This window comes from Pelecanus crispus, chromosome 8, assembly GCF_030463565.1.
Source record: "Pelecanus crispus isolate bPelCri1 chromosome 8, bPelCri1.pri, whole genome shotgun sequence".
NCBI classification, from domain to species: Eukaryota; Metazoa; Chordata; class Aves; order Pelecaniformes; family Pelecanidae; genus Pelecanus; species Pelecanus crispus.
This window is the reverse complement of record NC_134650.1, coordinates 26,434,815-26,679,969: the sequence shown is the minus strand read 5'-3', so window position 1 is coordinate 26,679,969 and position 245,155 is coordinate 26,434,815. Positions and strand designations below refer to the sequence as shown.

At 49.5% G+C, this 245,155-nt stretch overlaps 2 protein-coding genes and 2 non-coding genes across 6 annotated transcripts; 1 reads left to right on the top strand and 3 right to left on the bottom strand.

Annotated features, from left to right (window-relative positions):
- Window positions 1-1,602: 1,602 nt before the first annotated feature.
- On the bottom strand, window positions 1,603-66,222 carry VAC14 (VAC14 component of PIKFYVE complex). Of its 3 annotated transcripts, none has more exons than XM_075714840.1 (20): window positions 66,119-66,222; window positions 62,204-62,354; window positions 59,633-59,800; window positions 58,883-58,945; window positions 57,746-57,853; window positions 56,852-56,961; window positions 55,748-55,854; window positions 54,553-54,687; window positions 54,113-54,269; window positions 48,302-48,321; window positions 45,484-45,492; window positions 44,963-45,138; window positions 44,594-44,659; window positions 34,878-35,028; window positions 24,206-24,338; window positions 6,961-7,135; window positions 6,113-6,231; window positions 5,152-5,231; window positions 3,314-3,464; window positions 1,603-1,765 (listed from the first exon to the last, which is right to left on the bottom strand). In XM_075714840.1, exons 1-20 carry the CDS (start codon window positions 66,220-66,222, stop codon window positions 1,603-1,605), a joined length of 2,346 nt encoding a protein of 781 aa, XP_075570955.1. The 3 variants fall into 3 exon arrangements, with proteins under 3 accessions (XP_075570955.1, XP_075570953.1, XP_075570954.1); XM_075714838.1 differs by lacking the exons at window positions 45,484-45,492; window positions 48,302-48,321 and adding exons at window positions 52,167-52,225; window positions 53,298-53,374 and having other exon boundaries at window positions 44,963-45,107; window positions 54,117-54,269; XM_075714839.1 differs by lacking the exons at window positions 45,484-45,492; window positions 48,302-48,321 and adding an exon at window positions 52,167-52,227 and having other exon boundaries at window positions 44,963-45,107; window positions 54,117-54,269.
- Window positions 53,083-53,153, bottom strand: TRNAG-GCC (transfer RNA glycine (anticodon GCC)). Its single transcript has one exon. It is a non-coding gene; the product is annotated as a tRNA-Gly (tRNA).
- On the top strand, window positions 63,185-63,255 carry TRNAG-GCC (transfer RNA glycine (anticodon GCC)). The gene has a single exon. It is a non-coding gene; the product is annotated as a tRNA-Gly (tRNA).
- A 307-nt stretch (window positions 66,223-66,529) lies between the features above and the next one.
- On the bottom strand, window positions 66,530-219,767 carry HYDIN (HYDIN axonemal central pair apparatus protein). The gene is made up of 84 exons (XM_075714834.1): window positions 219,648-219,767; window positions 218,367-218,492; window positions 216,571-216,690; window positions 212,979-213,113; window positions 205,803-206,002; window positions 197,646-197,770; window positions 185,058-185,259; window positions 182,213-182,396; window positions 173,013-173,112; window positions 168,652-168,770; window positions 166,341-166,564; window positions 162,021-162,088; window positions 159,779-160,014; window positions 158,866-158,966; window positions 157,446-157,581; window positions 155,501-155,665; window positions 151,907-152,059; window positions 142,359-142,597; window positions 138,630-138,885; window positions 136,542-136,685; window positions 134,647-134,790; window positions 133,482-133,795; window positions 120,850-121,042; window positions 118,755-118,871; window positions 117,835-118,044; window positions 116,798-116,935; window positions 114,945-115,122; window positions 114,296-114,426; window positions 113,417-113,550; window positions 111,828-111,964; window positions 110,871-110,998; window positions 110,563-110,754; window positions 110,017-110,166; window positions 108,059-108,298; window positions 107,613-107,781; window positions 106,912-107,100; window positions 105,907-106,077; window positions 105,119-105,292; window positions 103,756-103,964; window positions 103,167-103,319; window positions 102,682-102,865; window positions 102,055-102,196; window positions 100,609-100,774; window positions 99,200-99,847; window positions 98,506-98,718; window positions 97,862-98,064; window positions 97,499-97,681; window positions 97,129-97,248; window positions 95,623-95,782; window positions 95,345-95,517; window positions 94,687-94,885; window positions 93,633-93,732; window positions 92,985-93,084; window positions 92,329-92,497; window positions 91,804-92,042; window positions 91,370-91,484; window positions 90,506-90,710; window positions 89,903-90,138; window positions 89,126-89,277; window positions 87,935-88,127; window positions 86,948-87,056; window positions 86,095-86,355; window positions 85,371-85,513; window positions 84,805-85,023; window positions 83,445-83,605; window positions 82,482-82,594; window positions 80,647-80,893; window positions 79,891-80,103; window positions 79,097-79,235; window positions 78,592-78,757; window positions 78,031-78,178; window positions 76,539-76,746; window positions 76,061-76,282; window positions 75,316-75,485; window positions 74,927-75,125; window positions 74,594-74,752; window positions 73,778-74,058; window positions 73,212-73,431; window positions 72,167-72,379; window positions 69,456-69,619; window positions 69,015-69,165; window positions 68,354-68,584; window positions 67,510-67,734; window positions 66,530-67,009 (listed from the first exon to the last, which is right to left on the bottom strand). Exons 1-84 carry the CDS (start codon window positions 219,765-219,767, stop codon window positions 66,530-66,532), a joined length of 15,366 nt encoding a protein of 5,121 aa, XP_075570949.1.
- Window positions 219,768-245,155: the final 25,388 nt, after the last annotated feature.

Genomic DNA, 245,155 nt, shown 5'->3' with positions numbered 1-245,155 from the left:
TGGCCAGCGCTGGTCAAGAGCCACCCATAAGGAAATGATTACGGCTCAGCGCTCCGGCAGCTGGCTGGAATTTCTCCCCATAAGCCCCATCCTTCGGCATGGAAAGAGGCCACTCAGCAGCAGTGAGCCCGGCCGGAGCGATGGGCAAAGCTCTGGGACTGGCAGCAGCCCTGGCCCAGGCAGGCTGTGTCCTGACAGGGGTTGGGGACAGGCAATAGGGAGCCCCCCCCAGCACCCCAAGCGGTCAGCGGGCTGGGGAAGCCACCACTCGCCCATCCTAAAGGGCTGGCTGTTAAAATTAACCCGCCGTGACCGGGTTTGGAAAGCTCTTTCCCGGGAATGACAAGAATGTCTTTATCCTGGCCAAAGCAGTGCCGGTGTGGGGCTGTTCAGGGAACCCACTGCCAGAGCCCAGCTCTGCTGTAAACAGGCCAGGAGCCATAAAACTCCACGAATTCCTCCACCCCCCTTCCCCAGGATCAGGTGAGGGCCTGAAATGCACCGGGGATGCAAGAGCAACCCCCCCGAACCACAGCAGCCCGGCACGTGCTGGTGGTGATGGTCCCTTGGCGCCGTGGGACGGGGTGAAGGCAGCGCCGGCGGCTGCTCTGGGCCAGGAAAATGCCTGTCACCACACTGTGGTTTCATGACCATGGCCTGGAAGAATTTTGGCAGTGTTTTTTTTTCCTGCTGGGAAGAGGAGCAGGCGGAGAAGCCCTGCTTGCTGGCGAGCCAACGTGGCAGGACTGGGCCAGCCTGGGGCTTGGGGTCGACCAAGATGCTCCATGCCATCCCCTCCCCTTGTGGGTTGTTGGCTCTCCTTGGGGCTGGATCCACAAGGATGGGGAGCCCAGCTACCAGGAACAGCCTGCTCTGCATTGCTTGTTTATTTTATTGGGGGGAGCTTAATGTAGGAACAAAGAATTGAATCCGGCGTTGGGTGTGATGGGGGTCTCCAGTGCCCCCTGTGCCCCCGGTGCCGGCTGGGAGCTAAGGCTGCGCTGCCATTCGTGCCAAGAGCCGGGGGCTCGGGGAGGGTGCGTGGATGCAGGGAGGGGACTGAGTGCCACGCACAGGAGTGTGAGTCCCCGGGTGAGATGCTGCCGGCAGCGTCTGGCGCAGCCTCGGAACCGGAGGGTGGAAGCCAGGGTGGCGAGAGGTGGCCGGCAGCCCTGCATGCTTGCTTTCCAGGGCAGGAGGCCAGGGGTTGCTCCCGTCTTCCCTTTCCCTCTGGTCCCGCTGGCAGGAGGCTGGGCGCTCAGCTGACAGTCACGGGGAAGGCATTAGCAAAGCAAAGGGGAGTTTCCTCTCCCTATTGCAAGAGAAGATGAGGTGCTTTCCCCTGGCCCTCTCCTCCTGCAACCCTTCCCCATGTCCCTGCATCGCCCAAGGGAGAAGCCAGGCACAGCCTGGGGGTCCCCCACCACCCGCACACACAGCAGGGAGGAAAACCATCCCTGTGCTGAGTGCTCACCCATCTCCCTCTGCCATTAAACCCACCACATCCTCTGGTGGCCAGCAACCGGTGTCCCTGTCCCCTGGTCTGTATCCCATGGTCCCTGCCCCAGCAACTGTGCACACCCGTGGCTGCTGTGGGGATGCTCAGAGGACCACCCGCCGGTCCAGCTGCTCTGCCCGCCCAGCTCGCTGGTGCCGCGCTTCCAGGTGCTTGTTTTGGACCTTCTCAAAGTGCTGCAGCAGCTCCGTGTAGTCGATGTTGGAGGCTGTTGTCCTCTTGAAGCTGGCGCTTGGTTTGGTGCTGTCCCTGTGGGGAGGGAGCAGAGAGTGAGGGCAGGAAGGGGCAGATGCCCATACCCCGGCAATCCATCACAGGCAGCACCAAGGGCTTGTCCTGAAGAAGGCAAGCCCAGCACACCCTAGTGATGCTGGTGCCCCATGAAACACCCCCGAAGCCCTGTTTCTACCCCCCCGCAAAGGCATAAGACAGAGCCCAAGAAGTCCTGGGATAGGAGAGAGGGGATAAGGGACATCTGCCTCAGCACCTTGGCCCCACAGGGTAGGTTTAACCCCTCTGACATGGATGCTCCCCCCGTCCCAACCCATTCCAGCCAAAAGCAGCGAGACTGGCCAGAAAGGATGCCAGTGCCACGTGCCTCAGTTTCCCTGCCTGGTTTTAGGAGCAAGCAAAAAATATCTGTGTGCTTTGGCATGAAGGAAGACTGGTGGCAGTGGGGACAGCCCCGGGGGATGAGCACCTGTGGCTGGAGCCCCGGGTGTTCATCCCTCAGAGCTGTCGCCAGGCAAGGGAGGGAGGGATCAGCCATGGGAAGCCTCTCGGGGAACATGGGGGAGCCCATGGGAGGATGGCAGGCGGCTCTCAAGGCCCTGGCATCCCCCTGGGGAGGGGGCAGCCGGGGCTGTCCTGTTATGAAAGCCGGCTTCGGTGTTTGAAGGAATGTAGGTCAGAGTTAATCAGATGCTCACGCCGTCTGACAGCTCTGGTTGCTCGAAAAAACCCCGCTGCCAGGGCCAAGGCGGGGCAAAAAAAGGGGGGAAGGAAGCTCATGCAGCCCCCCATCCGCCCCCCCAATTAAAATCAGTGCCGGTTTGTGGGTACGAGCTCAGTGCCGGAGGCCACAAAGGATAAAAGCCAGCTCAAGGGAGCTGTTAAAAGCCAAGGAGTGCTGGCAGCGGGGGGTTAATTCAGAAACCTGCCCATCTTGGGAGCTCTTCTTTTTGTTCCCAGGGCTTTGCAAAGGCAGACCCAGCTTTAACATCGACCCTCCCTGCTCATTAGCTGAAGGGTTGGAGAGCAAATCCCACCACCGGCGTCTAACGAGCTGGGCGGGCAGCACCCCTGGGCAGGGAGCAAGAGGATTTCAGCTGGTCCCCAGGGAGATGCCACCCTTGCACATCACTGCTCATGGCTCCCCAAAGGCCAGGGGTGGGGATAGAGAAGCAAGCCCCAAGCATGGGTGACGGGATCCCCAGCTGTCTGGGCTGGGGGGGGATGCTTTGGGAGCACCCCCGGCTGCCAGCGTCTCTCTCCGTTAAACCTCCTTCCCGGCTCTGCTTGTTTCCATAGCGACCCCACAAGTGAAATTTTCCATCCCGGATGCCAAATGCCTGTGGATGAGGCACAGCCCTCCCAGGGTTACCAAATATAGACACAAAAAACCCCCCGAGCCAACACTCCCGGCCACGGGGCAAGGAGCAGCCGTGGCCGCGAAGGAGCTGGGGGGCGAAAGAAGAGCATGGGGCTGAGCCCGGGATCACGGGAATGCTTGGCCGTGGGGGGATGGCTGGTCCGGCCCCGACGCTGATGCTGGGGTTCTGTCCCCATGGCACTTACGCGGTCTGCATGAGCTCTGGGTTGGGCACGCACTGCAGGCGGTGGGAGAGGAGCTGGAAGGCGCTGCTCTGGGGCAGCAGCATCAGCAGGCCATAGAGAGCCTTGATCAGGTAGGGGTTGTTCTTCACATCCAACAGCTGCAGGCGGAGATCTGGAAAAGGAGAGGAAGAGGATGGGGAGGCAGGTAAAAAGCATTTTGCCTCCAGCCCCAATAGCAGGTTCCTCCCAATGCATCTGATGGTCCTGGGGAGGCTGTAAGCCTCTGCCAGCCGACCGGAGAGGCACCCGCATGGCATGAACAGCTTCTCCCCTTGCATTAACCCACCTTTGTGTCCCACACATGCCAGAAGCCCCTCTCCTCACCACAGCCCCCAGCTGCCAGCTACAGAAGGGGGCAGAAGGGTCCCCAGTCTCCCATCCCTGCTGCCACTCATCCCCGAGCCCGTCCATGCTTTCTGCCTGAGGACACGTGTGCAACATGAGATTGCTCCTCAGCTTCTGCAGAATTAGCAGAAATAACCCCCTGGGGCATCACACATCAGGAGAGCTGGGTGATACCTTCCTTGGGGACTCTCTGGAGGAGAAGGGATCCTCTTTGCTTGGCCCTGATGGTTATGTGTGCTGGGCCATGGCGTTGCTCAGCAGAGGGGAAACCACCTTCTTGCTCCATCCCTTGTGGTGCTCAGGGGTAGAAGGGCCTTCTGGAGCCCTACAGAAAACCGAGGTCCCATCTGGGGCAGCCCAGGGAGTATGGGGTGAGAGGTCCCCGCCCCAGCATCTCACCTGGTTGCCACTAGCACCTCTGATGTCTCCCTGCAAAGGGACCCAAGCCTAGGGATGCTGCTCTATGGGGGGCACGTCTGTCCCTCACCCCAAGACTTGGAGATTAAGGTGAGTGGGATGGGGAACCCTCAAGGAATCCTTCCCACCTCGCATGGTGGGAAGAAGGCCATCCTAGGCATGAAGCACAGGGCACCATGGGAGGAAGCGTGACTGAGGGCCAGCCCACAACTCCATTGCCTGGCTGCTCTAACCCTCTTCCCTTAAATATTCCCCCAAATATTCCTCCAAATATTCCCCCAAATAGCCCTGGACCTATACAGTTCCCCTCCCAAAGTCCTTTCTGGGGCATTTCCCAATGTCCCCAATGCCCAGTTCCACCTCCAGGGAGAAGGAGCCCAGGGGCAGCCGAACACCACCACAAGAACCGCTGCTGTGGTCACAGGTCACCCTGCCACGTCCTCCTCTCCCCATTCCGGCTCCCACTGCCACGTCCCCAAGCCCCTGACCAGGCCCTGGCTGTGTTACCAAATGGGGGGGACACATTCCTGGGGCTGGGGGGCCAGATCTGGAAAGAGAAGCAGCTCTGGTTTTTTTAGGGCTTATTCTCCTTTTCCAGAAAAAAACCCACCTTTTTTCTTGTGCTCAGGGCCCCAGCAGTGCCTGCGACGCCACCCACACCTCCAAGGGTGGCACATGCGGCTCCCCGCAGCCGACACCCTACCCGTGCCCCCCCACCCCCACCCCGGAGATGATCAGCGTGGCCCAGGTCCCCCTCTCCTTCCCCCATCCTTTTGTTTGGTGCCAGCTCCGCTCACTCCCTTAACCTATATCTGGGGGGTGAGTGGCTCCCCCCCTGCCACCAGTGCTGCTGGCGCACCCGTCCCCGGCAGGCAGCTCCAGCACTGGGCAAACCTCCCAGCAAGAAGTCTCATAACTTCTGCTCTATTTATTCATGCGGCAGCTGCCACTTGTGATGGAGGAGCAGGGAGGGGGACGTGCCTGGGGTGGAGGAGCACCATGCACCGCCCCTTCCCCATGCGGGGTCTCCTCCTTACATGTGAATATGGGGCACTCGATGAGCTGCACCAGCTTGTCCACCTCGGTGAGGAAATCCACGGTGACCTCCAGATCCCCGCTGGATGTGGCCATTAAGGATGTTACCTTGGAAAAGGGTGGCCCGGCAGCAGCAGATGGCTCGCCCGGGTGATGCCCGGCATGGACTGTGGCTCTGCCAAACCCTCCCTGCACCCGCAGCTCCTGTGGGAAGTGAGCAGGCAGGGAACAGGCAGGGCTTGCATGCAGGCAGGGCTGCTTTCAGCAGTCTGCAGGGTGGCCAAGGGATGATGGAAGGAAACAGGATGAGCAGGCAGGGATGGGGGAAAAGGCAGGCTACCCAAAAAGCCAGCAGCTTGTCTAGCCAGAGAGCAGGCAGGAAGATGGTGCAAGGGAGGACACTTGCTTTTACCCTCCTGGCCCACAGGGACGGCATGGAGACAATGCCGAGCGCTCCTGTGCCCCAGGAGAAACGCCAGCATGCACCGGGAAGGGAACCCGAGCGCGTTATTAAGCTTCTTCATATGGAAAGCTACTCAGGGAGGCTCAGGGTTTGCCAGCACATGAAAATAATCATTCTGCTCCCGGCAGACAGTGAGCTCACTGGGGATTGCACCGTGCCGGGCACTGCCTGTTCCTCATCGGGCCAGGAGGCCAAAGCCTTCATCTTCCTGGGAGGAAGAGGATGCTGAGAAGCCTCCCCTCCCGGGCAGGGGAAGGTCAGGGCTCAGACAGCGCACGCTATCCTCTTTTTACACCACTAAAAATAAGGACAACATAAGGGCAAGGGAGCTGGTGCGCACCCAGCGCAGGCTGCTCTGCCCTCTCATTGTGGGGATGCCGCCCTGGTAATGATGGGCTTCATGCAGGAGGCTGAGCTGGCCTGCAGGGTGACCTTGGTGGCCACAGAGGGACCAGGGGCCAGGCCAGGCACCAGCCTCACAGAAAACTCCCAAAGGATACAATTTCTGGATGAGGTCGTAGGCATGCTTGTAGTTCTGGGTAAGGAAGCAGAGGGACACAGTTGTCACAGGGTTGTGACACCAGGACCGGTACAGGCAGCAGAAGAGGTTACGGCTTTCCTGGGGAAAGAGGGAGCTGTCAGGATCAGGCCACTGGCGGGAGCAAGGAAATGGCATGGAGAGCCCCAGGTCTCCGACAGCAACCCACCGGGCTGGCAAGTGCCACTGAGACACGAAGGGACGTTTCTGGACCCACCAAGTCCACCTGGCACTGCCATGAGCCCACCAGCCTTGGGAGATGGAGACCAGGTGGGTTTTGGGGTGGCAGCATGATGGAGTGGCCCTCAGGGGTGCTGTGTGCACTGCAGGATGAGGGGCTGGAGGACGGTGGCTGTCCCACCCAAGGGGACACCACTGCATTGCTGGCCTTCAGCATGAGGAGGAAGAGGAGACAGGGGATGTCACTGGTGCGGGTGGCAGCTGCTCGGCAAAGCCCGCGGATGCGTTCCTGGCAGGCACAGCTGAGGGACTGGTGGAGCTCTGCTCCTGCTGCCATCTGTCCTCTGGCCCCTGCCGGGGTGGAGGGAGGGAGGCGGCAGCTGCTTGAGGGCTCAGGGAGCCTGTTCCCAACCCGGGGGCGGGAAAGCAAGAGTTGGGCATGTCCTCCAAGCCCCCCTCAGTTCCTGAAGAGAGGAGGAATGAAGGGGCTGCCCCGGGCGCCTGAGCTCCAGCCCTGGGACCTGCCTGGCAGAGACTGAGCAGCAAGACATGTCCCCAGGTGGCTGCTAGGTCCCTGCCACCCCCATTATGTCCCCCCCCAGCAGCTGAGCCTGCTCCCACTGCCCATACCGGGGTCTTCAGGTCCTTCAGTTGGTTCCTCAGCTGGAAGAGCTCAGAGGATGTCAGCAGGATGGTGTTCAGGGTGTGGACCATGGTAGAGGCGAATTTGAGGTCCTCTTCCCGAAGCAGTATGTCTGCCATGGAGTGGAAGATGTTTTCTGCATTCAGAAGTAGACAAAGCTGCCTGTGTATCACAGAGGAGAGAAACCAGGGGGGAAGGATGGTTAATGAGCGCAGCTGAGCCCCTGACCTGAGCCCACACTTCCTGCAGAGAGGACCAGGGATGACAGATACAGGCACACCAGAGGCTGGGTGAGCATGGTGGCACCAGAGTGGAGCTGATGTGGGGTAATATCAGGCTCTGCATTTGGAGGGTGCAGCTATTCACACCAGGGGAAGGCCAAAAAAAAAAAAATAGCGGGGCTAAGACACATCCACGGTCGTGTTGCTCTGGGACCTCGCTGGCACCCACCACCGTGGCTTGTTGCCACCTCAAGCCTCCCAGTGACCTCCCTCTAGAGGTTTCAGCATCACTTTCCACCCTGACAACTGCAGGGAGCATGCAGTAGCATGGTTACAGATGGCATGTGATGGCCCAGTCAGACCAGTATCCCCCTGACACCAGGGAACTGGTGGTAGGAAGCGAGCGTCGCCACCAGGACAAACCATTCCCTCCCAGTGCTGTGCAACCCGGAAGCCCCAGAGACAGATGCTGCCTTTCCCTCTACAGCCGCCCTTTCTTCCAGTAACCTGCCCTGTTGCTCTTTGAACTCCTCCATGCTCCAGCTCCCACGAGATCCGGTGCTGAAGGGCTCCTGAGCTCCAGCTGGTGAAGCTGGAAGATGCCTCTGCTCTGCTGGACACCCAGCTGGCAGCACTCTTCCCAAAACACGGCATAGCCGGCGCCACGGCCCACGCCGATCTGCTTGGCCAGGCCCAGCAGGTCACAGCAGGAATGTCCTGCTTAACAAACCTTGAGGCATTCCCGAGGTTTTCAACATTTCAGACCAAAAACCAAAAACCAGATTTTTTTTTTTTTTTCTTCCATGTTTGTTTGGATTTGGGGATTTCCTGTTTTTCTCCAGGCTCCTGCCTTCTTGGGGGAGCCCACCCAGCTCCCCAGCATCCCCAGCTTCTCCTGAAACTGGGATGCTCTGCGGGTCCCCACATCTCCCCCATGGGCTGACGGGGAACCTTGGCACCAGGGGAGATGCTGGCATAGCCCAGAGCATCTCTGCTTTCCCCCAACTCCTACTAAGCACTGTTCTCCACCAGATAATCTCAGCTGGCAAGCAAATCACCCCCTGAAGGCATCTCAGAAGGGTTTAGGAGGCAAAACAAGGAACACCTGCTTTGGTGGCTGGGTGGGAGGCATTTGCTAGCTGCTTGGCAGGTCTCGGTTTGGCTGGGAGATGGGAGGCACACCTGAACCCCCCCGGGGTCACATTTTCACCTCCTGGGGTGAGGAAGAGGAAGGAGATGAGTTTCCAGCTCCTGTCCCCCATGGTGGAAGACTATATGGCTACAGGAAAGCACCAAAGACCATACCCTAAAGCCTGGGTTTTTTTAGGCATGCAGGAGGTGGACAGGGAATGAAGACATGGATTTTCCCTCCCAACATGTGGAGGAAGAAAACCCCCCATCTTCCTCCCAATTCTGCCAAGCAACCTATTCCCTCCTCACCCAGCCCTGGCTCCTGTCCATCAGCAGCTCCCGCACCCTGCGTGGCTGCCACCGGACAATGAGATGCTCTGTGCGGGCTTTTACGTAACTCAACCCAGCGATCACCCTGGACCCCGTTAAAATGGAACGGGCCGTGATAAATAAGCTCATTTATCCCAATTATTCTTACGTAACTGGCTGCATTCATGGGGATGAAAACGCTTCCCCGATTTCTTGCCGCTTGGACGCGGGCTGGCAGGAGGAGGGAGAGCGATGGGAAAGCGAAGCATCGAGGGAGGGAAGGGGAAGGCAGAGGCTTTTAGTCCAGCCTGATGGAGCCAAAAGCAAATCAATAGCTCAGCATTGCAGGCAGGATCCGGTCATCACCAGCTGTGGCAAAGCACGCCCAGCCTGGGCAGGTCCAAGCCCAGCCCAGGAGTGAGCTGGCTCCATCCTACCCTTCTCCAGCAAGAGGGGATAACTGGATACCCCATCCTTGCTGAGCTTCCTCCAGCAGCCATGCCAGAGTGGGCGCCGGGCACTCGGACTGTGAAGCAGGATGATTTACTGTGCCCAAAGAGGGGACAGGTCCTCCAGAGGAAACACCGGGATAGTTTTATCCCCAGTTGCAAAGTGCCCGGTGTGCTGGCACAGCCAGGGTCTGGCTCTTCTGCACTGCTGCCGGCTGCTCAGGGCCAGCGAGGAGCTGGTGTTTTACACCTTCCAGGCAGAAAGGCTACAAAAAGAGCTCAAACAAGCTCAGCCAAACCAAGAACGGTGCCGGTGAGTGTTGAGGGCAATTCAGCGACTTCTGGAGCTGCCCTTGTCTGCCCATGGCAAGGACGCCAGTTGGGTCCCCCCCTCCAATGCTTCTCCATGGAAAAGGAGGGCTCTCGCTTTCCATAAATAGGAGCTCTGACATTTGGCCGGCTAGCGCCGTGCTCCCAGCAAGTGGGGGGCTGAACGCGAGCCGCTTTCTAATTTCAGGCCTGGTTTTGATTAGCGGGGAAGGGTTGGGTTTGTTCCACCTCCTTTTGGTGGCACTGGGAAACTGGAAACCGTCAGGGTGTTAAAGGAGCAGCCGTGCAGAGTCTGGCCCCCTGAGCAGAAGCTCAGAAGTGTCACCCCCCAGGGATGCTGCCCCACCTGGGCACCATACCCTCCAGCTGCCCCCAGGCAGGGGCCCTCCGGGAACCACCAGCAGCATGAGTTTGCCAGCGCTCAGCAGCCTACCCCAATGCAGCCCGAGACCCCAGGCTCCCCGCTGAAGCTCCTTGGTTGGCAGATCCCAAAAGTGGACCCCAAAGGAGGGGACAACTGGCCAACCATGCAGCTGCCAGCCTCCCTGACAGCAGCCAGCAGCTGAGCCCAACTGCCAGCGCCGGGCGGCTGCCGGTGGGATGGGAGGGGTCCCCCAGAGCCGATCCCCCAGGAGGCTTCGATGGCACGAGGGGAACGCGAGGCTGGCTGGGAGGAGGCAGGGGATGGGGCCGTAGAGGGGACAGGTGGCTCCAAACCAACCAGGCAGCAGCCGAGATGCCAGAGGGGTGGCTGCGGAAGGGGACAAGGCAGAGGGGACAGCAAGCGGGAGCCATACCCCAGATTATGTACACCCCAGACATACACATCCCACGAATATACATATATATACACACCCCAGATATATACATCCTGTAAATATGTGTGTATATATATATACACACACATCCCATAAATATATAGATACACCCTAGATATATGCCCCCCATAAATATATATATATATACAGCCCAGCTGTAAGATTTAAAACCCCAGTTACTAATGGGGCTGGCTGCAGCTCACCCTTCCATCCACCTGCCCATGCTTTGATGTGACGATGGAAGGAGCTGGCTAATCCCCCCCGAAGCATCATCCCGGCGAGATGCCTCTCCCCTGGGCTCTCCCTGCATCCCTGTGGGCGATGTGTGCATCCCCTTGCCCAACCCCTTGCCCACAGGGACCCAGCGAGTCCCTGGGGACTTCCCGGCGTGGGAGAGGAGGGGAAGAAAAGGCATCCCTGGGGAGGCAGCAGCCACAGAGAATCACTATACCACATCACTGAGATCTTAGGCAGCCGTTGGCGCAGGCACATGGTGGCAATAATGAAGTGCGGTATTTAGGCCATTAAAATTTAACTCCTTAAATTAAAAGGGTTATTCAAGCCTTTCCAACAGAGCCAAGGAACGTGGCTGCAGGCAGATGGGAGGCAACGCCTGCCTGCAGTGTGGTGACGGGGGACACACCCCCTGCCCATTGCCTTGGATGGGGCTGAGCTGCAGTGGGGCTCCCAAGAGACCCAGCGGGTCACCTCCAGCCCCTGCCCTGGGGACAGGATCCTGCCCTTCCCCTAGCTAAAGAACCCCTTGGCAAGCCAATGCTTGACTAAGGGAAGAGCCAAGAATGTCACCACCAGCTTTGCATTGCCATGCCACCCTGGGGTCCCCCCTGTGTCCCCATGCTGCACCCCATTAAGCACCACAGCCCGCTCTGACCCGGCGACCAGCAAGTTGCCAGCGCAGCAACATCAATCACAAGGAATTCCCATCATGCTAACGATCAGTGGGTTGGGATGGGGTGGCCTCATACTGGGACAAGCTGAAGGCCCCAGGGCAGGGAGCTGCTGTGGAGCCGTGTGCCGGAGCCCAGGGGATGTCAGAGCGATGGGGCAGCTTCAGAGCCACATCTCCAATTAAGGGCAAGCCCAGGCGTCCCTCCCAGCCCTCTTGCTTTGACAGCAAGATGCCTGGAAACCCGGCTAATCTAAACACCATCGTTTCAGGGAGCTGTCAGAGCTCCCATCCCGCCTGCTCGCCCCTTTAACCGCTTCAGCCCTGTCCCCTGCCCAGAGCCACCATGCAGGAATGGGGCAGCAAAGGGCTGGGGCAGACCAATGCTTGCTCGAAGGGGGTGAAAGTTTGGTTCTCCATAAAATTAAAAGATGAAATCCAGCCCCCCCACGGATGCAGGGAGCCCTGAGCGGGGAGTGCTGCTGTCCCCCTCCCGTCACCCAGACGTGCTGAGCACTGTCCTGCTGCGTTCAATTAAGCAGGTGCTTCTTCATTAAGCACCAGTGATTCGCTTTATTAGCTTTGGGCAGACACGGGGCCCCAGCAGGGAAGAGTATTGTGTCTCGTTCCACTTCCAGCAACTGGGACAGAGCCGGAGCCAGGGAAGAAGCCAGCCAAGGTTGGGGAGAGCGATGCTCTGAGGGGCTCTGCCCTGCTTTTCGGCTCGCGGGGCCAGATCAGTGCCTCTCCCACAGCTGTGAGGAGGGCAGAGACCCTCTGTCCTTCCTTCCCACCCTCCTCTTGCTCCGCTCCCTTCCCCTCTCCTTCCCAAGGCTTTCCGCCACCCTTCCTCCCCACGAGATGCCCCGGCTTGACCTGCCTGCCCGAGCATCCCTGGCCTGGCCCAGCAGCTGGAATCCTTTAGAAATTTGCAGAGGAAGTACAGATAAAATTAGAATGGAGGGGAGAGGGAGGAGAGAGCGGAGAAGGCAGGACAGTGCCGTTCCCCCATCCCTCCCCACCACAGCGGCGAAGAAAATCCCAGTCCTCCATTCTTCTCCCTGCCTTTGCTGAATCCAGGCTCTGGAGCATGCTCCTCCGGGCAAGGGAAACCATGGCAACCCCGGCAGCTCCCGGTTTCAAAATTCATTTAATGTAAGAGATTGTAAAGGGTTTGGGAAGTTTAGGAGCATTGGGGCTCCTTCTGCAGGAGGCAGGTCTGGGGAGGAGAGGGACCCTCTGTCTGCTCTGTCTCCTCTCTCCCAGCCACCTGTTCCCATCTCAAAGCAAGCCTCCACTGGCATGTTTCCCTAATGAGCTTGGATCCTCATCAAGAGCCAGAGGTGACCCGGTGGGGTCTGTCTCCTGGGGATGGGCTTGCAGGCACCGAGATGAAGTGAGATACATGGCAGAGCATCAGCATCTGCTGGACATGGGAAGCCGTAAAGTACAACCTGGCCAAGGAAAGCCCTGGAGAGCACAGACAAGTCCTTGGGAAGGGCAGCTCTGGAGCCACGAACCGTCATAGCTCGCCCCAGGTAAGCAAAGAGTCTTCCAGCCAGGAAGACAATGTAAGCAAAAGGTGGACTCATGCCTCCTTCTTCATGCAGCTTTTGGACCCTTCTTGATGTCCTGATGTTCAGGTCCTGCTCTTTGAGATGTCAGGTCGACTAGGAATGCGACCACTGGATCAAAGGAGACCATCAGCGGGAAAGGCGAGGGCGTTTGGGGAGACCTAGTTTAATGTGCAACAAAGCCTGAACTTTCTTTTCAACCTTGCCAGTCCTGGTTTCTTGTGATGGTTATCAAGTTCCCCTGGGAAACTCGGTGAAAGCTGTGGACTAGAGATGTGCAGATCCTGGGAAGAGATGTGTGGATCCTGGGAGGAGACATGTGGACCTTGGAAAGCCGGAGACAAGCCCTGCGAAGCCTTTGCTTGAAAAGGGAAAGGTGCAGAGTGTTTCACTGCAAACAAGAAAACCCTCCCACGGAGCATCTGCTCAGCAGAAGCTGTCAGCATGACAACTGCTGAAGGAGCCGTGGTGCCAGCCTGGCACTGGGCCAGGGCCGTCTCCTCCATAATGTGCTCCCCAGGGACCCCCAGCGGCCCTAGAGCAACTGAGGGGGATCCCTGAGAGGAGCACAGCACTGCTGTAAGGGCTCATTTCCGCTCCCCTCCGCAAACCAGAGCCTCCTTCTGTAGGTGGGACAAGCAACGTCAAGCCAGGGGAAAGCCAGCAGCCCCCTGGACCCAATGCCACTGGGCTTCGGGAGACAGTGGCCAGGGCAAAAAGCCAGCTTGGGGACATCATGGGCCACCCATGCATGAGGACTTCCCAAGAGGTTCTTCTCACTGGATGGAAACTTTAGGACCTCCAAGCTGAAACCCAAGGTTGCCTATACAAGTCTAGTGAGCTCACAGAAACCAAACCTCTTGCATATGTTTACTGCCAGGCTTGATTGTAACAGCCAGGAGATGCTCACAGGACAGGGGAAGATGAAGAATCCCAGGGTGCGATTGCACAATCCTGACTTCCCAGGGAAAGCAGCCCAAATCCAGCCGCCCTGAACACTCTCTGTACTTGGAGCCACTTGCTGCCCCAGGGACAGGTTGGTGATGCCACGCTGGGTGCAGACAATGTGCCTGTGGTTTGAGAACTGCCATGGGCATGGGCAGACTCATGCTCAAACCTTCTTCCCTTCAGATGGTGAAACAGCATCTTGGTCCTGCAGAGCCGCAGCCCTCAGCTTCTGCTCCTCATGATGCTCCCCTCGGACACCAGAACCGCTGGGAGGTCCCTGTGCTGGCTGGCAGGATGGCTTCCCCACTGCCCACCTGCCTACCAAAGCTGTGAGTCAACTCCTGGGCATGTCCACCTTGATCTGTGATGAACGCAGCCTTGTCCTCACCCTGGACTTTGGCTGCCTGGAAAACAGCACCCTTTGAAGAGGTCACCTGCAGTTTATAAAGCAGATATCCAACACCTCTGGGCACTTATATGATCAGTGAAATACCCACAGCTCCACACTGAACAGGATGGGGAAACAGGACTGTACCAAGGAGAAAGAAGAGTTTCTTCAGAAGTTTCTTCAAACTTCTTCTTCAGTTTCTTCTTCTGATCATCTTCAGCACAGAAGATGATCAACCACTAATATCCTCTGGGATGGGCCAGAAGCTAAAAGATAACTAAATTTGGAAACTTAATGGTCCACTCAGCCCAAGGCATTGCCCAACTCTTACGCATAACACAGATGAATACGACAACTCCTCCAAGGGGAAGCCCATGTCCAGCACCAGCCTCCGGCTGCCCAAGTTAGTGTGTCCCAGGAGTCTGCTCAAGGAAACATTACGGTGACCCATGGATAAAGCTATCCTGTCCACAAGCATGCAGTCACTGAGGACCTGCAAAGCTTACAAGATGCTAGAGGAACATCTGAGCATCTACAGGAGGCTCACCTGGAAAACAGGCAGCTTTTCCCCTCTGAATCCTCCAGAAAAGCAAAAAAATATAACCCCTGAGGCACCTCTTCTCCAACTTTGAAACCTGCCAATGACTCAACAGCAAAATGGATGGCAAATGCACGTCTCGCCCTGGACTCTTGGGGCTTCAAGCCCCAGCAGGAGGCACAGGCAGCAGCATTACAGCATGTGCCTGGCAGGGCTGAAACTCCGGCTCCACAACCACCTGCCTGCAAGAGCAGAAATCCTGGCTCCAGCCCACCTCTTCAGCTGAGGGGAAGGACTCGCATTCAACTGAACCCTCCAGAGTCTGACCCCAGAGGGGGACTTACACCGGGCAGTGATGTTTTCAGGCAAGCATCCCCTATTTTGAAGGGGAGGAAGGGTAGGGGCTGGCTGGGGAGGTGGGGGGATGCATAAAGCAGCAGCAAATCTTTCCTTTGAGATGTACGCTTCTCTTTCAGGCTGACAGCTGTGGCCTAATTTTCAAGAAAACTGACAAGCGCCTTATTTCTCCCCCTATAATTTCTCTTCACTGCAAATAAAATAGGTTAAAGGAGCGGATGCAAAGCTGTGACAACAGAAGCTGGGAGAAGCTGATCTGGTTTGGGGTGTGCACAGCTTGCAGAGACGGCAGCCATGGTCCCTGCGCTCGGCCTTCCCCTTCCTTCCCTATCACTTTGCTTTAAGATGAAGAAATGAAAGTGCTTTTGCTCCTAAAAGCATGGCAAGGAGCAGGTCGTTGTCCTAGAGTTGGATGAGCCTTTGTATCCTCCCCATAAGGAAGGCAAATTTGGGGGAAGACGGTCCCGCTGGACATTCCTAGACCTCTGAAAGTGGAAGGACCGGCTTGGGGGTGGAGTACAGCAGGAATACATAGCATGCTTGAGGGTGAAGCATTCCAGAAGGAAAGAAAAAAGGGACTGGAAGGGGGTGGCAGTGTTCCACGGGTGGCAGCAGGCTTGGGGATGAGCGTGCCCCAGCAGCTGCCTCATCTTTTCTCAATTTGGACCTCAACCCCAGACCTGCCGCTGACTTCTCCCTTGCTTTGCTTGAGCAAACTGGCTGTACTTTGCTCTACAGGCTCAAATCCAGATGCAGATGCACCTGAGGCAGTGCTAATCCATGTGTGACTCTGGGGAGAAGGGACAGAAGGAGCAGTAGGAGTGGGGACACTCGAGCACATCCCAGAGCTCAGGAAAGGAGGTGCCTGCGAGTAACTCGGCGAGCCCAGCTGCGCTCCGGACTCAAGAGTGTCAGCTAAAAAAATACCCCCATTTATGCTGTGGTTTAGATGTCCCAGATGTTTTTTGACTTTACTGCTGGGCTTGCCTCCGTGCCTGCCACCTCTTGCTGCTTTTCAGCATCATGGGGTGGATCCCGATGCCTACCCTGCCTTTGGAGCAGGGATCCCTGGAGGGATCCCAAGGGGGGATGCAGCCTGAGAAGCCTCACTCGCCCTAACCCTCCAAGGCTCACAGACTTGATGTGAGCTGGATGATCCCTGCAGTGCCAACACCCTAAGAGCACCCAATGCTACAAGGAGACCTGCTCCAGGCGCAACTGAGCACTGAGAGCAGCTCATGCACTGAAGGGAAGGACCACCAAAGGGAAGGAGCTCCAACCACGGTGGCTTTTGCACAGCTCCATGCTTTTGGGGGCGGGGGTTGAAAATGTCCCATCCTGGGAGCAGAGTGCCTGGTTGGACCTGCCAATGGGAGCTACAGAGCCTGCAGCTGGTGTGAGTGCTTCCCGGGGCAGCATCCAGCTTCGAGCATCTGCTTTTGATGGAACCCTGTGGCAAAGTGTGACTGTGGGAAGTGGTGGAGCATCCTTGCCCTCCAGCCACTTGTGCCTGCAATCGGTGGGTGGTGTGTGGGGAGGGAGGGCTGTGTGCCCATCACCATCGGAGAGCAATAGACTGTGAGATGTTCGAAAGCAGACAGGAATGGAAAAATCCCTTGATGAAAGCAGCAGGAGGCAAAACACTCAGCCTTGCCTTGAGATTTTTAACTGAGCATGCCCTGTGCCTTGGGGATAATTCTGGGCAAGAGCCCCTGTAAGAGAGACGGGAGAAAAACACTGTTTTTCAGCCTCTCCCAGACTCCCTGTCTTGGCTTTTGCCTCCATGGAGGTGGATGAACTGAGATGTCACATTTGCAGAGCAAGAGAAGGAAACACCACCAGAACCCCCAAGCCCCAACCGATGGGATCAGACGGGTCAATTTAGCAGTTAACAGCCAAAACCACCCCCCTCACCTGCACCGACCATCACCTCCCTACCATGAGGGTCCTCACCCCATCATCTGGGGCAAGGAAAATTTGGGAGACACCTTGGAAGCTTCTCGTGCTGAAGCCCTGCTCCAGGGAATGTGATGGTTAGCAAGCACAGGAGCTGTGGGCTCCTCTCCCCGCCACCCAGCCCACCTTTTCCTGGTTCCCCCTTTCCCTAGCCTGCTTTTCTGGCCCCAGTGATGTGCTCCTGCTGGGATCCCAGGGAAAGCACTGAGATGGAGCAAATATTCCCCTCTGGGGACCTGCCCTTTGAAGGAACCTGGCCATTTTGGGAGGATTTTCCTCCCCTATGCACACTTCCCCTTCCTCCCCTCCACCCTCTTGCTGACCCAAATTAGTCCCAGCCCACTCCAGTGCTGCTGCTCACATGTGGTTCCCATTTTTCTACAGGAAAACCCATCAAATCCTTCCAGGCAGCTCCGAGTACGGCCAGTCCCAGAGCAGCTTTGGCGGGTAGGACAGCGAGCTCATTCCCAGGGGCTGGTCACTCCCCCCCGGCTCCTCCAGCCCCCATGGCTCAGTGGACGCATCTCCCATCCTTCTCTTGGGGGGGTCCAGCCTCAGGAGGGGGCTGGCAGGGGCTGACCCAGCTCCTGCTATCCCAGCAGGCACATCCTTAGGCAGAGCAACCAGGCTTCTCCATTGCAAAGGTCATGCCTGATGGCTCCCAGTGTGTTGCAACCCTAGATCCAACCTCTAGCCTGGGGCAAATTGGTTTCCCCCCTCCATCTCCAACCTCCAGCTCCCACTCCATGGGGCTGCGGAGAGTATCGGAGAGCCCAGCATGACGCCCCATAGACTCGGTGAATTAAAACCTCATTAAGCACATGATCCCTTGGGCATGCAGAGCCCATTGCATGATATAAAATAGGCAATTTGAAAGCTGGGGCTTTTTGGAGGTACGGTGGGGTTGCCGGCTCCCACCCCAAATTCACATCAAAGCCTGAGAGGAGCCTCTGCCCATCTGGGGCAGCGGGAGACAAGTAAAAGCAAAGCCTGGATGTCCCTACACCACTAAAACACCACTCTGGATCTCTGGCCATGGGGTTTCCTGTGGCTGGGTGGAGGCAGAAGCCGGGGAGGTGAGATTTTGGGGAGTGGGCAGGGGTTAAAGGGAGGCACAGAGGAACAAGCCAGAGATGAGCACGGAGAAGCCTGCAGACGTTGGTGCAGAGCCAGGGATGCTCACTGCCCTGCTCCATCACCCTGCGCCCGGCCAGGGGCTTGGGCAGGAGGGAGCCCCACTTTCTGCTTTGCAAACGGGTGGAAAAAGAAAAAAAAATAAAAAGCTTTCTCTGGTTCCTCCTTTCTGCAAGGCATGAGGGGGGATGGAGAGCGCACAGTTCATTAAAGCAGAAGGGCAGGCGGCCAGCGAGCATCCTGGCAGGCAAAGCAGTGTATTTTCACAGGCTCACTGCCTCCTGACACAGAAGCTTCCCTTGTAGCACTCACAGCTGTTTGGATTTTACCCGAGTTCATATCACAGCTTATCAAAGGGGCTGCGTTTTTTTTTTTTTTTCCTTCTTTTTTTTTGCACTTTGCTGAGTACAAGCTGAATGGTTCCCGTGAAAACAAACACAGGTTTTGTTCTGCAATGCAGCGCCACAGAAGCTGGGAGAGAGGAAGAGGTGACACACAGTCCCCCCCGGCCCTGAATTACTTGCTGGTGGAGGGATTTTTGGGGCACAGGTTTGGTGCTGGGAGCTGGAGGGGGGCATGGTGGTATCAGCACACCCGAAGGAAGGCTGCATCCCAGCCCTCAGAGCATCCTGCTCATCAGGAGGTATCAAGATGTTTGGCCAAGCAAACCTTGTGTCTAGGGGAGACCAAGAACATCCAGGCCTGGGAGAAGAGGAGGATTTTAGTTAGCCCTAGCTCTTGAGCATTGCCCGGCAAGGGGCAGGTGATGGGCTGGGAGGTGGGACAGCAAAGCAGGAGGAAAGGATGAGGTTAAGGATGGGGTGGGGGGGCCAGGATGGGGCCAGGGGACAATGAATCACTGCAGGATGGTGGCATCCTGGGGCTTTGGCATCCCCTTACTACCAAAGCAGACACCTACCAGCTCTGTACAGGATCCCCAGCGTATGCCTCATTATCTGAGCCTACAGCTAAACCCTCCATCCCACTCCCTCCCAGAGCCCTCCCCACTGGGATGCTGGCAGGCCACCCTTCCCTTCTCACCCCTCCCAGACAGAGAGCACAGCCCTGGCAATGCTAGGCAGGCCAAGCAAAAAGCAATTTAACATGCTCCTCACTGCCTGCCTGCCAAGAGCATCGGATGTCTGTGCGCTGCAGGACATGCCGGCCCTCCACTGCCCCCGGCCCCAATTCCCCATCCCAGTTAGCAGGTTCAAACCCACTTTGCTTTTTTCCCCTCTACTTTTTGGGGAGAAAGGGGTGTCGCATGGTCTGCCCCAGCCTCTCTCAGAGGCAGAAAAGTCCCCTCCCTGCCCCAAAAGAGGGGACCAGCCACCCCAGCCCCACGCCAAGGGCGTCACCGTAAAGCCCTTCATGCACCCAACATGATGTGCCGGTGTTTGTCCCCAGCTCTGCCCTCTTCGCTATCTTGCTCCCCACTGGTCTCATCCCAGCAGGACTTTAGGACTTCAGGACTTCAAGGAAAAGGCAGGATTTCCGGCCAGGTGAACTTTTTCTGTCTGCAGGAGCCATAAACCCGCAGCCCTATCACAAGACTTGGGATTTTCCAGCTCCCCAGCTAATGCCATAAATTGGCCAAATAACCTTATCTGCTCTAGCCCACATCTTCCAGAACAGATGGAGAACTGGCCCACCCTCCTGGCTGCCCCCCACAGGGTTCAAGCATCCCCCAGAAAGCCAAGGACCATTCCCGGTCAAACGTCTAAGCCCCGCCGCATGCAGGATGTGGCTGAAAAGTCGCCCCAGGGCCCCTTGATGCAGCTTAACCTCAGAAAATGCCCGGTGAGAAGGTGCTAGGCAGCAGGGAGTTTTATTTAATGGCTCTATAAAACAAGCTGAGACAATCTCTGTGCATAGGCCCCTGCCTGGGGAGCAAAGCGCTGACTCAGGTGTTCTCTTGTGCCCCAGGGTGCCACTGCTCAGGGAGAAAATGGCCTCTTTGGGCTTAGAAGTTAAGCCCTGCACTTCAAAGCATCCACACATAATGCACACGGAGATGTCTGCAGCCACTCGAGCACATCCTGTAGCCCAGAGGGTTCATTTGCAGTCCTGGAAAGGTACATCAGCCATGAATGCCTGAGCTGCTCCATCTCAGAGAGCAGCAAAAAGCCAGCTGCTTTGGTGCTAGGCTTGGCTTAGCCAGCTAAACTGGCTCCCGGAGCTCAGACAGACCCCAGGGACAGCATGGGGGCTGCACAGCTGGCCCTGGGGAGGGACAAGGAGGGAGAAGATGGCTCCTTCCAAGTGCAGCAAGCTGCTAGGGCAGCTAGCCCTATCCTCAAACCCTGCTCTGAACAGCAACACTGATGTCCACGGGGTAGGGCTTAGCCTTTCGCTTAATCCCTCCATCCCATAGCACTGGTACCAACAAGCAAGCGTTAAATCCAGCCTGTAAACCTCGGTGCAGGCTGAAACGCTCGGTGCTGCTCCACTGCCTGCCTCCTGACCAGCCGAGCAGCTTTCCCTCCGCAGGGTCCTTGCCCGGAGGATGGCTGTGCCGCTCCAAGGAGCCATGTGATGCTTTGGAAGCTTCTCTGCATTTTTCTGCTGCTCCAAGCCATCGTCGGGAGGCCAGCAGCTGAATGTGAATATTTGCTTCTTGCTTAAGGGCTCTGTTGAGTCCAGGACGGCCACGTGCCAGCTAGGGCAGATAGCTCCCCATTAGCGAGAAGGCTGGAAGGTGTCAGGTCTGCTCATCAAGGTGAGAGGTAACACTGAGTGAGGGCTGATGCTCCTGCCTCCGACAACCCTTTGAGCACAAACATGCCTGGCTCGAAAGGAGAAGGTAGCGCTTTGTATTCTAAGTTTCGAAGGTGGAATAACTTTACTGACTTCCAGCCTAAAAAAAGTCACAAGTGACAGTGACAGAGACCAACGCCCCAAAGGAAACTCTCATCTGCTGCGATGCAGGAAACTGATGCCAAGCCAAAATAATCCTTGGAAGAGATGAAGGAGCAGGTTTGCCACTTCTCTGGTTCCTCAAGTGGAGATGGGTGGAAAGCATGAGATGGCTTTTCCCCCAGGAGACAGCGATGGGCAGGTGACCATCCCAGTTTTCTCTGGAGGACTGGGTGATTTGTACCACTGGAGCTCCCTCGGCACATCACTTCACAAGGAGGGTCCCTCTCCCAGATGCTCATGAGGCATCTAAGCAGCTTTGAAGAGCCTTGAAGAGCCTTTTCCTGGATGCTTCCTTTCCCTTCTCCTCTTGCCGGTGCTCAGCTCAGCACCTGAGCTCCGCCGTGGCTGTAGACTCTCCCTCTGCGAGGTCCCCTTGGGTGGTGGCATGGACAAGACAGCAGACCAAGAAGGGTACCTCCAAGGGCACCTCTTGGATGCACCAGCAGCACTGGCAGATAGACCATGTGCCAGTGCTGGGTTATCCCCCAGCCCGATGGTCCCAGGCAAGGGAGAATAAGTGATCTGGGTTCTTCCTTATGAATGACAGAAGCTTTTGGAGCTGTTTGCCTGTTCTTCTAAAGGCAGTTTGTGTTTCCATTTAGCTCCACCCTGTCTTCTCTGGCAAACCATCTCGAGATACCCAGCTTGGGACTAGGGTCACCGATGGTGAGACCACCTGTGACAGGCCCCACCTCTGCCCCAGAGGGCTGTGGGTGCTTCTCTCACCCATCTCCCAATGGTGGGAAGGCACCAGAGCGGCTCTACATGTCTTGGGGACCACATGTCCCTACAGACCAAGAGACCTGCCCACCTCCACGGGCTCCTGCAGAGATCGCTGCTCAAACCACACTCCCATCCTCAAGCACGTGATGCACCATAACCTCTGCCTCTGGGACTCTGGGGATGTATCAGGAGAGAGACTAAAGTCCTTTTAGAGTCAGCAACCGGGCATGAACAAGCCTGAGCTGGGTTACAAAATAAACTACCTTTAACTGTAGACCCTCCGCCTGAGCTCACGGACCTTCAAATTTGCCCAGTGGCAACGTGACAGGGAAAATTGCTGAGCCATGCTTTAATAAAAACCCTGTCCCCTGTTTCCCTTTCCCATGAGCATTCATCCTTTGGCTGGAAATCATTGCCTAAACTTAACAGGTCTGTTTTCCTTCTCTGCCTTGCCATTCCTGAGCTGGCTGGCAGCAGAAAGGGCAGCAGTGGTCCCAGAGGGGAGGGGAAGATGATGGGTACAAAGGGAACAAAGGGCTTGCGCCAGCAGTGGGGGAGGGCCACGCTTTAACACACACTGTCCTGGTCTCTTAAGCATCCCTCTCGTGCTCTCCAGCCCAGGATGAAACATCACCAGCATCTCCCAAGTCAAATATGAGGCTGGTTTCTCACCCTGCTGCGCGAAACAGCTGAGCTGGCTTGTGGACAGGGAAGGGATGTAACGTGGGAACGCACATACGGTTTCAATTTGAAAAGTGGCTAAAAATAGCACCATAGGGCTCCCACGTTCACTGGCTCTCTCTAGCAAGAGATCAATCTTTTCCAGAGAGGCCTGTAACAGTTTTCCTCCTCTATTCTCATCTTGCTTTTTCTGGAGGCAGCACTTGTAGTTAACACCAGCACTTCAACCGCCATCAGTAGGTTTCAGAGTTAATCACTAGTACCTGAGGGCATGGCTCACCCCTCCCAGAACCACCGCTTTGGCTCCAGACCTGCATCTGCCCCATAACATGACTTGACAAAGGACAGTCTTTTTTTTTTTTGCTTTACTGGATTTTTTGGGGCATGAGTCACTGTAAAAAGCCCCAGCTTGCTAAGCTGCCGCGAGCCGGTCCCACCGCACTGCTCACTGGCTGCTGGGAAAGCTGGCTCTGCCAGGCGAGGATCATCCTGCCAGAGCTGCAGGGAAAAAATTGAGGTGGCTGTGATACAGGAGAGCTTTTAAATGGGACCCTGCCCAGGCTCACTACTGCTCTAATTGCCCTGCTCCCTTAACAAGGAATAGGGCTGCTTCCCCTGCCAAGGGCTGTGCAGAAAGCACAGGGCTGTGCAGAAAGACTGGGCAGAAAAGAGGGGACACTATGAGTAGGATATTTTCTGTCTTATTCTTACATCCCCATATGATTAAACACAACATTTCCAGACTCCTATCAGAAGCAAGAAAACATATGCTCAGCTAGATTTTTTTGGGGGGGAAATGAAATATGTTACATTAAAATTTAATGCAAGTAGGGGGAAACCTCTGAAATCCTTGCACTGCAGCCCAAACACCGGCTGCAACCCTGCCCTGCCCACATTTCATCTCATTTTTGCAACTTGCCATGCTTTGCCTTGACGTTCATTGCTCACAGGATGAATCCAGCGGCAACTTTTCGGTGCACTCTTGGGCTGCCTGAAGACTTGCACACAAACTGCTGCCCAAGTGGGCACAACTCAACACCTGGCTTGGCTTAGCAGATTTTGAGAGCTCTGCACGCTTTATTTTCCAATTGCAATTATGGGACACCCCATCAGTACCTCGTGCACCCCTCCACCTTTGGAGAGGTAGCTCTTTTCACCCATGGGAGCATGGCTTGGGTTTCATGCTCTTCCCATGCTAATTTTGATGCCATCTCCCTGAAAGCAAGGGAGAAAAAACCAGGGTCCTGCCCCTTCCTCCCAGCAACCTTCTCACTGATTTCTCCACCTTGCCCTGATCATTAAGCTCATTATTTCCCGGCGAGCTGAGGAATTGGTGTCCCTTGCCCCAGATTTCATTGCATTAAAGATGATGCCCTGCCAGCTGCCATGATGCTTGGCTTTCCAGCCTCCACTGCAGCTCCTTAAAAAGCTGAAGCAAAACCTACCAACTCTGAGCATCAAAACACACAGCTTTGGAGGATGAGGCTTTGCTGGGTGAGCATCATGCTGAGCCAGGTGGAGGGATTCACTCGACTTGGCATGCCGAGCCCAAGCCTGTCTTCATGCTCTGGCTGGTTTAGTTGTTTCTTAACAAAACGGGCTCTGGCAATGCTATTTAATAAGGAGCTACTTTGCCTCCGGGGATGGGAGCAAGAAATATGGTGCCTTGACATGTGAAAGGCAAGTCCTGTTTGCTCTAAAATTGTCTGCTGGCGAGTGAGGGAGGCTTGTAGAAATCGTTTTGGCTCCAAGGGAGCTCAGTGCTCAGGCTGCTCAACCCCGTCGTCCCCAGCCCACCCTGCCCAGGGGGTGCTCGGGAGCTTCGGCGAGGCTGTTGGGGTGCTCTGACCTGATGATGAAGGCTCCTCTGGTCTCCAGGAGTTTCCGTTCGCTGCTGAAGCGCTTGAGCAGGTTGATCATGAACTTGTAGAAGTAGGAGTTCATGGTGGGGGTGGAAGGCGAGCACTCCAAGCTTTTCGTACCTGGGGAGGCAGGGGAAGGGGAGAGCAAATTAGAGCAGCTGGGGCCCTCTTGCCAAAGCAGTCTCAATCAGAGAGCAGACACCCAAAATACGGTCATAGCACTTGGCAGTTGGGGCATGAAAAGAAGATTTCCAAGCCTCGTATAACTGCATCTGCTCGGTCCAAGCAGAACCAGCCCTGCCGCAGCTCTCTCCATCCCAGGGGAAAGTGTCTTGTGGTGGTCCCAGCCCCTGAAACAGCATGTGGAGATAAAATAGCCTTTTTGGGAGATCCTTCCAGAACCCTTGAGCTTCAGTAGCTGATAGTAGAAGGGTGCCCAAGGCTCCAGATCAATAGGCAATCCTGTCTCCTTGGATACGGCATGTACACTCATCCCAAAAACCAGATTGCTGGTGAGTTGAAGAGCCTTTAATCTAGCCCCACATGCCCCAGATGCCCCAAGCCCATCGTGCGCATAGAGGCAGACACACACATTCAGCGCTGGGTCATGGCATGGCCACCGGTTTACGCTCAGTGACATGATTTCCCCTGAGCAGGAATCACTCAGTGCAACAGTGTCACATACAACGTGCCCTGGTGCTAGCATAAAGTACTGGTCAAACCACAGCAAAGCTCCAAGCTTAGAGATTGTACAAAAAAATGTTTCTTTTCCTTGGTTTTCTGTTTGCAAAAACCCTTTAAACAAAGTAGCTGAAGGTTGGGGAAGGCAGACTGGCACAAAGGAGCAGCTGTCCCTCCAGCCTGGAGCATCCCTGCTCCTGGAGTGCCTGCCGGGTCGGGGCACGAACTGCTTCTGCAGCAGCCATGGTTTCTGCCCAGAAGGCAAACAAGGTGTCATTTCAAGGCAGCAGCTATGACTGATCACATTTACAAGTGTCAAAGGCAGAAAATTACAGGTAATGACAGTGGCCAGACTCTCCAAGCAGGGAAGGTACGGGAAGTGCCCCGGCCAGAGGGAAGTGTGAGGGTGTGAAAGCAGAGAGAGGAGAGATGACAAGGAGAGGTGGTGTGCTCAGGAGAGCCTAGATGTGCTCCAGCACACCGAGACCCAATGCACTTCCAGGATGCAAGGCTCTTTCATGTTTTCTCCTTAGGCACTTTGCTTGGGGCCAGAGGATTTCTAGCAGTACAACGAAGGGATGCTCTGTACCCTCCTGTTGTGCAGGGCACCGGGAACTGGCAGAACTCTGCTCACAGCCTCTGCCAAGCGGCCAGCATCCCCCTCTGCACCTCTCAGGGCCACAAATTCAGTCTCGTTGGGCTCCTATTGCTCATGTAACAGCAAACAGTGCCACAGGTTGTAATGTGCAGGTAGGGAGCAGGAGCTCTGCTGCGGGTGGCTCTCGCTGCTGCAAGGCACCCACTTGGTAAGATGTGCTAACTTGGTCTGAGACTATTTGCAGGGCGGGTAGCCGGGGAGGGCTGGCAAAGGGGCATGTCGCAGCTCAGGGTATGCAGACAGCATTAGAAAAAATATCCCTTCAAACCCACAAGTGCAGGGAGCTGGCAGGTAAAGATTGCTTTTCCCACAGCAAAACTACAGGGGAGATGGTTTATTTAGCAGGACAGCACTCAAAACAAATGTTTGGAGAGAGGGTTTTAAAGATGAGTTTGCAACAAGGGGAGCTCTCTTCCTCAATTTCTCCTATGGAAAGACTGTGTCTAACCGTGGTAAGGAGGGAAACCGGCACACATGAGCGCCCCAAAGGTTATTTCCCCCATCCCAAGAACCGCCAGTATTTGTATCAGGTCGCCGAAGGAAACCTGAAGCGCTTGATTTATGTATGTTGTCTGCTTCTACTGAGACTCAGCAGAGCATGGAGCAGCCAATTAAGGATGCAATCAAGCCACCAAAGCCCAGGAAAGCTGATGGAAAAGCCACTGGGCTGTTTTCCACCCTGCCTGTCCTGGTGATATGCAGAGATGCAGACGTGGGCTCAGCCAGGGCAGCTTCCCTGGGCTCTTGGATCCAAGAGAACATACACAGCCGAAGAAAAAGGAAAATAAAATATGAGGTTATCTGGACCAGAACCTGGTGTCTCCTCCCTGCTGAAGCCATGTGTTTACCCTGCCTTGGTGCATCTGAAACTCCAAACCAGGCTTTGAAGCAGTCATCTCCCAGAGCACAAGTGTTCACCATAGCCTTGTGTTTCCCCTCAGCTGCAGGGAAGATGATCTGGGAAAAAAAAAAAGGATCTAGCTGAGCCTGGTGCGCTGCAAAACAAGGGTGCATTTGTTCGAAGGCAGGGAGTATCCAGCATGAAAATACAGCCGTGTCCCACGTGTTGTCACTACAGCTGCTCAGCACTGCTCCAAAGTGGGTTGAGAAGAGACATGGTCTAGACAAGGCAACATGGAGGAGCTCTGCTTTCCCACCGTGCCTGCCCGCAGCTCAGCCTGTACCATGGGCAGAGCCTTGAAAGCAAGCACTGGTTTTCCTTCTAGTGCCGAGGGTGAGGAGGGGAGGTGAAGAGCAGATGGAAACAGTCTTTCAAAGCTGCAAAAGTGGTATTTTTTGTCCGTTTCTGTCAGCAGTGCCGAGGCATCCAACCCAGAGCTGCACTGCAACCCAAGAGCCAGCAGCAGGCAGGACATCACACCTTCATCCTCACCAGCTAGTAATACCCCAGTGTTGTAGCTTGTCCAGGGGAAGGTCTGATCCTGGAGTTGGTCCCTTCTCATGACACCAAAAATCGTCTCTCTAACCCCTGCAGCGTCAAGGACGGCACTGCTGCTGGGGCTGCTCTCTCTTGGCAGGAGCACAGGCAGCAGCTCTTGCCTAGTGCCTGTGGTGGCTCTGCTGTTGCTCCCTCCACACGGCAAAGCCAGCTTTGTACTTACTGCTGCCTTGCATGCCTTCCAGTGACAGCCCAAACCATTACACATCCTAAAACACATCCCAAAGGAAAAACAGGAGGAGGCAGCAACTTTTCCTCTCTCTAAAAGGTCCAGTGCTCCTGTCTCTGGGGTGCCAGCAGCGACATGCACAGGACAAAGCCCAGGAGCTGTGTGTCTGGGAATGCTGGTGCAAGACAGACCAGCCAGAAGCACCCTCAGATCCATGCTCCCGAGGTGGTGCAGCATCTCCTGCATCTCAGACTGGAGACTTGGAAGGACCCGCTGGGTCAGCTGGGTATCCAAAAGCCAGAATCACCTCGGAGATCAGATTCCAGCTGCAATCTGCAGGACAAACAGCCTCCCACCTCTGGTCCTGCTGTCTTCCTTTGACTCACTTCCAAACCTCTGACCTTCCTGCCCAGCCCAGAGGAAGCCAGGCAGTGGGTCAGGGAGCTGGGAGCAAGGAGGGACCGGGACACAGACAGCAAAAACAAGTCTTAGCCCTGTTTTTTCAGGAGAGAAAAGCATGATGTGATCGTCTGCACACCCCAGGGAACTTCATCATCCTTTGCCTCTGGGAGCACCGAGACTGAACTCAAAAGGGATCATTTCTCCATCCCTTGCCCACCTGGAGCACAGCAGCTACGCCTGCATGTCCCTAAGGAAGGTTTCTACCACAGCATGCCGTGCTGGAGCACCCTTGCCAGTGCTCGCCAGGGGTGAGAAACTAGTGTGTAGGAATCTCCCAGGCTGCAAAAGGCTCAACCAAACTCAAACCACAGAGTTTAAAAGGGCAATACGTCTTCCAAGCAGGCAAAACATTTCTCTTGCAAAACCTCCCAATCCTCCAAACTTCCTGTTTGCTCTATGTTTACAGGATGTCTAGGAAGCGGCTGGCACCTCATTTGCCATCGTGTAACCCTTCCTGGCGTAGCCCAGAGCTCAACTCATCGCCCCGTGGGTTACGGCTCAGCGCAGCGGCATCCCCGGCTCGACAGAACCGTAGGAGCAGCTTGTCAAGTGTTTCTACAAAGCATGAGAGACAAGCAGAGAGAAGTGTTACGAAAACTGTGGCTTAATTAATTGAAGCTTGCACTTCTCCCCCTTCCCCCAAAGTGAGACTTTGCAGATCTGTAACCTGCCAGATAGGCTGTTAATGTGCCCAGAGCAGGGCTGGTGGCAGGTCATGGCTCTGGCTGCCTTTTTTTTTAATCTGGCATGGAGGAGGGAGCTGGAAGAAGAAAGATCCCTGTTCAGAGGAATGATGAAACAGCCCAGATATCAGCTATAATGGGAACAAATGGAATTTTGGGCCCATGGAAACATCAGAGCAGTGAAACAAGAGTCGGTAGAAACAGCCTGCAAAAGGCAGGTGCCGAACTGCAGCTCTGTGGCTGAAATGAGTCCGCACTGTCCAGCCAGCCTGGACTCTTCTCAATGACTACAGCACCCTCCTGCATCCTGGGATGCTGGGCTAACAAATCCTTCCCCAAGGCAAGCTTTGCAGCCTGGGGTAGAGCCAGGGACACGAGTGGGCTTCTTACACCACCTAAGCCAGCACTAGCATCCGTCCCCCCCATCCATGGGTGCTAGCTCAAGCAGAGCAAGGCGAATGCCTGCCGAAACCCCAAGTGCTCACCAGTGGTTCATGCTGTTCCCAGTGCTCGTGTGGCCATGCTATAAATCAGCCAAGACAGGCAATTAGGGATCTATATTAAGGCCCTTATAAATATATATTGTATAGCAGTCTGGAACATTCGGGCTGTCTGACTGCTTGATAGGCTGAGCCGTCTCGAGACCTACACTGGCCAAGGTGTCCCCAAATTGCTCCGGGGGGGCCTGGCAGACTCCAACACGAACTTGGCTTTTCCTACCTCGGCTGCAAAGTGCCAGACTTCACCCTGGCATAAATGCAACTTCCACTAGTTTACTATAATTGGTTTCAAACTGGTCTTAATTAAAACCGGTGCGGACTTGCTTAACTCCATTTAAACCAAATTTAAATAAGATTGGACCAGAATTGATTCCTTTCCGAAGCAAGCTAAAGCTGGGTAAGCTGTTTAAAGACTATCCACAAGGGTATTTGTGGCGGTTTAGCTAAAATGATTTACCACAATCCCTAATTGAAGCAATTTCAGCTCAGATATAGGGAGGGCGAGCTAAGAGCTGGCGGGGCTGAGCGTCCTTCCCACTCGAGTGCCTTCCCTGGGGCATCACATTTCCAGCTCAGCCCAGAGAAGGATGTCCCTCTGCTCCTCCAGGAGCAGCCGGGATAAACCCAGCGGCAGCCAGAGCTGGTCTGTGAGCCTTTGACTTGCGCGCCGGTGGCGTGGGAGTCGGCACTGCCAGATGGTGCTTGGCGAAACCCCGGGTGGCGACGTGGGAATCTGCGCGGCATCTCCCCCCAGCAGCTTTCCCCAGGATGTTTTGAATTTTAGCTTTTGCAAACACGGGGCAGCGAAGCCTTGCGGAGCAGGATAAAAATAGAGCTGTAAAAAAGGCAAATCCTCCACCCCCCTCAAAAAAACCCAGCGCAGGGCGTAGCTGGAAACAGATGCGAACATGTCGGCAGCTCAGCTGGGCTCTGCAAAACCTCTGCTCTCCCCTCTCCAGAGCACAGGATGCTGCTGAGGAAATAAAACCACTGAAATTATGGATTGCACGGCCACGGGCTCTGCTCAGCCTGCTTTTGCAAGGCTGCCTGGGCACATGGATGCTTCTCCCCTTCCTACCTGGCTAAAGAGCTGTGGGTTTGCAATTCCTGAGACTTCAGCATGTCGCCAGAAAGGGGGTCCCCAGGTGGGCCGGGGTATGTATTTTGATGCCAAATGACGCTTTTACTGCACTGATCTTCTGGATCCCCCCACTCCCACACAGGGTCTGTGCTTGTGCCTGCCTTGGAGGAAAGCAGCCGGCAATGATAGTGCTGATGCGTTTCCTAGGAAGGATGAGAGTCCACTACTAGCTCGCTTTTCTTCGTTAAGGTAAATCAATATGTAAAAATGCAGCAGGGGTATAGCTCAGACAACGTACAGGAGAAAAAAATACCTAGCAAAGCTGCAAAAATGGGAGCAGTTAAGCTTGGTGGCAGGTTTATAGTGGGCTGAGGCTACTGCACGGGAAGGTAAAGCATACAGAAGATATCCTGCAAGCAGGAATGAGCAGCAATGGGTGTTGCCAGGCCATTTTTGGACCAATATTCCTTGCACCATCTTGGGGAAACCAAGGCAGCCCAGTAAAGTAACTACACAGGAGGTGTTTGGCTAGGAGTGATCTTATCTACACCACTGACATCTCCTGTGTCAGCCCCTACAGATCAGTAATGCCATCTTTTATTTGGGAATCCCCAACCTTTCCGGCCAGCCCCATGCTGCGACTGTCTCAGGAGGGATCTAAACCTGACGGCACGCCAGGTGAGTTATGGCTACAGGCTGGATGGTCTCTCCTGCGGTTTTCCACGGCATCCCATTGCCACCGTTGCAGAGCGTCCAGGAAAAAATCCAAATCACCCTTTTCTCCTAACTCCCCGCCTCTCCCAAGAAGCAGAAGAGCATTTCTGAAAGTCAACCTTCTTGCACAACTCCATGCCAGTACAGAAGGAGACAGCAGAGCCACCGTCAGGAACCAGAGCGCTGAGCTCAGATTGCTCAGGAGCAACAGGTCTCTCCTCTCTTGCTTGCTCGGCTACTCTGCTCCCTGCTGTCGCACTCCTGATCCTGTGAAAGCTGTTGGAAACTGGCTTGTTCAAGCGATCCATTGTGCAACATCAGCTGCCTCCTTGCCTTCTGTGGAAAGGATGAATATGGAGGGGTTTTCCTTTTATTCTTGCCAGTTTAGCAAATCTGAGCCATCTGACAACAGCCCAGCTTTTCTTTTCTACTTCTCACAGACCCCCTGCACCCTACAGACTCTCGCCTGGTGTTTTCAGAGGCTGCCCTAATGTTTTCCAGACCATTTGGAGGTGGGACCTTGTCCTACACTGCCATCTCTGCAGATCTGTGATTACACAAACGAAGCGACAGACAACGTAAAGGGAATGGTTTGGCTCACCAAGAACAAAATCCCTCAAAAAGACATTGATAGGAAACCCCTATCACAGGTCATCTCAAGTTCGGTCCAGGCTCTGTAGCATTGCACGTTCTCCACTGGGGATACAGCAAGACTGAACTCAACAGACTACATTTCCCAGGGACTTTTAGCAGCCTCCTCCAGAGTAATCCACAAACTCCTGGGATATCTGTGGACTGCTGGTGGAAACCAGTGATATTGGGCATGTTAGTGCACCCACGTATGGAGTCAGTCTCCCAGTAAACATCCTATAGTGTGAGGTGCTCAGAGGGTATGCCATCATCCCCGTGACCTCTGGCAGGAAGCCAGGCAGGAGAGACTGGACTGAGTCGGAAAGTGCCTCCTGTGAAACAAAGGGTTGTAACCCTTACAAAGCTGTGAAGAAAGGAAGGAAGAGATGCGTGCAAAAGCTACCCTGTATGAGGCAGCAGATGGTACCAGCATCCGTTTGGAGTGGTCTTTCTCCTCCCATGTAGAGCAGAGCTGGAGATTAGGCTGGAGGGCTTGCACCTATGCTATCATAGAATCAGAGAATATTTTGAGTTGGATGGGACTGTCAAAGGTCATCTAGTCCAATCCCCCTGCAATGAGCAGACACATCTTCAACTAGATCAGGTTGCTCAGAGCTCCATTCAACCCGACCTTGAATGTTTCCAGGGATGGGGCATCTACCACCCCTCTGGGCAACCTGTTCTAGTGTTTCACCACCCTCATCATAAAAAATTTCTTCCTCATATCTAGTCTGAATCTGCTCTCTTTTAGTTTAAAACCATTACCCCTTGACCTATCACAACAGGCCCTGCTAAAAAGTCGGTCTCCATCTTTCTTATAAGCCCCCTTTATGTACTGGAAGGCAGCAATAAGGCAGCAGTAAGAGGCTGACCAACCCCAACTCTCTCAGCCTTTCCTCATAGGAGAGTTGCTCAATCCCTCTGATCATTTTTGTGGCCCTCCTCTGGACCTGCTCCAACAGGTCTCCTATCTTTCCTGTGCTGAGGGCTCCAGAGCTGGATGCAGTACTCCAGGTGGGGTCTCACCAGAGCAGAGCAGAGGGGCAGAATCACCTCCTTCGACCTGCTGGCCTCGGTGACAACCACTCTTGGGTCATCTGCTACTTGTCCCAACTTCTACACAGCTGGCAAAATACTCTCAAAGCAAAGCAGGCAGCTGGATTCCCATCGTACAAACCTGATGGGTGCTCACACTGTCACCCCAAGGAGTGGACAGCTCTTGGGCACAGCCCTGCAGACCTTGTCCCTGGAAAGTGGGCAGAAGATAACCAAGGAGAGACTCACGGAGGTCAGCACCCAGCCACCCTCACCGGGGGCAGCTGGAGCAGGTTGGAGGGAGAGATGTCAGGTCTCCCAGGCAGTGCTGGGCTGGGCTGGCCCCGACTCACTGTGTTTGGAGAAGGCGTCGAGGGCAGCTGACCTTACGTAACTGGAGAACAAAGCGGCTAAATAAAAACTGGAGCTGGGAACGGACTGCGGAAGTGGGACACAGCTTTCCTGACTAATCAACCAGCATCTGAAGGAAACTGAACTCAATGGCAGGGAAACAACTGCATAAACACATCCCGAGGGAAGAAAGGGAGCAAGAGGAAGCGGGGGGGAAGACCACGGGGGTACTGGCCCTTTCCACCTCCCCTCCTGCCCTTGCTGCTCGGGTGGCAAAGCCTGGAGCACCGGGATGGAGAGCGCAGCATGGAAACCTGCTGTGAGCTCAAGGGTTTTAAGGGTGCCAATGCTCGTTTACCTGCAAAGCCACCAACTGCAGGCTCAGACAGGCCTCAGACTTAGAAGAGAAGCGGACCTGAGATGGCTCAGCTGGTGCAGCTCTCCTCCCACTGCCAGCTCCAATGGCATCTCGGTCTAAAGTGTGATGAAGGGAATGGAGTGATTTAACCCCATGGAGAAGTGCTGGTACCTTACAGCCTCCCCTCTAATGGTGCAATAGCACCCTACCACGAGAAAGTGCTGTCTGAGCCAGGGTGCGCTAATAGGGGAGGTGTGCTTGGGGAATGCTCCCATACATTCCAGTACAAAACCAGTGACCCCAGAAGGGTTAGGCCTGGGAAGGGCTGTACTCACAAATGCATCAGCCTGCAGGGCAGAGTTTGGGTTCACTTGCTCTCACTGTACATCACTACCCCAGGACCATGCAGACATAGGGATTTCTACTAGCCACCCTCCCACTCCAAAAAAAGTGCCCCCCCAAACAACCCTCTGATGAAAAGATTCTTTTCCAAGAGCCTGTTAGGACCTGTGTTGGGGCAAGTTGCCCCACACTGGGGCAACAGGAGCTCCGGGCTCCAGCAGATCTGCTCAATGTGGGGAGAGCCAGACTCTTTTCAAACATTATACTTGAATAAGCAAAGCCAAGTTGCTCTTCCAGATAGCTAACAGGGGCCACAGCAGCCGTTAGGATCCACGCCATCCAGCCTGCTATTTTTAGATCACCCACAAGGAAGGAAACCTCAGACAACCATCAGCACGAGCTGAACTGCAGCTCCTCAGCTGCTTGGCCAGCGCCACAGGAGCTGCTCCACCCAGGCGGTCTCACTTCTGACACTGGGAGGGTGGATGAGACTTGCAGAGGGCTTGGGGAGGTCACCAGCATTGCAGCCCCCACCCCTCTATCGCAGAGTCTGGCTACAGCTGCCAGCATGAAACAGGTAGATCTGCAAAAAAAATCCACCCAAACAACCCAAAACCTGAGCTGGTTGCTGGTGCAGACCTTTCTAAGCCCAGGGAGGGGCGAGTGATCTGGGATGTTCAGAGAAAACAAAGCCCGGGGAGCGGAAAGCAAAGCCTCCCTCTCTGGTGGTGATTTTGCAAGGCCCCGTGGCCACATCCTGCGCAGGGAGAGGCAGCCTTGGCTCCATGCTCGGGTTGCAATCCAAAGCTGCTGTGAAACGTGCTTTTGGCCGAGACGACCTGGCCTGGGGAGTACAACAGGGAGGCCCTTAAATAGCAGCAGCAGAGGAGAAGGGGCAGCCAAGCAACTGCAAAGAGTGAGCCACAGACAAGGGAAGGTGGAAAAAACTTCCCAGTGTGCCAGGATGATTAAAAAGCTTTTTTTTTTTATCCCCCAACTCCCCAGAAAATACGATTGTCCCTCTTCATCTCTCTTCTGAAGTCCTACCTGACACTCAGAGCACCATAGAAGTTCATAATCAATGTGGGCAGCCTTGAACAGGCAACACAGGCACAGACTAAACCCTCTGCAGATCCATCTATGTTTTGGACATCCTGGCTTGCAGCCAGCATCCTGTCCCTGAGCTGCTTTTAGAGGCTCTGAGAACTTTTACAAGGAGAGAAGAGGCTGGCACCCAAGTTCCCATAAAAAAATAAGACAATAATGACCTCCCTCCACACCAGCCTCTGCAGCATCCTGCTGCTAAACAGAGCCCTAAATCCCCAAAACATGAGCTAGAGGAAAGCATTAAAAATAAAGACAGCCTCCTGGTCTGCGCCATGGCAGACTCGATCACCAAGTGATACCGAGTGGGGATGGATATATTGATTTATTACTGCGAGAGAGGCTTCTACTTCTGCCTGAGCAAATCTGACTGGTGCCACCGAGCATCAAGTGAGACCAGGGAGCGGGGAGGCATGGAGCTGCAGCACTCACCAGAGGAGCTCAGCTGGCCAGCCCTGGCCGGGACGTGAAGCTCCACTGGGCCAGGTCGCACATCGGAGCTGTCGGAGGGACTGTAACCCTCTGTCTGTCCCGCTGGGGAAGAAGCAATCTCAGCCAGCACTTCCAGGTCCTTCAGGATAACCTGTGGAGAGAGGGACAGCGAGGAGTGAGCACACACAGGGGCGGAGGCAGCCAGCAGGGTGAGCTTTCCTTTCCAAACCCACAGCTGGAGAGGGTGAGATGGGAAGCAAACACCAAATCCCAGCACATCAAGGAAGGTGTAGGGAAAAGAGGCCTACCTGTGAAGTTCAAAATGGAAATTTCAAATGATTGCAGAGGGGATGGGGCAGGAAAGAGAAAAGGGGAGAAAAAACCCAGTTACTGCTCTGTGAGTCCCAAGGGAGCATGTGAAATTAAATCTAATTTATGCAACCAGGAGCAGGGCTTGCTCTTCCCTCTTCAGGGAGGTCTGGGTTTTGCTTCCCCACTTCCCTTCATAACTGCAGATTTGGGACAACCCCAGCAAGAGCACAGGGATGCTCTCGGGGGCAAACATTACTCTGCCTGCCTGTCCGCAGCTTGCCCAGTTCAGGGCAGCATCTGAGAGCACACTCAGCTGCCTGCAGTCAGGACGGTGAGGCAGAGCTGCCATTCGGATTTCATAGCTCTTTCCTTCCAGAAGTTGCCAAATTAGTCTATATATAGCATTTCTGGAGAAGTTATTACAACATGGGTTTTTTTTCGTCCTCAACCCTTCTCATGTCTCAGGCTATTTTGGGTCCCCCTTCATTCAAATGTCCTTGGGTCTAGATGGTTCATCAGCCATCCCAGATGCTCTGAGCATAGCAGGGCTGTGCGAAGCAGAAAAGCCACCAAAAAGGGACGATTGCCACGTCTAACCCACCAGCATTCAGCATAGCGCATCCCCAACCACCCCTTGCCCACCAGCACAGTGTCCCAGGCTTCCTGCACGTTCTCACAAGGTATCCTTTAGAGGAGCTGCAGTTATATGGGAGTTTTAGCTTTTGAGCTATGAAAAAAACCCCTTATCCCCCCCCAAAAAGCCAATTACATCTTTTTTTGATCATGCAGAACTTGAAAAATCCCTGAAAATCAGAAAGAGGAGCCCCTGGGTTTCTCTGTGGCAGATATCTTAAGCTGGTGGTTTTTTTTTTTTGTTTTGTTTTGGGTTGGGTTTTTTTTTTTTAAATTAGGACTGATTTATAAGCCCCCAGCAGCCTTTGAGCAGGCAGTGAGGTGTCCAGGCTTCGGTGCAGAGCTGGTTGTGGGGAAGCAGCCTGCCACTAGCACCACAAGGCTCCAGCACGCTTGGGAAGACCCTGTGCCTATAAACATGATTAAGTCCCAGCGCACAGCTCCCCCAGGGATGAAAAAACATAACAACAACTCGTGCAATGAGGAGCTATGATGCTGCTGTCCCCAAAGAATATGGCACCTCCATGATGCTGTTAAGGATGGGACCTCGTTGCCATCATGGGACATCACTGCCATTGCCAGCCTTCATCCTCTTCCAGGAAAGCGATGCTACAGTCCTCGGCAGAAGAAAGAGATTCCTCCCTCTCTGCCCAGCTTTGCAGGGCTTTCAAGCATCGGTGGCTCAGATAAAGCAATGCTGCTGATGTTTCATTTCAAGGGGAGGATGCCCCTGAGCAGAGCTCACAATGGCTAGTCTCCTGAAGCCCTATGTACATTCTCTGGTGGCTAATCATGCGGCTCAGCTGAACTTACGGACTTCGAGTTGGGGAAGGCACTAATTTGGGTCTCCAGCTCTCACAGCTGTGGAAGTTTCCAAGTCTCATTGCCTTTGGCTAAAACTGGCAAACAGACTCAGGGTTTGGCTGGCAGGGGGGTGAGAGCTGGGACTCTTGTTCATACTACTGATTTTACCAAACCCTGCACACGTGCCAACGCAACCAGGATGACGTATCCTACCATGCCAAAGCCGTATCAACACATGGCTGATGTACCGCACGAACCAGCCACCTGTGATTGCCACCCTGCTGCATTTGCTGCTGCCACAATCCCCGCCTAGAGTCCACTCATCCAGCCAAACACTTGGGCTATCTATCATCCAGCGCAGACTTCACCAGCAGCTCCCGCAACATCAGGAAACAGGACCAAGACCCTGGGCTGGGCAAAAATCACCCCTACTGCCTCCCAAAGCATTTAGAGCCATGTCTTATCCTGTGAGGCTGGATCCTTGATCCACACTCCCAGAGCCATGTGCCCAGCCCCATCTCTGAGATGCTGCTTGGGCTCGGGATGCTCTGGCCAGGCTGCCTGGGCAGCAATGATTGGCACCACCAAGGGCATGGCTGGACCTCTCAAGCTCTGGAGAAGTTAAGGGGTGTCCCCCCAAGCCAGCTGTGTAGGTCACAAGCAGGAGGTGGAAAAATGCTTTTTCCAGTACGTGTTGGATTTTGCAATTGAAAAACGGAGGAAATAAGAAGCAAGAGGGATGGGTGCATGAGCACCTGAAGGAAGAGCAGGAGCAGGTGGCTGCGAAGACCCAGAGTTTTCCAGCCGTGGGAAAGAGGCAGGGAGCTCCGGTTCCTGCTGCTTCTTCCCCGCACGCTCCATAGTGGGTTCCCAGCTGGGGACAGGGGAAAGCCAGGAGCACTTGGTATGCACTGCACATCCCTGCACTAAGCAAAGCTGGAGCCGGCGGCTGGCTTTGTGCGAGTGAGGAGGCTGTAAGAAAGCAATATCCTGCCATTGCCATGGCAACAGGCCGGCTGCGCCAGGAGCAAGCTGGTCCCATCCGTCAGGAGCTGAGCGGCCATCGGACCCGAAAGCACCAGGAGCACAAGGGCCAGAGCCATTCCTAGCTGCCGGGCGAAGGAGTGATCCTGAGGGCCAGCCCAGAGGAGCAGCCACCAAGGACATTTCCCAGCCCAGAAGGGATTTCTGTGAAAGTTTCCCAGTGGTGATGAGATGTAGGGTATTGTGCCCCTGCTCTGGGCAAGCATGGGGCTGGTTAGCATGAACTAGAAGGAGCAGGGGAAGCAGCATCATGATGGATGGGGAGACACGGCCAATGTCGCAAGCCGTTCCCAGCACGGGGACGAAGAGCAGCATGGAGGAGGGTGAGCTCCTTGCACAGTGTGGGGACGAGGAGCAGGTTATCAGACAGTTATAAATAAGCAGCTATTTCTCCTCCCTGGGAATAGGCAAGATTTCTCCCTGTATTGCTTTCAGAGCACAGATTTTGAGGGCACACAAAACTGTTGGTCTCTCTGGCTTCTCCAGATCTAGGTCAGGTTAATTTGCTGCTTGTTCTGGTTGAACAGAGCCGAGACTAGCTCTGCCATCAGTGACGCAGGGGAAAAGCAGGGGAAAAACAGCCCCTGAACAGCACGTGGTGGATGGACACACCTCCTGTGTGCAAAGCATTGCCTTGATGCTCCTGGGGAGGGCTTTGCCTCTGGCCAAAACACTGGGCTGGCTCTGGCCTGTTGCAGAGGAAGGGGAGGTGACCCCAAATCTGCTGCAGACCCCTGGGGAGTGAGACTTAGCACCCTGCAGCACATGCTGACTACCAGGACACCAAGGCAGGCTGCAGCAGCAGCTCCTGGGGTACACATGATGGCAAGGATAGGGACTGAGCTCCTGAAGAGGCTGTCCTTGCTGGTATTTATGGAAAAGTTTAAAAAAAAAAAAAAAAAAAAAAGGTGAAAGATTAAAATGGCGTGCATGTCAGGGAGATGCTCACCGGCAGCCTCGGATGTCCCAGGGCAATGAAACGGGGTATGCAACACCAGGGACAAGGTTATTCTCACCACAGGGAGAAGATGGGAATCCAGCTGAAGCAAGATGCCACCAAGATGGAGAATAAGAAGGTTAAGGGCTGCAAAGCACTTCTTCAAAGGGGACCAATATCAGGATGGCTGTGGAAAGCCCCACGGCATTACCAGGATCAGCAAGGCAGTGGGGTGGAGGAGCGACCTGGTGGGGATCAGGAAAGCCGAGGATGCTGCTGGACGCTTTCTCCCGCTCCACCACTCCAATGCAGCCCCTTGCTGCCGCAACATGCACTGAGGCTTCCCCAGAGGGCTTCATTTATTTTGTTTTTTTTTTTTCCTCTCCCTCCAAACCTTTTAGCTGTAGCCAGGGGAGGGGAGATGAGCATGGGCAGGCAGTCCCGGAGTCAAAAGCGGCCAGTGGTGAGGCTGGCTGAGCCCCATACACACACGGTGTGAAAAGCAAACTTGCGTCGCCCCCGCCTCCACCGGCTTTAAAGACAGAAAAAGAAAAGAAACCCACCATTAATCTTCCCACACCAATTTAACCGGACCTCTTTTCAGGTCCCCGGCACAGCAACTTTCATCCTCTGATCTTGCCAAGACCTTTTTTTCCCTTTACAGCCACTGGATTTCAGATTTCGGCCTGTGGCTGGGAAGGGATGGGAAGCAGAGGGAAGACAGTGGGGCTGGAGGCTTCTCCTTTCCTCCCCAGGGCAAATCCTGCCAAGTTGTGCTAACACATGCTCACAGCATCAGCAAATACAGCAGAGGCAGTGGTGGGGTCACTTGGTAATATGGCCATAACCACCTGAAACCAAGCTGCAACCCAAAAACTCCCTGTTTTCCCTCCTGCTTTTGTAAATCCCCCATTTGTCCTGCTGCGGGCATGCAAGGGCCAGGCCTGCAGCACCTGGAGCTGGCAGGAGCACAACCTTACTGTCACAGCTCAGAGCACCTCTTTAAATGTGTTTAATTAGCATACAGGGACCTTAACACCCATGCCACCTGATGCCAGTCGAAGAGCAGGATGCCAGTGAGGTATTTCTTCATGCATTAGAGGGAAGGGAAAGAGGCAGGACAGGTCCAGCCAGCAGGACAGGGATGGAGGAAGGCAGAGCTGCCCCGGAGCATCCCCATAGGCCATGCTGCGGCAGGCTGAATACTCGCAACCCCTTCAAATTCAACACCCATAGTCCCAGTGCTTATGACAAGCAAAGGGTTTGCTTTTATTTGCTACCCTGTCTCCCATCCAGCACCTCCTCCACACCCCAGGGAACCAGGCAGCCAAAGCCAAGCTCCCCAAATCCTGGATCCTACACCTTCATCCCATCCTGGACCCACCCTGAGCCAGCTCCCCGGGACAGGGATTGCCTGCACCTCCACAGCAGACAGGTTTTCTATGGGTTCAGTCTGCTCTGTGATTTCATGTGTGGTTTAACGTGGGAATGCTGTGAGTGCCTTCTGGAAACCATGCTGAGCCCAGACTGTCAGTTTACCACTGGCAGTATACGTTCAGTATACGTATAAACTGTGTATATGCATCTATATGCCAGCCATGCAATTATGGTCCAGAACTGGTGCTGAGCCAAGAAGCTTCCTGTGGATTGCGCTCCTCCCAAGAAAATTCCTATTCCTGCACGATGCAGTGCACAGATTATCTTTCAACCCAGTGCCCTTCCAATGCCTCGAGTCCTTGGAGAAAGCATCACCCCACCCTGCTTTAAGGCTTTGCTTAGGGGCTGCTTTCACATATGGCAAGCTGGGTTGACCACATTTTCCACCATCCAACTGAAATTATATACCTCTCCATACACCCCACCATTTCAGTCCTAAGCTCATCCTCAGTGTAACTTCCCTCTTGAAAACAAGTAGCCTCCCCGCTTCGGTACCTTGTAGCTTTGAGTCTCTCTCCAGAGAAGCTTTACCACCAAAAAAGTATAAATAAAAGCCAGGCACACGTACATTAGAGTTCTCCTCTTTGCAGTCTTTAGTTTACACCCTCTACTTTGCATGGGGTCACAATATTCCGGCTGTAGTGAATTAAAGGCTGGGAGCTGGAGCACAATGGCTCTAAAACCAACAGAGCAAAGCTCCAAACCAAACCACGCTAAGACAGCTATTCGCTCTGGCACAAGCTTTTGTTCAGAGTCATTGTACTGGGAATTGGGCGCGATGGGAGAAGTTCGCCAGGATTTAGCGTGACAGCATAGCTCAGAGAGCAGGGCAGAGACCTGGGTGTCGAAATCCTGCAGTGCTGCAGCAGGACATGAAGGAGGGGTGTAGGAGTTAGCAATAAAGGAGAGAGATAACAATAAAGGAGATCAGTATACCACCATACCTGGGGTTCCTCCTCTCCTAGTTTAATACTGGAAACCCAAGAAAGGGGCAAAATGTTTCAGCTTGTCATGAAGAAGTTGGCTTGAACGTCATGCAGACTTTCAAGTCCATCACTACCTCCACAGGCAGCGGTAGTCCAGGCTCAGCTAACCCTCTCTAGGGAAGGGCACCAACTCTTCTCCACTGCCAGGAGAAGACTTCTAAGAATCCTCTAGGAGATACAGCTGCAAACAGCAAGCTAAGAAACCATTTGGGTCTTCTTGTTGTATTCAAAGCCTTGTCTGGCCACTGCATAAACACAGGTAGGTTTTCACATTAGCAGAGTTGAGACGAAGCTGGAGTCTATCCTGCTTCACATCAAACACCAGCTCCACCTCAGGCGTCATTCCTGCATGAGTCAGACAAAAGTCCCAGCACAACTTCCAACCCCCAGCAAGATTGAGAGGAGCAGATAAGGAAACAGGAACACATTCAGCCGTACAGAAACAACTGCATTTCGGAGCTGGAGAAATGAAAACAAAGCAAAGAAAGAAACCCAGCAGCATCACTGTTTCATGGTTTTCTCAGAGATGCCTTCACCACCTGTTGTATCCACCTGAACTCAGCACCTGGGTCCAACCAGGAAGGACCCAGGGAACTGAACAGCTACATCAGAAGCTGCCTTTGCACCAGGAGCTTGCAGAGGGAGATGACCTGAAGAGCAGCTTCCCTTCAGCAGTGCCTTCCAGCAGCTGTGCTTTTAACCTGCGGGTGGAAAGGTCCAACCCACTGCTCCCAAAGGGCACTTGGGCTTTGACTTTTCACCTTTTCTAACATCAATTCTTCAGCCAGGTGTCAGGGCTGCAAGACTTGCACTGACGAAAGGAGCAGCTTGTGCAGAAAAACCCATTCCCAGCAGGATCCTGTTAGCCTTGGAACTGCAAGGAAGTTTTTAAGCACACCAAATTTTAACCAGGGCTTTTAAAGATTGCCTTCAAAACCAGGTCTCAATGCGGGATGGAGCATCTCCCTACCAGGGAAGCATGGGAACTGGCACGGGGTGACGCAGTGCAGCAGTACAGCATCTGACAGCCAGGAATCCTTGTATCCTGACTTGTCTACATATCAAAGGGAACTGCTTGCTTCAGCTTTGCTCCAACTTCTCCGTGCTGCTTTTGTGAATCTTAACTAGGTCTCTTGACCATTTCTTTACTGGCACAGGAGAACTGGGTAGGAAGGAGAACAGGAGAGAAGGCAGAGATGACTCAGGACACCACAGATGCATCATGAGATACTGGCCCCTGTTCAGCACGGTGGAGGTGGTGCAACACCTTGTGCTACTTGAAGGATAAAAACAGGCATGACAACTTAAAGGGCATGGATCTGGCTCCATCCAGCGCAAGTCTCTCCTTGCTTTGGGCTTGATTATTTACGGCAAGTGCACAGAGACTCGGAGCAGCTCAGCAAGACCAGACCTTAAAAATAAGGTGCCTGAGCTCGGTCTTTCAGTCTGATGAAAAGCCCTGACTAGCACTGACCCTCCAAAGCCAGATTCTCCTTTGGTGATGAGCTAGCGAGAAACAACTGCTCCAGGACAGCTTCAGGGCGCATCAGGAGAGCAACAGCTAGCCTCCCCAAACCGTGCATGGGGGCCAGGAGATCCGCAGGCACTGCAAAAGGATGTTCAACCTTGCTGGGAAGAAAGATGGTACTGTCACTGTTGCCCAGCCAGGTTCCCTTGGGGAGGGCAGCATCGCAGAATGAAGACAGCAAAAAACCCCCCTGAAGATGTGTGTACACTTTGTGCTACACCGTACAATATGTGGAGCCCTACCTGGAAAGGGGAGGGAGATGCTTCCTCATCAGAGAGCTGATAGGTTAGCATCATCACACTAACTCGGTGATCCCCAGCACGTTAGCCAAGAGCTTCTGAGGATACTGATCTACTCCAGGACAACGTGAACGTGCATACAAATACTGTACCAAACAGGGAGCAATGGCTAAGGGAGCACCCTGCCTCCCCTTTTCTAATAGGCATTGACATTGAAGGTTAGCTAGCTCAATCTGTCATCATTGTTCCCAAAAATGCCCAGCTCAAAAACCCCCTACTATTTCGGTCATTTCTATTTCCTCTGCAGAGAGCAGCAAATCTGGTTGGGAGCCAGCTGAGCAGTGGTGTTTAATGGATTGACTTGTCTATGGATTTCCTTAAAAAAAACCCCCAAACCTCCAAACATTTAAATAAATAGAAGACGGGATTAAATAAATCAGCTTAAAATTACTTTTGAGCCATTCCCAGTTATGTCACATGGAGGAAATGCATCACCAGGGTCCTTTCTTCACTGCTTTTTTTCAAATATTAATAAGCAGTGTAATTGCAACATGACTCACTGCAATCTCCTGCCAAGCTGGAGAGACTATCTGCAAGATGCAGGCTTTCTAGAGCATTGCAAAGGCAGATGTGTGCTTGGGGACTCTTTTGGAAAGGTTTGCATCGTAAGCAGCAGGGTATGGAAAATGGCCAGGCAGTCGCTTGCCTTTGCAAGCACAAGTCATTCCCTTGCTTACTGATTCCCTTCCCTCCTCTCTTAACAACACCCTCACACACAGGAGTTATTGTGGGGTTGGGGTTTGATGCCCTGAGCATGTAAGGCAAAGCAGATAGCATGTGATTTTTATTCCACGAGGAAGGTCTGGGCTGAGAAACCAGCCAGATCATTCGCAGCTCTGGGCAAGAGGTATCCAGCTGATGGTAGAAGTGCTACCAGTGCCTGGACCAGCTGTCTGCTGAAGCTGCCAGCCTTCCACCCAGGCTCTAGAAATGCGCCAGGGTGCAACAGAGAGGGGGAGAAGACAAAAAAGATGCCAAAATTGAGACAACTGGAATCAGGGAAGAGAGGTGAGGAAGAAAGATGAGGAAATGGGAAAATGGTGCAGTCCCTCAGGAACGGAGCAGCCTGGGAGCTGCACTGGGAGGGCAAGGTGCATGCAGGAGAGCAAAGGCAGAGCAAGCTGGCTCACTCATCACTACCTGATTTTCTTTGCTCACTTCCAAGCCAAGTGGTTCCCAGCCAACCTGATGCCACTGGGCATCTACTGCAGCCCCACCAGGCAATGCTGATGCTGCCCTGCCAGTGGTGGATGCTGCTTAACTGCCTCACAACTTGGATTTTGCAGTGCTGGCTAGACACAATCCCCCTTGCATCTCTACAGAGCTGTTGCAAGGCACCCGAACTCCCACTCACCAAGGATCTGACCACGACTCAGCCCCATGGGAAAGACATTAGCTCTGGGACCTGAAGCCCCAGCTGTCTTCCCAGGCAGTCAAAAAGGATTTTTAGGAGTTGGCTTTGACAGATCAACTCTCAGATATGGAGAAGAAGGTTTATACAGACAGAGGGTCCCAAACACACCAGCCTAACCGAGACAGCAGGGCTTTCAGCTGGGCAGCTACCTGCAGACTCTGCATTGGGTCGTCTTCAGTTTAGCCAACAGGGTTAAACTCCCCAGTGCCAACACTGGCCAAGCCTCACAAAGTCCCTTGCTTCAACCCAAAGAATCCAAAGCCCAGCTAGAATGGAGACAGTAAGCTTTCAGGAAGACTTCTGCAGCAGCTGCAGCACCTACCTCATCTGACTCATCTGAGAGGGTCCGCAGCAAGATGGGGAAGAGGCTGTCAGTGTGTCGGAACATCTAGAACCAGAAAGACGGACGGCATCAGTCCTACAGGCCTGGTCATCCCTGCCACAGGACACCTCGCCCCAGGGGAGGCTGCTGAAAACTTCATCAGCATTTTCTGTCTGAGCTGGAGAGCTCTTCTTCCTTAAGCTACTGGGTATCCAGCAGCCAAAGCCTTCTCAGAAAAGGCAGGTGGACACTTGGTTGCAACGCTACCATATAATTACAGCCAATTCAAAGACAAGGAGCAGGCTGGGAGCAGACAAGCTCAGTCCCACAGAGGAAGCAGTAGGCTCACATGCCAAGTCCCTGACCTACCTTACGAGGCGTCTTGATGTACAAGTGGTAGAGCCATTTCAGGACTGCAATTCTGGTCATCATCCCAATGGATGTGTCATGAAGGTGGCAGTCCAGCACTTGAACTATTCCATCCAGGTTCAGGGTCACCTGGATCCTCTCGGAGCTGCATGGAAAGGAGAGAGGCTGGTTCAGTGCTGTAATGTCCAACTCGCTCCTCCCACAGTGGGAAGGTCTACAACACACCAGAAGCTGCATTAAACACCCCAGCTCAAACCCTAAGAAACCTCAACTGCCCCCTTGGCCTGCTCCAGCCCCTCTCAGCCTGGCCACCCACATTTCTTATTCTGTGCATCCAGAGCTGCTCAAGGCAAACCCAAGAACTGTGCTCAAATATTCAAGAGTTATGGCAGCCAGGAAGCAAACTCCAGCGAGCCTACGGGGTCATGGCTGGGCATGGCCAGGTTTGCCCATGTGGCATAGGTGGCTTCTGACTGGCGTTACCAGATGGGGAAGCACAATGAGAGATACAGCAACACAACAAAATTTTGCTTTGGAAACAACAGAAATCTTCCAGGCTTCAAGGTTTACCACTTTCCCAAAACAGCTGGTACCCATGCATGACAAGACACCATGCTAGGTGAATCCAGTACCATGGCTGTGTTGAGAAACTGGTCTGTATTGCAGTCACCAGGTTTGGGGTTCAAAAGACTAGAAATCCATAAAACGCATTCAGACTCCAATTCAAGTTTTACTAGCTCAAATATCTCCAGAGAACATCAACCCATGTGCCCTCAAACTCCACTAGTTGGGGCCACCCAACCAGGTGAGGACACCCAGTTGCCACTAATCCCAGCATACTCGTGCTGAGGGCTGCAGATGGTGCTCTGGCTGGCAGTGTTTTTGGGATGCAGCTCTCTGCTACAAGGCTGCCTTGAGAACATCACCTTGTTTCCCAAAAGCCATCCCAAAAGATGAGGATAACTCTTCATCATCAACCAGGGATGAAAGCAAACAACTCCCTTAGTTCACCAAGACATTGCCTCTTTTACAACACTGACAGCCTGCAGACCCTTAGCTCTTACTATGGTGAAAAACTCTGCAGTTTTTTCCCCAAACAGTTGGGACCTGCATTGTGACAGGAGACCCCAACGCAGAAGAGGTCATGTTATGGCATTATCCTGCTTGTGATCCTGAAGTCTGCCTGATGGCTTCCCACCTCCTCAACAGCAAGGACGTGGTAAGTACCTGTCGCAGGAAACTTGGTTAAAGAGAGATGGTTGGACCTGAGATGGTTGGAGCAGACTTCTAGGAGGTAGCTGCATTGAAGAGCTACGTCACTCCTGTCCTATCCAAGCTACTGAATTATTCAAGGCTGGACCAGACTCTTGCCGATTTTTCTAGCGTGCACAGAGCTGCTCTGCATCTCATTTGATAAGAAATCCTAAGGGGCAGATTTCTCACGGTATAATTTGCAAGTGGAGCTGCGGCTTAATAGGATTTCATCTTCCCCAGCACATACATTATAAGGGTGAGATGAGGAGGCCACGGCCCCTCACAGCCCTGCAGATATATGACTGCTTGATCTTCACGTAACAGATGCTGGGCTCTGCAAATTGCATTTCAAGTTAGACTAAGTTTTGCTTTGATGTTGCAAACAACCACCAAGGGTCAAACACTCAGATGTGCAGAACCAAGGGAAAGGAAGGACCCAGAGCACAGGGAGTTTGGGAGAGGGGATGTCCAAGGGAGCAGCATCCCAGGCAATGTAAGCCAGCCTGAATCAGCCCCATATCTGGGTTTTCCTGCAAAACCAGCTCCTGCTGCAGCAGCGCAGCCTGCCACCCACACGGCATGGGGCTCCCGATGGAAGAGGAGCATGAGTCCTCAAACCAATTACATCTCCATGCCAAAATACGCATCATATTCGCAGGATGGGGAAAAAAAACTCTGGGTATTGTCTGTTTTCAGAGGGAAGCAGCTGAAAGGATGGCGCAGAGAAGCAGCACATGAAGCTGGCCAGTTCAGAGGTGCCCTCAACACTATCATATCCACCAGCTCCGTGCTGCTGCAAGGCAGGTGGGGAGGACACAGGGTGGTATCATTACAGGAGGACACTGGACTGCTGCCACACAGCAACAAGCTATTTCCAGCCCAGGTTGTGCCAAAGTTGCTTGTGAAAACTCCCCTTCCCCAGTGATGCAGCACCCGCATAGGAGTGGGCTGTGGGCAGCGCCTCGGTGGCTCAAGTCAAAATCCACCTGAGCTGACCCCAGGAGGTGACTGGCAGCAGCGGGCTCACCTCTAGTCAGCCAGACCCCAGCTGTGCCGTGTACCACCACCCTGTGGCTCTGCCGGGCTCAGCTCCTTCTAAAAGGGATGGCGGCTGGGCAAAGCTCCTTGCCAGCTATCCTCTCCCTGCATCTGCCAAGATAAACCTTTCAGGGGGGTTGCTGGTGGCGAAGTAGCTCATTTACTCAGCACAAAACCATGGTGCTATCCTGAGAGGCAAGAGGTTTGATGAACATGTGAAATTGAGCTAAAAATGTCCCACTGACCATGCTTCTCTGCCTCTGAGATGGAGAGGTACCAGATTCCTGTGGGCTGCCCCCTTTCCAGGGGGCGAGGCAGCAGCCAAGCATGGCGAGTACTGCTGTGGCTGCAGCTCCAAAGCAGACTCACAGCTCACCCTGGCTCTTCTTAATCCCCAGGCAGCACACAGCAGGAGCAGCAGTAATGGCATTGCGTTAATGCGATCCTCTGGGCCTGCCACGCCGGCTCCCAGTGCCGGCATCTGTGGCAGGGCAGATGTCAGATGCAATCGCTTCCATCTAACCCACTACCCCAGATTCTCCTCTGGAGGATGAATGCAGCCCTGGCACCGCCTCCGTGGTTCTCGTGTGACAGTGAGGACATGTTTTTAGGGCAAACTGAGCAATCATGAGGGCTGTACCAGGCTCTCACCTCTGGATACTGGTACCCTTTGCTCAAGCTGAGTGGTGGGGCAGGAGACCCACCCCACAGCACATCCCCCATCTCAGAAAGCATCCTCCAGCATGGGAACAGAGCTCACTTTCCCACTGCATTCAACCCACAGCAATGTTTTTCACCCCATGTCCCTTATCAACTCATTTTCTCATTTCTCCCCTTTCTTCAAGGGCTTCTGCCACCTCTCTCCTCAGCAGTCGCCTTTTCTTTGCCAATGCCTGAGCTGTCATCTCCCTCCTGGCCTCCTGCCTGGCCCAGCTGCTTTCCTGACCCCATTTTCAGACAAGGTTAAGGTCTAGGCCAGGCTCTAGCCTTTAAGCAGCCTTGCCAAGGGTGGAAATATCCAGGTTCTTTCATTATGGTCCAAGTCACAAGGGCAGCTCCCATACGGGCTGGCAGCTGTGCTGCTCAACGGGCTTGAGCCAGTGGCCAGGAGGTAAATAGCTCCTCTCTGCTATTCGTCCCTCAAGCTGTCGCTTTCTTGTCCTCCATCGCTCTCATTTTGGCGCTCTTGGCTTCCTTCTGCTTATCGTGGTTTCCAAGTACTGGAAGTGCCCTCAGCACTAGCACAAGCTGATCTCCCAGGGAAGCGACGAGGCTAAGGTCTAGGCAAAGGCATCCAGTCCGATGAGCTGCACATCACTGTGACAAGGGCTAGGGCAGTGTGCCCGAGGTCCCCCTCCTGCTCATCCACCCAATGGCGCAGTGGGAGCAGTGAAGGGAACCCATCTCCTCACTCCAGGCTGGAGAGGAGGGCCAGGAGGAGCCTCCCCAAGAAAACACCCTGGACCTGAAAGCTGCAGGAATGCAGACTCCACCAGATAAGCTGCTGGAGAACAGGACTCCAAGGCGGGCTTGGTGCATGAGCTCAAAACAAGCCATCATGCTGCCTTCAGCCAACCATCCCCCGGGTGCTGCGGGGTACCCAGCACCAGCCCTAGTCTCTGCCCAAGTGTTCACCACCTCAATTCGCTCCCCAGCTTGCTGGCTGCACCCCCAAGGTGTGTCAGGCTCTGGGCATGGGTCTACTTCCAGCACGAGACAAGCAGCAGCAATTTTAGCTTTGTACTAAGCCCTAACTACCACCTTTATAAGTCCGATTTAAATGCAGCCTTGGGCAGTTTAGCCACATAGCAGCAAATTGCCCTTTCTGCAGAGCAACAAGCAGCTTTACGTGTCCATGTACTGCTGGACAGCACTCAAAACAAGGAGTGTTCTTTGCATCAGGAAGGATCACAAAAGCTCTTCTGGAGTCCCCATGTCCCTTACCTAGTTTGGTGAGGGAGTGTGGTCCCATCACCCATATCCAACTGCCATGCATCTAACCCAGGCAGCCCTGCTGACCGCTTGCCAGCTGTGCCTGACCATCCGCCTGGCAGTATGGCTAGGAAGTTGTCTCAAACCGTCCAGGTCTTGTATTGAAAGACCGATGCAGTTACAGGAGCCTAAAAGGCACTTTCCTGCTGTTTTGGTCCAGCAACGCAGGACAGACGTCTGCATCTTCTCCTGCAGCAGCTCAAACTGACGGAAGGAAGGCTGGGCTCTGCTCCAACTGCCACACTTCCACCTCCCCTTCCTGAGCTGGGCTCACACCAGTGATCGCAGCATCGGCGGGGTCAGCTAGGCCACAGGAAGGCTCCAGTGTCTCTGAAACACAGTTCTGGTCCACTTTCAATGACGGTTTTTGCAGAAGCTGGAAGCAGGAACCCCCACCTGCACAGGGAGCCCTGCAGCCCCTCCAGCCCTGCGCAGCCAGGCTCTCCCGAGTGCTAGTTTCTGTCTCAGCACAGACATGGTCCCCATTTCCTAGTGAACGACACTGGGAAGCTGGCAATTACCCTGGAAGCATTTTGGATCACCAACAGCATGTCTTAGGAACAGGGGAGGTGTGTGTGTCAGTTTGTGGCCATAGGAACGTGCCCAGCATCCATCTATCGAGCATTCAGACCTCATCATCTTCTTGGATGGCATCTTCACGGAAGACGTCCCTCTGCAGACACTGGGCTGTGAGCTCCTCCACCCCCGCTGACCGAGGTCCTCCTCCTCTCGCCACTGCTGCAGTGCTATCCCTCTGCAGACGTTCGTGCGGGGAGGGCAGGAGAAGGGGGCGTGAGAGCTGGATGCCTGGCTCCGGGCCATGCTCCATCACTTGCTCGCTGGGGGAGAGTGGGGGAAGGAAGGAGGGGGAATGAACAAAAACACAAGCAAAGAGTGACTTCATCTTAAAAGGCAGCTGCAACTTCCTCCGTTTGCAGGCTTTCCAGCTTCTCAAAGCAACGCAACAGTTTCCTGTGGTCTTGTCTTGACACCCAGTGGGCATTCAGCATACAGGCAGCTGCCCGCTCCCCGGTGTGAATTACGGCTGCAACTGGCTACAGGTGCCAGCTCTTGCCTTCCTCCAGCTCCAGGGCTGAGCCAGACAGCCTGGGCAATAGATGGAGCACTAGGCAGATGTCTAGGGCTCCTGTCGGCCAAGTACAGCCCCCCCAACCCCATGCCAGTCCCCCACAATTGGTGCCATGGCGAAAATCTTCCAAGTCCTGACACTGGGCCAGCTGAGAGATCACACACAATGAGGAAACGGGCTTCAGGGAGGTAAACCCCAGGATAAAGGCTGGCACGTCCTCAAGGGCTCAAGAACAAGTCCCTCTGTAAAACCAGGTCTCTTAGAGACACGAAGGGTCTCACCTACTGTCCGAGATGGTTTTCCCCAGTGCTTGGGGATCTGGCAGACTGCTTCAGCTTGGGCAGCCGTTCGCCTCCTGGCTCTCAGTGACTCTGTGACCAAGTCACTCCAGCTCTCCCTGCTTCTGTCCCCCTTTGGTCTTCACTCTCTCTCTCTCCCAGATGCAAGCTGTTCAGCACACAGTTATCACTTGTGCTCCTGGACTTAGCACCTCTTCCTTTCCTTCGCCTTCCCAATTTCAGCCCTATGCACACCCACTTCTGCACCTGCTGAACTTTAAGGGCTGAGCAGCGCCAGGACGCAGCAATCACAGGAAAGCAGGGAAAACCATTAGCAGTCATAAAATGAAATCTAGGTGCAAATGAAAATATTTGTAGTTTCAAGAGAGAAAAAAATTAAGGCCATCATTAAGACAAGGGAGTTGCTGGGCTTTGCAGGAGTGCAAAAAGGGAACAGAGGCGTCCAGACCATCAACCTGAAAAGCTGATGCTTGCATTGCTCTGGGATGCGTTACGATAGGCATCACGTGTCAGTCTTGCTGGTAGTATGCATCCTATTTTGGGGACAACGACAACAAATAAACATATGCATCGGCACAATAAAAGTGTTGGAAATCACGACCTCCGAGGAAAGGGACTGCAGGCAGCAGGAGGAAAGGAAAGATGCGTTATAAGAGCAGATGGATTTGTCCCCAGATCCACTGACGCTGGATGGGAAGAAAGGTATTTGCAGGAGAGATGATTTAGATGAGATATTGGGAGAGATAGTGCTGGGCATGGAGCTGCTCTCTGCAGGCATGGGGCTGACTGATGCCATGCAAGGCTGGCAGGGGTACAGGCTGGCAGCAGCCACTGCTGAGACCCCTCTCCTCTCTGGCAGCTGGAGCTGGACCATGCAGCCCCAGGTACAGCCCCACAGCACCGTGCCGTGGTGGGCTGCCAGGACTGCAGCAAGGAGGGCTGCGGTGCCCAGAAGCTGGGTCACCACTCTCCAGGCTCTTCTGCCAGCCCCAGAAGGTTCACATACCACCTTGTCATGAGGTCTCTGCACCTCTGGCAGACCAGCACACTGCTGTTTCTCTACCACCATTCCTCTGCAAAGGCAGGAGGGAACAAAATGCCTCCTATTTTGGCCAAGCTAGAAGAGCCATAACCAGGACAACCATCCACCTTCTCCCCACCTCTACCCTATCCTTTTAGCTGGAGCACCCAACCACGGGGACTTGAAGACAGGCGAGGTGCAGAACTCCGAGTGCACACACTCGCTGCCTCACCAGACCTCCCCAGGGGGCTTTGCAAGGTCTCCAGTGGGGGGCAAACACCTCAGTTTACCATAAAGTCAATACATTTTCATGCAAAAGCATCAGAAAGGAGCAGTCAACTCCTAGAGCATTCCCAGTCATCCACCCTACTGTGACCCAGGAGACCCCAACTACTTTCCAGCCTAGACCATCCTTCCCTGCAGCTTTGTCAGCATCTGCTGGTCATCGTTTGTACCCCAGAAAGCCTTGCCTTCTTCTCAAGCCCCTCTGAAGCAACCAACAGACCCTACCTGTTTCCTGTGAAGACATTGCTTTTGCTGACGTTGGAGTCACCAGACACATCCAGAGAGTCTAGGGGGAGATAAAACGGAGCTGCAGTTAGTGGGATGGCAGGGAAGGTAGACAGCAGGACTGGGAGGCTGGAGAGCTGCATGACCTTCTGCAAAGACATCATCAGCCATCGTTTGAGGCTCCCAGGACCCTGAGGATCCCTTCTGCCTGCAGTGAGCTTTTTACACTCCTTGTCAAGTTATTCTCCACTGACAGAGGTACTGGATGAAGCTGGTACAGAACTGCACTTACCCAGCAAAATGCAGGCTGCACAGTTTCAGACCTCTGCCCCAAACTGGGTCTCCTCTGTAATGAAGACCCAGACACATCCTTCTGATGGTTTCAACCGTTCTCAAAGAAGGAGCTCAGAACTGCAGAGCTGCCTTCTATCATCCAGATTTCAACACCTAGAGATACCACACAAGCACAGGAAAGGCTGAATCCAACCCAGGGTATCTCCCGCAGCGTGACTCCATGTGGAAGCCAAGCAACCCAAACAGCTTTCCAACCCCTGCTCCATTCTAAAACTGGGTCTTACAAGCATCGTAATAAAGCATGACAGGATAAACTTGACTCTTCATGCCCCCTTGTGCCAACAGCCTCTACTCACACATGCAGCGGCACTGCCACATCAGCACAACCAGGGAGCTGAGAGTCTGTGATGCAAAAGCATCACAGGTTTAACTGATCCTGCCTGCTTCAAGATGCAATCCAACCCCAAGGGGGTACAGATTAAAGCAATTAATCTTTCTGTCACTGTTTTAAAACTCTTCTGCAATCGATTTTAATAAAAGGAGGTATTCTTGGGACAAATAAGGAATAAAAAAAGAAAAGTTCTGCTCCTGTGCTACAGGACTACATTTCCAAAAATACTGCTGCATTGGCCGGGAATCGAACCCGGGCCTCCCGCGTGGCAGGCGAGAATTCTACCACTGAACCACCAATGCTGCCCCATGTGCAGGACCGTGCATGCCCTGGCTGCCTGCTCCTGCCAGTCTCTGCTGCTACCAGCCCGCTGCCCCACACAGTTCCCTGCCTCCTTGTCTTTGACCCGGGTGCTGTTGTACCATAAAACCCTTCAGCCTTTTAATTCCCACCTTCTTCCTCTCTCTCTCACAGCAGGATTTTCCAAAAGCCGCTAGTGGACATGTTGCAGAAGAGCACTGGGCTGAACATGCAGCCCCAGAAGAATAAAACAGATTAGCCCATGTGATTTAAATGTTACACATATTTCACATGCCTGGACAACAAAGATGTGCCAGAAGTATCACCTAGTCATCTCAGGACAACAGCATCATGCTTGCAACCTTTTGCCTTTTCTGTTCGGGAAATTTTAGGCCTGGGACAATACCCACATGATGATCTCAAGATCACCATGAATTTGGAAAGGACCCGGAATTATTCTCCTTTTTGTTCTCTACCCTTCCCCAATATAGGCATCCTCCATGCATGTGTTGATGCTCTCTAGGACTAACACAGCCCTCTGAGCTCTCCTGTGGTGGTGGTTCTCTGCTCCCAAACCAGCCACTGCAGGACAGATGGGCTACTGTCTTCCCATATTATGCAGCAGACAACAAATATTTCACTATAAATCATCTTTTTCAGGTGAACTTAATTACTAAGTTGAAGTGAAGCACAGTGAGGGGATGGGGACACTCACAAGGGAATGCAGCACTACAGCACTGCTTGGGCTCCAGGCCAGATCAGTGACCCTGCTACACACACAGCGCCAAATGCTTCTGTCTCAGCAGAGGATGATCTGTGAAACAGGACTCTAAGGCTCAAGGAAAGCACAGAGGTCCCATGTGCTCTGAGCAGCCCCAGGACACCAAATCAACTCAAGAACTTCTCTTGAGGACTTTCCTTTGACCTCCTCACACCTCTAATGGCTCAGACCAATGGGGACTCACCGCTAGACACTGCCTCTGGCTTGGAGACGGACTCCTCCGAGGTGGGCTCTGCTGGCAAGGTCGTTGACTGCTTGGCCTCATCCATTTCATCATCCTCTGGGATGACCAGCTTCATCAGGCTCTGGTTGCACACGTTTGCCACCTCCTTGATGTCTGAGTGGAGGCAGTGTAAGGAACACGCAGTCCCACACACGGCTAGATGCCACATCTGGCCAGCCATCGAGAAGCCACTGCAGCCCCACCAGGGCTGCCCCAGCCCAGCTACTGCAACCCCCCTCATGTCCAAAGGGCTGGTGTGGGTTTTAGTGCTTGGTGGGAGGACATTTCCTGGCCCTCTCCAGCTGTGCAGCTGGCCCTGTGCCCCAGGGGCAGGAAACAGGAGCTTCCTGCGGGTTGCTGTAGCAGGAATGGGAGTAGCTCTGAGTTACAAGGATACTCTTCTTGCGATCATCATAGGAGAGACACGGCAGGACAGCAGTCAGGATCCCTGAGGAGTAAGGCAACATCACCCGGCCAGCCAGCTGGATGAACTCCCTCATCCAGCACATGGCTGTCAGCTGGATCAGGTCATCTGAAAAACATGGGACAAGCAAAGGTGAGGAAAAGGACAGCACTGGCAGCTGAGCAAACTCCACAGGCCAAGGACCACCTGCAAGCAGAGTGCTGCCTCTGCTCCATCCAGAGTCACTAGTCCAGAGAGACCCTAGTCTGGGACAGTTTAGTCCCAGAAGAGTTAGATGAGACCTGAATCTGCAGTAAGGTTGAGATTAAACACAATCATTAGGTTTCAGAGTTAGCCCAGTTCAATCCATAATCCAGGTTTCTTCATTTACAAGTATTCTGTCAAGCTTCCCAATGCATAAGGATATTTCATCTGTCACACTCATAGCAGTTGTGTGTTGGGGTCAAGCATCACTCTTAGAGCTGGGGTTTTATTAACCTCCCCAAGTTTGGAAAAAGGGAGCACTGCTGGGGCAGTCAGCCGATGCAAGGCCAGATTTTAGGCTTAAAAAGTGTAAATTCATTGGGCATCAGCTTAATCAAGAGCAAGCAGTCTTGGTCTATTTCTATTTTTCTATCTCACAAGAAACCCACTCCCATCCAGCAACGTTTAAAGAGCAATTTAAGATTGATGAGCACAGCTCAAGGACAAGATCCTTCTCAGGAAACACATCCAGCTGCTGCTGTAACCCTCTGCCATTGCCTACATGGCAGACCCACAGGAGCTACAGTGTAGTGCTAGCACAAAGCACCAGGCACATCCCGTTTAACTGCCCTGCTGATGCACCTAGTGCCATCAAAGGTTAAAATAAGCCCCCAGGGAGATCCTTCTAGATGTGCTGGATATCCACAGGTGCCCTCCAAGCCAGGTATTCTACTTTCAGGCACCTCTGCTTCAACAGGTTGCCAGACCTGTATTTGAGGCTAGGGGATCAGCAGTACAAGAGCAGTAGTGTCAACCGTGGGACAGCTCCCTGTCCGCCCCTTTCAGCAGGGTTTGTATGCATGATGGCAAAGAAAGTGCAAGTGGGCAAGCTGGTGAACAGTCCACTGGAAAACTCCTGGTCTGAACTTATGGCTGGCACCACAAACCCGGAGGTGGATGCTACAGCTTGGTCCTGCACACTCACCTGCCGCCTGGCAGTGGATCACCAGGATATTGGCCATTTCTGCAAACTTGACGCTGGAGGGGTTCTTCTTGATCTCCTTGAGGAACTCCCCGAGAGCCACCTCACACCTGCAGAGAAGCAGAGCAGCTGGTTAGCACTCAGTTGCCTTGGACGGAGAAGTTTTGGAGAAGTTATGGAGACCAGCCTCCTACATACATGCACAGAAAGGATGCTGGTGGCACAGCACGTGTGACTCCACACAGGGGCAGGGCCAGGAAGGACAAGGCTGACAAGCTCGTCCTGCTCCAAGGCAGAGACTGCACACCACTGCAAGGATGGAGGCGACGACTGCCCGGAGCCCTCCGCACCTTCCCACAACTCCCCTAACAGCCACACAGGCTCTGTTGAGATCAATGTGAGCCTGGGATGGTGAGCACAGAGGGGAGCAGCGGGGCAGATGATACCCAAAGCTTTTGGTGCTTGTCCCTCGACATGTGGACACTGGGAAACAAAGAAGCAGGGAGGATCCAATAGGGTTTGGCAGCAGGATAGACCCAGGCCAGTCTCAACACTTACTTGTGCCCTACAAAACAGGTCCAGTTACTCTCAGCGTAAGGAGCCAAGATCCTTTGACCTCCCTGAGAACACCCAGCCACTCCTCTGCTTCAAAATGCCTCTCAATCTTGAGACCAGTAACAACGGATCTGAAGAGCCAGCTCACAACTCTCCCTCCTCTTCTACACCCAGGAGATTCTGGGTTGGTGCTGCACCTTGCTGAGAGAGGCTTGTAAGCTTCAAAGCCTGTACACAGAGCTCATACACCATCCCAGAAGCACATGTGAGCCTCTATGGCTCCGACACTGGGCACAAGGGCTGAACCAAGCCAAAACAGTTTGTACCACAGCACAAACAGACCACAGTGTCATCCACAGCCACTCCAGCCACAACAAGCCAGGGAAGGGAGGCCCTTGCCAAGGACACTTTGATCCACTGACCAAGCCAGCCAGATTGCTCCACATCCCATCACGCACATGGGGTTTCACTGCAGTCATACAGAAGAGTTGCAAACAAATGAAGATGGTGAGCAAGACACAGCCCTCATGCCCGGCCAGCCTCCACACTCACATTTTCCTTATCTCTTTGCTGTTGTCTCCCAGGATCTGGAAGAGCCCATCCAGGATTTCTGGCAGGTAATCCAAGAGGTTGATGTCAGGCACAGATTCCAAGACCAGGATCTAGCTCAGGGGAGGGATAAGAAAGAAGAGAGGTGAGTTTTGGAGAAGCTAACTAACATCACCAGCACAAATCTGGTGTGATACTGAGGAATTCAGAGCTGAGCTGTGTGGGATAGCGGGGGAAGGATAAGAGGACAGCACGGAGCCGCCCATCTCAGACAGAAGCTGGGCTAGCACATGAAGCAAGCAATCAGCCTGCAGCATTGCTACATTTCCAATCACAGCTCTGTAAAACAGAGCAGGGATCAGGAACGACGGCCAAGACCTGGGATGGCAAACAGTATGGCTGAAAGAGAGAGCGTACAGGCACGCATCTCTCCCCAGACCCTGGCCAGGCACTGAGAGCTCCTGCCTTGCACAGAAAGGAGAAAGCAAGTAGAGATACCTTGCCTCCTAGAGAGCAACATCCCTCCATCACCACTGGGAGATGGAAAGCAGTCTGGCGCTGTCCCCTGGGAGACTACAACCTCTAGACCACAGTGTAACTATTTATACAAGCAATGCTTTGACTGTATTTTCTAACTTGGTGTGCAAAGTCCTGAACCAGGTTGGCAGAAGTGCAGTATGATGCCCCTGCGACTGCAACAGCGAGACGACATGGAGCTGGCATTTTAAAGAAGCAGGTGAAAAACTGCTGGCTTAAAAAACCTGCCCAAGTAAATTCAGGTGCTTGAGTTCATGTATCGCTGTGGACATCTGCTGTTTGCCCAGACCTGGGGTGCGGATGGATCACAGTATTTTGGAGTTCGGATGGGCAGGCATGTGTGGGGCCATGCACACCTACCCAGGATATGATGAACTGGCGGGCATACTGGTTGTTGGAGTAAATCCTCTCACGCAGCAGTGGGATGAAGCCTACCAAGTCAAACTGGTTGCTCTCTGTCACGATGTCCTGCAGAGCCCAAGAAGAGGGTGTTAGGAGGGATGGCCACCATGCCCACGCAGGCACAGCCACATGGCCTTTTTTAAGGCACATGACAGGAAAAAGATGACAAACAGCTGATGCATGGGTCTGCGGGTCGGGAGACCTGGGGAGAAGGAATCACGAGGTTTGTTCAGGCGATGAGCCAGTAATTGCCCTTGGGCAGGGACTAACGCTGAGTGGGACTCAGAGAGGGAGGCTCCTGCCTGCTGTGTGCAAGCCTGGCTGAACAGGATGGTGGGAGCATCTCTGATTCAGGCCTCAGTGATGTGTTACACACATGAGCAAGCACCTTTGACGTAACCACACGTCAGGGGTGGGAGAGTCCCCTGGCTTTCCTTTAAAGCTCTTCCTACATGCTTGATGGATTTTGTTGCATGGTTAAGTCTCTCGCACCAGCACGGTGGAGCAGATCTCCCAGCAGGGATTTTGCAGCAGGTGATGTGGAGACTGCATGAACTGCTGTGCTAACAAGGAGGGGCAGGACCTAGCAGGGAGCCACTTACCTCCGAATAGTAGAAAAGGAACTGGGAGGTCTGCAAAAGTAAAAGCCCGTCGGCAGGCAGAACAGGAACAGGAACCAAGCCCCCCACCTCCAAGCAGCAGCTCTGCTCCTTGCAGAGCAGTTCCGCTCACTTCTCTTCACTACTCACTTAGGCAAGAGAGGAAGAGCAGAGGAACTGCTGCCTGGGACAGGGCTGCAACCCTATTTGGATTAAAACCTTGCTTGCTTCCCCAGACACCCGGCTCCCAAGAGCTGAACACATGCACAGCACTGCGATAACCTCCCAGCCCCTCAATGCAGCTGCCTGAGATCGCCACCAGACCCTCAATCTAAGAGGCTACAGTCAGTGAGAGAAAGAAATGTTTTGACAGTAGCCACAGGACTGAGATGAGATGGTTTTAGCAGCTGCAGCCTTGGGGACTGACACATCCCCAGCCAGGACATGCCTGCAGCCTGCACACACCAAGCATTCTCAGCTGCAGGGGGGAAAATACCTTGAGAAGCCGATCGAGGAGCTCGGAGCCGCTTTTGACGTTCGGGTCAGGATCAGCAGCCAGCTGCGAACAACAGAAACAAGAGCCATTGCAGCAGAGGGTCCCAGGTCTGTTCCCTGCTCTGCAGCGGAGCTCCCAGCAGGCTCACAGGACTGTTGCTCTCCTTTGGCATTACAGGGATGGACACAGAGAAGTCCCTTTATCTCCAACTCCTCATTAAGCTCCAACAAGTTCCCCTGAAAGACTTCCTAAGGGGGACATCAAGCACCCATTGCTTCCCCCAGCTATGCAGGTTTTCATAGGCCAGCAGCCACATTCTCAAGCGGCAAAGAAATACAAGTTTCCAGCAATAAGCCGCAAAGACAGGCATACGTAGACATGGTTTTGACCCTACAGACCCCGCAAAGCCATTGTGCTGCAGAGCCACCTCGCCTGCAGCAGTTCTGTCAGCCTTATTTCCTAATATCACTCAACAAGGAGCAAGAAAATATATCCTGGAGGTGAGGACAGAGAACAAGGTATCTTACAGTGATCTCCAGCATTCACAACATCAGTGGCCACTGTGCCGCTGCAGAAAATGCTCATTTGGTCCCTCAGACCTGCCTGGGTCAAAGCAAACCAGAGTACTTAGAGAGAAGACCTTGGACAACTTGGTTTGTTTGACCCAGAGAAGATGAGGACTAGAAAACAAGTCTTACTTCTCCAGTGTGGGAAATAAAAACACATAAGGGTTGAGAGGAAGCTTCTTACCTTGCTGAGGCCATCGAAGAGCACATTGAAGTGTGGGAGGACAGAGCCCCTGGCCACCTTGACAATGTTATAGAGGGCCTCACAAGCGTAGTACCGCAGCCGACTATCGGCGTCGTTGAAACATGTCAGCACTGGCTCAATCAGCTCCTTCAGGTAGAGCCCAGAGTCCTGGTGGACAGAAGACTGGTTAGTTGAGGACCATGCCACAGGGAGAGGGAAGAGATGGCGCTGCCCTGGAACATACTGCAAAAATTCAGGCCCATGATGGCACAGTGCATCTATGCTAGACAGGATTTATTAAAGAATTTTGAATTTTATTATTGAAATTATTGAATTTTATTATTCAGGTACAGTGACAGCCAACTGAGCAAGCTGAGAAACTGTTTCAAGGGAGTCTATGCCAGCCACTGAAGCGATGACTGCAGCCGTATTCGGCTGGTTTCAATTCCCAGAGACGTGCAAGAAGTTTGGGCAGTTACTCAAGTGCTCAAGCGCCTTTCAAAGCAAGAGGGGCTGTTTCCCACTGCACACCGCTCATTGCTGGAAACTGGCCCACAGAGAAATCCGTCCCCACCTCCCTCTGCCCTGCAGGCAGGGGATGAGGCAGATCCCCAGCAAAGCCAGCAGTCACCAGCCCTCGCAGCAGTCAGCTGTCAGCCAGGATTTATCCCACTCCACCAGCTGGTTTCTGCACAAACCCACCGAGGTTTCCAGGACCAGGGAGAACATCCCAGACAGCGACAGACCAAGCCTACCTGCACCTTCAGTTGAGCAAAGAAGCCCTTAGTCTGTTGGGCTACTTTTTGTAATGTCAAGACCTGGGGACCGTGGAGGAGATGGTGATACAGGCTTCAAAAAAAGACAGACATTCAGCAGTCCCCAAAGCACCTTCCTGCCCTGTTGTCTCCAGAAATACCAACTCAGCTGTGGTGCCAACTGCCAGAAGAGGAGCAGCTTCAGCCTGTACAACTTCTTAGAAACAAGGAGCTACCACAGCTGGCAGTTAAACTGGACACATCTGTTAGATGAGTGATTTCAGGGCTCTGAATCCCAGGCAAGATTCATTTTACATGTTGAAGTTTGTCCTCCTGCACCATGGAAGAGCCATGCTACGCTGAACTTGATTCTGCCCACAAGCAAATATAGTCATTAATGAAGCTGCTCCCCAGCCCAGAAGACTTTTGCTTAAGGATTCACCAGCACAGCAGGAGTTTCAGACAAACTCAGAGGTGGAGGTAGGAGGTTGGCTTGTTTTGAAGTTAAACACCCCTACTTTAGAGAAACAGGCTGGCATATCCCAAGTGTCTAGCAAAGGAAATGGTAAGAAAATCAACAACATGTGAACTAGCAGATTAAAGAGTTGAACTCTGAGTTTTATCAGTGCCCCTCAAGGCCACCTAAAGCAACTCCTCCATCCCCCAGAGCCAGCTGCACCAGCAGCTCTGGCAGCACGGAGTGCCTGTCCTCAGGCTGTGCAGGAGGAGAAACTGGGTTAACATGCCTGGGCTGAGGGCAGAGCAGAGCTTTGCTCATCCCGCGGAGGAGGGTTTTGCAAACAGATTCTGCATTTTAACAAGAGGACGAAGACAGGAGCGCTGCTCAGAAGCCCCTAGCCACCAGCATAAAGGCAGTTAATGTAAAAGCCATCAGGCTTCAACGCATCCGCTCAGACCGATCGTGACTTAAATTAAATTCTTAAAGAGACTTAAATTAAAATCTACCTGGTAGCTCTTCCAAAAAGCACAGCCTGCTCTTCCCGAGCCCTCTGCTTTCTGTGACATAAACCTCACTACAGACCAAAACAACTCCTTCCCTTGCAGGTGTTTTCAAAAGCCAGCTGCATGGTTTGACTCAAAAGCCCGATGGAGCTGTGAGCCTGCAGAGTCCAGGCTCCCCTCCACAGGGACCTGGATGCTGTGGCATAGCCCTGGAAGCAACTTACTGAGCTTGTTCTCATTAACGAGAGGATAGTTATAAAGAAAGACCTTAATTAGGACAGAAATCAGCCAATTTCCCATGCAAGGAACATCAACATAACACCTCTAGATCTGGACCGACTAACCTATGTGTTCAGCAAGTAAAACTTCTGCCAACCCAACAGACAGCTGCTAGCTCAGGCTAAGGCAGCTTTACACCTTATGCCATTTGTTTGACTACAACTCTTACCCTGTTTGGCCTGCACCTCAGCCCCGCTTCCCAAAGGCCGTGGCTGCGCTGCCAGAGCCAGTTGAGCTGGGGGTGGGAGACAGAAGGGCTGCACCTCTTCTCAGCTCCGTTAACACAAATTAGTAAATGACCTGCTGAGCCCAGTCCAGCCACTGGAGACAGAAGATGGACAGATGCACTTAAACCACGCCTGGGGAGCTGCCAAGAAAGCACTCCTGTGCCCAAGGGACATGGTTGGGTGCAATGGGGAGACTCAAACACAACCCACCCATATGCTGCAACACAGGGAGGGAGCTGGGGAGGTGCGGGGCCACCAGCCCAAGTCTCCCCATCATGCTGACCCAGGAGGAGCCGCTGTTCTCCCACTGCAACCTGCACAAGCCAAAAAAACCCACCTGTACTTACCTTGCCCAGGGCGATGGAGCAAGCGGCCAGGCCAATGAGTCCCCCTTTCCGGCTGTGGGGGTGCTGGGAGAGCGCGAACTCCTGTGACAGGATTTGGATCACGTGTTTGATTTGAGACGTGTTGTTCTGAGCCACAAACTCTCGCACCAGCCTAGGGAGAACGGAGGAAAGCACCCAGGGGTCCTTAGGTTCTGCCCAATACAAACGCCCAGGAGCTTGGCTCCCCGCGGCCATCAGAAACAGGGATTTTCAGCCATGACAACTACCAGAGAAAGCAGTACCAAAACAGGGAACACTCAAGGAACCCACAAGTAAAACCAGAGCTCTCTCCTCCTCCCTGCTCACATCCAACAGCGGCTTGCTGCCCTCCTGCTGCTCCCAGCCTGAAGCCTCCTACACGATTTGTGAACACCCAGTTCAGAATGGACTCTCAAGGGCCACCTCACCAGGGCTGCATGCTTGCAGGGAAGAAGTCACCAGGTCTTCAGACAAACACCCTCTCCAACAAGACAGGTTACAAGGATCATTTACCCCGACACAGCACAAGACGGCAGCAGGGAACCACTCGGCACACACCAGGAGCACTGGTGGCTTGGTAGGGAATTGTTGCCCACCAGACCCATGCCCAGCACCAAGATTTTGGACCTTTCCAGCCACCCACCAATCGCTTCAGCTGGTATTCCATATATCTTATGTACTCTTATACAGCACAAACCTTAATAAAAAGCAGACAAGGTTTCCACATGCAATACCTGCTCCTCCTCAGAAACTTGCAGCTCGTTACCCAGAGATATTTAATACATCAGCTGCACTTAAATGAAGAGACCTATAATCCTGCTCCAGCCTACAGAACCACTTCAAGGTCCTGGGTCGCCTGAACAGCCCTTCAACCCTGGCTCTCCCTGCAGCAGAACCACTGGCCAGCCAGGGAGGCCCAGGCAGCTGTGCAGGCAGCTGGGCAGGCAGAAGCACACAGCTGGAGCATTGGTGGTTCAGTGGTAGAATTCTCGCCTGCCACGCGGGAGGCCCGGGTTCGATTCCCGGCCAATGCAGCATCTTTTTTTCTTTGACTTCTATCCATAATGTGCATCTCAAAATCTCAGCTTAAATAAGGATCTTTATCTCAATCTTCAATGAAGGTGCAAAAGCTTCCACTTTTGCTTGAGCAAAAGCCCACCTCCATACAGGTTTTCTTTTGGTACTATACTGAATCTCATGCTGCCCTCCCTAGACGGGTGCTATCAGCCAGTCACCCACTTCATAATCCAGGAAAATCGTTATAGAAGATGTTTATGAACTTTTTCCCCCCAAAACAATTAACACCAGTTCTGTTCTCACCCTGCTCTGAGCAAAGCAGCTGCCCCCTTTCTCCCTGGGGACATCACGCAGTCCCCCGCCCCCGCTCTTCCCACTCAGGACACGAGTTCTCCAACAGCTACAGCCCAACCAACTCTTGCAAACTGTTGATTTAGGGCAAACAGCTCCGATCTCCAGTCCCATGTCAGCAGCAGGCTCCAGCAGGAGGAACACACCGAGCTCGAGCAGCACAGACCAATGGGGCAACCTTTCTACTGCCTAGATTTAATGAACGGAGCTTTGTTTGAACAGGATTAACATTACAGACTTCCTTCAAGAGTTTAAAGGGCTCAAGATTTAACTAATGAGGCAAAAGGCACCCAGCAGTGACTTGCAGTGTCAGAGAGTCTGTGGGCAGCAGGAGCTGCTCCCACATTATCAGCCAGAGGACAAGGAGGTACCTGAGCTGAGAGGCAGCAAGTCCCTCCCTCACTCAATGTGGTAGACATGGGAGAGGTGGTACTGGTGACGTTCTGTGATGGGTTTAAGCTGATCTAAAACTGTGTCTCTGCACAAAGGGTTGGCCCTTACCCTTCTCCTCCTTATAGCCTTCCCAAATTGGGTTATCCAGCTTGATCAGCTGAACTGGCTGATCCCAAAATCAAACTTTGGATGGCATAAGCCAAGCACGAAACCCTAATCCTGGGGCAGAATAAGTCTGCAGAGCTGCTTGGATAAGGAGCACCATACTGCACAGCAAGGAAGGTGCAGCTACTGAAGCATCCCTGTGGCTAGAGATGTAAGGAGAGTGCAGCACATCCACCACAACCCACCCTTAAGAAGCTATTCCCATGAAGAAGAGAGAAACTGAGCAAAAGATAAACATGTTGAACAGAAGAAGGGACTAGATGCATTGGCTTTGTACCCCATCAAACACTCATCAGTTTTCTCTACTGCCCAGGTACACCGTCCACATTTGAGACACGTGTCTCCCACCCCGCATCCCTCCCGCATCCCCTGCCGAAGCCTGAGCAGAGCAGCTCCATCCCCATGTCACTGGCCACCACAAGCGGCTGACTGCTCCCCTCGCAGGCTCGCGGTAGCCACATCTCCCACCCTCCGGCTTGGATCATCGCTCCCAACCCTGCTGGGAGCTGTCCCCTGAGAGAACGCTTCAGACCTCCTCCATGAGCTGAGTTCTCAGGCAGTGCTTGGGGAGGACGCAGCCCATCCCAGGCAAAGCAGTGGACCAGAGCAGCACAAAGCACCCAGATCAACGCAGCCAGAATGAGAAGATGCACAGTGAACGCGTACATGCAACGCTAGAGAGGACATGACCATACCAGCAGGTGCCCACAGACCTTCGCCTGGGATGCTCTGAAAGGCATCAGGTTCAGGCTCTTTGCCTGAGCTCTGCTAAAACAGCAGCGATGCAGAAAGAAGTAAAGGCAACACCCAAAGGCCGGGGACAAAAGCAGGCACTTCCCTCTGCACTGGGATCGAGTGTGGGACAAGCTCAGGTGAGACCTCAGGGGAGAGGTGGGATGGCACCACGAGGCGATGAACCCAGGCTGACGTGAGACAGACCCTGGACAACAGGCACGGCTGTCCCAGCACCAGCCTGCTGCCCAGTGAGACCCTCTCCCTGCCTGATGGCCACTCCATGGGGGTGAGGCCCAGGCTCGTGTGGCAGCTCACGCTGCCCTTACGCCCCATCCTCAGCCTCCTCCCCTGGGGGGTTTCTGGGCTGGCACCCCCATGCAGCTGTGTGTCTACCCAGGAGTCCTCTGTCTCCACCGTTTCCACTAATTCTGGTTTACTGACCTGATCCAGGGGCTGCACATCTAGAGCCATGCTCCCTCCCTGCTCTGTCCCCCAGCCATGGTCAGGCTGGGCACAGAGCCGGCCGCCTCCACAAGCATCGCAGAAGAACAAGTACCGCGCTTCCAACGAGTTTCTGAAGTTACGCTACTCACACATTTATTTTGTGCAGCGCAGCGTAATGGCGCTGGGGACCCACCGTCAGACCGGGCTCTCTGCGAGGGGCTCGCCGCACGACCCCCGCCCTGGGACACGCCCTGAACCGGCGGGTCCCCGCTTGTGGCCGGAAGCCGATGGCCTCGGAGATAAACCCCGGTGACCGCTGCTACGGGGATGGGAGGCACGGAGCAGCTCTGGAGGAGAGCCCCTCCTGCCCGGGCGCTGTCCCTGCAGGGCCACCATGCCACCACCGGGCCTGCAGCCCCCTGCTGCCCCGGACCCCCCGGGGTGAACGCTTCCCTCGGACTCTCTGGGTGCCCCTGGGGGTGACCCCTTCCACCAGACCCCCCAGTTTCTCCTGGGGTGACCCCCTCCCCCGAAGCCCCAGCTCCCACCGGAGAGCCGAGCCAGTCCCCTCCCGCGGCCGGACCCACGGTGCACGGCCAGACCCCCACCCGCCGCCCAGCAACCCGAGCCGGCTCCCGCCACCTCGGGGCCGCAGGCGGCCCCAGGACACTCCCCCCCCCCCCCCCCCCCAGCTTTTCCGGGGCGCCGAGCCAGCCTCCACCCCTCTCCCCGGCGCGCTGGGGTAGCCCGGAGCGGCACCGCCCCCGTTCCCCTGCAAACTCCACCGCTCACTTCTCGATCTCGAGCGCCGCCACCTTCCTCTTCTCGTAGAGCTTGTCGTTCAGCGCCCGCACCACGCTGGGCGCCAGCGGCGCCAGGTCCCGCTCGGCGTTCATGGCCCCGCCGCCCCCCGGACCCGCCGCCGCCACCGGCGGCCACGTGACCCCGCCCGGCCAGCCCGCCCACGTGACCCCTCCGCCACGCCCCACAGCGCCCCCGCGCGGCGCGGAGGCCGCCTGCTGCGCTGCACCGCGCCGTGCCCCGCCGCCAGGGGCGCCCTTCCCCGGCCCCGGCCCCTCCCGTCGCCTCAGCACCGGCTCGACCGGAGCCGCTGCTCCAGGGTGCGCTGGGTTTATTCAGGTAATTAAACAAACGCCCACTGTGAGAAGCAGCTTTGCCCAGGGACCCCTGGGGGGGCACAGGTCACTTGTGAGGGGGGAGACCCCTGAGGTAGTACACCCAGGAGACAGCCGCCCCCCCGCCACCAGCAGCCCGGGGGCAGGAGACCACCAGCTTGCTGGTGACAGGGGCTGGGCCACCCTCGAAGGAGACTGCGATGAAGGCGCTCTTCTTGGCGCGCAAGCTCTCAGGGCCCCTGACGGTGAAGGCCGGGTGCTCCACTGTGTACCGGAAGGCCGTGGGCTGCAGGAAGACATTTTTGAAGGGGATAGAGTTGGTGCCACCAGCCTTGATGGGGAAGGGGCCCTGGGGCTTGGGAGGGAGGGCGAGGCCGAAGAGGGGGATGCTGTACTCCCCCCCAAGCAGCGAGGAGAGCTGCAGCGTGGCCCTGGCTTCACCCAGCTGGCAGGGCTCGTAGGTCACCTCCACGCTGACCTCTGAGCCCCCCGGGCTGGCGGGAGCCACACTGATGGTTTTCTCCGTCTGAAAGTCGGCACAGTTGGTCTGCACAGGGGAGAGAAGAGACCGTGGTGGGGGTGGGTCACAAAAGCAGAGACAGCACCTCAGAAAAAAGACGATGGTCCCCTGCCATCATGTTGACTGGGGTCCCCTTCCCTTGCCTGTCACTGCACCTGTCCGACCACACTATACCCCTGGTGAATGCCCACTATGAATGGCCACAAGGAGTGTCCAAACATGCCAAGCAGGAACAACCCTGCACCCAAACCCCAAGAGACCTCACTGCCGGAGCTGGGCTTTAAGGCGGACGTCCAGGCACCATGGAACCTGCAAAAGCAACTCCAACAAAGGCAGCAGAGAGGGGTCTGCAAGTGAGGACAGTCCAGCTGGGGACAAGCCCAGCACTGGTAGGAAGACCCCCGGGCTCACATGGCCACCCTGGCTATGCCAGGCCAAGCTAGAGGGGCAGGATCCCTCAACAAAGAGGGCTGAGGCTGGCCAGATGAGCTGCCTCCCAGCAAGAGCCCAGGGCAGACTGGTGTCACCTGGAGGAGGTAGTCCGTCTTCTGCCGGCTGTAATTCATGAATTTGGTGGTGATGGTCTGACTAGAACCCAGTGTTGTGCAGAAGTGGAGAGGCTTCTCCAGTCTGTTCATGGTGGCTTTCAGGTGCAGGCTGTAGTAGAAAGAGCCCAAGTCGCTGCTCTGGAGCACCAGGCGCCCGGTGCTCTCACCCATTTTCAGTGGCTGGTACTCAAAGACAAGATCGGCCTGGGAGGAACAAAGGGAAAAGCCACTGGGTCAGGCAGAGACAGGGAAGGCAGGGCCCAAGATGGGGAAAATTGGTCCCTTGTGTGCTCATACAGTGCTGGGAAGACAGCCCAGCACCCTCACTTCAACTCCTTCTCTCTGGGTCAGAGCCCTGCTGCATGTGGGGGACAGTTCACTTGGGGGACCATCCCCAACAGGTGAGAGCCCTCCAGCACTATCCCTGAAGCTTCCCACCCTAAAATGCCCCTACACTCCCCCAGGCCACACACCACCTCTTATCAGTCTAGGCTGCAAATACCCTGCCAGGTGGCGTGAGGCATGCCCTGCAGCTACTCTAAACTGAAAATACCCACACTAAATAAGGAGCATGTGGCACAAGAACCTGCCACATGAGGCCCGATGGGAGCATATCACAAGGGGTAGCATGGCAGACTCAACCAGTGCAGGGCAATTCCCACTAGGTATATTCTCCCACACTGCTTCCCCTCCAGATTATCAGCAGGTGGGAGCTGTCAACCTTGGAAAGCAGCCCCAGATGGTTCATGTAGGGCATCACCCTCCCCTGCTCCCCGAAAGACTGCAGGGAGAGGAGAGCATACTGGCTGAGCTTTGCTCTTACCTCTGACTGCGCAGGAACAGTGAAATGTGGGGGAACATTGACGTCGGGCACTTTGCAATCTATGGTGAATGTCACCGGGACAGGCAGAGGGTTGTCCACCTTGACGGTGGAAGACACTCTCTGCCGAACAGCAGTGGTCACTTCAACAGTGCTGATGGGTCCTGAAGCAGTGGCCTTGAAAGTCACCATGTAGAACAAGTACTCCTCAGTCACCTCGTTGAGGAAGGTTACCTGAATCAGAGAAAAAGGGAAGTGCTGATCATTCTGCACATAAAAATATACCAGCTGTCCTAAGCCAGGTCAAGGAGCCCCATAAGCTCAGCACCCTACTTCCAAGAATGGCCATAAGCAGCCACCTAGGAAAAGTGCAAGACTGGGGAAAGCATGTGTGGTATTTCCATTTCATAGTCTCCTGACTGCCCATTGCTTCCAGCTCACCAATGTCCTGACCCACCTGTGTTTAGCAGCCCCCAGTGGGGCCCTCACAGAGAGACTGACACATGAGTGGGCTGTGTGGAGAGGTGCCTGCTGTTCAGCACCCACCTAGGACACCTACAGTCCCACCAGTGGGCACGTGGAGGTACAAGAACAGGTGTGTGTTAGCTCAGTGAGCGAACACTGAGCTCCTTGAAGGGCCCCACAGCCTGGTGTCCACACTTACCACTGTGTTAAAGACTCCTTCCTTGTAGGAGAGGAACGTGAGCTTGTAGTCCTTCTTGGCAGAGCCTGGCACATCAATGTATTCCAGCCCCTGCAGCACAGAACTGCTTTCCAGGTTTTCTGGTTTGAGTATGTCCACTACCACAAGGAACCTGTGGGTGAGAAGGGTGCAGTGAAGGTAAACAGGAAGGACTCCCATAGGATACCCATCATGTGGGGGTACAACACAGCCCCTCTCATCCTCAATGCCTCAGGCAGAGGGAGCCAGCTCTCATCCACCTTGGAGGAAAGCCCTCCAGGATTGCTCTGCATAGGCAGAACATGGGTAGTGTGATCCCAGACACCTATGGCCAGAAATGGCCAAGGAGAGTTTAAAGCTTGCAGGAAGGAGCTTCCAGGCAGTGGGTTGCTGATGGGATGAGACTTCCTGGGCCAGACTCACCTTTGTGGTCTGTTCAGCCAGTTGGAGACGGGGATGAGCTCAGTGTAGGAAGTCCTACACGGTACCTGCCGGAAAATGGTCCCTGAGCACTTTGGGGCCTCAGCAGTCCCTTGCAGGAGGTAGTACAAGCCTGTCCCATCCGGCAATGGGAAGAAGATGGAGCCCTAGAAGACAAGTAATAGGATAAGTGAGCTCTCCTGCTCTCTGTCTGGACCAGTTACTGGCTCTCAAGCACACCTGGACAGTCCCATATCTCAGGCTGTCTCACCTGAGCAGCTTTGAGCAGGTCCAGCTGGCAGAGCTGTGACCACAGCCCTGTGTCCTGCATAGGTGGAGATGGCAATGTTGTACCTGCTTGGGCTGGCACAGCCACAGGACACAGAGGCAGCATGTCTGAGCAAAGCAAGGAAACACCAGCCCTACAGCAGAGCTGGTCTGACCTTCCTAACACCCCTTTGCCTTACTAACTTGCTGTCTTGGTTTCGGCTGGGATAGAGTTAATTTTCTTCCTAGTAGCAGACATAGTGCTGTGTTTTGGACTTAGTAGGAGAAGAATGTTGATAACACACTGATGTTTTTAGTTGTTGCTGAGTACTGCTTATACTAGTCAAGGACTTTTCAGCTTCCCATGCTCTGCCAGGTACACAAGAAACTGGGAGGGGGCACAGCCAGAATAGTTGATCCAAACTGACCAAAGGGCTATTCCATACCATATGACGTCATGCTCAGTATAGGAACTGGGGGGGGTTGGCCGGGGAGCAGCGATCGCTGCTCGGGAACTGTCTGGGTATCAGTCGGCGGGTGGTGAGCAATTGCATTGTGCATCACTTGCTTTGTATATCATTATTATTATTATCATTATTATACTGTTACTATTATCATTACTATTTTACTTTATTTCAATGATTAAACTGTTCTTATCTCAACCCAAGAGCGTTTCTCACTCTTACTCCTCCGATTCTCTCCCCCATCCCATCGGGGTAGGGGGAGTGAGTGAGCGGCTGTGTGGTGCTTAGTCGCTGGCTGGAGCTAAACCACAACACTTGGGCACATCGGCTGCCAGCCCTGCGCTTGTGCAGGGACAGCGATGGTAAGGGGGTGTCAGTCGCTGCTAAGCTCGACTGCCCCAGCAGTGCTCCAGCATTACTGACAAGAGAGCAACCTGCAAGCTAACACGGCAGGGTCCCACCAGCTGGGGTGGGCCATGAAAAGCTCATATCCAGTACCCATTTTGGGTGCCAATGGGTCACAGCCACCTGCCTGTGGCATCTCCTCTGCTTCCAGAGCAGCTGAAAACCGCAGGACTCTTCATGCAAGGCTGTACACTACAGATACAGAGCATATCCAACCCTACAGGGCACAGATCTGCTCTGCTCCCTGGAGATTGAGCCCAGAAGTCTCTGGCCTCCACTCTTGCTCTGGCCTAAATTCTGGTGTGGTCTGCGATGAACTGGAGGGGAACAAGGGGCAGGTGTCTGACACCCACCTCCAGCACCCCAGAGCTGTTCTGAACTGACCCCCATGATTTAAAAGCTTGTCCCTGGTGTGTCTCAGAAATAGTGCCCATGGAAACAGAGGGGCCAGTCACCCCACCTGCCCAGCCTGAGACCTGCAGGAAGGGCTCTTTCCAAAGCTCCTGCATTACTGAAGGTGATGTCAAGAGAGATCTCTGTGTTGTTTCCCACCTGACTGCTCATGGCCAGGGGGCCACTGAGAAATGGCAGGGCAGCTTTGTCCCTCTTGTTCCCTGCACACTGCAAAAGGACCCCAGCAGGGCAGTGCTGGCAGAAGTGGTTGTGCCCAGGGCTTGGGGAGCCTGTGCAGCCCACAGGGCTGACTGAGCACAGGGATCTCTGAGCCCCTCTGGGCTGCACAGGCAGGGACCAGCAGCTGCAAAGAACAAATTTCATTTCATGGACCTTCAAACAACCTGGCTTTTTACGTTAGCTGCTCCAATACATTTAGTGGTGTCCTGGTTTCAGCTGGGATAGAGTTAATTTTCTTCCTAGTAGGATTTACGATGAGAATAATGCTGATAACACACTGATGTTGTTGCTAAATAGTGCTTGTACTAGTCAAGGACTTTGCAGCTTCTCATGTCCTGCCAGCAAGAAGCTGGGAGGGGCCACAGCCAGGATAGTTGATCCAAACTGACCAAAGGGATATTCCATGCCATATGACATCATGCTTGGTATATAAGCTGCAGGGAGTTGGCTGGGGGACAGCGATCGCTACTCGGACTGGCTGGGCATCGGTCGGCGGGTGGTGAGCAATTGCATTGTGCATCACTTGCTTTGTATATTATTATTATTATTACTATTATTATTATATTGTTATTATTCCTACTACTATTTTACTTCATTTTATTTCAATTATTAAACTGTTCTTATCTCAACCCATGAGTTTTCTCACTTTTACTACTCCGATTCTCTCCCTCATCCCACTGGGGCAGGAGGAGTGATCGAGTGGCTGTGTGGTGCTTAGTTGCTGGCTGGGGTTAAACCACAAGTAGTCAGTCCAGACTTCCCACCTGAACTTTCCTTACACCTGGCCTCTAGCCACCAAGAAATCCAGCTTCCAACATAGGATCACAGGATAATTTCAATTCATAGGGGACCTCTGAAGGTCATCTCATCCAACCTCCTGCCCAAAGCTGGGTGAGCTATGAGGGTCATGCTATGAAGGTCAGTATGCTGGCACAGGTCACATACCTGATGCTTCTTATTTTCAGAGGTCATGGTTAGGGGTTTGTAAGTGATCTTGTAAGGCTTGTTTTGTTGATTGGCCTCTAGATGGAAAAATTCAGGCCCCTTCCAGTGTTCCCCCTCAATGACAGGTTGCACGGTCCAGGTCTCATTGCTTGGGTTGGACAGGAGGATGGTCTGGTTGTGCTTCTCACGCACATCACACGTGAAAGTCAGTGTCTGCAACAGAGGAGCAGAGAGGCTGCTTGGTCATACCGTGGAATCCTTTCCACTCAGACTCTGACTAGCTCTATGCACAGGGAGCAGCTTTTCCTCATCATATGCAAATTTCCATTTGAGCCATAGCTTTTGGTGTAAATCAAGCTGTCAGTTCTTACAGAAGGGAGAGGAATGAGTCTTTTGCATGCTGGGTGAAGGGGTATGCTGCCTCCCAAAGAGGGGAGAAAGAAAATGGGAAGTCCTGGAAGGATATCTCTCCTGTACAAGACCTGCAGTCGCAGAGCCCCTTCATGGGCAGGCTGAAGAGCAGCTCTGGGCTCTCTTTTGGGAGCAAGAGCCAACACCTGTCAGATGCGCCCTCCCACAATGCCCGTGAGGGTCAGGAGTCTTCCACGCTGCATCCCTGTGTCCCAGGAGCTGGATGCAGATGCCTTGCCCACTCCTAGTGCTGAATGCCCTCCCCTGTCCCAACAGGGAGGAAAAGTGTGGCTGTGGGTGCAATATTGGTGGTATAGCTGGGTGGCTGTGTGGGGAGGGTCTCAGAAGAGTCCTGCATGGTATCCCCATGGCAAGGGTGCTGCAATACAGAGCCAGGACAGCTGAGGTGCTCACTGGAGAAGCAGCACCTTTAACAGGGGAGGAAAGCAATTACAGGGCTTAGAAATTTTGGGAATCTTGCCCATCGGTTTTCTCAGCTCTCTGGGATACCCAGGCAGGATGATAGGCAGGAGTGAGTCTATGCATGTAAATATCCTCCAGTCCATGCCCTGGGAGAGATGTGGTGCAAATGGTGGGGTAAGGGGGGAAACCATCCTGTCTCAGCTCTGGTTACCTCTTTGGTCACAGGGGTGTCCATGCAGCATCCTGCCAGCGTAAGCCGGAGTGGCTCACTGCCCTGGATGAAGCACTGCAGGCCCTCATACTGGATAGCATGGCTCAGCTTAGAGGGGCGGAAGGTCACAACAAAGGGGATGTCCATTCCTGGGGAGATGTAACCCTTTGTGGGGCTGATGGAGAAATCTGGCTTGAAGCTCTCGATGTCCCACTTAAACCTTGCCAGGGAAAGCACAAGGACAGGAAGGAAGGATTAGCAACTGGGAGGCTGCGAATGCAGTGTGCTGTTTCTAAGCCTCTTGTGGGCTTTTCCACAGAATCTCAGGCATGATGCTGAGCCATCTGGCAATAAGGCTTCAGGTTGGGCAGGACTCAGCTGCACCCATCTGTAAAGAAGCTTTTGGTTGTATCCCTTGCTAACTTTCAGGGCCTGACTGCACAGCCTTGGCTGCACGACTCTCCACTGGGATAGAAAAGCAGAGGGGAACTATCTGAGCAAGCTACAGCTCCATCCAACCCTCATCCAAGCTCTCAGCCCTCAGAGAGGACAGGGTTTTGCATTACTTGACTCCTATGTCGCCTGTGTTCTGCATGATGATACGCTGGGATGAGTAGCTCTGCTGCACCACTGCTCCAAAGCTGAGGTGTTCCTGGTCCAAGCTCACATGGATACCCTGGCAGGAGCCCCGCACCATGAAGAGGGAGCACACCAGGCCACCGCACTCCAACATCACTTCTTCGGTGAACGGCTGGATGCGGCACTTTGGGGAAAAGGTCACCTCCACTTTACAGGTATCTCCTTTGGGCTTCAGACTTAGTTCATTGGTGGGGTTCAAGCAGAGAACCTGCCCAAAGAAATGAGTGGAGACTACTTCATCTGGCAACTGAGCTGTGAATCCTCCACAGAGTCTTCCAATTCCTGTTCTGTCCCCATCAACATTGCCCCAATCCTACTCATTCCCTGGTACGCATCCCTAGGTACCAAAGGTATTTTCCTGTGATGTGTCCATCTGGCCATGGTAAGCTGGACTACATCTTCCAAAGTAATTTCACATGAGCTCCAAAAGAGCTGTAACTCTTGGTCTTTAAAGATACCTTTCCATATCTAATATACATGGCTGCATCCTAATGTATGCATCTAAAACAGGTGAGAGGAATTGTACCTTCTTCTCACTTCTGGCTATTAGGGGAATCCTGACACCTAGCTCAGATGAGGCATTCACATTGCAAGAATCTGCTGGGAGAGCAGTCCCAGCACAGAGAACAGGACAGCATACAATTGTAATTAGCTGCTAGTTCCCACCCGGAGCAGCTCATAGCTACCTGCAAGCATCCTTGTAGTCATACCAAAGTGCTCTCCAGTGAAGGAAGGGGCCTTACCCCAGCTTCCTCCAGCTCTGGCGTGGTGGATGTGAGACTGAGCTTGAAAGTGAGAGGGGCAGCACTGTTGTTTGCTATGGTGACAATCTTCTTCACTGTCTGTCCGATGGAAAGGGCTCCCAGCTTCACCACCTTTCCTTGTGGTTCCACAACATCAACCTGAGGCAGGAAGGATTGATATAAAGCAAAAGGAAAGAAGGAGAAAAGGTTTTCTGCCACCCTCGTGGCAGAAAACGAAAATAGGGTAGGCTTGGGAAGAGATGAAGAAAATGAGAGAGAAAGCCACACTGGCTGTTTGCCACCTGGGGTTTTAGGATTTGGATTTCATCTCACCTTCATTTCCGTGCCCCTTCCTCGGACCTCAACAGTCTGCTGGCAAAGACCATTGATTTCAAAAGGGATGAACTCGTGGTAAGACACAACCTCTCGGGGATAGAAAGTGATGGGCACCTCTACTGTCCCTCCTGGGCATAGGACGTACCCTGGGAAGTCCACCTTCAGGTGCATGGTGCTGGTGAACAAGCAGTTCAAGCTGGCAGAAAGCACAGCAAAGAAGAGCAGAGGTGTCACAAGGCTGTGTGTGCTCAGACAACATCAAGAGGGCTACTTAGGGTTCTCCTGTCTGCTCTCCCTGCATCCTCAGGATTTTGCCCACCGGGGTCATGAGGACATGGAGCAAGCACGTCCTAAGCAAGGACCAAAGGAGTGTGGAGAAGGCCTACCTTATATCCTTGTCTGACTTGTTCGTGATGACGAGGGTCTGACGGGCAGGTGGCATCCCAGCATGGTAGATGAAGCAGGTTCCAAAGTTGAGTCTGGTGGTGGAGAAGTGGACAGTGGGCACTACCACAGTGGCAAGAAACACGCAGGTAAACGTGGGACCCTTGCTGATCTGGTGAGGAGAAAGACAGCATAAGCCAGCTGAAGAGATGGAAACTACAACTGCAAACACCAGAGATGGCTGAGGAAGAGGATGGGGGAACAGCTGGTTGCAGCAACAATAAGGAAAAGCAGGTGCCAAAGGACCTCAGAATGGAAACAGAAGGTGAAAGGCTTGGGCTGAGAGGGAAAGGGGTTTTGAAGAGTCATGGCCCTGCTTTGTGCAGCCATGTGCCGAGCAGTGCAGCCACATGCTGACAGGACCTTTCTGAGCGGTGGGACCCGACTCAGCAGGGGTCTAGCAAGGAGAAACAGCCCCATTTCCATGCACATCTAGGACCCCTCCAAATTAGGGGCAGAGAGGGCCTGCAGGATGTGTCCTGCCACAAAAGCGCTTCCCAAAGTGGTCCTGGATAAGCACTTATTAAAACATTCTGTTGAGAAGCTGTCAGGCTCTTTATTTCAGCAGCAGGAGCCTCTGCCTCATTCAGGCTCTTTAGTGATGGAGCTCAGACCTAGCTCTGGGCTCCTGCTGCCAAGCTGCTGCATAGGGAAGGCGAAGGTCCGTATTAAATGCTGGTGCCTCACCTGCAGCATCAGCTCTACATCCTTTAAAGAGCACATCTTCTGTGGGTGAAAAGCCAGCTGGGTGTCTGCTTTCCCCTCTGCCCGCACAGCACCCGTCCAAGGGGTGACGGTAAGGACCTGCTTACAGGCTGCAGGGCCACTCAGTTTCCACGAGAAGGTGAAGCTGAACTTGCCATTATTGCGAATGCTGAAGATGTGCTTGATGTTCTCGTTTAGCTGTACCTGTGGGGAGAAGGCAGCGAGGACTAGGGGTTGGAGCACATGCAAAGTGTCAGCTGGTCCAGCAAGTGCTCCTTCCTAACGTGCTCCTGCATTTTTCATGTTCAGCTATGACCTGTGTGAAGGATCACGCTCCCTCCCTCTAGAGGCCCATAAATGAAGAAAACCATTCCCTCTTGTTCAAATGTATCTGCAAAGCTCCTGGTTAAGGCCCAATCTTGCAGGGCTTCATGGGGCAAATGGTTCAGGGACTGCTCACCTCCTTGAAATCAATGACATTGATCTCCTGTGCACTGAGCTCAGTGACACAGCCATTGCGGTCCTCACACCTGACAGACACATTCATGCTATAGCCGGTGGCCTTGATATTCAAGGAGAGGGGCTGGGTCTTCCTCTTGATATCGCACTTGACGTTGAAGACTGCTTCCCCTTCTAGTGTCGGTGTGAAGAAGACCGTAATGGGAAACCTGAGAAGAAAAGACTTCTTGCTCCGTTCACTGTCTCTTAGCTTTCTTGGCCCCACATTGCCTGCTCTATGGGAGAGCAGCTATGCAATGGCTGTTTCTGGGAGAAACCAGGAGCAGCACTCTGCCCTTCCAGGGCCTTCCACTATGGAGCAAGCCCTGGTGAGAACTCTTTAGGGTATGATAATCCCATGCAATGAAATGGCAGAGGATACAACAACAAGGCAGCAAATCCTGAGCTAACACTGACCTTACTGCCCTGCCCATGCGCTACAGGGTAGAACTGGGTTGAGACCCCACTTCTGTCTTAAACACAGAGGAGGGCACTCATAGAGACCCCCAATCTCTCCGATCTATACGACAAGGGTAACATCCTCTTCGCAAAGAGGAATCATCCAGCTCCTGTGCCAGCAGTACAATGTGGGTGCCACCAAACTGCCTCTTTGTAATTTTTGTAAGTAATTTCTGGCTAAGTGATCAAACACAACCAAACTACAGAGATTTAAGAAATTACAACTTCTCAGGTGAGCCACAGTAACTGATACAGGATGCTCTCTTATCTTGCACCCTGTGGCAAGCCAAAATTCAGCATCTTTTAAGCCTCAGCAAAGCTGCCTGGAGCTAACGTGTTCTCCTTACACCCAGGCAGGCTGGGCACAGAAACATCCATGGTGGATCAGCAGATGAGCTAGTGATCTGTTATACTGCTTGAACTCATGATCATGTCTGATTGCAAGTCATGGCTGCAGTTTACAGGAAAAGAGCATCCATTTTCTGACAGGTGATCCTGCAAAACACAGCTAGTTGTGTAAGCTTGTTGCCGTCCTCCATGATGGCCTTGAATGCTGCCTGCAGTGCTGCTTGTGTGCTTTGCTGCTCTTAGTGTCTTTGCACAGACCATGCATGGTGGGCTCTGTCACTAAAGGAACACGGAAGAGAGGAGACCTTGCATACTTAAGGCTGCTGGCTGTTGTGGTTTAGCCTGGGGATCCCAGGGGATCACTGGGTTAAAACCCCCAAACATGCTTTTGTCATCAAAACTAGAAGATCCAAAGCCTGAATTTCTCCAGGAAGGGGGCCTAGAAGACTGGGGTAACCCTGACACAGCAACTTAATCAGAAACCTGCAGTTTCATGCTGTCCCCATTGCGAAGGAATGAAACAAGGCATATCTATGCTATTGCTGAGAGTCACCTGGTGACTGAGGAGGGGAGAAAGCTTCAAAAGCAAAATAACAGTGCAACGTTTAGCATGCAGGAGAGGGAACCTGGCCTGTGAGCCCTGTTACCTTGAAAGAGGAGCGATGGAGCCTTCCAGTGGCTCTATTTTCATGGAGGCATTGCATCCCTCTGAGAAGAGAGAGCTTTCTCTGAAAGCAAAGCTGAAGGCTTCCTTCTCACTGTTGATCATATAGATAGTCTGCTGTACCTCATGCCCTGGGGAGAGGACAAAGCAGCCACTGAAAACCTTTTGTTCCTCTGGCCACTGGGCCTCCACTGCCCACTGAGTGAGCCCAGCAGCCAATTTGCAGCAAGGACCATTGCCAGCAGCACGGCATGCTCAGAATGCCAACACAAAAACATGCTTCTGACCCCCTGGGCTCTCCCCTACATCACCCCCAAATACCCTCTTGGAAACAGCCTCAACCACATGCCATGTCCCTGACATCCGCCTTCCTCCCTTCCCCTTCCTCTCCCTTGTACACTTGGGTGCCAGGAGCTGGATGATCTGCTCACAAGAGCCCATTTCCATTTCCAGCTTCCTTGTTGGAGCCTGCTGGTACAATAGGACTGCTGGACCCCTGGAGTGGTGCACATCTGAGCATATAAGGTATAACCACGGTACTCACCGATTAACAGCAAGTGCAAGTTCAGGTGGGATCTGTCCAGAGTCACTAGCGGGTCAGTGGTGTTGCCCACCAAGAGGAACGGGACTGAAATGCTTTGCTCAGGGACTGTAAAGACCCAGAATGATTCTGTGATGTCCAGGTGCCGGGGAATGAATTCAAACTTCATCTGGGGGAGAAAGAGGCAAATGAAGGACAGTTGCTGCCCTCGGCAGGATAAGGGGAGGGGAATGCAGGCTGTACCACTGAGAAACCCTGGGAAGCTCCATCTTATGTTGCTGCCAGCTCAGACAGAGGCTGCTGTACACTTGCAGCCCAAAAGCATGGCAGACGTGGGTACAGTGTGAGAACAGCTTCATCTGCCAGTACATTTACACTGTAGTCAAATGTTTTCATCGTCTTGGCTAAAGCTCACAGTGAGATGGGACACCCAATAAGTGTCGGCATAGCTGGTGTCAAACTGGGATACATGTGTACTGGACTCACTTTCTTCATTTTCTGCACCCACCTCTGCTTTCTTCCCTGGCTGGATCTGACCTCTCTCTGTGAGGCAGAAGAAAGCCACCTGTCCTGGTGGGGCTTCAGGGTCTTGGCAAGTCCACTGGAAGGAATACACGGAACCAGTTGGGTTCATAACCATGAAGGTCCTGGGCACACAAAGCAAAAAGGACTACTAAGGTGGTGTTGGGACATTAATGACTCTGTCCTGCAGCAGATATCAGGCACTGCCAGTCCTGGATACCATCTGGAAGGAGTTATTTGGTATAGGGGAGCAATGCTGTGAGTACAAACATTTCACCTGCTTTCTAAGGGCCCTGTTTGTTTCCCAGGTGGCTACAGATTAACAGCTATCAACAAAGAAATTAGCAAGGATATAGCCAAACTCTTGCGTGCTAAAATGGTAAAATCAAGTCCAGTAAGACTCCTTTGGAAGATGGTACTCTGTTGTAGTTGCAGCCTTCACCGACCACGTCTGACTGGTATCTCAATGGAGTGAGAATGTCCTGAGGATGCTCTTCAAAGGGACAAAGGTTGTACTGGCCACATTGCACTGGCTGGGGATATGTGCTCCTCCCAGACTGACCCATACCTTATTGAAGAAAGGGACAAAGAGAATAAAAAATTGGCCAGTTGGTCCTCAGTGACCAGCTTGTTTCAGCCCCAAAAGAGACTAGTGGTCACTGTCAGTAGATCACAGACATGGCAAAGATGTGCCTTTGGGCTTGGAAGAGTAGCTGGAGAGGTCTCGGGGGGGTAACCAGGAGACAGACCATCAACAGGAGAAGCCATGCCCACACCTACCTGCTGTTCCTGCCACACACTCCAATTGCTGCAAACTCAATCACTCTTGTGTTGAGATCTAACGTTGCCCCCTTTGGTCCCTGCAACTCTGGGTTGCGCCTTTTTGCAGTGATGTAGTCAGAGTCTTCCAGTTCAAAGTGGCAGTTTGGCATCAGGCTTCTCCCCTTCACAGCTACCTCTGGACCCTTCTGATTTGGCTTCAGGTTAGGAATACTAAGAAGAAAGGGACTGGTATTAGCCAGACTAACGTTTCCAGACAGCCAGCTGCTTGCCTGTCTCCTTGTACAGCACAGAGTGTTGCATCCTCTCTTTGTGCAAGCATTGAGCAGCAAATGAAACAGAATTGCACTCCCTGCCACGGAGGCAGCAGAGGTGAAATGGCAGAAACATGACCAGTTATGTGTCTCGAGACCAACTGCAGCACACAGGTTTCTATGTAAATAAGGAGGTTGTGCTCATCTGATAAGGAAGCATAGCTAGGGACTGGCTTGCCCCTTGACAGCCTTTCTGGATGTCTCATTCCAGATTTTGCAGCCCTCCAGGAGCTTTATATTTCATACCATGTCTTTTCCCACTGTCTCCATACCTGCTTCTACCAAGGCCAGATGACCATCTTTGCTCCTGTATGTTGGTTGTTTCTGCTGCTCCTCTGTGGCTGGCTGTCCCCAGGTCCATGCTCCCACCCACCCCAATCAGAGGTATTACCACAACTATCCATCAGTAGCATGAGTTGAAAAGTGCCTGGACATTTCCTACCTGCAGAGCATACAGCTCTCAAAGTCCCCCACGTACACTGGAGAGAACTTCATCTGGAAGAGTTGCTCCTGGCCAGCAGGGATGGTGCCGCTGCAGGGCTCAACAGAAAACAGCGAGGTGGCACTGATGGTGTTCAGAGATGAGCTCAGGGAGGAAGAGACATGCTCCAGAGTGCGGCCCAGCTGGCTCGAACAACAGCTAGACTGGAGCTTCACAGAGGCACCAGAAGTGGAGGAGAGGAAATCCCCTGCAATAAGGAAGAGGTTAGCAGGACATCTTCTTTCAAGAAAGAAATCCTCTGCTCCCAGCACCTCTGCCTCCTGCTGCAGGTGGACAGAAGGGAGCTGGGATGCACTTGGAGCACCCCTGGCCAAGTGCTTTCAGCAGGAGTCCCCCTGAAGAGGAACAGGGAGAGCGGTCAGGTTGCTTTTTGCTTTTGTGTTACTGCTTGCTAAATTGTAATCCCAGAAAGTCCTGGGGACAGGTGTGAAAGTGAGGACAGGAGGGAGAACTGAGGGTGGGGGACAGCAAATACAGTGAAAAGGCCCACTGGAGACCCAGAGAACTGCTTGAATCAAAACACACCACAGAACACCACTGTACAAGATGCTCAGATGATGGCCAGGCAGGCTATATCCGTTAGCAAATTAAATGGGCCCAGGACTGAAGCCAGCCACTTCACTCCATGCTCTTGAACTCTCATCTCCACAGCTGGGTAGCTTAGATACAAACTTCTCCTGCAGAACGGTTTCTGGCCAGCGTTCATTCCCAAACCATGCCCAGGAACTAACAGTAGAGATGACTTTTACAGCATTTGGGAAAATTTCTGGGTGCTGTTTTATGTCCCAGTGCAGCCAGCCTCAGCGCTTAGCATTAAGGACAGTGTTAAGTCCTGCTCCCCTGTTGCCTACAGAACTGAATTTTGCTTGCTGTGCCTATTAGAGAGAAGTCTTTGGGGAACAGGGCTGCTCTGTCCTCCACACCCTTTCCTTCCTTCCTCTTTGTCAGGCTTTCATAACCAACGACCACCTAATGGCACAGCCCAGCAGACTGACTTCAGCCACAACTGTGCCCTGTGTCAGGGAAGGGCCAACACCAGGACCCACAGGGGAGGGAGTTAAACACATTCAAAGCGTCAAGAACTTAGGCTGAAGTCTCCCATCTTGACCATCAAGCAAGCTGCCTGTGCTGGGAAACGCAAAGGTTGACAGTTCTCCTCACTCCTGATCCTGATAAGACCTCTTGGACACACAGCCCTGTTTCCCCACAGAGCCACGCTGCTCCCAAGGTAACCGTGTGCTCAGACACAAACACATTACTGCAGGTTAATGAGTCACTGCCCCACTGTGGAGCTCCAATGGCTGCTGTGAGCAGGGTTTCCGCCTGCAGCAAACACTCCTATGCCTGAGCTAGGAGAGTTAATTTTAGGCAGTGACTTTGCATTTGCCCTGGGCTGGGGAATTGCACACAGACAACGACTGCAGGTCAGCTAACTCATTGTTACAGCATCAATTTTCCCAGTCTCAGAGACTTCCCAAAGAGGTGCCCTGATGTCCCCTTTCCCAGTCCTGACCCACCACATGGCTCTCCCCTGATTCAGGCTCAGCTCCTGCGCAGAGCACAAGTGTCAGAGCAAGCGTAGGAGGGTCTGAAAGGCAAAGAGGGGGCAAGGAGAAAGTCTTCAGCTGCAGCTGGGAAGATGCTGATGAAGTGGACAACTGGACAGGGATGGAAAAGCAATTCATGTTTTGGGGTGAAGTGGCATGGTCAAGCCCTCAGCTACCAAATGAAACACTCTGGGCAACCCCAGCTGCCACAGAGAGCTAGTGCCTTACCATCCAGACTGGGTGGGAGCAGCTCCCCAGTATGGCTCACCGCCCTTTCATCCTCCACAGCTGCCATCCAGGTGTATTCTAGGGCCACATTCCCTGTATTGGACAGCTGGAAACTGAAAAGCAAGGAGGAGGAATAAAAACTCCAATAAATACAAAACAAGTAGAGAAGTAACACTGTATGGTGGGCTCCTGGCACCCCTTTCTTTATGCTGAGTAGCATCTTCTTCCCCAGACAACTCTGCCATGTCTAGGATCGCTGCCCTGGGCTGCCCCAAGACAAAGTATTTCCAGGTTTGGAAGGTAAAGAGGAAAGGGCAGACATGGTGCCCAGGAGACTTAATCCAAGGGTCTTATTCTGGTCTTTATGTCTCAGTTTGACATTATTTCGACTGCAAACTCATACTTGAGCATATGAGGACAGGCAACATGCAATGAGCGCAAAACCATGTCTGTTCTCAGCAGAAAGGCATGGCAGAAGTGAACCTCTCCTGGCACATCTTGGCAGGATGGTAGCCACCATCTCCTGCCTGGCTTTGTGTGCAGATATATGGACGCCAGCACCCAGCCAGGACTTGGAGAGGATGAAACAATAAATCATTTGTTTAAAGGGATGAACAGCAGGTGAGACTGAACATAAAGCCCTAGAAGGGACTCAGGTCCACATGTGGGAGATCTCCAGGCCCTGGGATGTGCCAGATTACGTGTGGAAGCTGAAACCTCAGACCCAGCAGGCAGCATCCTCCTCCTCCAAGGCTGATCAGTCTATTAGAAATTAGAAGACGTTTATTAAGTAGCCGAGCAATGAACATGTCAGTGTAACCTCTGCTGGCACAGGACCATGACTAGAAGGAAAAGCAGAGGCCACCAGAGAACACAGAGTGGCTCTGGGGAAGCAGACACTGGGTCAGCCCTGGGCAAAGTCAGCTCCTGCTTGCAGGTCCCTGCCTGGCCTCCAGCACTCACGTGAATGTCCTCGTCTGGAAGAGCAAGGTCTCCTTGAACTGAATCATGTCCGTATCCAGCTTGAACTCAGCATAGTCAACGACAGCACTGAGGCGAAGCTCCACCTCGCGGCTGCTCTTCTCCAGGACAGTATGAGCTGGTTCTGGGTCTGTCTCGATCACCTCCAAACAGGAGACAGAAGAATCACTGAGCAGAGCCCAGAAAGCCAGACTGAGCAGGGATTCTTTCGGCCTCCAAAATCAGCCATGTTATAGGGGTTAGAGGAAGGACCATTCCCATTTATTTCTCTGGAAAGATGACAAAACTTGACCCTTCCGCTATAGTATTTGTTTCTATCTACTGATCAAAGCAGTCACCACCATGACTGCGAATACACCCATGGGGAATATGGCCGGGTATCAGTCCCTGTGTTTCAACCTTGTAGAGCATCTGACCTTTTTCCTGGCCCCCTATAAATCCAGCAGGCCTCTAAATTGGGATTAAGTTCCCCTGCTGGTGCTCTGTCAATGGAGAACCCCAAGAATGAACAAACCTAGAAAGCACCTTTTCCTTCTTGTCTTAGGAGAAAAGTGTGTTCCAGATGTCTCATGTTGGGCAACAGCCATGCTGGAGGGGGCTGGGGACAGGCATTTTGGGATGGGAACGAACTCACTAGGAAGGCCTGCTGATGCTCTGATTGGGAAGAAGTTTGGTTTACACATCTTACAACGGTTCAGAAACTAGGGAAGAACCATCCTCCAAGATAAACATGCTTGGCGATAATGATAGTAAAAGCAAGAGTTTCTGGAGATGATACTTCTCCACACTCCTGCATGACTGCCATACAGTGCTTGGGCTGCCTCATAATGAGATATCCCACACAATACAGAGACCACAACCAAAATCTCTGGTATCAGTGTAGACAGAGCTCACCCACAATGTGCTGGTGGGCTAGCCAGCATACATGGAAGAGTGCTAGTGTTGCTCTCCACTTCAAAACAGAAGAGAGAGTGCAGTGGATTTAGCTCCTTGTTGGTGAAAACACACAGAATCAGATGAAGAGATTTTAACACCATAAAATGTGTTATCATAAAATGTGACCTCCCATTCATCAAAGACTGCAACAATTCAGCTTTTGGCAGAGACCAATAGTTTGCATGTAGCTAAACATCTCTTGTCAAAAAGACCTCCCCATCTTATGTGAGCGTATCAGGTCACCATGCTCCCACCTCTCCCCTAAAACGCACTGCTGGTTAACCTCATGGATGGATTGAATGTCAGGAGGAAGCAGGAGCTGCTTAGCCAGCAGAGATGGAGGACTTCCACTGTTGGCAGCTCTTTTTGTGCAAGCTAGGTTAGCTTTTGCTACTGTGCTTCTTACCTTCTTCTTGACAGGCCACGTGGCTGCAGGGCCCCTCGTAGTATCCACCCACTTGACAGTGTGCAGGCGGTCATCCCAGTCGGTAACCTGCTCTGGCGGCAGCTGCAAGGCGATCCTAGCCACCTTACACTTCACAGGGTGCATTTTGAAGGTAACTGCGACATCAGATTTCAAGGTCACTGTGATGTCCTTAGCACAGCCAGCATGGAGGTGTCCCACCTAGGGAGAGACAGAGAGCCAAGATCAAACTGGAATCACTGGCAAGGGCAAGACTGACAGCAAAGGGATTGGTGCGGTGAGCAGCTGTGCCAGGAATCTGCTACACCTTACTGTGTATTTATCTGAGCTTGGTAGAGAAAAGTACAAACAAAAGATGCCACCTCCCATAACACGAAGCCTTTTCTGTGGGGCTGACAGCCCTGCCCCAGCAAAGCCAGGGATTGCATCTCTTACGTGGCACTGGAATGGAATGGCTCTCACTGGTATGTGGTGACTCCCTGCTAGCTCCCAGGAACCTGCCGGGCTGGGCTCGAACAGTGGGGAAAGGCAGAGCCATCCAAGCTCACCTGGGGGGAGAAGTGAAATGGAGTGCCTGCCAGCCACTCGAACCGCATCACCTCCACCCTGCTGCGATTGGTGATTGTGAAGGTCATGGGGTAGGGTGTCCCAACGTGACAGTCCCCAAACTGGATGTGATCCACTCTGGCAGCTGTTAAGAATGAGAGCAAGGGATCTCAGCGTGTGGTGAGGTCCATCCACCCCCCTCACATGCACAGACACATGTATGTCCAACTCCATTCCTCACTCCAAGCCTTCCTCCCTCCGGGAGATACAGTTCCCCATCCTATCACTTGCAGAGATACACCCTGACACACCCCTAAACACGTGGCTGTGTCTGTGCAGAGGGACATGCAGTGCACCATGCACCACCTCTGTGCACATGGCAGGCATGCTCACAAACCACCAGGTCTGGTGGGTGACAGCACAGGCTTGGTTATATAGAGGACACAAATTATCATACATAGTCTTCATCTCCATAGCATACCATGGGATGGCAAACCTCGTTTTAGAGGTACTCAGCTGAATGCTGGTATCTCTGACCCTTCCTTGCTAGCCTGCAAGCTTCTCCCTTGACAGAGGATCTTCCCTTGTGTTCTGAAGTGTGGCTGCTCTGCAAAAGGCAACAGGATCTGTCTGCTAAGTCTGGACCATGCCTGTACTGGCACAGCGTGAGCAGAAATGTGTATCTTCCTGTTCCTTGCTCCATCTTGGTAGCCTCTCCTCTCTTACCCTCAATGATGTCTTCCTCCAGATTGCCCTCAGTGTTCTCCTCCGTGCTGTCTGCCACTAGTCCGTGGATGTTATCTAGCGTGAAATCATCCTCGTAGCCTTCACCCACCAGCTGAATGTTGGTCTCTTCATAAGGGTTGTCCACCACTGACAGGTGGATCTTCCCTTCTGCACGTTGGGCCAGGGTGGGTTTGAAAAGCACGTCAAATTCTGCTAATTCCCCATGATGCAGGACCAGGGAAGCGGTGTGGGGCTTCCTCTCTGCACAGAAGTAGAAATCAGAGACAAGTGATGGAGCTGTACAGAGGAAATATTTCCATGGGGTATAAGAGGAATAAGAAGTTGAAACTCAGCTGTCTCTAAGCAGAGGTTCTCCCACCACTGGTTCCAGACCCTCCTCCTATATTCACAAGACTACGACACTACCATGCATATCACTGCTTAAGTGTCTTACCCTCAGGTTAACACTCAGCTCTCACTCAAACTATGTCCAGCCAGCTCCTGCCATACATAAAGCTGAGTCAAAGAGTGGTTTTGGCTTTTGTTGGCTGTGGGCTCAAGGGCTGCCTCTTTTCAGGCTGGTAACTCCCCACATGCAGCAGAGACCTCAGACGGTCCATTCAAGTGCTGATAGTTCCCCACAACTCAACCCACCATGTCCAGAAGAACAGAAAAACTTCCTACAACTTGCTAGGAGGAAACGCTGCAAAGAGTCCACATAAAAAAACTAGGGGTACAGAGAGCCCCAGGAAAGAAACTATGTCTAACATCTGGCTGCTGCTTGGCCAAGCCAAGAGCAGGGCACACATTTTCCCCTGTGTGGATGACCACATTTCATGGTTAATGAATTTACCTTCTCCAGGAGAGTCCTCCTTCATGCCTGCAGCTTGGTAGATGCAGTGTGTGGTGGGCCTGGCTTTCAAGAAGAAAACTCCCCCTTCATCCAACAGGTCTATCATCAACTGAGAAAAGGGAACACAGAGCATGACTACACTGGTGCGGGTACAAGATGACATGCGGATTGACACCATACTGCTGCTGGTCCAGCACAGGGAACGTAGCACACATCCCCGCTTCAAACACAGCTCTTAGCACAAAGCTTAAGTGAAATCAGAGAGAAAAAAAAAAACTGTTCAGAGGCATTGGGATATAATTAAAATATAACCAAACAGGACAGAAAGTACTAAAAGTAATGAGTAAAATGTAATTAAACTATAACTGAGTTTAATTAAAACATAGTAAAATGTGATCAAATACAATCTAATGTAACTAGGACAACATACATTCCCACATGAGAACCAAAGCTTGAGAAGAGAGACAGGGAGAAAAATACCCCACCAACTTTCTTGTGTTGAACTGAAAAGGATAGGCTGGTCAGAAAATCACATTTCCAAGAGGAACACCCTTCCTGGAAAGTAGAATTCAGTCATTTGCTTAAAAAGAATTTCTGAGACCCATTCCCATGCAATTCACTGAGGGACAGTGTGGAAAGAGTAACCAGCATAAAACCCAAGGGTGGGTCAAGACTAGTGAAGGCACCAGCAGTAGCTGCAAAGGAGACAGAGACAAAGGTGAAGAGCTGATGAACTTTCCTAGAGGGATCTGGCTGAGAAACGAGACTCTTTCCACTGCTTTGCCAAAGCATCTTCCAGAAAGTCAGAGAGGGTTATTCTCCTGTGAAGGAGTGGCTCTGAGCACAGGGAAAGGGTTTCATTTGGTGTTCAACTGCATGCACACAGTAGCAGTGCATCTGTGCCCCTCTACCATGTTTTCTGGCGCCTTTCCTCCACGGCACAAGGACTTGTTCCCAGATCAGAGCATTCCCTGAGTAGGTCCTCACCTGGACAGGTACAATGCCACCATTTTGAAGGACCAGAGGGAGTTTTTCTGAATCACCCAGCAACAGCTTCTTGAAGAGCAGCAGAGGGTTCCCTCTCTTATTGTGAAGGACCGGTCGCAGGACTGTCACCCGAGGCAGATTCCCATCTCCACTGATATCGAAGGTCAGGCTTTGTGCTTTAATTGCTGCAGGGCTGCAGGAAAGGCAGAGAACAAATCATTATGGCTGGCACTAACCCATTTCCCACTTGCCAAGTAATGAAGCAAGTGCCACCCACTGTGTTTTCCCTGGCTGGTGCTCCTGTACCCCATGACACAGCTCCCCCTCACCCCTCTCCTCCCAGTCAGATCAGGGCCATTCACAAGAGGAGTCTGCTCTGAAGAGCCAGAGCCTTCCAGAATAACAGTTAAAAATCATTTCACTTAATCGAATCATGCAGTACAGCAGGTAAATAATGAGGCAACAGATGAGACATAGCAAATTCACTGGCTGTGGTGATATGAGACATATGCAAAAAGCACAAGCACAGCATGAAAATGGTATAAAAGCAAGAAGGGAGAAGTAAATAAATAACACCGTCAGTAAAGATTATTTCCAAGGACACTAAACCAGGAACTGCTTATTAGGCCAGAAAGCCCACTTATCTTGTCCCAGTTCAGCGACTAAAGAGTTGGGGAGGAGCAGGTCAAAGCTCTGGTACAAATGCAAATCCCAGGACAGAGGAACTGGGCTCCTCTTTCATAAGGGGTCCAATCACTCCTTAACATAAAATATCTTAATATACCCCAGGTAATTACATAGGATCATCTCATTTTAACATAAACAAGGAGGAAATAACGCATGCTGACTTGCTGGCACAGAAACCTCTTCATCTAAACCTTTGTCCTTGGAAAGCCCCAGCTCAGCTGTTGCACATCTCCATTTCTTTCTGATTCAGTAACTTCCAGTTGGCTACCTAATGTTGCACTGTCCTCATAGTTACTCATATAGGCTAAACTATGACTTATTTTTCTGCTCTGCCTCCTACATTATATAATGCTATATTTCACTTAATGCTCCTATATTATATAATGCTAAGTACTCTACCTAAGGCTACTGAAAGCATTAGGGTTAACAAGAGGCCTACATCCTCCCAGAAGAGAGGCAGCTATCAGAAAGGTCCCCCTGCCAAGATTTCACAGGGTGAGTTACCTTGCCTGGACATCAAGGGAAGCCTCAAAAGTGCACTGGTAGTTCTGCATTGTTTGTGGAGTGAAGGTCACTGTAGCAAAGGTGTGGGAGCAGCTGGGCACATACATCCGAATGGGATCCACCTCGAAAACATCGCTAATGCGGCTGTGAAGCTTGGGGAAACCCACAAAGTGGTGTTAGGAGAAAACATCCTTCAATATGATGCAGTCTTCTTCATATATGCATCATGGGGAACAGCCCCAGGCAGCATTTTCATTCCTGCTTCGCTGGACAGGCTCCTTCCATCTCATGGGGTGACTCCAAAATGGTGCTGACCTTGCAGAGGGAGCTGTCATAAAGCCCAGGAGTGCAAAAGCTTGCTCTGAGCACTGGGTAGCCACCCCAGCGTACATGGGAGGTAGGGACTGCATGGAAAACCCTGCAAATAATCTAGAACTGGCCTTTAAAGAGAAGCAAAAGACCAGGGAGCCTGAGGAAATGGTCTGCTTTGAGCCCTGGCACATTAGTCCAGTAAAAGCCCCCTTCTGAGTGTGCTTCCAAGAGATATTTGGAAGGGTTCAGGTGTCCCACCAAAGACCCAGAGAAGCGAGCCAAATCCTTGCTTGAGACATGCTGAATTCAACCTAACTGTCACCCTGGCATTACTGTTCTCCCCTGTAGTTTGACCTGCACTGAGCTGGACTAGTCCAAGCAAGATGAAGCAATGAATCTGGAAAACACAGCAGGTTACCACACAGCCTTTAAAGAGCAACAGTCACCTTGGCCTTTTGTTCTTACCTTACCAGGGATGGGTTTGATGGAGAGGACCACGTCACAGGGAACTTTGCCCACATTGCGGATCTTGAAGCGAGCTGTGGCCCGGTGCCCAACCAGAACATTGGTGAAGATGAACTTGTTCTCATCTGTGATGAACACACCCTTGTCTTGCACTGTCTGTAGGATCTGGCAGAGACTGATGTTGCTGCAGATTCGATGCTCCTCAAAGATGGACTCTATGTCGTCAACCACAAACGCTGTGAACAGACAAGAGGAAGGGCTGAGGATGGAGAAGCCTTCCTGCTGAATTTATATGGACTCTGTTGGCCTCTCAAAAGGCTTGATAAGCCCTTCCTGCCCAGGTCACTGCAAAACCCAACCTGGGTGGGGGAGTTGGCTGTGAGGACGGAGCTCAGTCACCCTCAGTCTTAAAGGGTATTGTTTTTCTTTTGTCCCTCCATGCCTCCCTCCCAGCCTCTCCCCACTGGTGGACTTGAAAAGGACTGGAACCTCTGAAGATTTTAAGACAGTCCTTTAGGGTCAGGGTGTCTCTCTGTCCCAGCAGCAAGTCTGGGTGCTGATCAACAGGAGGTCTGGCTGTGGGAACCTGTGGACAGGGCATACCTGGGAGGCAGGACTCAGCAAACAGGGTATAGGGGATGCCAAGGGGATTGTCCTTGGGGTCTCTGTCACTGACATCGATGGACAGGTACTCCTTGCATGTTCCCACTGGCTCTGCGTAGCAATCCACCGTGATCATCTGCTGGCCCCCAGGAGGGATGGAGCCAAAGCCAGGGTACACCGTGAACATGCCTAGAGTGAAGCGAGCCTGCAGAAAGAGTCCCAGGAGAGGCTGATGTCTAACAGCCTTACCTTGAGCATCCCCAGCAAGGAGTATACCACTCCTTGGCCTCCAGCCAGGCCCAAGCCCCCAGTCCCAGGGCAGGGAGGGATGACTCCTTGGCCCAAAGGCAGCCCCAGGATGACATGAACAAGCTGGGAGGAAGTGTAGGCTTGTCCTGCGTGGCATAGAGAAAGGAGTTTGGGTGTAAAGGGTGAAGGTGGTAGCTGGGATCCTTCAACCTCCAGGGAGAAAACAGAAGAGCAGAATCAACTGTGAGATATGATGGGAGAGGAGAGGAGAGAGGGGGCTGGGAAGAAGAAAAAGCAAGGTCATCTTATATCAATGGACTAGGAGTTCAAACAGGGATGTTCTCCATCTTTGGTATTCAGAGATCTCTTTCGGCTAGCAGCTACCAAACACAGGACCTGCTCCCCTCTCTTGACCCCACAACTCCAGGTCTGAGCCAGAGCACGGGACTGTCAGTGGGACCGAGCAGCTCCTGCCTCTGCTTGTAGCTGGGAGATGATGGACCTCCATCATGCAGACCACGTCCCATCCCATGGAGATGAACCCCCAGCCTGGGCACAGCAGCATCCTCCTACACCACCTGCAGCGGCATGTGTTGGGGAGCAGGAGCCACCTACCTGCATGAAGATGTTTGCATCCTTTTGCAGTGAGTGCTTGCTTTGCTTCACTGAGGGAGTAATTTTGCTTAAGTTTTCACTCTCATGTGAGCGGGCAGATTTCATTTGATGTGCACTAAGAGGAGAAAGCAGAAAACATCCATCATGTTGAGCTCCCCCTACCTTTCTCTGAGGCCAAAGCTGGCCTTCCTCCCCACGGAGGAAAGCCTTCCTGCTCCTGATGGCTCCTGGAGGGCTGCCTGCAGCACCTATTGCTGTAGATTATGGACTACAGATTATCTTTATCACCAGCTTTGTCCTACACATGGGGGTACTGAGGCATTTTTCTGCTCCCTGTTCACAAGCCAGTGACGCAAATGGACGGTAATCTGTCACAGACCAGCCATGCTGTGGTGCCTCCTCAGTCAGGAAGGGTGGTGCAGGTCTTCTCTCACCTTTTCCTTGGCAACACAGGTACATCCTGGTCTGCTCGGTAGATGAGGAATTTAAAGTCGAGGATGCCTTTGTTCTCCAGCGTGAAGGTGCAGGTTTTCCTGGTGCCATTCATCATGGCACCGAAGTTGATTAGCGAGGCAGGGTAAATGCCGTACTTGCTGAACACAGCTTTCGCTGACACCCTCACTGGGATGATGGCAATGGTCTCACCTCCTTCACAGATGCTGGGCTCAATCACCTGCAACCGGAGGAGGGGTTGGTAAATACAGCAAAGAGGCCAGTCTCTATCTCTGTTCCTTGACCCTATCCCAGGTCCCCATCGGCTCACCCTCCCTGTTTAAACACCTTCTCCAGAGCCAGATTTTCAGTTCCACTTAGGAAGCATCACAAATGGTTTCTGAAAGACTTTGTTACATATGTATGAGAGGGGATTCCCCAGCTAAAGCCTTCCTTCCAGAAGACTCATGTCCTGCTTACACTCCCAAGACATGGTGCGCTAACACCGCCTGGCCCAGGCAGCTCACCTGGCAGTGCAGGATGGGTTTGTCCTCAATATTCATTTCCATCTTGGGGTGGAACAGCAGCTGGACCTGCACAGGGCGCTCGGAGACAGTCAACACACCCTTCTGTGGCTGGACAGTGAAGTGGGATGCCAAGTCAGGTACATTGGTATCTGCAGTTTCCAGCTTGAAACTGAGGAGAAAGGGAAGGAACAAAGACCTTTGCAGTTAAAAGTACAAGTGCCACCAGCACAGCCAAGACTTTGCATAGGACCATAAAAAAAATAAAAGGGTAAGAGTCCAGCCCTGCTTTGGGAATCCCAGATCTTGACAATCACGAGTGTTGCAAGCTAACCTCGACACCGATTTTTTTCATTCCTTCTTTAAAAGAGTCTCATAAAGAGAAATGAGCTGACCCTCAAAGGAAGAAAATGAATCTCAGCAGTGAGTGGCTTAAATTTCAGGATCCCTCCTTCTGGTTCCTGCTGAGCTGTGAGGAACTGCTGGTGTACAGCTGGATTCTCTATTAAAATATCTGAGATTAGAGAGCACAGGTTTTGTATTTACCTGGACCATGAGGTAGCCAGCATGGGAACAGGTTCTAGCCATGGACAGAAGGAGAATGCAGGCCTGGGCAGATGGTGGCACCGTGCATTCACAGACCAGGCAGTTGGACCCACCTGTACGCAATCTCGTACTTCCCTTTGTTCTTCAGAGTCAGCACTTGCTTCGCATCATCCAGGACCTTAAGGATTCCAAAATCCACGCTGCCATCTGTACCTGCAGAAAACCCACAGAGTGAGGTAAGAAATGGTGAACATTTGTGAGCTGCTGCAGACTACACCAAGTGACAAGATACATATTTGGAGTTCTCAGGTGGCACAAAACCCTTCTCAGCAAGTTTCTGTTCTTGGAAGTTTTCTCTAGCTAACTTCACTGCCATTTCTCTTCTTACTCAGAGAATATCTGCAGGGTTTAGCAGCTAAGGAGCCCAGTTTCCATCTCCTTGCTTCCAAGCACAGATCCAACAACTTTATGTGCTGTGCTGAGCCTTCAGGAGTTGCTAACTGCTTGTTCACATCACTGTTGTTTCAAAGCCCCCAAATCAATCTGCACATGAAGTTGCACACTTCAAAGTTCACAGGTGAGAGACTCAAGGCTGTCTGCGCCCTCACAGTGCTGCACTCCACGCAGCTTGCAGCATATGTGCTTTATGTATCCGTGCCACACTTGCATGTTACCCCATCCTGTCCCAAGTGCTTTGGTTGCCCACCTGCCAAGGCAATGCAATGCACCCAGACTACTTTGTTTTGGGGCCATCCACTGACCTTTAGAAATGCTGATGCTCAGAGCAACATCATAGGCCTCCGCAAGGATTTGGATATTTTCAATCTGAACAATCCCCAGGACATTTTCTGCATCTGAAACCTGAGCCAGCAGGAAACAAACACTGCTTAGAGCATTCTCCTAAATTCTTTTTGTAGACAACATATGAGCCCTTGTCTCTGCCGGCTGCTTCCACCATGGCCTCCCCTACTTGACAAGCATTTGCGGACTCCCAAGCTTTCCTAACCTGTTCATCTCAAGGGCTGACCCAGTGGGATTCTGCTGCAGTAAGAAACCCTGTCAGCCCAACTCTGCACTCCTACAGCAGGGAATGCTGCTGCTAAAGCACCCTGGGAGGCACAGTGATGTAAAAACAACCACAAGAAGTGTGAGGTGTCCCAAAGCAGGCGGCACTGACAATCAACCCTCTTCTCTTCAATCACCTAGCATCCTCACTGAAATGCAGCCCCCCTGAACCATGGGGAACAAAATCCCAGCGTGGGAGTTTGTTGCTCTATGTTAAGAGCCCCAGATGGACTCCAGGATGGGTGCAGGGAGCACACTGAAGTCTGGACAACCAAAGAGCAGCATTCAACCATGCACAGCAGCAAGGTGGTTGTAATATGGACTCAGGACGCAGCCTCATAACCCAGGCGTAAGCCCTGCAGAGGCAGTGGCTGGTTATCTGGGGTGACGTGGATGCTCAGGGATGCACCGCATGTTTTGTTGAACCCAGTCTGAGGCAGCAGAAGTAGGGGTCATAGCACCCTTACATCTGTTAGGCACATCTCTTCCTGACTTCACAATATACTTGCCTGATGAAGCTCAGCTACAAGAGCACCCTAGCAGTCACTTAGTTTCTAAAACATCCTTCAGTGAGAGTCCCTTGCTGCTAAGGGCCTTCCCCCCCAGCAACGCAAGTAGAAAGAAATCTCATGGAGGCTCATCCTTTTGCCCTTCTTTGCAGAGTATCCTTTCAAGCACAGACTCCATCCCTAAGAGCACAGGGTTGATCACTCTGCCCTTCTCTGCCAGGGAGGGCACAGTCCCCCTCACCTCTAGTCGGATTGTCTTCTTAATGTTTAGAGCTTTTGTGGCCTTGAAATAGAGATGCACGCCAAACTCTGTGCGGGGACCAACGGTGCCCCTGTCTTGCGACACAGAGAAGTCCTCGCCGAGGTTTTCCAGCCCACTGAGCCGCCAGGCCATGGGCAGTGGGGTGCTGTTTCTCAGGACCAGGGTCTTGCTGTCCCTCCTGCAGAGACAGGAAGACACTCAGCACCAGTTGCTTGATGGTCATGCTAGTCTTGCAACTGAATGCAACTTGCAGCAGCCCTATCCATGCATATGAAACCATAGTTAAATGTCTTCTCTATGTCACAAGCTTGAGAGGTGAGGTCCTTGAGGGAGAGCTTGGTGTTAGAAGTGTATCCAAAAGAAGGGAGATAAGGAGGAGCAACTGGACTGCTCTCTGAACCAGCAGGCAAGATACAAACGCATCAAGATGCCCATCACGCAGCATTGCTGGGGGGCTATGGAGCTCGTGGCTGTTATAGGAGACTGAAGCCAGTGAGGAACTGTGAGCAAGAGACTGGGAATTGCTGGGAGAAAGAGGGATGCTTGCCCAGCTCCAATCTGAGTGGTCACACAGTCAGCAAGAGAAGCTGAAGCTGACAGCTCTCGTCCCCGGGAGAGGGGCTGTTGGATGACTGACCTGTGCAGAAGCAGCTTGTCGAAATGCACCTGCTTGGGGCTGACCCCCAGCTCCACCTGCACCCCCTGGCAGCAGAGGCGGAAGACCACTGGCTCTGGGTTCTCCTGAATGCAGCAGATGAGGTTGTCTTCCACAAGGCCAGCTGAAGTGGGGTATGCCCAAATGCTCAGCTCCTAGCGCCATCCCCACAAAAAGAAATACAGAAGAGCATTCAGTGAGCAAGAGGATCGGCTCCTAGGCACTTCTACCAGTGCCTGCCCTACCTGCTAGTCTCCTACCTGCTTCTCATTAGGTTTCAGCCTCATGCTGGGAGGGTCTAAAAGGAACGTGTCCGCTTTGTGATCGTGCTCAAAGAAGAAATTCACCTTTGCTTCCAAGGGGGTCACATTGAGGATGGTTATCTTCTCACAGTTGCTGGGATAGTGCAGTGCCTTGTACCTGTCCACAAAAGGGGAAAAGGCTGCACAGGAGACCCCAGGACTGATTATCACACATCGAGGAAAGCACTGTGCCCTGGCAGCAGGAGGCTGCACTGGAAGACCACAGTCTAACAAGCAGGCTAAGAAAAAGGATCACTTTCAGGGGCACGTTACATGGTATGTGTGTTCATCCTTGCATTACTTTGATGTCTGCCCCTATACCTGGTGCAGACATCCCAGAAGTGTGATGATGCACAGGTCACTTAAATAAAGGGTGTTTTACAAAATATAAATTCAAAGGCACCTGGAAAAATAAAAGTACACCAGGCACATGGGTTCTTCCCCCTTCTTTGTTCGGTTTCCTTCCTTGCAGGGTATAAAGAATTGCTTTTGAAAAGAGGTTTTAAAAATAGTTTAGCTTACCTCTTTCAAAAAAGTCATGAGATTACCTTGTATTTCACAGGTTAGCTCCAAGTCTCAGGGAAGGAAATAGAAAAAATTAATTCCCAAGAGGAATGCTAAATTTAGCAAATGTCCCTTCTCTCAGGTGTGGAACAGAATTTGGAGTTAAAGGGCTAAAAAGCAAATAGAAACTAGAGACCATTCATCAGCCTGGCTAAAGATCCTCTTGTTTTTTAAACTGTTTTGATTTAATTTCCTTGGGTTGTCAAAATACCACCAGCTCTCCAGAGCTCCCATGAAGACAAAAGCTTAATTTCTAATATAAAAAAAAAAAAAAAAAAAAAAAGCAATGTTAAAAATAGAAATATGGCAGCAGCTACAATGACAACTTTTTTTAGGTAGACTTTATCCAGCAGTGAGGGTCAGGAAAATGTAAATCCCATTTTTATTCCTCTGCAGGTTCCCCCGCCAACACACACATTGGCAGGTCAAATCATAAAGTCTTACTAATATTACAGATTAATGAATGGTTTACAAAACCATCAGCAGAATAATTGCTCATTCAATCTACCTGTAGAGCTCAAAGCACCATGAAGTTCATTTCATAGGTGGTGAAGCTGAGATGTGGAGGTGGGACAGAAGTTGCCCCAAGTCACCTTCAGGGTGGAAGCAGCATGTGGCTTTAGCCACTAAGGCACCCACTGGGTAGGAAGATCATGTCCATCTCTCCCCAGCTCCTCCAAGATTCATGTGCCTGTTATCTGCTCAAGTTCACACATCCGTGGCCCTTCGACCCCATGTATCTCCCAGGTCTCTGACTGGGCCTGCCCAGAATTGTGCCACTGGGACAGCATGTCTTCAAGTGTCTCCGTGAAAGCACAAGGCCCTGGAGACCCCATCCCAACATCTCACTCTGAGCAGGCAGCGCATCAGGATGCTCCACTCAGGGCAGGGAGCACGTACCAGTCTCTTGACTTCCCACACAACAGTGGTCCAAAGTGGAATACACCTGTGTTCATGACATACTGCTTGAAGATGATGTCATCATCCGCCTTGCTCTTCCTCCAGTGAGGAAACACCAGCCTGGGGAGAGAAAACAGGGAATGAGGAGCTGTGAGATGCTCTAAGTAGAAAACCTGGTCAGAAAGCCATAACTGTTATTGGTGGCTAAGGTACCAGCACTGGTTCCCAGCTCCAAGCATGGGAAAAGATGCTGAGCTGCTCAGGCAGCATGCTCTGCCCAAGTCAGAAGGTCACAGGGGTAAACAACGGACAGCCCTGGCTCTGAGTTTAAGGAGAGGCTGTGTGGGAGGCTCCCACAGGCCAGTCTTACCGTGGGTCCTGGCTGATGGTGGGATACAGGCAGGTGCCCCTGCAATGCAGCTGGTACAGACGGTTTGTCCCCAGGACCTCAAAATGCAGCGTCTGATCAAACTGGCCCAGCACCGTGGAGCTGAAGTGGACCTTCAGTTCCACCTCACCGTGGGCAGGCACAATCCACCGGCAGCTGCTCAGCCTGGCAATTAAAGAGGAGGCTTCAGACATTGCTAACGAGCAAATGAGACAAGGAGGAGGGTCGTGGACTTGCCATCCCACAGAGGTGCCAGCAGAGGGTCCCTGCAGAGCTGGGGATGATGGACCTCGTTTGGTGAGAGCGCCATGAAGTAGAGGGATCACCTCCTCCCTCACAGCTCACCTGACAGATCTCCCTGGGGATGGGACTGTGTCCGCACCACTTTGGTCCACCCTGGGGAGATGTGTGGGTGCTCCTGTGCCTGGCCCCTGGAGACCTCTCCTGCCACGTCCGGAGCTCCGCTTCTCCCTCACAGCCTCCCGGCTGCCCGCGGCTTTCTCCTTCCTCGACCGGCCCCTGGTTGGGGTGACCTGCTGCTCTGACATCTTCGCACCAAGGAGGAGAGAGAAAAGGGAGAGAGAAGTGAGCCCTGCCTGAGACATCCCCATCCTGGAAAGCAAGCTGTAGGTCTGTTAACAAACAGGAGAGAAAATAAATAAGTAACCAGCATCTACTGGTTTCATATCTGCCCACCAGGGACTTGGTCTTCCGTATTAGACTTTGTTTTGCCTATGACACCTCTCCACGTCCAGAACCCCCTCTTGCCCAGGACCCTCTCTTCAAGGGAAGTTGAGGCATTTAAGTGATCTTTCTTCTCTCGTCTTACAGAACTGCCCTATGTCTCAAGTAAAGCTGTCTCTTTTGGACAGACAAAAGAGATGCCTGCAGACACAGGACGCCATCATGTCTTCACTGCCCTTCCACAGTGATCCTTTTCCATCCCACCCACTCCACGACCCCATCCAGCCTGGTCCCTGCCCTGGCACCTTCACTGCAGGCACAACGGGGGCTTCCACAGGACTTTCGATATCCTTCTTTTCATCTTCCGCAGTGGCACTTTCTGGCACAACAAAGATGAAGTGCTTGAGGGCTTCTCCTGCTGCAGGGGCCATCCGCTTCTCCGGGTAGCGGATCACGGAGTATAAAGCAGTAGGGGGAATGGGAGGCCCTGAGGGACCCAGTCCCAGGCCATCCAGGATCTAAAGCATAAGAGAAAACCCTGTTTATCCTCACACTCCTTCCTTAAAGGCACTGAGCTTTTGACAATGTTTTTTTTTTTTTTATTTATATGGAGTACAGTGCTTATTTTATGCCCAGTGGGGTGGGCAGCCTCCAGAGTAGTGCCAGGACCTACAAGTAGGACCCACAGAGAAACCTTTCCCTTGAGTGACTCAGCTGAACAAAACCATGACCATGAGCTGCCTATCCTGGGACCATTTTTAATGATTTCCAGACTGGGAAACTCTCTGAACAGACAGGATGCTTGAACAGAGAGCACTCCCTCTTTCCACCCATCTGAGGGATGCTGAGAACCTCCCCAGCCACGTGGCTGCTGCAGAGCTATTGTGGAACATCATCAGTGGCCTGGACAAGGCTTTGTGCTGTTGTCACCTGGTGGGACACAACACACCAGGGCCCAGACCATGGCAGGCTCAGCATCTGAGCCTCGCATGGCTTTACCTGCTCTGCTGCTGGCAGCTTGCTGCTCTCCAGGATCTTCCTAGTCACATCTTCTGAGCTCAGCACCTGGATGTCCAAGCAGGGCACCCCAACATGCTGGCCACTGGCTGACCCTTCCTCTGCACTTTCCCCTTCCAGCCGAGAGAACTTGGAGTCCTCAAGAGCCTTCAGTTTTTCCAGCCGCTCTTTCTCCACACGCTCCTTCTCCAGCCTCTCATGACGCTCCTTCTCTCTGTCTTTCCGGCTCCTGCGACTGGGTAAATGCTGGCGCTGGTCTTCTGCTTGGTGCCGCACCTCCTCTTGGTTCAGAGGGGACAGCAGGATACCCTGAACCCTGTCCCAGGATGACAAAATATGCGTGACATCCTTCTGCGATGCCTCATAGATCTTAAACCTCAGCACCAAGTTCTTCTCGCTGTCACTTAGAGCCTCATTTTTGGTTTCCCCCTGTTCTGGGTCTGTGGGTTGCACAACCACTGCCGGGCAGACATCCATCAGGGGAACCTTGCTCCGCTTTTTCTTATCTTCCTTATCACCTGCAACAGAGTCCTGGTGCTCCTTTAGAGATCCCTTCTTGTCTACCCCTTCGGTGACATCCGAACGGTTGCTGGTGGATGCATTGGTGTTGCTGGTGGATGTGTTCGTATTCTGGGCAGGAGGAGCAGGGGAAAAGGCAGTGAGCATTTCAAAGCATCGACTCAAATGCTGTAGGACAGTGAAGATCTTTGCAATAGCACCCCAAGCCTCATTCAAGACCTGTGCTAGGTGCTCTACAAATCCCAGTTCAGTATGGAACTGGTACCCCGTTTAGCTCAACTGAAACAAAATTCCCTGGTGTCAGACTGATGTGTAGTCCTGCAAATGAGCTGAGAAACAGAACAGCTTCCCAAACCAAACAGGACATTAAGACACCTCCTTACTCCTCTACAGTCCTCTGGGCTCATTTCTGGTGTGCTGAGCATCCCTGTGGCTGGCTGACTCTTTGGGAAGTCTGGTTGCTAATGAATACCTCAGGCCTGGGGGTACCTCCTGCCAGACATGTAGGAAAAGACACCACAGCCCATATGGATCATGGCTCAGAGGTGTAAGCCACATGCAGAGTGGGGAGAAATGCTGAACTAAACTACCTAGGGCTTCACAGTGAATGTACGGAGTTAGTGAAGCCATGACTCAAAGGCAGCATGATCCTAGAGGAGTAGCTCTCCTACAAACCCATGGGAAAACAACTCCAGTGAAGCAGCAGCATGATCCAACATCAGCTGCTGTTTCCCAGCACAGCCCCACATGTTACTCATGGCCACGTACTCATCCCCAGCACTGTGCACGGCTGCCGGCTTCTTGGGGAATGGTACAACTCAGCAGGAAGGCCCCCAGGGCTTTTACTCATCTCTATAAACACAACTACCCACCTGCCTGACTCCAGGCTGGCTTTTTTTCCATGAAGCATTATCTTTGTCTTTTCCAAGCTCTTTTTTCCCCCGCTTAGACTTCTTCTTCAGCTCTTCCTCCTCCTTTAACCGTTCTAGCTCCTGCTGGTGCTTTTCCTCAAGCTCTCGAGCCAGCTGCTCCATCTCCCTTCAGCAAGCCAAACAGAAAACATCCCTGAGAGTCACCACCAGAAATCTGGGCTTGCTGCAATCCCAGCTGGTCCTGCACTTCATTCATTGACCCTGAGGCCAGGTAGAACTGTTAAGCCATCTCCATGGTCTTCCCTCAACCTGGGGAGGCTGGGAACATCCAAACTGAGGAAAGGTGGGAGGAGACCTCCAGGGCCAGCCAAGTCTAGGTTTTGCTGTCATAAGGTTTAAATTGGGCTGCTTCTCCAATAAGGTCCACCTGGACACCTCCAGCACACTGCCAAAGACTGATTCATCATCTCTCCGCACTGATGCCTGAAGCCCTCTCTTGATTTCCCAGTGTAAACCAGCTCGCAAATCACTAACACATACCCATCCCCGCACCAATACTTACTTGGCTTATCCAGCCCTTGTTCACCCTGGGCATAGCCTGCTCCTTAGTGAGAATAATCTATCAATCAGAAAGCAAAGGCTGCAGTAACTCACCTCCTGCAAAACAGGCTCTGAACAGCCAGGTTTCCTCCTGGAAACCTGCCATGACCATGGGAAACTTGTGCTGCCTGTCCCGGAAATCACAATTTGAAGCAGCCCTAGCAACCTCTTCCTAGCAACCTTCCAGCCAGGGCTGAAAGAAGGGCTGAAACATGCTTGCTTTAAGCAAGTCCCTCCCCAAGTATCAGGCGGAGATTAATACAGGCTTACACTTATCCTATGCATCCTCCTGAACACAGCTGCTGCTGGATCAGAGCTTCTCCCAGGCTCACCTGCTGCTGCAGCTGAAGGTGAGCCTAAGAGACACCAGCTTTTATGGCTGTGGTCACTCAGTAAGGGCAAACCTTGGGAGATCAGCATTGCAAGGACTTCACCTATGGCAGGACTGGTATCTAAACCAAGCCAGCGCAGCTGCGCCTCACACCAACCCACACCACAACCCCTCTGGTGTGGTGAAGAAGGGGGATGAAGAAGATGAGAATCAACATAATTAACTTAGAGACACTTATAAGCACAGTGGCAAGGCAAGCACAGAGCCCAGCTCCCTGCTGCCAGCATCTAAGCTGGAGGGCTCACCGCTAAAATGAGAAGATGTTCTCATCTCACCGGAGGAAGGTCCTTCCTCTGTTGGGAACAGGGAGGTGGAACTGGCTATCCTTGTGCCGCTTTTAATAGACACTTTTGGCCTTTGCTCTGTAACCCCTCTGAGCTCAACCAAGGTCTCCAGAGCAGGAAAACCATTCAGGGACACTACCCTGGGGAGTCACTCATGGAAGGCTTACAGACCTCTTCTTCCTCTCACGCTGGACTTGTCGTATATTGTTATTAAAACGAGTTTTCTGCTCCTCAGTGAGGGCATCATACTTGTCCTCATCCATCTCCCAGAGATGTGCTTCCTCCCTCCTGGCAGCTTCTTCCTGCTCCCGTCCTTCAGCACAGACCAGAGGAGAAAACCATTAGCGACTGCAAGCGGAGCCTGCTGTTCTGGGTGAGCTGCAAGGATTCACAGCTCTGTCCCAACCTAGCCTACCATACTGCTAGGAGATACTGGGGAGCTCATATCCCTGCTCCAAAATTCAGACAATCCCCCAAACTATTGCCGGTCAGCAAGTTCCCATGCCTTGCCTGGCTCACGTGCACCAGCATTGTGGACAGCTGGCCAGTGGTTAGTTATTGAGCCACAACAGCTTGCACTTGTGCCCAAGCTTTAATGTTAAGAGACTAAGGTAAGTCTTACAGCCTTGGCTCTGCTGTATTTTAAGCAACTGTGAGCTGAGTGCTGGCTACACTGAGGCAGAAGGTGGAAGGATTAATAAAAACATTTCTTACAAGCTCTGCTGGTAACACAGATACACATGGATAAGGTTAAGGACTTGAGAGAGATTTCAGAGGTACAGAGATGAAGAGTCTTACCTTCCTGCTCCTTTGCAGCTGTCTCCCTGGCTTTCAAGGAATCATAATCCTGGAACAGGTTCACAAAATAGATATAAGGCCGATTTCTGACAGCTTTGAGCAGGCAGAGGAGAGCAGACGCCGTGTTGCGTGCGAAGAGGCTCTCCAGGCCATCAAACACCACTCCCTTGTAGCAATCACTCAACTGCGAATAAAGTTGAAAAGGAAGAGAAAGTCCGCTATCATACGCAATGGGCTCTCAGCTAGGCAGTAAACCCAAATGTCAAAGGACACCAGCCATCGTTGTTCCAAGTGCATCAGCTCAGACAAGCTCTGATCTTTCCCCGTGCTCTGCCAACTTAGGGCATCTGCAGCTTCATCCAATGATGCATGCATGCAGCCCGGGACTCCTCCAACAGCAGATATAGACCTCCTCCTCTCCGAATTGCACCTCGGTGCCTGTCTCTCTGTAGCAGCAATGTATCATTTGCCCCCTCCCCGCATACCTGCAGCCTTTCAGAGAGGATGGCCACCAGCAAGTCCTCAGGCAGAACGCAGCTCATAAAGCCCAGCTCTCCCACTGTGCTGCCACTGATGCTCAGCCATTGCTGTGCAGGAACGCAGGGGAGTGGAGAGATGAGATGAGAACTGGATGAGCCCTGCAATGTTGAATAACACAAGAAAAATAAACCACTTTGGAAACCCCTGAAAAATTCCAACTGCTGGGGCTTCTCACTAGCAGGAGACTAGACCAAAACTGCAGGCCAGCAGCTCCATGGGACAACCCTGGGCAGCAGAGACCCAAGCTTGCAAGCCCCCAGCGCAGCATCCCGCAGCTTTGCCCACTGCCTGCAGCCACGTTAGCCAGGACTGCACTTTGCCAACAAACTGTTAAGACCCAGTAGAGTTTTTCTGCCACAGCACAGGTTTTCGTTCCCACCCTGAGCCACGGCCAGCCTGCTCAGCTGGCTCTCTGCAATATATACCCCCGCACCAGGCTCTGGGTGACACAGAGCCTCCACTGTAAGAAGCCCCTTCACTTCTCAAAGGCAACAGAAAGGTCCCAGGCATTAACCAGTGCAGATCATGCTTCACCTGCGAGCCTGTCAGATCCGTTACATGCTGTTTCTGGGACTGGGATGCGTGGCCATCCATTTTCCTCTTGCCTGCTGCAGCACTCGCCCAGCCTCGGGAACTGACGGACTGCAGGCTGACTTTGTCCCCAGAGCTGGACTGGCTCACATCTGGGCTGTGTTTGGCCTCAGCGCTGAGCTGCAGGCTGAGGGATACATCTGCGTTTTGACCTACGGAGGGGACAGACGGCTCAGCAGGGCTGGTGACCGGCGCTGCGGGAAGCAAGCAGGCATCTTCCATACCAACAGGCACAGCCCTGCGCCCTTGTAGGGACACAGCACTTGTCCCCCAGCCTGCCAGGCACTAGCAGCACTGCTCTCCAGAAGCAGCTCCTTCCCTGCTTCTCTTATTAGCATGATAAAGCACACCATCTGATACTGGATTTTAAAGCCAGAGGACACACAGCCCTGTGTCCCTCCTAATAAACATGCACACAGTTGACACTGTTTGCACAGTAGCTCCTCTATCAAGCCAAGGATTTGTCCTCCAGGACCATTGTTTCCGTACCTTGCACCCATCCTGCATTTTCACATGGAGACTGTAACATGCAGCCCTGCCCGCGCTGCATCACCCATCTCTACTGGAGCTAAATCCTCCATGTGGGATAACCCCACCCAGGACCCAGGCCCCTCTTCCCTCCACCAGCTCCCAACCCAACGAGGTTCAAAGACGAGCAATACAAAACTTCCTCCATCAAAGCCAGGGTCTGGCCCCACCCTGCAGAGCTTGGGACACCAGCTGCCCAATAAAGTTTCCTAAAAGTCTCTGGTTTCAGGTGGAGAACAGCACAACATGCACAAGCTGCATGACCTGACAGCATGTATGGGAAAATCTCTGGAGAAAAGAGTTCATCTGCAGTGTCCCTCTCATCTGAAACTCCCCTGGGAGGTTATTCGTCCCTTCCTCTCATGTTTGTGAAGCCACACTCAAAGTCAGTTGTCTAGTGTCTAATGAGCCACTTCAGAAGTCTTTTTCCTTGTTAAAGTGGGCAGCAGTTCTGCCTGATAGCCATGAGGAGCAAGCTGGATTCAGCTTTGAGGAAACACAGAAAACTCTGAGAAACATACAGGTGTCCTTCACTGCTGCTATGAAAAGGAAAATGTGCCGAGAAGCCCAGGGGCAGTAAAAATGCCCCTGTCTGAGCCCTTAAAATAGAGGATTTTTTAATAACCGAGATGCTTTATGAAATGGCTTTGCATTTCTACATGCCGCACCCATGTTCCCTAAGAGACCCAAGGGCTGACAAACTTCTCTGGAGCAGGCGGAAGCAGATGGTCACGGTGGGTTTCTGAAGCACCGCTCTGGTTTCAGCATTTCTCCTTACCAGCATCCTCTATCTCTTTGTGGCTCTGTTCGATGGCAGCCCTGATGCACAGCTCCCGGGCACGGAGCCCTGCCAAGCTGCTCCTGTCCGAGATGGCTTCTGTCACCACAGCATCGATGGACAAACAGGCAGCACCATAGTATTTGGACAGGGCGACCGCTGCCGATGTCTTGCCTTGAGAGAGAGGAAGACTGCCTGGTGACACTTGCATGTGAGGCATTTTCAGGGACAGGCTCTGGAAAGCCCTTTCAAGGACAGTCAGAAAGCAAAGTGCCGCTTTAGAGGAAACCACGAGGGAGGCAGCTTGAGCATGGTTAGAAGTGTTGTCCTCTAGAGCTAGGTGGATCATCACCTCATGTTCAGCTAAGGACTTTGTCCCTTGTGGTGACCTCAGCCCTGGGTTTTGAGCCCTGTCCCTCCACCATTCAGACTGTTTGCTAGCCTGTGCTGGTCAGCACTGTCTCAGACAACATCTGGGCATGGTTTGGGGGTTAGTATGGGCTAGGCACTGCTCCCACAAGGCAACATGGACACTAGGCAAAGTGGTTCCATAAGGCAATGGGGACATGACCACTCTGTTTGGGGGAATGAGAGCCTAGCTGTATGGACACAAGATGAGCCATGCTACTTGCACCAGCTAGGTGAAGGCTTGGGACTGTTTCATGTACCAGCAGAGCTGTGGCTTACCTCGCTTCGCTTCAACTGATCAACCAAGCACTATGGTCCACCAGAATATGTCTCTCCTCCTTTCCCTGCCTCCTTGCAGCCAAGGACTGCGGCTCACATACCTGTCAGGGGTGCCCCGTGGATGATGATGACAATCCCTCTGCGTTTTTGGGCTGCGCGTCCTTCTGCAGAGATATCAATGCCAAGGTGGCGGGCAATGGCCCTATAGACAGGGCTGTCGTCCAGTTCTCCTGCGGCCTCCTTGCTGCTGGCAGTGCTTTGCCGATGCTTTGCTGTGCAGAACCATGTATAAAAGTCAGCCTCCTGCCTACCTGTGATCCTGATCATCCTCCCCATCCCCTCAGATCCTGGGAGAAGAAACTCTGCCAAAGCCAACATCATGCCCAGGGTCTCCCCATGCCCTGCCTTTAGGCTTGTGCAGATCAGGGTCTGCCCTAGATGCTGGTAAAGGTTCCTGTTTAGATTACAGTAAATGAGGTGGCAGAAAGAGGAAAGAACAAGCATCCAGCAATACCTAAAAGGACTGGGCCAAGTCTCCTTCCATGAACTGTCAACACAGTCCTCATGAGAGTTTGGTCCTAGGTCCTGCTGAGTAAGTCAGGGACATGCAGAATTGGGCATTTTACACAGTCCCAAGGGAGAGGCTCCATTTGGCAGTCAAAGCAGGATGCTTTAAGGAATACTACACCAGGAGATCTGGCTGGGCTCTGAATTCACCATAACAGCATTTACAAAGAGCTCCCACCTTTGCCCTTAGAAGGTCACCAAAAGCCATCTTGGCTTGCAATGTCACATAGGACAGAAAGTGCGCTGCCCTGCCTAGAAAAGGGAACACCACGATCCTTATCCTGGAAGCAGGATTTGCTCCTGGGAGCAAATGTGCTCATTTGGCAAAGCTGGGGAAAACCTCCCTAGCCTCTCATGTGCCCCTGCCCCGGACTCTTCTTAGGATCCTACAGACTTCATATGCAAGAGTGGATTCAGGGCCTACAGGAGCAAAGATGGCACCAGGCTGCAGTGAAGTGATGGAGGTGACACTGAAGTCCTCCACTGAGGCCCTTTTGCCACAACAGACATAAAATAGATGAAGAGCATAGGGTTATTACCCATCCCGCGTCTTTTCTCAGCACCTTCCTCTTCTTCTTCTCCACATTCAGATTTAGAGTCCACCTTGTTGGACTGACTTTCATCAAAAATGGAGGAGGGAATGACTGAGCTATGGGATGAGATGGTGTGAACGATCCCAGAGTGCTTTCCTCCTTGATCCGACAGAGACTGGACATCTTCAAAGTTTGCTGAGGAGGAAGGACATGGGGAGGGAAGAGGCTGAACATGACCAGGCAATCTGCTCTTTGCCATTCGCCACTTTGCACAGCCACAAGCAAAAGACAGAAAATTTCCCAAGGAGGAAAACTTCCAAGGCACTGAGAAGCCTGTCCAGGCTGTCTCTGCCCTCAGGGGAATTTTGAGCTTGTGTTTTTGTTGCTGGGAAGGAGCAAATATAAAATAGCTAGTGATATTAGACCTGGTTCTAGTGGCTGAAGAAGGGGGACAAGGGGATGTCCTGATTATTTCCCCAGTCCATGGTAGACAGATATGAGCTTGCTTTGGCTGCACTCAGGGCTGGTAGAGGATGCATGTTACAAGCCACAGACTTTCACCCTGGAATTCCTCCACCAAGCTGGTGAAGAAGCAGCTGCTAAAAGCATGGGCTTTCCATGGAGAATGAGGTCATCAAGAGCTCAGGGTAGGTGGGCTGGAGTCCCTGCTGTGTCCACACTCAGGAGAGCCAATGCCAAACCCTCACCGTTGTCCTGGCCTGCTGGTTCCCCAGTCTTGGACTTTGCCTGCTCATCCTGCAGCCTCTTCTGGTCCTGATAGTACTCCAGCACCTCCGGGGGCAGCTTCTCACCTGGGGCGCGTGGAGGCAGCAATAAGGTGTTGTGGCAATCATAGTCCTTCAGCATCCGCAGGATCTGTGCGCATAGGGAAGAGAAACCATATACAGGATGTGTTTCTTGACCCTGTTCACATGAACAGACTCCCCAGCCAACCTATCTTCTCCCTCATTCCTTCCTCCCAACATGGACTATCCAAGCCCCTCCACAGCCTGCCAGGAAAGCTGGCTAACCCTGAAATGCCACTAGGCTTTTCCCTGGGGACTGCCTCCATCTCCCTGGCACAACCCTGGGAACGCTGGAGCACTGTGAAGCTATGGGAGCATGCATGTGGGGACCAGACCTTCCCTCTCACCTGCTCCTCAGCAAGGTACTGCTGGTCAAACTCCAGTGAGTAAAACTCAATGGGGAACTCACATGGGTTCTTCACCACCACTGTCCCCTGCACCCCATGGCTGTATGGCAGCAACGGTCCCAGCTCAAGCAATGGGGGGCTGAACTCCAGCTGTGGCTCCAGCCCATGCCCTGAGACCTGCAGCTGGAGGTGCTGGCTGCTCTGGCAAATATTAATCTTCAGCTCACTTCTGTAGGACTTCTGAAAAAGAGAGAAGTGCAGAAAGCTCCTCCATGAAGTCTCAGGTGACAGGGTCTCAAATTCAACCCTTGCCCCAAAGTCAGGGATGTTACCAGTACCTCTAAGGTGAATAGAAAACAGATATGAATTTATAGCAGGAGCTACAGCACCTGCATGCTGGCTCTGAGTAATTGGGATGAATCCTGGTATGAAGTGTAACTGGATAGTTGGGTATCAGATGGATCTAAGATGGACTATTAGATATTTTCACCTAGTCATGAGGGAGCGCAATGCTCATAAGAAAGGTCCTCATGGGTGGACTCAGCTCCCACAGGACTCAGGGGCTGCTTCACCTCCTTCTTCAGCGTTATGTTGCCCAGACACAGCCCTGGCACTGCTGCATCAGGCAAACATCAGCTATATGAAAGACATAGATGAGCTCTCACTGGCTAGAAATAAGGGTCTTTCTCTCTGCTCAGTGCTTGGCTCTGGTCAAAGCCAGAGGCAAGATGGTTACATCTCTACCAGCAATTAAAACACCCCTGGGACCACGTTCCTAGGGATGGAAGCACTTGTGTCTGTACTGTTACACACTGCCAGTTTCCAAGTTAAGGTGGTGTCCTGGTTTCGGCTGGGATAGAGTTAATTTTCTTCCTAGCAGCAGGCATAGTGCTGTGTTTTGGATTTAGTAGAAGAATGTTGATAACATGCTGATGTTTTTAGTTGTTGCTGAGTACTGCTTATGCTAGTCAAGGACTTTTTCAGCTTCCCATGCTCTGCCAGGCGCACAAGAAACTGGGAGGGGGCACAGCCAGAATAGTTGATCCAAACTGACCAAAGGGCTATTCCATACCATAGGACGTCATGCTCAGTATATAAACTGGGGGGGGGGTGGCCAGGGAGCAGCGATCGCTGCTCGGGAACTGTCTGGGTATCGGTCGGCGGGTGGTGAGCAATTGCATTGTGCATCACTTGCTTTGTGTATCATTATTATTATTATCATTATTATACTGTTACTATTATCATTACTATTTTACTTTATTTCAATGATTAAACTGTTCTTATCTCAACCCAGGAGTGTTTCTCACTCTTACTCCTCCGATTCTCTCCCCCATCCCATCGGGGTAGGGGGAGTGAGCGAGCGGCTGCGTGGTGCTTAGTTGCTGGCTGGGGCTAAACCACAACAGGTGGCCACATGCAAACTGCCTTTGGGAATGCACCCTCATTTACACTGACTCCTGAACTACCTGGGAATGTGCAGACGAGCTGGGCCAGAGCCACAGGGACCACTGGCAGCGCACCACTACAGGTGACTGTCCTGCCATGCCCAGGAAGGTGTCTGGTGGCTGTTTTGTCTGCTGGTACCAGCAGCAGGATTAGCTTAGATCGGCCCTTCCAGGATTATCCCCTGCAAATGTGCCAGCTGCTCTGCACAAGGGCATTGCAGCCTGCAAATACACCCATGCAAAGGGGAAGATGAGGGGAAACAGGCAGATTTCCCCCCATGCACCGAGTGGGAGCCACATCACGGTGCACTGATGCACTCTGTGCAAGTTCCCCATCAGGATTTCAAAGCACCTCTCAGAAGAGTGTGCTGCAGGGGAAACTGAGGCACACTGGGTATGGGGCTTGCAGAAAGCTCCATGTGGAGGCAGAACTCATCTCCTGCTCCCTGCACTGGGCTCTCATTACCACACCACCCTGCCAGACCTCCTGGGGGCAACATCCACCAATCTCACCTCTTCCATGGGCAAAAACCTGACTTGCACGTTGCACCGCTGTCCTGGAGTGAGGGCTCCAGCAGAGGGCAGCGCCTTGAAGACACAGGGCTTGGCCTTCAACTCCTGGAGCAGCTTCCGACGCACGCTTGCTGACAAATGTTTGTCCACCTGAGCACAGAAACCAGTCATGTGAGGTCGTCTTGGTCTGCGAGGACAGACCCTCTGTTCCTGCAATGCTCTGAGATACTGTCATGGTGCTGAGAGCATGCACATCCAAACCAGCTGTGGCCACCACTGGCCTAGAACTGGAGGGAAGACATACAGGCAGGGCAGGCAGATGGGGAGGCACTGTCCTTGGAGAAGGAGGAATGGGTGAAGCTGGCACAGAAATGAAGCATCAACTAGTGAACAGGGTCAGGTGAACCAGCCTTGCTCTGCACCCTCAAAAGCTTCCTCACACGAGCTGTAGCCCAAATGCTCAGGCAGCCACAGGGTCAGAAAAGGCAAGGGAGGCAAAGAAAACCCAACCATGAAGTTACATGTTACACATCATCTGTGCTTTACCTTCTTGACAGGCTCATTCATGGTGATGAACCATTTACAGGGGACCTGGAGATGATTGTGGAGCTGGACAGTTTCTTCCTGGCACTGCCCACACTGGACAGCAGGGAACTCCAGTCTGTCCCGGGAGAGGCAGAGGGATGGCACAGTCACGTTGGCACGGAGGCGGACATGAACTGTGGGGCCTCCTGCTACCTAGTGAAGGACAGAGCAATGAGCTGAGAGCCCAAGTGACATCTGCTGCTGTCCTTGACCTGCCGTCTTCCCTGAAAGGTGGTGCAGGCACAGGGAGGTGAGGGACCATGCGGTACCTTGATGGGCAGGAGCACTTCCACCTCTCCCAGTGGCAGGTTGGCACTTTGTGGGTCGAAGCGCACTTCAAACGTCTCTGTCTCACAGTAGGGCAGGTGCTTCACGCGGTCCAGCTCCACGCTGAAACCTTGAATAGATGAAAATACATCAGCTGAGACACTCAAGTGACATGAAATGTGTCACAAGCATGTTAAGGCCATACAAGTGCCCTGGTTGGCAGCTCTCTGAAGGACCCCTTTGCCTCTCCAGAGAAGCCTGCCATTCCTTCTCCCGTCATTGCACAAGGAGAAGGAGTTTTTACAGCCAGAATCTGAGACCCACATGGTAAAAAGAAAACGTATCAGTTGAGGACCTCCAGCAATTCCTTCATTAGGCACCCCAGGCAAGGATGCACAGACCTCTCCAAAGGAGAATCTGCAACTGTGATTCCCCCATGCTGTGGTGTTCCCTGGAAAACAACTTAAAGGAGACACCTGACCACTCCTCAGACACAGCAAGTCACTGTTTGATGGCACTGAAGCCTTACCTCAAGGCCTGTTTTGGAAACCTATTTCGATACAACAGAGGACCTCACTTGCGCTATGACATTATGAAACCTAAACAAAGTGCTTCCAAACCACAAAGCATTCATCTGTTTGCAACACAAGCCTATAGAGTGCACAAAGAAACTCCAATAATGCTCATGGTAGGCAAGAGCAGAAGATGCTGAAAGGTGACCAAGGTGATCAGCCCATCTGGCCCCTGCAATGAAGTGTTAGGGCAGTCACAGGCAGGCCAGGTCTTTGGGCACTGCTGGCCAGGAGAACTCAGGCTCTAAAGCACTGAGCAGAGGGTACTAAGGAGGAAAAAGCTATACAAACAAGCACTCAGAAAAACTCCCTGTGTTCAGTGGCTTAAGCTAATCTGTCAGAGACAGTTCCTTCAAGCTCATGTGAAGTCTCTCCAGCACTGGTTACCTGTGTCACACAGGACTCGTCCATCAGCGTGGAAGGACACAGGGAACTGCCCGGTGTTGGTGATCTTCACGATGTGCGTGTGGATGTTACCAAAAATGATGTAGCCAAAGTCCAGGACGTACTCAGGCAGCTCAGCTCTGAAAGGAGTAAGGAGAGCCTTTAAACCACGGCCTGGCTACATTTCCAAGTGGATGGAAGATGCAAATAAAGTGGATATTTCTGTATTCACTGCCGTGAAAACTCAACTCTAGCCAGTGAAACCCAAGGCCTGGCCACCTACCTGGTAATAAGTCTTTGGTAAGTCATGGGGAGTGTAGGTCCTAGGTTTTATTAGCTACCAATGGGACCTTAACATAAAATTGGTTTGCACTGCGCTGTAACCAGATCTGTCCCTGTCCTGGTTTCAGCTGGGATAGAGTTAATTTTCTTTCTAGTAGCTGGCATAGTGCTATGTTTTGGATTTAGGACGAGAATAATGCTGATAACACACTGATGTTTTAGTTGTTCCTAAGTACTGCTTATGCTAGTCAAGGACTTTTCAGCTGCCCGTGCTCTGCCAGATGCACAAGAAACAGCCAGGAGAGTTGATCCAAACTGACCAAAGGGGTATTCCATGCCATATGACATCATGCTTAGTATATAAGTTGCGGGGAGTTGGCTGGGGGGCAGCGATCGCTGCTCGGGAACTGGCTGGGTATCGGCCGGCGGGTGGTGAGCAATTGCATTGTGCATCACTTGCTTTGTATATTATTATTACTATTGTTATTATATTGTTATTATTATCATTACTATTTTACTTTATTTCCATTATTAAACTGTTCTTATCTCAACCCAGGAGTTTTCTCACCCTTACTCCTCTGATTCTCTCCCCCATCCCACTGGGGACGTGGCGGAGTGAGCGAGCGGCTGCATGGTGCTTAGTTGCTGGCTGGGGTTAAACCATGACAGTCCCCAAAGGAGCACTGGTAATGCAGTAACCAACACCTACAAGATTCATGGGAAGGTCCTTCTCCAGAGCAATCCTACTCGGGAAAACACATAAACAATCCGTTTCGCAGAGCATCTTCTTCCTGAATTGGAGCCTACAGTGCCCATGCCTCATCATGAAGGAGCAAAAGGAAGGACCAAGTTACCTAGCTAAGCCCTGCAGTCCCACCAGCATCCAAGCCACCTGATTTAGGGTTTGTCAGACTAATACCTATGCAACTCCTTGGTCTTTTTGCTTAGCTTGATCTGTTTGTTGGAAAAAAGATGCCAGCTTTGAGTTGCCTCTTTCAGAGATGGTCAGCAGGGATGGTGTCCATGCTGTCTGGATGGGCCTGATGGTTTGCACTGGATGCCCTCAGCTCTAAGAACAGAACCCATCATCTGTGGGGACTTGAGCACCTCCAAAGCTCAGGGTGGTACTATGGAGGTGAGGACACTCAGCTGCTCACAGGGAGCATATCAAAGCTATTAGGATCAGACCCTTTCTGAAGTCCCCAGCCACTTCCAGCTCTGCAGACACAAGGAGCTCTCAGGAGCAGGGATGCACCACTGGGTGTTACCCTTGGGGTGCCTGGAGATAGGGTATGGGAGTCGCCACTAACTTGAGTAGCCTCCGACGAGCAAGCTGGTCAAAGGCAGCACCCTCTGGGAGACTGGAGGCGAGGGCTTTCTGCTGTTCCAGGGCATGTTCCTCTATCAGCATCTGCTCCATCTGCATCTGCAGCCGAGTGTCAAACTGAAGAAAGCAAAGATGGTGTCTGGTTAGCAAAGGTCCTTCCCAAGGGACAGGCTTGTCTCTGATAGAGGATCCCACCCTGCTCTTCTTGAGAGGGCGTGATGGGGTCTTCCTGTCTTGCTGCTCAGCATCTGTGACAACTCCTGCTCTCCTAGCCAGGACCTTATCTGATGGGAAATGAACTCCAGCATCTTCACCTGCCCAGTCACTGTTATAAAAGCTGATCTGGCCAGACAAACAGACAGACAAGCCAGAAACCTTCCAGGGCTCCAAGTATTTGTCTGCCCCTAGGCACTGCCAAAGCAGCTTCGACAAAAGCTCCCTCCAAAAGAGAACTGCGCTAAAGCAGGTGCCTCTTGGAGATGGACACTGACAGCACAATCCCAGGGCACAGTCAGGCTGCTGCTATTAGACTCTAAACCTGGCAGAGCTTGGGTTGTGAGCAATAAACACCTCAGCAGTGACCTGCATCTTCTTCAAAGTACCATAAATTCAATCACTTGAGCACGGCCTTCAGGATCTCTCCCTGGGGTAGTCAAGAAGCTGGTGCATCTACAGAGGGACAACTACCAGAGGAGGGCAGCCCCTGAGGGAGCGCTGAGCTGACCACATGATCATGGCCAGGTGTGCGCAGGGAGGTCCCAAGTGCCAGCAGAGCACTGGGAAGCCTGCTGCGGGGTGCAAGGGCCCCAAGTGACACAGCGGGAGGGTGGCATGTGCCAAACAGGGCAGCAGCCATTCTCACCATGGTGTCCGAGTCGTCCATGAGTGGCTCCACGGCCGCAGCCTCCCCCAGAATAACTGCTTCATCTCTCTGGCTGTCTTTTTCCATCTTTTCTTTCATCTCTTTGAAGATCTTCTCATATTTTTTGTTTCCTAAAGAAAGAAAACATCCACAAATACAAGCATGGGCACAATGCCAATCCCATTTAAGCTGGGAAGCCCCTCTCCCCGGATGCTGGCCTCACCCAGAAACATACTCCTCAAGCAGTGCCTGGAACGTAGATGTTGCTTTTCCTCTATGAATCCTGGTGTTCACTCCCACCCATCTTCCTCCCCACATAGGAGTATCTCATCCTCTGCATTTTGATGAAAAACCAACCCTGCCAAAAGCCCTGCCAGCCTGCATTACAGCTTTCCTGAGCATTTCTGTCTAGCCATCATCTGTCCAGGACACCAACAGATAGATACGCTGGCAAACTCTGCAGCATGGTTTCTGCGGCAAAGCCCACATGGGCCTCTAGAGACTCAGGAAGCAAAGAGAGGGCTGAGTGTTGGTCTGACAGCCCTGAAAACTTCAAGCTTGGTGGAGGTGGGCATGAGTTGCCCTATGGGCATATGGCATCAGGGAAAAAACAGGGGACCTTCCTGGGGAGCAGACAGGCAGTGCTCACCTTTGATATTCCTGGGAAGGTCCAAGTAGATCCTGGGAAAGCTCCCCTCTCCTTTCAGGGAGATCTCTTCTGGCTCCAGGTGACCCACTTGGATCTGGAAAGCCCTGCAAAAGACTCCAGGCACTCCCGGCAGATAATAGACTTTCAGCACTTGCTCCTTGCCAGGTCCAATGTAACCCTGCAGAGCGTGGGAGAAGAGGGAGGGAAGGGAAACAAAGAGGGTTTGGTGGGGGGATGGCTTAGACAGTAGACATGCTGAGAAGAGAATGCAGGTTCTCAAAGATAAGAAAGATCAGACAACATCACCTTCTAGCTTTCTTGTATCCAAAAGCTCAAGTCTCCTACACCAGAATGCAGTATGCCCTTCAGAAGGTTTGTAGGGATGCATTCCCACAGCACAGGCTGCCCTTTGCTCAGCATAAGCACAGCTCTTCTGCTAACAACATTTACTCTCTGTGAGCACGAGCCAGATTGAATAAATAAAAGCTCATTTGCCAGCCACTATGGACGGTGAGTGAAGTGCCCACGCTCTCAGCAGTGCCAGCCAGCTCCTGTCACAGCATGTCAGTGGTTCCCAGGCTGGTGTTGAGGGGCCTGACCCCTTATTACTGACCGCAAACAAAAATCTCCTGCCTGCGTGGTTACACCGAGGGTGCACGAACCTATCCAGACTCACAGTGACCTGCAAACATACGTCTCTGGAAGTGCTGGAGCACAGGCTAGGACAAGATCCAGGGAAGAAGGTGTTGCCGGCAAGGGCACCTCTCTGGGCTTCCAGAAGGGCTGTCTGAGCCCCAGGCTGGGCTCACGCCAGCCAGGTCAAGAGCAAATAAAAGCAGACAGCAACATGGCTTTGGGTGACAGGACACAGCTGCAGCTCTTCTCAGCTCACCCTCTGCATGCTGTGCTGGACCCTTGGCTCCCTGCTCCCCTCCGTGCTGCAGGGAGAAGCTGCTGAGCGGGACAGATCCTTCCACTTTGTCCCCTGAGCCTTTAGTCCAGCACAAAACACAGCTGCAGCGAAAGCGAGCCCTGCCAAGCTGCCAGCACCAATGATGCTGTTACCGCAACCAACTGCACAGGTCCAAGCAGAGCTGTGTCTTCAGAAGCTCGCAGGAAGAGGGCATCAGTGCGTCATCCCTTGTAGGAGACAGGCACTAGGAAATGTGAAAGTCATTTGGCTTCCTTTTCCCATTGCAAAAAGGCACAAAGATAGGAACACTGCTTCAGCTCAAAGACATCAATGCAGGACTGAGAAGCTGGGTTGCTGCAAACTCCTCTCCTTCCTATTCCAGCCCCACTCCTCCATGGCCCCCCTCACTGCCCCACAAAGCTGCTGCAGAGCAGCAAAGCTGGAGGAGTGAGGGACTGGTACAGGAGCTGTTACAATTTCTGGCAAAGGAGCTTCATGCCTAAGCAAGAGAGTATTTAAGTCTCACCTGGGCAGTGCTGGCAGGGGGCAGGCAGAATCTGTTATGGGCAGGGACAAGGAGTAAACCCCATCTGACCACACAACCTGGGTACAGTGACCCTCAGGAGAGCCTGCACTGTCTGGCTCCCTTGTCTGCACAACCAGAGAGCTCAGCAGCTGGGGTCCAGAATGCTACCGAAGCACTCGTGCCTCCCGCCGGTGGTTGCTAAATGGTAGCAGAGCCACCCACCAGCAAAGGCCCTTAAGGGAGTCTATTAGGACCACACTTGCTTGAAGTGTCTTACAGCCCTGTCTCTCCTGGCCACTTTTGTGGGTTTTTCCTTGGGTTTTGTTTTTTTTTTTTCCTTTTTTCCCCTATAACCTTCTCCTTGGCAGCCTGACAAAGGGCCAGGGTTAATCACTTGTGCTACTCCATACTCACCGTGCTGGGCATGACCAGGGGCACACCAGGTAGAGGGCTGTCTGCAGTGGCCGTGCTGGGGTTTAGCACCACATAGGTGAATCCCACCTTCCCGCTGTTCTGCAGGGTGACCTCTGCTTCAGTGACTTCATTAAACAGCTGAAGAAAGGACAGAGGAGTGGGAAGTTGAAGACATAGGCCTGATGTTAGGAATCTCCTGCTTTCATTAGGATGAGACCAAATGAACACAACGCAGGAGAGAAGCAGGGGCAGAGAAGCTATGGGCACTTGACTCTCCTGAGTTAACCTGGGGAACCCACAGCCACAGGGTACCTCCTAGCCCTATGTAGGAACAGATATTTATGGCAGCATGCAGATGGGCAATGCCAACCACATAAAGATCAGTAATAAAGAAACCAAAGAGGATACAAGCCCCCTGCACTTTAAGGTGTCATCTAACAGCTAGCTGAAACAAAGGAGGAGGAGGCATCAAGACATTCCAGAAGAAAAGGCATCTGCATACAAGTATTTGCAGAGTTTGCAGTGACAGCAAAAGCAGAGACAGACAGTGCAACACATACAGAGCTAACAGCTGGAAATATCTGTGGGGTTTTGAACTGAAAAGAAGTAAAGCAGGGATCATTCTGCGACATTTTCTCCAGCTACAATGACTGGAAGCCCAAGTTAACTTTGTCCTTGGTTTATTTTGTTGATTAATCAAGAGCATTAAAAGAGAGCATCTCCTTGGACCTCAGGCTTTAGGAATGGATCAGTGGATGGATGTCTCAGGGCATGTCCCTCTGGAGACCACCACTGGGATCCTCTCTGCCCCAGGAGGCAGCGTTAGTAACCTCAAAGAGGAGGAATTCCCAGCTCTGGGAGGGGTGGAGATGGCCATTAAAAACCAGCTTGGATGCAGGGTGTATCACTCAAAAGTTGTACTTCCAAGACATACAGCCAACAAAGTGGCTGGGAAGGGGAGAGAGCCCTAGACCTAGGTGGGCAGCAATCTGACAGTGATGGTTTCAAGGACCTCTGCCAAAAGAATTGCGTGGTACCTGCAGCCCGCAGTCGATCTCCGTGATGTCTACGAGATAGTTGATGAGCGAAGCCTCCCCACTCAGCACAATCTCATAGGTTGGACCTCCCTCCACCCTGCACAGCGCCATGACGTGGGCGACTATGTTCGCGTGGCCAAAGAAGGTGAACATGACCGCCTGGCTCTCACCCGGCTGCAGCACACCGTACAGCGGCAGGACGTCAAAAACCTGGAAGCAGGGGAGGAGAGATCGAGATGTCAAGCATCAAAATTGATGCAGAAGAGTAGCCATGGCTTGGAGCAAAGGACAGACATGGCTGGAGGGGTCTTTTCCTCAAACACAGGCAAAATCTTCCTAGCCTCATCATGCATCCATTACACTTTCCAGTGGAGGAACGAACCATGGGAAAAATCTCCTATATTCACTAATTAATGCATTAATTAATACACTACATTAAAGTAATTTGGGAGGTCTCCTGGCAGCAAGAAATTCTATCTGCTGCAGATCTTGTCTTTAAAAACACCTTTTACTGCCTTTAGAACAACACAAGACTCAGAGGTGAGAGCCCTTGGAGCCAGGGGAAGGACTCCAGCCCAGCTCATCTGACTCCTAATGCTTTTCACTCTCTCTGATTTGCATGCGGCTCTCTCTCAAGATGCTACAAGAAAAGCTACTGCAGAAATTTCCTATTGACTACTTGATTAGCAACAAGATGAATAATGCCCTCCATAGGTGCTGCACAGGTGCTGACCTTTGGTCAGCCCTATGATGTCCTGCATGGTCTCTCCAATGACCAGTTGCTTCAGCAGTGTTGTGCAATGTGCTTGGAGGGGCGTGAGACCACTCTGTGAGCAGCACCAAGGGCCACCAGCGGGAGTGTGGGCTACATAACTGTTCGCCACACTGGAAACACAGAAGTGAGACATATTCCCACTTACCTCCTCCACTCCCAAGGCGAGGGGCTCTGCCTCCACGAACTGCATCAATTCCTTGATCCTCACCGGGCTCTGAGTCTTCACAGCACCTTCCAGCTCCGCAGCAGTGGATGGTAGTGGCTGGAAAACAAGCACCATGGGCTGTAGTAAGCAGCTGGCTGGTCTGGGTGAAACCACTCTGCTGTAGGCTCCACCACCTCATCAAGCCAGGAGTAGCTGAGGTGGGACCTGGGCACAAATCAAGCAGGAGTATGTCCGTGCCATCAGTCGAGCATAGGTCCAAGCTCACCCACAGATGAGAAACGGGCTCCATCTGCACTTCCTACATGCAAGCTTGCACAAAGAAGCTGGGTGTGCCCAGCCCACAGTCCTGGCAGAGACCTCAAGGGCATTTTGCACCCTTGTGCCAGCTTCACTCACTCCTGCCCAAAGAACACACTGAGAACCCCATGCCTGGACAGGTTAGCTTTCTGTGACAAAAACAGGAACACAGCTGCAAGTGAGATGTATTAAAAACAGGAAAATAAGGACTTAGAAAGTGCTCGGCACAACCATCCCATTTCAGATGGTGCTTAGGTTTCATCTTGTGCACTCATCAGTGCTGGAGAGCTGAGGATCTCCACCGGGGTGTTCTTCTCCAACAGCACCTCCCTAAAGAATGCAGCTGAGATGTTTTTCTGTCTTGCAGCAGCTGAGAGCTGATGTTTAACCTCAGAGGTGCCATCTTCCAAAAGGAACGTTACTCCTGGGCTTCTGACCCCTATTTATAAATGAGGGCTTTGTGATTGCTCTTGAAATTTAAGAATATCTGCTTCTTCATTAACGTGAAGAAGTACTTTGTGCTGTGGCCTTGACTTCGGCAGAATCTGCAAGAGTATTTACGAGACATCCTTAGACCTAATCAGAAGCTACACCTCCCCAGTAGGTGAAGCACTGGGGAGGGACGAGTTTTCTCACATTTCAATGCTCTTTCTGTTGTCTCTGCATTTTCAAGCCTAGCAAAGCTTTGCCAAGTGTATATTCCCAAAGATGCTAACCCACATCTTTCCTAGGCCTATGGTCTCCCACCTCCCCACGGAGGTTATATGGATATTGCTATATATTGATATTGCCATATTGATACAGTGACACAAGCAGAAGATGAAATTGCAATCCAGATACATCCTTTGAAGCAATTTTGGATCCTACTTAGCCAGGTCCACTTTTATTTCACTGGTTTATTTGTACATACATGGCAACAAAGCAGGAAATCAGGATGATTTCATGCTTCTATCCAAAAACATTCAGCCACACTATTCTTTACGTCTACAGGGTATCATTTCTCCCGACTCAGAAAAAAGGTGTAGAGTTAAAACATTAGGTGTAGAGTTAAAACATTAAAACTGCTGATATCTGGACGTGAGCAGGTGCAACCCCTCTCCTTGAACTTAATGCCAATGCTGCCACTTCCTGAACCTCTCATGCTTTCTTACATCCTTTTTATTGCCCCAAGATCAACCTCTGTCCCACATGATGCAGAACAAGGTGCCAACTCCCGCTAGTACCAAGGTCAAGCTCCAAAGCAGCGAGGTTCACCAGGAAGGTCAGCAGCTCAAAGGCCATTTTCAAAGCCAGGAGGAAGAGACAGTGACTTTGTCTGCAAAGCCTTGTTTTATAAACCTTGTTTTATAAAAGACATCTCTGTGGCTGTCACTGCAATACCAGGTCTCAGGGGAAGGCAGAGGCATGAAAATGGGTGGCTCTAGCTGGGGTTGAGAAGGTGGTACATGGAGATCAGTACATAGCTTTATACAAGAAGAAAACTGGAAGCCTTCACATCACGATACAGATAAAAGCCTCATTTAATGTTGTAAAAAAAACAAACCAAAAAAATCCCCAATCCAACATAGGTCAGGAGAATCTGAATGGGATTCTCCAAGCAAAACTATCCTATTTCTCTCTCCCCAGAAGCCCCGTGTCCAGCCGCTGGCCCTGCTCCCCAGCCCACTTTTAGGGCACATGACAGCAGGGCAGCAAACAGGGAGGTTGGCATGAGCACGGTTTTTCAGTGGCAAGCTGTGGGAGACAACACAAGTGCTAGGTGTACAAGAAAATCTACCTTTGCTTCCAGGGAGTCATATGCATCTGCTGGCTCTTGGGCAGGATCCCCCACTGCTTCCAGGACTTCGTCTGGCTCCTCCACACCTCCATCCCTGGAGCTGCTCTCTGCAGATGCCCAGTGCTCTGACCAGGCTCCCTCCTCCTTCGGTGGTCGGGGTTTGATGGAAAATTTAGGTGCTGGAGGACTGAACCTGAAAAGTAACATAACTTTGATCACGGACCTGCGGTGGGAGGGACGGAAGCCTGCATGAGCAGCTCCTCAGCAGGATGCAGCCCCTGTGTGGACACTGGTGGTGTGAGCTCAGTGATGGGTCTGACCCAGCAGCTCCAGAACCAGGATGGGACAGGTCAACGCTTCGGGCTGCCCAGGGACAACACGCCTCACTGCTGGTATAGCAGTGGTGCAGGCAGCTGGCAACCAGTTGCAACAAGGAATGGAAGAAGACAGAGGTGAATGCCTTGAGGGGAGGCAAAAGTGCAGCAGGAAAGGAAAAGACAAACTGCGCAAAAAGGTGAGACTGAAATGCAAAGAGGCAGATCCGAACAGCAACAAGCCAGTATAGACCCACAAGTACCCTCCTGAAAGCACCCACCGTCACAGACCGTGCCTTCTGCACCCAGAGGGCCAAATCAAGAAATTTTGCAGCTCTACTAGTTATTTATCCTGAATATTTCCCCTGACAACTACCTGCAGCTGTAGGTCAGTACAAACAAGCAGTGATGCTAGTGGCTTTCTCTAAGCACAATCAGTCAGGAGCAGGATGGACCCTGCAGCCTGCTGTGCCCTGACCGGACACAGCCCAGCATGGCTCAGGGGCACCCACGGAGCACCCTTGCACATGCAAGGCCACCAGCAACATGGAAAGACACATCGAACAATTCCAGGCAGAGACTCGCAATTAAACATCCCATTGATTCCTGATGAGTGCCAAAGCAGCAGTGATTAGTACTTCGGGGAAGGAAGTTTTGGTCGTTTTTAATCAATGTACAGCAAATGTCAATGACAAGATTCAGCTCCCTGCTGTGTTGCAGGTACTCCCCAGTTGCAAAACAATAGCTCTAATTGCACCTTGCCATAAAAGGGCAGCAGCTCTGCTGAAACAAGGTTATAACCGATGTGACACTTACCAATGGCATGATTACCTCCCCAGCAGTTTCTAAACGCAAACCGTTTCAGGACCAATTTGGCAAATGATTCAGCAAAGCAGTTCAACGGCTTGTTTTATGAATGGAGCTGTTTATAGTTTGACCAACATCTGTCAGTAAAAACTATATGGTTTAACATTTTCAAACATTCCCAGGTAACTCAGATTACATTCCCTGTTTTAAATTGCAGCAGGTGCTCACAGTAACTCTGCTTGTATTTCTAATGCCACATGGAGGGGACACACTCGAACCATGCCTGCCTATCACAGTACCTATTTGCAAATGTTCTCCATAGGCAAGCAAGGCAGATTTTTTACAGCAACCTGGATGCTTCATTCCCAGCTGGGAATTCAGTGCCTTTAATGATGTGCTCCCAAATGAATAGTGGTCTTTAGCTTTGTAACTTACTCTCTACGGCTAGTTTTCATTTCTGGATTAGAGGCTCTGCTCTTCACAACCCCCAAGAGATCACACCTTCCTACAACCACGTGTAAGAACAAGGCTTGGCCCAGGTGAGCTCCTCCGCAGCCCTCCCTCTACCTGCTGCTGGGACCCCATGGGGGACCACGAGCAAGACCTCGGCACTGTCCATATGGAAGAACAAACCAGGACTGGAGAGGATAAAGGCATTAGCTTGCCCCTGCAGAGCACTGCCCATCTCCATTCCCAGCTGTGCAACCTTCGCTCCCCTCAGCCGAGGCACCTTAATATGTGGGTGCACTGATGGGCGACCAAATCACTCAACCAAATCACTCAGCTGCTAACTTGGGCATCTGCATAAGGATGAAATAAATTCAGCTCAGCTGCAACAATGGTGCCTCTGGGCAGCCTGCAGCTGAAGACTACTTCTCCTGGGTGAAAAGGGAGATGCCTGCAGCATAGGGGTACAAATACCCAGGGCCAGGAGCACCTTGAAGCCCTCCGACTATGCACCCGTTCAGTACATGAGTCTGGACATCATCACAGTGGCTGTCCCAAAACTGCTAGCTGCAATCCATCCTAGCGAGGAAATGAAAGTGCAGCTCTTAGAGCTGCTTGTGATAAATACTGCGAGCTAATAACAACTCCTGAGGAGAGGTAAACCCCAGAGATGGAAAATCCATAATCATTTATTAAATTACTTTTAGTTTTATAGAATGGTTTGAGGCAACTTCACGGGACTGCGGTGCCTAGACAACAACAATATTTTTCACTCTAAAGTAGAAGCCCTCTGGGAGCCGGTGCTGGGAGACAATGTGATTAGCGAGTCCTGCTGCAGAGAAGCACAAAGCACAGCAAGGGACTTTTTCCAGTCGGGGAAAGTCAAAATGAATTAAAAAAAGCATAAAGTGAAAAGGAAGGGAGCGAGGAACCCAAGGTGTCAATAGAAAGCTGGGACAAGAAATCTTCCTGGCGCTGGAGGGAAGGAGGTTGTCTTAGAAAAGAAGGAAGGGGAAGATAACAAGATGTTCAGCATCATCCCAGGCTTCAGGCAGCTCTTTCTCTGATGTGAATCATGACTTTCTGGGCATCCTCCAGCACCTTCAGGCCAAGGTTGTGAATGCAGAGAGGAAGGCAAAGAGCAGAAAGCAGTTCCTCTGTCTGCAGAGAAGACCCACACCAAACCAGAGGGGCCAAAGGGCTGTGGAAGTGCCTCCACCAGCACCATGGAGCTGAGACAAGGAGTCTCCTGGCATAAACAGGTCAGCCAGGAGCTGGAGGGCCTGAAAGCAAGGTGTTAACCCCTCTGGGTCCATCTCACCCAACCCAGCCACCCCTCAGATGAGACAAAATGCATCCAGGAATTAACAGTTGGGATTTAATGGGAGCACGGGCAGATTGACATCAGGGAGAGAAGAGTTCACCCTGTAGGGCCAGGACAACCTTGTGCCACCCACTGTCCCCAACCTCTGAGACATTAGAAAAAAAAAAAAATCTCAGCCTGTCTCCTGGTTTCTGAGCCTGCTAGGGACACAACTTCACACCACTTCCCACACCCACCTCCCAAAATAGAGTAGCTAGAAATCACACCGCTTCTGTAAACTACATGTGAAGATTCATGCAGGATGATGTGACCCTGCCAGCTGAGGCTGTGCAAGAGCTGGCAAAATCAGGACAGTCACCCCAAAACTAACGGGAATGCCCAAAGTCCCTGCAGCCCCTGCCAGCATCAAGGACATGCGCCAGAAGCCACCACCCCTTTGCATTAAATGCAAGGGTTTTAACAGTGCTGAGACTGCTTCCCTAGTGCATGGTACCCACATGTGGAGCATCCTTGCCCATGCCCCTAAGGACCACCTGCTGGTGCACCCATTAGGCACAGCCACAGCACTGGGTGAAAACAAGCCTTGCAACAAAGCATGAGCTCTTTTCAGGTTATCACAGGGCAAAGCACCGGAGACCACATGCCCACAAGGCATCTGAATAGGCTTACAGGCCCCTACGATGCACTTTTATTTCTCCTTCAGGCCATCAGATGCATATTAAAAAGGCACTTTGGAGCAAGCCACAGACAGCTCAAGGGTGTTTGCAACTGAAAGCAGAATAATATAATACAGGAGTAAACAGAAAACTTTCCCAGTGCACTGTGTGGGAACACTGGGCTTGAGCTGGGCGACCTGGCCAGCAGCTGAGGAAGGTGGTGGTGATGGTTTGCCCTCATCAATAGTGACTATTAAACTGCATTTTGTCCAAATGGCCTGAAGCCTATTTCTTTGCTAGGATAAATTCCTCTGCTAATCTAAGGTTTGTGTATTTACTGAGCGACCCATTGAAATTCAGACCAGGCAGTGGAGACACAGAGAAGAAACACTGCTGCAGTGAGATCTGACACCTCCAACTTCTGTCTTGCACATGATGGAAATGATTAAGCTGAATTTGGCATTCATCAGAATGCAACGGAGCAGTCCTGGGGACGTCCCACTGTGACCAAGTATTAATTAACTTGCAGTTAATAGGCAGTTTTAACAGCCACTTACTTATTTGTGTCAAAAAAAAAATGTCAGTTTTGAGAGATGAGGGAGAATTTTGATTTCTTGTTTGAAAGCAGAAATTGTGTAGGAATGGATGCAGAGATGCTACTACTGAAAAGTGAAGTATCCCATGTTCCTGGGGCAGTAACCAAAACTCTCCAGCACCTTTCAAGCAGGAGCCACAGGATTTGATTTTGGGGTGCACTAGAGTCCTTGGCTCCTGCTGAAGCCCACAGACCTCAACCGTACCATCAGTTTTGACAAGAAGAGTCAGAGGAGGGTCTGAGGCCCCTCAAGCTGACATAGCTCATGCCTCTTGCAGAGCATTTCCACGGGATGTGGCTGGTCTGATTTTGCAGGGTGCAAGTGCTAAGGCTCCTCAGCCACTTCAGGCCAGCTTAAGCTAGATAAGGGCCAGGCACCACTGGCACTGCAGGCACAGCGGGTCGTCGTGGAGATCACCCTCAGGCAGCAGTACTTGCCTCTCTTGACAAGTTATAGCCCTGGAAGAAGTCTCCACTGACTTTACTGGAGTTATTCTGATTTGCACTGATTTTACAGACAGCAAAACATTACCCATTAGGTCCTCTCCTTCCTCATGCTTTGCATATCAGCCAGGTGATTTATAAGCATCAGCTGAGGCAGTAGGAAGCTTCTGATTCTCTCTACCAGACAGAAGAATGCTTCTCAATCAGACTCTGGCCAAAGGTCCTTCTGAACAAATCAGTAGCTCTAATGATAAATACAATTTGTAGCCTTTGTTCAAAATTAAACAAGTCCCAACAGCTGTAATTTGGAGATGCTGTTTAAAGTAATCAGCACCAATTACAATCTTACCAGTGACTTAAAAAAATGGCTCTGCAAACAGATGACTGTATTGACTCCTGTAACCAATAGCAAAGGAGGAGAGATGTACTCTAGCCATCTTTGTGGCAGGGATCTGGACATTCACCATTTTAAGATGTCTTCATGGGGACAAGCCTTAGAGCTTGGCAAACCACAAAGGGTAGGGCTGCAAAGGTTAAAAACACGAGGAAGCAGCAGGAGGGAGCCAAAGAACTGACTGGGCATAATCAGCTGAGAGCAGCAGGCTGGTCCTGGCTGTGTTAGGCAGGCAAGCAGAAGGCTCCCAGCCATGGGAAGAGAGATATTCTCAATCCATTGTCTCCTTAGGGTAAAGGCTGCAGGAGACCAAAGCTGGGTCTGTTTGTGAAAGGGATGAATAGGACACAGCCCAAGATGGTAGGGACCAGGTTGCGTGGGCTTGGCAGGCCAGCTTCACCCTACAAGAAGCCAAAAAGCAGCTCAAGCCCGAGCTGAGGCACCCTGGGGGTTGAGGACCAGCATGTACCTGGCCTCTTCTGCCCACCAGCTAGCATCACTGTCCCTCCACGGTGCCAAGAGCAGAGGGAGATGAAATGATGGAGCATGTCCTGAAGTCCCCACCTAGAAGGAAATGTCCTTGTTCATCTCGACCGCTTTTGCAGAACCCCAGAAGGTGTCTCCATCGGCCCATGCTGATGCAGGCTGCCCAGCACATTCTGGGCAGGCAGCAATGCCACAGCCCAGTGAGCCCTCCCAGCAGGACTCAGCAGTGGGTCACAGCAGGGAAAGGCAGGAGAAGGCAAAACAGCAATGATAATGAACACAGAAGAAAAAACAAACCTAAAAAAGCTTTGATTTAATACAGTTCCTAGGGTTGCATCCCAAAATAAATTAGACAGACACTGAAGCTCCACTCCACTGAGTACACCGGCATCGCCATCCATTCCCTGTCTAGAAAGAGCAGGGCTCCTCACACGAGCAGAAATCACAGATTTAAGGCTGTGCATGGCTTTTACCCTGTGTAAAAGGCTAGTTAACATCGCTGATGAGTTATTATTAAAGGTCACTCACATAGTACAACATAATTACCTCCTGCTTTACCAAGGGGTTGCTTACAAAGCATTATTTGACTACAGATGGGCTCGGCCACCCAGCCAGTTTTTTACCCAGGAAAGAGTACACTCGTCCAAGCCATGAGCCGCCAGCTTCCTTAGGAGAATGCTGTGGGAGATGGTGTCAAAGGCTTTACTGAAGTCCAGGTAGATGACATCCACAGCCTTTCCTTCATCCACCAGGCTGGTCACCAGGTCATAGAAGGAGATCAGGTTGGTCAAGCAGGACCTGCCTTTCATGAACCCATGCTGGCTGGGCCCGATCCCCTGGTTGACCTGCACTTGCCTGTTGAGCACACTCAAGACAAACCTCTCCATAATCTTTCCCAGCACCAAGGTCAGGCTGACAGGCCTGTAGTTCCCCGGGTCCTCCTTCCGGCCCTTCTTGTAGATGGGCATCACATTGGCAAGCCTCCAGTCATCAGGGACCTCCCCCTGTTAACCAGGACTGATGATAGATGATGGGAAGTGGCTTGGTGAGCTCCTCTGCCAGCTCCCTCAGTACTCTCGGGTGGATCCCATCTGGCCTCATAGACTTGTGAGCATCCAGGTGGCATAGCAGGTCATTAACTGCTTCCTCCTGGACTATGGGGTCTTCATTGTGCTCCCTGTCCCTGTCTTCCAGCTCAGGGGGCTGAAAACCCTGGGGATAACTGGGCTGGCTATTAAAGACAGAGGCAAAGAAGGCATTAAGTACCTCAGCCTTTTCCTCATCCTTGGTGACAATGTTTCCCCCCACATCCAGCAAAGGATGGAGATTCTCCTTGGCTCTCTTTTTGTTGTTGATGTACTTGGAAAAACATTTTTTTATTATCTCTTACAACAGTGGCCAGACTGAGTTCTAGCTGGGCTTTTGCTTTTCTAATTTCCTCCCTGCATGACCTAACAAGATCCCTGTACTCTTCCTGAGTTGCCTGCCCCTTCTTCCAAAGGTGGTAGACTCTCCTTTTTTCCCTGAGTCCCAGCAAAAGCTCCCTGTTCAGCCAGGCCGGTCGTCTTTCCCGCCAGCTGGTCTTATAGCACATGGGGACAGCCCACTCCTCTGCCCTTAAGACTTCCTTCTTGAAGAAGGCCCAGCCTTCCTGGACCCCTTTGCTCTTCAGAACTGCCTCCCCAGGGACTTTCCCAACCAGTGTCCTGAACAGGCCAAAGTCTGCCCTCCGGAAGTCCACGGTAACAGTTTTGCTGCCCCTCCTCCCTGCGTCACCAAGAATTGAAAACTCTGTCATATCATGGTCGCTAAGCCCAAGACAGCCTCTGACCATGACATCTCCCACGAGTCCTTCTCTGTTTGTAAACAGCAAGTCAAGTGAGGCACCTCCTCTGGTAGGCTCACTTACCAGCTGCGTCAGAAAGTTATCCTCCACACACTCTAGGAACTTCCTAGACTGTTGCCTCTCTGCTGTGTTGTATTTCCAGCAGATGTCCAGCAAGTGGAAGTCCCCCACGAGAGCAAGGGCTAGGCAATTGCGAGACTTCTGCCAGCCGCTTATAGAACGCTTCATCTATCTCGGCATCCTGGTTGGGTGGTGATGCTTCCTCAACATACCAAAGTCCTCACCTGGGCTGTTTGAACACAGGGTCCATACTCTTGTAACCCAATTGCTATTTGTTCTCTGAGTTGGCAAAGACAATCCACCTGCTTCTGCAAGCATGACCATTAATGCTCCTGTGCAGCTACAAGGGCAGTAGTAACAGCAGTTCTTCACACTGTGGCTATTCTCAGGGTTGAAGAGTTGGGCCACCTGGATCAGGCGTGACTCTTTTTTTTTTAATGGGGTCATTTAAAAGAGTTTATTGCAGCACAGAGCAGCTCCTCACCTACAGCACATGGAGCTGGTGGCCGTGGCAGTGCTTCCTTCCCAGCACAGGGGGATCTCAGCACTGGCAGGCAGAGCTCTTGCATGAGGTGCCCTGTAAGCATCACTGGCAAAGAAACCATTGGGGGACCAAAATACTGGCTTTGGCCACTTGGCTTTTAGAGGAACAGCAGGCATTGCTTCTGCTCCACTCTGGGACAATCTCCTGCATCCTCTGCAATACAACAGGAAAACAGAGCACTGGCACGTGCTGGGCAGATCTGACCTTTTCTGAAAAAGAAATATGTTATGATGTCTTCAGAAACGATCTCCCTGACTGGTACTCTCCTTGTCTGCCTTAAACCAGCCGGCAAGCAGCAAGGGATCTGAAACCCACCCAAAACCCATGCTGTCCATCCACCATCCCAGTATCAGCCTCTTGAGGGGAAAGAGTGGCTGTACAGAAGAACGAGCGCCAGGTTCACTGTTTTTTGAGAGTCCAGCCTCACACAGGACAAAGTCCCCATTCTCTGGAAGGGTTTTTGCTGTGAATCCCTGTCTCGGCAGCAGCCAGTTCAGGCCTGAAGATGGGACCAGCAGGAGTGCTGGGCTCTCCACCACCTCTGCACTAGGAAGCGCCTTGGACTAGAAGGAATCAGCACAAAAATTCCCAGTGCACATTTATACCCAAAAACATGTGAAGATTTGACACATGGATTCAAATTTGGCTTCAACCCCCTACTTTTAAGAGTTTAAAGGTTTCTCAGCTACCCTGTGAAGACAGGGATGCACCAACAAAGAGCATAGCGATACTAGAAATTACACTCTTGGGCAGAGTGATGCCAGCGGGTTCAGATGGATTTTCCCTTAAGGAAAGCTGTTTGATGCACAGCTTTCAGGAAGCAGGAAAAGAGTGAAGGGTAATAAACAGCTGGAGAAATTAAGAGAAATGAGGTCTGGAAAATTATGTCACCTTACTCATCTTGCCACATGCAGTGACAGCAGGTCAGCAAATAAACAGGAGTAAATAGCCTATCCTGTCACCCATATTTCATCTGATGGCTTCCTTACTCAGTGCTCCACCAGACAGACGAAGTGGAAGCGACAGCAGCAGTTCCCGAATTGATGCTCTTGCTCTGCCTCAGCCAGGCTGCGATTGCTAGCTGTTCCCACGAACCAACCCCCCCCCGCCATGCCCCCCCTTGTCTCCCTTGCTTCAGCTCTGTAGTGTCTCTGTCCATGAGTACAGAGCCTCTCCATAAGCCATTCATAGCAGCCAGACTGCCACCCCAGAGGTGAAGCCTGCCTGGCACCCAGCCCTCACTCCAACAGACTCCGTCTCCAAGAAATGAGGCCACTTCTCTGTTACACCAACCAAACCACTTCTCTTCTCCTGCCAAACTACATGTGGCTGAAGGACACACTCAGCAGCGCATTTCCATCATGACTCAGCCCTCCTTTTCTACATCACCCATGGGATTTAAGCAGGAAAAGTAGCACCCATAAGGTGACCAAAGCCCAAAACGTACTGCTCCAAGGAGCTGACAGCACTGGACAGTGAGAAGGGGGTATGCTCCACTGTCACTCATCTGAGACTCCCCAGCATAAGGGGCACAGTGGATGTATGCACTTCTGATGTATATTGTTGCTGCTGATGTTGCTACCTCTCCCCTGCGGTGGCTGACAGAGCACTGCTGTCAGATTTTTGCCTTGCACTGTTTTTCACTGTCTGCATTTTCCATTTCTTCCTTGTTATAAGAACAACAAAGAAAAAAACCCATCAAATGTTAACACAGAATTGTGGGGGTTTTTGCTGGTAACAAGGCTGGGATCAGGCTTGCAGGGTCCCTGCAGTGCAGCCTGCCAGGGGACATGGAAGGAGAGAGGGCAGAGGCATGAGAAATTACTAATGCTATAGGAAGACCCGCTTGGGAGGAGAAAGGCTCCAGGTTTGTTCAAAACAAATTGACTGAGAAAATCCTGGATGGAAAGGAAAGAGTCATTTTCTACATGTTTAGCTCAACAAACCCTTTCCCCAAAGAATCTACTGGCAATTCATTACGCTGGATTTGTAGCCAAGAAGTTCCCACTCTCCAGAGACGTCAGATCAACACATGGAGGGGGTTTGACATGTGCCATGGAGGTGCAGAGCTCCCTGCTGATCCATTCTGGCACACAGACTGCTCAGCCTGTGTTAGCTCTATCCCAGGGAGGGAACGTGTCTCGCATGAAGGGGACAAAGAGGTGATGCAGGAACAGCAATGCTTAAAGTGAATGACAAGGTATGGAACCTCAATAAAGGATGAAAACTCTAGAGAACAGCTAAGTTTGGGGATGAGCCTTTGGCAGCCTTCATCACAGGTCTCTAAGAAAATCCTTGTATATCCTTTGTATTTAATATCTTCATTTTGATGGGAATCCCAAACAAAGCTGAGGAGCTGGACATTGCCCTTAGAAAGGAGGGCTTTGAGCTACCAAAGGTCCAAGGGGGTGAGGACAGACTATTCTCAGTCTGTCTCTAACCACACAGGTCTAGAAGAAGAGTAACCATGAGTGATTTATGGCTCAGCAGTGTCAGAGAAGGGGCATGGGTTGGCTTGAGTTGGGCATGTCCAACCACACAGCAACAGTTGGACTGTATTGCTTACATGATTGCTCTGCTCAGAGTAGCAGCAGTGACTAAAGAGTAAGGAAGAAAAAATGGGTTGAACAATTAGAAGAAAAAGAGATCTAAGCACACAGAGTCTTGTCCAGGCAAAGAAACAACATTTTTCTCTCCTGGCCACAATAAATGTGTGTGTCTGATGCTGGGAATCTCTGATGATGGGCTCCAGCAAGGCTACATGTATGGATGGTTAAATTCTATTGATCTCACCTTCATGAAACCTGATGTTTGATTCCCTCGATGTCAGACTGAGTTAGTTTGATGTGATAATTTAGAATACCAACAGTGCTTAATGTGGACCAGAAATAATAGCTGACATGCTGCCCTTCTGCCGGGGTCTTAATGAGCAATTTGAGGTGTTAATAGCTTGGAGACAGTCTTCATTTCCAGCTCTGCCACAGAGGATCACATGGTGTCTGCTGAGGGACCCGGAGAGAGTACATTACTGCTTAATTAACATGCAGAGCAGAAAAGGGAGCTGTCGTAACGTCCACAGTGCTAACAAGCCAGCAAAGGGGCTATGCCAAACCCTTTGGAGCAGAGGCTGCTATCTCTTGCCAGGTGCTCAGGACCCTCAACTGCTACCAACTCAGCAGAGTTGGGTGACTCAGCATCCGCTGGAAGAATGAGCACCTGCAGGCTCAGGTCCAGCAAAGCCAATTTAGGTGGAGATGGGGTAATTAGAAGCTGAAAACTGATTCAGCATTCACATTTCCAAAAACCTAAATTGGTTCTAAAAAAAAATAAAAGATAAACAGGCAACTGGCCAACAAGTGGCCCCAGAGGAAATTAATTCCACACAGGCTTCACTGCAATGTGCTTCTTTCTCTGTTATTATAAAATGTATGCATTGTTCTACCATCAAAATTAGATTTTTCCTTTAGCTTGTAATTAAACCTTAATCTAATTTACCAGGAGATGACAGAGGCCTCCAAGCAGAGCTTACAGCCCTGCTCCTCTTTCCCTGCCCACCTGCCTTCACCTGCTATTGCAGACTTTCCTCTGCGTTTTAGGGTCAGTTCTGAAGGTGCCGTGCATCAAGAAGGGTCCCCACTAAAGACTTTTTACTTGGTAAGATCCAGCTGTGAATGGGCTACCCCAGTACCCAGGTCTTCTCTCCCAAGCCCTCATCATAGTCATAGCTAATTTCCAGTTCCCAATAGGTGGTCTCCCCTGAGCCAGATCCCAGTTCTCTAAACAAAACTGTTTATTGATGATCTCTATTATTTGTAATAGCAGCACTTCAATGCACAGTGGTTAACAATGCTCGGTTTCCTAGGGCATTATGGAAAAACCATTTGCTACTGCAATTAAAACTGCCCAGACTAGACTTCTGTACTATGCAGAGGCCACAGAGGGAGGAACTGATAGAAATGTGTTTATAGATGTGCTCCAGCATGACTACAAGATTGCTCTTAGATTTGGAAACCACAGACCAGTGCTGGACAGCCCTGCTCCCTGGGGATGTTCAGACAAGTCCTCCCACCAACATATACAGCTGTACCCGAAGCCGCAGTAGAACCTGCCACTTCACTGTAAAACACTAAATAGCTGTTTCGTGAATGCAACATGCAGTTTAGCAGATGAAAACTCACTTCACCAAGGTGGTGTTTGCCTCAGTCCACAAAGGTCTGAAAAACAGCTTTCCACACCAGCTTTCCTTCCCAGGGGAACCAGTATGGGGGCTATAGCAGAGCAGCAGCAAGAGACTGGGACAGCAGCACATTGTTCTGGTGGCAGTGCCTGTTAGGTTCTTAGTATGAGATAACAACAAATAGGGTTGGCAGAGAAGGAAAAGAGATCACATTATATATCTGCTTGTCCAAGTGCCTAAACATGGCTTTGTAGCTCCAGAGATGAAGGATTCTAGGCTACAGGCTATGTGAAAAGTGTTGGTAGTGTCTTACAGTCCCAGCTTGGCTGGAGAACACTGCCTCCTCCCCAGCATCAAACTGGTGGAGATCACCTATTCCCTGGGCATCTAGCCTGACCACACTAGTAGGTGTTATTTCCACAAGGGAAGGCTGAAAGCAATTTGTCAGATCCCAGGCAAACAGCCTTGGTCTTTGCAAAGTATAAACAGGACACCAGGAAGGAGAAGAGCTTTAAGGAGAGGGCAAAGGTGCACGTACCTCATCTGGCACATATGGCTGTCTGTCAGGAATGACCAGTGGTACTGTACAAGAAGTGGGCTGCAGTTGGTCATCTCAATGTAACGCACATCTTCAGTGTCATTCAAGATGCAACCAAAGTCCAGGGCCATGGTCTGGATATGGAGATTTGGAAAGTAGACCTCTCCCCGAATGGTGACCTGCTCCTCGTGAGGGTGCTCAAGAAACTGTATCTTCAGAGCCTTCTCTGCTACCCGGATATTCAAGTCCTCTTTATAAGCAGGGTTAAATCTGATGGAGAGATGAAGTTCCTCCCCTATCTCCAGCTTCCTGGGCTGCAAGGAGATGAAGAGTATTAATCACCAGTGTGATGAAGTTCCAAGGTCTGACAACACGAAATGTGTAAATATTCACAGTGTGACCCCAACATGTTCTCAGTTCGTCCTTCATTTTCTTTACAGTGTGCACCTAACCGCAAGCACCGCAACACTCTTGTCTGAGACTACTCAGGCTCACATCTCTGTGCTCTGCATCAATACAAGAGGGAAATAAATATTGTTCTACTGAATTCTGGACCCACAAAAGTTGTATGTTAAATATATAACCAAATGAGCACTCTGGCAAGCCAGGGCCTTTTGTCCTGACCCTAGAGGAACTCCTTTATCCTCACAGCACAAGTACAATGGCATCGCAGCCTCACCCTTGCAGGTGCTAGTCACTGGCATGGCACAGAAATGGTGGCTGTGCCTACAACACCACGTTTAGCTGAGCCCATATCCAACACTGTCCACTGACAACAGGGCAGGCGCCAGGCAGCAGCTGGAGGAGTACCCTCAGCCTTCCTGAAAGCAGGGCTGCCCTTGAAGGAAGCAAGCTGCTCTTGAGGTTATGTGAGGATGGCTACTGGAGAGCTGCGATTGTTTCCAGGAGACACCTTTACTACATGGCTTGCCCAGACCTAGTTGCCTGCTCCCCTCCCCTCATGTCTTAGAGCCAGGACATATTTCCCCAATTCAGATGATATTTTGTTTTCTTCAGCAACTCCTTTCAAATCTGTTTTAATTCAGACCAGTCTACTGCTGAGTCTAAAGAACAGACTCTCTAGTAGAGGACCTCCCAACAGAAATGCACCACCACACTCCTCCCTCTTCAAACCCCACCAGCAGGAAGGTCCATGGCTGCTCACCTGAACATCTGCAGGGAGGGGCTGCCTGTCCGCATCACAGATTAAGAAAGGTTGCTCTAAGGCCAGGACAATGCTGAGTGGCAGGGAGGAGATGTTTTTTAAAGAAAGAGGCTTGTACTGAAGAGTTAGGACATCACTGGGTTGCTACAGAAACAGGAGACAAGGAAAAAAAACAACGTGAAGTGGCCACAGACCTCCTTTCCCTTCCAAAGCATTTCAAATTTTTCAACCCAAAAGTGCATACATCTCTATTTACTATTTTTATTAGTTTCTACCCTTCTAGAAGGTTTTTCTCTAAGTATATCAGATGCTTTTCATGTTTAGAAACCACAGCATCCCCTGGGGACAGGGACACAGTCTCGCATACAGATGAGGGAATAGGACCCTGAGAGGAGGCAGCTGCTTGAACAAGACCAAAACCAGAAAGTGAATCCAGACTGTTTGTCTGCAGTTTTGTATCCTCTCTTGGGCAGAATGGTACAAGATGATTTTCACTGACATACAGTAATTTCTTACAACCTTATCAGCTCTAGTAGCCTCATAAAAGCAGTGATGCTAGTCAGAGGAGAAAAGCAAGCAGGATTTGGCCCATAGTGGAGAGCCTGCAGTAGCCTAAGGTTAGCTTTAAACATCTACATGCACATACAGCCAGCTAGAAACCTCAACAGTTGGGTTGCAACGTGTCTCCTGCTGCCCCTGCTACAGTGACAAGGTGTCTGTAGCCTCAAAGATAAGCCCAGCCTAAGCTATTTCTTCCTGTTTATGCATTGTTCTAGGCTTCCTGCATGGCTTATATAAACTAGACAGTGTTTGGGAAACTAGTTTTTATTGATATCAAAACATTGTGTATTGATATCAAACAGCTGCAGTATCATAGTATTTGGTAAATCGGAGTGTATGACATCAAGCAGACCACAGGCAGACATCAGGGATAGCTGAAAAACTTCTAATTAAATCTGAACTGCATGCTCACAGGATTTTGTGCTTCTCTGGATGCCTGGGAACCAGAGGAGGGGCCTGAAAACACTGAAAGTAAATAATAAAATATCTTCTCTTTTTCAGGAGAGGGAAAGATGAGGCAGGAGTCGGGATCCAGAGACTAAAGGGCACCTGCTTTGCATTGGTATTATCATCACTGCAGCTGAAGGACATCTGCAGGTCCTCTGAAGGAGGTGAAGCTTGGAGAAATGCAAAGAGCTAGCATCCATACCAAGAGCAGAGAAGGCAGAGACAAGAGATGACTGTTTTTCCTCATCAGCCTGAGGAGTTGACAGCAATGTCAGGTTTTCTCAGCTTCCCTACAGGATCGGTGTTCAGACTTCATCATGCCTTGGAGGATCCTCAAAAACCTCCCTTTATACTGAGTACAGAAATCGGTGTCTCTATAGAAGTGGCCATGATCCCCCTCAGCCGAGCAGCTGTAATTTCAATTTTACTTCAGTGAAGTTAAAAACCAGTCCCATCTCTAAAAACATCCTCATTTACTTTACAAAGCACCTCAGGAAGGGTGAGGAGAGGGTTTAGCATCACTCAGCTGCAGTGATCTGCTCTCCCTCCTGCAGCCCCAGCACACGAGGTGGCTGTGCAAAGCCCACACTGTTCTCATGAGTCCCACACACCTCACCCTGTGCCCTTGGCTCAGCAGCTCAATTCTGTCTCCACATCAGGAAGGGCAGAATAGAGCTGGTGAGACTGTCCCCAACCCCAGAAGAGCAAAATAATGATCTCAGTGTTAATGGCAAAAGCTTGGTCCTGCTCAAGTCAATAGCCAAAGCCCCATGGTCTTGGAGAAGCTATTTAACCTCCTCCTTTGAACACAAGCACCCCCCCCCCCACCCCAGACTTTCAATCATCAGCCATGCTATTAAATGCCAGCATGCAATCCAGAGACTTACCTTCTCCACCCGGAAAGTGATTTCTCTGGAGGACATTTGCAGAACAGGAGCAACAAACTCACACGTGACATCCACTTGCATTATCTGTGCCTTCCCCGCCTTGCTCCCCACGATGGCGTGACACAGCAGCCGCTCCTTCACTACCTGCATGCAAGAGTCACACGTCACCCAGTGGGTGCTAGCAGGGCATCCAGAAAACACATTGCATTTGCTAGCCACCCAACCATGGACCATATTACTGCCATAAAGTTACAGTCACTGGTCTCCTCAATAGCCCTCTCTTCTTTTTATTCTGCATCCTATTTATTCTGCACTCAAATGCCTGCAATGCTACACCCTAATATCCACAAAAGTCACTCGTGAGTTATGTACTGCCTACAATTGTAATAATAGCTGCCCCAAATGATTATTGGTTTCATTTGCTCCATTGCCAAGCATAATGCTTACAGAAAGCTGTAGGAACTGACTAAAAAAAAAAAAAAAAAAAATATATATATAACTATATTAAGGGAAACAGGTACAGGTGATAGAAGGGCCAATGCTAGCAAACCCTCCCTTGGAAGCTTAATTGAAAGGATCCATGGGAAAAACCCAAACGGCCAGCCTGCCTTCAGGTAAAGAGGAGGTCATTCATCCCTAGGATGTACTGTGCCCTCCTAGAGCTGGTTTTAAAAGAAACCTCCCCAGGAAAGAGATGTCTTACACTTCACATGAAAACCCTCTGCTTAAGCTGGACGCTCTTACATTCAAGACTTTTTCCTGGTTTCTCGTGGTTTCAACTTTCCCAAATTCCTCTCTTCATTTCTTACTCTTCCCTCTGGTACAACACCACAACCCAACTCCTCTTCAGAGCCTACAGACTTCAAAATCATCTGTGTTGCATGTGCAATGCAGGGAGTGGAGCTTCTGACAACCTGAAGAGTATTAAGTTCTCAAGACTCAAGGAAAGCCCACTCCCAGGGTCTTGGATTTGACTGCAGGAGCCAGATAGCCACAGCTGAGCTCACAGATCCCCTTTTGGCTTCTAGGCAAGACACCCTCACCAGTGCCCTGATCACTTTATTTCCTTTCTGGTACCTTTTTCCCTCTTCAACAAAATGGGCTCAGAACTGCACAAGGACAGTCCCATCACAGTCAACTGGGTGAGTAATCAAATCTTCCTCAAGCTACCACTAAGAAAACCCTTTAAAACACCTTTCAAAACACTAGTATCGGCAGGAACTTAATGCACATTTATTCCACATTCACTTAAACATCTGTGCCCAGTGGTCCTGCAGCCAGGGAATGCACACCAGGGTTAGCTGGCAGCTTCTCTGCAGAGTTGGATTTCCCCTGGAAAGAAGGGTCCAGGGAGGAGAACACCCAATGACCCTGCTGAAATCTCCCCCTCTGAGCTGCCATCCAAGGGTGTTGCAAGGCCTGGCTGCCCTTGGGACACTGGGGCTGGCTGAGAGCCTGGGGCGAGCCGTTATGGAAATACTGACAAAAGTCAAGCTGTCAATTATAATGATCCCTGGGAACAGTTTCCCATGTGGAGAATGTCACTCTGATCATTAGAGCTGACACATTGCGTTAATTTTTGTCTTCCAGGACTCAGTGCTAGACGAGCCCTCTGCCCATGTTTGTCTACAGAGGAAAAATGATGCTGCTCCCAGACGCTCCCTCCCTTCACGGGTGTTTTGTTTTACTCACTGCTTCCCCCAGATATATTACTTTGCATTTTTTTTAATTTACTTTCTGCCTGTGCTCCTAGTCTAAGTGTAACTTATTTTCTCTGCCCTTCCTTTCTGCCTCAGCATCCAACACCTTGTAACCTGCCGTCTGCCCCTGAAGTAGCAATACTTCCTTCAGCCTGTATTTTGGTATCAGCAAGTTGGGTTTATGGTAGCTATGGAAACATGAAAAAGCCTTAGCAACTGATGGTGGCCAGCAAGGAAAGCAACTGGTGCTGCCATGGTAACTTGTGGCATTAAAACAGTTTCTTGAAAGCACTTGCTCATCTTCTCAGGCAAATGTCAAGGGGCTGCAGAAGTCGTCCCAGTGGAGGTGATCTGATGGGGAAGGCTCAGCACTCATAGGGGACCTCACCTGGGGAGTGCTGGAGGAGCCTTCCAACATCATCTCCATAGTCTTGCCCGGCATCAGCTCCATCCTCAGCGGTCGAAGCTTAAACACGGGACAGGCAGGTTTGGGGCTCTGGGAGAAATCTTTGCCCTTGGTGTTACTGATGGCAGGGAGACGATCACGCACGCGAAACGGGGCAAAACCTTCCGTTGTCCAATAGAGCTGATGGGTACGTCGTCCTTTGTTCGTTATCCTGAAGCGGTAACAACAGGGATCCAGGCTAGAAGAGAAGGAGAGAGAGAAAATGGCATGGCAGCTGTCATTTCCCAGCAGTCACCCAGCTTCAGTACCCTGGTGGCCTTCTCTGACTGCACAGTCAGCAATAAAGCCACCTGCGAAAAGGCTGACCTAGCTCAAAGCTACAGCCAGAGCCAGACCTTGGTTGCCCCTAAGTTTATCACCATCCAGCAGCTGGTCTGTTTGCATACAGCAACAAAAAGCTTCATGAAGAACATCATCATCCCAGTTGCTGCAGACAGAACATCTGAGTGGTGCTTAATGCTCGGAGTGTTTTTCCGAGATGCTTCCTGCAGGTCTTGCTGCATCAGATGCTAAGCTGCCCTGTCCTTGCTGCAGGCAGATAGAGAAACAGGTTCACTGCCATTTCATCTTCCCCTTGGGAGCTGCTGCCTCAGATGGCTTCCTCTGAAGGTGCTACTGGAGAGATGCAGGGTATATAGACTCATCTGGTGATCTGGGCACCGCTTGCCTCGCTGGTGGGGTCCCTACCCTGGTACCAATGTTATCCCTCTCAGCACCCCCATCCCTGAGGGAGGATCCAACTCTCATCGCCCCCAACATATCACACTTTGCCTGAACAGTGCAGCTGGTTTTGTGTTTTAGGAAGACAGATGCCCTGTGAGAGCACAAGATCAACAGAAGTTTCCCCAATACGAACACAGCAGCAAGATCAGGTCTAGCTGCTGAGGGAATGGAGTGACAACAACAGATGAATAACTAGAGCTAGATATAAAACCAAATGAATATTCAATGGAAATTGATTCCTTCATGCAAGGAAACACTAAGTGCAGGCTAGTCTGGATTTTACCTTCTACAAATCTGAGCATGACCAGGAAATTAATTGTTCCTGGAACGGTTACTGTGGTTTTGGGAGGTACAGAATACTTGCTTACAAAATGCATGTCTGCTGCATGCAGCTAAATACAAACACAAAAGTGACAGTACAGAACAAACTAGTCTTTGAAACAGACTGTTAAAAAATGATGTGCACAAGCTTAGTATGAAATGGTTTATGTTGTGGACAGCCACAGATGAAAGCTTGGAGAAGCTCTGAGTAGATGCAGAATTTGTGGCTCTGGGAAAACCCAGCTCATCTGAGATGTTACCTGGGTCCAACCTCAGCTCACCTGGTGGCAGCTCTGCAGCTGACAGCAATGGCAACAACTCCAAATAGAGTCTGCAGATGAAGACATGAAGGGGGGCAGAGGACGATGACATGAACCACACTAACATTGTCCCCTGCGTTGTGTAACCAATTTGTGGCTGCACAGAGCACAGGACATGCTGGAGAAGCGCCAACATCCCTGCTGATGCAGATGGCTTGTGTGTGCATATTTAAACCCCTAAAATCTATCCTAAATGCTTAAGGTAGGATTAACCTGCTCTTTCTAACCAAAAATTTAGGTATCAGAGCACTGTGGACCCTCTTTGCAGCCAGGGAAAGGAACAGGCACATTGAGAAGATGATTCCTCTTGCCCCAAGAGGTCTCCAACACAAAGTGAGCAGCACTTTGAAAAGGCTTATTTTCCTTCCCTTTTTATAAGGACATGCCTGGTATCAGACACACATGTTAGGATCAACAAATCCCCTCCTCTGAGCTAAGCTCTTTCAATTAACACTCTCAATTTATCCCACCCAACCTCAGTGGACTTCTCCTCTCCCTTTCAGAGCTGGTCCTGCAGCCACCCTTGCCTGCCCATGCCCCAGGTTGCTGCTGCAGTGTTGACAGAAGAGACAGCAAGGAAAGCAAGCAGGACAAACAAGGAAAGAGTGAGTGCATCTAATAAAGAGCAGCCCAGCAGGGGAGCTGGGAAAGACAAATGAACTGAGGGATGATATGGGGCCTGCATGACATCCTGGTTTTTAAATTGGAGATACATGTATTTGATGGATGGACCACTCAGTGGATAAGGAACTGGCTGGATGGTCACGCTCAAAGAGTTGCAGTCAACAGCTCAGTGTCCAAGTGGAGACCAGTGACATTCCTCAGGGGTCAGTATTGGGACAGCCCTGTTTAGCATCCTTGTTAGTGACATGGACAGTGGGATTGAGTGCACCTTCAGTGAGTTTGCCCACAACACGAAGCTGTGTGGGGAGGGGATGGGGCATGCTGGAGGGAAGGGATGCCATCCAGAGAGACCTTGACAGGCTTGAGAGGTGGGCCCGTGCAAACCTCATAAAGTTCAACAGCCCCAAGTGCACAGTCCTGCACATGGGTGGGAGCAATCCCAAGCACAGGCTGGGCAGAGAATGAATTGAGGGCAGCCCTGAGGAGAAGTACTTGGTGGTGTTGGTTGATGAGAAGCTCAACATCACCTGGCAATGTGTGCTTGCAGCCCAAAAAGCCAACCATATCCTGGGCTGCATCAAAAGAAGCGTGACTGGCAGGTTGAGGGAGGTGATTCTCCTCCTCTACTCCACTCCCATGAGACCCCACCTGGAGTACTGCATTCAGCTCTAGGGCCCCCAACACAAGAAGGACATGGACCTGTTGGCATGAGTCCAGAGGAGGGCCACAAAAATGATCAGAGGGCTGGAGCACCTCTACTATAAAGACAGGCTGAGAGAGTTGGGGTTGTTCAGCTTGGAGGAGAGAAGGCTGTGGGGAGACCTTATAGCAGCCTTCCAGTACCTGAAGGGGGCCTAAAAGCAAGCTGGAGAGGGACTTTTTACAAGGGCATGGGGTGATAGAACAAGGGGTAATGGCTTTAAACTGAAAGAGGGTAGATTTAGATTAGATAAGGAAGAAATTCTTCACTATGAGGGTAGTGAGGCACTGGAACAGGTTGCCCAGAGAAGTTGCATATGTCTAACCCCTGGAAGTGTTCAAGACCAGGTTGGATACGGCTTTGAACAACCTGGCGTAGTGGAAGGTGTCCCTGACCATGGCAGGGGATTGGAACTAGATGATCTTTAAGGTCCCTTCTAACCCAAAACATTCTATGATTCCATGAAAGACAAATTCTGCTGCTCCTCCAGGACTTCCAGGCAGAGGGGAAATAAAACAGCACCATTAATTTAGTTGAGGAGTTGCTAACAAGCTACCACCAAGGTTTTCCGCTGTTGCAAGATGATACTCCATGGTGAGTGGAAAAGCAAGCAATGTTATTGCAGATGGAAATATGTTTATACTTGTAATGTAGCATTTTTCAGCCAGAGGGTTCTGGTACCTGCTGTCCTCCTCCAAATCTTTATTTGATAAAGTGAAGAAATAAATGTATTATAACTAAGGGCAATTCAGCGACAATTTAGCAACTGGTTTCCATTTTGGTGGCTTTTGAGGGTATCTAACAACTTTCAGATGGCCATAAAATGTTTCTAAAGGAATTCCTGTGGCTGCAGTGCAATGGAGCCAGGACCATGAGCACTGAAGGAGAAGTAGCCTGAAGGACTACAGCAAAACTCCTCCTTGCTGAGCCCACAACAGAAGTGGGAGCTGAGAGATACCCTACCTGAAGTGGGGTCCCAAGTTGAGCTCTGGAGCAAAGGGTTTGTCAGTGACAATTGTGGTGCCGATGCCAACAGCCTGGACAGGGATGACGTAGGTACGGCTGTTTTCTATGAACATGTTCACCTCGTCCTTGAATTTCTCAGTGTCATCCAAGTTTGCTATGACAGTCACAGACACCTCAGTCTCGGGGGGAATCACTCCTTTACTGGGTTCAATCCTCCAGCGCGAGCATTTGCCAGCCTGTAAGACAAGCCAAACACTAACTTAGGATAGAAACCACGGACCCTGGTCTCTTGTGGGGTACAGGAAGAGGAAGAACTAAAGACATGAGGGTAAAAAACATAAAGGCTTAATTTCCCTAAATCTAAGCTACAGTGCCTGGAAACAGCAACTATGCAGGAGCTTATACAACCTGTATTTTACCCTTCTTTAACAGACTCACTTCATTAACCCAGTTCTGCCCAACCCAAGGGATACTCATCCTCAGGAGAAGGCTACTCCCCCTCCAGTCTCTCTTTTGGAGTGCACGCCAAGGGAAGCTACTTTCTCTCTCCTGGCTTCCCAACAATGGTGGTCAGGTTAGCATAAAAGCTCAAGGCCAGAGGAAGCCTGAACTGCTAAAATCCCACCATGGCAGCCACATGGCTGGGGGATACTGCTGAGAACTTGAAGAATAACTCTGCAAAACTGGTTGATCAAAAACCCAAAACCAAAGTCTTCTTTCCCAAGAGTCAGGCAGTGCTTCTCAACAGCCCCTGAAGGACTGAACTGCTCTGTTCTCACAGATCATCAGCTGCAGCAAGGTGCCCTGCTGTCCTTGGCTTTGAAAAATTCAGCTGTAAGTGTTTACAGCAGGGCAGTAAAGAAATAAGCAGAAAGAAAACTGCAAGACATGCCTTGTGGGCATGGCCCAGGCTTCCCAAGCACACTCTTCCTCTGGTTTCTCATGAACCTCCCTCTACAGATGGGGCAATAAGGGTGCTGGACCCCTGGTCCATCTAAACCACATTCACAGGGAGCAAGCTTGCAGCAGACAAAGAGAAATGCAAGCAATGCTCCCTGGCCAGCTCAAAACGCACTGGGATGTAGATCTACTGCTTCAAAGTGTCCATCACAGTGTTGGTGGTACCTGCACCCCATAGTTCAGTACCGTGTTTGGGATGACAGGCACCACTCACCCAAAACACTGCAATGTTGTAACAGAAGAGGTTTTTTTTCCTTTTTTTTTTAATAAAAAGCAACAACGTGCTTGGAGACCTGACAGGACCCAAGCAAGTGCCTGATCCAGGTGAAGTTAGTTTGAGTTTCCATCCATCAGGCTGGCAGCACTGAGCCATAACAGGACACCAGCCAGCCCAAAGGAGAAGAGCACCAGAAAACCAAGCAGCACTTCAAAGTCATGGAAAGCTTTTTAAATAACCCCCCAAAACAACCTCTGCTAACAAGGGTAAGACTAGCTGGAGGCCAGGGAAGCAACAACTTGCTGAGCATTTGGGTCCCAGCAGCGTGTGTAGGTACCCCAGCTGCAATAACTCCTTAGGCTGACTGCGCCCTGCAGGGAGAGCAGGTCAGGTCTGCATGCCTGTATCCCAAAATGGAGCATGCCAAAGGCATCAGAATTATTCTAGGCACTGGCAAAATTAGTAAACCCAGCTCCATCTAATCTGTCCTCTAGAGCTGCAAAAGAAAGTCTTAAAAAAAGCAAGATGAGAATGGGATGGAGAAAGGTAGTCAGCACAGGCTAAACACTGGGATTCTGCTTCTCCATGGGGACAAGGCTAGGCTTTTTTCACTCCTACATCTTTCCCATTCATTATTACCTGCACCCTACTCTCCACTCTTCTGGTTTGGGACCTCATACTCTGTTAGGGAATGGGTCTGACTTATTATCATTTTGGTTTTTTGCACCCCTGACACTCCTTGGTTGCGGAGGAGAAGCAGCGCTTGAAAGCCAGGCTGAACTCAGGGCATCTAGCTAGACTGGAAGATGGCAAACAAAGCAATGCCTGTCAGAGGTCTACCTGCTTACCCAGACAGACTACAGTCATTTAGCCTCCTGAAACCATCAAAAAAATCGGAACCAAATTCATTTTTGTCTCAAAGGTCAGTGATGCACACAACCCCAGGCAGGCAGACGAGATAAGACTGACCTCACTGACCACATAGGATCCCACCAACCCTTTTCTGTTGTCCCTGCATCCCATGCATAGCTGATCACTAGCCTCAGAGGCATCCACTGTGCTGCTATCAGCCAAGGGCTACCCAGCCAACACATTCATACCAAGCCAGTGGGTGTTAGGTTTTCATTGACATTAATGTACAACTTTTCCTCTGATTCATGCTGACACAGGGTAGCTCGCTTGAAAAGGAGACGTGATAGCTCTGCTCCAGAGGTGAATCTGCAACTCTGCTATCTGACAAAGCTCATTTATCAAAGCTTGGCAACAAGCCGGGCAGTAAATTGTACCCAAGAAACTATTACTGAGGAATAACGATAGGCTGCCTTGATGGAGCCAGACTTTGAATTTCCCAGTGACCCAACGCAGACCCACCATGCCCTGCCAGGCCAACAGCCCACTCTGGAGGAGCATGATTTGCATCATGACCTCATTCCTTCAGTTAGCATTTGGTGTGGGTCCAAAGGGCAGCACAGTGCATCACTGAACAGGAGACCTGCCAGGACCAAAAGGCTCTGCCCAGCCAGATTCACTCAGGTTTCTAGGTCAGATTCTGCCTACACCCATCCAGGCTGTGTCCCAGAGACAAGAAGTCTCTTGCAGCCATGCTAAAAAACTCCATCACTTTAGAGCCCAAGATCTAACTTCTGATAACATCCCTGCTACTTGCTTATCACTGAATGCTCTGAAAAATGATGCAATAGCTGTATGCACTGGATAGACAAAGACAGTGGCTATTTTTATCCCTGTAGGAGCTTGCACTATTGGACATCAGAGTCCCTGAGGGCTAGGCAAGGGTAGGGATCAATCACTTAATCAAGAAGCTCAATGCTGCGATCATTAGCTTCTCCTGGGATAGATTTCCATTGTGAATTAGAGCTGCCAACATTCGGTTATAATGGACACCAGCACGCATCTGAGAGATGGATGGATGGCTGTCTGCCCTAAGGAATGACTGAGGAGCGATCACACCCAGTTCTCTTGAAGCTACTTATAGAATCATAGAATCGTTTAGGTTGGAAAAGACCTTTAAGATCATCCAGTCCAACCATTAACCTACACTACCAAGTCTACTCTAAACCAATCAAGGGTAGACTAGACTAAACCATGTCCCGAAGTGCCACATCTACCCATTTTTTTAACACTTCCAGGGATGGTGACTCCACCACCTCTCTGGGCAGCCTGTTCCAATGCTTGACTACCCTTTCCGTAAAGAAATTTTTCCTAATTTCCAGCCTAAACCTCCCCTGATGCACCTTGAGCCCATTTCCTCTCGTCCTATCACTAACTACTTGGGAGAAGAGACCAACACCCACCTCGCTACAACCTCCTTTCAGGTAGTTGTAGAGAGCGATAAGGTCTCCCCTCAGCCTCCTCTTCTCTAAGCTAAACAGTCCCAGTTCCCTCAGCCGCTCCTCATAAGACCTGTGCTCCAGACCCTTCACCAGCCTTGTTGCCCTTCTCTGAACACGCTCCAGCACCTCAATGTCTTTCTTGTAGTGAGGGGCCCAAAACTGGACACAGTATTCCAGGAGCAGCCTCACCAGCGCCGAGTACAGGGGGACAATCACGTCCCTGCTCCTGCTGGCCACACTATTCCTGATACAAACCAGGATGCTGTTGGCCTTCTTGGCCACCTGGGCACACTGCTGGCTCATGTTCAGCCGGCTGTCAACCAACACCCCCAGGTCCTTTTTGGCCAGGCAGCTTTGCAGCCACTCTTCCCCAAGCCTGTAGCATTGCATGGGGTTGTTGTGCCCGAAGTGCAGGACCCGGCACTTGGCCTTGTTAAACCTCACACAGTTGGCCTCGGCCCATCGGTCCAGCCTGTCCAGGTCCCTTAAAGCTTGTTAATTAAAAGTGATCTGGTCATTCTGGCCTTGCACAAGTGAAAGAGGAAGCAGAACTCAGTATTAAAAATGCAGCTGTACTTTACCAAGCCATAGCTCTAGTGAGAGAGCATTCATACCTTGTCAGGCTGACCCATTGCTCCTCACAGAGATTGCACATGAAAGGGAAATAAAACTCCATCCAACATCAGTTGTGCACAGAGGCTTGTCCAGGGTGTTTTAGCAGTCCCGAGGTGGGGGACCCTGTGTTCTTATTTCAAAGATACTCTTTATCCACACAAACTGCCAGTGGCAGAAAACAGCCCAAAAGCATCTCGAGCCCCAGCAGGAGGCAGAGATCAGAGCGTGAGGCTGGCTAGACGCTCCCACCAACAACCAGCCTCCTCCTGGCACCTCAGCACCAGCATGTCCCTGGCAAAAGCATGGGGACCACCTTGGTTTAGCCTCTGCCCCAGACTACCATCAAGGGGATGTTCTATGAAATCAAGAGGCAGAGCCTCTAAAGCCAGTGGAAAAAAAAAAAAAAAAGAAAATTAAAGTGTGGCACTCACTGCTACTGACAATAGAGCCTAATTTGTCACACTTGGTTCAGCTAACAACTGACTGCTGAGTGAGCTAACGAAGCTTGTCTCCATCTGTCTCCCCTGTCCACAGCTCACCCCTCCAGATCCCATCTGCCCTCCCCACTGGGCTGGGGAGACCAGTGCCACTGCTCCACCACTGCTCTGCGCATCGGGGTTTGCCAGCCAGGACATGGGCACGGCTTGGCCGGCTGCTGCCAAGCACAACATTTAATAACCAAACACCTCTTGCTTTTCCTTTGGGAAAAGCACTGCGCTGAGTCACTCTTGCTTGTAGGAGCATAATTGCCTTGAAGACTTCTACCCTTCTTTAATTCAGTTGGCCAACGGGTGCAGCACAATACAACGAGCTTAGTTTCCCTAGATGAGCAGAACAACAATTTTTTCGATTACTGAAATACAGCCATTTTGAAAGGGCATGAACTCATATAAGATACCTGACATGATAAAAAAAAACCCCTCTTCCCTGTGGCCAGGTTTCAGGCACCTTTTCCAAGGTCTCCTCCAAACCTCTGCTCCCCTTTTTAAGGGCCACATGCCCTGGACCTAACCCTGTGCAACACTGGGAGGGGGACAGCCTTCCACCTTCTTCAGGTTTTCATACAGCCAGTCGCCAGCACAAGACTGGACACTCCTGGCCCCGATCCCTGTTCATGACCAATGCCATGAGTTTCCAGGCATGGTCCAGCTCTGGTAAGACCAAACTGGGTGGAAATCAGCAAATTCGTACTGCTGTATTAGCAAAACACAGCCTTTAAAAACCAAACCAATGGTTTAAGTCTAAAAGTGAGCTTTCAGAGCACCATGAGGCTCTGGTGGGGCACCTCTGGGAAGAGTTAAGCCTATGCATCTTATCTTCAAATGCTCTGCTCACCTTGGAAGAGACCACATATTCAGGGCCAAAGCTGCCCATACCCTGGAAAGTTAATTTAACACTCATTTCTAAATGGCATTGTAGATATCATCTGAAGGGCATGGCACTGTCTGTCTGTGTCTCACTACAAGCAAACACTGAGGGGCTGGCTAATTATTCAGATGCTTGGGGGGAAAAAAAAAAAAAAAAAGAAAATTGTAATTTACAGTAGATTTAAAACCCACCCTCTTGCCAATTCAAGTCTGCTCTGACTTCAGTGAGAGCAACTGGAGAGAGCTACGAAAAATGCCAACACGCTCTTCAAAGCCTTCCCTCCCTGCAGCCTGCACAATTTGCTCAGATAACAACAAAATCACCCATCAGCCAGAACAAGAAACAGAATCGCTAAAGCAGCATCCCTTTATCAGCACTGTTTTTAAGTTTATCTCCGTGTTTTGCTGTCTCTCCATATGGTCATTTCTTTAATAATGGGAATGTCATCAAAAGCTTGAGAAAATAAGCAGTGAAATTAGTAAATTAAACAAATCCTGCAAGCATGAGAATGGGAACTGTGTGTTCTCTCCTTCCTTACGCTGAGTTTGACCAAGAGCCTTTATACACTGCCTGAAAATCTGTTATTTTCTCCAGTGAATCCCAGTGAGAAGATAAACAGTTACAGCTTTTTTTTTTTTTTAAAAAAAAACTTGGTGTCTTCTGCAATGTCAGGTCCAGTTGAATCTGACAGCTGCTCATCCCTGGGAATGTGGAAGGGGATCTGCTCGCCAGGCACTTTCCTGAAGACAACACCACATCTGGCTGTATGACTGCTGCTGGAAACCAGGCAGCAAGCTCCATCAGGAGCACTGGGCTCTGGATTAGGGAGGTCAAGGATCAGGTCAAAGGAGACAGGACCCCAAATTAGGAAACAGAGCACCATCACTAGAATAGGAAGTCCCAAGAAAGGTTCTCTCTCTCCTCCCTCATTACAAGGCACCAGAAAAATCACTGTTTGCCTCCCTGCAGTAGCATATAACAGACGCAGCAGAAGAAAGCTGCCACTGATTAACAAAAGTTACACCCTAGGCCTGTCTTGTCTTTTCTGATCACACAGGCGTGATGTAAAGCTACCTTCCACGATGCCAAGAGATGTCATTTTTAGTAGCCAAATAAAAGATCCCTGTGAAGACAGAGTGGCAAAGAACAAGTAGGAAATGATCAAAGAAATGTGTTTTTTCCTCTTTGCCTTTCTGCAGGGAGAGAAAACACTTCCGTTAATCAATACAACTCTTTTGCACTTGTCAATATGGCAAAAATCAGACACTTGAGGAAACAGGAAAAGAAGACGACAGCAGCAGCAAGGAGAAGAAACAGCCACCTTTTTCAGCAGGTCGCATCAGCCCCCAGCTAAGCTGCAGCAGCTTCTTCATGTTAACTTATTCCTCCAGTCTTTTCTACCCATGAAAAAGGCAAACCCTCCCCTTGCTGGATCCAGAGGATGCTCTAACAGCTGGAAAAGCAATCTGACAAGGAAAAGTACATCAGACAGATGCAGGATTCAGTGAATTAGCATGGGATGACACACTGGTCCCAAGGGTCACAGACCTGCAGATACCCTGGCAACCAGGGATAAGCTAGCAGAGGACTAGGGTATGAAGTCCCTACACTTCCCTTCAAACCCAAAAAGCTGTATCTCAATGTACAGCTTTGGAGGTTTTTTATTTATTTCCTTCTGGCAGCAGAGATGCTCAGTGCTGCTCCCCACAACTCATCCAATGGAGAGAAGAGGGGTATGGGGAAGCCTGTGCACGAGGGGTACTCCAGGTAATTCCTTAAGTAACTATCCCAAAGTGAAGTTATCCACAAAAAAAACATTTCTGCTTGCTCAGATAATGCTCTTTTCTCCCACAAAGCTAGAAGAGCTTGACTTGACAGGAACAGCCATTTGCATGTCATGGTTAAGAACACCACCAAGGTGGCAGCATGGCCATCTGCATTACAGCATTTTCCTTTTCTGCTTCGAACAAGACACCAGCCTTTTACTTGCCGTGTTGCTGCCCCTTAATTTAATCTCTTTCAGTTTGTTGAGCCGCCAGTCAGTGTGCTGTAACATTGCTGATCCAACGCTGCTGTGAAAATTTCAATCAATAGCTCTTTCTTTCAAGTGGGGACCATGATCCATAAGCCTAACTGCAAACAGTCACAGTTTTGAGATTAGCCATCAAATGGGAGACAGGGAAATCACAGCTCACCATCTTGCAGCAATCTCCAGGCAGGAAATCAAAGCAGCAGCTTTGGTGTCTTAGAGAACACAAGACTCGGGTTCAGGCGCACAAGTGAATGAAGGATGCCCAGGTCACCCACCAGCTAGGCTAAAGGACAGCCGGAGCCAGTTCTGCTCTCAGATGTACATGTGCAGTTCACCCTGACACCTGAATGCATCTCAAATTTTATCTCCAAAATTATTCAGTCCTCTTTTCTTCCCATCAATAAACTCCCAGGCAGCCTAAGGCAGTAGCAAAGGGCAAAACTTCAACTGAGGCAGCAAAACAGCACCAAAGTAGGCAGCTGCTGAGGGCAAGGGAGTAGCTCAAGCACATCTCGCCTGCCGCAGTGCTGCTCCCATCAGACAGGCTCAGCATCACAGTGTTGACGAGTCTGAAGAGGCCTTGTTGAAACGGCTGATCAAGCAGGTTCCCAGGACCTGCCTCCTTTGAGCATCTCCATGATAGCAGCAGCTATCCTGAGAAGCCAAGATGCTCACGGTGGGGTAACTCAACCCTGTGAAGTCAGCAGGGGGGACTATGGAGCAGCAGTCCGTCTTTACTGCAGGAGAAGAAACCATCCCCGAACCACTTCATATTATTGTTCTGTTTATTGATTAGCCACAATATTTGCAGAGATTGCAGTGAAGCAGGATAGGATTTCTATTGCACAGTCCCATAAATTAGGGCACTCGGGCAATGGAGAGGTAGATCTACCCCTGCAAGCCTCCTAGGTACACTGCAAGCTGCCCAGGGGAGGGAGGGAAGGCATTACACCATGACAGCAGTACCTAAACAGTGCTCTGCAGGTCAGTCTTGGGCACAAGCATGCAGAAACCATAATTTAAACACCAGTACCACCCACCCCAGATGGTTTGCTCTCTGCAGAGACAGAAAGCAGATTTTTGTTGTGTAGTCAAAGAAAGCTGCCCTGGGAATCCCCCGCTTTGAGGTTACATTTATCCTCCTGAGCACAGAAACTAGAGTGAAACAGCTGGAAAAGCAGAAAGAGGGAAATTCAGCCTAGGTTAATCAGCCCCAGAAGTTCAACCCACCTAGCACAGAGAAGCACAAGCCTCCTCCAAACCCTGTTTTCCTGCCTCGATCTCCCTTCCAGTGGGGAGCACAGTCCACCCAGCCTCAGCACACAAGCCCTTCCCAGCTGCATCATCCCTGCTCCCCTGCCACGGAAGAAGCCAAGCACTCCTTCCGCGATGCAGCTTGTCACACTGTGCAGACTCCATGAATTAAATAGCCTTTTTCTGCAGCTAGTCTCCAGAGATGCTCTGCAATGCTACGGAGTCCACAGACTCCGTAGGTACACGACCCTTACAAGTATATTTTTGCGCAACAACCCAGCTGGTTTGACCCCCAGCAGATGTGAAACTCACCTCACCACAAGCAGTTTAAGGACAGACCTCACACCCTAGTCTCTAGTGTTAACAAGAGTTTGAGGCAAAGCAGATGCAGATGTAACAGGGAAACTGCAGGGAAACCAATGCCCTTTCAGGAGCAAAGGACCACATGGTTCTCTTGATCTCAGAGCTCCAAAAACATGACTCTCAGAGCTAAATGCCTTCCACAAAATAAATGGAGAACTTAAAAAAATTATCCAGACTCACTTCTGCTCAAATGCAAATTCTCTATTTTACTGAGCGGTCCCCCAGCTAAAGCTGCCCCCAGAGCCAGGCTCCTCTTGCTGCATTGTGGTGGAATATCTTGCTTTCTCTTTCAGGTAGTGATATGGAAATATTTCATATAAAAATCAAGTCACAGGCTGCTATGAACCAGTCATTTTTGTTGGAAAATAGCCCCACAGATACCTACCATCTCTGCCCAGAAGGATGCAGGGATGAGAGTCTGATTGGAGAGGTGGAGAGTTTGAGAAGCATCTTGTAGAACTTGGATACTGCCGAAATTTATCTTACTTGGATGCACATAGACAACTGGTCCTTCTCCGATGCTCACTAAATGGATTTTCTGCTCCAGGAAGCAGGTAGGAAAGATAAAAAAAAACAGGGAAAGTTTAAAAAGATTAGACAGCTCTGAGGGGACTCCTAGACTGGGGGATAATTATGGCTGTTTGAAGTTTTCAGTGTTGTAACACTGATGCAGAAGGCCTGAAGCAAGCAAGGGATCTAGAGTGATCCCATCTGAAAGCTACAAGCTCCCATTACAGGGGATAAAGAACCCAGTTTCCCATGCTTGCTTTTTCACACCTCCTCCACACTGTTAGCTCTCCTTTCTCTTCCCTGTGCCTGCTCCCACTCCTTTTATTGCTCAATCTTGCCCCAAACCACCCTCCCTGAATTCTGCTGCTGCACAACCACAACTGGACAGTAACTTCTTTAACCTGTGAAAACCAGCACAAGTCAGCAGCAAAGCAGGCTTTTCAGAGTAGAGATCATGTAAGTTAGTTGCCTCTGATTTGTGCTCATGTGCATTCCTAGTATCATATGAAAAACAAACACTAATAATTAATTACATCATTCAAGCAGTATTGTTTTCTTTTGACAGTCTGAGACCTAAAAGTTTTGTTCTTGCAGAACTGGCACAGACTATTGGAGGAGGAATGCGGATCCCTTTGCTAAACCACCTTTTCACATCATTAAAAACAATGAGAACTTACCCAGACTGTCTGGATTTCACTGGTTTGAAGCACTCCAACTCTTAAACAGGATCTGAATGCATAAAACTCCCAACACTGACAAGCTGCTGTATGATTCACTGGAGGGCATGGAGTATGATTTAACCACAAAAGAAACCAGCCTCCATGATGTAAAACCTTTAATGATGTCTGACTCAAGGAAATGGCATTGACAGCTGTCAGAATCACTAGTCCAGCTCAGCCAGAAGGAGCAGCATCCAGAAATGCTCATCCTTTGACAGGACACTACTGCATGCAAGAAAGCGCCAAAAAACATGTACCAAGGCTGGTACCTCAAAAAATAAGGAACTGAAGCCATACATAATGATGGATCTTTTATCCCTCTGGCAGAAGGGAGGCATGGAGAGCTGCAGTCTGGGTGATGCTGCCCAAAGCTCCCGGGAAGAAGGAGCTGGAGGGAAGAGCTGTGCCTTGCCAGCTGGCTTTGCCTCCAGGCGACAGCAGTGCAGAAGTAGCAAAGGCAGGGCAGAACCCTTTGGAGATGGGCAGAATAACATCTGGAGGATGCCCAGGCTAGCTAGCTCCAATTAGGGTGTGTACTAACACAATATATCCTTGCCAAGGAAAGGACTTACTAAAAAAAAAAATAAAATCCACCCTTCATCTACAGTCGTCTTAAAAGGGACAAGAAAAACCCTGTTCAACAGTGTTACAGGCAATGTGACACACAAGGAAAGGCAGTAAAAGGAGATGGCAACTTTGCCATCAGTAATATTGCCACACATACACACACACCCCCACCAGCACTGCTAGCTTTGTTGATGGGTATGTAATGTCATATTTGATCATTTAGGAATGAAGAGCATCTGTCCCTGGCAGAGAGCCGTCGTTTAAGTGACCGCTTATTCTGAGAGCAGTCAGCTGCCAAATCCCCTGCCCATGGCACACAAGGGTGGCTTGCCACCAGTAACCCCAGGGGTGGGTTTTACCAGCTCCTTAATGCAGGACGTTACATACACCAAACTGAAGCTGGCATGCATTCACCAGCAAACAAAATACCAGGCAACAGACCCGTGGAGGGACCCTACACAACCTGGATGAAAGATCTGTATGATATTTCACCTAACCCTGTAAAGACTTGGTATCAATACCAGATGGCATAACCTAAGACAACAACAGCAAGCTTATAATTTGGTTTATTGGAATACATTGCAGCAATTCCCCTGAGGTCAGATTTGCATCATATGATTCATACGGATAGGATTTGCCACCAGTGCAGGATGTATATATAACAAGATGGTTAGCTGTTCTGCTAGCGCAGAAAGCTCTGGACCAGGGAACAACTGAAACAACACCCAAACTATAGAGCAGTCCTATAGAAAATGCAAAGAATCTTGCCTGACAGCCAGAAAACTCACATCTGTGCTGTCAATATACCCAGCGATGTTTCTAACAGCACTTGCTGGGTGCTCGCAGCAATTAAGCATAAACGCTGCATGTTAAAGATCAACGTAATGGGTGCACACACTTGCTTAATCTCATGCTAGTCATTTCTTTAGGGACAGCTAGGATTCTCCAGCTGAAATGCTCACCCTCTGGGCAAAAAATTGACATATTCATCTCCAAATAAAAAACATTAAGGTAAAGTTTAAAACTATAAATTGTTAGTCCAAGGGTTAAAGCCTTGCAAGAACACTGTAGTTAAACAAGCTAACAGTTAAATAGCTAGGTTATTCTAGAGGGGAGAAACCCTCCTTTTTAATGGAAGCGTGCCTTATATTTATGAGCAACTGTTTTGTCAAACTTCAGACTTCCCTACAAAGCCTGCATTGCCTGGCTTTACTGTTGACTGGTTTATATGCACATCCACAAACACCTGAGTTGAGACATTCAGTAGCATCCACGGGATTTAGCAGCATCATTTCCATTCATTTTAATGAAAGTTTAAACCCCTTAGACTGCTTTCAAAATGTCAGCCTTCCTTTCTGTTACAGAAAGCTTAAGGTTCCCAACAATCCTCTGACATCCTCTTTCATGCTCAGAGAGATGACATTTTAAAACAGCTGCTTCAAAAGTTAGTATTTTAAATTAAAGTTTAATTAACTAAATTTGTTCTAGATTTCAGCTAGATGAAGCCAGGACACTACATACAACATTCTCTTGCCTCCATTTTGTTGTCCTTGCTGCTGTTGTGTATGCCTGAATGCAAACAACATCTTTTGGAGGGCTTTAGTCCAGGAATGCTTTGCCTCATCTATTTCCAAGCTCGGTAGGGAAAAAAAAAAAAAAGTCTCTGTGCTCCAGATGCAAGCAGGGTGGAGACTCATGGGTCTTTCATTGAGGCTTTCCACAAAGAGATATGATGGATATTTCTCAGATGTGATGGGCCTGACTTTCAGCATGTTTCCTTACATAGCATTTGCTTTAGCAGGATTCAGGGCTGTCCCTGTGTGCTCCTGAACAAAAGTCCTAATGAAGCAGCAGTTGCTGTTCATCTAATAATGCAGCAGAGGATGAAACCGAGGGATTGTGCTGGGTTTCAGACTGGGCTTTTTATCCTGTCTCACATATCCATAATTAAATGCTGTGTCAGGCACTTAGATTATCACCTGCCTAAGAGGATGCCATCTTTCCTCTTCTCTAGGCACTAGCTGTTGCTTATGCCATGAATCTCTTCTTTTCTCATCCACACCAGTCATATATTACAAGTTCTTGTCTTCCCAGGAAAGATCCCTGGAATTAGCAACCCTGCCTGTATATTTCACACCCCACCAAGATGAGTCACACAAAGGCACACGTGCTCTAGCACTCACCAGTGGGGATCCTTCACTCCCAAACACCGCGACATGAGCAACAGTGTCCTGCTCTCCCATAACCTGGGCTTCCAGTGTAAATGGGACCTCCACTGAGCTGCGAGGCTGGATGATCCCACATGGCACAGGGCTGGAGTACCACACAGCAGCATCCTCCTTGTGTTCCTATAAGGGACAGAATCAAATCCAACTTCAGAGTGACCTTTAAGGAAACTTTAAACTTCTTGACATCTGCCACAACGCCAGTTAAACACATTTGAAGAAATCCCTAGGACAAAGCAGAAAGGCACAAAACAAGATGCAAGACTTGTATGGGCTTAGCATCCTCAGAGGGTCCAAAAGCTGCTGCATCCATAAACACCCACTCCTGTGCTTACAGCCTCCTTGCAGCAGCTTTTCATGACCCTCTGAGTTCTCCTGGATCCCAAAGACTAGAATATAAACTGCTTCCTAAAGGGTTTAAACTGCTTCCTAAAGTTTATACTCAGATAGGTTCCTATTCTCAGCAAACCTTCAGGTGAGAACAGGAACCCACCTGAATATAAACCAGCAAGGTCATAGAATCACAGAATCGTTTAGGTTGGAAAAGACCTTTAAGATCATCCAGTCCAACCATTAACCTAACACTACCAAGTCCACCACTAAACCAATTAAGGGTAGAGTAGCAATTTCATGCTTCCTGGCTTGGTGGCTGGATTATTTATAATGAAAGTAAAAACTAGGAATCATTAAGATTGGAAAGGATCTCTAAGATCATCAGTCCAATCATCAACCCAACACCACCATGCCCACTAAACAATGTCCCAGAGTGCCACATCTACCCGTTTTTTTAACACTTCCAGGGATGGTGACTCCACCACCTCTCTGGGCAGCCTGTTCCAATGCTTGACTACCCTTTCCATGAAGAAACTTTTCCTAATATCCAATCTAAACCTCCCCTGGCGCAGCTTAAGCCCATTTCCTCTCGTCCTATCACTAACTACTTGGGAGAAGAGACCAACACCCACCTCACTACAACCTCCTTTCAGGTAGTTGTAGAGAGCAATAAGGTCACCCCTCAGCCTCCTCTTCTCCAGGTTAAACAACCTCAGTTCCCTCAGCCACTCCTCATAAGACTTGTGCTCCAGACCCTTCACCAGCTTTGTTGCCCTTCTCTGGACATGCTCCAGCACCTCAATGTCTTTCTTGTAGTGAGGGGCCCAAAACTGGACACAGTATTCCAGGTGTGGCCTCACCAGCGCCGAGTACAGGGGAACAATCACGTCCCTGCTCCTGCTGGCCACACTATTCCTGATACAAGCCAGGATGCTGTTGGCCTTCTTGGCCACCTGGGCACACTGCTGGCTCATGTTCAGCCGGCTGTCAACCAACACCCCCAGGTCCTTTTCAGCCAGGCAGCTTTCCAGCCACTCAACCCCAAGCCTGTAGCGTTGCATGGGGTTATTGTGACTGAAGTTCAGGACCCGGCACTTGGCCTTGTTGAACCTCATAGAGCTGGCCTCGGCCCATCGATCCAGCCTGTCCAGGTCCCTCTGCCAGGGCCATCCTACCCTCCAGCAGATCGACACTCCCACCCAGTTTGGTGTCATCTGCAAACTTACTGAGGGCGCACTCAATCCCCTCATCCAGATCGTTGATAAAGATATTAAACAAGACTGGCCCCAAAACAGAGCCCTGGGGAACACTGCTTGTGACCGGTTGCCAGCTGGACTTAACTCCATTCACCACAACTCTCTGGGCTCAGCCACCCAGCCAGTTTTTACCCAGCAAAGAGTACGCCCGTCCAAGCCATGAGCCGCCAGCTTCCTTAGGAGAATGCTATGGGAGACAGTGTCAAAGGCTTTACTGGGTCTTATCGAAGCCCCTTTTTTTTTTTTTTTTTTTTTTTTTCCCCTAATAAACCCTTGATAACATTTGAGGGCAGGAGGCAGATGCAATGCCAAACCTGAGGAAGAACCCCGTAGCAGCCTGGAAGATCACTGTCGTTCACAAGTGTCAGCATCTGCTGATAGGGGAATTTTATAAAGCACCGTCCAAACGTCATGACAGGGTTGAGCACTCGCAGTGGAGGAACTACACATCTAGGCAAAGAGATGACCAAAAGGGAATTAGAGATACTGAGAGAATATAGAATTTGTCTACTCATTCGATAGCATGAAATGGAGCATAACACATTTGTCACTGTCAAACAGACATTTAATATCCCTACAGCGATAAATCACCTTTAACTTTTTATTCACTTTTATTCAACAACCTCTTGTAAAGGAGGGGCAAACCCTGAGTCTCAGCATTGCAGAAGCTGCCAAGTGCCCAGGCAGAGCACAGTGCTCTGTCCCAGAGCTGTCTGATGGGCACCTTTTCCCCAGGAGGCTTGCAAGGACCCTCCCAATGGCCCCAGAAAGGCATGAGCTCTAGGGGAGCCTTTCCACTGAGGACCAGTGCTCACCAAGGCTCAGGGAACACTAGACTCCAGTGTCCCAGTAAAAATGACTCCCTCTCCCACACTGCTGTTGCCCTGCCTGAAAACTCAACCACTTGTCCCAGCGATGGAGGACACAAGCCACCACCTGTCTTACACAGTGGCTGATCACCCTTTCCCCATTTCTGTGGCTACCTTGGTCCTTCACCCCCACAGGTCCCTACACTGTCTGTTCCTTTTTTTTTTTTAAACATAAAATTGCAGCCCAGGCACTGACTGGATGACTCTGCCTGGGAGAGGGAAACTACACCCCTCTTGTAATTAAACTGACACCCACTGCAGCACAACAGGATTGAATCTGGCTGCAGCAAGAACAAGTTTTGGCTTAAGTCTGAGAACATTAATGCTCAAAAGGACCAGAGGAAAGCAGAAAAACCTGAGCTCACCTTCCACATCAAGGATTTTTTCCCTTCATAAGATCTTGCCTTTATTTTTCCCTCACCAGTCCCACCATAAACTCCTTTCCCATTTGCATGAGCCTTCGTTAACTGAACCAGACACCAGCTTTCAGCAGGCTGCTCGCTGTGTCCCAAATGAACATCGCATTCTGGTCACAACCCAGTACAAATCCACCACTTGCAGGTAGAAGGAGAGGCAGCCCTTTGGAAATTTTTTACACCTAAAGCACCAAAAACCACGCCAATAATGAATATAATTACTGTTCTCTTTAGAAAAAAGCTCAGGGCCATGCCTGTCCATTGAGCAGAGGTGCTTCTCAACATGGGCTGCTTTCACAGCATTGCTGTTCTCATATCTAGCTGGGCAGAACTAGCTCATTAAGCAACACTTCTTGTTTGGGGCTGGAGCCAGCAAACCACGTGCAAGGCAGCATGCTGGTGGTGGATGCATGAGGAGAGGCAATGAGCTGCAAGGGAAGAGCTGATACCTGCCGGTGAGAAGCAATGCCAACACCTCCTTGCCAACACCATCCACGTCCACCACCAGTGCCAGTTCATATCTCTTCACAGTGTTGGAACACAGGGTGACCTGGCAGAAGAGCATCAAATACTTCATCACTCCCAAAAGCCATCATCCATGTGTGGTGTCCTCCAGTTCTTGTCCCACAGTAAGGAAAGGGAGGATTTTGCCCTAATTCTTCCACTGGTCCATGTGTAGAGCACAGTCTCTGGGAGTAATAAAAGTCTGCTGACAGTATCTGCTTTGTTAGATACACCATGCAGTTATCAATGCATATGTAAACTAAATTAAAGCACAGTTAGTCTAATGCTCTACTTAAGGGACCAATTTTTAATCTTGACTACAACAGCGTAAATCCAGAGGAAATCCGTTGACTTGAACAGAATGAGTTCAGCTTTAGAGGGGAAGCTGAAGGCAAAATGTGGCCCAGCAGATGCCATGCAGTTCATGGCTGCCAGAGCTTTTTCAGTCCCCACTGCAGATCGCTGCAGTGAATACAATTCCTCCTGCTCAACAGGAGAGGAGAAACAAGACCAGGAAGAAAAGCAATCTACTTTATACAATGACATCTCTTTTTAACAGCCACCTTCTGTCCTCATCCCTCCTCTGCCTGCTTTAAATCAAAGAATTGCTCTAAGCAGCTCTCAAAAACACACGAATGGCTTCTTTACTTGACTATATGGTACAAGACCTTCAGCTTATGCTTTTGGAAACAAAACAGTGCTCCTTCAGAAGTGTCCCAGGGTAACCCAGCCAACAAAAGCCTAACAGGATTGCATATATCTTATTCGCGTTATGCTAGCAGCACTAAAGCCCTCTCATGCATCAGTGAAGCTTCAGCTCCACCTGCTGAAGCATGTATGGCTGGACTCTTCCCATACCTGGATATCCAGGAATCCCTGGGAGCGGATGGTCCCTCTGCAGGGCGTTATGGTAAATTCGGTTGGCTCGACATGACCTTGGGCTCCCCTTCTCCAGGATGGGCAAGTGTTGCCTGATATCTGAACAAAACTGGTAACACTGGGCTCTCCCAAGCCATCCCCAGGAACACGAAGGTTGAAAGTCATGGACACCAAGGAGGTGTTAGTGAGGCGACATGACAAGGTGCGAGGAAAGCCTAGGAAAATGACACAAATATGAATTTATGCACCAATTATCCCATGATTCCTGGTGTGAATATCCTATTATGATAAAACTGTGCTTGGAGTTTAGCTCTTTTCAATCTGAATTACAGCTAATTGAGAAGCTAAGCAAGGAATTAATCGTCACTTAAGTTCCCTTTTATGCTGACCACAGAGATTGCTTCCTTGGCAATGCTCACTCTTAGCGATGCCAAACACCAGAACACCAGTTCTTCTCTCTAACTGAGGAGTTCTCTCACATGTCCCCAAACCAGCACCAACTATTTCTCACTTATGAGTGTACATCCAAACAGACCATTTATTCTGAAAATTCAATCCATAAAATTCCCTGTTAACTCTGTGAACACTCCCAGTTTTCAATATATAAAAGTAGTATATTGTCATCAAGGAGAAGCTACAGTAAAAGAAAGGATGTATGAAATTGGGTACTACAGCATGATGCAAAGCACTCTAATGCAGTTTCTCTAGGCAGGATCCTTAAGGCATCTCCTGTTTTGGGGCAACCAGACTGAGCATGTGACAATTTGCAGCCCACTTCACAGGAGGCAAGCCTGACGCTTGCTTAGAAATTAGCAGCAACAGTGTCTCACGTTACCTAACAAACTGGGATATCACACCCATGCTGCACACTGGCTTTGATTACTGCCTGCAAAGGTTCACATCACTTTAGCTTTGATACTAGCTTTCCATTATGCACCAATGATATAACCACACCTAGTGGGGATGTTCTAGAGAGACAGGACATCAGCCCACAACCTGCTCTGGAGTGGACATCTGGCTTGGCTGGCCAGCTCTGCGAGAAGGAGACATCTCCCATGGCCTGCTTACAAAGCATTATTTGACTACAGATGGGGAGGAAAACCAACTGCAGACACAGCAGGTAGTTTCTCCATGCCAATCAACAGTGACCACTGCCCATCTCCAGCAATTACTCCAGCAGGGAGGCAGGAGGTACACAAAAAGGACAAACACAGGTTTCACAATCCCAAATGAGACCGAAGTCTCCAGACACAGACAACAGTTAGCAGTGTAGCTAGAAGAAGCAAAACCACAATAGCTGCCTTCAACTGAAAAGGCCTTATTAATGAAATCGGATTACGTAGGATGAATCTCCTATTACATAACCATCTTTCTGCCTGGTGCGTTTCTTGTTGTTTTATTTATTCAAAAGGAAACAAAGAAGTGGCAGAATGGTGATGTAGGGAGGGGAGGAAGAGACTCAGGAAAGGTAATGAGTTTTCTTAAAAAGTCCACGAACAGCATGAAAACACAGAGGCATCCTGGGCACAGAATGATAATGGCCCTTCAATCAATCCACAATTGATTTCACATTTAAACTTTAGATCATCTCAGTAAAAAGCCTTTTGTGAGACAGAGATGGAGAACCAGAATCTGCATTTCAATGGAGATGCTCTGGATGCTGCTCAGCCACTGGCTCTGTCAGCAGAGCTGGGCTTTTGGTGGGGAAGGAGAAGGAACCCACGACTCTGAAGACATCAGTGCCTGATACAGAGCTATTGCTTGGGCATATTACCTGGTAGGTGATAATGAGGTGCCCTCACAGCACTAATTAACATCTCACACTAAAGGTCAGGTGGGTAAATGGTGTCCTTGCCTTGCAACAGGAACATTTACCCAGAGCAGCTACAGGCTAGTACACAGCTTATGCTCCCTTCTCCTGCAGTCCCATCCCCTGGGCCCTTCTGGGACAAGGACTTTCACAGTCATTCTGCTGCCAAGGATTGGGAGGCTGGGGCTGAACAGACTACGAGGGACACCAGAAAATACTGACTTCCTATTCCTTTGGTCCTATTTGATCTCATGATGGCAAAATACTGCCTAAGCAACCAGCAGCCCTGGTTTTAACACCCTGAAGGCTGCTATGGAGGAACACAAGTGACAGATGCTCTTATGTTAAAGTGCTCCATTTTGGTAATGCACAGATCTCTCAACCTGTGGTCCAAGCCCAGGGCACACTCACCAAAGGAGACGTCACCAAAGCGGAGGGAAGGCACATTGAAATGAAAAGTCGGTCCGACAACACAGCCCCTGTGAGGACAAAGACAGGCAGAGCAGGCATTGGCTGGGTTACAGAGAATTGCAAGGCATTCAGCTTTCGTTACTGCTTGGATAGATAAAAGCTGGTCTCAGAACTACAGTGAGTTTCAAATCAACCCGTCACCCTTGTGCTCAGCCTGGCATCCATGTGGACAGAAGACAGCCAAAGTAAAGTGGTCAGCAGCTGATAGCTGCTGATGTGGCTCTGTCAGGCAGGGTATGCCCCCAAGTTGCCGCTGGCCCGACCAAGGACCCTGAACAAGTGATATCTTTGTGCCTCAGTTTCCCCATCTGTAATGTGATGGACACAGAGGTGTCCACACAAAAGTGGACTCATTGTAACTAGCCTTTCCAGCCACAGGTTCCCTGCTTTGGTATTTCTTAGCTGGAATTGGTGTTTCCATGGAGTATATGAACATCTTTCTCAGAAGATCTTGATCCACACAATCATTATGCATGCAGGATTTTGAGGCATGAATGGAGGGGAGCCTCAAACATCTATTGAGAAAAGCAGCAACAGTTCTACACAACCGACACTTGAATCTTGAAGGAAAGTATCAGCTTGTCACCAGCGCACCAGCTGATGCATCTAAGAGCAACACACGCCTTAAACCGGCAAACATGGGTGCCCTGAACCCACCACACCATCTCACCCATCCTTAAATTCAGCAGCCAGGCTCCAAACTCCAAAGCTCACCAACATCCACCAAAATCAGCACTTGGAGCTGCACAACATTCACTAATTTGTTTTATGGTTGAAGGCCAATCAATGCCAGCTCTGCCTCTTAGTTAAAAATCAAGCACCACAGTGAATGGTGCCTTCTAGTTTTATTCACACGACTGCCACTGGGTCTGTTCTGCACAAGAACAGACTCCAGCATCCCACAGGAGGGAGCTGTGTTCATCCATGGTGTCCCATTTCCAGCATTCTCTTTCTAAATAAGGAAACAAGCATTCAGGACGTTGTAATGTTGGTTTCCAAGTCAAGAATAATCACCTATGGTTTGGGCATCTTCTGATTGCATAGTCAAAAAGCACTCAAAAACTGACTTTGAGGAGTTCCAATCCAACGCTAATTCTTGATTCTTGGAGCTGAATCAGTTCCTGAGAATAAGACAGGTAGCAAAACCCTGCTGCTGCTGAAGTTCCCTCTCCAAGGACCTCACATAATCAGACTTAACCTCCCAAGCCATAAGAGCTTACTCTGGATGGAGCAAGGGGAGCAGACACACTTTCCTCCTCACAGCACCTGCCAGGAGGATGGAAAACTACCTCCAAACCAACCACAACTGGGGATCACACTGGAAAACTGCCAAGGATGAGCCTTGCCAGGCAAGTGGGGAAATGACTGCCATTTCTGCTGAGTGCACTGTATCTGTGCTCAAGTTAAACCTGAATGACTGTCTAGAAGGCTTAGGCAAGGAGCCAACCCAGAGCTCTGTGCACCACAGCAGGTAACAGTACAGCTTGCAAGAACATGGGGGAAAAGGCAGTGTTTTTGGCAACAACTATGTTTTACAGTAGCATTAAATAATGCATTTGTGAAGGGAGATCAGGGTCCTTGCAAGAGCAGGAAGGGTAATACAAAGTGGGAGAGGAACCACTTGGACACTCATCCCTGTTCCTTCCTTTGCAGCCCAGTGTCCCACCAGCCAGCTCACCTCCATTCAAAAGAACTGGGAGTTTTTCCTCCATGGAGGACTAAATCCAGTACTCAGAACCTCCCAAAGAGCGAGGCTCAGCTTGATGTGGTGGGTGGACATCTTGAAGGAGTTTGAAAACAAACAGCTTGAGTTGCGGGGCTGGAGAATGAGAGAGAAGGGCTGGATAGGGATCCTTGAAAAAGGCAAAATCAAGGAGGCAGATGCCATCTCAGGGAGGCGTGGACTGCAATGGGAATTACTGCTGAGGGACAGCTGTATGGGAACAGGTGGGGATGCTGGGGTACCATCAGATGGGCTGCATAGGAGTCACCATCCAGGAAGGAGGAGTACAAGGATGGGGAAGAAATAAATAAAAAAGGACCAGCAATCCTCTTTCACTGAGAAATAAGATATAAGGTCTGCACTGAGCCCAGGATGGTGCTGGGAGAACAGGGCAGAGAGTGGCCACAGAGAAGGGGAGGACATGCTGGGAGCCAGGGCATCAGTGGGGAAAAAAGGACCACTTTATTTAGTTGTGGGGAAACCAAAAGACAATTATCCCATTGACAGCTGTTTTCTTCCCCAGGAGCAAGGCCATTGCAGGGCAGAGGCAGTGGGCACTATCCAAGCAATACTGTATTCTACCTGCGATAAGTGCATCTTTACAAGCAAAACCTGCCCTTGCTCAAGGAGAAAGCTGCTTATGCAATAACATCCCGCGACCAATTTGGGGAAGGGACAGAGGACAATAAATTATTTGATTGTGAAATGTTCCCTCTTGATTTCCAAAAAAAGCAGCACTTTCCCTCCAAACACAAAGCCAACATAATTGTTTCGCTACTGAGGTCAACAGACCTACTCACTGCTCTTCTCTTGCAAAGTAATAACCTTGTTCTTTTTTATCCATTTCCCTTACCTTATTGGTAAAAATCAACCACAGATTCCTTTCATTTCTTTACTACCTAATCTAGTGGCTCCTGAGGAGACACAGACAGCCCCAAAGCTCCAGAGCACCCACCATCAGCTTTCCTGCCTACACCAACTTATCCCACCAGCTCATGGTTAAGACTAGCTGGGATAAGTTCGCATGCTGCTGTGGTCCCAAGAAGTGAGCTTTGCCTCTCCTATTACTAGCTTTTTTTGTTCCCCTTCTCCTCTTTGCTCAGTGAGGATTTTCTTTTGCAATGGCACCAACCCATGGGATGATGCCCAAGTCCTGGTGACAGTACTTGCTGCAGAGCTCCCCGTTTCCCACATCAGCACTCTTCTGGCTGCAGAAAGCAGGTACCGTAGCACTCACTGCACAAAAGCTGGGAGGACAGCTTGTCCCAACACATTAGCATGAGAGATGATGTTGAGGCTGCTGGTACCCATTTTGTATGGACTATTAACAGAGGATTTTAAAAACACTGCTTCTGGCTGCAGAATCACCCAGGCTGGCCCATCTCCAAAGCCCTGTTGGCCTTGCTGTGTGTTCAGGTGGGATGTCCCACACCATCTACTGCCCAAAGCTGACACCATCACGCTGCCTACCATGGTCCAAGGGTGAACAAGCTATCTGTAGGATGGAGTCACTCCAGCCTCTGTGTACCCAGATCGGGCACCAGGTATCTCCACACCCTTTCCTGCACAGCCTCTAGTCAAACTTTTTTCCAGCATGGGTAGTCACTTAAAGCCCCAGGGTCCTCACACAGAGCTGTCAAAGGGTCACAAAAGGAACCTGCTGCTGCCAAATTCTGTGCAAACACTGTCCTGGAAAGTCAGAGCCATCCTGGCTCAACCACGAAGGCAAAGCTGCTTCCCAGAGGAACCCAAGACTTTGAAATTTAAACTGGGTATTCAGAGCATAGGAGGCATGGTCATAGGTGGCCAGCAGGTTGAGGGAGGTGAATCTGCCCCTCTGCTCTGCTCTGGTGAGATGCCATCTGGAACACTGCATCCAGCTCTGGAGCCCTCAGTACAGGAAAGACATGGACCTGTTGGAACGGGTCCAGAGGAGGGCCACAAAAATGATCCGAGGGCTGGAACACCTCTCCTATGAAGAAAGGCTGAGAGAGTTGGGGTTGTTCAGCCTGGAGAAGAGAAGGCTCTGGGGAGACCTTATTGTGGCCTACCAGTACTTGAAGAGGGCTTATAAGAGAGATGGGCACAGACTTTTTAGCAGGGCCTGTTGCAATAGGACAAGGCGTAATGGTTTTAAACTAAAAGAGGACAGATTGCCCAGAGAGGTGGAAACATTCAAGGTCAGGTTGGACAGGGCTCTGAGCAACCTGATCTAGTTGAAGATGTCCCTGCTCATTGCCGGGGGGTTGGACTAGACGACCTTTAAAGGTCCGTTCCAACCCAAACTATTCTGTGATTCTATGATTTCCTCTCACAGACAATTACACTCATTTGCTGCTGCTGCAATTGCAAGGTTCAAACTGGAGTCAAGGTTAAAAAGCCTTGGCTCTTACTGTGAGGGTGCTACAATCAGAGCCAAGACTAAGACCTTAGACAACACCTTCTTCCTCTGCTCCATCATAAAATGAAGCAGGTAGGAGATGATTACCCAGAGATAGCTACAGATGTGCCCACCAAGCTCCTATAACCCTCCTCACCTGATAGTCAAGGTCACAGGCTCAGGGGATCCATTCACACTGAACCTGAATTCTTCTGTGAACTGCCCCAGGATGGTGGAACTGAAAGAGATCTGGATGACTTGGAGACAGTCTGGCAAAATGATGCCCTCCTGGGGGTGAAAGGTGAAGCAGGAGCCCAGAGCTGTAGCTGAAGGGACCAAGTTGAAGAGAGCATCAATGGCTCCTTTGTTAAACAAGATCGCCTGCAGCAGGAAGAAAGCGAAATGAAATACATAAGGAATCTTCCTTTCTTACAGAAGGCTGATTTGTTTTCTGATTAAACAATTAACATCTGTAAAAGGCAGAAGACACTGTGTGCTACTGCTTGAAGAAGCCAAAGAAAATGCAACAGGACAAGTTCTGCCTTTAGGTTTTTTCATACAAAGCAGTGATAACTTCATAGAAACAGAGTCACTCTGGGTTTATTCCACTGATACAGAGCAGTCCACTTCAACTTGCAGCGCAGAGGACCTGCTCAGCATCACCAAGTTGAGTCAGACCTGTCCCTAAAAGCAACAAAGGGCAGTTGCAGCATTACTAGTGAATCATCACACAACTGCTTCTGTTACAGATGAGTCCAGTCCTGCCAAGGGCAGAACACGTTCAGCTTCCATTGCAGCCAACAAGTTTATTGCATGTAGAACACACCTCAGGACAGTACTATAACCAACTTCAGAAGCACTCCCCAACTTGGCTACAGTATATAATTTAGGCTTCTTTTATTTTCTGTTTAACATGGTAGTTTCTTAGTCTTTGCTCAAACAGACGTGTCAGGAAAGGATGAGCGTGAGGTGCACAGCAGCCTCATCTATTTCAAAGAATTTCTCTTTCCTAAATATTCACAGCCACCGTCTCAGATTTTACCATTATTAGAATAAACTGCAAATTTAGAACCGAGCGTTTTGTTGAACACTCGAGAGATCTACTGCCTCAAACAAGTGACACAATCCTGCAGCATTTGTTGAGATTCAGCTCTTTTCACGTTGGGCGAGAAATGCCTACATCTGCCTGTGAGTACCAGCATGCTGTCAGTCACCCACAAACCTACCCAAAGCAAAGCTGTAAAGTTTCTGATTGCTGCAGTGTGAATTCTTGCCCTTTCCATGGACTTAACTATCTGCTTTGGATTTCTTTTCCCTAACTTTTGTCCTTGCAAAACCTGTCAGAAAAATGAGACAGCAGAGAGATAGGCCTTATTTTTTAATTTTGCAGCTGCTGTTGAAAATATTCACATATTCAAACTCCACAGTGATAACCTGAAAACTACTCTCTCCTCTCATGTGTTTTATACCTTAGTTACAAATTGCACTTAGGGATCCTATGCTGAGCTGAGGTTTACCACCAGTCTAGCTGCTTAGGACAGCACTAACCATATCATCTACTTATTCACATTTTCTCAAGTAACAAAAATAATAAATTGATATAAAGAGAATCAACAAAGTATCAGCATTAAAAATGCATAGAGCGCACAATATTTTGTTAAGAAAACACCTTAATGTGTCCTTCCCTGCCACAGTCAAGCTTTTGAAAGTGACTGGTATGATGTATTGTCTCATTTTCTACCTCTTTTGCTTGCTTCGTCTTATTTTTTTGCTGAAGACTTGACACCATTGGGGGGAGGCAAATATATAGAGAGTTCCTTTGCTTCATTTCAAGAAATGCTTTGTTCTTTATAGAGCCAGAGATGCACCAAGTCTGAATTGTGGTGAGGGACTGGTTGGCAAGGGGAAGCATTCCCAATTTCTTTGCTAGGGACAGCTCTGAGCCAGGAGGCTGGATGGATTTCCTCTGACTCCCAGGAATTGGTAGGCTGAGCTTAACTGAAAACTGTTTGCAATGGACTTGAGTTCAAACACAGTAAATTTGTTCCAGCTGCCTTTTAACAGCCAGAGTACAAAACTGCATTGCATCTAGGGCTGAAACAAAAGCCTCTGAATACTTATTTTTTTGACCCAGTGTTGCTTTCATGTGTCAAGGAGGTTTTTTGCTTGGTTTTGGGGGGATTTTTTTGTTTGTTTGGGGGTTTTTTTTGCATGAAGCCTCCCAGCTGATCTCAAAGGGAGGTTGCCAAGAAGCAGGGATTAGGTCTTCACAAACAATATACACACCTTTCAGACCACATCAAAAGTATCCAGATTCTGTGACCCCTCCCCCAGATTTGACTATTATGTCAAATAGTCCCTGCTCACAACTGCCTGAGTTGCCAGAAATCCTGTAGGTCCACAAGGCTTGCTGCTGCCCCAGGAGCCATCAGGATCCAGCCCAACCCCTGAGAACCCCTGCTGCTCACCTCATAGCTGTGGGCTGATCCAACAAAAACCTTCCCGATGTCCAGCTGGTCAAAGCTGAAGCGGAGCCGGGGCCCTATGCCTTCCCCTTTGACACGCAGGGGCAGCCTGGTCTCTCGGCCTGGGGAGAGATTCCATTTCAGTACAATAATTCCCTCTGTTGCTCTGGGTTTTCCAGGCTGCCTCAATGCTAATTCCTGACTTCAGGCTGGATGGGACCAGCTCTAGATGCTCCAGAAGATATGGTACCCTTCTATTCCCTCCTGCTAACAGTGATACGCACATCCAAGTGCTGCCTAGAGCCCGCAGAGCATCTCAGCCTGCACTCAACATACAGCTCCATACCTGGGTGCTCCAGGGCTCACCTCCTGCAGCAGCGCCTAAATAACACAGGGCTTTATGATCTCCAGAGAGGAGAAGCACTCATCTATTCCCACCATGATACCAAGAGCTCAGCTTTGTAAAGACACCTTACCTGAAGCATGCTGAGCAGTTAGGGAAAGCCAGCCTCCTCACTACTCAGAGCAGTATATTTATGGCTTATCTGATAATACACACATCCCTTGCCACAAAGGTAACTGAGACCACAAGGCTTATAGCTAAAATCTAAGATGCGAATTTTCTTCCATAAGTCTGCTAAGACAACTTAGTGCAGGATCTTTCAGTCTAAAGGCTGTTCTGAACCGCTGGAGCAGGCCAAAGTACATGAATCCTAGCTCAGATTTCGGCTTGGGTCTCCCTGCCATTCCATTCTACTCTGCATGGAAAGCAAGTAGGGCAAGGAGGAAAAGAGAGCCCCAAAAGTTGTATATAACCTTCACGGTAGCTTTCGTGCAAAAATATTCCTCTTTCCTTCAAGCTCCTTTTGTGCAATGGTCACCTTATTAAAGATTAGGGATTGAAGGTTGCTTTTAAAAAAAGTCTTCTGCATAGTTACTCCAGAATGTCCAAAAAGACTTTTTATTGCAAAGAGCAGCCCAGGTGCAACAACACAGTGACTAGATCACAACTTGAAAAAACTCTTCTGGAACAGCTTTTTCAATGATTACTGACTTTTGGATCTTGCAACCATGGGATGAGGATGTTTGATAATGCCCAAAGCCAGAAAAGAAGAGCTAGGGAGCTTCTGTTGAATTCAACATTTTTTAAGTGGATCCAGCTTTTGCCCAGCTGATAGCAGAGATGAGAGTTACGTTTCACAGCTTGGGCATTCACTGGCAGGCTGTGTATTTCTATTTCATAGATATTGTAAGAGAGGCAGCATTGGGTGCTCACTGTCAAAAGATTTCTCCATCTTGCATCACATGTGCCTTAATTTTCATTAAAAACTCTAGGTCTAAAGCCATCAAAGCTCTTAGGAAATGGCAAAGATTTCCAAGTGACAAGCTTTTGCCCATGATCATGCTCAGACATGTCCCATGGACACTGTGATAGAAAAATCAGTGGCAGTTCTTCCCCTTCTGCTGTAGGTCCTCACACTCTCCTGAAGGTCCATGGAAACCATCCTTTCTTCTACCTCTACATTAAACTTGAAACTTCAGGAAATCCCAGAAATTTTGCTCTTCCTCCTTCCAGGTGAACCTCAGAGTGGGTTCTTCCCAAAGGAGGAGCAGACTAAACTACAGGCAGCATTCGGGAGACCTGAGAGGGAAAGAAAGAGAGTATGTCCTCCTCTTTGCTAGGAGCTGGGGCTTTCAGGAGCATCCAGCCTTTGGCCAAGGCCTTGGTACAGCTGGGCTACGGCCCTGTGATGCTACCACCATAACATGTCCCAGGGCACGCAGACCAAGGGCATGGAGGGGCTACAGCCTCCTTGTCCTCAGTCCCAAATCCATACCTGGTACTGTGGAGCAAGAATTTGGATCTCAGTAGGAATAATACCTTGGCACATCATGCAGAGTGTATAATTTGGCATTGCTGCTTTGCTTTCAAATAAATGGGGGTGTAGGTGGTCCAACAGCCCAGGACTTTGTTGCCGAAGTCCTTAACTTCTGCTTTTTTCTGACACTCAGTTTCTTGTTCACAGAATTTCCCCATATTTTGTGACTGTTTTTGAATGTGATTCTCATCTGACCATGCCAATAAACAGTTTTATTTGATGCAGGACAGTTCTGTCACAAGGTAAGGGAGTGATCATCATTTGGGATTTTGCTTCTCCCTGCAAGAATGGCTTAGGAAGGGGTTTTGCCCCTTTGGGAAAGGTGGAACTCAATACAGTTCTGTGTGCAGACAAACCTAAAAATGAATTTTAGGTGTCTGAGCCCCCCACCGTGTGCTCCCTTCCAGCACTCAAGAGCCACAGCTTTATTTGCATGAATAACTAAGAAAGTTCATTTTGAGCTTAAATATTTGCCAAGAGCAAATTTCAAACCACTTCTTAACTGCCAGCTTTGCAAGTTGCCCAGTGCTGATTAGTTCTGTAAATCACCTGATCCAGAAGCTTCTGCTAAGCAATTTCTGGAGGCACTTGCAAAAAACAGTGGAAGCCAGCAAAGCCCCTTTCCAGGGGGCATGAGATCCAGCTGCACAATTCACAGTGCTGCACTGGGGCAAAGCATCCAAATATTCCCAGCAAGGGGCAGGCTCGCCATCTGCACGTCACACTCCAAAGGGATTTGTGACTGGCATGCAAATACACAAGGAAGTCAGTCACACTTCTTAAAGGAACCAAGAAGCAAAATTAATTGACTCCGTAATTAAAGATCATCATTTTCTCCTTTAAACTCTTTTTGCACCCAGGGACCTTGACTGTGGGACAGTTTCCATCCTGACAATACAGTGGATCAGCTCTATTTTGTAAGGGATGGGGGGGTAGGTGCATCATTTAAATGACCTCCTATAGGTCCTCCTCCAAGGAGCCAGTGGAACAGTTAAGCTCTCCTTAAGGCCCATCAGGGTCTTTCAAGAGCAGACTCCTCTTTCTAAATACATAGCATTTGTCCAGCTGTTTCCTATAACTCCCACACCAGCTCAAGGGTAGCATGCAAGTAGTTTTTCCTATTGCTCTGTAACGAAAAAGCTCTCCTGGCACAACCCCTGGAGATTCCTGCAGCAAAGTGATGGACGCTCCCATCACTAGAGCAAGAATGCCAGAGCCAGGAGCACAGTACTGAGTGAGGAATCCCTTGGGAGCAACTTTTTAAATCAATCCTTTCCTTCCACAGCTCTAACAACTGCAGCTGGTGGGCAGGAAGACCGTTTGTTAACACAAGCCCTGTGTAATTACTGTAGATGGCATTTGCCAAGTAAACCCTGTGCAATTACTGTATAAATAAAAAGCTGTTTCATGACATTTGTATCTGTCAGCTCGGAGCAGTAAAGAAAGCAACAAAGCAGCTGGATTAGTGATTTCAGCACCCTCCAGAATGGGAGCCTGGTTGCTGGAGGACCACGGGTCTTGCACCTCTCTTCCTCTTAGATAGGGAAAACCATAATGTTCCCTGGGTGGAAATCTGACAACTATCTCCCACTCTTGAAAAACACCTTAAGCAGCACCATGCAGGGACACAGAGGAAGGACAAGGTAACCTGAACCTTGCAGCTTGCTGCAAGCATTCCCTGCTCCATGCTAGCACAGCAAAGTGATCACCTCTGTAAGGGCAAAGATGGTATAACTTGGGTGGGTCAACGATAACTGCTCGCAGAAAAAGACTTGACAGCACTTCTGTAAGACAGGATGAGCATAAAGCTTGTCTAGCAGGCTGCTTGGACTCTGATTTCCAGGGAGGGTGTTCACCCTGCTGAGTACAGCAGGCCCTGTGCAATGCTACCCATATGTACCACAGACTAGCAGCCCCAAGGTGACAATTTCCACGCAGGGAGAAAAGCACATGCTGGCTATAGGTGGTCCTTTTGCAGACACACCACGCTCAGCAGGGCTCAGCCACCTAAGGTCTGGCAGCGTCTGGGCAGCGGGAGGTGATTCAGGGTCTGGGAGCACATTTGGAACCCAGCTCGTACCACCTCAGGAGTCTGATGATGCAACCATGTAACAGACTCATCTTAGAGGTAAATGGTCTATAGGGGCTTACGTGCTCATCCACTAAAGCTGTTCTGCTGTGTAGCTCTTTGGCCTTTACAGACACCTCACAGCAGAGCAAATGGTGGCAAACCCATGGCATGAAAACTTATCCCTTCACTGCCTTGGTTGTTCTGGGATCAGTGATCCAAGCTTGTAGCCAGGCATCCTGAGGGCTGGCCTTGGACAGGAGACCACCTGGAAACCACAGGGACAGTGGGCATGTGCCAGCACCGTCCTGCTGGTCACTGACCCTTACTAGCAATTACACGAGAACTAAGTGGGCTGGTTCTATTTGTGCCTCACCTTCACTGTGCGTAACAGAAGCAGGAGAAAGGAGCTGTACCTGAGATGTTGCAGTAGACCGTTTGTTGATAGACTCTGGCTTCTCGGGGTTTAAAGATCACATTAATTTCAGCTGAAGAATTTGGCCAGATATCTCCCTCCTAAAACAGAAGCAGACAGCAAGCCATTTATCTTCAAACGTTACATTTCTTGTTTTCAACCACAGCTCTGTAGCCTATATTTAGAGCATCAGTGAAGAGCAAGGAGCAAGTAACACTCATCAACAAAATTTATAAGAGTTTGGAAGCAGCTGCAAAAAAACTTTAAGTCCCGCACATTTACTGGCATCTGGTAGAGGCATTTTGTTAAATTAGGGCTATAACAAAGCAACCAAATTAGGACTATAACGAAGCAACCAAACTGGCTCACACTCCAGCAAATCAAGCAGGATTTCTTCAGAGGTACCAGCCGGTCTAAGGAAAAGGTATCTCCCTCCTGCAAACCTTTCCATATTTCCCTGTATCACTATGGCTACGTGAACACTTCTGCTCAGATCAGAAAAGATTTAGAAAATGAAATGGATTTTTCCATTCTTAGTTATGAAGGTGCTGCCTCTTACACCCTTCACCTGTACTTGTATTTAAGTGTATAATGTACTCCGGTGAGTTGGGGCACTCAGCACCTAGCAGAACAAGCCCTCCTGCCTGGGGATCAATGAAGAACGGACTCCTTGTTGATAGCTGCTTCTGCCCCGTGCCGTGAGCAGTCAGCCAGCACGTAGGTTACAAAAGATCTGAGAAAGAAGTTGAGAGCTGGATGTGTCCTGTTTATCTCTGCAAGGTGCATACAACTCCTGTTTCCCTGAACACAAGCTCAAACAAGAAAAGATGGGATTTGCTTACAGCTCCACACCTCTTCCAACCAAAAATCAAGTAAAATATCTCTTTTCTGTGTCATGCTCAGTGATTTAAGTCTGGACCATGCTACCACTGCTTCTGCAACTGTCTCCTGCTTCCTTAGGGTCTTCTCTCTCTGCTTCTCTCCCGAAGAGTCCTGACACTGGCGCTCAGTCCCAGGGAGCCCTGTCGCTCATTTTTGGAGGCATCCCAGGTTTGCAAAGGCTCTCATTCACTTCTTGCAACTGGTTTAAACAAAGGCGCCACTTTCATCCCCTCAAACCCTACCATTACAAAAGCTTCTTTGTGCATTTGTTGACTTAAATATATGCACGTCTGACAACTGTAATAATACTCTACAAGGAATGAAAAATTTAGCTTATAGAAGGAGACAAAAAGAACAGAGTTATCAACAAAGTGAGACTTTGATTCTGCTTGCTGCTGGGTATCCTCAGTACTTTGTCCAGAAGAGTCTTGAACTGACTGGAGCCTCCGGCACTCCTACAGCATAAATATTAAATAACTATAATACTTCCCATCAACTTAGCACTTACAGCTCAAAGAACAGTCCCCACAAAAATTAAAGAGCTATGACATGGTGAGTTATTGGGCTGCAGCTGCAAGTAATTCCCTAATGCACAGTCTGCTCAGAGTCAGCAGAACAGAGGGAAGAACAGGCGGAGAAAACTGTTTGAACACCAACAAACCATCACCACCACAACTATAAGAAAAGGGAAGTCTGAAAGCATAAAGTCACTTGGATTCCTCTCAAAACCTAGAGCAAACACATTTGCCAGATCAAATGTACTGCGCGTTTTTACCCAGCAAGCAACTGGATGAAGATGAAGCCTTATTATATGACAACACACTTGCTTGAAGAAGCAAACTGGGGACATCAGCCTGCAACCAACAGTCAGCGTGCTAGATATCAGAGCCTTTGGGTCCCACAGGGATGCTGCATGGACTGAGCATGCAGACAGTTATCTTGGATTTGCAGGAATAAAAGCATTCGGGGTGCTCTGAACAACACAAGCTCTGCTACGATGCCTGGAGTTTGTCTAAGCCAAGCCACTGAGAAAAAACACTCAGATGATAGATTTCCCTGCCTTGGCTAATTAGAGTCTAATAATTCACCAGTGTTCATCACCCAGCTGTTCGCTGTGTGTTTAACAGACTGAATTCAGTGGTCTCACCCTGGGCAGACTGTCCCTGGGGAGGGGGGATGCACTAGGCAGCTGCTTGCATTTGCTTCAAGCCTAACAGCTGTAGCTGAACACACACCTCAGTTCACTGGTGTTGTGTGCTTCTCCTTAAAGAGTGCTGCATGGGATGAGCTGTCCAGCGGTACTGTTTGATCCTCCAGCTGCTGTGATCCTCTGCCCAGAGAGCTGCAGAGACCCCTTGTTCAGTTCCCACATGGCAAACAGTGCCTTGCCAGCACTATCGGCTACACAAACGCTCACTGCTGCTATGCTGAGAGCAGTGGTGATGCTTGAGGTCTTCATCTTATACAGGGGCATAAAGGAAGGGTAGCATATCCTGAGCCTTAAAATCAAAACACAGTGGTGCAGTAAAAGGGAGGGGAGTTCAGCAACGAGTGGGAGTGAAAAGAGCCGAACTTCAGAACGGCCACCCAGATCACTCCAAGGGAAAGTCTCCATTTGCTCTGTAGAGCCCCATGTGCCAGACAGCAAACCGGGGAGAAGCTACTTGAATGAGGCAGGACAGGACCAGCAAGGCTGAGGGTGAAAACTGATGCCAGTTGACTGTAGTTCTGCAGTCAGGCTTACAATTGGGCACAGGTAATCTGTGCACAGCTAGATTACCAGGGGCATGCAGCTTAGAGCTTGTGCTAGCTGTCAGACAGACAATGCCTACCATAAACCGAGCATCCGATTTGCTGGGACTCTTATTTCTTGCAGAATTTTGGGACCTATCCAAAAAAGCAGAGTGACATTTTTATACCATGTCATCATTCAGTGCAACACTGCTGCTCTAGAGTTCGTACAAACAGGAATGAGGACTCATATGACCAAATCATTCCTGGGAAACTCAGAGAGCATCCCTTCTTCCACTGAGGCCAGAAAACAAGCTGCTTTGAGCCTAATGCAGCAGTATCAGTCTTTCAGGTCAACTATCCAACAAAGTACTGTTTTGCTGCTTGCTTCTGCTGGATTGCAGGCTGATGGTACTCACCGGTCTATTTCATGTGCCACAATCTGATATATTGGCCCTGTGGACACTTTGGGGCAGTTTGGTTATTACTCAGGGGTTGCCAGAGGCAATACGTCTCCCATTAATGGAAGCAAGTGTAATACAATTCATAAGCAAAAATGAAGCTAAGCAGGAAAGGAAGAAAGTTAAAAAGAACCATTGGCCTGATGAATATGTATCTGCTAACAACAGTGCACTTTTCTAGCTGAGCGAGTTTAGCTGACTTTGGGATTCGATGAACTCCCAGGGCAGCACATCTGTGACAGAAATATAACCGACACGGTGATCTTACCCCACTGTTTGGGAGCACAGTAACAGCAATATATCATGGAGGCAGGGATAGGTACAGACCTGACAGGGCAGGGAACTTAGGAAGGTTGGTGCAGAGCCAGAAGGCTGGGGCAAGAGTGGGAGATAGTTCAGAAAGAGCATGTGCTTGATGCTCACAACAGCTCCGTCTTGCTATAAGCTGCACCCACATCAACTGTTCTGATCTGGTCACTGCCAATTGAGCTTTGGGAGAACAGGACTAGGATGGCAAACTTACCTGTTTCCCCACTAAGCTCTGGCAGCCAGACAGACTGATACTCTGCATGCCTGAGCCTGTAACGTGACTTGCACAGCAACGATCCCGACTGCAGTGGTGAATATGCACAGGGAGATGTTGTGACTACAGCAGGGAGGAGGTAACAAAGAGAACTTCACAAAAAAAAAATTTTGGTCAGTTCCACTTCCCCGTTTTACAGCATACATAAATGGAGGCACAGCAAGGTTTTCAGCCACTTGCAGAGTCCATCCAGGCTACTGCAGTACTTCCAGTGCTCCTCTCAGGTCAGCAAAAATCTTCCAGGAGCTCCACCAGCAGGGTAGCACCATTAGCCCCAGTTTCTCCAAGGAGGTCCCAACATACAGAAGGAATAAGGGCTGAATTTTCAAGGCCTGAATGCCCTCAAGCTTTCAGGAGAAACGTGGGAGTATTCACACTATATAAACTTTATATATCTAACTTGGATCATCTACAGGGAGCCTTGGGCTACAAAGTCTACATCCCCTTGAACGCAGAAGCTGAACCGCCCAGTTTCTCCACCAACCCAGGACACCTGAGTTTTGTGTCAAAGGCAGGCACTGAGGACACTCCTCCTCCCCAGAGTAACGTAAAAACCTTTGATAGCCCTCACACCACACCAGTGGTGTACTAGCCCCAGAAGTGCATGGTTACATGCTACCTCGTAGTCCAGAGAGCAGCCTCTGTACATGCCCTGGGCCCTCTGCAGACACTGAGCTCGATACCAAGAGCTGCCCCTTGAGGGAACCCCTTCTGGTCTTTGCAGCTTTGGATTAACCTGATTTGGGATAACAATGCCCACACTTATCCTTTTCTCAGGGCACACTGATTCTTGCCACGAAACTGCCTTGTGCAATATCAAGTCTGCTTCAATATCCTTTCTCTCTCTCCACCATGGGATCTGTCCCCATTCAACTCTTGTCCCCACCTAACCTCTGCCCCCAGTAGACCATACACACCTGTAATAGGCACCAGGTAGCTGGACCCTAGCAGAGCCAGCAGCAATACCCTGCCTCCCACTGGGTGCCAGGGCTTACACCCAGCAGGACATCTCAGATCAGCTCCTGGAGAGAAAACCATGCCTGCCTTCATCTTTGCAGGAAGAACTTGGAAACCAGCTCACAAATGAAGCCAAGGCTCTGTCAGACAGCTGGCTACCCCAGCCGGGACTCACTGTCCAAGGCTCCCTCTGTCCTCTGCTTACAGACAAGTGGGCACGTAAGGCAGGAGAGCAATACCAGGGCTTTGCAATCTGCTTTGGCTGTCTGCTGGTATCCACGTGGGGTAGGAGACATTGCTCATGACACAGAAACCCCTTGTTGTCCTGGTCTCATCCCATTCCTGCATCACCCTTGCTGTCGGAAGGGGAACCGGAGCTGGGTCAGTGCCTGCATGGCATTTGTCTGACACTAGAATTTGATCCTGGCCCGAGATAACCTAAACTGAACATCAAAATGGTGAACTTCCACTGCACCAGAAAAATACAGCTTCAGCAAGAACCCCGGAGAACACCACAAGTGTACATCTCCAAACAGCGAGGGAGTCAAAATATGTCCCTGCCGGCATTATTCAGAGTGGCTGAGTCCCTGGTGGGATGATTTGCTCAATACTGCTGAGATCACAGTGATTGCTGAAACATTGCTGGTATCTCTGTACACTGTAAAATTAACCAGCACAGGAGGAAGCCTAGAGCTTTGGGTCAATGTCTTTTCTTCTTTTACAACCTAAACAGATGAGGGCGCAGCACACAAACCCCCCTTCCTGGGGATGACATCTTGCCATGCTCCAGGAAACCACTCAGTGATGTACCAAGATCCTGACAAGGGACGTATCTCCCTACATCTGAGGAGCTGCTGGATCCCCAGGCAGAGGCAGATGAGACTCCTCTAAGGCACCAGAGGAAACAAACCTACGGACTAGCAATAAAACCCACCCTTTAATATGCATCAGCACAGCTCTCTGGAACAATCCTAATACAGCATTATTACTGGAGCCTTGCACTCACATCCTCACTCCCAAGAAAACCTGCACCAGCAGTTAACAGACTCAGTCTCTTGAGCTCCTGATATGAAATCACCATTCTGCAGGATGCAATGTATTTGGTCGGAAACTTTTGGCAGTACATCCAAAGACAGCTTCCCTGTATTGTCAGTGAAGCTATAAGCCAGACTGACTTCAAAAGGTGGAGGGCAAGAAGAAATAATCAGTTACGCTTTATCCTACTATCCTATGGCTAAAACAAATTCTTTAAAGAAATAACTATTCTGGGAAATTTCTCCCCTCATTATTGCTGTATGTCAGACTATAAAACTAGAAAATATTGTGAGTTATTTCTCCTGGGAAATTAAAATAGGCTGTTGAAGAGGTTCTTCACATTCCTGCTACCCCATGGGGAAAAAAGAACTGCTGGTTAAAAGGAAATGTTTCATTACCCACACTCTCAGGCTACTGCTACATGCATATGAGCCTCAGGACACCTCAGGAGCCAGTGGTCTGCCTGGGCTAACATGTTCTCTGTACGATGGCAGCTGAGTCAGAGCATGGAAAACTACCATGGATGCTAACCAGGACAGAAATAAAACTATGCAGTACTGTGAACATGATATTGCAACACTTCTGGCTTAATGTCAGCCTCAGACAGGCTGCAACTGGCAGGTGGCATAAAATACAGATGGTGGATGTATGATGATAGAGCACAAAAACTCCAGCTGTTGTACCCTGGCTTTGCTACAGTGTAAAGCAACATGATACAGGAGGGGATGGCACACCATGACTCACAGCTACAGAAGTAATCTCTGTGCAAGAGCCCAACCATAAATACATGCAGATCCTATTTTCTCTCACTCTGCCCCTAAATAATGAGAGTCTGCTACATCTCCACCAGCTTGAATAAGAAAAAGCTGGTCTTGAAAAGGTGGGCACCGCCAACTGTTGGCCAAATCCCCTACTTTGTTTTGCAGAGGGGGAAGGCGATCCACAGAAGCAAATTGCTGCTCAAAGCAGACGAAAAGCCCAAGACAGAGCTGGCACCGGAAGTACCAAAATGACACCCAAAGTGCATCCTGCTAGTTCAGGGCACTTAGAAGAAAGCCAGTGCCAAAGCTAACATCCCCTTCTTTCCATAAATAACTGAACCCACAGCAAGCTATGGGACAGACCATAGCTCCCACTGGAGTTGGTGCCTTCTGCCAAAAACTTAAGTGCTCTGCAGTAACCTCTCATTTGGAGGGGGACCAGTTTGGTTCCTCAGCTGAGGTGGAGATTTGCAGGAACAAACAATGCTGTTACCCTCCTGGCTCAACCTCTGGATGAACAACAGCAGTAGTTTCATAACCTGGACATCCTGAAGACCATCTCCATTGGCTCAGAGTTAACACATGGCACTGAGGAGCCACTACCAGGCAATGACAGGGCAGGGATGACTTGTCAAGGTCAGTGCAATGGTAACAAATCCTTGTCCTCCCTTTTCTCTGGTTTCCATTTCCAAGGAGTCAGCTCCCACGTGTCTGCAATGTGACTTACAGCTAAGCTGTGGTGGGGAGGATGCAGCAAAAAGCAAGGACATTGTCCTTTGGTAGCCACCTGGGCTTCTATCACAGCTGCTTCTGCTGACATATCGTGTGCATTTGCAAAAATAAATTAAACCAAATTTGAGATGTGCTCAGAAAGTCAGAGTTGCATAACAGCTTGTTTCCCACAGGCTTGGACGGCTGCTCAAAATGTTCACAGTCACATGGTCATTCCAAAATCACTGCCTCCTCTTTTCTGTTATTATTTTCAGAGAGTTAACCCTATACAGACTGAAGTGACCTGCTGCAGCTTCTACAGATAGCAACACCTGAAAAAAAACAGTAGCTAATGGCCCACTTACAGACCAAAGCTTCTGCACAAACACTGCAAAGCCATCCTGCCCAGAAAGCGTTTCCAAGACTGCTATCCCTCCATCAGCTTCCTAACCTCTGGAAGCAATTGCTTCCACCAGTCACTTGTTACAAGGGTTTGATTAATTCTATAGGGTGCTCTTGGACATCACAGATGATAGGTAGGAAGAGAGCAGCCACTTTTGGCCAGAAGGTCTGTGAGGCAGCAAGATACCAGCTTTGGGGGGCCTCTCCAGCAGATTTACATGGCAGTGCAAGAAGGGTCTCTGTCACAGCTAAAGGTTATGGGGCCATCATTGGAGAGAAGGATATGGAAGTCAGTGGCAGTGGATAGATTATACATTTCATAAAGAGAAGACACTATCATTTGAGGTAAAGACACCCATATGTCAGGGGAAGAAGACAGACATGAGCAAAACTCTGAATGTGAAACTGATTGTTCCATAAATAATGGAATTAATGGAAATCAAAAGATTGATAATGCCAGCCAAGACAGAAGGGGAGAGACTCATGTAGTAGCCCACTTATATCCAGTCCTGGAGCAAACTGTGTAACATTAACAGGGCCATTTAGGAAAGGTTTCCACTCAAGACTTGAGGCCAGGCTACACTTCATGCCTGTACATCACTACATGGAGTACCAGGACTCAGTACTGTGGGCAGCCAGACTTCTGGACTGCACCTTAATGCACTTCAGGAGCTCAAGAGTGGGTTAAGCTAGCTGTGGAGACATAGTCTGACTGTAACGATGGTGGAGCCCTGGGACACACTCCAAAATTGGCTCTAATGCACCATAGGATGCTCTTAATGCTCACATGATCAGCTCCCACTCTCCAATATTTCTACTGTTCTGAAACAATCTCTTGGTCACACCATGATGCTTGCTGGCAGCTACATTGGTGTGAAACTGCAGTTGTGCTGACATTGGCGGCTCTCAGCCTTATATGGGCTATGGGAGTAACCAAGAAGAGAACGTGATTCTCCTTCCTTGGGAAAAAAAAAAAAATTAGTTTCATCTATTCTAAAAAAAAGAAGAGGTTGGGCTTATTCTAGGGTTTACCCCAAGATGACAAGGGATTTTGCACTGCTCAGACCATGCAAATACTCAGAATCAAAGCTCTGGTTCATTGAAGGACATGGGGTTTTGCTTGCATAAACAGAAAAGCAAAAAAATTTCTGTACCTATGTGCAATACAACTCAAAAAGCCCATTTACACCTGCCAGTCTTGTGTCCAGCCTCACAGACGATACTGGAAGGAAGATTCAGATGTGGCATAAGTGCAGGTTATATGAAGGGATTGGTATTTCCATGATTAAACTTGGGCTGGATTTGGCCTCCTTTCCACAGAGGACCATTTCATTCTTCCGGTCAATATGTGAACTGACAGTGCTCTAATATCCTTTGTTAATCCCCATACAGTATGTGTAAGCTGTGCCCTTACATATAATAATCGACACCTCTGAACACTGTAAGGACACTTATTTGTAGCCCTTGCAGTAGCTTAGTTTTAGGCAGGCTCTAGGCAGGCTGCCTGTCAGGAGCCCACAGTTCAGAAATGCTTTTTGCAACAAGCTCTCCCAGCCTCACTAGAAAACCTGATGTTTTCTCTCTTTACACATCAAGCCAGCTGATGGAGGGATCTGCCAAGTGACCTCAATTCAGGAAGAAGGAAGAAGAGGAAAGGAGGTTCTTAGCTATCGCTTACCACCGGATCAATAGTGAAGATATCATCAGAGAAAAGCATGGATTCTCCTTGCACCTTTGCCCTCTGGTTCTGGAAGGTGCAGGAGAGAAGGGAAAGGCGTTCTCGGAGTGTGGGGTCCACCATGCACTCCTTGAGAAAATAATCCATCTCATCTTCTTCCTGCCTCTGCAGCCTGCGACACAGCCTGCAGCCACGGGGAGAGACAAACCAAGCAGATAATTTAATAAGCAACATATTTGCAGAGACTGTTGTGTAAGTGCAGGGGCAGCAGCACGCTCGGGGAGGAACAGCAGCAGCAGCTGCTCAGCAAGGGGCCGACCCTGAGCCATGGGGTCCCAAATGGATCAGATTACCACTTGTTCGCTGGCATGGCAGGTAGTTTTACTCCATGCTTATAAGCTAAGAAGAGGGTTTTTCAAAGCTAGCAGCCCTCAAGAGAGCAACAACTGATGGAGAATCCACCAACCACCTCAACTGGCTTTCCCTACCATTGAGCTGATGTGGGAGGCAGATAAAGATCAAGGAGCACCCACTGCAGTGCTTCACCGGGAAGGGGAGAAGCAGCTGGGTTTCAGCTGCAGGTCACTAGCACCACTCTTTTTTCTTCCCTTTTGGACTTGCAGGCATAAGCAAACAATATCTGCTCTCTGTTCCTTATACTGCCTTCCACCAGAGGATCCTAGAGCACATTAAAATCAAACTAATGAATTCAGGCATCACATCGCCTCAGTGAAATTAATTGTTTTATATGCAAGAAAGCAGAGGCTCTGAGAAAGGAAGGGACTTTGCCTAGTATCACCAAATAAAGAAGTCAGGACCAGCACCTCTGAATCCAAACCCTTTAGTCTAACCTTGAACCACCTTATCTTTCTCCTTTTTGGCCTTCTCTGCAGAGCTTTGACACAGTTAATCTCTCCCTTACTTGGTAGTTGTAGCAGAAATCATTCTCACGTTTAAAGATCACAACCAAGAGATGAGGAGGGAGCACTGCTACCAGAGCAGTTGCTTCCTAGCTGGCACATTGCTGTCCCCCCTTCACGCTCCAGTCCCCTGGGCATGAAGAACCAGCAGGTGACAACTCTAGGGGGGTGAGTGGAAGGCTCCACATGCAGCAAATCGAGGCAATGTAGTATAAACAGGATAGCAATCATCACCCAGCTAAATTCAAATACAGTTAGAAAGGAGATACAGTCATGGACATTACTAGCTGCACACAGACAGAGCCTCGGGCAAATGCTGTCACCAGAGCCAAAAATACTTGCTTTGGCTAGCTCCCTGTAGAGTGCAATAGGAAATGTTTCTCCATGGCTGACCTACAATGCTGTGCATTAGGGTGGCTTCCAGCCACCAAGATAAGCAACCCTTAACTCAACCTCCACCAGCAGACAATAATTCCACCATTACATCCCAGAAAGTCCTGCAATAGGGAGACAGAGCAAACCCCTGGATAGACCTTCTAACAATTCAGGTCTTTTTGGGTCACATCCCAGTGCAGGGGTCCTGCACTGCCTTCTCTCATGAAAAAGTCCTCCGTGCTCCAAGACCTCAAAAGCTTCTCTGACAGCAGGACAGTGGCCTTGGAGCTATGACCATCCCTCAGATTGCAAGGAAGGAAGAACAAAAAGTCCTGGTCAGTGTCTAGGACATAAACTGGCACGAGATCAAATGTAACTGGAAAAAAAACAGGTTGAAGTCTACTGTGGGGAAACATGGTTGCTTCTGAGGGGAAAGACAATCACTCAGGGTCCAGTCTGAGACAAGCAGGTGGGAAGAGATGGTAAAGGAATGGTCCAGGGAAGTACCAAGAGAAGGTCATGAGATTTTCTTTTAACACATTGAGCTTGCACAGAAGTCACACACTGTGTAATTAAAAATAGAAAACAGTGGAAAACTAGTTTTGACCTTCAAGGCATTTCTGACCTAATTACGTTGAACTTTATTTGCTCATAAGCCCTTAAAAAGTGCTCCAGTTTAAGGCAGTTTCCTGATTAGCTATAGATTCAGACTAACTGCTATATAGCTACATCCCTCCAAGTCTGAAAAGTCACAGAAAGATTCCCTAAATCACCCAAGCTTTTAAGTGTAATTTCCAATTCACCCCCCAGGCTGTAAGTGTTTCTCTGCTGCCAGAAATGGGAGTTTCAAAGCTTCACCGAAGATACCCTTTGAAGATCCTGCCCCATCTCTCACTACCGTGAAGACACAGGTTGCTGAAGCCCAAATGCACTTCCAGATCCTGTGCTGCCCTACCTTCCCTGCAGAACCCTCCACCTCCAAACTCTCCCCGGCTTGTAAGGAAGGGCAGAAATACCTCGTTATGCTGAGAACCAGGACAGTGCAAGGCAATTCAACACCCTACAGCAGGGTGGCCTCAACTTTCTAAGCCAATGAAGCACTCTACCCTGCACATTGCTGGAAAAGGAGCCTGCCATGTTATCAGAGCTGGAGTAGAAGAAACGGCAGTGACTATCATAATAGTTATGTTACCTGCAGCTACATTAAGTCCCAGGTAACAAGTGCTGATGCTTTCCTCAGCCTCATGGACCCTCTGTAGCCCAGGGATCTCTGGACCTCAGTGGTTTGTGCTCCCACAAAACACAAATTTGCTATCCAGTCACTGCAATGAACCTTTCCTCCCCAAAACACCATCCTCAGCTGAAGTATGGGTGGAACTGGAATAGTAAGTGCTGAGCTCTATTACCCTGAAGCTCAGTGACACATATCCTGACACTGTGGATGTTTTACTTGCCCTAAACCATTCAAAAGCACCAACAACCCTTTGAGGCCGCATGTTAGTTTTACCCTTGGGCAGTGTACCTTACTGAAATGAATCTTTCAAACAAACCTCAGCTTCTGCTGATCCTCCTCTTCCTGAGTAACAAAAGCCTTCCACTGGAAGTGGGCTATGATTTCACTCCGATTGTGGATGACCACAGATCTGTGGTTTGACAGCGTGAGGTAAGTCTTCTCAACTGTTAAGGAGTTCCGGTCTAGCCTGATGTTGACATCTACAGCTGCTCCATAAAGGCTTGTGTGAATATCTTCACCTGGAACAAAGCAAAGGGGAGGTCTTTGCTCATCTCGCTTGCTGATGGAAGTACAAGGAATGGAGCAAAACACAGGTAACAAGAAAGTGTTACAGCTTTTAGCTGTATTAGCAGTTCCACGGATCAGTACATTTTCAAATCCTGACAGCTACGTGTGTACAGCATAAGGATGTCCAGGACACCACCTTAAGCGTCTTATTTCTGGGTGTGTTTGTAGAGATTTATCCCCAAGGTGACAATATTTACAGTGAGATTTTTCAGATGTGCCCAGGTGGCCTTTGGGTTGCCATCCCACTCAGGTCACAGGGAATTCTGCATCAAAGTCATTCAGGTGACTATGAGGAGTCCAACCTGAGTCATGGCTTGCCCAGGGTCTCCTACAGGCACACCACTAGCGTTGTGTCTCTCCTGATCCTTTGTTGCTGACAAACAAAGATGCCGGGGGCGTGCAGGCAGAAAAGGGAGGTTCAGAAGAACGAGTGAAGTAACATCCCACGGCAGGATGGCACACAGAAGAGAACTTCACTGTGTCATAGAAGCAGTGCCCTCAATTGCTGTGGGTTTGTGAAGATACGTCAAAACAAGACTGGTGAGGCATGGCCCACACCAACCTGCCCATTACAGTCCTGCAAGCCCATTTCTTCAGCCTGGATCCTGTTGCCTATGCCTGAGTGTGCAAGTCTACACTGAGTATTTCCAAGCTATTCAACATCCAGAGTGAGGACATCTTTGTTTTCCACCTCAGACCGAGATGAAGAGGAGAGAGCCCCTGGCTGTGCACATCAACTGATTAATGACTGGAGTCTTGCTGGAGTACCTGCCAGCATTTCACCCTGCAGAACAGACTCCCACCACAGGCTTCCTCATCTCCAGAGCTTAGCTTTCAAACCTTCATTCTTCCCAACCAAGTAACTCCTAGGAGTCAACTGAGCTCAAACCTCAGTACCAAGCCCACTCCTCCTGTTGTGGGTGAGTGTTTCCCAGGTGAGGTAACAGCAAACATCAGACACACTCTCTAGAAACAGCACTTCTATGGAGTGGTGCTTAAAGTCTCAGAGCCAGCCCCAACTGACAAGTGCAGTGACCTGGCCATATGCTGGAGAGCATTGATCAGCAAAGGCAGAGCTTTCTCCTCACAGCCAGTGGATGGACCTGCCTTTAAAAGGCTGCCATGCAACAACACAAGGAGAGAGCTGGATGTGTGCTGGATGGACTCCTTAAATCCCAAGCCAGACAACACAACAGAACCACATTCGTTCATCTCCACACATGGCAAGAATTCAGCCTTCATGCCCGTATAACCCCAATTTCTTTGCTCTTAAGGGAGTCTGGAGCAGTAGGGATTTGTGGCCAGAGATGAATTACGTTGTGAGAAAAACAGCAATGTTTCCAATGACTGGACAATCTGCTTCCTATAATGGACAATTTAGCATATAAAAATAACTGAAGTTCAGAAGAGTTACAGAGGCAGGTACACTTTACAAGCATTAACTTTCCCCTTCACTGAATCCTCAGCATATGTTGGCAAGCAGAGGAGCCAGGACCCAAGAAATGGAAGACATGCACAGTGATCCGAGCATGCACAACTCAGGTTTACGGAAACACGAGCTAATGCTCTACAACAATCAAGACGACAAACTACTACAAAATAAACACCATTAAAATTATCATCATCTAACTGTCTAAACCCATGGTCACACGGGTCTTGAAATATTGGGTATAGTTCTGATCTCAAAAACCAAGTTGAAGCATTTGAAATTAAATAGAGAGGGGCAGAAAGTACAATTAGGTATGGAGCAGCTTCTATATGAAGACCAAATAGGATTCCCCAACCTAGAAATCATATGGGAGATAGATGGGAGAAGTTTGTAAAAGCTTGAATGGCCTGGGAAAAGTGAATAAGAAAAACTTTGTCGTGATTTGTCATAAAACAGGAACCTGAGGGCCTGAAATAATGTTATTGGTCAGAAATTACACAAAAGTAGTGGTACTTTTCCAGGGAATACTCCTTCCTTTGGAGCATACTGCCATAGGAGGCTGTAGAGGCTAACAGCCATAAATTCAGAGAGCAACTGGACAAATTCTTGGAAGATAAAACCATCAGAAGCTATTAAACAAAGACGAGAATAAAGCCTCCAGCACAGAAAAATGCTAACTCCAGAGCCCACAGGGGAGAAAAAACACATGCACTGCCTGTTTCTACACGCTTTGCTAAACATCCCCTATTGCTTCTCTCCTGGACAGGAACTGGGGATGCAGCCACCCTTATGCTCCTGGCTGCAAGCACCGAGGACTCTTTTGAAGGCTCGAGGGTTTGCCAGAGCACCTTCTACCACAAAAAGAAGTATTTGGCATCGAGCTGACTATATAAACCCAGAAATCACTCAGTACAGTAGAGTGTGCACAGATGCCAGTGAGTCAGGAGGAAGCCGCAGATCCGTCTGCCAGGCAGATGAACTGATACAGAGAGTGAAGCTGTCAGGGTTGGCCAAGGGCAGCTGCAGACTTCATGTCTTGGGTGCCAAATTAGATGTGACATTTCATTTAAGACTCTTGGTTGTTTAATATATAAGTTTAAAAAAAAAAAAAATCTCTGTACTGTTACAGTGATGTAGCACTCAGCATTGCACTTGACAGGGTAATGTCCATGGTGTGCAGTTTGGGATGCTTTGCTGCCATGAAAGCATGTTTCCTGAATCTAGATGTATCTGCCCTACCATTATTTATACAACACGATCTTATTACAGGCTATCAGTTTTCTCATTCTTACATGCTCTTGATACATTTCCTACAGATGGCAGGACACAGCTCTCACTCTGCAACTCAAATGAAGCAATGCCTGAACTTGAAATTAAAAGCTAGACTTTTTATAGAGCAGTAGAGCAGACGCTTTAGGTTGTGTGCTCCTGAATGATGCTCTTTGACACAGCAGAAACACCACTGTGTTTTATTCCAGCATCCATTTGCATGACTATGGACACATATCTTGGCACATCATGGTAACTTTTCACTATCTTGAAATAAGAAATCTAGCATTGGGTCATCCTCTGTGGGGCCTGTTGTGCAGGAAAAAAAGAAAACCACGGAATTTACAGAAGACCTAAAACATCTCTGAATTCTTCTAATACTACATGATCGTCCTGGTGCAAGAGGGAATAGTTTTCAGAACAATACAAGCTGTTCTTAAACAGAAAGACAAATTTTGTTTAGCCTGAAAGTATAGCTCAAGGAATGGATGAGCAAACCCTTGGAACAAGATTTCAAAACAAATTTCAGGTTTTATGAAGAACGCTTTCCTAGTATTCACCAGCTAGTACTTTCCTTCATTGATTACTGCTCTAAATATTAGGAAGCTAGTAGCCAGATTGATTAGACTGAATAGAAACAAAACAGCACCCTGCTACGCCTTGTCTTCACTGACATTCTTCCTTCATCCCTGTCACTCCCTCTTTGCTGAATTTGGATTTTAAATCTTTTTAGGAGTGCATGACAGTCAAATTTGGAATATTTGGGTAGCACGGAAAGCAAGTTTAATTTCATTTGCCCAGTTTGTCAGAAGACTGGGCCTCACTCATCTCTTCTATGAATGCAGCTAGAGAGACAGGTCCTGCTGCTTTTTCACTGAAAATACAAGCAAGCAATGAAAGCAGAGCTCTTCACTCAAAAGGGTGTTAATTGTACCTCCATATCAATCCATGGTAAGTAATACTTTTGCGCCTGCTACTATCATACCCAACTGCCTCACCACTGCCAGCATATTCTTGTTTTTCTAACAGCATGCAAAGGACTGCTATTACCACTTCATCACCAGAGAAGCTAGTCACTTCACCAGGCTAAGTGATCTCCAGAAAGAGAAGTCACTTACAGCTGGATTCAGCCCTCCCCACCATATGCTTTTTGCTGCATCTCCTGCAGAGCTACCACTAGATCAGAGTCAGGAGCATTGCTCCACGCTGTTTGGCTGTCAGGAAGCTAATGGCATCACCTACAAGGTGCACTGGTCTCCACTGGCCTGAGAAAGGCCATCTGTCAGCCCCCACACTTGTATCCAGCACTAGAGCAAAATGCAGAGCAGTGACAGTCATTTTTAAGTGTTTCTCTGAGGTGGTGTCCACAAGCTACCTTCAGACACTGTTAAATCATCATGCTATTTACTCCAGCCCTAAGAGCAGCTTGTTCATAAGCCTCACCACTAAATAACTGCTGCTGCTAACCCAGGTGTTTCTAAAGAATCATTCCCAGGCTACAACAAAGCTCAGAGCATCCAAATCATTACTGTTGCCACAGTTATTGCTGTCAATGGCCAGAAGTCCCCAGCGTGGCCCAGGCCTCAGCAAAGCACCCACTGAGCCCATGCAGCACATCGCAAGAAGGGGGTCTCTACCCCAAAGACATTGCAAGGAACCGTAAGACAACAGACGGGGATGAATAGGGATATGGAAAGCAGTGACCAGCCAGCAGTGGTCTATGGGACAGGTTGCAGGCTCTTCAGACAGCTCTCTTGCACATTAAAAGTCATCTCAATGTTAATCAAATAGGCTCCTTGTTGTGCATCCATCTGTAACAGAGCACCCAAAGTACTCCCCATTACCTTCTCTGCACTGTGCTCAGAAAGATCTGTTTGCCTTGTTATAGGATGAAATACTCCAGTACAGGAATATCAGGGAGCCAGCACAGAGGCTTTGTTCTGCCCAGTGCGAAGGAGCTTCGCAGAATGCATTGAAAAGGACAATGAAACCATCAGATGATGAAAGACAGCGCTGCCACGTACCCAGGATGCCGCAGGCTATTTTTAATCATTATTGCTACTACAGCAATGACACACTGGGGTACCTGACTGGCTGAAGCATTGCTTTTGGCCCACGGGAAAAACAGTGCAGGAACTTTCATTCTGATTGCCTGGCAAAGACATGCCCAACATACCACTTCATAAATCAATCACCCTTCAAGCTGCTCTTCTTCTTCTCAGCAGATGCTGATTGATCCACAAGGAAAGGAGGCTAATGAATGGGCAGTTCTGCCCTGAAACACATCCGGAGTAAATGACACTTAAGAACATATTAGAGATTTCCACCGATGATAGACAACCTGCAGTCAAGGATGACCTGCAGAGGTGAAAAGCATATTCTTCCAGAAATCTTTCATGTGCTAAAAATGGGATATACAGCATCACATGGAAGTCTGTTTCTGTGCATACCTGAGGATGAACAAAACAGCCAAAAGGAGATTTTTAACTTCCAAATGACCCTCCTAGCACACCCCCCACAGTCTGTGCTCTTGCAGTCAACTCCGTGGGGTTGCTTTAGCAGGGTTTTTGTCAGGAGGAGTGTTATACAGTTGTGGAGCTATAAAACTGTGCAAAAAAAACCCAAGCACAAAGGAAGCACAAACTTAATTCCTCTTCATCTACCCTCAAAGTGATGGACCATCTGTCTTGAAACACAAGGCCCTGGAGAGGGGACAAAGGCCATACTCTGTCTGCAAGAAGTAGAACAACCTTATCTGAAACAGTATAAAAATAATCATTATTGCAAGCAGTTCTAGAAAAAGGGAACAAAGACAGGAAACAGTTGTTACATATTAGCTGTTTTGACATAAACAAACACTTTGGAAACCAATTAGACTCACCCATAATTTGGACTATAAAAGCCTATAACCAATCAGTTGTATGAAGTATTAGTTACCAATCCTTGGTCTGTTGCAGGGCTGCTCCTGTTAAGATGCAAAGTCAACATATAATTGCACAAACTCCTATTTACACCTTTTTTTGCCTACAATACATGCCTCCCTCCACTCACCTAGTCCCCATCGCTTTGAAGGATACACACAAGAACATAAAAGTCAGTCAGAAACCAGCCACACTACTGGGAATTCTCACAAGCAAAGGAAGAAAAGCACAACCTGCACTCACCACCTGCAACAAGCAGAAAGAAAAATCCCTTTGCAAAGTTTTTTAAATGCCAGATGGTCCAAGAAAAGCTAGAGAAGACTCTTATAATAGCTGCAGCATCAGAGTCTGGCTTACACCTTAGAATAACATGGGAAACAAGATCTTCTTTATAAACTCACAGAATAAAGTAAGTTTCTAGACATCTGCCAGCACTAAACACAAACTAAAAAAAAACTGCATCAGTGCACCACAGCAAAGCTTCAGAGTCAAAAGAGGCTGCTGCTTAGGAAGCAGAAGATTTTCCCAACTCTTAGCACTTGTAAGAAGCTACTATAAATCTGTGTGGTGTTGAAGGAATGGAGAATTACATGAAGATGAACAACTACAGAGGTGAACAGCAATGGCACACAGTGGTGGCAATCAGAAGCTCAGCATCTGTTGCCATGAATTTAGCTCAACAGTAACTTAATGCTACTCACAGCAACATCAGAGCCCCTATAAATACTCACACAAGACTAAGATTAAAACTGGAAAATGGTTTCAGTATTCCCACCCTGGTATCCTGCACAATACAGGGATGACTCAGATAAATATATAATGAGGTAGTGAGTTTGCTCAGGCAAGTATTGAGCTTCCTCCATTCTGGCTGAAGTCAGTACAAATTGAGAGCACTCAGCAACTTGAGTGATCTCAGGAATGTAAAATGGAACACAAGGGCTAAACTTCAGTTAAACCCTGCTGCCTATCCATATCCATCAGTGGATTTACAAAGAAAAAAGAGAAGGGACAAGGTTTGATCTAGAGACTAAATCAATAGGATTTTCATTTCATTTTCAAACAAGTTCCTGGACACCATTGATTGCCAATGCCAACCTTGCAAGACAGATGACAAGACCCTTGGTAGAAAGGTGGTTCTTACAAGGAAAGAGAACAGAGCTATGCAAAGGTGGTCATGTTCTCCAAAGTCTACACAAAAACACAGATTAGTATCACAGCAAGGCAGTACTTTTCTCAGATGCTTTATCCTTGTGGGTAGCTGAGATGTTCAGAGGTGCTGGCACATCCATGCTACAGTCACATGTTCAGCCTCAAACAACAACGAACAACCAGGGCTGGGATTTAATGGGTTTCCTGCATGTGCACAGTGATAACTAACACACTGCCAAGCCCTTGCAGGGTGGCCTCATTTACTGAAGTAAGCCGATTCAGCTAAACCCAGCATCAGTTTTATGTGAAGAAAGGGATTCTGTGTCCTGACATGTTTACGTTCCCAGCTGGCAACCTCACGCTGATTCACACAGGAGTGGAACAGTCACTAACACAGTTGACAATTCCCCTGGCCCATTTGCAATGCTATGTAGCCTCTACTACAGTTTATCACCACTGCAGCCAAGATGCACAGACTTTGCTTCTCCTGCTGCCAGTCAAGCACACCCAGTCCTGTAGTTACCCATCATCTTTGCCAAACCCAAATGGCTCTAATATATCACGTCAAACTCGCTGTCATTCCACGGGTGACTAAAGAGCTCCACGTCAGCTCCCTAATTAGTCGGTTTTAAATATGCCTTAATTTTTCCAGTGATCTCATGCCTCATTTTCCCCATTTGAGATTAAATGACAGTGTTTTCTCAAGCTGGCAGTTATCACTTGCAGCTCCAGCGGCTTCTGCTGCTGCAGACCAAGGACAGAGGCATCTCAGGGCAGTGGGTCAGGGTATCCTCTGTAGGGTAGAAGACCTAGATCCACCTCTGATACCCCCCTGTAACCCTGAGCATTGCTGCCACACTAAGAGCAATTCCCATTCAGTTCTTTGAGATCTAACCAGGAAAGTTTTTTTGGTTTTTTTGCTTCTTACATTGCCCTAAGGAAATCACATCTATCCTACAAGCGTTTGTGCGGGCTCAAAGGAAGGGGAAGATCACAGATCTGCTAATCCTGCTCGCTCCAGACACTAGTATGGCTAGCGGCCATAGAGGCAGTTCACACAGGCAGATACTGGTCAACCTAAACCACACATCATGGTAGCTCTCTGGTGCTCCTAGTGTGCTGCACTGAAGAAACATATTTAGCTGCTCTCTTCTCCCATACAGGAATAACCCGAATTTGGCAGAGAGCAAGTTTTGCTCCCCAGGGCTCAGGAGGGGAGACATTACTTCATCCACTTCCTATGGGGACAGTAACTAACCCAGTGCAGGAAAGCTCAACCTGATTGACAGCTACAGTGCTAGAGGCAGACGCTGCCCGCATCTTCTACCTGCCCTTGAAGTAATTAATCATAGAATCATAGAATGCTTTGGGTTGGAAGGGACCTTTAGAGGTCATCTAGCCCAACCCCCCTGCAGTGAGGAGGGACAGCTTTAATTAGATCAGGTTGCTCAGAGCCCCATCCAACCTGACCTTGAATGTTGCCAGGGATGGGGCCTCTACCACCTTCTCAAGGAGCTGAGGCTGAGCTCTCCCTTCCTTGCCCTAGGTGTGCAGAGCCACAAAGGATGCTCTGAGCCTGGGTCTGTCATCCAGAGCAAACAAGCTGGTATTTGCTTCAGGAGAGCTCCTGCTCAGGAACTGTCAGCCCTCCTGTAAGTTGTGTAGGAAGTCAAGGGAAAACAGGGTATTAATCTGCCAAATACCCAGATGGTCCCTCAGCAGGCTTTTAGCATGAGGCTGGAGGCTTCCAGCAGGACTAAACACTGAGAACTATTCCTGAGCCACATGTTACCTCTTCTTCTGGGGAAGCTGCTTTCTGGGGCTCTGCACAAAGGGGAGACAGGACAGTAATGGAGCAGACATTCCTGCTTGAGGGCTGGCTCTTCTTGGATATGCTGTCTCCTAAAATTCACATACAAGTACTGGCTCTGATCTCTCCCCTCAAAGAGGGCAAGAATCTGCCCCCAGGCTTTTGCTTCTGCGTTACAGTCTCACAGAGCCACTGAAGGAAAGCGATCTGCATAATTACTGTTATTACTGACAGCAATAAAAGCATCTCAATATATAGTGTCAGCCACACACAAGCTCAGGGAGACTTTGCTAATTACTGAAGTTTCCTGTGCTGACAGAGGGATCCCAAGGGATGCAGTGACTGATGGGAAAAAAAAACCTCATACAGAGGACTTTCAGCACCGCACAACAGATCTCCTAGACTAGAAGGATGTTGTACATGCCACACGGCCCCATGCACACTATGGGCACCCACATACAAGCACAGAATCTGGTCTTACACCTTGAAGACCACCCATCATACCATAGTAGATACTTCTTGGAGACAGTAGTCTAACGTGAGTCAGGATTTAGGGAGCTCTGAGCAGAGAGGTGATTTTCCTTCCACAACTCCCAGCACCTCTCCAGTACCTCCTGTCCCTGGTAGCCTCCTTTACTTGCATGGAGCATCTGCCATAGATGTTATTGTTTCTGGGTGCTATGGGACTGGTGAGTTTGTTTTGCACCTCTCGCACAGCTCTGGGAAGCTGTCACACATCTCTTTAACCATGTGCTCCTGAGCAAAGCTCACCCTCCCATGCGAAGCTTGTGCTATACTGTCAGGTTGCAATGAACGTTATGACTGCAGCAAACTGGATTTGATGTACAATCAGCAGCACTCAGGGCAACCAGCTTGGGCATCTCACTTGATAACTGCTTGAGAGCTAAAAGAATATCTAAGCTTTATGAATACTGACTTGGTTGAGAGTAGACTTTACTCGATAAACTTATTTTCCCACATCCACATGGGGTGGGCTAAAAGTCACCTGAGCTTTATGAATACTGACTTGGTTGAGAGTAGACTTTACTCGATAAACTTATTTTCCCACATCCACATGGGGTGGGCTAAAAGTCACCTGGGAAGGACCACACCACCAACCAGACCTTCAAGTGGTCCTGAGTGCAGAACCCTTTCCAAACCAGTATGTGTGCTTGGTATGCAGGCTTCAGAAACCCCTTCCGATACCATCATCTGATGCTAAGGTGATGAATAGGGATGTGCTGTAGCCCAGAACATCCCAAGTCACCTTCATTTCAGGGTGGGCTGGGATTTTTCACACCCAGACACACATGCATGGGGAAAATGGAGGAGTTTGGACATGTAAAGCGCTGAAGATCAAGTTTTCATTGTAAATCGTTATGCTTTTAGCAGAAAGACATTTTCTTCACACTCATCTGTAAAGTTTGTAGCAACAGAACTACCATCACATGTACAGTCTATCCAGGGGACAGCACCTGTATTCTTAACCAGCACAGTCTAAAGGATGCACAATTTAAATTAACCAATTAATAGGAAAAGGGAAAATTGTGACTTATTCACACTGAAGAGCTCCGTGTTTGCTTAAGCAATGCTAGGGACAGATTTAACCCAACTTCAGCAAAAATTAAACCAACGTAACATCACCTGATCCTGCATAAGTCACACTAACAGCAGCATGATTCATTGAGAACTACTGCCACTTGTGAGTTGAGCAAGTCAATACAGTAAAGATACAAGATACACAGTAAAGCACGGAAAATGCCTCCCAACGTCCTAAACTGCTATTTTGCTCTTAGCACTTCTGTTTCATAATAAACAGTCTGTTGGTGGCTCTGAAAGAGCAACACAGCTGCTTTTTGTAAGCAAGTCACAGGGAGTCTGACTTAGCACAGGACAAATTAGCCAGGGCTGGCCATGCAAGGTGGGGTAATATCGTCTGGTGCTCTGCACTACACCTGCAATAAGCAGCTTTGAAGACTGATTAAATGTTTCAGTTTCACTTTAGCAATTAATCTCAGCAGCCTTTTACTTATTTGTATGCTTCAAAGCTAGAGAGATAATCCCTTAATTATTCCCTTGCTCTCCTTCTCAATCCATGGTTTGTTTAAAAATAACTGCAGCGTTGTACTGACAGGCAGGAATGAATCCTGGGTTCATCTCCCAGGTAGCTGCACATCATCCTGGGGGGTCACCCATCTCAGAGCCAGCAGATAGTTTGATCTCCATGGCATATCCATACAAATCACTTTTGCAAAGATTAACCATGGAGGAACCAGGTGTTTCAGTAAGAACAAGACTCAGGTTTTCAAAGCAAGCCATGAAGATCCTGGCCCTAATTATTCACTCAGTCTTTTCAGTCACAAAGTATAAACCCTACAGCCCTAACCTCTAGTGTTACTACTGATTTACCCTGATTTACCACAGAGAAAGATCTAGCCCTCTGAATTCTATCCTATAGATTCTCTACATGCATACATATGATGCACTTTTTGTGCTTCTCTATCTGAAATTTCAGTAGTTCTTTCAAGAAAGTGTTATCCAAACCAATGAGCTGCTCTGAGTGAGCATAAACCATTCTCTGTGAATATGTCATTAACTGACAAATATTAAACAAAGCTGTGATAACTCATAAGGCTACAAAGAGCATTTGGAAAATATAGGAGCATCTTTACAACTTCTGCAAACTCAAGACAACATGTTCACTGCTGGGCTAAAGCATCACAGTAGCACCCAGATTAGGACATCATACTTCCCAGGACTGAAGTTCAGGAATACGGTCAAAACAAACCTCTCTTTCAGGCAAGAGAAAATGCACACCAAATGCTTTCACACAACTGAGGAAGTGTCTTGTTCAGCATCACAAGATACCTCTGCTGAACCAAGGCTGACAAAAGCATTTTGACATCACACCTTTTTCTTGAGTTTTCCCCCACTTACTCTTAAAGTGACTTATAAAGCTGACAGTATTTCTATGGCCTGACCTTCGTTTCTCATATCCTACTATAAATTTTACACCTATCTTGGGAGGCAGTGAGCACTTCCTGCTAAATCCCAAGAGCCCTCAAGTCCTGGCTACTTGAGTCCTGATGTTGTGAAGTGTGGAATGTAGATGGGTAGAGGGGAACATAGAAAAAAGGGTCTGTGGCCAGACAACAGAGAAGCACATATGGGACAGAGGTGTGTAAGAGATAGTGGGCATTGGAGAGAGTCTGACAGAGACATGCATTTCCCATGTTACACTTCAAATATAGCATTGTCTAGGAATAAAACTTCACATATGCACACGCACACTGCCATGGAGAATCAATATTTCTCCTTCTTCCACTCAGCAACTCCCAGCAAAACAGGATTCCAAAATCTCATTCCTCTTTCATGGGATCTACTTTAGCAATCCCCTAATCACCATGTGAGGTAAAGCTAGGACAAGGGAGGTGCACCTGTAGAGGTAATTAAGGTGGCTGGGACAACAAGGAATGATGGTAAATGACTGTCACAGGGGGGTGCTGGGTGGAGAACACCTTGCTGACACCAGGGTCCCCCAGGGATGGACCAGAACACAGTGGCACGGGACATACAGAACAAGGACAGACTCAGCCTTTGCCCCTTATCTGCTCATTTCTAAGCACCAAAACATGCAGAGCTTTTGAAAGAAAAGGTTTGAGAGGTTGTCTGCAAAGCAAGCCTAACATTATCCTGCTTAGAAAGGGCTCCATTTTGAAGGATGCAGAGAGTGTGCACCATGCAGTGCCCAGCACTTACCTGTGTCATAGTGAACTATCAGGGATCTGGAATGATCTCCTGTCTTCAGCGGGTGAAACTCCACTGTTACTTGCATGGTGTCACCAATCCCAAGAGTCCCAATGGAGGGATCAGCAGAGAAAGGGCTGCAACACAAAGAGATATCAGGACTGCTGTAGGAGATTTGGGGACTATACTCCTTTGGCAGTCTAGTTCAGCTCACTTGTGCAAGCAAGGAGGAAACAAACCAGTCAGAAGAAAAACACAACATACAGGATCAGAAACAGAGCTACTGACTCTCACTTCTGAATATATCCAGTCCTCAGAAGATCCTATGGTATAAAATTACGTCATCTCCTCCATATGCTGCATCCAGTTCTCTGCAGTGAGGCTCAAGAGTCCAACTGCTAGCAATATGACCAAAGAATGTTTTTTGAAGAGCACAGAGATGGTAAGAGCTATTTGCATGCACAACTTGAGACTGACTTCCTCAGGAATCTCTCTTTTCCTGCCACCTATAAACCTTACCTCAAGAGATGCAAGTGTCAAGGCAATACCTGGTCCAATGAGATTACAGCCTAGAAATCAGACAGGGAGAACAAAAGTCTTTCTCGAACACCAGAAAATTATTAGGCTTTAATTTGCAGAATTCATTTTTTAATCTTGGTAACATCCTGGTTTAGACTATGAAAGGGCATGTTTTATCAGCATTTCAATGAAAGGTGCTCTAAGAAGAAAAGGAACAATCAGAAAAATCTGAATGAGTGCGAATGCAGTTTAGAGTGACACCATGACATGGAAACAAGCCACAAAAGGAGTATCCCTTTTATAGCCTGAACAATTAAATCCCTAGCTAAATGAAGCACCATTAACAGGAGCATATCAAGGCGAGTTTAACAGGAGGTTTTCTATGTATTCACAAGGAATGTAATCTAGGACTCTGGGTTGTAATCCAAGCTCAGTAACTTGTTTGCTTGGCCCACCAGACAAAGTCTGTGCAATGTGTTGGAAATAATTACGAAAATGTGTTGGTGTACTTTGGATTTAATATGAGCAATTATGATTTGTTGCCAGGTAAACAGCTCTTGGCTGATAGACATAAAACTTGGTGCTTTAATGCTTAGGGACAAGTCAGACGAAACATGTTTCTGCACAATGGCAGCTGGGCTTCATGGCTCTTGTACAGCCCCACTTAGAAAACAAAAGTTATTGGTTTTAGTGCTTTGCTGGTGGTCAGTTTGTCACCTTAAAAACATGTTCTGGAGAATTTTACCATGATTAGAGAATGCAATGTGCACACAAAAAATAATGAGAACAACTGGAGCCATGCGCAAGCTGAACTTTGTTCACGTAAGTAGTGACAGCTGATGAAATTGCTGGAGTTTCTGCTCATTAAGGAGATATTGCTGCAATCAGGGGATGACCTGTTCCCATTACAACTAGTGAGAACATTGCTGCTGACTATAATAGAGAAGCATTGGGCCTGCAATGTTTACATGCTGGACTTGAGAGTTTTCAGAGAGAGGAGGAAAGACAAGGCACCACCAGCCTCAGAACTGGATTGCTCTACGCGGGCCTGCATCTGCACTGATGGTTATGTGGTTATGCCAGGACTGCTGCAGGTCTCTGCTGATGCTTGGGTGGGATCATGGCTTGCTGTGGTAAAGGCACAGAATTTCCACCCCACCCCCCCCTTTTTTGCCCCCCCCCCTCCCAGAAACGTTGCCAGAACAGAAAAGCTGCTAGTTAAGGAAGGGGATTCCTAGCAACACTTCAGCACTACCTCCTATCCCATCACCTTCCTACTCCTTCCTCCTGTCTTTGTACTCCTGCCCTCAGATGGCTGTGATGGGAATAACACTCCTGAGGGTGACTTCAGGGTATGCCTGAGAAAGAAGATCTTCACATTTTTAAATTATCAGAAGAGGATCCAACCAAGTTCAGGACTCAGTTCTCAGGACTGAGAAACCAAGCACAAGTCAGACACTGAATACTACACTCCTACACCCCACCCCATGCTGTACCCACAAGACAACTCTGTTACTGCTGTAGCAGGAGTTCATTATCCCTCACACAGACCTGGTTCTCCAAGACCCAAAGATGCAAGCTCCATAGTTAAACTTAACTCCTCTGAATTTCAGTCAACATCACTAAGCTGTTCCCTGCAGCCTACAGATAAGAAGGGATGCTAAGGAGACATCCCTGACACATTGTAATAGCCAAATGGAAAGCACTGCCAAGAGATGAAGCTGGCAGGCTAAACTTTGGCCTTTTATCTGTTAATTGTGAGCTGGTTTTTAAGATAATTCTGGTTCTGTTAGATCTATCCTTTTAATGAATCACCACTGCTCCTGAAAGACAGAAAAGATAAGGTTTGGAGGTTTTTTAATAGCTTGTTTTCTTCTGATGTGCTTTTTAACTATGTACATTTGGATGTTTGCTTTATTATAAAACATCTAAACTTTCACAAGTCCAGATCTCCCAATGGTACCTTGCAATCCCCAGCTTGTATAAACTCATCTAGCCACAAAAATTTAGGAGAGGCCTTCCCACCAGTACCTGCTGAGATCTTGCCTGTTATTGGCCTTTAGAAAGAGAGCAATACTAGATTTGTAACCAATTTCATAACAATGTATTTTGGCATTTACATCTTGCTTACTTTCACCAGGCATCAGACAAAAGTTATGTCCCATGAGGATACCAAGGGCCAAATACTCCTGACATAATTTAGAAACACAACTGACAAGTGAACAAAGTTGGCAATTCTGTGACTCAGGCTCCCAAACCACCATGCCACCTTTTCTCCTGCAACCATACATTTGGCAAATGCAGTATGCAAGGAGGCTACAATACCCTTCCTCAAGTCCCATAGTATGTTTACCTTCTACGACCAAACTTTCTTTGGTCTACTGGTGCTTTAATCTGCATTATAAAATCATCTGAGTTTGGGAGAATCAATTTCATTAAAAGCTACCTCCAACTCCAAGAAGGCAGTAAAATCTACTGGTGATTGAATTGCCTCATCTGTCCACTAAGACCTACTGCAAGAAAAACGCAAAGATCATTTAATCTCAGCATATATTACTTTTTAGTAATGGTATAGCAGCCAAAGTCAAGCAGTGTAACTATTCCAGTTAACCCAGTCTGTTGGGTCAAAGCATCCAAGACTCCATCTCTGTGCTGAAAAATCTTGTGTAGAGTCAGCATGTCACAGCTCACTCTCTCCCTCTTTCACTGCACCTAGGCTCTATTTTCATATCCTTGGATGGTCTTTGTACACTATGATGTCTCCAATCCCATGCCTCCCTGTAGTATATGGGTACTACAGAGAGGAATGCAAGGGAGCTCTCCAAGCACTGTGCCTTGCAGGATAATTTCCTGAGCTTTCAGAGCTTGGTGGGGACTTTCCTAAACAGAGGGGCTTATTTCAGACTGATCCTCTCTAGCCCTGTAGTATGGCATAGCACAATGTCTGTAATGTCAGGAAAAGGCAGTGCTGCACTGAGATCTGCTTCCAGACACCATTTTCAACTCAAATGTACTGGGATGACATTTATATCCCTGAATGTCATGAAGAAGAAACTCATTATGCCGTCTTAACAATGAGAATGACAGGAAGAGACTTTCTATATTTATACTATTATTATTCTTTATTACCAAGCTATGCAGTTAAGAGCTGGGTATGGACATGCAGAGGCAGGACAGACACAAAGCCAGACTGCATAATGGAGAGTGCTTTGGTGGGTTTTTTTCCTTTATGAAAAAGTGGTCAAAATGTGGCTATGTTTTCTGGCAAGGGAGAGCTCTGAACAGGGAATAGCAGAAGGATGCTGAATTGGCCCTATGGATTAACTTAAGAGCTCTTCCCTGGAGTGAAATGCACAACAGAAAACATCAAAGTCCTTAGATAAATGAGCAACAGGCAGGGAACATCATCATGAACTGATCGGATGTAAGAGCTGAGCTCTCAGTACTGACTGAGAGGAAAGGTTAGGATTGGAGATGGGCTGAAAAATGCCCTGAAGGTGAAAGCAGATAGGTTATGCTTGATGCTACAGAGAAGGGAGTCCAGAGAAAGGAGGCAAAAAAAAGTTATTATAAGCAGTACTTCCAGTACTTAAAGGGGGCCTACAGGAAAGATGGGGAGAATCTTTTTAATAAGGCCTGTTGTGACAGGACAAGGAATAACGGATTTAAACTAAAGAAGAATAGATTTAGACTAGACATTAGAAAGAAGTTTTTTACAATGAGGGTGGTCAACCACTGGAACAGGTTGCCCAGAGAGGTGGTAGAGGCCCCATCCCTGGCAACATTCAAGGTCAGGTTGGATGGGGCTCTGAGCAACCTGATCTGGTTAAAGCTGTCCCTATTCACTGCAGGGGGGTTGGGCTAGATGACCTCTAAAGGTCCCTTCCAACCCAAAGCATTCTATGATTCTATGATTCTAAGCAACACACTGGACTAGGAAATGGTTGCATCTGCAGCTGACCTGCGAGTGGGTAAGAGTCTGAATTTGCTCAGGCCAGAAAACAGAAATTGCAGCAACTAAGACAGGAGTTTCAATTGTGCAGATAGAAAATAAAGGACAGAGGGCAGCTGATGGGTCTGTAAACTCAGACAGATCTCTCATTCCCTTCTACTCCACTAATTGTCCTCCCTTGCTCATGTGCATACATGTGTGCTTGTACATAACACACAAAGCTATTATGTGATATTAAGATTAGCTTCAACACAACACTGCATCCTTCCTCAGCAAAAGTTAAGTGTACATTCAGCTTAAGCTGCTTAAATTCTCCACTGAATAAGAATAGACTGAAACAGTCCTGAATTTCAGTCTGTAAGGCTAGCACTCCTTTCCCCTAGCACCTATGTCATAACTCTTGATTACTGCATGTCACATTTACACTTTAAGCTCTCCAGGACAGGAAACATAATTCATTCATTTCCAAAGCACAGCTTTATGTGTTCTGTGATAATAATTAACCACCAAGTTATTACAGAAGTCATTCAAAAGAATGAGTGACATTAAACTAAATCTTCACTATCTCTGTTGTTAATAATGATGCAGCCTTTGTTATAGCCTCTACAACAGGGAAATTAATCCCCTAACATTAGTAGGAAAATGGCCTCTCTTGTGAAAGCCTCTGTAAATATATCTGTTCAAAGACAATTGCCAGCTAATGATCTACTAGCCTGTGGAGCAGCGTATTGGTCTGCTTCTCAAGCCAACTTGTCTTGCCAGCTGGAAGGACAATTCTTTTCTGCTGGGGTTGCTAGAACCACAGGGCTCACCTGAGAGCTCAGAGGTAGGCCTGAGCAACTTCTCATAGCACAAGCAGCAAGGACCCAACCATTGATCACTGCTATCAAGAGACTCAGTCATTAATATGAAAGTTGGCAGATATGGTAGAGGGACCAGAGGCACTCAGCACGAAAAGAGTTAGTGCAATGCAGAGATGATATGTCACACAGTATGGTCCCCAGCACTGGCTGGAATAACCACTCCTGGCACACCATCACATACAGCGAACATGGTTGTTCAGGTCTTGGGATGCAAGGGGACATCCTGACCTGGTCAACAGGAGGGAGCACTCAAAACTTGGTGGATGATACAAAACTGGGGGGAGTAGTCACACTGGAGGGCTGGGCTGCTATTCAGAGGGACCACAACAGGCTGGAGAAATTGGCTGATGTGAACTTCATGCAGTTCAGGGATGGAAAATACAAAATCCTGTATTTGGGATGGAATAACCCCTGGTAGTACAGGCTGGGCACTGATGGGATAGAAAGCATTTCTGCAGAAGAGGACCTTAGGGGCTGGAGCACAGGACATGCAGGGAGATGCTGAGATAAATGGGTTTGTACAGCCTTGAGAAGGAAAGATGAAGAGTGATCTTAGTGCTGCCTACAACAACATAAAGGGAAGGTGTAGAGAAGATGGGGCCAGGCTCTTCTCCGAGATGTGCAGTGATAGGATAAGGGAAAATGAACACAAGCTGCAGTAATAGAAAATCTGAGTAGATATCAGGAAAAAAGTTGTCACCATTAGGGTGGTTCAACACTAGAACAGGGACCCAGTGAAGCAAGGGAACCTTGAAGACATTCAAAGCTCAACACAAAAAGGCCTAGAGTAGCCAGTTGTCCTACTTGCAAACCTGATCAAACTTTGGCACTGGCCTTGATTTGATCAGGGTGTTTGCTCAGACAATCTCCAAAGGTCCCTTCCAACCAAAGTTATTCTATGATTTTATCTTCTAAATCAGCCCACTTCCCTTTTGCATATTCCCAAAATTTCTCCTATGTCCTATACATCTGTGCATATATGTATAGGAAGATAGTAGATAGACAGGCATTAGAGGAACTCAACCTTTAAGAAAGTTCCCAATGAAGAACTGGGAAGGCAGAAACACAGCAACTTCAGGGTATTTAAAAAGAAATCTGAATGAAAGTGGGGGCAACTTAATTAGAATAAAATGCTGCTTATATTCAAAGATTCAAATCATCTGTTTGAAATTTCAAACTGGCTTTCAAAAGTTCATAATTAAATGGAAGAGATGACTGATGCCCTTGGCTGACAAGGGAAATTATATCAGCTTTTGATCTCTGTACACATGCAATCCAGTTATTCAGCATTCTACTTTTTTTGTGTAGTTTGAAATAAAACTTGTGTAATGCTTCCCATTTCTTTATTGCAAATCAGGACTGAAATATTTAATTGGTGAAGTTCAGAAACTCTTAAAATCCATATCAAGCAGGATTCAACATACACTGTATCACTCCATAGAAGAGTTGGCAAGTACATTGCAAAAAGATGCTAGAATTTAGTGGGTATTTATTTTGGTGGTGACAACTAGATCTGGAAATCCCAGATGAAAACTGTACATTGATTTAAAAGTTCCTGCCTACACATTTTCTACAGTGAAAAGCAGCAGCCTGCTTAAATAGCATCCTAGAAGCCTGCTTAAATAGCTTTGCCGGAAGCTCTTCTTGGACCCTCACATTTCACAGGAGAAAAGTAGAAAGTCTTCTGAGCCCTGCTTTCTTGGGGAAGAAATTGAGGCAACTCAGGTGCACCAAGTCAGACAGCAGGTCTTTGCTGCATTCTTGACCTCAGCTCCTATACTGAGATCTCTGGGACCAGGCAACTCTCAACTAATTACCAGTGAACTGAACTGGTTTCCTGGCAGATGTGGTGTCCAAAAGGCATTACGCTCTCCAATTCAGCAAACTGGAAAACCAGTGAGCGTCTTCTGAGACTAAAAGGAGCAGGACAGGCTGTCCGCAACATGATTCACATCAGGCATTTGATTAGGATACCACCGGAATACCATGTGCTTGTGGCCCCCCTGAGAATAGGTGTATTTGGCTGATAGTGGTACATAACCATTTCAGAAGATACTTACCATCAGGAGGTTGCAAGCTACCTACTAACATTCTAGCACTCTCCAGGAAATCTGTGAGAGAAAAAGCTCTAGAAGAAAATGCCCGCAACTCATGCACCAGATATTTGGTGCACCTTTTGCCTGTGCCCTCATTAGCATTCTGGTTTGGGGCTGCAGTGCAGTTCTGAAGCCAGTGTCCGCTCATCTCCACTTAGGAGCTCATTCTACTTAAGAATATTTGGTCCCAGGGACCAGACCAAACCTACTGAAAAACAATGTTCCTGGACCACACAGTATTATTGTCAGGGCCTCAATATCAACTGCTTTGATTTACAATCTCCGATTGAACTTGCTAATATAGACACAGCTACTGATAAATTCTTAAATGTCTCTTTCACCAGCTCATAGCTGGCCATTTCCTAGCACTGCATTTGGTCCACCTGAACTGAGCTCCTAAAGCTGTCATCTGCCATGCAGTATCCTATACAGCCCAAGGGCAGTCAAGTTGCCTTCCTATATTTGTTCTTTCAAACTAACAGAATTGGTCTTGCAAGATGCTGCGATGGAGACACCACTGCAGTATTAAACTTCACTGAAGCTTGCGGAGTTTTATCAAAGGTTGCATCATGCTTAAAACACTGTAAGCAACTGCAAAGCCCATGTGTCCTGCCCATCTGCCCATTTCTAGCTATGGCTGCAATACAGCAGCTCAGATGCTCTGGTTCCTTTTTGTTACTGTTTATGAACTATATTATCACACAATGGTGTTTTGCACAAAAAAGATAAGCTCCTTTACCTCTGAGTGCTGATGCAGTAGTGGGCCTCCCGATTACCAATGTTGCGAACCAGCAGAGTTTTCTGGGTGCTGTACTTGACTGGACAGACAGAGAAGTTCAGCTGGTCAGGGAAGTCCAGGATAGCTCGGGCACCTATTGCTCGGATTGGCACAACAAACTTTTCCCTTTCTGTGATGCAGGTGAGCTGGTGGAAGTAATCCTAAGGGGAAAGAAACAATCTCTAGCACAGTGCATTTAGTACTAGCCCCATGGCAGAAGAAAAAACTGCTGTTTTCTATGACTCTAACAGTAGCATTCAATAATGTAATAGTACTTTTTACCTTAGTGACCTTTCATTCCAGTTAGTATGACTTGGACAGGACTGTTAACTTGCAAAGAAGAAACAACCTCATTGATTCACCTGCTTTTGCAGCAAGCTGGCAGAACCAGACAAAATTATCTGATACTTTGATTCTGAGGCACCAAAATAGAGTAATTTCACGTAAGGTATAACAGCAGTAACAAGAACCTGCTTCGATCACCACTGCAGACTATTAAAGGCACCATTAAGAACCAGGTTGTGCTGCAGCACTAACTCCAATCCCAGCAATGCAGCGACCTTGCTGAAGCTTGGCAGGGGATACTCAGGTACATTTTCAAAATGGCTTCACCACATGCACAATCAACAGTTGGTCTTTGGTGAAATACTTAACAAGCTGGACACAATAATTGTTTTAATGTCAGATGAGTGCAGGATACTTGTGTATTTCCCACCCCTTCCCACAGCATTATAGGGATGAGGCTGGGTACACACACCCCCTTAAAAAGCTATCTGATCCATCTCCCCACCTCAGAACTGGCTCAGCTCTATACCCAAATTATTCTTGAGAGATGTTTGACAAGTACTTAAAAGCACTAACAATTCCACCCCTGCCCTCAGCAGCCTATTCCAGCTCTACCCTAGACTTAAAGACCGGTGTCTAATCTCAAATTTCCCTTTACACCTCATCCTAGCCTCAGGGGATACAGGCAATAGCTTTGCTTTCTCTCTGCTGCATATTCTGCCATGGTTGATGCCTTAATCATGTCTCTCTTGTAAGGTCTCTAGATTAAGTGACCTGGTGCCTTGTTAGCATGCCTGAGGCAGGTGGTTTCAGGAGCTGCAAATGAGAGACTCAGACATCCCTACCAGAGCAAACTCAACTGTGCTATTCCCAATCATTGGCTTGTTCAGAAGAGTCAGACAGACACCCCCCCAGCTGTCTGGCATTTAGCAGTAGGAAGGCAAATCAAGCACCAAAATAATTTTCCCGTAGGGTTGAGCAGATGGAGTGTGGCATCACTGTGCTGGAACTGTTGCCTTGCCCCCACTGAAGTCAGTGGTAAAACTGTTGCAGTAGAGCCAGGAGCCATTACCTCCAGCAGCTCTCTTATTGAGAAGTTGATAAAAGCTCTGCCTCTTATCACTCACTTGCTGTCCTGATCTTTTTTCCTCAGTGCTTTTAACTCATTTGATATTTTTGTAATTGTTGAAGCAGCAAGCAGACAATTTGGTTTAGGAATTGCACACAGCAGCAAACTCCCTTAACCACAACAGATTCAGATTCCTCTGCACTTGGGATTTCCTGCTCCCATACCCATCCTCTCCAAGCCTGGAAAGGACCTAAGGCAGCCAGACAAGGCACAGACACATAGCTATTGCTTTAGCTATTGCTTTAACACAACAACTAACACCCAGTGCCTACTAACCAGCTGCTCAGCTGGGATTTAAGGTTGCAGTAACAGATGCTGTCACATCCAAGATGTAAAAAGAATAAAGAAGGATCTTTTTTTCTAGACATCTCAAATATTCACACTGGAAATTGCAGAAGGGCTTTTGCATCTCATATTTGGAAGGTAAAACACCAGGAAGGGAACTACAGCAAACAACCTACAGAATCGAATATCACATTTCAGGACAGCGTTTCATCTTCAGCCAGTCTTTCTGAATTAGCAATTTTGTACTCAATCTTGCAGCCTAAGTCTTCTAAAATAAAAGCTATGGGCAGCCCATGTGAATTTAAAGGACCTATTATCTGGGTACTTCACATCCTGGACTGTTTAGATCCTCAGAAACGGCATTAGCAAATGAAGAATGCTATTTACTTTTTTTTTTTTGTTATTTTGGCCGCACTACTGTAACAAAGGCATTGCAAATCCAATTGAAGGCTGTGTGCCTTATTAAGTCTTGGCGTGCCATATTTACTTATCTCTCCCTTCCATATGCCAGGTAGACAGAGGAGGATGCAAGGAGTTCAGATCAACAGGGGGATAAAGAAAAAAGAAATTTCAACAATTGGAGGTATTTGAGGGAAATAAAAGGAAGTAATTTTCAAGTGATTATCATTGCTAACGAGTGAGTGGATCAACAGCAATGTAAATAAGAGCCCAAGGAATAAATCGCCCCCAAAAGCAAGCACAAGCAGCTTTCCCAGCTCTGTTGCTGGTGAAGGGCACTGGGACTGCCTGCACAGCAATGCATAGGGAAAGGGACTTCTCCAGATACATGAAAGCAAGGCTAAAGCAACAAGGATTTTGCCTCACAGAGACAACCATGACCTTTGAGAGAGAAAGCTGTGTCTTGCCATTCATGCACACACATCATGTGCTGAGCCCCTTCTGCAGGGACACCCTGGGACGTTGCATCCTGTACAGGACTTGACTGAAAGCACTGCAGCGTGTGCTGACCCTTCAACCACTCTAGGACCCCAAATTGGGACCTTGCATCAAAGTTAACTGCTGTGTCAGGCCAAACAGGGGGAAACCCAAGGAAAGAGGGGTGCTAGGCAGAAGCTGGCTGCTCATGCTACTGTGAATCCATGGTCCCTTAAGCTTTTGAAAGCTGAATCACCCTCCCCTGGGAGAAGATAAAGTCTGCAATTCTCCACTGCAGCACTGCCCTGTGTTACCAACTCTGCTATGCACTTACTCACAATCTAGGGGTACAGTTGAAACCAGTTTAAAATTTTGTTTTACTTTGCAACTGCAAACCCTTAGCAGGCTGTTTAAAACCAGGTTTCTAAATAAACATGCCTGGGTGAGAGAGAGGTTGCATCACTTCTATGCTTTAAAGATTGTTGTGTTTAGATGCAGCTTCAGGCTATAGATTTTCATGAAAATACGACTTCATCCTTCATACAACTCCGCTCTCAATTTCAGGGAAAATACAGTTCATTGTATGATAGTTCTCCTTCTCTTATTCCCCTTTGATAAGCAGTAAGTTACAGCTCTAGCCTGCAAAGCATCACCACTGGCATTTGAATTAGCACCCACCAAAATTAAAGCAACTGCTTGTATCAAAGGTGTCATTTCAGACCCTTTGCAAACTCAGGCTAACATTAATTATTGTCACAGTGATATCAACCTTAACTGCCCAGTATGCCAGCAAACTCTGATGTCAGCTTTAATGTATAACTGATCCTAAATACTTCACCAAATTCCTTGCAGCAGGCAAGTGCAAAGCAAAGATTCTTGTAGCATAGGGTAATGTAGTAAGTAAAACACAGAAAGCTCCCTGCTGAAGCCATGATACCATAAAGGCTGGAAAATAAGGACCATTAAAAGAGAGAAGGGAGACTGGAGGATGAAGACAGCTTCACATGAGAAGAGGTACCCCTTCTCCTGCCTCCCTCAGCTACCAATTCACAGGATGCTTTGAAATCAGTCCCTTTGCTACAGGTTCATTTTGTGCAGGGCCATTTGCCTTGATCTTCTGCCCCTTTCCTCCTCCCAGGAGTCTTCTTAAAGGTGTACTTGGAATAGCTTCTGCATGCTACAAAACATCTAACAGGGCTGGACTGAATTTTAAAGGGGTTACTTTCAGTAATGCAATAACTCATTGTCCTGTCATATTTCATATTAATCAATGAGCATTAATTGTCTCCACTGAGCATCAGTAATGAATTTTGCAAACCTTACAGACTGAACTTGTATTGCCTGAAAATATTGTATTGCTACAGTGAAAAGAACAAGAGGACAAAACATAATAAGCTCTGCTGTGTTTTTATATCCTTCTTGCTTCCTTCTTCCTTTAAGATAATCTATTAATAAGCCTGAAGGACACACAAATCTAAGTATTTCTGTCTGTTGTTTATTTGCCAGTCAGTTCCACAATGGTTTCCAATTAGGCAGAGACTGTCAGACCATAATGCAAGGACACCCAGGAACATAGGGTGGTAGGAGAACACCCACACTGTACAACTGGAGCCATAAAACAGAAGTGCGTACATCAGAAGCAGCAAGAGTAACTGGAAATGTTGCCCAGCAGAAAAATTAGCATTTCTTATTTATAACGCAAGTGCCAATAAACAAAGAGACATGTCAGCTATTTATTTACTTTCTGACAGTCCAATCATGTGGCAAATTCCCAAATGACTGCGAGACAATAGGAAACTGCTCATTTTTCAAGAAAGGGCTACATGGAGCATGACATTTCAGCCACTAACAACCCACATGATCCTTTTATTTAGGGCTTAGCCACAATTTTACTCCCTTGAATCAGGAGTGACTTTGCTGCAGTCAGACTTACCCCAGGGAAGAACAGATTCAAAGCAAGAGAATTACATAAACCAACTCCACATCAGGAGGACTCTCCAACCCGACAGAGGGATTTGCACCTGCATCCCAGTTCACTGGGTTATCTGCAGTGCCGGTGGATCATGGAGCAGCAGAGGCAGAGGCTGTTCAAAGGCAGCACTCGTAAGCCTTCCACAACTAAAAGGCAGGTATTCTGCACACAAGCCACTGCAAGCCCAACACAGGTGGCTTTACAGAACCAATTCCCAAAGCCTGCCTCTTTGCTAAGGGGTTTTCAAGGTTCTGTGTACCTCCTGACCACGCTAATGATGCACAATAAGCTCTGCTGTGTTTTTATATGCTTATATACATATAACTTAGAGCACTCTGGTACTTCGCTGACTCACACTCCATCAACTATGGGACAAAGTGTTCGATTTGTACAAAATTCTGATTCTGCTGTATTCCCCGTGTGCTCCTCATGGAGCGGCATGCATCCCTCTCCTGATGCCCTGCACAACCCCTGCAAGGAGCACAAAATCCAGTTCAGCAGAAACAGCCGGGGTGTCGCTGAAGCTGTGCAGAGGACCGCTTGCTGGCAGAGCTCCCTATGCCATACACTCACCAGTTCAAGGGCAAGACAAGGGACAAAGCATTGGACATTAGAGCTCCCAGGGGTTATCTCACCGTACTTCTATTTGTGGTGATGTTCATGTGTTGCTCTGCTGCCTCTCTAAATTTGAAGAGCAGCACTTTGCCTTTCATGGGCACCAATTTACCTCTTCCACCCCAAAAAAGAACATTAATTGATACTAATAAATCACATTTTAAAGGCACCAGTGTACTTTGCAAAGCCTACCTCAGTGAGATTAAGCTCTTGTGTCACTTCGGTAGTCTGGAGAACTGCCCTAGGCCAACATAATTTTTACGCTAAATATTAATGATGTTAAATAATTTCTCAGTCCCTCCAGAGGAACAGATTATTCCACAAGCATAGGGAGCTAGGAACCATGGGGCATTTCCTCTTTAGTTTTCTGTGTCCATGTTGTTTGAGGATAGGACAAAATGTTAAGCTAAATCTAAGCAGCAAATGAAAGATAGAAAACAGCTATGCCCAAAGAGACCTTGCACCTCTGGCCTGGTGCAGAAACGTCTGCTGGCTCAAAGCTATCCCCTAACCTTGCCTCTCCAACAAGGTCATGCTAAGAGGCAGCAGGATGCCAATGGAAAGAGTCAGCCTGACTGTTTCCCTGCAATGTTTCCTCCCTTCCATGCCACATACTGAATCCTTCTGTATTAACAAGTCTCCAGATAACAGCATTGACCCTTCACATCACAGCACTGAGAATCAGACTTGCCAGGGCCACAGCACTGACGTTCCAAGCAAAAGCATTGCATGCTTGGCATGGAATAGGTGCCAGTTGACAGAGCAACCACATTAACATGCATGAAGACACAACCACACCAGTATTACTGCCCACAAACTCTGTGGTAATGTGTCTGCCTGCAGATTGTATCTGCCTGTTTATTCCTATGGTCCTTCAGGCAGGTGTCTCAAAGTCATCTGCAGCACACCAAGCTCCTGCTGAGTTAAGGACATCTAGAGCTCAGTGCGTCTGTGCCAGGCTGGCTCCCTGCCACATGCACAGCACTCCCTCTCCCCTAGACTCGCAGCTGGATCGCAGGCAGGCAAGTATCCTCAGGGACAGCACAGCTGCAAGGCTTGAAAACAGAGGGTATGAAAAAGCATCCTCTTTGCTCCAGTCCAGGGTGAGGCAGGGAAGTGGCTGCCAGATGGGAAAGAAGAGTGCTCTCTGGATCTATTTGTTCCCCTAGTATTTTCCATAATAATTAAACACCTACCATTGAGTAGATAGATGGCTAAACATCTTATCAACACCCCTCCCTCCCATTTTCCTACTGTTCCATGTGCATCGTCCCTCACAAATGCTCAAGAAAGCACAGGGAGAGAAAGCACAGCCTGTCTGTCTCTGCTGCAGCAGCTAACACCACCATGCAATGCCAAGATGTGACTAGCTACAGACTGCCTGACCACAGCCTGGAGCGGACATCACAGCAGGGTGTGGGCTATAACCAGCATGCAAAAAAAGTGACAACTTTAGAGATAATGTTGCGCTGTCTCACTACTGTGTAAAACATGATATTACATTAAGGTGGCTCCAGATTTCAGACGTGGTGGTCCTCACTGTGATCAGGCTCACTTTGGGTCCTCCAAATAACAGGTCACTTTTAAACAGACTTTTGTATTTATAATTAGCGGAGCAAACACATAATTATGCAGCAATGGCCAGATACTAGAAACCAACACCTTGAGAGGCCATCCCACCACAGACAGTAGACTCTCTCAACCCTGAAGCCAACAGACATTACGTTAAACATTCCAGCACCGAAGGATAAAAACAGTCTGAAACATGTAAGAGCCTCAGGAGCCTCCAGCCTATGAGAGCATAATCTTCACCATGGCAAAAAGAGTTTCCCCCAGTTCTAGATCCAATGCAACCCCACTGAAACCAGGACAGTTCCTCAAAATCCACACCAGATGCCCTGTTCTGAATCCAGCCCTGCACATGCACACTCACCTTCCACTGAAGGCACCAACCTTTTGGGATCTCCAGTCTCACCTTGTTCTCCGCAGGGGTGAAAAGGATGCGGAAAGTTGAAGGCATGCCAGGTGCTACCTTACAGCACACAGCATTGGGGCTGACCAACTTGAAATAAGGTGAGCTCTCCAAGACGACCTTCACCAACCGAGGAACCTGCAGGAAAGACATGAAACTATGATTTTGCCACTTGTGGAAACATGAGGAGAAGAGACTTGGCCGTGCCCTGGTGACATGCGTCCTTAACCACCTTTCCAAAGCACTTTTAGCTCTGGAGGTACATGCACATAATACAAGGGTGGACTTGAATCCATTCTGCCTGGGCAAAATAGCTCTGGGCCAGTGGCAGTAGGGCAATGCCCTGCTGCGAAGGAATCACCAAGCAGGTAAGACACTAGCAGTATGCAGATATAATACCTGAATCAAGTCATCCCCATATTCAACAAGCCCAAAGAACCTGCTTGCTTCTGCCTGCACACATCCATGCAGTCATGCCTCTAGAGGGGGAACGTATTATCTGAAGGCCAAACAGCATGGGTTATACTGGGGGAAGGAAGAAATTAACTTCTAACATACTCTGAGTGAGTGGGGCAGTCAAGCTGTGGTGCCACAGTCATGTGGGCAGACCAGCAAGAGAAGGAGACCACAGACATTGTGGCCTTACTGGGAATAAAAGCAAACCTGAAGAGCAAAAGGAGGAACATGGGAAGAGAAAGAGACAACCCCAGACACAAGAAGGAGATGGCTAAGAGAATTTAAAGGGGGCTGTAAAGAAGCAAGGGAGAAACCTCACACTCCATAAGGAAAGGCTGATGCAGAAGATGAGAGCAGTCAACTTGCCAAAATGATAGAAAGCCAGATGACCCCCCAGGCTATGCCTATCAATTATGGGCTTCAAAGGCATTTTCTGCCCTGAGATACATGACCAGCACTAACTCACAGGGTGATTTCATTATTAAAAGCCAATCTCAGCTCTCTGGAGGCTCTTGCTGCCTGGTGACTGTAGCCAGGCAGCTGCCAGGCAGGCAAGGAAGATTTCTGGGTATTCCTCCCCACACCCAGGAGTCCCTGCAGGCACCTTGCTGCAAGTTTCTGCTCTCTGGGATACCACAGGCACAGAGAGAGCAACCAGGTGCTTTCTAGCACACAGATATCAACCCCTGAGCACCCAATCCCATCTCAGAAAGTCTAAAACAGGCGATTTTGACTGACAGGCAGCTTCACTGATAAACAATGAACCCACACAAGGCTTGGGAAAAATGGAGATTCATTCTGCACCACCCACCCAAACCTGATAACCCATGGCCAAGGCAGTCCTGAACTCTCCAAACACCCTTTGCTCCCAGCAATGCCCTGGGGCAGCAAGTTCCAGGAGCCAATTTCACACTGCAGACAAATGTTTTGGTCACTAAATCCCTTGGGAGATGAGCACACATGGCTAAGACCTTCAGCAAAAGTCACCCAGAACATCTGAGGGTGGTGGGGAGCAGCCTGAAGACAGAAAAGTGATTTTACAACACACAGGTAAGAGCTGTAAGTTTATAGCAAAGCACTTCTGTATTTCAATGATTACAGAGCCTCTATTTGGAATATACTTTGCCATTAGCTGGATTTTTATGGAGCAGACAAGCTCAGGCTACCATGCAGTATAATTCAGTATGATTCAGAGGAAGCTGAGAAACTGGTGAGAAAGCTTTAAGACAGAGCACAACGTTGCTTTTCTCCAGGACATTACCAAAAGCCAACAAAATTAGAATATAATAATCTCTCTTGGGATTATCAGCTCTGTCTTTGTGTACTTAAGTATGCCAAGGATTTTCCTTAGAGCTGACCTTTTACACCAGTGCTGTCCAATGGTTGAGGTCTTACTAGCTTCAAAACTAATGCATTGGGGGGGGGGGGGGAGATCAACAGTTCACACATTGCCTTCCCCTTATAGGGCATACAGATTCCAATGTGCAGCTGTACAAGTTTATTATTTTTTACTAGGAATGGCAGAAATGTTGATGCAGATGTTCTTTTCCACTTGAGGAAGCATGAATAGAGCAAATTAACTGTTTGCCTGTTGGCTGGTACTTGGTAAAGACAAACATTTTGAAGTGCCACATGTGTAATGGAGCAGCTGAAGCCAAAAGACATACTGGGAACAAAGCAGAGCAGTAGGAAAAGAGAAACTGAGGCACATTTTATTCAGGAAAGAGGATAGCTACAGCAAAGAGCATCCAAGATCAGTGTTGACCGCACAAATGGTATCCCTTGGGCATGGGCACCCACACTGCATCTTTCCAATATTCCCAAGCTAAATCCAGACCAGGAATGGCACAGGACTCTCTAGGGAATAACTGAAGGACCACACCCACATCCTTCCTTGCCAAAGGGTCTTCCATTTTCAGCCATGTCCCTGTCAAAACCTGTTATCTCAGAAAATACTTTGACTTCTCTTGCTGTTCCTCCACCTGCAGTATGCCCTGACAGCTTTTTTTGTCCACTCGTTTGTTTCCCCCAACAGGCAGATTTAGAGAGGGGGTTAATTCACCTGTTCTCCTGTACATTTCCATCTTCCTATCCTGCCCTCCTCTCATGTATACATCTTACTGTTCATTACAGAATGGTATCTTTAATTACACTTTTCTTTTTCTGACCTTTCCTCTCATTCCAGTACACTTTACTGTTACATGTTAAGAGAAACCCTTGCATGTACAATGTTCTCTCCCAGTGCACTTTCTAGCTCAGCTCCTTTCCTCCCCTCCTGCCTTTTCCCACCAGCTTGCTCTTGGCACATGCCTCATTTGAACAAATGTTTCCCCTGCTGAAATTCAAAAGGTCTCAATTTTCCTCTTTACAGTGGAACAAAATTGCTGACATTTTTCAACTTTTCCCTTCTCAACTTTCTTGGGAAATCTCAAAATGATCACAATTTTTGCAAGTAAAGGTGGAGACCTTCAAGAGCTCATTACTCTGGATGTGCTGTGGTTCTCCAAAGGGATAGCAGAGAGCCACATTGTCTTAGAAAAACCTCAGCAGAACTGAATTAAGCTTAGCAGGACCCTGAAGTGGCACCTAAAGGCCTCCCACTGCTTCTGCTAAATCAGTCTGCTGATTCAAAACACTGCTGTTTCAAAAACACCTTTCCTGGAGTGCTAATGCCACTAGTTAGAACTTATTCCAGCATAAAGTAGAGAAGACTCAACCCCTGCGCTTTGACAGTGAGCTGCACAGAGGCAGCTAAACAGGCTGTGAGAGGCAGAGATGCCCTGCCAGAAACCAACATTAACCAAGGAGCCACCAGGATGTGATGCACACTCAAGGTAAAGCATGAGAACAGAGAAGAACTGTACAGTCCTCAAAATTCCCATCAATCCAGGGCTTTCAAGGAGAAGGATACTGACTAGAAAAGCTCCTTTGGGTTAGACACCACCAATACATGGCCAAAATCAGTGGGAGAATCCCCAGCGTGGGAAGATTTCCACTATCTTGTAAAATAAACAGTGGTGAGACATTTTATTCTGGATGCGCTGCGCTGCAGCAGATAACCTGCTATGCCATACACCATGTGAATGACACTGCTCTCCTCTTCCAGTGCAGTGTTAAACTTCCGCATCCCAGCACTTACCTTGTCATTGTTCCTCAGAATCAGTGGCACTTCGTAGACCTCACAAGGTACGTAGTTCTGAAATACCACTTCTGATGGGAAAGGCTGAAACAAGCTCTGTTCCAGGTCAACTGCTGAGAACTAGAGATGCAAGACAGAGCAGTGAGAGGTTCAACTGCTGGGAAAAAGATTCATGAATGAGAATCCTATGCTGATCTCCAGTGAAGTACAGTCTTTTGGTGAGTACGTCTGACCAGCTCACACTAGGGAAACAGTAGCTCACCCACCTGTGTTCCAAGCTGATCAAAAGTTTCTGGACCACATTGAGCAGGCTCAAGCTAAGAAGCTCTTTTGGTACGTGTTTCTCCAGGTTTCCCTCTCCAAAATGCAGGGCAGTGCTTACGTCCAGCAGAGTCCTGTGCTAATGTGGTCACACAGCTCCAGAGCACTTACTGAAAGAGCTATGAGCACTCACAGAGCAAGTGAAACCCAAGAATTTACATGAGACTCCATGGGAAATAATTCTGGGATGATCTTTACTCTGAGACAGAGAAAGCAAGTCCCACGCATTCCCAAATACCTTATTTGATATAGAGCCTAGAAACCAGTAAGAAGAGAACAGTACCAGAGGAGGTAAGGCCAAAAAGAAAGTAACACAGTAGTTAGGAAAAAGACAAGCAAGGTGAATGCTGGATGGTATCACCATCCAGCAGGTTCAGCCCTTTTCTCAGCATTACTGGGCAACTTGAGTAAGACTGGACTTGGTATCTCCTTTTTCATGAGCTTTAAATGGATGCTTTATTGTATTCTATTATTGCTGTTTTATTTAATACCACTGCAGAAGCATGTCTGAAAACATACACAAACAGCAAATGCTTATAAGAGCAGAGGCATTACTTTGAGAAAATTCCTCCCTGCTTTGTCTCCCCTCCTCCAGCTGCACTGTTCCCACTCGAAAGAGACAGGCAGGTCTCCTGCTTCTCCACAGAAGTCACAGTCATGCTGAAGCTAGTAGCTGCAGCACACTGACAGTTGTTTGTGCACTCATCTGATGTGTATCCTAATCTCCTATGCTGTCTAGGGTGACCCTTAACCAATTTGTTACCCGTCTCTCACTGGCAATTTTCCGCTCAACAGCCTACCTCAGTAATCTACCCATTTGGACTGCATGTTATATTGAGTAGTCCTGTAAGAAAAGCAGCTTTAAACATACATCTAAGTAAACATTCATCCAGATAAAGCACATCCACTCCCCTCTGCCCAGGGCAATTCCCCTGTATAGCTGGCAGCCTGCAAAATCTAACACCCTGTAGGGGTCCCACATGTTGTTCCAACCTAAAGCACTAATGCAGCCGGGTTTGTTAAGTCCTGAGTAATTACTATAGGCCCTCAGCCTTCAAAGGCCAATGCTGCCACCATTGAGGGAATCCTATGACCCCAAACATTTGACAGTGACTACGCCAAAGCAAGAGGTGGCTATTTCAGCAGGAGGATGGAAAATGGCAAGCTCACGCCCTTGTGTCCTGCCCCAGCCTTCCCCCAGTATCATGATGGTAGCTAAACTCCAGCAAAACCCACCAACTTCAGCAGAGGTTATTTATATTGGTTTAGTGCAGATCAGGACTTCAACATCTCACCGGGGAAAAACATTTTGCTTTTCCCCCAGCAGAAGGAACTCCACCACCACCAGCAGTCTGAAAGGACAACAGGACCTAGTCACCAAGGTATTTAGATAAACTGGAGGCAAGCCTGTCACAAGCACGCACCCTCTTCAAATGTCACATCAAACAGCAAGCAAAAGGGCAGGAAAAGGCTACCTTTTGATGGGAGGTTTCACTCATGTCTAGAAGCTGGATAATCTGGGGCCGCCTCATCTCCCGAGTGCTGGCCAGCCTCTGCTCAGTGGTAAGAGACATATCCTTCAGGAAGGCAGAGGGAGTCAGCTGAAATGCAAAACACCAGCAAGAGCTACAGAAATGCCTTTGTTCAGAAAGACTTTTCTTGTTCAAGTGCCACTGATGAATAATTTGTGACCACAGCCACTAGGATAGTCCTGGAAGTCCCGTAAATTACCTGCTGAAATATTTAACATCAGTAAATTAATGCTAAAGAGCGGAATACACATGCTTTAACCAAGTGGCTCTGTCCCATTAACTTCTCCTTCATGATTTGATGTGACATGTTTGGGGATTTCTGCTCTTCGGGCATTTGTTTCCTCTTTAGTTTTGCTGGATTGAGCCAGTGACCTTTGAAGAGAGTGGGGAGGAGTTATCAGAAAACCCCTAACTCCATCCTTGCACAAAGCTCACAACCAACACACGTGTGGAGATGTCACTGCTGAGTGAGTCAGAGGAAAGCAGAAAAGCGGCATTGTGCCAAGACTGAGGTGGAGAGGAATGGGTCCAAGTTTTAGTTCTCTCTTTTTAATTAGCACTTGTTTTCTCTCTGTTCTGGCCTCACAGACCCCTCCACAGAAGTATACAGAGATATCTCCTTGACAGAGCCTGAGCACTACGCCACATCCAGTCAGGTGAGCTCCAGTCAAAGGGGACGTTTAGGGATGGGAAGGAGGAATTGCCCCGATTCCATTTTGCAGGGCTGGATCTGTGCTCCACATAGGATATGAGATGCCACAAAATAATTGTTTTGGAACCTATTCTATGTCGGATCAGCCACGTCTCTCAAGTCTTCAGGCAGAGTTTGAGCAGCCCACCACATGCCCAGCTGCCTAGAGGTATGGTCAGAGCAGCACTGGCAAGTATGCCGACATGACAGAAGACATTACTGCCCACACAGCAAAAAGGATGGAAAGAAGCACATGTTCGTGCTTCAGCTATTCCAGTGCAATGCCCAGTACATTCATTTAACTTGGCTCCAGTGGAACATCCAGGGAAGACCCTGGACTTTCCCTGCAGTAGCACACAATCGATCCCCCACTGCACCATGCACCACCTCCAACAGAAGCATGGCAGCAAAGAGATGGGGAGGTGGTGTCTAACTTCACAGTGCTGCTAGTCAACAGGAGGGGAAGGTAGAGGGACACAGGGGGAGTTTCCAGCCTTAACACAGCTCCTACCTGGCCCACAGCGGGTACTTACAGTTACACACTCCTCTGTCTCTCTGACTAGCTTCGGATTACAAGGTGCTACCACTTTGCTCGGGAATCCATCAGCCATTTTGGAGGACACCATGGACCGATGGATCTTGCCAGTGGCCATGTCTCAGCTCACCTGGAAGGAGCAACAATGGGACTTTGAAAATCCAGAACCCCATTCATGGCAGACCTAAAGGATACACCAGTGTCTCCAGGCTGTGGCATCATTCATAAGTGGAGAACATAAGGCCTCCCCACCCTGTTTCATGATCAGACCATATTTAAGTGGCAGAGTTGAGATTCATAGAAGTAAAACCCCAGAACAAACATTCCCTGAGCCAAAATGGGCTTTTGCTGTGGGTGCAGTCCCATGAGCCACAAACACACACCAGGGCCTGCTGGAACTTCTCACCTTCTCCTGCCTTCCCTTACTTTTGGAACCCCATTTACTGGAATTATCAACCAAATCTGTATTAATGTCCAAACTCCCCTTTATTACTCTTTAAAAGTTTTTTGGTGGGAATGGAAGGAAGATAAATGTCACTTAGCTGCTTCATTTTGCAAGAGCAGCTGACCTGATGTGACTTTGTGCCTGACCCTACTAAGCACTCAGAGTATTATGAACAACCTTAAACCCAGGGATTGCTGCTGCCCAAGGCGTTAATAAAATCAGACCGGTTTCCTACTTTGCAAACCAAATGTCCACCCTTTGTGCAAGGAGCCTGTTGATGTTTCTAACTAATGGAGCATAGAGTTCAATACTCTGATTAAGAACTATAGCTTCTCAAAGCTAATTTGGTTGGTTGAAGTTACAAAAATTATCCAGCAAATATGACTCCTTCCAGGCATGAAATTACCACAGTGCCCAAGAGCATTTCTCCATGGAGAATGAGGGCCCTAATTTTCACTTATTAACACCCAAACTCAAGGCTCCCTACAGGCATTAGAGACTGTAACAGCAGAAATAAAAGCATGAAACCATTAAAGGAACATGAGCAATTAGCTCAAATATAAATGCAACATATGGGAAAGCAGGGCCACTTAAGACTTTATCCTAATGGCAGTTCTTCTCCAGCATCCTTATCCTACAAGTAGCATGGGTTAACAGGTCCATGAGCCATTCTTCTTTCAATCATCAGCCTGCCGACCACTTCTCTCCATCTGTGTCACACAAAGTGGGTGTGCAAGAAAGGGCAAGAAGAGAAGACAACCTCAGAAAGTGGGTCTCAAGCACCAGCAAAAATCAAAAGATAAACATGTACAGTATTTGCTAAGCACCACTTTGGACTAGAAATAATTTCCCCTCTCTTTCTGGCTATCTGGACCAAGGAACAGATGGATTTGCCCACTTCTTATTTTCTGGGACTTGAAAGACCAGTGGTCTCAAACCTAGCTCTACCATAAAATTTTTTTCATCCTGACATTCAGCAAAATCACAGATCATTCCCTCCTGCTTCCTTCTGTTCCACATCATCTTTTTTGTGTGGACTTGCTGTATACAGAAGACATCATCTATACAAAGATGACAATTCCCTTCCCCTCAATTTTTACCCACATCCTGTAAGCAAGGTAATAACTTCATTCCTTTACTCCCCAAACAGCTACAGTATTGTACATGTTTGTGCTACTGGGGCCCTTTACAGTGTTAGGAAACAACAAGGTTGCCGTTTCCTTTTGTTCTTGCAAGTAACACATGAACACAGCACTGTCCTATGGTCACGAGGACATGCTGCAGCAAGAGCTAGGATTTAAAGCTGGAAATCACTATTTTTCAAGAGAAATCTAATGGGGATGATACAACATTAATCTGGATTTCAATGTTTTATTATTGGGTCTTGAGAATAACTGGATTATTTGTTCCAATTTTCTACCTATAATTTCACTTCACTTGAAATTAATCCTGTTCATCATGCCCACAATGCTTATTTCCAGAGGGCTTCCAACCTCCACACCACCATCCCAGTCTTACAGCTTCCCCCACCCTCCACCCCTGCAGGGAGGCACTTTCACAGCCTCACGGCTCCACTTCACTAGAGCCTGCAGGGATCAGCCTCCTAGATTAGGAAAGGAGCAGAACTAAGCAACCGGCCACATCTTCTTGTAGAGTCAGGACAAAACAGCAACCGCAACACAGCATGCTTCCAGCCCACCACCCCTGTCTGGTGAAGGGAGATCTCTATCTTCCCCACTTCAGACAGCCCTCTACCCACCCCAGAAACGTAAAGAAGGATTACACTTCCCTCTCTGCTCCAGACTCAGGGCACAGACAGCTCTGGCACCTTAGCTTTAGGTTCAGAGCACAAATGCCCTGAACCTAGGCAGATGAACCAGCTGTGCCAGGACACAACAGCTAAGACAACCTAGACAAGCAACAAATAAATATGCGCGGGGCTGGGGCAGAAATTCCTAACTTGTCTCAGGAAACCAAGATGTATCAGAGCAGGGTGCCAAGCTGAAGATCACCAAGGTCATCCAAGCTTCAGCCTCCTCCCCAAGGTTCCATTTACTTGAGTATCTACAGCCAAGCTAGGAGTCTCTACCATCACTGCAAGTTGCACAGCAATTTTCAAACCCATTAAAACCCCTTCTACATCCCCAGACTTGCTCTTAGACCAGGTATAGAGTTAGATCCTGCTGAGTGTCACATAGCTGCTGCATCCCTGCTGTTGGCCCTCCTGCCAACAAAACTGCCTCCTTCCTGCCCGGTGGCCAGACACTACCTTAGGACAGGCCATTCATGCTTCTCTGGGAGGATTCACTTCGTGTAGCACCCAGTCTTGCTTCCTCAATCACCATGGACTATTTGGTGGCTGTGGACAGCCTGGAAGGACAGAAGCCAGCCTGGGAACTGTTGGTGTGACCGTGCTCCCTCCAGCTCAGCAGTAACTGTCACTGGGCTGGCGGCTTCCAAGAGCCCAGCGGAACCTGGAGAGCAACTGACAGGACTTGGAAATTGGGCTGTCCAGCATCTCCTCTCCTCAACTGTTACAGCCTTGCCAGGCAGAGCAGGAGGAGTTTACCAGGACCTCAAGAAAGGGGAGAGTTCAGAGCTTGACATTAGCTGAAATCTGCTTGTTTCTCTGCTGCTGAGCTCCTCCTGCTCTAATGTGGGGAGATACTGCATCGCACAGGCTCAGGGTGCTGTGCAGAGAAGCTTCACAGAACAGCAGTATCGCATCTTGTAAGTAGCATGATAGGAAAGGTCCACTCTCCCAGTAAAGAGTGGGTGTTTACCACCCTAACCAGTTCCACACCAAGGGAACAGATACATGTTCAGACATTTGTGGCTTTAGGATTTCTTCAGCTCTAGGCTGGAGTGGAGACTATGCTTTCTGCCTTGAACTTTCTCAGTATCATAATTGGTTGACTTGGTCTCTACTCGGGTGGTTTACAATGCCACTGAAATGCCTTAATAAAGTTATAGCCTTGCAAATCACTGCAGCCCATCTATTTCTTAAACACCTCACTCTGCAGTGAATGATTGCAGCAGTATTAGAAAGTACACCTTAGAGTAGCATTTGTTAATGTTCCACAAGCTTCAGATAAATTAATTTAGACACTGCAGACAAGCTAATCATTTCTTTGTTTAAGGAGTAAAGAAAAAGTTTCCACGCTGATTTACAAAGCAAGAATTTAATTTCTATTTTGCTCGCCCAGGGAGGACCCCAATCACACCAATGCAAAAGAGAGCAGGCAAATCACCATGTTGCTGCAGCTCCAACAATGCCTTTGGGGGTGTCCTCTGTTGTTGCACCTGGTGAATACCCATCTGATGAGCTTGTTCCAATTAACTGTGCACATATATACACACACACCAGCCAAGGACACCCAACTCACAAGAGCATCTCAGCTGCCAGGGAGCTTCATGCATTTTCAGCACAGCATATGCTATAAACAAAAGCTTCTCATGAGACTCTTGGCCACAGGCAAACCAAACCATCACATTTGCTTAGCAGGGAACAAGGAACCCTCAGTTTGAAAACCATCATTCGTTATTTGGGGGTTTACAATCCAGTCAGGGAGGATCCAAGCCCTGAAACATAACTGGCTCTCCAGTTAGTTTCCAGCCTGTGGAAACTCGCTCCAAAACATCTCCCACGTGGCGTCCAGCCACAAATCTGGAAACTGGAGAGCTCAGGCAAAGAAACTTCAGATGCGACACCCTTGTGCTCTCAAGGCACCAAGTCATATGAGGAAAGGAAACTGGATGGTGGGTGATGCTTCCCATCTCAGAAGGCAGAACTTGGAGACAGATGTCAAGGTGAGACCCATCAAGTCTCTCATGCTTGGTCTGAGATGCAGCCACAGAGCTGCCACCTTGTGCTCCTTCCCAACAGCTCCAGCACCTTACAAGCAATGTTAGAGCCTCACCTGCTCAGCACAGAAGTGACTCCTGCCTGCTGCAGGCAAATAGCATACCTGGAGCCAGGTTTCATGCTCAGAGCACTTGCCAGAGAAGCCTCAGGTGCTTAGCAAGGGAAACTGCTGGCCACAAAGTATCTTCACAGCACTTTATTGTAGAAGTGACATGAAACCCATACAAGGCTTGCATCTCAGCACCTCAGCATCCCAATGCCAAACCTGATCCTGGTATCTCAATCTGCTCTCATCAACCTCAACCTCCCTGCTCCCATGCTTGGCTGTGTTCCTGCTACTGAACTCACCACTATTTTTCCAGGCCAAACCTTCCTGCCCTCCCAAAATAGAGAGAGGAGGCCAAAGCCATTCCTTAGCCCTGCTTGTCAGCCCACACAAGGTCACTTCCACATCTTCTAGCACTGCACAGATCAGCACAGATCTTCTAGCACAGATCAGAAAAAGCCTGATCTGCAGGGTAGCAGCTAGAATGCTTGAGAGCTAAGGAGAAGTCTTGGCTGAGGGGCTCTGCTCCCTGGATTACAAAGTCTTTTAGCTAATGACTATTTAACATGCAATGCATAAGCAATCTTCAGAGGAAAAAAAAAAAATATCAGAGACCAGGATCATCTTCAAATCAAGGAAAAAGATTTGTTTCATGATGTGGGCTCACAACTACTACAGACTCTTTGCTTCAGGTGAGGCAGAAAAGAAGGGTCTGCACAGGATCGCTCTGCTCCCAGGTGAGTATTTTTGGCCATGAACTACGTTAGCAGGAAAGACAAGCACCTTCACCTCTTCTCTTTACAGCACCAATATTAACCTCTGAACACTACCTGGATCATGATATGCTCTATGGTCATATGGCCAAAGTATCTGTAGGCACAACGTAGGGCTTCACACAAGCTCAATCATGCTAGGACCTGCAAAATTCGGAAGGCTCAACAGCACAAATACAGGCACAGAGGGGCCCTTCGGGGCCCATGAGCTTGGCAAAACCTGATCTGAGGAAAAATTTGATGTGAGCACTTAGATATGGCCCTAAAACATCCAAATCCCTTTGCGAATATGTCCAACAGCTTCCCTCTGTAAAATAAAACTAACAGCGCTCTGATGATACTGTGCTGAAAAAGACGGGAAATTAAGAATAAACAGCAAGTTTTTTTAATGTCCATTAAGAAAAAAAAGGGAAGTTTCGTGTAAAGGCACAGCTTTATGTCTATACAGATCCTGTGGCTGTGACTATGCCACGTGCCAGTGCTCTTATTTCAAGGTACCCCATGTCACTTGTACTGAAGCAGCAGCACCAACCTCTGAGCTGGTCTGATGCCAACCGATTGCCCTCCAAACTTAAAGGCTGGGGATATATTGGCACACTCTGCACTACAGTACACAATACCCAGCTTTTCTTGTAGGAGCACAGACTGGTGGCTGAATTTTGCTTCAGTATACACAACAAATCCTCCTTCTTCTTCCTTTCACAAAGATAAAGCATGTCTCTGGAGTAATTGCTTAACTTGCCTTTCTATTACACTTTGCTGGAAGAGTAAGACAGAAGATCTGTTAAAAGTGAGAATCAGGATGCTATTGAACAATTTTGTTCAGCTAAATCATCTTGCCCTGTTGAGGCTTAAGTAGCAAGATCACACTTCTTGCCTTGAAATCACCTGCTTAGCTATAATTACCATATAAACAGCATCTCAAGGAACCCAGGAAAGAAGCAGCAGAATTCCCAGGACTAATCTCTTGCCCCTCCATCCCACTGCTAAGTGGCTGAGTGCTTTCTAAATCAAGTCTTGCTACCTAGAAAGCCTCACCTGTCACCCTTATATTCCAGTCCTTCTGTATTTTATCACTTCGGTACTGTCATCCTGCAATTTATTACAAAAGCTCTACCATAGCTAAGATAATTAATAGGAGCCTAGTGTTATACATTCCTGTTATTTCTTTTAATAACTCTCAGCTGACAGTGAAGTGGACCAAGCTCCCTTCCAAGGGTCTGCCGGAGATTCCACAGCTCCACATGCTATAATTTACAACTGTGGCTCCTTCCTTAAGTATTTACAGTACTATTTTCCCTTTCCCAACTGCCTCTCCCAGCATCTGATCTCTGCTATCCTGGCTTTGCAACTTGCATCAACTCCCCCTTTTTATTTACTCTTTTTCTGGCATCTGGACCACATTTCATTTTGGTTCGCAACGCATCAGAGCTTCCATGCAGCTAGCAACTTTGGAATGGAAAAGAGAAACCAAAGGACTATTAATGGATCCCCAAGTCAGGAGTAAGCAGCCATACACAGGGTCAGAGCTGACTCTGCAATGGTGAACCCAGAGTAACAGATTAGCAAAGCAGTACCACTCTTTAGTAGCTCCTGTCAAGACCTCATCCAAAGTTCATGGAAATCATAGGAACACTCCTATCGATATCAGATTGTTTCCACACAAGATATCTTACTCCAGAGCAAATGCTTGGACATGCCACTTACACTAGCCTGCAAAGGAGAGCTAAGATGAAATGAACAATTCTGTACTCCCTGGGGGCTTAAAACATATGAACCTCTGCTCTGCTGACATGCAATGATTTGTTAATCTACCATTTAACTGCACACACACGCTGGAACAAGGGGCACTGCCGGCATCCCTAAAAGCCATCCTCTCTCCCTTTCTGAACGATCTCTTAGCTTCTGCAGCATCAATTGCAGTGCACAACACAAGCCGCATGATGTTCACATCCTGACCAGCTGCATTCACCAGCCAGGACCCCGAGAGGTCAGGCATTAGCCAAGTTGTCTGAAATGCTCCTATGAACCTCAATCCAAGCCAAGCTGTTTTAATCTCAATCTTCAAAACCTTCTCAGTGATATAGTTATGTGTATTCATGCCCAGTCTCACAAAGGAGTTTCAATCTCTGGAAGAACATAAAAATTAATTGAATTCAAAGATGCCAAACTGGAGACAGGTAAATGACCAAAAACAGAGGCAGGAATACGACCCCCCATCCTCACCTTGGCTGGCCTCAGCCTCATACCCAATTATCCAGCACACACACACACATATATATATTACTGGCTGCCAGAATAGTAAATATTCCATATTTACTGGATTACGACTGTAATACTACAGCACTGGCTGTAACCTGAAGCATTACAGAGCAGATTTTGGCTTCACCGAGTTATTTCCCATCCTTCAGTCAAGGGACAAGGATAGACAACCCGTTACGAGCAATCTGCACCCTCCTGAAATAGTCTAGCCTTTGTATTTTGCCTAGATATATACAGGAATTGCTTCTCAGAAAATTACCTATGGATTTAAAACACAAGGAAAGGATAGTTAGGGTGAGTTAGGTTTGCAGTCACTTCTAGCTAGGCCATCTGTTGCTTTTTTCACCATAAGCCTTCACAGCATTTTATAAACAGAGCAAGAATAAATAATCTCATCCCTCATTTACAGACTGGGCAACACAAAGATTTAAGGCCAAAACACCCAAAAGCCCACGTGCAAGAGGAGGAGGGCAAGACCAGCAGCAGTGAGGCAGGCAGCCTCTGGCCCCTCCACATTTAACCCACAGCCTGGATGCAGTCACATCTGCATCCCATGGGAGGAAAGGAAGAAATTTAGGAAGTTTCTCTTTTGGGGAGAAAAGCTTGCTCCCTGTCCAGCTCCGGGGGGGAAGAAGGGGCTCCAACTCCCAGTCCCTGACATGCAAAGTGCTGCAGCCTCCAGGTGCCTCTCACCCAGCACGACAGCCCCCACTTTGCCCCACAGGCAACCTCACCCCTAAAATCCTCCCCCAAAAAGTCACCTCCTTGCAGGGAAACAGATCCCACAGGAGGATGAGCACAACCTACTGCCACAAGATGTCTGGCAGGACCGAGGTCGCCCTGCCCCACACGCACTCCTGCCTCCCTTCCTCCTCCCCGTCGGGCATGTTGTTTGGGGCAGGCGGTGTCACCCCTCCCCGAGCTCCCCCGCAGCCCCTGGTCTCTGCTCAGCCCTGCTCCCAACCCCACTCCCCGTCCTGAGGCTCAGCAGCCTGGGCACACGGGCACCGAAAGCGGCACTCCTTCGGCCGGGGAGGGGACACAGCCACCCCCAGCGTGCGGGTGGTCACCAGCTTCCCCCACCTCTCCCACTCCTCGGGGGACGCGGGGGCACACTCACACACCAGGTCCCCGCTGCCAGCCGGGCTGTTGCCCTCGTTCCCAAAGCAACGGGGCCTCCCGGCTGGCCCCAACATCACCGTGGCAACAGCGGGGACGCCGAGAGGGGAGGCGGTGGCTTCGGGATGCGATGGCGGACACGGAGGCAGGGGGGACAGGGATGCCCAGCGCCCGGCCGGTCCCGCAGAGGAGCGGTGGCTGCCTGTGGTCCCCCTGCTCACGCACAGCGTCTGCCGGCTCAGTGGAGGGGAGACCCAGAAAGAATCACAAGTGCCCAGGCCTGCCAAACTGCTTCAAAAGCTCACACAGCTTCGGCAGGGAGCTCCTACCCACCTACTGCTGCCCCAGGATAAGAGAAACCAGCTGCACTTCCCTCATTTGTTGGGGCACGGACACTAGAGATGACTGGCCAGCAGTGCCTTATCTCAAAGCAATAACAGCAGCTCAGGGAAAACATAGGACGGCCACAGCAAGCGTGCAGTGAAATTGCCTCCCACACACCCTCCCAGCTCCAGCACAGCCACATCCCTCTGTGTGTTACCCTGAAACAGAGCAGTGACTAGGGAAATTCATGGCAGAATCCAAAGTGTTTCTTCCGGGTCTGTCACCTGTGCCAGGTCTAAGAAAGCAAGATAGCATGCAGGACTGATTGTGAAGAGCACCACACACCACCTGGAAACACCCAGTATGTCAAAATATCCTAAAAAAAAAAAAAAAAAAAACCACCACACCACCAAACAACAACAACAAAAAAATCAAGTCACACAGAGGTACCAGCACTGCCCTCAAAAGGGACTATATGCTCTTCTCTCCTGCACACTTTGTGATAACTTGCACCCCAGTTCAACCAGCTCACCTGCTTTGCTGACATCTTGTACCTCCCAGCCTGCCCATGGCAGGGCTCTCAGCACAGGCTGACACCAACGCACAAACCAGCACAGCCAACCTTGTAATTTCTGAGGAAAGTGCTGTAATAAACAAACCCCAATAAGCACAGCCTAACAGACACAGCTCTAAACTCTTTACTGAACCCCCGCTTCCCCTTACTCCCTCACTGAGGAGCTCCAGATGGGCTCTGACATCCATCTACCTGTGGCCCACTCAAATAGATACATTTCTCCTGCTTGCCTCTGCCCAGTGCTCTTGTGCAGGGTCTGACACAGGGCTAAATGGAGGTCAGTGCTTGCTGAGTTTTGCTCAAATCCTTCATGTCAAGGCCAGAGATGCTTCTGCAACTAAGAAAAAAGAACTGGTTATTTCCACTACAGTGGAAAACTGAAGTTGCTTAAGATGGCAAACAGGGGCACTTCCAAATCAGATATCTGGACATTAATTCCTGCTTCATGATGAGCATCACTGGTATTTCATTAAGAATCAGTCCAGAACACCTCAAACTCCGAGCCTTGGGCAAATGCCATGGGACTACAAAGAGTGAAATAATTATCTAAAAGAACACATCATCCATTCATCTTCCCCTTGCATCCTCTCAAACAAAAAGGCTCCTGCCTAAATAACTAGACCTGAGAAGACCCACAGTCATTAATGCACTTCACCTGGGAGCATGTGCATTGTGCTCATGGATGACAGCAAGCCTTCAGGCAAGGCTCACCCTGTGCCACAGGAAAGGAATGTCTGATTGTCATTGGACAGTCTCTTCCAAGGACTGAGCAACAACATACAAATGCATGCAGTAAAGAGTCACCCTGGTATGCAGCACATCATCCTCTGGTGCCTTCATCATGAGCACAGCTTGGACTCATCCTCTTCCCACCATACTTTGACCTTGGAGTTACATGCTATGGGCAGATTGATTTTTTTCCTTATGTTCCCTACACTGCTACAGAGATGAGCCAGTCATTTACTGACAGAGGGAAACGCAGGGCTCTGAGGTCAGGTAAGCAGGGGAAGGTGTCACCTGCAGTTCCATACTGCAGCTACTCTACCCTTAATTGGTTTAGTGGTGGACTTGGTAATGTTAAGTTAATGGTTGGACTGGATGATCTTAAAGGTCTTTTCCAACCTAAACGATTCAATGATTCTATGATTCTTCCCAGCCACTGCTTGCCTTCTATCAGGCTCAGATCAGCAGACGAAAGGTCAATTTATTCACCCCCATTTTACCAGGTGGACACTGTGATACGGATACCATCGGCTGGCTATTTCAATGTATTTTCTCATATAGACTGAGACCCATCAAGATCTTATAGACATTGCACAAAGTTCAGGCAGGTTTTTTTCCTAGACAGGTTCAATCCAAAGCAAAGCAGTTCACAGTAGAAGAGAAGCCTAGGACAAGGGAGCTCAAACATGCTGGACAGGGACAAACATGCTAAAATTTTTTTATGCACGTGCCTTGACTCCAAAGCCTTTGTCTCCTTGGCTCCTCTTCCCACATCCCAACTCCCATACACAACTCCCTTATTTCAACTCCAGGAAAATCTCCATCTGCTAGTACCAGACCCTGGGCTGGACATACCCAAGCCCATCAACTGGAGCGCAACTACACCAGCACAGAGTAATATGGTTTATCACTGGGGAAATTCCAAATTACAGTATTGAAGAGGTCACCACTTGGTAAGAGCACACCAAGACAGTCTGCAGGAGCTAATTTCAGCCACCCAGGCTAGAGAAGCACAGCACCCAGAGAGCCCCAGCTCTATCCCTGGCTCAGACAAGGCTCTTCAGCCTCCCTGCAGTGCCTATCGCTGAGCAGCTGAGCAGAGAGAGGCCAGCTTGTCCTGTAGCTTCTTCACCATAACCATGGCTCTTGATGGCTACAGACAGCAGGCAACCCTGCCAAGCTGCCATTTTTGAACAGCAATGGACCTGAAATTAAACTCAATATGGGTGTACATACTTTGCAAGCCTACACACACGGTTCAGGACGACCTGCAGGATGAGGAAGACTGCAGACACTGCTTTCTGACCCAGTTCTGGGCTTCAACATACTTGGAGCTGGCAAAGTCATAAGACAGACCATCCCTCACAGAGCTTGCTGCCCAGATACACAGGTATAGCTGAGACAGGGAAGTGGAGGGAAGACCAAGACTCTTCCAGGCTTCTTCCTCAGGAAAGAGCTTATCAGTTCAAAGAAGGCTTGCAAGCTAGCCACAAAATGAAGCATCAGCCATCTCCCCCAGGGGAGACGCACACTTTCAAAAAGAGAGCCCAGAAGCTGAAATTCACACCACCGCACATACTCAGGACCATGGACTCAGAGGAGGTACAGGGTTTACATCACGGCTCCCTCCCCATTCCTGGGGTTGTACATAGCCATCTCTGCTACCTCAGGGACCAACAAGCCCCTCTTCCCTTGCCAACATCCTCTCTGCCCCATGAGCTCACCTCTGTTTTCCTTCACAATATCCAGCTGTCACCATTAAGTTCAGCTTGGAGCCATCATTCCCAATTCACACTTGTCTCTCAGTTGGCTGCCTGTGTTTCTGACTCAAAGAAGGGCACATTTCAAGCAGCATAGACTGCAGCCAGTCCCAAGGAAGCAGAGAGGGGATCACACTTGCACACAGCCCAGCACAGAACCCAGCCAGCCACCTCAGCACTTCAGACAAGCCACCCTTCTCCATCCTGTCAGGGTCTGACCAAAGCAGGCCGTTGGCCCTGGTCTCTTCAGAGGCACAGATAACTGTTAGTCCATGCAGAGAGCTGTGCTACAGGGCTGAAAATCCTTTCTCCCCATCCCCTGGGAAATGCTGTTTACATAGCTCTTATCCTCCTGCAGAAACAAATAAGCATACAGCCGAGGGCAACAGGCAGACATGTTGCATTATTAACCTCTCCTTTGCTGCAGTGCTAGGATGACACAGAGCACTATCAGCCAGCATCCCGCCAAAGCCCTGCTGCAGGCTCTGAGATGAGACCTGACAGCACAGACACTGTCTAGCTTCTGAACACCAAAACCAGAGCCCCTGGCAGGGTTTGGAACAGGCACATCAAAAAAAACATCTTTCCTGTCATCATTGCTGCCCTCACCAGATCAAACCCACAGAATAACTGGACACATTTGGTGTCTTGCAGAGGACACAGAGCTACAGCAAAGACAAGGACTGCAATGAGGATCCAGGGAGAGGAGGCTAGTGCTGGCACAGACAGCTTACACAATCGCAGGGATGCAGATGGGAGCATTCCTCACCCCCATTTTAACCCATGAAGGAAGAAGTCCAGTGCTCAGTTAAAGAAAGGACTGACTGCAACACTCAATCATTTTAGGTGCCATCAAAACATTTCCTACCGAATAACTGCAGTGAGATCACTTACCTAACTGCAACTTCATGAAGTCCCAATCATGACATCCCAAATAGGCAACCCATAATCCTCTTCAGTCCAAGCAGGGGTCATATTTGTTTTCTTCTGAGAAAGAAGGAAAATAAAGTTGGCTCCTTTCACCCATGTTTTCCCTGCCTTTCGCTGAGCAATGCAATCCCAAATTGTAGGGGAGAACATGGATTTTTTTTTTTTTGGTAGCACAGACCTCAACACACAGCCCTGGGTTTGCTTTCTCCCTTTTTATTCCCATGTTAGGAATCAATTTTGTTTCCTCACTTTTTGCTTAGTTTACATCTCACTTCCAAACCCTGAACTGCTTCTCTACTGCTTTTCTAAATCAAGACAATATTTCAAATGCCTGCATTTTGGAGACCCTGACATTAGCTGTGCAGCCATGAAATCCAAAAAGAGTAAACTGTTTTTTCCCCACTGTTTTTAAAACAAAGTCCTTGGACCCAACAAGTGTAATGCCTCCTAGGTTTTCTTTTTCCTTAATACTATGAAACCATTTAATCCAGCCAGCTGTCTTTGTGTAAATGCAGAAGAAAATTTACAAGCCTCAAGAAGTTAATCACAGTTCAAGGGGAATCTCTGACATGGAGGTTAGCAAAGCAGCAACGGAGACTGTGATTGCCAGGAGACAATGCCACAGGAAAATGGGTAGGTTTTGGGTGGAGGTTCAGGCCTGACTCAGCAAGGTACTGCCATAGCATCTATGCCACTTTCTAAACAAGAAAGTGGACAGGTATCAAGGGCCCTGATCACCGGCACAGTTACAGGATGGTGTGATAGTTGTTCCTAGGGCTGACACTAACTTAATCCTTAGTCTTGGCCTCATGTTTCCTCTGGCAGCTAAAAACCATCTAAGTCCCCATGATATTGAGGACAGAAACATGCAGCAGTACCACCACACTGTAGGACCAGGGCTTAGTGGTCTTTCATGGTTGCAGAGGCAGAGCAGGGGTCAGTCTCTCCTCCCTTCACACCCAGCTCTTCTCTTCAGCTGGCAGGGTCCTGCCAGGGCATTCTCCATCCCACCCAGTGCCATTGGGCACCACAGACTGGGGAGTACCAGGCCCTCCTCTCTTCCACCCAAGATATAGGACCTCCTTCAGAGCCTAAGCACAGAGCAGCTCTCTACCGCTTAGCATCACACACATTTAAAACTATGGCAATACCTGAGCACCTATGGCAAGATCCTCCCATGGTCAGCTCCAAGGACCACACTAAATGCCACAAGCAGTCTTTCCCTCCAACTTCTCCAGACCAAGAAATATCATCCTCATGTGCTTAACCAGGTCCATAAACAGCCTGCTCAGCATTTGCAGCTTCTGGAATCACTTGGCAGCTCCATTTGCAGTAGGACAGGTCTCCTTAGCTCCCGACTTCAGAACAACTCGGTCATCCACAGCCACAGCAGGTCTAGTACATCTCCTGCAAGGCACTTTCAAATACCAACATCTGGTTCTGCAATTTGAAGCAAGGGAGAGAAAGATTAGAAAATACAACAGTTGTAAGTGGGACACAGGAAAGGGACAAACTGAGCCCATCACATGCATTTCAACCTGAGCCCATAGGAGCACCTGGCACAATCGCAGCAGCTACAAAGCACCATAGGGTGTTCAGAAGCAGTGCTGTGAAAGGAGTAGCTTGTTTTATTATCACCCGTGAAGCACTGAAGGGACGAGCTGGTCTCCTTGCCTCTGCCTGACCAGCTCGTGCAGCTCCCTGCAGCACACAGGGCTGCGCTAAGAGGTGCTGGGGCAGTCTGCAGGCACCAGCTCTGCTGTACAAGTAAGTTACAAACTGAAGCAGGCACCAAGAAAAATAAACAAAGCTGAATGTAGCTTTACCTGTTCTGGGCTGTTGCCTTCACAGACCCAATACAACCCTACAACAGCCACAATTGCTGAGATTGAACTCAAGCAAAATCCCAAAGCAACTGATGGTTTGCTTAAGAGACTACTGGATTACCTTTTGCTTAGTCAAATATTTGACTGCATTTATATCCAAAAGTCTTTTGCCAAAAGGACTGGGAGTTTTTGTTAAAGAACAGCCACAAAGAGGCCATCCTGGGCTAGAATCTGAGCCAGGCTTTCCAATCCTTAAACAGGGCACCTAGTGCATCCCTAAAAAGGGCCTCTGCTCCCTGCCATGGAGGTACTGTCAGACTCTACGGCTTTTATGTGATTGAGGTCTCCATGCTGACTCCGAGCACATCACATTTTGTTAGTGGGAGCAGAGGGGCAGATTTTCATTTTCCACATAGAGATTGCGCAAGCTGAACTGTTAAAGCAGCCCCTCACATTCTTCCTTTGAACCTTTTCCCATCCTTCACATGTCCCAAGAAACACCAGGAAATCAAAGACCCAACAACAGAAACAGCTGCAAACTTCTCCTGCAGATTCTCCTCAAGAGAAACCTTCCCACCCATGAAAGACCAGCTTTGTAATAAACATATGGCCTCAAGAGCAGAGGGGAGAACCCTTCAAAACACAAAGCAGGAGTGGAGCCACTCATGAAATTAGCGTGGTTGATCAGAAAAGATGATAGGTCTGTGTAGGGAGCACCAAAGGCCTGAAAGAATGAACCTGTCAAGCCACTGACAGAATTTAAACCAGCTAGGATTTTAGAAGACAAAACAGTAGCCACATTAAAAAGAACAAAAATGAGGATAAAAAAATTAAAAGATAGGCACCCCAGTAGGTCCAGGAACAGCCAGGTTTGCATCTCTGCAACGATCAGCACAAGCATCTCCGAGTTGCATGGCTCGGAGCTGCAGGACAGACCCACCTGATCCAGAGCTGTCAGCCTCACTGCAGAGTTTTGGTCTCCCATTACTGGGTCTGTTATAGGAGCAGCTCAAGTGGGTGCAGGTTTGATCTGAGCAGCCTCTCTCTGCCAAAGATGAAAGCAAGGACTTGAGTACCCCATTTGTGACTTCCTCTCATACTGAAAAGTCTTCCCAGTGCACTCTGGCACCTGATCTCATTCAAAGGGACAGAGAACAGATGGAAACATGGAAAGAAGCTGTCAGCTGCCAACCACTGACCCCATCCTGACTCCATCCTGCTCCCCACTGCAGCAGAAGCACAACTGGCTGCTCTTGGAAGGACAACAAGGCCAGCAGGAGACAAGGAGGATTTCAGGTGAACAATAAACAGGAGCAGATAAAATCTTGGTAAATAAGAGCTTCTTTTGTCAGGAAGAAATTAATCTGCAATCAAGAAATATGACACGAGGCCTGGGGATGTCCAGGAACCCTCCTGTCCCTGCAAACAGTGAGGAGTGGTGTGCTGGCTGAAATAGCCATGATGTCCGAAGCCTTTCCAGCATCCCTCTGCCTCCAGGCACCAGCAAACCCAGGAGCAAAGTCCACATGAGCTGGGATCCTAGCAGGGCCTTCAGAAACCTCACACTCCTATCTCACAGCCTGTAGTTTAGGTATTCAAGTATTCTAAGAAGCCTCAGCAGACGCAGGTGATGTCCTATAACCAAAGGCATAAGAGAAAGTACATATATCCACCACACACTTCTAAGGTGTTTGCTCCATTCCTGTCCCCAGAACATCTCCCTTGGGCTCCACCACAAAGACAGCCCTGCAACTTTCCCTTACAAAGCAGCACAGGGACTCCCAGAGCAACCAGGCCAGAGAGGAGAAACCTTCCCCATTTCCTTAACCAACCCAAAGCCTTTTCCTCTTTCCTAGATAGAAAAAATCCCTCCCATGCCAGAGGCAGCACGTAAGATGGACAAAGGATGACACTGAAGGTCACAAATTAAATTTGCACTCATCTAATTACAGCTCTGCCAGGGACCAGGCAAGGTGTTTGATCTCACAGGGACTCAACTTTCCTACCTGCGAGGCAAGTCCAGCAATACTTATTTGGGAAAAGTCAAAGTCACAAGGGCTAGCAAACAACTCACCTTCACCACAGTGCTGTGAATACTATGGAGAGGGTTATCTAGCCTCTCTCTCTGTAATTAGCCCCTCTCTCTCATGTCTGAGCAGCCCAGTGTTTTCAGCAACATATAGAGTAAGCTTTCTTAGTAGAAAATTGTATCTTTTACCAGTCTAACCTGATAGGAACAGAAAGTATTCCTGACAAACCTTATCTTATCCATATCCTTACAGCATGCTGGCTAGATCAACATATCTTTAAAACACACACCTGCAGCAGTCCTGAAAGGCAGGTGAAAAAAGCATCTCAGCTTTGTGGATAGAACCATGATACAGATGATACTGCACAGGAAAATTAAGGTGGAAGTTTATCATGCATCAGCTGTTCTCCAGCAACTGCCTACAAGCAGGGTCTTGTCTCACAGAAGACACAAGGTGTCATACTCCACATTTGCTGTGGGGTTAGATGCCCAGCACATCTGCAGTCAGGTTGCAGCTGCCTGCTTCCTGCCTTGGTCACCCACCTAAAAACCTTGAAGAGGGAAATGGAAGGGCACTGAGCATCCAGCTGGTGCCTTCAGCCCTCAGCATCCTCTATCTCTAAAGACAAACAGAACAGGGCAAGTAAAATTATGCCCAAGCACCATGACCTTCTAAATGCATCCATCAGTTGAACTTCTGAGAAAAAAATATCTCCAGTTTCTCCTTAGCACAGCCTCACGGCAGATACCTTCTTTTCACCCTCCCTGGCTCCTGCTCCCACCTTTTAATTAGGAACTAGATGCTAACTTCTCCCAGCCAGGTTCACAATAACTTGCTGGGCTGAATGCAGAAAGATGGCTTCAGTTTAATTTTCCTATGACTAGAAGACAGAGGTTTCCAAACCTGCTTGGAAATTAGGGTTTTTTTTTCCTGGCTGGTCTCACCAACACTGAGAACTCCTTTTACAAATGATATCTCGTTAAAGATACATCTGGGATTAACCAAGCTAGCTACATCAAACCTTCACAAGGAATAGCTAGGCTGCAAGGGGAGCTGATGAATCTCCTTATGGAGCAGATCTGGGCAATTAGCCTAGCAATGAGACTGGTCAGGAAGCCAGCCTGTGAATAACACTTCTTTTCCATAAGCAAAAACAGTGAGAGCTTTGCAGGCTAACTCTGGAAGGCTCCAGATGCTAAGAGAGCACAGCTCCCTCCTCCATTGGTTTGCAAGCCCTTCCTCCCCAGGCAGAGGCAGCAGATTCAATAGCAAACCTCCCTTCAGACAGGACATTTGAGTCTGTAACAACAGCTTTGGTTCCTGGGCTTAGCTTCGCTCCTCTCCATGGCTCAGAAAGCTTTTCTGCATCATTGGACACACTGGTCCCTCCCTGCCCTGAACTCGAGAGGGGACCCTGGGGAGGTCAGACCAGCCCCTCCATGCTTTCATGCTTGCTGGGCTGTATGTCTGTGCAACCCACAGTCCTTGCACGTAAGAGCTGCCCTTTTTTTAGTCTTGCTGGCCAAGTGAGCTGAAAAGCAGTTGGGGAGGAGCATTCACTTGGGAGGGCAGGATTTATCCTTCCTAGCAAACAGCATTTGCAGGGCAGCAGACAAACTGAGTGACATTTGCAGAGAGCTCTGAAGGCACATAACCCCCTCCATCATTAATCCTGCTATTCTTGGCCCACGAAGCTTGTTCGTCTCCCACAAAAGTTACAAGAGAGCACAACTCTTGCACGCATCCTGTCTCCCTGGGAACTAATCCTATACTTGTCCTCCTTGACTTAACTGTCCATTTGAGCCCACAGCAAAATTTCAAGGCCTAGAAACAACTGGCATGAAATGAAAACAAAGGTTAGATATCAAGTGCAACCTCTCCTGGGGATGTATGCCCACAAGAAATGCTCATTAAGGTCATAATCCAGGTAAGCCTGAAACAGCTGCTCTTGAAGAGAGAAGCAATACAAGGAACTCCCCCGCACATCCCTCACAAAGCCCTGCTCAGTACCCTGGCAGGGCAGGGGCTGCTGCCAGCATGGGCTCCCTGCCTTCCCAAATTTCCCCTGACATTCCCACTTGCCTCAAGTCTATATACAGGTCCATCTGGCAACTTCACAGCAACAGCAGTTGTCTTTCCAGTAAAATAAATTCATCTAGGAGAGAAAAGGCAGCTAGCATCTGCTCCCCGGCAGAGCTTGCAGCAGACAGGAATATTCCTGCATTTCTACATGTTTTATAATGCTTTCTTCTCTCCTTTCAATCCTCATAAAGCAGACTGCATGGATCATTAGCAGGATCAGGCACAGAACCATGGAAAAATTTAGGTGGAAGGGACCTTTTGGATGTCTCTGGTCCAACCCTCCCACCACCCCCAACCCGGACAATTTCAAAGTTAAATCAGATTGTGCAGGGATGTGTCCAGCAGTGTTAAATATCCCCAGGATGGAGATTCCCCACCTTTCTAGGTCACATTAAGCCTTTACCTACCCTTAAAGTTACCAGAAGCACACATTTGTCCACAACTACAGCACAGGCTCCAAGAGATTTTGTGTTGTGATCCTGCAGCCCTTGTTCTGGAAGTTAACCTCAGCACATGCCTTCAAAGTCCTCGGCTCCTTGAAAAGAAGAAAGTCTCCTGTTTTGGGTAGGTTTTATTTTTAAGCAGCCATCTGTTGAACTATTGTCTGAGATCAAAATGCCAGCTGCTTCATACCAAAGAGGAAAGCCAGTGTACAGCAGAAAGGCATTGAGGTTATCTCCCTTGGGCATACAAGTGCCAGAAGACATGCAACGGACCAATAACCCCATGGAAATAAAAGCAACCTTTTTTAGCAGTCTTTATCTTCAGTCCTGCAAATGTAGTAAGATACCTACCTCTTCTTCATGGTCTCTTACAATCCAACAGCACCAAGAAGGCCAGTCATCAAGGCCATGGCATAAACACTAACATATACCTCTGTACATAGGGTGCTGCCAGGTAATGGTGGGCAGAGAAGCCCCTGGTTACACACCTGTCAGAAAAGCCAAGTGTCAAAATGGAAGAACCACCAAGGCTTTCAAAACTAAGAACAACATAGAGTTGGTAAAAGAATAGTAAGCGCCACTGTTTTAAGGAACTGCTAGATCTTTAACTAGCAGCAGGAGATACAGTATGGGCTGGATTATCCAACATACTCCCATGACAAGCCTTTGCACCTTGCTCTAAAAAGCTGATTGCATCCAGCATGTGGGTTGTGTCCAGACTGGCACCTCTGTGCTCCCCGGGGTGGGGAGACAGATGATGATGGTACAATGGTCATCCCCATACACAGGGAGCGAGCACGTGTACCATACCCTAAAGCCTTGATAGCAACAATAATTTTTGAAAGGGTACTTGATTCAGCCCTGTTGATACTACAAGGTGAACAGGTACCACTCACCTTTAAATACAGGCAATTGCAACAAACTGGTGCAGACTTATATCTGCTCCAAGTAGATAAGGTACTCTAAAGTACTAATGTCTGCCCAGGGACCTTTCCAGTAAGAAGTACATGAAGACACAGGCTTCCAGACTTGTGCCAGTGAGAAGAGGAAGGGTCAGCACGTCAGTGATTCTTGCTTTGGCAAGAATGTGGCTCTTGTAACAAAGTTGGGAGGAAGACTTTGATTTTTTTTTGGTATGTTGTGCTACATCTCTTTGTGCTTATTCTCTTTCCTCAAAAAACTGAAGGTGATCATTGGAGCAGTAACACAGAAAGGGCACATCCCAGTCTAAGTTATGGTTACCTACGTTATAGGAATGGTAAGTTCTGGTCTCCCAAAGCCACCCAGAGCTCCCTGCAGTGGTTGGAGGGGGTTAATTGTGAAGCACTGATGTCTGTCCTGCTTCCTGGTCTATCAGCTGAATACAAACACAGCAAGTCAGAGATGGACATCCAGACAGACAGTTGTTTATACAAAGCAAAGGGTTTCACCCAGAAAATAGTACAGAGAGGCCAGAGTCCCAAACAACCTGACAGAGCATGTGGTAAATGGGCTGATGAAATGGAAAGAAAGAAAAGGGTTCCCGAGGTTTTCCTCCCCATGAGGGAGGAAAAGTCAGAAAGCAGGTAATATTCCTGAGAGCCAGGCCAGCCGTAAGTGAACCCAGCTCATGGGATGAGAAAAGCAGAGCCATAACACGTACTGAGCACCAAGATTTGCTCAGCTCATACATACCAAACACTCAATAAAACAGCCACTCTGTTTTTGTCTCGCTGGATGAATAATCTTTTCTATCAGGATGCCGTCAGGACCCCAACTCCCATGCGGCTGGGATAGCCTTTCCTCTGATTAGGAAGGCTTAGCCACTCACAAGTTTCTTGCTTGCAGGGAGATGCTTGTAACAGCCCAGCAGATAAAATACAACAGGCATTCACTGCAAAAATCAAGGCAAAACCAGAGCTGCTGCTTGCCTATTCATACAGCTGCAGAGCATTTTAGTTGGAACAGAGCAAAAGATCATTCTTCCACTGGTCCCTAAAAATTAAAAGTATGCAACTGCTTTTCATCACTCATTTCCATCCAAATTTAAAAGATTGAAGGTGTTCATTTCTTTCTGGAGTCAGGGCAAAATAACAGGGACTTGTCACCTCCACATGTCTGCACTTTAGGACTTGTCCACATGCGACTTAAACAACCACTGCAATAACATAGTTCAAAACCAAAAGTCTATCCTATCACTTGATAACCAAGCCTGGGAGGGTACAGCTCAAGAAAACAGCAGGGCCAAAACCTGAAACGTGCCCAGGACATGGGGAAGAACAAGGAGGAAGATGCAACACTGGAAGCACTGGGTTCCTGAAGCTACTAGCAGCATGGATGCAATCTAGGAAAAAAGCTCTACATGTTGCATTCCCATCAAGTAATTTGTGGGAGGTTTAGCTTTCCGTATTTTTAAGGTTGTCCTGTACCTTGCTAGAATATGACTTGCTAGAGGGGTAAGTCTCCTACAGATCTGCAGTAGAGGATGTCTTAATTCACTCAGCCTTGGCAAAACAAAGCTGTATCCTAATGACAAAAAGCAGACCCGAGTTGAAAGATGGGACCACTGTGAAAGCCACTGTCTGAAGTCCAGGACAAAAAAGGAGAGGTCTTCATCAAAAGGGGCTACTTCCAAAGTGCCTCCTACCTTCTGGTCAGTAAAGCAGTAACTTGCAGACCAACCATGTCTTTGAGAAAGTCTGAAACCTCCACTATGAACACTAGGCAAGGCCCAGATGTCTTCAGCACAGGGTTGGCCGAATTATTCGGTCAGGGAATTACCTAAATGCAGTTTAACTCATTTGCATGCTTAATCTAGAGCACTTAAATCACCATATATTGATCCAAGTTGCCAGAGGTATTTTAACCCTTGAGACCCCAAGATGCTAAACACTGGTTAAGAAAGCAATTTTAAATATACAAATCTAATTTCCTTCAGTGTTTAAGTGACTGTGAATGAACTGCTCATCCATCCTTGATACCAGCTCTTGCTAGAAGGCGGATTTATTCAGCTCCATCTTGCATGCAATGCCTGCTTAACATACTGAGCTGAATCAGCAGATCCTGTCCTGGAGAAACAGGTAACCCTGCCCTGAACCTCTGTATCATGCAGCCTTAATTTGTCTCTGCAAATTAAGGGCCAGAAGCAGGACAGAAACAGAACAATTACTAAGCCGGCATAAACTGCTGGATTTTGAGGCCTGGTATGCCCCTCCCAAAAGACACATCCAAAGACACCTGGGCTAAGGGATTGTTTCTTCCAGTACAAGGGTCAGTACAGTAAACACTCTGTCTTTCTGGATTTGGTCACCAGAGAGCTGTCCATCAGCCCCTGGCCAGAAGAGCACACATACTAATTAAAGGCAATATGTAAAAGCTGAAAACAACAAAAGTAGAGATTCATTGGTGGCATTTGGCAAGTGACAAAAATACAGAAGCTTTTGGTAACAATTCCTTGAAGGAAGGAGTCCTCTCAGACCAGTCAGGTCAGCAGTCCCAGGCTTCCAAATGCACCCAGCCCATTTGGGGGGGGGGGGGGGGGGGGGGGGGGGTTGGAGATTAAGACATTCCTTAACTACATCAGTAGACTTCCAGGAAGTCTATATATGTCATATGTAAGTCTACACCACCTTAAGCAAAACTCAAATTAAAATACCTCCTACAGGTTATCAAAGAAATAGCATTAAGGTTGTCCACAGGATTAGGCACTGGCTTCTAAATCCTCCGTTCTTTGGTACCTTCAGCAAACCTGCAGGTGCAATTCAGCCCTAGGTTGGTTTTCTGAAGTGGTAACAAAAGCAGCTTCAGCAAGATCAGAGTTAGACCACAAAACCTTCCTTCCTTTATAGATCAACCCCTGCTCTCTCTGACCGGCTTGAGTCCCACAACAGCCACTTGGCCTGCAGTAACTGAAGAGCTCCAGAGTCTGACCAGGGGACAAGGCAAAGCCTGGGGAAGAAGGCCAGTTGTGAAAGTTTGACAAAGAAGAAGGAAGAGAAAAAATGTGGGCAATATACCTTCCAGAGGAGGTTAAAAGAATCAAGGCTTCATGAAACAAAATCCATGATCTAGGCATTTTCGTTATCTGTACAGATGTTACCATACTTGGAATGGCATAACACTAAAATCCATTGCACAAGGAATACAGAAAAGAGATAAGCACAAAGTACAGCGCTGAAAACTCTTTAAAAGCCAGCAGAGCACACCTCCTCCCAGGGGTGGCCAGCTCTAATTGCCACATTGCTTCCCAGTAATGATAGGGGAAAGAGAATCAGGACAGCTGCAAAAAGTAAATGAGACTTCTCAAAGGGGAAAAAAGAGGAAAGAGAAAATAACCAAGATCTTTTTACCATGCTATTTGTGACAAGAGCCATCAAAACATAAGAGTCAGTGATGGGCAGCTGGGGAGAACAGTCAGGATTCAACAAAACAGTTCAGAAGGCATGAAATCAGAAGGAAAATTAATATTTGTCAAAAAAATTACTTAGTATTTTGCTTTGCCCTAGAGGTACCTCCATGTCACACAGTAAATATCCCATTCTGCTGCCCATATGCAGACCAAGACTACTCCTTTCCTGAAGGCGACTGCCACAGCTCCAAGGCAGGGTGAGGAAGGGACACCATCTCTTTTCCAGCTGTTTAACCTGGGGACAAAGAGCTCCCTCCTGATCTGACATGCCTGATTTGACAGGTGTTAGAATGGGCTGCGCTGCTCACAGTCATGTATGGTAGCACGGCCAGTTGCTCATGGGCTTGTCAGAGCCATAGCAGAATCTAAATCCAAAGCTCAGTCACCCTAACCTTCCTCTTCTGCTCTGGTTTCACAGAGGTAATCCAAGTTTTGAAAATAATTCCACACGACTCACCTTTTGTGCCAGTGATCCCACCTTCATTAGGGTTTGATCTCTTAAGAAAAAAGGAAAGGGCAGGGGGGAGACTAAGCAAATTGTTTCCCTTCCACAGGGAGTATTTTCTCAGCCCACCAGCACTGGGAGGCAAATTATCTTTTGGTGCAAAGGCACGGAGTTCAGCACAGTCCTGCTAGCAAAGAGTTTGGCCCAGGTCTCCCTTCTTGACTCCTGCTTTCTAACAAGCATCCCATTGCTGCGCCAGGATTAAAAAAAAGAAAGGGGGGGGGGGCACCCACACAGCTGAGGAGACACAGGCTTCCACTCCCTCCTCCTGCCTTCCACAGCAGACCTAACACCCAGGAAAAAATAAGATCTGGGAGTCAGACATAACATCTCATTTATTCCTTACAGCTGCCCCTGTTCTTTCCCCCATATGATTATGGTCAAAATACATGGCAATTACAGTCCCCCCTGCGGGTACATTCTCCACAAGGTTTTGAAGTGCAGCTCTGAAGCACAGCTCCGTCTATATAGATGAGATGTATCCCAAAGCTCAGTAGGAAGCAGGTAAGTCAAGTCCTTGATAAAACATCAGTCTTTCCCAACAAGCCACCTAGGTCACAGATATCCATGCCCTCTGCCCTGTGCTCTAGCAATTCCCTTTGTCATATCAAAGGTCTGTGATGTCTGACAGTGTAATTTGACAAATTGCTCCCTCTTGTTGCTTTTGTTGCTCCCTCCTGTTGTCACAGTATTGCCTCCAAAGCTTCCCATTTCCCCTACAGAACAAGGTTACCCCAGCATTTAAGCATCAGACAACCGGTTTATCTGATGCTTTACAGTCAGCTAAGGTACAGATTATAAACCTTGCACAGTTTATGGTGCTACTGGAAGCTGGTGGCTACAGTTCAGGTAGCTGTGCTAAAGACAAACCCCTTCTCTAGGTACAGCTTCGTCTTACCTGCCATAGCCCCTTGCTCTCAGTTCCCTGATCCTGAAGGCACATTTTTCGTTGCTCCTCTGAGTCCCAAACTCCAGAAGTTCCCAATCTCCCCTTTCTCCAGACCTCCATGTGCCTAGGCACTTTGCAGCTCCAAACCTTTGAAACTATTATTATCCACTCAAATCCCTGCTTTACTGCCTGGATTGTGCCCCATCCCCTGATTCAAGGGGACACATCTCTCCCCTTCTTTTACTGCTCAGGCATCCCCAAGTAACCAACCAGCACTGGGCTCACATCTGTTAGAGAGAGCCCTTTCCTCCGCCCCCCCAGCCACTTTTCTAGCTCCCCTAGAGAACAGAGTTCGGCCAAAAGCATGCAGCTTTGCTCATTTTCTTTTGGAAAGAAGTTGCATCCCAGATCCAGATCCATCCACACCTTTCACAACACCAGCTGTGCTGCAACAGTCCAGAACTAGATGTCTGTACCACACCAACACAGTGGGTATCTAGTCCCCAACTAGTACCTCTGCACA

What these genes read in the sequence shown, in the direction of transcription:
- VAC14 (XM_075714838.1), bottom strand. Translation starts at nt 66,222, where the DNA reads ATGAACGCCGAGCGGGACCTGGCGCCGCTGGCGCCCAGCGTGGTGCGG. An exon ending in AGCAAAGAGATAAGGAAAAT is followed by an intron (nt 55,855 to 56,851) that starts GTGAGTGTGGAG and finishes GCTTCTCTGCAG; the next exon opens with GTGTGAGGTGGCTCTCGGGG. An exon ending in CCAGAGCTCATGCAGACCGC is followed by an intron (nt 1,766 to 3,313) that starts GTAAGTGCCATG and finishes CCCTCCCCACAG; the next exon opens with GGACAGCACCAAACCAAGCG.
- HYDIN (XM_075714834.1), bottom strand. Translation starts at nt 219,767, where the DNA reads ATGGCCACTGGCAAGATCCATCGGTCCATGGTGTCCTCCAAAATGGCT. An exon ending in AGATCGACTGCGGGCTGCAG is followed by an intron (nt 116,936 to 117,834) that starts GTACCACGCAAT and finishes TCCTTTCTTCAG; the next exon opens with CTGTTTAATGAAGTCACTGA. An exon ending in GGAGGAAGACATCATTGAGG is followed by an intron (nt 85,514 to 86,094) that starts GTAAGAGAGGAG and finishes CATTCTTAACAG; the next exon opens with CTGCCAGAGTGGATCACATC.